Here is a 288,358-nt window from a genome sequence, read left to right as displayed (position 1 = left end):
CTACTAAAATTTTATACTTTTTTCAATTATAATCTTAGAATAAAATCATAATCTTACAAATTTTACAATCTTACATAATCAATAAAACTTGAGAACTCTATAATAAAAATATGCAGAGAGTGTGAAGGAAGAAATGAGTAGGAATATCAAACTTGGCTTTAAAATGTCAGGAAAGGGGCACCTGGGTGGCTCAGTCGTTAAGAATCTGCCTTCGGCTTGGGTCAGAATCTCAGGGCCCTAAGATCCGAGCCCTGCATTGAGTAGGGCTCCCTACTCAGGAGGAAGCCTGTTTCTCCCTCTCCCACTCCCCTTGCTTGTGTTCCCTCTTTCGCTGCCTCTTTCTCGGTCAAATAGTAAAATCTCTTTTTAAAATGTCAGGAAGGGCTTTACATGATGCTTGGAGGATAAGTGGTAGTTAGACTGACTTGACTAGTGAAAAATGAATGTTTATGGAAGAAAAGAACAGCTTTCTGTTGGGAAGCATGGGGTAATATGGTTAGTTTAGGAAATGGAAAACTGAATAGGCTTGAGTAAAGCAAAATAAACACCAGGTCTTTTTTTTTTTTTTCAAGTCAAGTCTCTTTGCCATTTATGGTACATTACCCAATATTCTGTTTAGCTTTTTCATATTTAGAGCAAAAATGTTTCTAGCTCCTCTAACTCATCTTAAACAAATGTATACCACTGAGATAACAAAGGAGAATGAGAAGAGGTAAATGCATATCAAACTGCACTCCTAGAATAAAAGTCAAACAGAAAAAAAACTAACTCACTGAGAGTTAATTTATGTAGTATACAAGAGCTCCTATAAAACAATGGGAGGGGGGCGCCTGGGTGGCTCAGTGGGTTAAGCCTCTGCCTTCGGCTCAGGTCATGATCTCAGGGTCCTGGGATCGAGCCCCGCATCGGGCTCTCTGCTCAGCGGGGAGCCTGCTTCTCCCTCTCTGCCTGCTTCTCTGCCTGCCTCTCTGCCTACTTGTGATCTCTGTCTGTCAAATAAATAAATAAAATTAAAAAAAAAACTTAAAAAAAAAAATGGGAGGAAAAGCCTATAATAAGGAATGGGTAAAGGCCAGGAAATGGTAATACAGAAGGAAAATTCAAATTACTGGGGTTATTTTCAGGTTTTTTAAAAGATTTTATTTATTTATTTTAAAAAGAGAGAGAGCATGAGCAGTGGTTGAGGAGAGCACAGGAAGAGGGAGGGAGAGGGAAAGAATCTCAAGCCAACTCTGCTGAGCACAGAGTCCAACAGGGGCCTATATCTCAGGATACTGAAATCACAATCTGAACCAAAATCAAGAGTCGGATGCTTAATCAACTGAGCCACCCACGCACCCCTCAAATTACTCTTAAATAAAAAGATGGCTACTAAATCTTGACATCCCTCCCCCATCAACAGGTAAACTCTTTATCTCCTCCCCTTGAATCTGAGCAAATTCTGTGACTGCTCAGACTGATCTAATATGGCAGACATGACACTTAACTGATTTCCAGGCCTTAAAAATCTCACAGCTTCCACCTTTTATCTTTTAGAACATTAGTCATGGAATCCAGACATGAAGCTGTTAAAAGCGCAGGCCACTTGGAGAGATCATTTGTAGGTGTTAGGTATTCTTTCCATTCCGCTGAGGCAGCTAAATCCTAAGCCAACAGTCAGCATCAACTGCCAGCCATTTAAGTAAGCCATTTGGCCATCAAGTCAAGACTTTAAATGACTCCAATCCTAGATGCTACCTGACTGCAACTACATTACTGAACTTAGAAAAAGGCCACCTGAGCTCAGTCAACAGAGAGCCATGAAAGAGAGTAAGAAGCTATTGTTTTAAGTCAAAGTTTTCAAGTATTTTTTATGAGGTAATAATAAAAAAACAGAGGTTAAAAGAAGTTATTCAGCAGAATGAAGATAATATCAAACAGAAACATGGATTTTTACAAAGAAATTAAGAGTACTAGTAAACAAAGGTAAAATAAAGCTCATTCTATTTCTTAAGCTATTTTAAAAGATAACATGTGAAAGCAAAAATAACAGCAATGCAAAATGTATTTATAGTCCAAGCTACAGAAAAATTATTCCCATAACAGAACATGAATGGAGGGGAGATTCTACCAAAAAAACCATCAAATCTAAAAGTGAATTTAACAAAATTGATATACAAAAACCAATACTATTTCTGTATCCTACCAGCCACCATGTGGAATTTGAAATTTACAAAACATACCACTTACAATAGTATCAAAAAATATGAACTGCTTATAAATTTGACAAAAGATGTTCAAGACCCCTATGCTAGAAAATACAAAAAAATGGAAAGATATGCTGTGTTCATGAATCAGAAGACTCAGTATCTTGAAGATGCTGATTCTTCTCAAGTTAATTTTTAGACTCAAAATTCCAGTAGACTTTTTGTAGAAATTGACAAGCTCATTTAAAATTTATATGGAAATACAAAAGACCTAGACAGCTGGGAAAAAATAGAAAAAAAATTAAAGTTAGTGAATGTTCACTATCTTATATTAAGACATCATAAAGCTACAGCAGTCTGTAAAATGTGATGTTGACAAAAGATGGACATATAGGAGACTTATGTAGTGTGGTGAATATAGTTAACAATACTGTATTGTATAACTGAAAATTGCTAGGAAAAAAATCTTAAATGCTCTTGCCGTAACAACAAAAGGTAATTATGTGATAGGAAGAATACTTTAACTAAATCCATTGTGGTAAACATTTTGCAACATATAAACTTATCAAGTCACCACACTGTACATCTTAGTTACATGTGAACTGTATCTCAATAAAGTTGGGGGGAAAAGACATATAAATCAATAAAGCATAATAGAGTTTAGAAATAAACTCACACATGCATACTGATTTTCAGTACTCTCACAATTCAATGAACCCAAAAAACCCAAAATCAACCCAAATATCAAAAATATGCAAAATATTTTAACAGACACTTCACAAAAAAAGGAAAAAAGAAAAATACAAATAGAACATAAGCTCAATCAATGATAAGATGCTCAATCTCATTAATCATTAAGAAAATGCAAATTTAAAATATAATTAGATACTAACATTCACATACCAAAATGGCTAAAAATTGGTAGGCTATGAAGCAACTGGAACTGGCACATACCACTGGTGGGAATATAAGACAGCACAACCACCTTGAAAAACATTTTGGCAGTTTCTTAGAAGCTAAACAAACTCCTCATAAAACCCATCAGTTCCATTCCTGTGTATTGGGGGTATGTCCACAAACAAACCTGAACACAATCGTCCAGAGCAGCATTATTCATAATACCCAGTATGTATATTTCATTTACATGACATTCTAGAATAGTCAAAACTAATTTACAGTTAAAGAAAGCAGATCAGTGGATGCCTGAAGCAGGAGGGAGCATTAGGGGTTAGTGGAAGAATGGATGATGAACGACTGCAAAGGTTATAAAGGCACTTTGGGGGAAGAGATAGAAAATGTTCTATATCACATTATGGGATTGGTTACGTAAGGTATATATTTGTCAAAACTCATTGAAAAAATGGGTTCATTTTACTATATTATACTTTAATAAAGTTGACTTAAAAAATACATAGTAAAAAGTATCCAGCATATTTGTAGCAACCTCTGATATAGGTTCTGGTAGCTTTTGCATTATAACTGAAGCAGCAGACAAAATTTTAAGTTTAGGAGTAAGTTTAATTATATGTTTGGCTTTTCCTCTATCAAATTTGCAAAGTAAATATACGTTTTTTTACACATAAAGATTTCTGAAGAATGTCAATGGTTCCAAAGAGAGTTATAAACATTACTTATTAAGGGGACATACTAGCTGATAGAATGAAAACATTACAATGACTTATAAAAAATTAATATAAAGCAAGACTAATTAAGATACCATGGTACTGACACAAAGACATGCAATTAGATCAATGGAACAGAATAAAGAGCCTAAAAAAAGACCCTATGTACATGAAAAGTTATTATACAATAAAGATGTCATAAATCTTTATGGAAATAATAGATTATGCAATGAATTATACTTGAGAATTGGCCACCAACATGAAAAAAATTGGATTTCTATCTCATATCATACAAAAGAAATCAATTTCAGGTAGACTATACCTGAACACATATGTAGGAAAATATCTTTTGATGTTAGCGATGAGAAGACTTAGCAAACAATGAAACAAAAAGTGAAATCATAAAAAAAAAACACTGACAATATGACAACCTTAAGATTTAAAACTTCTGAACAAAAACACCACAAAAAAGAGACAATTTCTATCATAGACCACATTCCCAGGAAAGAAAATATTTGCTCTGCATACGAGAAAAACAATTAAAATCCAAAATATAGTTTAAAGGCATATAAACCAAAAAGAAAGACAACCCAAGAAAAACGGGCAAATGATATGAATTGACAATTCAGAAAAAGAGAAGATCCAAATGGCCAAATTAAAGATGAAGAGTTTTTATTTTTCTGTTACTTCACAAGTAACAGAAAAATAAAAATGAAAACACATAAAAAGATATGATTTCTCAGGGGTTCCTGGGTGGCTCAGTCAGTAAGTGTCTGCCTTCATCTCAGGTCATGATATCAGGGTCCTGGGATCCAGCCCCATGTGGGGCTCCCTGTTCAGCGGGGAGACTGCTTCTCCCTATGCCCCTCCCCCCACTCATGCTCACTCACGCTCACTCCCTCTCTCAAATAAATAATTAAAAATCTTTAAAGATATAAGTTCTTATCCATTAAACAAGACAAAATGTGGGCCGCCTGGATGGCTCAGTCATTAAGCCTCTGCCTTCAGCTCAGGTCATGATCCCAGGCTCCTGGGATCAAGCCCTGCATGGGGCTCCCTGCTCAGCAGGAAGCCTACTTCTCCCTCTCCCGCTCCCCCTGCTTGTGTTTCCTGTCTCGCTGCGTCTGTCAAATAAATAAATAAATAAATAAATAAAATCTTTTTTTTTTTAAATAAATTAATTAAATATACAAGACAAAATATTGAAATCGGACAATAATAAGGCAACAATGTAGAAAAATCAGACCTCTCCTGCATTGCTCATACAAATCACTTGGGAGAGTGAAAGCAAAAATTAGCAAAAAATAATAACATTCAAGATAAGATTTCCTGTTAACTTACTACTTCTACTTCAGTTTTACAATGCAGAGAACCTCTCAAACATGTACAAGATATAACATATTTACGGATGTGCACTGTAGCATTATTATAAAATAGAAACAAGTACCAAGCCCACCAACAGAAAATGAAATAAAAAATATGGTATATTAATATATAAAGATTTTTTTTATCAGCACATATAGAACAGCTTTATTCATTTTAAAAGTTGCCTAATATTCTATTTATTATGAACATAGTAATGCTTCTGCATGCAGAATCTATTTCTGGAAGGATCTAGGTGAGAAACTGGTACAATGGTTAGTTCTGATCAGAGGAAGCTGGTGACTAGGGGATAGAGATTGCAGGGAAATTTGTCACTAAATGCCATTTTATATGTTTTCAACTTTAAATTTTGATTATTTTACTTAGTTGAAAAATTAAATTTTGATTATTTTACTTAGTCAAAAAATTATATTAGAAAATTTAAAATATAAACCTGAATGCAGAAAGAATGGCAAAAACACATGTGGGTATAATACCATATATATAAAATTATAAAGCAGTTAAAACAATTCTATTTGTTGTAGCAAAAGTACTAATACATTCTTGGAAACAATAACAAATTGAGTATAATTTGAGGAGGGTAAGGAGGAAGGCGAGAAGAAAACAGGATGGTGGAGGGGCACGGTCCACAGGCACAGCCAGGAAAACTGTTGTATGTATGGAGCAAGCACTTACTACATGCCAGACACAGTGCTAAGATTTTGGAAGCACTGACTCACTGCTATCTCCTCCTACCACTTACCTGTGAGAAAGACAGCGATCAGCCCCATTTTCACGTGAGGAAACTAAGGCTTTGAGAAGTGAAAGACATCACTCATGTAAGGTCACAGGGCTGGGAAATTGCAGGGCTGGGGCTCAAGCTCATCTTCCTATCAAAAACCTGTCATGTGGCTGTGTGCCCCTCGGGCCAGCCACCCCCTCTCTGGGCCCATCTCTGGGACAAGACTTACTGCACACATTTAATGCAACATGTGGGGATGGCACGGAATAGGATTCCATTGCACAATGAACACTATATTCATATACCATGTAGGGGGTGAGAAGTGGAGGATGAGAAGAAAATGGGTTAGTGGAAGAATAAACAGGAGTTTTAAAGTATATGTTAGGTTTCTTCTTTAACATTTTGGGGGAGGAGGGGCAGAAGGAAAGGAAGAGAGAAAATCTTTTCTCACAACCCTGAGATCATGACCTGAGCTGAAATCAAGTGTTGGATGCTAAACCAACTGAGCCACCCAGTTACCCCTCTTTAACATTTTCTAAAACAAATAAAGCAAAATGTTTAGATTTGAAAATGTTGGGCAACAGGTATAATTTTCTTTAATATATTCTAGAAATACAACATAACTTTTTAAAGAGTACATAAAATACCTCGCACAGTACCTCGCACAGCACCATCTAACAAATGTTACTTTCCAGTCTGCAATGCATTTTATTATAATTTCTAGGACTTACTCTGCTAACTCCACTTTGTAAGCACTGAGTGTTGCATGAATATTCATTCTGAAAGTTGAAAGGGAATACTGCTCCTGGTAGAAGGGGGGAAAAAAAAACTACTTTAAATATCCATTATTTCAATAAATGATATACAACCATCCAAAACCCTTAATTATCCACGATATTCTAGGTACTGTTTTGAACTGTTTTCTGATAATTCATTTACTTAATATTTATTAAACACTAAGGAATATCAGCCACTGTGTTAGGGGATGGGTTGTAAGTGTAAAAAGAGTTCAGAGAGTTTTAGAAGAGTTCATGGTCTATTTTAAAAGACAAGCTCATAAGAAATTACTATAATAAAAACAAATATGAGGGGTACAGAGAAGATATTAGGGGAGAGAAGAGTGGGCTTTGTGATATAGAGGGAAAAAGGAATTTCCAAAAGGAAATAATGGGGTGCCTGGGTGGCTCATTGGCTTCAGTGTCCAACTTTTGGTTTCAGCTCAGGTCATGATCTCATGAGTCGAGCTTAGTCTTTCTCTCTCTAAAATACATAAATAAATTTTATTTTTAAAAAGTAAATAATTCTATCTGGATCTTAGGAGGATATAATTAAATGAGAGACAGGTCCACTACCTTTACCCCCTATAAAAGACTTAGAATCAATGAAAAACTGAATCTGTACAGATAAGGGAGTGATGGGCACTGCAAAAAGGCTGGTCACAGAAAGGAGCTGTGGCCAATGGCTTTATACCCTTCCCTTTAGGAGAAAATCTGTGACCTGACCCAAAACTACTGCTTCTTCAGCACACCAGAAGGAGCTGGCATCAACACAGTTAAAGCTATGGTCCAGAAGATCCCTAATATCATTTGTCAGTCCTAAGTCACAGCCATTTTTCAGAGGAAACACTACCAAAAACAGAGACAATCTTCCTTGTAAGAGGAGAACAAATAGAAAACTGAGGAACTGGTATCATTTTTATCTTTTCTGCTTCATCTTTGCACCTTTTTTGAAGAAGTCAGTTACTCAGTTGAACACATGAAATTTTTTTTTCCTTTTTCCAAGAAGTCAGTTACTCAGTTGAACACATGGAATAAAGAGTATTTTAATAGGATGGTGACAATATTATATATACATTATATATATAATATTATATATTATATATAGTAATATTTAGGAGATATATACATTAACATTTAGGAGTCATACATACACACATATATATATATAAACCTAAGTTAAAATACAGAAGCCATGTAAAATACAGAAGCCATGGCAACAATGAAAAAAATAAATTCCAATTAAGGAAAAAGTATACCAAAAATCTGTCCAAAATACTAGTTTAACAGGCAAAAGAAAAATCTTTAATTTTAGAAATTTTTGTTTAAGTTTCCTGAAAAGTGAGACTCTATGTCCTAGCAAAGCCCTAATCTGTAACCATTGTTTTGTTTGTATTCATTCATTTATTCATTCATTTATATGCTGTTAGGAATTATTTTTAAAGGTTAATTCTCCAGCAGGATTGCTCTTCAGTGAGCATAATTTCAGGGCACAATTTGTATTGAGAGTATCATTCTAAGCAGAAGCAGTTAACCATAAAAATGAGACATTTAAAAAAGTACACAAAGTTGTTGGGAGGCAAGAGCTGTTCTTCCTACATTTGTTAGTCTGATAGACTAGGTAGACTCATAGACTATTAAGAGTCTTTCTCTTTGGTTTTTAAATTTTTCAAACAAACAAGATCATTAGTTTTCATTATTTCTTACCCACCATAAACAATTACTGCATATATTATTTAGTCTTTCAAATACTACTTAGCCATTAAACAATTAATATTTAAAGATATGTACCCTAGATTACTCACCAGGGGGAGAAGTCAGATGACGAACAGGTCTTGCTGGTTGAAGCGGTTTACCAATCAATTTTTTGGTTTCCATTATCACAAAGACCTTGAGGTTCCATACTTTAGGAAGAAAAAATGTATCTTATCTTTTCAACAAGATGATCAAGATGCTTTTATACACACACACACACACACACACACACGCAACCACAACATTCATTTGAAGATAATTTATTTTATAAGTTAAGGTGGAAACCTTAGACCTCTTTACACCATCTGTCACAATGGAACATTCACTCTTTTGAAACATTTTCCTCTCATAACTTCCCTGACTCTTCTTTTGGTTTGTTTCCTATTTCTTTGACTACCTCTTCTAACTTCCTTGGCTTATTCCTCTTCTTTTCTCCAGTTAAATTTAGGAATTCTTCCAAATTTGGCTTTGATCTTCTTCCTTGACCTCAATTATTCTGATGATTTCAGCTACCGATCTACATGACAAATACACCCGAATCTATACATTTAGCATCTACCCCTCAAATTCCAATTCAATTTTTTAAAATATTTCCATTTACATCTTATCACAAATACCTCAAATTCAAGATATCCAAAATTAAATTCATTACTTTGACTCCAAAGATGTTCTCACCTCTGGTATTCCTTAAAGACTTCAACTCTCTCAGACCACCTTTGGTTAAATAAGATCTAAATAAGAGACTCCATACTATAGTTAATCTCTAATTCCTGTCCATTCTACTTCCAAAATATTTCTCAAATCTATTTTCTTCTTTCTCACCACTACTTTCTTGGTTCCACAGTAATTCTTAATTCAACACCAATCACTCAGTCTGATTTAAATACTCCCTTCTCACCCTATTTTCATGGGACACAGTGAATATGTCTATATCATGACATTAAAGAATATTGTACTATATTATAATGACTGATTTGTCTTTTATACTTACAAAAGTGAAGAGCAGATTCTTTAAGTGAGGAACAATATTTTCATTCACCCTCTTTCCCTGGCAACTAACACAGTACCTGGACTGGATCCAAAGTAGGTGTAATACAAGCATTTGCTGAACAAATGGGTGAATATAATCTCTTTCTCTCCAAACTATGATCCCTTTACACAACACCTGCTTTAAAAACTTCAGTTCCTATTACATCCTGGATTATTCATAACAGAAACAGAAGCCAACATCCACGTGTCATGCAGAGTAAATCATTTATCTAAGTTACATTATTTAAGATTCAGAACACTCTATCAATTAGGCCCAATTAAGAGTTAGAGTTCAGGTCTCAAGTTGGCCTACGTGAGTTCATGTTATGGTTTCAGCACCGAGAGATCTAACTATGGAAAACAATAGCATCTATCTCCTAGGTTTGACGTGAAGACTAAACAAGATATATGTATAAAGCATTAGCACAGTGCCTGGTACATATTAAGAGCTTAATAAATGTTAGCTTTTTTTTTTAATAATCCTAATTTTAGATATAAGGCTTGGAGAAATTAGGTAACTTGCCCAAGGTCCTGAATCAAGGAAATGACGGCATGTCCATCTCCATGCTTCTGGCCACTAAGAATTAAGAATCTTGTCCAACCTTTTTCTACCTGACACCCAGGCAGACCTGAACAGGTTCTGGTTAAGTACCCTTATGTGCTCACAAAACATCCCTGTGTCTATCCTCTTCCAATGTAGTTCTTACTGCACTAGTTGCAATTACCTATCATCTGACCACTAAATTACAGTTCTCTCACACAGGTGTATCTCCAGTGTCTAGCACAGTGCCTAGAACACTGTGAGTGTTTAATAGTTTGTTGAATTCATACGTGTTATTTTGTCTCACCATGTATTTATACATTCTGGAGTTCCTTCCCTTTCCCTGCCGCTCTTCTCCCCAAATGTTATTCATCTTTTAAGACCAAGGTCAAGTTCCTATTATTTCCTTGGAAAAAATATCCTCATGTCTCAATAGTAATGGAAAATAAAGTAGTTCGTCTGAAACTTTCTAGTTCCTAACAGATAGCTGACAGTAAAGTAATAATAACAATAATAATTTATATTCTTATCTTTCTTCTTCCACTACCCCAAGAGTATTTTATTTTATTATTTATTACAGTAAATCTATTACATGCCCATATGATTAGACTGAGTTATTTGAGGCTAAAAAAGAACTAGATCTTCTTTATCTTTGTGTGCTAGTACCTGCAACATAATTAGTTTTACTAAATCAATCTATACATTTAAATACCTCTTAAATATAACTAAATCTTCTGGTGCCTGAATAGGACACAGCCTTCCAAATTATTATGCCTATTAAGACAAAGCCTAAAGTAAAATTCCATCTGACTTTGTATCCACTCATTCAGAAGCAACTGTAACCATATGATTTTTAAGCAGATTATTACCCTAAATGACTGTTTCCCTAAGTAAAGAATAGAGTTAATAACTCCCTTTTAGCTCCAAAGACATGCTTTCTTCTATTTAAAAAATGCCTCTGGACATAATTCAAATGTAAAATCATAAATTTTTCAACAACCTCTCAAAAGTTAGCACTGATAACTAAACATAAAATAGTTACTTTTTCCTAAAGTTTGGAGATAAGCCAGCCAGTATTCCAAATTAATACCTATCAAGTTTTTGTAATGTGTCTTTTAACTGGTATTTCAACACGGCTACTAACAAACTTCTAAACACTAATGCTGTCTGTACTTGTTGGCAATACAACTTTGATATAATAAGAAACAGAAAAGTTATAAGCATATGTAGCAAAAAAAGTATTTCAGACAAATATTGAATATTTTCTATGTGGAAGGAAAAATTTTAAATAAGGACCAAAAAGCAATCTAATATTGTGTTAATGTTTATCCTCAACATTATAATTAGAACCCTAATACTAGTATGTAGTAACTTTCCATCCTGTTTCCCATATGAAACTAACGAATCAGAATACAATAGAGTACTGTGGCACACACTTTCTTGTTTTTCATTGCTCAGCTGAAATTTAGTTGATAGGTTGTAAAGTCCTTTCCAGTTGCTGAGCAATGCAAATCCACAGTATTCAAACTAGGGATTTTCAAGAGTTGGGGAGTTACAGAACTATTATATGGTTTTGCAATACAAGTACATAAACAAAAAATAAAAGATCTTTTAGTATCACCCACCCTTTCAACTTATAGTAGGAAAACTAAGCAAGAGCTGCAGATATATAAATTCATATAAGTTAAAGAAATGAGAAAAGATAATGCCATATAGTATTCTATTTAATATTTTTTTAAGTAAACTATGCCTGCATAAAGACACTGATATTATACGGAATAAGTGTGGGATACATAGTATACAACAGCATCATGCTACAGTGTTATTAACGGAAGAGGCAAGTATTTACTGTAAAACTGATCCATAGGCTCATAATTTATGAAGAACAGGATTCCACAAACCAAAGCCTAATTCTCAGTTTAGGTTAAAAACAGTAAAGATTTAACTGAACTACAAAATCATTATACAAAATAACTTTAATTTTAAACTCTAATACCTGCCTCACTCACCCAATGTAGATCTCCAAAAGTTTCCTTTGAAGCTACTAGAATGACCTAGGGTAGGCGTTTATGGCATCAACTGTTACAAAGGACAACACTTGCAAAAGAAAAAGAATCCTACTTAGGACAATGGATAACAAGTAGTGGGCCAATCATGGAGTTGTCTTTTAAACTATGAATACACAGCCTTGTAGTATAAATATTTTTTAAAGAACATTTTGATCCAATGTCTCAAAAATTTAATTTTATTAATACATGCTGAGAAATAGCTATTGAATAAAGTTTTTTTCAAAGTTTACATATATTTAACAAATCATCTTAAAAGGACAACTGCTATGAATAAAATATTGATCCACACATCAGGAAGCTTTAGTCAGGAAGCTTTGCTATTCTACATCTAGCAATACTTAACAATATCTTGGGTTCTTTTTCTGTTTTAAAAAAAAATCAAACTAAGTATGAACCTTAAAGATCAACCAATTCTGAAATTATAAATTTACCTAGAATTTTCTAAAATACAGTATAATGGGATAATAAGCACAGATACTGACCAGTTGGGACATAATCTTACTACACAATATATACTATTCTTTTTTAATTCAAACTCCGTTTTTTGAGATCCTATTACATGCTAAATTCTTTACAGATATTTCATTTAATTTTGAGCCATACGTAGAGAATCACTATTAGTAACCTTATAGATGTGAAACCTAATACTCAGAAAAATGAGAGATTTTCAAGTTCGCATAGTATATATTTGGTAAAAATGAAGATTTAACTATAAAGGTCATGTCCTTGTCTCTAACTTGCATGTTTGTTAAGTAAAAGAAAGACATCTGACTCTCTAATCAGTAAAAGAAATTCTAGTCAGTAAAATGAAAGACATCTGACTCTCTAGTATTCCATTGCTTATTGGATTTTTTTTAATGAATTATGAGAAGGGACATTTATATATAAAGACGCTGAATAAACTGATATGTACTAATAATTTCTATTTCCTCAATTTATCATTTTTCTTAGAATACTAAATAAATTATAAGATTACTATGCTTTCCTCATTCTGTAGACATGGTACAGTGCCCTACTTATCATGGGTCACAACATAAGAAATATACATTACCAAGTACTGTATTTAGAAGCTGGATACTATACTTAAAATTTCCAACTTAAATTCTACATTTCTTTAGACAATGCTGATGGTTTTGCTGCAATTAAGAAATAAGATCAGAGGCGCCTGGGTGGCTCAATCGGTTAAGTGTCCCACTCTTGATTTTGGCTCAGGTCAGGATCTCAGTGTCCCGGGATCAGCCCTGACTTAGGCTCCACACTCAGGGGGAAGTCTGCTGGAGATACTCTCTCTCCCTTGCTCTCTGCCCCCCCCCTCACACCCGCACACGCTTTCTCTCTCAAATAAGTCAATGTTTAAAAGAAGAAGAAGGAGGAGGAGGAGGAGGAGGAGGAGGAGGAGGAGGAGGAGGAGGAGGAGGAGGAAGAAGAAGAAGAAGAAGAAGAAGAAGAAGAACAAGAAAGAAGAAAGAAAGAAGAAGAAGGAGAATGAGAAGGAGAAGAAGAAGAAGAAGGTGCCTGGGTGGCACAGTAGGTTGAGCAATTGCCTTTGGCTCAGGTCATGATCCTGGAGTCCTGGGATCTAGTCCCACATCAGGCTCCCAGCTCCACCGAGAGTCTGCTTCTCCCTCTGACCTTCTCCCCTCTCATGCACTCTCGCTCTCTCATTCTGTCTCTCTCTCAAATAAATAAATAACATCTTTTAAAAAAAAATCATATAGATGAATGGATATATACATACATACATGTTTATAGATGTATATATGCACATATATCTATATGTACACACACAAATAGGTATATTGGAATATTAAGCCATAAAAAAGAATGGAATTCTGCCACTTGCAACAACATGGATGGATCTAGAGTATAATGCTAAACAAAATAAGCCAGTCAGACAAATTTCACTAATGTGTGGAATTTAAGAAACAAAGGAACAAAGGGTAAAGAAAAAAAAAAGACTCCTAACTGTAGAGAACAAACAGGTGGATACCAGAGGGGAGATGACTGAAGGGGATGAGAGAAATAGGTGAAGGGGATTAAGAGCACTTATATTGATGAACAATGAGTACCATATGGAACTGCTGAATCACTATAGGATACACCTGAAACTAATATAACACTGCACATTAACTACATTGGAATTAAAATAAAAAGAAATAAGATCATATAAAATTAAATAATCTGAGAAGTGAAAAGACCATGTTTTCATCTACTTCATGTATGTTTCCCATATGATAATCAGATAGGATTTAATCTCAATTTTTTTTTAATTTTTTTTTAAGATTTTATTTATTTATTTGACAGAGATCACAAGTAGGCAGAGAGGCAGGCAGAGAGGAGGAAGCAGGCTCCCTGCTGAGCAGAGAACCGGATGCCGGGCTTGATCCCAGGACCCTGAGATCATGACCTGAGCCCAAGGCAGAGGCTTTAACCCACCGAGCCACCCAGGCGCCCCTAATCTCAATTTTCAACTTCAAAATACCATACAGAATTAGGATTCCTTGAAACCACAAGCTGCTTGCAAGTAAATTGCACAAACTGATTAAACTGACAGACGAAAAGTAATATAAAGGAAATACAGGGGAGTAAGAGATAAATCAATTGTGACTTAGGTGATAAAAGATATTTTATACTCCACATATCAGGCTGCCACATTCAGGAAAAGTTTAAACTATCAAAAAGTTTTAGGAGGAGAGAATGTCCCGTAATATTTTCCATTTCATGCCTTCTCTCTCCACAACTGACCAAAACAATTTTATTTTTCTCCGTGGGGTATCTTTCAATAAAATAAGATTTACCACTTAAGTAGGATAAAACTGTCCAAATAATGGGCTCTTGTGGATATGTAACTGATGTAACTGTCCTTTTCTGCAACTTTGACTAAATTATCAGCAATTAAACCTTTTGACACAAATACTGAATCATCATGTTGTCAACCTGAGGCTGTTACATGTCAACTACATCTCGGTTTTTTTAATGGCATATCTTTACATAGAAATTATGCGGTATATCCTCATATACTTTCATGAACCATTCGATTTTCCTCTGTGAATTAACCATATATGGTTTCTTGGCACTTTTTTTCCTGACGGGTTTTCTTTCCTATTGAATATAATTTCACCTAATTAATTATTAATTTGCTGTTTATTTTATTAATAAAAAACAACTACAATAATGTCAAGGAAAAAAATCTGCCCGAAATTAGTAGTGACGGTGCCAGGGAATGGGGGACAAAACGTCTTCAAACCATCCCGCCACCAAGGACCGCGTCCTGGGACAGAGGGCGCTGTGTACTTAGCTTTCTCTGGCGTTTATGTTTTTCGTTTTAATACGCCCTCAGCGGAGTAACTCTCCCTCGGCCACTGGCCCCTCGCCGGGTGTTCCCACAGCCGTCAGTCACCACCCTTTCCTCTCGACGCGCTCGCTCCCTCACACTCTACCACCCACCTTAGGGCCCTGCCTGATTTGCCCCGCCCGACCCGAGGTCCCCCCTCCCTCACAACTTTTCCGGCACCCGACCTCAGAGACGGCGCCCACCACCTCCTCACACCCGGGCCGACTTCTGCCCTCCCAGGTCGGCTTATCCTCCCCAACCACTTACCGCCTCAAGATCGGGGAGGATTTCGGGGCAGCAGCGTCGCCGCGCTCAGCCCAAACGCGGCGACCCAGCGCCCCGCTGCCCGTCGGGGAACGGCTCCCGCCGCGCAACGGCTCCCGCCGCGCGTCTGCTCGAAGCCGAGGGCGGCGGGGATGGCGGGGGCGGGGCCGACGGCGGCTCCGAGGGGCGCGAGGCGGGCGCGGGGCGGGGCCTCGGGTGGCTGGCCTCGAGCGCGGCCACAGACCCGCGGGGCCAGAACCGTTAAGCCGGTAGCGCGCGCGCTTCCCAGGGCGTACTGGGCGCGAGGGAGCGGCGCGGGGCTTCTGGCAGCCGCGCGGCGTGCGGAGGAGACCGGGGATGGCCTCTCCCAGGTGCTGGCAGGCTCGCCCGGTATTGGGCGCGCCCGCATGAACAGCCTTCGGGACCCCAGTCGGCGGTCCTGCTTGCCCGGGACCGCGAGGGCGAGCGGCGGGCTCCAGGCAGCGACTGTGAGCGAGGCCGCCTCTGTGAGCGAGGCTGCCCGCGTGCTGACGACTGAGTGCCGCCCGCGTCAGAGCGGCCGGCCGGCCCCGAGGGATTCCGGCGCTCAGAAACGGTCACCAGGCAGGAATACTTATCTCAGACCGCCGTCCCTAAAGACCAAGATTAGTTGAAGCAACTCCATCCGAATCCTTTTTTTTTTTTTTTTTTTCAGTCTTCACCCTTTTTCTTTCATTCACGTTTTCTCTGTTCTCGGAGTGTCCCGTGTGGGTGCCAGCAGTAGGCTGCGGGGACATGGGGGCGCTACACGGGAGAACAGGATAGTCCTGCCATCACAGGGCTCAAAACCCGCTGGGAGCCTGAGCGAGGGGGCGCTTCGGTAGGCCGTGCTGAGGACTGTGGTGGAGGAACAGGTGCAAGCTGGGAGCACAGTACAAGGGAACCCTAAACAGACCCTTGGGCTTGGGGTGTCGTTTTCGGAGCAGAGCCCTGCTGGTGGGTTGCATTTGGCAGGGGGAAGAAAGCAGGGAAGGAGGAAGCGCAAAGGAAAAGATGGCTTGTCTGGTGTGGAGTCACTGGAGTTAGGGAACCGATAGTGGGGAAACGAAACAGGAGCAGTGGACGCGAATTAGGTCCTAAATTTTTCATAGTTTGTTTGTTTTTTTTTTTTTGAATATTTGAAAGATCATTCTGACAGCAGTATGGTAGGCAGAGTTTGAGGACAGGGAGGTAGAGCAAGATGAAACAGGCTACAAAGCGGCTTCTTTGGAGGCATTTGCAATAACTCCAGTCAGAAATTATGTCATACAGGGAATGAAGATCTGAGCGATGTTGCCGCGGTGAAATCAACAGTTTAGTGACAGATTGGATGGAAGGGGTGACCGAGAAGAGAATCTAGGTAATTCTTGAGTTTCTGACTTGGGCAAACAAGTGAATAGCTGGTAGTATAAGAGTTGGAAATGATGAATTCAGAGTGGGACTCCTATCAGCTATTTTATAAATTCAGAAAATATATACCCAGGGGCGCCTGGGTGGCTCAGTGGGTTAAGCCGCTGCCTTCGGCTCAGGTCATGATCTCAGAGTCCTGGGATCGAGCCCCGCATCGGGCTCTCTGCTCAGCAGGGAGCCTGCTTCCTCCTCTCTCTCTGCCTGCCTCTCTGCCTGCTTGTGATCTCTCTCTGTCAAATAAATAAATAAAATCTTAAAAAAAAAAAAAAAAAAAAAAGAAAATATATACCCATACATATACAGACCTATACACATACACACATGTCTTAGTCATGTAACAGACAAAATGGAACATTAGGCAAGGGATGCTGATTGAGAAAATTTGTGCATTCTGGAAAGAAGTATTTAGAGAACTAAAAAGACAAATAACCTCCAAAGGATGCTATGTAAAGGCAAAGAAAGCTTGTCTAGAATGGGTTAACTAAAGAAGGAATGCCTCTCTGAAAAGGGATCATCTGAGTACACCTTAAAACACATGCATAATAGGAAAAAAATGTCTAGTTAAGCAGAAGAAATCTTAATGCCCTGGAACAAGAAAAAGAGTTTGCAAAACTCAGAAACTGACATGAGATCAGTATGGCCAGGCAAGAGAAAGCAAGAAGAGACTATTAAAGATGAGTTTGGAGAGATGGGAAAAGCCAAAATCATACAAGGCTCCAGTAGGCAGGTTGAATTTTACTATAAGAGCAATGGGACAGTGGGGCAGTAACATGATAGGATTTACCATTTTAAAAGGTGTGGTTTCAGAATTACTTTAATACATAGTTAAGCTATTTAATGTAGAAATGGCTTCCAGGAACATTCCTATCCCCAGACACACCACACCTGGCATGTCCTATGGCACGGAGCACCAGAAGTCTGTGAACAATGGAGTCAATAAATCCTTCCAACCCCCAGATGTAGAAAATTTTAAGTGTAGGTTTCAGTTCTCATCAATCTAGCCAAAATAGAAGTTTTCTTCTTCAAGAAACTATTTACGGGCACCTGGATGGCTCAGTTGTTAAGCATCTGCCTTCGGCTCAGGTCATGATCCCAGGGTCCTGGGATTGAGCCCCACATCATACTCCCTTCTTTTTTTTTTTTTTTAAGGTTTTTTTTTTTTAAATTTATTCATTTGACAGAGATCACAAGTAGGCAGAGGCAAGCAGGGGGTAGTGGGGAGGCAGGCTCCCTCCTGAGCAGAGAGCCCGATGCGGGGCTCGATTCAGGACCCTGGGATCATGACCTGAGCAGAAGGCAAAGGCTTTCACCCACTGAGCCACCCAGGCGCCCCCATACTCCCTTTGTGGAGGCCAAGAAAAATTAAGGCCATCCCACCTCAGGCTTAGCCTTAGCATTAAGTACAGCTATCTCAGACCGCTGGGCCCAAGGGCTGAACCTTCCCCTACTTTACTTTAGTTCTAAGGAGCCCCACCCTACTTTAGTTCCAGAGACCCCCCACCCTGCTTTAGTAACAGGAACCCATAAATACCCCTGCCTTAACTAAGCTCGGGGTCCAAGTCCCTACTCCGCTGTGTCGGGTATACTTGGGCCCAAGCTTAAGCTTGTCAAATAAACCCCCATGTGATTGCATCGGTGCTTGGCTCCTTGGTGGTCTCTCAGACGTGAAAACTCGGGAACAACACCTTCTTGGCAGGAAGCCTGCTTCTCCCTCTCCCATTCCCCCTGCTTGTGTTCCTTTTCTTGCTGTATCTCTCTGTCAAGATCTTTTAAAAATTTTTAACAATATAATGTATACAATTACATATACATTATACAATTATTTTGTATATATAACTATATGAAATAAACAAAAATTATTGTGACAAAAAAGTTAATTTGAAGAAAAAAATTTTAGACCAAACTAAAATCAGTAATCCATTTAGAGGAAGAGGTAAATTTTAAACAGAGGTAGTAGATTCCAAAATTTTTTAGTAATCAACTGAAGAAGAATGAATCATATAATACATTGAAAGTTTGGAAAATTTCTTGTTGACTTGGCAAGAGATACTGGCATCTACAAAGGATAATCTAGAGCTCATAATACACTTCAGCAACAACAGCTTGACTAGTTAGCTTGACTAGTTAGCTTGACTAGTTAGCAAGTACTTTCAAGAATATTTAAGCTTAATCACACTGATCAAGAAAAGCTTAAAATGCTCTAAAATCATCAAACTCATATAAGAAACTCAACAGGTTTCCCCAACTTAGCAATACACTAAAAACTGACATGTTATGACTACATAAGTTATGATTAAAATTAACTTTTCTAAATTTTCAAAAATAAAAAATTTTGATTAGCTATGCTGCAGAAAATACCAAATTATTTACTCTCACAAAGGAAATGCATTATAAAATTGTCAGATAAAGAAGCAATCAAAATACATAAAAGTACAAATATAGGGAAAAATAGGGTGGTTCAGGCAGTTAATTAAAATACTTTTATGGATTTTTTTTAATAGCTGGTACTTGTCAGCTTTTTAAAATTTGTAACAGGATGCCATTCTCTCATTCTAAGTAAATACTTTGGTTTAAAAGATTTGGAGAATGGATTGAGGAAAAGCGAGAATGGAAATAGGAATCCCGAGAAGAAGCATAATTCACAGTTAAATGAGTCTTTTATTAAGTAGAGGTTTTTGTTACCATTATATTTTCAAATCTTATTTGACCGTCACAGTACCTTCCTCTAAGTTAATAAAACCCTGTATGAGCACAAGTAACACACATAAACTGGTTACCTGCTCTCACAAAATGTTGTGTCTTTGACAGTACAGATTCACAAACAGAAAATTACAATGCAAGAAGCTCATTGTTCCTATAAAGGCACTCCCGGGGCATGTGCGTGCCTGATTGGTGCTACTGAAAGCCTGAGGAGTTGGGAAAAGCTGAAGAGGTGGCATTGTCTAGTGTTTACCAAATGATCTCCTTACTAGCCTCCTGCCAGTAGTCTGTCTCTCATTCACTTATTCCACATTTACAAAGCATTTTATGGAGGATACATACTCATAGACGCACACAGGCATATAATCATTAGAACAAGTCATTAAAAAACCATACTAGAGACTTGGTTCTATTCAGCTTAGCTCAGAGGGGAAAAAAAAAAAAAGTTTTGAAGACCTATGCCTGTTTGGTGCTAGGCACTGAGGATACAAAGATAAACTGAAATAAGACAGTATGACTGAGGAACAATCAGCAAGAAAAGAATGATAGTCTTGAGAGTACCTATCAACTAGGGGTGCTGGGTGGCTCAGTCAGTTAAGTGTTTGGCTTAGGTCATGATCTCAGGGTGATAAGATTGAACTCCTGGTTTGGCTCTATGCTCTGTGGGGAGCCTGCTTGAGATTCTCTCTCTCCCTCATGCTCTCCTCTCTAAAATAAATCATTTTTTAAAAGAGTACCTATAAACTAATAAAATAAATGGTAGTATATGAAGTAATTAGAAGTATATACTTGGAACAGAAGTAGTACAAGGAAAGAAATAATTCTATTGGGGGTGACAGAAAGAAGAGGGATCATGGAAGGGTTCCAAGAGGAGGTACCGCCTGAGTAGAATTTTCAAGGATAAAAAGGAGTTTACCAACTTAGCGATATTCCTTGCAGGAAGGATATGTGCAAAAGCATACAGAAATGAAGCAATAGTGAATACAAAAATCCTAGTAATTCAGCACTGCAGAAACATAAGATATGAGGCCCTGCTTGAATAAGTGGTTCAGTACCACGCTACAGAAAGATGAGTCTTTTATCTCCTAAGGGTAAAAAGAGACACTGAAGGACTTTAGATACAAGAAGATCATACGTACACCTAAGTAACTGCTGAGAATGGTCTGAGGAGAGGGACAGGCAGTAGGCAAAGCAAGAACAGCAGCAGAGGGATTGGTTCATAGACCTTTCCAGTAGCCCAGGCAGTGTGGATGAGAACAAGGAAGGTAGGTCTGCCCATGAAGAAAGAGAAGTGCATGAACTTGAGAGAATAGAGGAGACCTGATGGACTGGAAAGGCTATGAGAATGAGAAGTGAAAATGGCGATGCCAGTTATTGATGTGGGCAGCCAGATGGGTAGAAATAAGGAAAACATACGTGAGGAATGAGGGACTGGGATGGACCTAGAGTGTAGGTGGAGGGAGGGGACAAAGGTAAGAATAGGTGAGATAAATCATCTGCTATGAGAGGCAGGGGGTCCACTATGGAAAGTATGATAAAGGGCTTTAGGATTTTGAAGTTTTCAAGTAGTATCTGTGGGAAATTTGCAGGAGCTGCTGGAGACAGGTCAACAATGCTGAGGAGCAGGTGAAGGTGAAAATTAAAAATCGGGGGCACCTGGGTATCTCAGTTGGTTAAGCATCTGCCCCGCTGCTCATGTTCTCTTTCTCTCTCACTCTCTCTCTCAAATAAATACATAAAATCCTTTTTAAAAAGGAAATTAAAAATCTGTAGTGGTATTAATCTGTGTATTTGTGGGATTCATTGGAAATATAGGAGAAGATAGACTGGAAGATAATTGAGAAACTGGAAGGGCTGAAGGTAATACTCATGAATAGTGGTACAAAGGGAGTGAGGATTTTGTCAGGGTAGAGGAGGAATAGGGCCAGAGAGTGGGTACCTGAGCATAAGAGTTCAGAGATGGAGTGCTTCTAAGTATGAGCACCCACCGTACTGCTAGAGATGAATAACAGAAGTGGAATGGAAGGTCATTCGACTTGAGGGTATCAGAACTGAGTCCAGACCAGAGTATTAGTCCATTCACATTGACAGTTAAATAAATGACATACAGTAAGAATGAAACCAGGTACTGAAGTCGGCATTGATTATGGGAGAGTGATAAGAGATTTGTAGATGGCAGATGGTAGGTAGAGGTACCTTTTTTTTTTAAGGTTTTACTTATTTATTTGACAGAGAGAGAATCATAAGTAGGCAGAGAGGCAGGCAGAGAGAGAGGGGGAAGCAGGGCAGAGAGCCAGACCCTGAGATCATGATCTGAGCCGGCTTAACCCACTGAGTCATCCAGGTGCCCCAGGCAGAGGGACTTTTAAAAGAAGGAGTAAGACAGGTAGGTTTTCAAGAAGCCAGGAAAAAAATAACACATTGCATAAGCTAAGGAATTCTCTACAAATAGCCTAAACTTACTCTTGCTAAAAGCTTAAAAACTAATGAAAATGTAACACATTTTCTCCATAATTATTTCAATATCCAATATCTTCAGCCAAAGGTATATCTGATGTAGAAATACCTGCAGCAAGACTTTTCAGAAAAATTGATTTGAACACTGGGAACCTCGAGTAGTTCTACAACCAAGCGTTAGTACCTATACATATACATAAGCCACTCTAGGTAAATTTACAAATTTGTTGAGAAGAATGTGTATGATCACTTCCTATTTAGCAAGTTACCTTAGATGAGCTTGTAGATTAAAGATTCTCACCTGTCAATTTACAAACCATACCCACTTTTTAGACCTGTAGCCTTATCTGATACCTTAGTCTGTGGGCCAGTCCCAAAAGAATATAGGCTTTTTATTTTTCTGTTTTTCACATGGTATTCCACCCCAAGTCACATACATGTATACTTATTCAAACATAAAGAATCTTGGTATTTAATTTGTAACTGAGCATGTAAAGTGATTTTAAAAACGAAAAACCTTTACAGATCCTTTTTAGCACTTTGTGCTATTTAAAATCATTTTAATATTGCTATCACAAGAAAAGGAATTTACATTAAAATTCATTGTATGTCAATTTCCTCATATTTAATATATAATATTCCTAGCCAGTCTTGTGATTTTATATTAACTATAAAAAAGAAAATAAATACATGTAATGATATTTTGTTACATAAAATGCTCTAAAATAAAACAATATAATATCAAATTCATAAAAATATTTAAATAGTATTCTATTCTTCGTGAAATCAATACTGAGGCCAAACATTTTTCAGTTTTCTTTCCACAAATGAGTTATAGACAATGAACAGCAGGGGGCACAAAACTCAAAAGTTTTTCTGTACAAAGCAAAGCACAATAAAACCTCATGCTGTGGAAAGCAGATAAATTTTGAAGGCAGATTGTTTGATTCCAACTGGCTCCATCACATATAACCTGAATGACCTTTAATTATTTAGCCTCCCTGACTGAGCTGCTTCAATGGTAGAGTCATCACTGTGACATAGAGATTAAATATTAACAAAGCTGTAAGGCAGATCAATAAACACCAGAGTTTTTTTCAGTGTTTATTATGTGTGTGTACACATATATATGTACATGTGCACCAAAACACATCAAATAAGTACAAATTTAGGTTTTATAGCAATTTTGAGACAGTGCACATGGAAACGGCTATAATTTCATAACCTACAAGCACAAGTATCGCTAGATCAAGACTAAAAACTAAACAAAGGAAATGGCATTATTTACTCCAATACAAAGCTTTTATATATAAGAAAATGTGAATGCCATTGAAAGTGGACGCAAACTGGTGTGTGCACGGTATAGTGCAGTGTTTCTCGAGTATGATCCAGGAAAACCTACATCAACATCATCTGGGAGTACTTGTTTTAAATGCATACACCTGCGCTACTTAAAACCCAGTTTTTCAGAACGATGAGAGTGACACTTCGATTTCTTCTAGTAAGAGAAACAAGAATATGTGCTTTTCTAGGGTGCCTGTGTAGCTCGTAGGTTAAGCATCTGACTTCAGCTCAGATCATGATCCCAGGGTCTGGGATTGAGCAGGCTCCCCGCTCAGTGGGGGATCTGCTTCTGCCTCTGTCTCTGCTCCTCACTTGTGTTCTCTTTCTCTCTCTGTCTCAAATAAATAAATAAATACATTTTAAAAAAGAATTATGTGCTTTCTAGGCTTCCTGTGGCTATCATACTGCATGTGCTGTGAGGCGAGCACTGTGCCTCACATGGGTTATTGGATCTTCTAAATGACGCATGTACTCCCACAAATGACTCGCTCAAGAATAACTGAGCGTGGTTCCATTTTTTCCCTCTTTTCTAAGAACTAGACCATTTTTGTTTTACTACTTTGTATAGCCGGAACCAAAAAAAAAAAAAAAAAAATCCTTCCTTTTCCAATTAGTGACTATGGTGTATTCTTTCAAATCACATTTTCCCAGCACTTCCTGTGTTTTGTATCTGTACCAGGCATTGGAAGGAATGCTCTACTTTCAAAAAAAAGCCTGGGTAGGGGTTACTGGGTGGCTCAGTTGTTAAGCCTCTGCCTTCAGCTCAGGTCACCATCCCAGGGTCCTGGGATCAAGCCCCACCTTGGGCTCCCTGCTCAGCAAGGAGTCTGCTTCTCCTTTCCCATTCCCCCTGCTTGTATTCCCTCTCTCATGGTCTCTCTCTTTCTCTGTCAGATGAATAAATAAATTAAAAAATCTGGGTATAAACTTATAAATCTGGATTTAATTAATTAAAAATTTATGTTAATTCATATAGGACAAAGCTTAAATATATGATATATTAACTCTAAAAAATAAGGTTTTATCAATGAAATGTATTGGTTTGGAATTAATAAAATTATTTTAAAACTCTTCAAGGATCTAAATGAAAATGTAACAGACATTGGTAATGATAACCACATGGCATTCTTATCTATTCATCAAGAGCAAAACCTAACCTTCCAACTGTTAATCTACCACAGGAATTTTTTAAAAGTTACTATTGCCTTTTATCACCCCAAGAGAAGCCCTTTTAATATTTAGTGTTTAATTTTCCTTAGTTTTTTTAACACATACACGTAAAATCATTTTCTTCAAAAAGTGGATAACACTGAACATTTTGATTTATAATATGATTTTGTCACAATATTTTGTGAACCATTGCCAATTCACTTAGATGAGAGATTTCAACATCTTGTTAATGCCTACTTACTATTTCATATTATGAGTATACCATAATTTATTTCACCCATCTCCTATTGCTTAATTTTTGGACTTCTTACTTTCAATCCCTATTATAAACAAAAAAGTGATAAATATCGTTGTACAAATATATTTGTTCTTGTATCCAGAACACCTTTAGAATAAATTCGTAGTGATGGAATTACTGTCAAAGACTGCGTGTTTGTGTGTGTGCTTTCTCATATCTTCAGAATTACAAGGATTAATCCCTCTTTTTCATTCTTTGTTAATATGCTAGGTAAAAAATAGTATTTTTACTGTTTTAACTTACCTTCTTTGATTATTAATAAATTGAAAAGAAGTTCATGCTTTTACTTATCATATTTCTTCTTAATGAATTGCTTCTTCATGCCTTTAGTTCCTTCCCATATTAAAAAGATTAACTCTTTCGGGGCGCCTGGGTGGCTCAGTGGGTTGAGCCACTGCCTTCGGCTTGGGTCATGGTCTCAGAGTCCTGGGATGGAGCCCCGAATCGGGCTCTCTGCTCAGCGGGGAGCCTGCTTCCTCCTCTCTCTCTGCCTGCCTCTCTGCCTGCTTGTGATCTCTCTCTGTCAAATAAATAAATAAATTCTTTAAAAAAATAAATAAATAAAATAAAATAAAAAGATTAACTCTTTCTACTATTTGGGAAATACAGTTTATCTTTTGGCTTTGTTTATGTTTTTTTCACACAGAACCTTTTTTTTTTCTTTTTATCATACAATCTATCAATCCTTTTGTTTGATTTCTGCTTTGGGGTTTTATTTAGAAAGTTTTCCTTAACACAAGATTATATTATATATTATATTCATTCACCTATATATTCTATAACAAAATATAAAGGCCAAACCCAAAGTATAAATTTTTTTTTCTTTTTTATTTGACAGAAAGAGATCACAAGTAGGCAGAGAGGCAGGCAGAGAGAGGAGAAGCAGGTTCCCCGCAGGCAGCCCGATGTGGGGCTTGATCCCAGGACCCTGAGATGATGACCTGAGCCGAAGGCAGAGGCCTAACCCACTGAGCCACCCAGGTGCCCCCCAAAGTGTAAAAATTTAACATGCCAATTCATTTAACCATTTATTCATTCATGCAACAAATATCTATGAACACAAATGCACTATGCACTGTTCTAAATGCTGAAGATAAAGCAGTGAGCAAGACCACCAAAGTTCCTGCTATCATGGAATTACAGTCCAAAAGGAAAATGATCATGCGGCATATAATTTAATGTGAGATTTTAAATTTATGGGAAAGGAATGGGAGGATTAATGGGATTATTCTATATACAATGTGGTTACAACTAGCTGACCATTAAGAAAAGAAATAAATTAGATTCTTATTTCATACCTTACATCAAAAGTATTATAAGTAGATTTAAAATCTGTACTTTTAAAATGAAACCATGAAAATACTAGAAAAAAACATAAACGAATATTATATAAAGTAACATTATACATGTTCCTTAAACATGAAAACTCCTTTAGATGAATAACTCAAGGCATTTTGGAAACACCATCTTATTTTTAAAAAACGGAATATAACAAGGTAGTTTTGAACGATAATCTTTATTAGTGTATTTTCAAAGGTACATATAATCCTGAGCTACTGTATTTAGACATTTATCATTTACTCTTTGAAGTTTACATGTATTTTGCTCCAAATTCTCTGATGAGTACATTTTTATACTAGTCAGGAACATAAATAATTTAAATTATTATTCTTATCTCTGGAAGAGCCAATTTATTTACTCATTATCTCTTTATCTCAATTCTACTACATTAAAGGCTTTAGAACATTATTTCTCAATTAAGCAATTTCTTTTTCAAAACTGCAAAGATGGGCAGTGCAAGAGCTGATTCCTCAAATCCTAGTGAATTCTTAGAAAACTATGCTGCTTTTTGTCTTTGATCTACTTTCTTGAATAAACTGGGTAACCATCAGACCAGCTATATTCGAGAAGAATAAGAGTAACTACCTCTAATCTCAACATTTTAGCTAGTGTAAAATGTCATAGGTTCTCTTCTCATATAAGTAGTCCATAATTAGCCCAATAAGAAAATCTACCATGATCTAATGAAAAGGGGGGCAATCCAGTGTAAATATATCTTTGTTTAAATGGTTAAGTATTATAAAACATGTTACGTGAAATACTTCCTCCAAGATCTATAAAGGAATACATACAGCTGATTAACATTAAATTTCATAAATCTAGACCAGAACGTTTAGAATTAGTAAATTAAAAAGCAGACAAAAATGAAAGACAAAAGTCCTGTGATCTTTGAGAAAAAACATTTATCCAACATTATCTCCAACTGTGGACAAATAAATATTTTCATTCTTGTATTTTAAGTTACTACCAAAATATCGTATCTTTCTACAAACAACAAAAAACAAGCATACAGTATCTAGAAATGATTTTTATCTGACAAGAATGTCAAGTCTTTGAAGGTACACTCAATTTTTTGTTTTCCTGAATAAGGTCACTATGATCTTAGGTTAAAGTTACAGTAAGCAGTTCAAGCAAAATGCATATTGCTTAGATTTTAAAGCAAGCAATTTTGATACTGTTTAATTAAAATGTGAGTATAAATGTGAAGCTATTGTAGAAACATTTATAAACACTCCTTGGGAATACTCACAAATCGGCAAGTAATGGAATAACTGATTTGAAAATAACAGAAGGGTGATGTTATATGTAATGTTTGGTGACAAATCCAAAAATATCTTTAAGACATGTAAAAGAACATGAAGACAGTTTTATTATTCGGAGCTTGAAAACCTAGCAGCCAAACAAACTATTTGCATATAATGTAGTGCAATGAGCATTTGTTCATAAAATACTCCCCAAGTCTTGAAACTTTATACAGAAACCAGAAATGGAATCCATTAGGGTGAATGATTCAAATATGTCCAGAGTAGCTTATCAAGAACTGCTAGATACTCTCATCTGCATCACTGAATTATAAGCAAGCTTATGCAAAACTGTGTTCTGGGTAACTCACTCTTATGGCTCCCCAATAACAAGCTCGGATAAGGCAGATCAAACCTAAGAGATAAGCAATTGCCCAAGAAACATAGGTTGCGTGAAATCGCCTTGCAAAATCTTGGGTGCCAACCTAAAATAAAAAGCAATATAATAACAAAAGATTAAAAACTTCAAGCAAATATTTGCTTAAAGAGCCTGTGTGGGCTTACATGTGATTTTTATAAAATATATCCCTGAGGCCACAATATTCCTATGAAATATGAGTTGATGAATTTGTTGATTATCATTGACAGAGTAAAATTTAGCAGGACAATACTGCTAGTTATATTAACTACAAACTTTATGAAATAAACAAAAAAGCTCACTTGAACATGTTATTTCGATAAGTAACTAAATTGTCACCTAAACTCCTCGGTGTTATACGACACAACAGTGTTCCTAATAATATGGGACCAGGTAGGACAAAGGAGAATGGGAAGTAAATGGTAGCAAAAAAAGATCAGTAACTCCTCCTCCTCCTGGGAGAGAATAATCCCCAGTGCCAACCACTTAGCTTCAGTCGCCTCTAAAAATAAACCATCCCCATGATAATAAATCTGTGCTTAACTTGAATAAAGAGAAAGGTTTTTCAGACCTCCATAGCTGACTATTGCTTTTGCTTTGCTATGGCACTAAATAAAAACAATGGATTTTTGCTAAATGGATGGTAAAGTCCCCAAGGTCACGGACCTTGAGAGGAGTCCCAAAACACCATTAAACTCCATTAAACACAGGTGCATGGACTGGGCTTCTGACTGCCCACAGTCCTTGAGAAGCTTCTGGGATGCCAGGGAGGCAGGCTCTTCCGGGATCACTGAAGATTGTCTCAGGCCTCATCACTTACTACTGATAAAGGTGAGAAGAAAGAATTCTAACAGTGAGTAGAGTAATACTCACAGTTAATCCGACTCCAATGAAAATACATATCATTCCAATGGTAATATATGCACAGCAGCGTCTTCGGGGAAGTGCGCTACCCACTGAGGAACTGCAAATTCATGAGTAAAAGAGAGCATTATTTCCATGCAGTTTCTCCCTTTCATCCCTGGGAATACTGTTCTTTGGCTCTAGTGACACAGGTACTTCTGTTTATTTCTTCAATTTGAGAGACAAGAACATGCATAAAAATGCCAATTTTTAATGAGCTAATATAATCATAAATGGTAAACTATATTACAGTGGCTTTAACCAAAGTTCAAGCCTTGGTTATTGACAGTATCCACAAAAGAACTACTGTGGTCAAGAACAATCTTCCAGTATAGGGGTGCTGGGTGGCTCAGTAGGTTAAAGCCTCTGCCTTCGGCTCAGGTCATGATCCCAGGGTCCTGGGATCGAGCCCCACAACGGGCTCTCTGCTCAGCGGGGAGCCTGCTTCCTCCTCTCTCTGACTGCCTCTCTGCCTACTTGTAATCTCTGTCTGTCAAATAAATAAATAAAATCTTAAAAAAAAAAATCTTCCAATATAAAAATACATCTCAAAAAATGTATTCTAGGATGGGAAATATGTACTATCTTACAAACAGTGCTTGAATTTTTGCAGTTTTAACAGTATATGTTTACTGTAGAAAATTTGGAAAATAGAGTAAAAAATAAAAAGGACAAAGAAAATTAACTATAATCCCACTACCATAAATTATTTCGACATATTTTCCTCCAGCCAATTTTTTTTGGTAATTTACCAACATAGTATAAGCAATTTCTATGTCATTAAATGTTTTTAAATTGGAATTCCAATGGATGAATACAACATAATTTAGTCAATATCCTACTACTGGACACAGAATTTTCACTACTATAAACCAGGTAAACATCAATTAAAAACATCTGCTTAGTTTTCTTAAGATAAATTTTTAGAATTAGGATTATAAAATTCAAGAGGTTAACTTTTCAAAATCTGTTAATACATACTGCAAGAATCTCTGGGAAATTCATAAAATCATATACTGTTATCATGCTTCTCAAGTAAAGTTTTAAATCCAATAGTTTTTAGTCATTTACACTTTTAATTTTTGTAATTTCAAAATGGTATAAGTAGAGCAGAGATCACCCACCCAAATTAGCACTTTTTTCTTTTCCTAAGCATAAATACATAAATATATCATATAGGAGGCACTGTATTAGTGAATGAGATAATGAAGTATCTGATTTGCTTTTCTATGGCCAGTCAACATCACAGCTAGCACACAGTAATTGCTCAAGGAATGTATGCTGAATAAATGGAATATAGAAATGCATTACTTACTAGGCATAGTTTGAAAATGTGTTATTCCAAAGAGGTTAATTTTGCATAACACAAAAATGGTTTCCTTTAAGCTCCAAATTTTTTTTAAAAAACTGCTGAATGATGTTTCAAATATATATATATGTATATATATATGTATATATATTTAGGAATATGTATATATATACATATATATACATATTCCTAAATTGTTAAACTGAAACATAAACATCTGGGTAACCTGGGGTCATCAATATAGTGTACAGCTTGCTGTGTGGAGTCACCAAGACATAAGATTCATTGCCTTTATAGTTAGCCTTAGACTACTTTTAATTTTAATTCTTATGCAGGCATTTGGTGATGTTCCCTGCCTTTATAACTCACCACAGGCTGTCATTTCTCATTTATTTACCTGTGTATCTGCTAATACAGATAATTAATCTGCTATGGATTATGAGACAAGTCAGTTTATTAGAATTATATATTAAATAAGTCAAAAGGTCCTAAGTGAATATTGGAGCATCTTTTCTGTGAGCCAAAAATCCACTTTAGTACATTAATTTCAATGCATGAATTCTCCTTAGAAAACCCATGCCCATTTTTCATCATCCAGCTTACACAATCGCTACCTCTGGGAAGTCTTCCCAGAAAAGAAATAACCTATTGTTACTCTACAACTCAACTGCCATATTATCACAGGGATAAATGAGCAACAAGCACCTACTGCATCGATTAAGAAATCTCGTGATGTCTGTATGCAGAATGTAGTACTGTTTTGCATGTGCTAAACCTCTGTATGTGTATGAATACATATAAAACGATGCTTCTGTGACCTGCCCTTTTTTGTTTGCTTAACACTCTACATGAGACTCTTCCATACTTCTATGAGGAGATCGAATTCATTCATTTTCACAGCTATCTTCTGTTATACGAAAGCACCAGTTTACTCATTCTCCCTGTCAATGGACAGGACAGTCAAGGGGTTTACTGCCTTGATTTTTGGCTACTATAACAAAGCTGCTTTGAACACTCCTTTATGTCTCCTATGTACATATGCAGGAATTACTCGAACATATTCTCAGAACAGAATAGCTGGGTTGTACTGGAGACGTATCTTCAACTTTAATAAATGCTAAATTTATACCCTCACTATCTTGATATGAGATCTTCCAATATTCCACCCACACCGACACTTCAACACTTGGTATTGTTTTCATGCTTGACAATTTCATGGGTGCGAATGGTATTTTGCTGTGGTTTTAACATGACTTCGAGCAAGGCTGAACATCTTTTCAAATGCTAGTTGACTACTGGTTTTATTAATTGTTTGTTCATATTATTATCGCTTTGCTTTGAGTTCTTTAGCTTACTGACTCACAGGTGATACTTACACAGTCTGCATACTATTCCAGGAAGCTATCTATTCTATTTATATCTTCTTTTAGTCTGTGGGTTTGTTTTTTAAATTAAGATTAACCTTTACCTAAAAACCAAACAAAAGCCATTACTAAACAAATAGTTTTAAAATATTATGAAAACCCATTAAAAGAAGACTCAACATAGGTTCTAAACCTGAAAAAGCACACTTTTTCTAGAAAGACTATTAATTCTAAACTCCTGCCAAACAATGACCTTAAAGTGCCAAACACAAAAGAATCTCTTAGGACCATTTTCCAAATGGGTAATTTATCCCTGGCTTGGCCCCTCCCTCCTTTAACTATATACAAAGTCCTGCTGGAAGTATGCAGTTTAGCTGACTTTACAATAGAATGTAACAATGTAAACAGGTTCTTGATACTGACAATGTTACCAAGGGTTTTTTGTTGTTGTTGTTGTTGTTATTGTTGTTGTTTTAAATCCAACAGTTGGTCACAAAGGTAAAGTATTACCAAGGCTCTTTTGTCATTTCTTGATCATGTCTGACTCATCCAACCTTCAAGCACATGCAAGGGTCAATAGTTTTCAAGAAGCAGAAGCCTGAGGCCATTTAAGAAATAGGATTGTGGGGCACCTGGGTGGCTCAGTGGCCCCGCATCCAGCCCCACATCTGGCTCTCTGCTCAGCAGGGAGCCTGCTTCCCTTCCTTTCTCTCTGCCTGCCTCTCTGCCTACTTGGGATCTCTGTCAAATAAATAAATAAAATCTTTTAGGAAGGAAGGAAGGAAGGAAGGAAGGAAGGAAGGAAGGAAGGAAGGAAGGAAGGAGTAGGATTGTGAGGTGAATCCATCTGATTAAGAACTTTATCCTGCCACTTAGTGGAGGAGTGGGGGTGGGTACAACATCCAGCAGGGGGAGCTAGTAACATCCTGATAGAGGTAGTCTGCTCCTGACCCTTTACAAAGCTCCTTCATATGATACACATTTTAGTGAATTCATAGATTGTCTCAAAACCATGGTTCACAGAGTGTGCCAATAACTGAGAAAATTCTTGGTTCTTTAAAAATTTTTAAACTACACCCACTAGAAATCTTGCAAACAGTTAGTGGGGTGAAAACCGTGACAGCAGTTTCAGCTCTGATTTGGCACAAAGATGCTACTGTCACTGAGGATTCTAGCTTGTGGTTTTAAAAATTCATTTTAAATAACATCTTCTGATAATGAGTTTTTATTCACAAAATCTATGTAATGTAAGGTAATTCTAATACAGTAAAAATTATCAACATTTCCCTTTCAGGTTTGTACTTTCTTCTGCCTTGTGTAGGAAATTCTTTCCTACCTGTTATAAAAATATTTTTTAAATCTTCTAAAAATATTAGATTTTACCTTTTCATATTTATGTCTTGATCCACAAAGGCACAATCCTTATAATTCTCAATTTTTATTTTAGTTATTTTGAAGTCCTATTATGTGGTGCACACAAATCCAGAATGTATGTTTTTTTTTAATTCACTCATTCATTCATTCATTCATTTTAAAATAAGTTCCATGCTCAGAGTAGATCTTGAACTCATGACCCTGAGGTCACATGCTCTACCAACTGAGCCAGCCAGGCGCCCCCAGAGTTTATGTTTTTGATGAAGTGACCATAATAATAACTCTTTTTACTCTAAAGCCTATGAGATACTTAAGGTACCTACTAAAAAGCTATAAGAGACATCCAGAATACAGTGGCTTAAACAGTTTATTTCACGGGTAACCTGGGTGGCTCAGTTGGTTTAGCATCTGCCTTCTGCTCAGGTCATAATTCCAGGGTTCTGGGATCAAGCCCCTCTTCGGGCTCCCTGCTCCACAGGGAGCCTGCTTCTTCCCTCTCCCTCTGCCTGCTGTTCCTCCTGCCTGTGATCTCTTTCCTGTCTCTCTCTCTCTGTCAAATAAATAAAAATTTTTAAAAAATTTATTTCTCTTACATATGAGAATTCAAAGGTAAATGTACAGCTTAGGGTTGGTAGACTGCTCTGTTCTGTGATAAACTGCTATTGCCAAACAACACAGGTGATGAGTCTCCTGCTGCAGATGCCTTTTCCAGCCAAATGGAAGAGGGGAGAGAAAATTAAGACAAGTTTTGCCTTGGGGTGCCTGGATGGCTCAGTGGGTAAAAGAAAAGTTTTGCCTTAACTGAAACACATGACTACAACCTTCCTCAAGAGAGGCTTGAAATTGTGGTTAGCTGAGTGGCCAGTCAGACTCTGAAAAGTTCTTCTGGTACAAGGAAGAAGAGGAGAGCAATCTGCTCTTTTAATTAATATTAATATTATTATTTTTATGTTGGTTAGTGTTCGTATGGGACCTTTCCTTTGGTGAAGGTTTTGTGATTTGATCTTTTTTCCGTTTTTTACTCTCATCCTATGCTCTTGTATTTCATGAGTTTATTCTTCAAACTGCACAAAGACGGACCTCAGTCTAGTCTGATAATTTGTAGCAAGCCCTGCTGACAGTTTCTGTCTAATTACATTATTCTGAAAGCTGATATATATATGGATTATTTCTGATCTCTTATTTTCACTTTCTGTAGTTTCTGTATTTCCTATGATTTTCCACCCTCTTTTCTGGACTTCTTGTGGATTGACTATAATTCTATTAATTTCCATTTTCCACCTACTATTTAGAAAGTTTTACAATTTGTACTAATTTAGCAGTGACATGTAAAATTTAACATACATAACATTTAAAATCTAAAATTGTAAATCTACCCTCCCAATAAAAATAGGAATTTTAGAAAGCTTTAACTTCAAATATTCTGCTCCCGTCTTATATGTTCTTGTTCTGCGATATTTTGATTCTGTTATATTTTTATTTCTCCAAATTCATTGGCATTAATATTATCATTACTGTTATTTTTGCTATTTTATACAATGATCCCGATGACTGTTTACAAGTTACAAGATTACTTGCCTTGTAGAAATTTCTTCTGGGATATTTTTCTATTTTCCCTAAATTCATCCTTTAGTAGTTTCTTTGGTAAGGGTATCAAGATGGTAAATGTTCTCGACTTGTTGCTGTTGTTGTTTGTGGTTCATTGGTCTGCATTTGAAAACACTTTTATTCTGCCTTCATTATTCTACTATGACTTAGATTGGTCTATAATACCAGTCTGACAGTTAATTTCTCTTAATACTTTTAAGTATTTTTAAATTTATCTTTTGGGTTCCATTGTTGCTGTTAAGATGTTTGTTGACAGAACGGTTATCTTTTTTTATAGTTAAAAAATCTGTTTTGGGGAGCCTGGCTGTTTCAGTAGGTGGAGCTTGCGACTCTTGGTGTCTGGGTCTTGAGTTTGAGCCCCACACTGAGAGTGGAAATTACTTAAAAATTTTTTTCTTTTGGAAAAAAATCCATCTTTTCTCTCTCTGCTTTTGGTATCTTCTCTTTATCTTAGGTTTCCTGCAATTTCACTACAATGCATTTGCTTATTTTGCACAGATTTCACTGCTCTTTTTGAATCTAAGGGTTTGTATCTTTCATAGATCTGGAAATCCTTAGGGATTAACTCTTCAAATGCCCCATCTCATTCTTTGTTTTTGCCTTCTAGATCAGATATATTTCAGCTTCTCTCATACATATTTGTCTCAACACTACTCTCACCTGTGTGCCCCTGATGGATTCTGGGTAATTTACCTACCTCTCTCTTCTAATCCACAACTTCAGTTTTCAGCTTCATCTGCTGCTTTACCTGTCCATTGCATTGTAATTTCTGTAAGTTTTATTGTTGCTTTTAAAATTTAGCTGGTTATTGTTTTTGCTAAGTAAATGTGTTATTTTGAGACAACTGCAGATTTATGAATAATACAGAGAGATCTCATATTTTTTTTAATGCAATTTCTCCAATGGTAACAACATCTGGAAAACTCTACAGTACAGTATTATAACCAGGATATTGGCATTGATACAATCCACTGATAGTCAGATTTCCTGCTTTACTTATACTCATTTGTGTATGTGTGTATTTAAATCTACACAATCTTATCATATGTGTAGTTTTAAGTATCCATCAGCACAGTCAAGATACAGAACAGTTCCAACACTATAAGGATGCTTTTATAACCACACCTACGTCCCTCCCACCTGCCTACCCTCTGCACCCACCACATTATCACTAATCTGTTCTCTATTTCTAAAATTTCACCATTTCAAAATGTTACATAAATGGGATCCTACTGTAGGCAACCTCATGGCACTTTTTTTTTTCCACTCAGCCTACATTCATCCAAGCTGTTGCATATGTCAATAGCTCATTCCTTTCATTGCAGAGGTAGTATTTCAAGGTATGGAAGTACCACAGATTGTTTAACCATTCACTCATGGAAGAACATTTGGGTTATTTCCAATTTGGGTCTATTAAGAATAAAGTTGCTATGAGAATTTGTGTACAGTTTCTTGTGTGTGCTTGATCATTTTTTAAAATTTAAATTCAATTAGCCAACATATCGTACATCATTAGTTTCAGATGTAACATTCAATAATTCATCAGTTGCGTATAACATCCAGTGCTTATCACATCGTGATCCCTCTTTAATGCCCGTCACCCAATTGTCCCATCTGCCCATTGACCTCTCCTTCCTCAGCCCTCAGTTTGTTTCCCAGATTCAAAAGTCTCTAGTTTTATCTGTTTTCTCATTTCTATTTTTTAAAAATATTTTATACATGGCTATAGCATATTCTGTATCTAATAATTATATCTGAAGTCCTTGGGAATCTAATTATACTGTTTGTTTCTGATGTTGATTATGCTTGTAGTACCTTGTTTCCTCATGTGGTTGGTAATTTTTGTTGAGAATTTATTTTGGCAGTTCTTAATATAAAAAATTCGTAAGAATGGTTTGGGGTGGCTTCATCACAGAGAATTTTCATTTGCTTTTCCCAGGCTCCCTAGAATGATACAAACCTTAAACCACTTTAAATTGCTTTCAGAGACTGGCTTTTCCTAGACCATATATATGAAGTAAAATACAAGGTTCAAACTCAGTGTTCTTATAAAATCTCTATAATATTCCTTTTCTGGTGGATTTTTTTTTTTTTCCATCCACTCTTTTCATGAAGAACAGCCTTAAGGACTTTTTCTGGGGGTGAGGGGATAGTGTTCCCACTCTCAACCTTCTGCAAGTCCAAGGTCTTCCTCTCATTCTTCATCTGAACATTGAAACCCAAGGGTCTGGATCACCAGTATTAGTAAACACTCTCACGATATTTGAAATGACAGTCATAATTGTCCTTGCCTCTTTATTTCAGGTTCTTGGGTATTTTCTTAACTTTCATATGAACTGACCTATGCATTTAAAAAGATGTTTGTTAGCATTAAGTAGTCTTTCATTTTACTGGATGTAAAAGTCAAGAGCATTTAATATACAAAATATGGATAGTAAATCTCCCAGGAGGAAAAGATCATCCAATACTTCCCAAACATCTAACAATTCACTCTTCAAATTATTAACTTTTCCTTTCACAATACTCCCCTATTAACCCCGGGTCTTATAAAGGACTTCTGGAAAAAGATGGTGCCAAGCAATGTTACTTATAGCATAACTTTCGATGAGGTAGCTAGGGAATGTTTTATTAGAGGCAGCTTAAAGGCAGGGTAAGATGTGAACAGATGAGAAAGTAAGTAAGTCATTTTAGCAGATAACAATGACATTGTTTAGGTATGAAAAACATAAGAATTTTGGTCAAGAAACACGCACCAGAATAACCTTTCTTTCAGAGAAGGTTTCGGTAGGTGAATAGTAGAGTCCTGGAAGCAAGGGCTGTATGAGCTCACTTGTGAAGTTAACTAGGGGTTTTCCAGGAATGAGAAAGGGACCAGCCAGGTCATCCCAGCCTAGTAGGGTGAGATTTAGGGACAGAGGCAAGAAACTGTACTATGTATGTGTGGAAGTAGGATTTGTTGAGGATGGCACAGAGTGAGTTGTGTATAAAGGTCAAAGAAAACATAATAAAGATATCACTAAAGAGATTAGGCAAATACCTAAGCTTGGAAGGTTGTATATACCTTGTTAAGAAGTTTGGAATTCTGGGACGCCTGGGTGGCTCAGTTGGTTAAGCAGCTGCCTTCGGCTCAGGTCATGATCCCAGCGTCCTGGGATCAAGTCCCATATCAGGCTCCTTGCTTGGCAGGGAGCCTGCTTCTCCCTCTGCCTCTGCCTGCCTCTCTGCCTACTTATGATCTCTGTCTGTCAAATAAATAAATAAAATCTTTAAAAAAAAAAAAAGAAGTTTGGAATTCCATTTTGGATTTTAGGCAATGGGCCTATAATAGTCCATATGGTGCATTTATGTCAATAAGAATATATCCTTCCTAGGGATACTTTATATGCCACATATATAGACAAACCTAGAATAACAATGAAAATAGCACCTTGTTGTGCAGTATTCAACCTGCACAACTGTACATCATGACCATGAATTTTGGAGCTACTAAAAGATTTGGAGCCAGAGAGTTTAAAATCATATTTGTATCCAGGGCCATTACTCTAATAAATGGAAAAGAGAACAGCAAGGCTGAAGGCCAAGAGATAAATTAGGAAGCCATTACAACAGTCCTGGAGAGGGATCCCAAATGTATGAACTAAAGTAGGAATAGTGAGACTAAGAGAACAGAATTGAAATGTCAAGAGACAGAACTGATAGGACTTGTTTCCATTTGGATACAGGGAATAAAGATACATTCAGATTTCTGGCTTGGTCAGCTGGGCAGATGATGTAACATTCACCAGTATAATACATTCATCAACACACAAGGGAGGTGCCTGGGTGGCTCAGTGGGTTAAAGCCTCTGCCTTCAGCTCAGGTCATGATCCCAGGGTCCTGGGATAGAGCCCCGAGTCGGGCTCTCTGCTCCACAGGGAGCCTACTTCCTCCTCTCTCTGCCTGCCTCTCTGCCTACTTGTGATCTCTGTCTGTCAAATAAATAAAATCTTAAACACACACACACACACACACACACACACACAAGGAAGATTAGTTGACAGAGCGTAAGGAAGATGGATATGTGGGTTCGAAATGCCTATGGATACCCAGGTTGAAATAACAATAGGGAAAATAGTGAAAACAGATTGCATATTTATATCTGAAGAGATTTGGGGAGATTTAGTGGCATATTGGTCGAGATTTAATGACATATATATGACAGAGGAAACTGAGAAAACCAAGATCTAGTGTGATCAAGTTGCAACCCTGAAGAAATGCAATATTTAACTACTTGGAAGAGAAAGTGAAGTCAACAAAGGAAATAGCAAAGGAATGTTCTCAGACGTGGGAAGAAAGAAGGAGAAAGTGGTACTAGAAACCAAGAAAAGAACTAATTTTAAGGAAAAAACTGGGATGATCAACAGAACCAAATACCTACTACAGAGAAAAAGCAGAATCAGAGGAATGATCAGATCTATTAGAATCTGCAACTGGGATGTGAATTTTGTCAAAGCAAATTCCTCATCCCCTAGTGGAACTGATGGCTAATTGCACTTCACTGAAGACAGAATGGGTGCCATGATCAAACAGAGTTATGGATAAGCACTAAAAGGGAGAGAACTGCCTCCCTCTGAGAAGAGAAAATGAAGTACGTATAGACACAGGTAGTGGATAGACAGGCAGCATGAAGACGAAGGAGTTCATGGATAGCCTCAGTCCTATCAGGAGAGGGAAGGCAAGTCATCTGCTGAGGCTGAGTGAGTTACACAGAAGGGGTGGGAGTTTACGAGGAACAGTAAATTTCTAGAGATAATTGCTTAGGAGAATGGGAGAGGGAGCTAATCAGAGACACTTCAAAATGGAGTATCAAGCAAGGGTTTCACTGTGGAAAGCTATACATTTGGAAAGAGATAACCAATACAGAATTTTTTTCAGATGTCAGTTATCTTGGTAAAGGAAGGGAGAAGCAGTGGCCATACTGATCCAAGACTGGTGGTTTGAAGAGTGGATGGATATGAATTTCAAGGGATGAAGACTTAGTCATTCTAGCAAACCTAGAATCTCTTTATATCTAATATGTTCAAATTGAATTTAGCATCTGTCTGCCAGACATAGATCTTCTAAATATTATCTTAGTGAATAGTTCGATAGCCTCTCAGATGTAAAGTCATCCTCTACCCCCAATCTCTCATACCTTCACATTCAATCCTATCTGTTGTTTCCTTAACATCACATCTACACTTTGACTCCACTGTACCTCAGCACCAATAGCTCCTTCTACAAGGAACCATCCTGCATTCTTTTTTGCATCATTCCCACTCATCTTTAATAACTTACTTCATATGCCACCTCCCAACCAGAAGCCTTCTCTCAAGTTGCCTTTCCCTCCAATCTGGGTTAGAGGCTCTTGAAAGCAGAAAATCATAGGTGAACCTCTTTCAAAGGATTTAAAACTTTATTCTAGTTGACTCTTCTCTTCCTTATACCCACAAGAATCAGTTCCCTGAAGACAAGGTTACACCTTTTATTTTAAGCACCCAGTACCTAGTACAGGACTATTTACTCAATTCATAAATAATTATAAAAGAAAGCACTAAAAACCAAAATAAAAGAGAGTAAGAGCCCACTATTGTTTAAAATGTCAGGAGACGACCCACAAAGGAGTATGTCAGTGATACAGAGAAATGATAGCCAATAATAACTATCATGGATTAAACCGCCATCTTTACCAGTCTTAAGTCTTTATAATAATACAGTCCAAGTACTACTTCAGAAAACTAGGACTACAACTCCCCTTCTGCAGTGGCCACAAGCCACCCAGCTTACTGAAAGAGCAAGCTCACCTTTAGCTCCAATGGAAAAAGAGTGCTTTTTGGTCTCTGGATCCACTGGGAGAAGCTTTCCTACACATGTTTTGGGATGGTTTCATAGTAATGATTTAGTAACCCCTTTAACATAAACATAGCTTTAGGATATTTTATACTTGTGTTTAAAGAAATAAAATTTCTGGGTGGCACAGGGTTAAGCATCTCTCACTTTCCAGCTCATGATCTTAGGGTGATGGGATCAAGCTCCACTTCCGGCTCCATGCTCAGTGGGAAGTCTACTTAGGATTCTCTCTTCCCCTCTTACAGCCTCTCCCCCTGCACTCGCATTCTGTCTCACTCTCTCAAATAAATCTATTAAGAAGATTTTAAAAAGAGGGACGCCTGGGTGGCTCAGTTGGTTAAGCAGCTGCCTTCGGCTCAGGTCATGATCCCGGCGTCCTGGGATCGAGTCCCACATCGGGCTCCTTGCTCATCAGGGAGCCTGCTTCTCCCTCTGCCTCTTCCTGCCATTCTGTCTGCCTGTGCTCTCTCCCTCTCTCTCTCTGACAAATAAATAAATAAAATCTTTTAAAAAAAAAAAAAAAAAAAAAAAGAAGATTTTAAAAAGTAAAAGAAGTAAGATTCCTTAGACTCTTATCTCAACAGATGACTCGTCATTTTGTTATGAAGAAGAACATTCAAAGGGAAAACAAATGTACATACAAACCATGAGTTTCATGTGATAACAGTATCTTTAGTCAAATAAGTAACGGATGCCCTGAATCCTCCCATGTTTAGCATGTGATTCCAATTCCATAAACGTCCCTTTAAGAATGATTTTAAGCTGACTTATTCCATGTGCATTTCTATGCAAGTTGTTCCTTAAGTAATTGATATAAATTTTTAACATTAATACACTGTCTTGTGATTTTTTTTAAAGATTTTATTTATTTATTTGACAGACAGAGATCACAAGTAGGCAGAGAGGCAGGCAGAGAGAGAGGAAGGGAGGGAAGCAGGCTCCCTGCTAAGCAGACAGCCCGACTGGGGGCTCGATTCCAGGACCCTGGGATAACGACCTGAGCTGAAGGCAGAGGCTTTAACCCACTGAGCCACCCAGGCGCCCTGTCTTGTGATATTTTAACCAATTATAGACTATCTAGACATTCAACACTTTATTATTAGCAAAACATTGCCACTGTTCTAAAACAATGACGCAAGCAAATCACGAAAGCAAAATCCTTAACCTTTCTAACAGTTCCTCATCTGTAAAATGAGGGTCATAATTCCTGCATTCCAGGATTGCTGGAAGGATAACAGCTAATACACCTCTGTAGAGAAAGGAACCATCACTGTGCTTAGCATACAATCTACTAATCACAGGAACTTTTTGCTATTTCCCATGGAATTTTTATTTATTTATTTACTTATTTTACCTTTTTTTAAGATTTTTTTTTTTTTTTTTAGAGAGGGAGAGAGAGCACGCACTAGCATGTGCATGCATGCAGAGGAAGGGGCAGAGGGAGAGGCAGCGAAGCCCAAGCCCACTATGTGCTGAGCAGCGCCTCACACGGGGTTTGACCTCACAACACCTGAGATCATGACCTGAGCTGAAACTGAGAGTTAGATGCTTAATGGACTGAGCCACGCAGGTGCCCCTTCCATAGAATTTTTATCCCAATTTAATGTTCTTAGTGAAGATAATTGCCATTTAATTTTTTTCATTTTTGTGAAAATATAGATAACGCACAGAAATATTTATCATTCACATACATATTCACATACTTATGTGGGGGAGTGTCTATTTTTCTGTATATTACTTGGGGTTATCCACTTTGCTTCTCCATACAGACTTGTACTGAATTCAACAAGGTTAAGAATTCAGTTGGTTAATTTCACAAATAAATTAAAAGGAAATGTCTGTTCCTCTGAAGCTAGAAATATGCTATAAAGAAGTTACTCTTATAGGGCTAGATTCAGTTGGAATTACATCTAGCAGAGATAAAAGGAGAGATTTTGTTACATATACTCTACTCAGATACTTTTCAATTCTTTTCTCCTAGAGATCATTCTTAGGATTTCCTCAAAACAGGTAAGGTGTTTATATCATACTAAGGACCACACAATTAAATTACGAACTCATATTTTCAGTTTTTAAAAGCTGAACTGTCAAAACACTGCGGTTAAATTTCCTTAGCTCAAGTTACAATTCACACAGATAAGTGGAGAACAATAATCGCTAAATTAAAATTTTATCAACATAAATACTGTGCAGAAAGAGTTAATAGATAGCAGGTCTGAGATAGCTACCCTTAGAAAGGCCCGCTTTCAGGATTGACCTTGGCTGGCATCTGTGAACTTAAATAAAACATTCCCACAATTACCTACCTGATACAAGTGGCTCACTGTGCCCAAATTGTCCGTGCAAACAATATGATTTATGCTGAATATCTGCTTTCCTTCTGAGAGTTTAGAAATTCGGTATGTGCTATGCAAGAGGTGCCTTGTGACCAACTCCAATAAAAACCTTGGTCACAATCTCTAATGAGCTTCTCCAGTAGATAATTTTCACCTGGGTTGTAACAATTCCCTGATGGGAGGAATTAAGCCCTCCTGCGTGACTCTATAGGAGACGACTCTTGGAAACTAGCACCTAGTGTCATCCAGACTTTGACCCATGTGCCTTTTTTTTTTTTCTGATTTTGCTTTGTATAATAAATCACAGCTATGAGTACAAATAAATGCTAATTCTGATTAATCCTCCTAGAAAATCACAGAATCCTGGGGTGATCTGGGAACCCCCCAACAGAGCTGTCATAAAATATCTTTAATCAAAATATCTTCTATTTTTTCCCACATTTATATTGCCTTTTGTTAATTTCCGTAGGTACACTACTTGGGAATAGAGAAAAACATACTGAATACTTAAGACAGGCAATAAATTATATACACTTTTCTATCAGAGAATAATCTCACTGGACAGGACATGAAAAGAGTTAACAACTATCTAATTACAAACCTGCAAACATTTGGTATTTCTCCTAGATTACAGCCCATCTTTTAAATATAAATTTTAGATTATTTGCATAGATTATAACATCTTAGGACATTTATAAATCCTCACCAGGTTACTGGTAATTTTAGTAATTTCTTCATAGAAATTGATTTCCCTTTGGAGAGTGATAATCAAGCCCAATCATTTTCATTTCAAAATGGAATATATTAATCAGTTAAAAGATACCTTTTTTTTAGTTGTGGGAAGCATAAATATATTAAACATGTATTCATGTCTTGTATGTCTTCAAATCAAAATCTACCAAAGTGAGAATTCTTCTCTTTAAACTATTCTCAAGTACCTCCCAGTAGCCTTTCCAATGGTAGAGAAACTTACATTTTTTTGCAGTGTGGGCATTTTGCCAGAGTGTTGAACCTCAGTTCCATCCACTGTAAATAAAAAGAAAAGATTGAAAAGAAAAACAACTGAAAACTATCCAATCTGATAAAATATTTTTTTTAGTTCAAAGGTTACCAGGGATCACAGCAGAAGTAACCCCCTTCTCACGGTTATAGGAGCTTTTCCCCTCAACACTTCTTCCACTCCCTTAAAATAAAGTTTGGGATTCTCCTCTGCAACAGTTCCCACGACTTGCCCAAGTTTCTGACGCAATCTAGGTTGGCTCTATTAATGAAATCCGATCGTACTGCTGTAATTACTGTCATTTCTTCTAGTCTTAGGTCTCAGTTCATTCTCAAGGAAGGAAAACATATTTCATGGACCTTTGAAAACATTTTGCCTTTAAATCTTGAGCACTAAGGGTGTCTGGGTGGTTCAGTCAGTTAAGCACCTACCTTAGGCTTAGGTCATGATCCCATGGCCCTGGGATAGAGCCCAGAGTTGGGCCCCCTGCTCAGCAGGCATCTGCTTCTCCCACTCCCTCTGCCCCTACCCTCCACCCCTGCTTGTCTCTGTCTCTCACACACTCTCTCTATTGCAAATAAATAAAATCTTCTTAAAAAAAAAAACCTTGAGGACTAGCCTTTGAAATATATGGATATTTAAATTCATTACAGCTATTTATAATCTAATTACATGGGAAACCCACAAAGTAAATAAACTAAACAAATGAGATATGGAGAGAACTCAAGTCAGGCAGGTCTCTCTGTTCTGTCCTTGCTTATTCTATGTAACAAAAAGATACTCCTAGGGTGCAAATCTTCTTCCCTGTGAATGTTGGTAATAGAATGAACGATCTTCCTTGTTACTGAGATACCTGAAATGGTTTACTGGTAGTGGGTTAAAGTCTTTGAAAGAATATGCAATATAAATTTAAAGTGTATCTTAACCACAAAATGTATATTCAAAAGTGCCTTTTTCATCTTTCATTTTGCTTGCTTTTCTATATTCCTTCTTGCAAAGGGTCTATTTCCTTTATAGTTTTAGGAGAATTCCTTTAAGTACTTCAGTTTTATCATCAAAACAACTTTTCTTTTATTAAAATTAACTTTTGTTTATTTTGATTTGGAATCACTCTGGTCTCTTTCCATAACTTTCCAATTCTAGGCATAGTAGGGTTTCAATAAATTATACATATCCAAATGTTTTCCACACAATAGAGATAACTTTCAGAAAGTATTTAATGCATAAGTTTTTTTTTTAATTTTTAACAATTATTAACCTAAAAAAAACAAATCTGGGTTTTCCTAGACTTCTCTTTCTTCACTTTCATTTGAAACCTCAAAGAAAGTTAGTTATGCTGCAAATACTTTCTCAGAGTAGGCACACAGAGTCTCAAGATAAATGAAACTTTACATGAATGTTCACTCTCTTTTCAAAATGATTATTTTTCAACATCTGAGAATGCCAAACCAAGGCTACATTTTTTGTTAAAACACTAGTAAATCTTTCTTTCATACTCACTTTGTAACAAGTTAACTTACTATAAAACTTATTCTTAATAGTAAAAATGCCAGAATTAATGTGCTAAACAAAAATTTCTAGAGTTCTACAGAATATTAAGTGAAGAATCCAGAAATCTTACTGGGCATTTTCTTTTCTTTTCTTTTGAGAGAGAGAGAGAGAATATGGGGAAGGGACAGAGGGAGAGAGAAAATCTTAAGCAGGCTCCATGTCAGCAGCACAACTCTGAGATCATGACCTGAGCTGAAATCAAGAGTTGGATGCTTAACCACCTGAGCCAACCAGGAACCCCTTTTTTATGTTATTGTAATTCATTTTAGGACAGTTGCTGAACTTATAAAGTCATTTCAAATTTTATTTATAAAAAACAAATTTAGGTTGCTCATAGTTAAAAGAACCAAAGTAGTTAAGGAGGCAGTTATGAAACCCTTGAGCAAAGAGGAACTCAAAATCCAAGCTTGAAGCCTATTATGTTGGCATAGGAATTCCAGAATTTTTAATGGCCAACCTAAGGAGATGATTTAGTCCAGTATTACCATTTAATAGTGCTCTTCATTTCAGCATAGATTATGCACAGTAAATTGAATTATAACTAAAAAAAAGTTAAGACATTATTATGTAATTAGTAAATTATATAGCCATCAACATAACACATTGGGTTTTGTACTCACTTAAATGCAGCAAACTAAGAAAAGCACCTATTATTAGAAATAATTTTGTCATACTCTATTCAAGTGATTGCAAATACCTGTGCTTGTGAAAGGAAGTTGACTTACTACTGTTCTTTTATCTAAAGCGCAGCCTCTTCTCTCTTAGAATTTTATTGCCATAACTTCAACAGGGGAAAAAAACCAAAATTATCTATTTTCTATCAGGAAGATTAAAGGCAACTTCTCTAAAACACCATCATTTTTAGCAGGGGTCATCCAATATTTGACTTATTTCTAACCATTCTATGTAACAGATAAACTTAGTTTCCCCAAGATATATATATATATATATTTTTTTTTTTTTAAAGATTTTATTTATTTATTTGACAGACAGAGATTACAACTAGTCAGAGAGGCAGGCAGAGAGAGACAGGGGAAAGCAGGCTCCCCACCAAGCAGAGAGCCCAATGCGGGGCTCAATCCCAGAACCCTGGGATCATGACCTGAGCCGAAGGCAGAGGCTTTAACCCACTGAGCCACCCAGGCGCCCCCCCCAAGATATATTTTTTTAATCAACCTTAGAAGGCCATAAGAAAGTTATACTGCTAAAAATGGATCCTTTGATAGTACCTTACTGGATTTTATTTCTTAATGGACACAATAGGTGACTGGTGTCATTGCTTTGAATTATTCACTTTAAAACTATTGCTACTCTCTGCAATGACACCAAACCGTATGTCCTGTGTCCAAGTAAGGAAAATCTGACCCTGACTGAAGGTACTACCCAGGCTCACTTGAGAGCAAAGCTGGAATCATCATCGGTGATTCAGGTACATACTGTAGATTGTTTTTATTGGGGTGTGACAACCCCCCAGTCAGATACTTGTTGACAAAGCATCTGGACCTGCCTTTTATCAGCAAGAAAGAACACCTGCCCCAAAATTAGACTCCACTATTCAGTGTCTTAAGAAACTTCTTCATTTTTCATGCAGGGCTAGCTAAAAACTATGTATTCCCTTTACTCTTCTTTTCTAAGCAATATTCCTCAAAACATTATTCTGGGGGCACCTGGGTGGCTCAGTGGGTTAAAGCCTCTGCCTTCAGCTCAGGTCATGATCCCAGGCTCCTGGGATTGAGCTCTGCATTGGGCTCTCTGCTCAGCAGGGAGCCTGCTTTCCTTCTCTCTCTGCCTGCCTCTCTGCCTACTTGTGATCTCTGTCTGTCAAATAAATAAATAAAAATCTTTTTTTTTTAAAGATTTTTATTTATTTATTTGAGAGAGAGACAGTGAGAGAGAGCATGAGTGAGAAAGTCAGAGAGAGAAGCAGACTCCCCGCGGAGCCGGGAGCCCGATGCGGGACTCGATCCCAGAACTCCAGGATCATGACCTGAGCCGAAGGCAGTCGTCCAACCAACTGAGCCACCCAGGCGTCCCAATAAATAAAATCTTTAAACAACAACAACAACAACAACATTATTCTGACCAGATGATGTCCTCAAAACAGTTTAGAGGTGAAAAATGTTTGTAGGGAAGCCTGAGTGGCTCAGTCAATTGAGCATCCGACTCTTGGTTTTGGCTCAGGTCCTGGTCTCCAGGTCTTAAGATTGAGTCCCACCGCATCAGTTTCTTTTCTGCGCTCAGTAGGGAGTCTGCTTGGAAATTCTCTCCCTCTGCCCCTCCCCGCTCCCAACATAAATAAATAAACCTTAAAAAAAATGTTGTAAATACTACATAAAACTCTTCTTGGATAGTAAAACTAGCACATTCTAAACGTGCTAAAGAATACACCTGTAAAAAAATTGTTTTTAGTTTTTTATTTATCCTAGCATGGAACTCTTTATTCACATAGCACCTATTATCCTATAAAATGAGTGTTCTATTGATTGTACTTTGGAAAACACAAATCTAACTTTTCTAAACATCCCCCATGGTTCCAGCCAGGTTGTGAAATAGAATGTGAGCAGTGTGAATTCATAGTAAATTTAACTTCAGCATTATAACATTGATATATTAGATGATATTATAAACAGAAGGTTGTTGAGGACACAGTCTACTATATTGTTCTTTAAGCCATGGAAATAATTCTCTTTCCGGTCACAGTATTCCAGTAAACCCTCTCCTATGCGATCTTTTAAAAAAAAAAATCATGAATACCTTTTAATGGATCATGTTTTCCTCCTTTCATTGACTCTAGAACACTCACAGCTAAAATTCAGACTAACTTTAACAACTGCACAAGATTAAATATTATGCATATTTATATTCTTAAATATGACTTATCCTGTTTTTCTGCCCTGATTTTCCACTGTTCCTGATTCTTTCATATTTCCTTTCCAAGGTCATTGAACTTTGTAACTTGTCTCAATTGTTTCTAGGCCTCCTAAGGCAAGGCTGAAACAAGGTAGAGAAAAAGTAAGTGAATCCCACTAGTTAAAAGCTTGAAAGACAAAGAACATACTACAGAGGATGTAAGACTTTGTGATCAGCATAATAATAAGGATAATGCAAAATTCTTGAGTCAGAATTAAGAGATTTGCGGTCTATTTATTCTTTATGACACTGAATAGGTCTCATTAATCTGAAACCTCAAAAGTAATAGCCACCCCAGAGGCATGTAATGTGTTCCCCTAAGCACCAAAAACTTCGTTTTCTAGAAATTTTTAAATCATATTTAAATACCATGTATTAATTCAAAATGGACTTTCCTGCTAAAGAATTAAAGATTTTAGACATATTTACTGTGCTAATATGCTAATATGATTCACTTGCCTGCACTAAATATTAAGTAAATGAGAGCTAGTTTTAGAAGTTAGTCTCTGCAATTGCAGGGTCATAGGGAAGTTCTATTTTTAATTTCTTGAGGAATCTCCACACTGTTCTCCAAAGAGGCTGCACCAACTTGCATTCCCACCAACAGTGTAAGAGGGTTCCCCTTTCTCCAACACCTGTTGTTTCCTGTCTTGCTAATTTTGGCCATTCTAACTGGTGTAAGGTGATATCTCAATGTGGTTTTAATTTGAATCTCCCTGATGGCTAGTGATGATGAACATTTTTTCATGTGTCTGATAGCCATTTGTATGTCTTCATTGGAGAAGTGTCTGTTCATATCTTCTGCCCATTTTTTGACATGATTATCTGTTTTGTGTGTGTATTTACCCCAAAGATACAGATGTAGTGAAAAGAAGGGCCATCTGTACCCCAAAGTTTATAGCAGCAATGGCCACGGTTGCCAAACTATGGAAAGAACCAAGATGCCCTTCAACGGACGAATGGATAAGGAAGATGTGGTCCACATACACTATGGAGTATTATGCCTCCATCAGAAAGGATGAATCCCCAACTTTTGTAGCAACATGGACGGGACTGGAAGATATTATGCTGAGTGAAATAAATCAAGCAGAGAGTCAATTATCATATGGTTTCACTTATTTGTGGAGCATAACAAATAGCATGGAGGACATGGGGAGTTAGGAGAAGGCATATGGGGGAAATTGGAAGGGGAGGTGAACAATGAGAGACTATGGACTCTGAAAAACAATCTGAAGGGTTTGAAGAGATGGGGGGGTGGGAGTTTGGGGGAAACAGGTGGTGGGTATTAGAGAGGGCACAGACTGCATGGAGCACTGGGTGTGGTACAAAAACAATGAATACTGTTATGCTAAAAATTAAAAAAAATGATTAAAAATTTTAAAGAAAACCACTGGAAAAAAAATAAATAAAAATAAATAAAAATTAAAAAAAAAAAAAAAAGAAGTTAGTCTCTGGGTTGCACATTACTTTAGAAATTTTCTCCTAGGGTGAAAAGAGTTAAACACATAAACTGCTTTTTGAAGTAATAAAAACCATGTCACATACATTATCTTTTAACCTCTCCATTTGGATCATTCTCTAGAATTTACTGCCAGATGATTTTAAAAAATTAAATATGAACTTTTTAATGTCTTTTTGATTTTCCTTTTTTCCTCATTCCCTTATCTACCCTACTGTCAGTATGTCAATTCTCTCTGAAAAGCTGATGCTATTTCCAAAAATCACCTTCACTTTTCTGGATAATAAAAGGTCAAACATCTAGTCTTGTTCCTCTTCAGGGTTACCCTGATGCAATCCTTTCTAAATAGCACTCATATATACAGAATTAACTATAAAGCTCTACTAAGCTTTCTGTTACTCTTAGGGTAATGTTACTTCCTCTAGGCTAGTAATTTTGTGTGTGCATTAAGAACACTGTAATTTCCCACTGTAGTCTAAACACATTCCATGTAATTGTTGTTTTAATTGTCTTTGTTCTTCAATTAGATTAGAAAACTCCATGAAGACAAGAAATGTGCCGTCCTGTTTCACCAGCATGTAGCCCAGTGCCTGATATGCACTCAGTATATGCTTCTGAACATATGAAGTCAACTCACTTAGATTGTGGCTATAAGATTATCCATGGCAAGGATTTAAAATATAAACTACAATTGAGCAAAATGCAAATATAATTACAGAGGGAAACTCTCTGAAGTAAGTTGAAATCTGTTTTGGAAGATTTTAAAACGGTATTTCAAAATATAATTTGCTCACATATAAGAAAGAAAATAAATATATTTAATATATATTTAACTTAGTCAAATCACTTGATATCTATCAAAACCTATGGAGTCTCCTATACTACAGTAAAGCAGTATAATCTCACTCTGTGCAGCTGTAGCTGGGAGGCTACTGGAGAATGTTGGCCCCATTGGAGGAGCACAGTGGGGTGGTCCATGCAGGATGCCATGGGGCCAGTGCTACCAGACCTTGGAGACCAGACCTTGGAGAAGGTAGTCACTGAACTTCAGGTGCCTCCAGGCACTTGCACCCAAGACATCCAGTGTGGCCTGCAGAGCCATCATGTGGCATTGGCCCTGTGGGGTTGTGAGATTATTAAGGGTGAGCTCTTTGATTCTACAGCAGCTGATGAGGGAACGTGACCTTGTCACAAATGGCAAGGTCTCATCCTTTTCATGGCTGGTCCATATTGTTCTTACAAAGACAAAAAGAGATCCAAAAAATTGTTGGACTTCTCTTCTAGAACCTGAATATGCAACCTTGGGTATAAGACCAAATACAGAGAAAACTTACATTAGAGAGATTCCAGAAAGAAAATCCTGGTTTTGACTTCAGTGGAGCAGAAATCTCGGGAAACTACACTAAAGGTGGAACAGATTTCTCAAATCTTGAGAAAGAACCACTACTTTTTCTCACTGCATTCTATGGATCCCAGCAGATGTTGCCTACTTAATCAAAGGCACAGATTATGTGGTAGGAGGAAAATGTGGAACAAATGTAACGGGTATGCAGGTTGTTTTCAGTTTGGGATTATTATAAATAATGCTGTTGGCAACAACAGCAACAAAAAAAGGAAAATGTGGATTAACCCGCAGTTAACAAATTGCAAAATATCTTTAACTGTAGTTCTAAAAATTGCATTCAAATATGACTTACGTAGGAAACATCTTAAATACCGTGGAAACGATTTTACTGATAGAGAGTAACTGTTTTTTTGGACTTGTGTTTTTGCTCAGCATGAAGTTTCATATGCTACATTTTACTAATTTCATATTTAACTTGTATTTTTAATACAAAAAAATTAGGGTATAGATCATGTGAAATGACTGGGTACCTTCAGGGACAATTAAATTTTTCTTTCAGTAAGTATAATGCAGGAGTGATGTTTAATACACTTTTCTAAATAGGAAAAAAAAAGCAGTATATAGTAGTTCTCAAAAAGAAGTTTGTTAACTATTCCCACCAGCTATATCTAATTTATGTACTTAGTCACTGACTTAATCAATAAAACATAAATGCAAGGAAGATTTATCTTCTCCTACTAGATTGGAAAAATCCTAGCAATTCTGATTAAATGTAGTAAATTAGATGCAGGCATTTCCATTTCCTTTCCCAAACTTGACCAAAATGATAGAAAATGAATTTAAAAATGTATACTACCACATAGATAAAGAGGAGAAATGACCTCAATTTTTGGACAATGGAAAGTTAATGAAGACTTGGCAGCTGGCTTAGCGAAAGGGATACTGAAAGTTGAGGACTGTCAGCAGAGAGCTATGTCGACTCAAAGCTGGTTCACACTGAAGAAAGGCAGAGCAATTCAGCTCTTGGGGCTACTACGTGTTTTCTAAGGTGGGGCTGGGAGTAGTGAGACAAACAGCAATATGGGCTGTAAACTCTTCCCTACACACAAAACCAGAAAGCCCTCTCTCCCCAGTACATACAAGAACAGAAGGATTTATCCTAAAAAGAAACTGGACTAGAGAGCTTGTGAACTTAGAAACACCAAGCATAGCAGAAGGCAAGAATAAAACATCCTAAAAAGAAAAAGACGAAGTTAAAATCTACGGTTTGAATAGTGAATAAGACATTCTCCTCATTACCTTTCTTAAGTCCTAAATGCCGTTTCCCAGGCATATCACTCACAAGAAACTGAGGGATTGTTGCCCTGAGAAGCTTGTCCTCAAAGAAGACTTCTTGGTACCAAGAGTTGACAATTCTTCAAAAATGAGAAAAGGGAGAAGAAAAAAGAGTGGAAGAGGAAGAAGGAGGAGGAGAGATGAAGGAAGGAAGGAAGGAAAGAAGTTTCACTCCTGCTACATAAATAGAGCTTCCAATCAGTGCTGACCCTCAAATATAAATGAACTCTTCAGTAAAAATCTCTATTACAAAAAAAAAAAAAAAAAAAGAGAGAAAGAAAGAAAAAGAAAAAGTGGGGAGAAAACAGAGACAAGGCATAAAGAACAGTACCTCAGGAAAAAAAAAAAAAAACAGAATTAATAGTTTCAGAAAGATACCACAGAGAAGAGAATGCTCTTTAGAAAAAGGAAAACATCAACCAAAGAACACAGGAAAACTCTTCAAAATTAAAAATTAAGTTAAATAACCTGAAATTAAAATTTTGGATTAAGTTTAGAGGACATAGCTGGGTAAGTTTCCCAGTAAGTAAAGGAAAAGGCAAACTAAAAAGAAAATGTTGAAAGAAAGAAAGAAAGAAGAAAAGGAAAAAAAGAGAAAAGAAAAGAAAGAAAGTCAATAATTCAGGTGATCTAAAGGATTCTAGAAAGAATGAACAAAGAAAATAGTATGGACTTTAAGAGAACCCACTGAGTACCCAGACAACGAACTCAAACATATTCTCCCTCCCTAGGACACATTCTTTTTTTTTTTTTTAATTTGAGTATAGTTGCCATACAAGGTCACATTAGCTCCAAGTGAACAACATAGTGATTCAACTATACGTTATGCTATACTCAGCACAAGTGCAGCTACCATCTGTTATACAACACTGTTACAGTATTTACTCCATTCCCTATGATATGCCTTTTATTCCATGACTTACTCACTCCATAACTGCAAGCCTGTGTCTCCCACTCCCCCTCAACATTCATCCCACTACATACCCTACTCTGGCAAAAAATACAAGTTTGTTCTCTGTATTTATGGGTCTGGTCTGTTTTTTCATTTGTTTTGTTTCTTAGATTCCACATATGAGTGAAATCATATGTTTGTCTTCCTCTGTCTGACTTATCTCAATAAGCATAACATCATCAAGGCCCATCCATGTTGTCACAAATGGCAAGGCCTCATCCTTTTAATGGCTGTGTAATATTCATGTGTGTGTGTCTATGACATCTCCTTCAACCATTCTAAGACACAATCTAATGCCATTTCAGAGCACCAGAGAAAATGAAAGAAGAAAGGAATATAAAGAGAAAAGAAAATCAGAAAGGACATGGAATCAGAGCCGCAGGTGAACTTCTTGACGACAGTGGGGAAAAATCTTTTTTTTTTTAATTTTTGAGAGGAAACAATTAGCGACCTATAATTCTACATCAGGACAAACCATAAAGTAAATGTGAGATGAGATTAAAAACTATTTAAGAGGGATGTGTGGGTGGCTTAGTCAGTTAAGTGTCTGCCTTTGGCTCTTTTGGCATGATCCCAGAGTCCTGGGATCAAGTCCCACAACAGCCTCTCTGCTCAGCGGGAGTCTGCTTCTCCTGCCTGCTGCTCCCCCTGCTTGTGTTCTGTATCTCCCTCTTTCTGACAAATAATAAAATCTTTTAAAAAAAAAAAGAGAGAGAGAGAGAGAACTATTTAAGAGGGGGGGCCTGCGTGGCTCAGTCAGTTGAGTGTATGCCTTTGGCTTGGGTTGTGACCTCAGGGTCCTGGGATCGAGTCCCGCATAGGGCTCACTGCTTGGCAGGGAGCCTGCTTCTCCCTCTCACTCTGCTTGTGTTCTCTCACTCTTTCTCTCAAATAAATAAATAAAATCTTTAAAAATAAAAACTATTTAAGAAGTAAAAGTTGTCAAATTTATTTCCTTGCATTGCATTTTCTCAGAAAGCTAAGAAAGGATGTGCTACACCAAAATGAAGGAATAAACCAAGAACTGTGAGGATGACACTGGATCCAACACAGGAAAAGGAAAAAGGAATTCCTAGGATAAAGATGAAGGGAAATCCCGTGATGGCAGCTGTGTAGCTGGAAACCTCAGTAATAGATTCCCTGATGTGTATGACTATATTGATAGTAATTTTACAGTTCTTTAAAAGAGTATACGAAGAACTAATGATTTGTACATAGAAAATTAAACAAATTCAAAAGGAGGAGAGACAATTATTCTTTTTTTTAAGTAATCTCTACTTTCAATGTGGGTTTCAAACTCATGACCAGGAGATCAGGATTTGGATGCTCTACTGACTGGGCAGGCCACCAGCCAAGCACCTCAGAAGGAGGGCAGACAATTAGTAACAAAAAAATTAACAAATTCTGAAAGACCATACAGTACTGAAATATAGTATATACCACTTGACTCAGCTGTGAACATAATTTATCTAATCATAAAAATTAATTTATTTAATCAAAACATAATTTATCTAATCAAACACTAAGTATGATTTGATTAAATAAAATATTAAAATTCTACTGAGACCATGGAGTAAAGAGAAGGACAAAGACTGGGGGAAAGGGTGTTATGAGTGTTAAGTCCTCAACCTGCATTGTACAGGGTAATAGGTAATATCTAAAATTGCCTAATCAAAAGGAAAAAAGAATAAGCAAACAATTTAAACACATGTAGGTAAATACCAGGAGAGCTGCTTAAAGAGTTCAAAGTATGTGGGGGACTGTATTTAGGGATGACTGCTACTCTCCCTATCAACTTATAATCTCATTTGACATTAGAATTATGTACATGAATTACTCTACTAAAAATAAAAAGTAGAAAGAAAAAAAGCAAATCATCTACACTTTCTTAAATGAGTTTGTCTCCTCGTTCATGCCAAGGAAGTAGATCTTGCGGTGGGAGACCGCTGTGACATCAGACCTGCCCATGCTCACACTCTGCAAGTTTTCCTTTAATACTTAGGTTCTAAGGAAAATATGCTGTCTCCTATGAAGGCTGAATAACAAAAGAAAATCTTACCGACAGAGTAAAGCACTATGGAATTAACTTTTAAAAACCAAACTTAGGGGGTGCCTGGGTGGCCCAGTTGGTTGAACAACTGCCTTCAGCTCAGGTCATGATTCTGGAAGTCCTGAGATCAAGTCCCGCATCAGGCTCCCTGCTCAGCAGGGGGTTTGCTTCTCCCTCTGCCCCTCCCCCTGCTCATGCTCTATCTCATTCTCTCTCTCTCTCTCTCAAATTAAAAAATAAATAAATAAATAAATAAATAAAATTAAAAAAAAAAATCACCAAACTTAGGGTTTAAAGTTAAAAGTAGAAACACAAGAACTCTTGTTCTTTACAAGAACTTTTGCATATATATAACCACTTTCACCTTCTTACTTTTTTTCCAAGTAGTTTACCTAATTATGGACACCAGAGTTAATTTCCTTTACTCCAAGTTTGACTTTTAAAAATCAGAAAAAAATTGGTAAATTATAATAAGAATTTTTCTCAACTCTAGAAACCACAAAGCAGGGCCACTACATGAGATTGTGCACTTTGTTTTTTGCTGAGGGGAGGTGACAGTGCCACTCACCAACCAAAGACACCCATGTTTTTAAGCCCAGAAAGAAAGGGCACTGTTTCCCATTAGCCTACCCAGAAAGGCCCCTTTTTGCAAATGAACCAATCAGAGAATGCACCTTTTATCTAATTCACTAAAGATGTAGGACACCCTAGCTGAACCTCTGATTAACTGTCTTCCTTTAAGAAGGCTTTCTTTTAATCGTCTGATTAATTTGGACTTGGACAAAACTAGAAGAGCTTGAGCCGTGGTCAAAACTATATGATCACATCTACATGTACAGATTGATACCACTATAACAAATGTCTGGTTACCTACCAGGAATGTGTTTCCACAATGCCCACACACGACCCTTGTACCTTCTGGCTGGACTGGCAATGCAGGTTGAGCTGGCTGTTCTTCAGAAATAAGCATTACTGGGCTAAGGTTAATTATGCGTCTACTGTGGAGAGAGAAAGAAAACAATTTCATTATCCCACAAATGGACGGAGGGCAAAACCTGTAATATACGGTACGGCACTGAAAATAGATTACACTTGTTTTATAAATTGTCAGGCTTCGAAGCCAAATTCACAGAAAGTGGCAATAATTTCGAAAGCAAAAAAAGAAAGCTGTTTCATATTTGTGATGGAAACCATATATTATGGTGTTGTTTCTAACCAATGGCCTTCAGAACCATTTAACTGCCATTTCCAAGTTCCAATCAGAAAATTGTTTTTATCATTCCCTATCTAGGAAGACAAGTTGAGTTTGGTAGAAGACTACACAAGTTAAAGCATTCTACATCAACAAATACGCGTGTGCCATGAAGGTGCCAAAGTGCTGAGTCACAGCCAAATTTCTCTGGGTAGGCTGGTGTTCTTTGAGGTCTATTTAACCAGAGACGGACAAAAAGGAAAATGGGAGGTTTCTTTCCTATCTATTCCATCAGATGGCGTTGCAAATGACTCATATCATGGTCAAAAAGCCAGAAATCACAGAAAAAACACAGTGAATGTCTTGATATACTCCTATTTGGGCACATCTATAATGGCATTTAATAATTGCCAATAGCTCCCAAATTTCTTGCATAGGTTATGCTCATCAAACACAAGTATAGCTCACAGTGAGGTACACAATGGTGATTAACACACTTCCAGGTTAAAATGAATTAAATCAAAGGTAAACTAGGTGGTTACTTTTGGGGTTTTTAAATTTCTTTTTCTTTTAAACATATTTATTTGAATCGATCTTAATCACATCATATATATATATATATGTATATATATATGTATATATATATGTATATATACATCATATATATATGATATACATCATATATATATATATATATATATACCTATATATATATATATATATATATATGACCGTTGGGTGTCCCCTCCCTTCACCGATAAAACAGATATCTAAAGTGGCTTGCAAATAGTGTTCTTAGAAACACCTTTACTGCAACTGTTTAAACACCTGCCTGCCTGCGTTCCAGACTGGGTTTACTCTATCTACTCAGATAACACTGGTCTGCAGGCTGCAACCAGAGATCTCAAAATACCCTTATTACAAGCGTTCTTAATAACATCACTGTATACATAACAATGGGGATAAGTGGTTACTTATAAGTTTAAGGAGTCACTAGTCTATTACAGTGCATTAAGTACTTATTTAACATCAAGAAAACTCTCATTGCTCATTCAAGAATATTATATCTTACAAATATTTGTGACCATTAATTTTAAACTAAACACATCATTCTTTTAACAAAGAAAAAATAATAATCTCGGTCCTGTAATTACTTTGAGGACAAAGACTATTTAGAACAAAGCCTGGCACATATGAGCCTTTAATAAGTACTTGTCGGAAGAACAAATGAATGAATGAATGAATCTTTATCTCTTACCAGTTAGGTCTCGGACATCCTATTCGCCGAGATGTGTCCTTACAAATGAGGAGACAATTACAAGGGCATCTAACATATTTCTTCCCTGTTGGGGGGTTTTTGATTGGCTAGATAAGGGAAGAAAATGCAAACACAGCAAATTAACCGAAGGACAGATTGCCAAAGCTTGTTTGTATATAAAAAGGAAATGATTCCTTAAAAACTTAGGCCCCCCATAGTGCTACCAAAGTACAGGTTAAGGAAAAGTGCATCATAAGTGATTTTAAATAGCTCAAATGTTGGCAAGCACTCTATGAAAATCTGGGGCTATACAGATGTAATTGTGAAGGGCATATTTCAAAATTAGTTGGCAGTGCCCTTTTAATATGAGAAGAAAAATTAAGTTCACAACAAGAATTGCTTTCCCTTTAAAGTTTTAAGACCAAAGTCAACTATCTGTGCTACCAGGTGCAAACATTCACTGAAGTTCCTTGCATCTATTTGGGAGGTGCAAACTCATTAGGAATATTGGGCAAAAAGGAGTATATAACAAATTTGAACTTTCCTTCACTGCTAGAATATAAGAAATGATTAATCTTATTACATCTTTTAACTTAAAAAAGGAACAACTTGCAATAACTCTTAATATTACCATTTTTTAAAACCTTACAGTAAACTTAAAAAAGCAAGAATAGGGGCGCCTGGGTGGCTCAGTGGGTTAAAGCCTCTGCCTTCCGCTCAGGTCATGATCTCAGGGTCCTGGGATCCAGCCCCCTGGATCGTGCTCTCTGCTCACCAGGGAGCCTGCTTCCTCCTCTTTCTCTGCCTGCCTCTCTGCCTACTTGTGATCTCTGTCAAATAAATAAATAAAATTAAAAAAAAAAAAAAGGAAGAATAGATACCAAAGAAAACTCTCCTTTAAACGAGGAATTAGCGGGGTGCCTGGGTGCCTCAGTCGATTAAGCATCTGCCTTTGGCTCAGGTCATGATCCCAGGATCCTGAGATTGAGCCCCATATCAGGCTCCCTGATTACGGGGAGCCTGCATCTCCCTCTCCCTGGGCTGCTCCCCCTGCTTGTGCACTCTCTCTCTCTCTCTCTTTCTCTCTGTCAAATAAATAAATTAAAAATCTTTAAATAAATAAACAAGAGCTTAGGCTTGTTAAGTAGATAACCTATGAAGCAGTGAGAGGACTAGCTCAGCACTCCTAGGCATGCCTGCCTAATTGTATAGCTTGAATCCAATCATCCGGGAATATCAGACAAACCCAAACTGGAGGAACATTCTATAAAACACCTTGCCTGTACTCTTGGAAAATGTCAAGGCAATCAAAGACAAAGAAAGACTACATTTCAGACAAAGGGATATTAAAGAGACATGATATCAAAATACAACATGGAATTCTGGGTTTACTCCTGGACCATATTGTTTTGTTTTGTTTTTAATGGAACCATTGAGCAAATATGAGTTAGGTCCAAAGATCAGATAATAGCCATTGTATTAATGTTAATTTCCTGCATTTGATCATTGTACTATGATTATATAAGTGGATGTCCTTTTTTTTTTCTTTGTAAGGAAAATTCACACTAAAATGTTTAGGGGTAGAAGAACCCCATGTCTGTAATTGTCTTAAAAGTTTCTTTAAAAAAAAAGATTATTTATTCATTTAGAGAGAGAAAGCCAATGTGACCGATATCAGTGTATTTGCGGAATGTGAGTACAGGGTTTATGGAATTCTCTGTACATAATATGTACTATTTTTTGGTAACTTTTCTGTGAATCTGTAACACATTTCAAAAAAAATGAGAAATTTAAGTAAACAATCTTATTAGAAATATATAAAAGTTAGCAATAAGTCATCAACAATTTATTAAACTATATAACAGATAAAATCTGAATATCTAAAATTTATAAACATCCGGAATGTGTTACTATCCAATCTAAAATATCAAGAAAACCAGAAATTGGGTTAATTCCTATACATCCAAATTTCCCCATTAAGTAAATGTGTACTTGGCAAATGACAAACTTTTTTATATTATATTCCCAACTTATTTCTAGACCTCAGTTCCCTCATTTATAAAATAAGGTGAATGAACTAGAAGAACTGGTCTTTATTGTCTGCCCACGCCTTGTCATGTCTGACCTACAGGGAAATGGGGGTGAAAATGGCATTGTCCTTATGCATAAGTTCTAATGTTCTTACTTAGTAAAATGACCTTGTATGTCCCTGGCACTGTACTGGACACTTTACCCCTGTAATCTCAAGGGCAACTCTATTAGGTAGATGTTATTATTACACCACTCTACAAGAGGAAACCACAGCGTAGAGAAGATAAGTCCCAAGGATAGACAACTACCAAGTGGCAGAGCTAGGTAGGATTCAAGACCCAGTCCATTAGCCTCCAGATCTCAGACTTATAATAATCAGTCATACAGCCAATTAGCTCTGCTCTTCCTCCAGGACTTCTCAACTTTTCCATTAACTTGCTCTAAAAATTGCTTCTCCCTTAACCTTAAACTCTGTATTCTCTAAACCTTGCTAAAATGTGTCTGTCTTTTCTCTTCCCCAACTTCTCTCATTTCTTTCCCAATTCTATCTACTAAAATAAGGACTTTCATTAGCCTTGTGTTTTTTTTGTTTGTTTGTTTGCTTTGTTATGTTTCTTTTTCTTTCTTTCTTTTTTTTTTTTTTAAATCTCCTCAGAAATATCAGGTTCCTATCAGGGGAACAGACTCACTGATCTCCTGTTTTAGGTGACATGAGGAGAATGAACCACAGTGAAACTGAGCAGGAGACGGTGATAGTGAACAGAAGGGAGTTAGTTGCTCTGTTGGGGCATTTACCTATTCTTTTCGACCCAGAATTTCTCCAGAGAAGCTGCTAGTTGTCTAAGACCTCTTCACTAATAAATTCAAGATCAATTACACTGCAAACATTGGCAAGTTAAAACACTCTTCACACACATTTTCCCTCTCTTCTCTTTCCCTGTAATAGAACTGATTCCACACAAGGCAATCTCATTAGATAGTACTCATTTTCTCTAGAATATTGAGAAATACTTACATTTCCTTACTTAACAGGAGTTATAATGATATAAAAATGTCAGCGCAATTTTCTTTATGTCCAGAAGTAGTTTATTTGTACCCACATCCTATTGTTCTGGAATAATGAACTCATCACTTCTGAGTAGCCAGATTGAGGCTGTTGGCTAAATCCACAGCCTGTTCTGTTTACTTCCAAGAGTAAATATAAAGCTTTACAAGTTTTTTTTCTACTCATCAAAGAAAAAAAATTTGTAGAGATGGTGGAATAGAAGAAAAAAAATCAACAGTAGCATCAAATCGAAAAAACACCTTTCAGGTATTGGGTGTTTTTGTTTTGTTTTGTTTTTAATTGTCATCTATGTCTCACAACTCTTATTTGGTTGTTAACTCTAAAATGAACACTATGGAGGTTAATGTTAGGTTTGCTATGGAGTGTTCAACCTAAAAAGAAAATAGCTGGTTTTGCCGGTATCACTTCTATTTACACAGTAAAGCTCATCTCCAAGTGATGTCCCTTATAAAAAATACATACTTACAATAAAACATATTGCTTCATGACCTAAGGTTTTATTTTATGACTTTTCTATAAAACATATAAAGCCCAATAAACATGTTTCATTTTTCTTAGAGACATAATAAACTCTGGCTGATTTTTTTTTTTTTTTGAGAATTTTCTAAGAAGGAAAAATATACAAATACCAACAACTGATATTTAATTGCAGATTTTGGGAGACATTGAAATTTTTAAAATAAAGCCTAAGCATAAAAGTAGAAATATATTTAATCTAACTAATACCACTTCATTACTTGAAACTAAATATTCTACTTAAAATGTAGTTGTTCTTCTCCAGGTTCAGCTCAAAAAATATGTGCTCTTCAAATTTTTTGAACATTTCTCTAAATTACTATCAAGCAAACAGCATAAAATACCAAGCTATTTGTAAACACTTTGGCACAGGGGTCAGTAATAAATGCATAATCTTAAGTCCAGAAAAACCATACAGACATCCTACAGATGTAAAACGAGTTTAAGTAATTTTCGACATGGTAAGTACAAAGTCCACATTTGAAGTAAAATTTGGCATATCTTTGTTTTTGTGAAAATCAAAATGGATTTAGTTGTGATGTGGATAGACACTGAGGATAATTGTAAGTACCTGACTAGGATCAGTCTCGTGTTAGAAAATAAAGAGCCAAATGGCATTATACTTAAATTCACCATGAAATTTTCATAATGGAATTAGCTTTAAACACCCAGAGACATCTTTGATGGTAAAAGAGAACTAGAGAGAAGAAAGAAAGGATGAGAAAATATGGCCATGTCTATATGCAGGCCACATCTACCTTTAAGTAACATTACTGAAGTATTTCCTTAAGAGACAAGACGTCAGATAATAATTTATGCTTTATTAATGGAAATCCTCACTTACCGTAGCTTCATTGCAAACCGTGCACTTAACCACATGCTGGTGAAGCTTGCCATCTAAGTTGATGAGAGACTGGCACACGCGGCAGTTTATTACTGGAATACCACTGGCATCAGGGCTGGCAATGGCTGTATACGGAGGTGGGAGTTCCGCTGAAAAGGTTATCAGTCACTGAATCAGAGCCAGCATTTTACAGAGAATAGAGGCAAAGCAGAAACTATCACAAATGACCTCATTCTTGTATTTATGTTTTCAGAGCTAGCCAGCTTATCCTAGTTTCAGAGCACAAACACACATGGGACTACATTGTGAAACAGAATAATTCTTCCTCTGATCAAACTAAATCATGTTTGCCTCAGTCTACCCAAATGATCTGGACTCCTTTTACTAACCTATACACAATATACCCACTCTGTTCCTGCATAAACTCGTAGAGCTTGTAATGGGAAAGTGATGATTCATGCCTAAAGAATGTGACACTAATGATCTGATTACCAAGAAAGAGAAATAGTCAGTGAGAGCAAAGTTTCTAAATCACTTACAAATACCCATAAATTGTGCAGCTGCCAGGCTGTGTTTACAAAGGGACCAGTATGTAACTGTTTGCCATGTCAATAACAGGTCAGTTTTGGGGGCAGTTAAGGAGAGACAAAAGTGTACCTAGGAAAACTAAACATATCCTCATGGAACAGAGCTAACTGGAATGGAACAATGCTAATTTGAGACATACAACAAAAACAAACTTAACATTTTCTTATCTCAAACTTTTAATGTTAACATTAAAAATCCAGGAAATACACTTAAGCATTTATGGGTAAAAAACATGATGTCTGGGATTTGGTTTAAATACTCTAAGACAACAATGGTTTAATAGATGAAACAAGATTAGCGAAATGTTGATAATGAATAAATACGATGACATAGAAAGTCATCTTGTTGTTACTACTTTTGTGTGTGTGGAAATTGCCAGAACAGAGGCACCTGAGTGGCTCAGTCGGTTGGGCATCTGACTTTTGGTTTCGGCTTGGGTTGTGATCTCGTGGTCCTGGGACTGAGCCCCATGTGTGTCAGGGTCTGTGCTCAGTAGGGAGTCTGCTTGGGATTCTCCCTCTCCCTGTCCCTTTCCCTCTGCCGCTCCCCACTCCGTGCTCTCTCTCTCTCTCAAATAATTAAATAAACCTTAAAAAAGAAAAGAAAATTGCCAGAATACACACACACATAGTTTTTTGAGTCCTAAGTTTGCCTGATTGGGTAAAGAGTGGAAGCCCAGTTTCAGAATCATGCTCATCTACCAGAAGTTGTAGAAGTCTGAGAAAGAAAATCCAGATGTACTACTGTGGAATGGGAATTTCTAAAGGGGACACCCTGACCGCATTGTGTTGCTACCTCAATTACAGGCATAGGAGGCCCTTTCGAGGAAAGGTATAGTCTTAGGACTTCTAGACAGAGCCACACCTCAACACGTTGATTCATGACTGAAGCCCCACTAAAGAGAACAAGTATTGCAAAGGGCTTCTGTGATACTCTAAAACTCAATCACTATAGCTAATCATGAAAAGACTTACTTTTGAAACAGAGATTTTCCTCTGCACAGAATTAGATTCTGAACTCTGTGTTATTTTTTAAAGCATAGCATAAACATAGTATGTTTAAAATTCACATATTACCACCTGGCATCCTTGAGATTTGTCGTATAGATTTTGTTTTAGACTAGCAAAAGATTAGCAATAAGTGCTATTCATTAAATGATTCATAGTAAGGGGTGCCTGGGTGGTTCAGTTGGTTGAGGCTCTGACTCTCAGTTTCAGCTCAGGTCATGATCTTGGGGTTGTGGGAGTGAGACCCCAGTCAGGTGCCACCTTCAGCAAGGGAGTGGAGTCTACTTGAGAGTCTCTTCCTCTGCCCCTCCCCCCACTTGCACGCACATGCGCTCTAAGATAAATAAATCTTTAACAAATAATAATGAATGATTCATGATAAGCTAAATTTCCACAGCAGTTAGGCCCTGAAAGAGGCCACTTTGAAATGACAATACGCATACATTTCTGGGAGGCTTCTACCAGAACACTGCCAAATACTGAACTTGAAAAGAAGCTATAGATGTCTTAAATTATAAAAATAGCCTTAAATCCTTGAAAGAATTTGAGGTTGATCCAGAGTGATTTGTAATGTATTAATCAAGAAGGAAAAACAGGTTAAAGGAACAATGAGTCAACAGTACATTGGAGCCCTTGCAATTTGCAGATTACTTTATCAGAGCTTAATAAAAAAGGTATTGTTCTGGGAAAAAAAATACATACCTCACTAGAAGTTCTAGACACACAGCCTGGCATTTAATAATAAATACTGCTTTAATAATTATTAGCATTATTAATAAAAGTAGTTTCATCTCTTGCCTTTTCCTTGAGTTATGAAGTAACATGAAGTAGATTCTCCCATCATACCAGGTCTCCATCTTACATAATACGACAGAAAAGAAATTTAAAGACAAGAGAATTTCACCAAGAAAACAAGTGCATTGAGGATGAGGGGGTGGGGGAGAAGCCACACACTGCAACATACACAAAAGGCCAGGAAAGCCCATCCACTCCAACAGGCAAAAGGTTTGCTCAAAAGAATCTAAAAATCCCAATGGGGGGTTACCAAAGCGGTTAAAGTGCATCACAGCCGACAAAACCCTGTGAATTTTTTTCTCTAAGATTTGTACTACATAATTTGTAACCTGTCAAAAAAAAAAGCTTTCGATTATGACAAAAATACGCTTGAATCTTTTGGAGGCTTGAGAAGAAGAGGGAGGGGGAAAGAAAACAAGTGAGGATCAGAAATTTACGATGAGAGAGGCTGTAAGCTCCATGAGACCAGGGTCGTGTCTGGCTTGTTTGGGACTGACTCCCCAGTACTTGTCTTAGTGCCTGGTCTATGGTAGATGTCTAGTGACTATCCACTGGATGGATGGATGGATGGATGGATGGATGGATGGGTGCGAGGGTGGACGGATGGATGGGTGGGTGGATGGATAGTTGGGTGGGTGGATAGATGGATGGGTGGATGGATGGGTGGGTGCGTGGTGGATGGATGGATGGGTGGGTGGATGGATAGGTGGGTGGGTGGATGGATGGATGGATGGATGCGTGGGTGGACAGATGGATGGGTGGGTGGGTGGATGGATGGATGGGTGGATGGATGGGTGGGTGGGTGCGTGGGTGGATGGATGGGTGGGTGGATGGATGGATGGGTGGGTGGATGGATAGGTGGGTGGGTGGATGGATGGGTGGGTGGATGTATGGGTGGGTGCGTGGGTGGATGGGTGGGTGGATGGATGGGTGAATCACTTGAAATTTATCAGACACATCTATTTCTCTTGCGAAAATAACACTAAGTATATTACTGCTGCTCTCACTGAAGAGGAGCTTGGGTCCTAGCATGAGAGCGAGCCTCACTGAAAAAAGGGTCTCTACTATAGAGGAATACCCTCCAGATCATGCACTAACAGAGGTGAGGCAGTCAGGAGACACTGGTCTGGCCCACCAGATAAACGGAATCAATCCAAGAGATCAACAGAATGACAGATGCTGCAGCCTAACTGCTGCATTCAACAGTGCTTCCAGGCTTTTTGTCTCAATTTTCTGTCCATTACTTTAGCCATAAGCTGACATAGAGATATGTCTTGTACTTTAACCCCCCAAAAAACCTTCACCTGTAACTCCCTCTCCTTTTGTGAGGGACTTTTAATTTCAGAGATCCATTCCACAGTTAATAAGCCTGTAATAATTGGCAATTTAGATTGTCCATTCTGCCTCTTTTCTCTTTAAAAGTCAACAGATCAGGGGTGCCTGGATGGCTCAGTGGGTTAAGCCTCTGCCTTCGGCTCAGGTCATGGTCTCAGGGTCCTGAGATCGAGCCCCACATCGGGCTCTCTGCTCAGCGGGGAGCCTGCTTCCCCTCTCTTTCTGCCTGCCTCTCTGCCTACTTGTGATCTCTCTCTCTGTGTCAAATAAATAAAATCTTTAAAAAAAAAAAAAAAAAAAAAAAGCTGTTCTGCCAAAAAAAAAAAAAGTCAACAGATCACAACTACCATACCTATTTCAAATTTCTGCCCTGGATAAAAGGTCCACTGTCATCTCAGAACTGAGGATCATTAGATATTGACAGCCACAAAAAGTCTTCATTTTGGAAGAGGCTTTTTATTTAAACAATAGTCATTTTCTCTATGGGGTTTACGTAAGTGAAAAATCCTTTTTTCCTCCAAGTGAGCAGTATTTGTTAGACCAGTAGCCCCCAGTCCCGAGAAACACCTTCCAAGTCTCAGAGTTACACCATGCTAAAAATTAAAGCAGTATTAGGAGTAACACAGTCTACTTTCTTCACCTTATGGAAGAGAAAACTGAGGCCCAGAGGTTCTAACTTTTGAATAGATTTGTATACAGCCTTCAGTGAAGTCAAGAGCTGAGTGCACTCCCAGAGGTTTCTCCACAATAACCATTGTCTCTCTTGGAGAATAATTTAATACAGGCAAAAACATAAGAACTAGTGAGAATCCTGTAGAAACACTACTTGTTTCCTGTAGAAACAAGAATCAGATCTGGACTAAGAGGGAAGAGAAGAAGGAGGAGGAAGACAGGGAAAATAAAAAATAGGACAGAGTATAAAAGAAGAATCCATTCATGATAATAAAAACTTGACAGAAAAACCGAGATTCGTAAAAGAGCCAATATGAAAGAATATGGACCACAAGGCATACGTAATGGTCTTCCTGAAACACTCCAAAAGAACCATTATTGTTCTGGAAACCCACATGTGATCAAATTACATTTTCCCTTCATAAACACAGACCTAATTTACCTATTTATGTCAAAGAGCCCCTTGTCCTGCTACTTCTTCCTCGTGTATTAATCCATACTTCATTTTTTTTTTTTAACCAAAGATATCCTCCAGCATTTTAAAGGTTGAAATTGTTTTTGCTGGACTTCACTGACCTTTCTTAGCTCAGTTATTCCTTTATAAGCCTCTTTGATGGCAATATTTTCCAGTTTAATTCACTTACTTCACTAATGCACTCTATATATTCCCTCCTTCAGGCCCTTGACAAAGATGTGGTCTCAAAATTGAAAAATGACATCCAATTAAAATGAGAGCTATTTTAGGACACTATGATTAAGGATGAGCAAGCAAATTACAAAAGGGCCAGCCTGCGAGGAAAAGCCCTGGCTGGCTTTATCTCCTCCTTAGGAACTTTGTGGAGAATATGGATAAGGGACAGAGTGAGGCTGGCTGGTCTGAGTACCTACTTCCAGGGTGAAACCTCTCGAGTCCAGCTGTGCATGAGAAGGGGAAGATCACGACCTACTCTATGAAACCAAAGAAACAAAACTATTCTGGAAAACTCTTGAGTTCTTCTAGTACCATGAAACCCTCAGAAGGTTCCATCGGGCTACAGCCAGCATGGAAGGGTAAATACCCTACTTATTACATTACTGACCCTTAGCTCCGAATCTAGCCTTCTCTGCTTTATGCTGGAGCCAAGCTCTGCAGACCACACTGGAACTCTGCCAGCTGGCGGCAGGCTACATTCTGTGAACAGGAAGCCTGCACGGTTGAGGGAGGACGAAGGACTTACAGCCCTTTCCCCAAGCGTAGTCTTTCTCCAGAGCTCAGGAACATCAGCACCAGCTGGCCGACCGACCCAAACTCTAAATCATTACATCTTAATGACTCCAATCACTTCCCTCTGTTCTCTCAGCCCTAGACCTCATGGCAGCTTCTTCCTACATCTGATACCTACTTGATGCCACAGGATAGCATTTTTACCTTTCAGTTACCTAGTTAACAACTTCATACCTAATTAACAATTCTATTATATTCTATTGTGTTGTTTCGATCTCCAGGTCTTAACTGATAGAAAAATTCATGCCAAGAGTAATCCCAGGAAACTGACCCTCAAAAATGGGATTGGGGGGCGCCTTGGTGGCTCAGTTGGTTGGGCATTCAATTTTTGATTTTGGCTCAGGTCTGATCTCAGGGTTGTGGGATCGAGCCCCACAATGGCTCCATGCTCAGTGGGGAGTCTGCTTGCGATTCTCTCTCTCACTCTCCCTCTGTCCCTCCCCCTGCTCTCTCTCTCTCTCTTCTCTCAAATAAATAAATAAATCTTTTTTAAAAAATGGGATTGGAGAAACGGTTTGATCATGCCTTGGGTTCAAATGCAGTGCTGATCTCCTTCACCAGTGGGACAGACACAGTAAGGTAGAAATTGGTGGCTCTCAGTGGCATCCTGATGAGTCAGATTATCCCCTGCAGATGACTGTGATGGTTATGGCTACTTCGCTAGACCATTAGGGCAGGAATAATTACTATCCAGGTTGTGATATGGGGTGGATTCCTATGAATACCTTGGAGCATTTACAGAAAGAAAAGGGGAAGCTTAGGTCTTTAAACTCTCAGCTCAAGTCACAGTCAGAGAACCCAGAGAACTTCTACTGCAGCCCTAGAAGTAACCCTTATGTCCAATTGTCACAGGGCTTACACTGCTGTAAATCAAACACAAATTTAATAGCGTAAACTGCAAAATTATAATGTCAAGTAAATCCACAGCCATACCAAGCTCTCCTGTGAAAGTTGGAAGGCTGATTGTGAAGGAGTGGACCCCTGAAACATGGAATAGGGGCATCTGGTTGTAGCCAAACAGAAATGAGAAACCCGGAGTCCCTCTGAGCCTCCCTTAATGAGTAGAAAGCTGCTTTTCTCCTTGTGTTTGAAGAGACAAGCCTTCCCTTACAGGAAACCTGTCTCAGGAGTGGACAGTCATCCTCCTTAAGACTCATCCTCTCCCGTGGTGGCCTCAAAACACAGAACTAAGCTCAGAACTCAACACGTTCCAGGAGGACAAGTCGAAAGCATGACTCAGGAAGCACTAGCTTATACATCAAGAGAATTGCAAGGTTTTGAAAATATATATGTTCAAAAACCTGGAGAATACATGTGGGGGTAGATCCCAAGAGCGTTAAACCAAAAAGGATAGAACTTAACACTGAGTTGAGCCAAATTTAATTATATGGGTGCATTTAGCAGATACTCTGGATTGGATGTTAGTTTTAAAGCTAGAAGTAGCTCTCTATCCATTTCCCTGCCTGTTGGTGAGATTTGGCCTTACGTTCAACGGAGCTGGGATGTCAGAACATCCCCAGCATGGCGCAGAAGAAGAATCAAAGGTTTAGGGTATTAGAATGTTGGAGTGAATTTATCAGATGAAACGTGCACGCCCACACCCTACTACCTCGATTCACTTTTTTTCTACGTTGGACTGCTGCTCCCAGGCAATCCCAGTTTTGTAGCTGAGGATGTGATACAGAGCCCCACCATGAGCTCTGAGGCCAGAGAAAGTGAAGAGACCTTCAGCTCTATTCAGGAGGAAAGCAGCAGCCCACCAGGCACTCTGTGGTGGGTTCCCAGGAGGGAGTGAGCAGTCCGTGGGTCACACGCATGTACTGTGAGCAGGGCGCAGTACTGGAGGTACATCAGAAACACCTCGGGGAGTGAGACTCCAGGGCTTGCAGGGCTCGTGTTCTTAACGTGGAGAAAGAGCAAAAGTGCAAGTACAACTGGGTGTGGAAAGTGCTCTGATAAGGATGGGCACAGGGGCTTTGCAAACATGGAAGAGGGCATCTAACCCTAACTAGGCAGAGTGTGCATCAGGGGTGTGGGGTGGGGGCAAGGGGAGAGGAGGCTGGTGGTAGAGTCATTCCAGTACAGTTTAGCTTTCCTGCAATAACGCAGCCTTTCTCCAAATTGTTACCTTTAACTCCTTTCTCCGAACAGCAGCTCTAGAAAAACAGCCAAACCTTACTGAGTGTGGAACCAACATCCATCTACATCCAAATGCCTCTGATGTTGCTTTTAAGAGCTAATGTGCGCTGGCTGACCGCACATCCCACAGCAATAGCAAGCCAGGCGTTCTTATCCAGCAGGTACTGATGAGAACTGAATTCCACTCTGAGCTATTAAGCTTTTGTCTGTCCCTCCCTTCATGGTCTCAGGCATTTGGACCCTATCGAAACACTGCCACATAACTGGAGATGCTGGCAAGAAATGCCCAATGACCTGCCAATGACCAGTTCCTGGATGACAAAAGCTTCTGACTGACCTCGCTGTTTCCCATAAGGCAACATTTCTGCCTCATTCTAATAATGCATTTCATCTGGAGCACTAAGCTTTCTTCAAGTATTGACAGTGAATAAGTTATGTATTCCTTTTTTTTTTAAGATTTTATTTATTTGATAGAAAGAGAGAGACAGCGCAGGGGGAGCAGAGCCCCAAGAGGGAGAGGGAGAAGTAGGCTCTCCCTAGATCAGGGAGCCTGATGGGGGGTGGGGGGGCTCAATCCCAGGACCCTGAGATCATGACCTAAACTGAAGGCAGATGCTTAACCAACCAAGCCACCCAGGGGCCCCAAGTTATGTATTCTTCTTTCACTTTATCAACTACTATATTTATTTTGATTTCAAAAGATGCAATTTTTTTCTGACATGATTTATGTACAATTATACTGTTTACATGGAAGGCCACATTTATAATTTGTTATTTGCAATACTGCTTCCAAGAAAGCATGTGTTTCAAGAAAAATGTGTTTTTCAGTACAGAAAAACAAATTGTTGTTCCCAGGGCAAAAAATGCACTTGCCTAGAAATTAAGAAACTTCTCCTATAGCCTAAGGAGGTAAAGAACTCCTATTCTGTCATTCTTCGGAGACAGCTCATTTTTACTATGTATCTACATTTTTAATTTTTTTTTAAGATTTTATTTATTTATTTGACAGACAGAGGTTACAAGTAGGCAAGAGAGGCAGGCAGGGAGAGAGAGGAGGAAGCAGGCTCTCCGCGGAGCAGAGAACCCGATGTGGGGCTCAATCCCAGGACCCTGGGATCATGACCTGAGCCAAAAGCAGAGGCTTTAACCCACTGAGCCACCCAGGCACCCCTGTATCTACATTTTTTTTTTTAAAGATTTTATTTATTTATTTGACAGAGAGAGATCACAAGTAGGTAGATAGGCAGGCAGAGAGAGAGAGGAGAAAGCAGGCTCCCCGCCAAGCAGAGAGCCCGATGCGGAACTCGATCCCAGGACCCTGATATCACAACCCGAGCTGAAGTCAGAGGCTCAACCCACTTAGCCATCCAGGCGCCCCTGTATCTACATTTTTTAAAGACTGTGCATTTCCAAAAGAAAGGAAGACACTCCTTTACATATAACTAAGTATACACACTAAATGATAACTTAAAGGTTATAAATATTCATAAATCAGTTATAAAATATAGTCAACTATAACTGAGCCCAAATCTGTTACAAGACATTTTAGATAAGAGAGAATTTGAGAAGGGAAAATGACCTCAGTATACGGGGAAGAGAAAAAAATTCAAACAGATTTGTAATTTATTTGCTTCAATATATGATATTGCATGGCAGAATGTAAAGTTCCAACATAATCAGGGCACCTGGCTGGCTGTGTCAGTAGAGAGCATGTGACTCTTGATCTCGGGTATGTGAGTTCAAACCCCACTTTGGGCATAGAGATTACGTTAAAAAACAAAAACAAAAACAAAAATGGGCACCTGGGTGGTTCAGTGGGTTAAGCGTCTACCTTCAGCTCAGGTCATGATCTCAGGGTCCTGGGATCAAGCCCAGTCCAGCTTCCTCCTCAGCAGGGAGCCAGTTTCTCCCTCTCCCACTGCCTCTCTTCCTGCTTGTACTCCCCTCTTTGTGCTCACTCTATGTCAAATGAATAAATAAAATCTTAAAAACAAAAACCCAAGGTCAAGCATAATTAGATGGTATTATACTCAGTATATTCTTTTTATATATACTCAGTATATTCTTTTTTTTTAAGATTTGGTTTATTTATTTGACAGAGAGGGAGATCACAAGCAGGCAGAGAGGCAGGCAAAGAAAGAGGGGGGAAGCAGGCTCCCTGCTGAGCAGAGAGCCCGATGCGGGGCTCGATCCCAGGACCCTGAGATCACGACCGGAGCTGAAGGCAGAGGCTTTAACCCACTGAGCCACTCAGGCACCCCAAAGATTTCATTTATTTATTTGTCAGAGAGAGAGAGCATAAGCAGGCAGAGTGGCAGGCAGAGGCAGAAAGAGAAGCAGGCTCCCTGCTGGGCAAGGAGCCTGATTCAGGACTTGATCCCAGGACCCTGGGATCATGACCTGAGCGGAAGGCAGTGGCTTAACTGACCAAGACACCCAGGGGTCCCTCAGTATTTTCTTAAAATATTTCACCCATTTAAAACATGACATAGGGATTATAAAGATTCTAGATTAAGTCAACAGTTTCATAATTTTGGAATTTGGCACATATTCACCATAAATCTAAGCAAAATCGGACACAAAAATGGAGTGACATGAACTTATTTATTTTTAAGCATATCGATTTTTATTTATTTTTTATTTATTTATATTTATTTTTAAGCATACAGTAAGTACATAAAGATATTTAGTGAATAAATAAGCCCATGTGGGGCTCCAAGGTGAGCATGGAGTCTGCTTGGGATTCTCTCTTTCCCTCTCTTTCTGCCCCTCACCCCCTTTTTAAGTTCATTCTGTTAAATAAAATAAAATAAAATAAAATGGAAATGGAAATGTTAATGTTGAGAGATACTGCTTTGGGAACATAGATCTTCCAGTAATAGAGATTAGAAAAGATTATATAAAAGAAAATGGCTTTGATGAATGAGCAGAATTTGAATGTTTTAGATTCCAAAGTCCCTTTCCTACTTATCAACTCATAGGAAGTAAACAGTATATTCTTACCTAGAAAAGACTAAAAGTGACTAGTAAGTGATACCAGTATGAGGCAATGAGTATGGTCTTAAGGAAAAGCATGTACACACAGTGATGTGTTTTCCATTTTGGAACAGATCCCCCTCATTAAGACCTTGACAGGCTGGAGGGGCACCTGGGTGGCTCAGTGGGTTAAAGCCTCTGCCTTCGGCTTGGGTCATGATCCTGGGGTCCTGGGATCGACCCCCACATCAGGCTCTCTGCTCAGTGGGGAGCCTGCTTCCTCCTCTCTCTCTGCCTGCCTCTCTGCCTACTTGTGATCTCTGTCTGTCAAATAAATAAATAAAATCTTAAAAAAAAAAAAAAAAGACTTTGACAGGCTGGAGGAATGGATCAAATCAAGTACACTGAAATGCAAGGCGCAAGGGCAAGAACCTGTACAGAGATGTGGGGCATGCTCTAACACATAGCACTTAGGTCGTCTTATTGTTTAATAATAACCCATGTCTTCATTTAGGGCTGGTAACAAATACAGATACTCTTTGGTTGAGCACGGCAAAGTATTCCATATGGAAAATCATGAGAATGGGATCCCTGAATTCTGTAAATTCGAAAAATCATTTTCCTATAAATTTTTGAAATATTTTTGTATTAATTGGTAGAATCCATTCAGCTCAGTAGAAGTCAGTGTTTTTGGGGAAACATCCTATGACCTAAGATTAATAACGACTCAGGAGTTTGTGAAAGTCTTCTCACTTTTAATCTACTCACTACTGGGATTCCTGGGTGGCTCAGTCAGTTTAGCGTATGCCTTTGGCTCAGGTCATGATCCCAGGGTCCTGGGATCAAGTCCCACATTGAGCTCCCTGCTTGCTAGAGAGCTTCTCCCTCTGCCTGCCACTCTCCCTGCTTGAGCTCTCGCTGTCTCTCTCTCTGACAAATAAATAAAATCTTTTTAAAAAATCTACTCCCATTTCACATTGTGAAATCTTAGCATTTAATCTCTGAAACTATAAAATTTCATCTTGTCACATACCTTCCCCCAAATTTTCCTTCGGTAGAAATCATGTGGTCAAATGCTGAACAATTAGAGGCTTTCTTGTACATGGTTTTAAAATCCCTATTATGAGTCTACCATGCTTAAATATCTCAAATTGACCAAGTATGGAAGGAAGAAAGATTTTCCCATAACCTTTAGAAATACATGCTTTGATAGAACGCCCTAACCAGTCAGGTGGTACATACAAATACATTCTACAGAATAAAATACTCCATGCTAGTTGGTCTTCCAACGCTCAAAAGAGCCAAGTGATACTCTTTAATGTTCAATATGCTATCTTTCCTATTTTCAAAGGACAGTGGAATAGAAATTTAAGTGAAACAGTACGGTAAGATAATAACCACATATACTTTATAAAGTTATAGATATATTCTCCTAGGTATATCTAGATTCCTTACCAAGAACAAACTGTGTCATAGAATATAAAACCAAAAAGGAACATACTAAATCACTCCTTATCAGGTAGGAAACTGAGGTACAGAGATGCAAAGTAGCTATTCTAAGGTCAGCAGCTGATCACTGGCAGAGAGAACTCAAGTGTCAGATCCCACAGGCTAAACCCTACCTGGTGGCAAGATCACCTCTGACACTATAAAGGGATTTAGTTACATGATACTTGACAAACTTACCTGAAGGCCAGGAAGAGGAGCCATGCTTTCCATTTCTTTTACACTTTTTTTTTTTTTTAATTCTTACAGAGAAAAAGAAATTCACTTTACAACAGCAATCAGGGAAAGGAAAGAATCTAGAAGAGTGCCAAAGCAACACGAACTCCAGTGTATCTCCCCATCTTCCCCCCACAAAAAAAGTAGAGAAGTTGTCTCGAAAGAACAGAAAACAACAGGTAGAATATATTCCATCTTCAGAGCTGTTAAAGGGAAAAAAAAAAAAGTCCCCTCAAACATTTCAGTAAACAAATCTCTTGGGGCGCCTGGGTGGCTGGGGGGTTTTAAGTCTCTGCCTTCGGCTCAGGTCATGATCTCGGGGTCCTGGGATGGAGCCCCACATCGGGCTCTCTGCTCAGCGGGAAGCCTGCTTTCCCTCTGTCTCTGCCTGCCTCTCTGCCTGCTTGTGATCTCTGTCTGTCAAATAAAAAAATAAAAATCTAAAAAAAAAAAAAGTTAAAAAAAAAAAAGAGCTGTTAAAGGGATGTTATTCCCAGTGTATGCAACATCTCTTCATCCTCACAAGAGTAAAACACAAAGCAGCTGAGCTCAAAGCTGTTTCCAGTGTTGTCTGCTTTTCCCCATTTGGATCACTTCCCAGAGAGTTGCTTATTGCCCTCAAAGACAGTTATGAACATCCATCTGGCTAACTCGCCTCTCTAACATCTGTATCCATCTGGCTAACATCTGTATCCATCTGGAAATCTTGCAAGACTTTAACAGAATGCTCTACCCTAAAAGTTTGACATTCCTGAAAACATGCAGAGTTCTTGGAAATAAATGGGAAATCGGGAGCATCTCCTCTTACCACAGTGAGTTTATCACATGGGTGATAAATAATTGTTGAATAACATTTACTCTCCAGCCCTGATGTCTCCTTACCCTCCAGACTTGTGCATCCAGCTGCCTACTTAACAACTCCAACTAAGTGAGGACTAAAGGTACTTCAAAAACTCAATGTGTCTAAAACAGAATATTGATTTCCACTATCCTTTCCCCTGCCCTCCATACCTAACTCCTTCTCCTGTTTATCTATCTTAGAAAAAAAGCACAGTTTTTTCCCAGTTGCTTGGGTCATTTCTGGAGATTTGTGACTCCTTTCTTTCAACTGATTCAATCCAAGAGCACGTCCTGCTGCTCTATGTTTAATATGGCCTGAATCCAACCACATCCCACTGTTTCCATCACCTCCACCCTGGTTCAGACCACCATCACCTCATGCCTATGCCACATTAACAGCCTCCTGATTAGTCTCAGATCTTCTTAGTGTCTTATTTTCCCCCCAATAATCCATTCTCCACACACCAACCAGGATGACTTTCCTTTTATTTTTCTTTAAGGGGGTTAAGAGGCAGAGGGAGTGGGAGAGAGAGAATCGTGAGCAGTTTCCACACCCAGCATGGAGGCCAATGTAGGGCTTAGTCTCGAAACCCTGAGATCATGACCTGAGCTGAAACGAAGAGTTGGATACTTAACAGACTGAGCCATCCAGGTACCCCAGGATGATTTTCTTAAAAACAAAGTATTTCACGTCTCTCCTTTGCTTCAAAACCCTCCATGGCTTTCCATTACCCTCAGAACACAGTCAGATCTCTGATGGTGACCTACGAAATCTCCTTTGTCTTCCCTAGTCCAGTCCCCCAGTCCCTTCTGCCGTATTTAGCCCCTAAGTCACCATGCTCTAGCCCACTGCCCGCCATGGTTTGAAACAGCATCGTGTTTTATACTTGCTATTCCGGTGGCCTGGCACATTCCTCCTCTGTCTTCCAATGGTTGATCCCAACTAATTTTTTAGGTCTCTGAGCAATTGTCATCTCCGAGGTCTCTTTCCCAAAGCAATCTGAAACACTCCCCATGCAGCCAGCCCCCCTCCACTCTCATACCCTGCTTTATTTTCTGCACGCTTGGAAATTATAGTGCTCACTGGATGTAACTCTAATGGGAATGAAGGCTCCCAGAAATCTGAAACAATATAATAGGCACTCAAATATTTGAAAGGATGACTGACTGAATGAAACACATCTTGATTAATGTATTAAAGATGCTGGGTAGAGCCAGAGCCAGGAGGAAATGTGGGCATTATGAAATAGAATAAAAAAAATCATGGAGACTGATCCCTGACAAATAATAGGAAAGGATGAGACTAGGAAAAGGGCTTGCCACAATACTGGACAGCTGGAGGCAGATACCCTTCACCAATGTTTAGGCTCTATTTTCCCTTAAAGATGTGGCCTCAGTGAAGCAGATTTTAATTCAAGAACCGATTTGAAAAAACTCTACTAAGCGTGGCCTGAGCTTCAGCATATCATGAAATCAAGCTTTAGCAAGACCCTCCTTGCTCAGTATCACAGCTGGTGCACACCCCTATCGAGGCCTTCACAGAGTGGCAGGTAGCTGCTCTCAAATATGCCTCATCTATCTCCACTCACTGTGACAACCTGGCTTCCAGCAGGTTTCAAAACCCTTGGCAAATGAAATGAAAAGTTAATCTTAATCTTACAGTGGGTTAAGCATGTGGTGTAGATCCCTGGGTCTACATTTTCTGTTCCTGCCAATCCACAGACAACCCTGAACTCTGCAAGGATGCAAGGAGGTTCTGAAATGTGATAGACTGCCGAAATATATTCGAAAACTCTCAGTGCAATGGACTGAGCCTTTATGTCCCCTCAAAATTCAGGTCGAACCTCTCGACCTCAACGTGAGAGTTGTAGGAGGTGGGGCCTCTGGGAGGTAACTGGGTCATGAGAGCGGAGCCCTCATGCATGAGTTTAGTGCTGTTAGGAAAGGAATGAGAGAGCATTCTCATGCTCTCTCCACCATGTGAGGAGGATACAGGAAGTCAGCACTCTGCAACATGGACGCCAGCTCTCACCACACACGGAATCTGTTGGCACTTTGATCTTGGACCTCCCAACCTCCAGGACTGTGAGAAATAAGTATTTGGTGTTTAAGCCATCCCGTGTATGGTATTCAGTGACAGCAGCCTGAACTAAGACAATCAATAAAATTCTAGTCTAGTACAGAACTTAGTTCTAAATGAAATGAGACTTTGCCCCACTTTAAGGCACCAGTTCTAACTTTAGATTTTTCCAGGTAGAGGACAGAAGAGGGTCACTAAAAAGATACCTTATTTACTATGCAGTTTCTAAGTGAGGAGTACAGAGTAAATAACTTATCTCTTAAACCAGAAGCCAATTTATTTTCTAGCCACTGAAAACATTTTGTCAAGCAATTTCAAATTTACACATTTTTAAAAAGTGAAACAAAGGTGAAAAGAAAAGGACAAGGCCCTTTTAATTATGTTACATAGGAAACCCAAGTGTTTCAGAATAAGGGAATATTATTAGCCTCTTCTTGGAAGTGAAGTGGCTTTGATTTTACAATTAAAGTAAATCCACATTAGAATACTACATAATGCTTCAATACTAAATAATGCTTCAATTCTTTACAAAGGATCTGAATATAAACACATAGAAACAACTCTCACTGAGGTCACTAGTTCAAAAGACATTTTTGAGTCCTTAACTATTTGCTCTTTTTTACAGTTTTTTGACATGTTTGACCACTTCTTTCTTGGAGGTGTTCTCTCCTCCTTGACTCTGTGATATTAGAGTCTTTCGGTTTTCCTCCCACCTGCCTGGAAGCTACTTCTCAGTCTCTTTTTGGAGACTTATCGTCCTCTAACTGGTTGTTGAATGTGGGAGTTTCTCAAAGCTCCGTCCTAGGCTCTCTTCTTTTTATTTTATTTTGTCTCCCTAAGTAGTTTCATACATAGCTCCCCAAACTTTTTTACATTTCAGTACCCAGAGAAAGTGACAATATATTTATAGTCATGCAGAGCTGGAGGCCTCTGCTGTTCTAAGAACTGAGGAGAACTCATATCTTAATCCTTGTATGTTCTCTCAGCACATTGCATCGCACACCGGGTGGGGCCTTGGGAAGTTCTGAACTGACATCCATATATGTAGTTGTTACCAATATGTCAATAACATATTTTTCTATTTTTCGGCCCAGGCCTCGTTTCTCTGGTCTACACCTGTGGAAGCAATTGCCTATCTACCATCTCTTCCTGGATATTTGAAAACATCTTAAATGTATCATAGCTAAAACTAAGCTCATGATCTGTGTTCCCCAAAACCTAATGTTCTTCTGGTGTTCTCTGTCTCAGCATAGGCAATGACACCATCAGGTTGTGGATACCAGAACTCTGGGAGATATCCTTGCCGCTTTCCTCTTACTCTCACAGCCAATCTATAACAAGCCATCTTTTCTTTGGTAACATCATCTTGTCTCTCCACCTCCACCACTGCCTGGAGCCATGCTGTCATCGCAGTTTATCAGATCTGCGTGAATCAGATGGTAGCCACCCGAGGCATCTATCCTCATTCTATCCTCAACCTATCGCTCCCCTCTCATTCACTCTCTAATACAGAAATAGACTGATTTAAAAAATAAAAAATAGATATTTTGGGGCACCTGGGTGGTTCAGTCGTTAAGCGTCTGCCTTCGGCTCAGGTCATGATCCAGGGGTCCTGGGATCAAGCCCCACATTGGGCTCTCTGCTCAGTGGGAAACCTGCTTCTCCCTCTCTCACTCCCCCTGCTTGTGTTCCCTCTCTCACTGTGTGTGTCTCTATCTCTGTCAAATAAATAAATAAATAATCTTAAAAAAAAATAGACATTTCTCTGGGGCACCTGGGTGGCTCAGGTGGTTAAGTATCTGCTTTTGGTTCAGGTTATGATCCCAGAGTCCTGGAATCAAACCCGGCGTCAGGCTCCCTGCTCAGTGGGGAACCTGCTTCTCTCTCTCCCTCCATCACTCCCTCTGTCTGTGCTTGCTCTCTGTCAAATAAATAAAATCCTTTTAAAAAATAGACATTTTTCCAAAGAAGACATACAGATGGTCAACAGACACATGAATAGATGATCAACATTACTAGTCATCAGAGAAATATAAAGCAAAACCACAATAAGCTATCACCTTACACCTGTCAGTAAGTTTAGTATCTAAAACACAAGAAGCAACAAGTGTTAGTGAGGATGTGGAGAAAAAGGAACTCTCGTGCATTGTTGGTGGGAATGTAAGTTAGTGCAACCACTGTGGAAAATAGTATTGTTTCTCAAAAAATTAAAAATAGAAGTAGCATATGATCTAGTAATTCCATCCACTATTGGGTATTTACCAAAAGAAAATGAAAACACTAATTCAAAAAGATATATGCACTCCCATGTTCACTGCAGCATTATTCACAATAGCTAAGATACGGAAGCAACGTAAGTATCCATCAACATAGGAATGGATAAAGAAGATGTGGTATGTATACACACACACAATCAAATATTATTCAGCCATAAAAAAAGAATAAGATATTGCCATTTATGACAATATGGATGGACCAAGACAGTATTATGCTAAGTGAAATAAGACAAAGACAAATACTGTATGAGCTCACTTATATATGGAATCTGAAAAAAAAAAAAGTAAAAACGGATCTATAAATACATAGAACAAACTGATGGTGGTCGGGGGGAGGAGGATGGGAGCTATGAGGGTGGGCAAAATGGAGAAAGGGAGTAGATACGGGCTTCTAATTATGGAATGAATAAGTCACATGGATAAGAGGTATGGCACAGGGAATATAATCCATGGTACTGCCATAATGTATGGTGACAGAAGATAGCCACACGTGTGGTGAGATAGCATATCATAAACACTAATCACTATGTTCTTCACCAAAAATGAATGTAACGTTGTGTGTCAGCTATATTTCAATGTTAATAATAATAATAATAATAATGATCTAACCAGAGCATCCCTTTGCTGAAGGCAAAATTTCTCAACATGACCAAAAATACCCTGCCTGGACTGAGCAATACGTATTGTTCTGGTCATCTGTTGGTCAGAACTCACCACCCCAAAACTTAGTGACTTAAAACCACAGTTTAATACTACCTTTCATGAGTCTGGATTGTTCCGCCTGAGCTGAATGGTAATCATCTAGACTCTATCACGCAGGTACGGTAAGAATTTGGCTTGGGTTGGAATCATCTGAAAGCCTAGCTGGGCTGGGCATCCAACATGGTTTCTTCACTTACACGTCTGAGAGCTGGTCAGGCATCCCTCTCTCCATGTAGCCTCTCCAAGTGGCAGTTAGGGATTCCTCAAAGCAAGGTAGTCTCAGTGCATTCAAATTCTTACAAGACAAGTTACTTTCTTCAGGGTGCACTTTATAAGAGACCAAGGCAAAAGCTGCAAGACCTCTTATGACCTAGTCTCCAAAGTCATTCAGCTCTCTTTTGCTTTATTCTATAAGTCAAAATTGAATCACAAGGTCGGTCCAGAATCAAGGAGGGGACCTACCCAAGGACTTGAATATCAAAAAGCCGGATTCTTTGGAGGGAGAGGCCGGTCTTGGAGAATATCAACCACACCCACTTCTCCAATCCCAAATCGCAATACATTCCCTATTGGTGCTTTCACTTCAGCCACACTGGCCTTGTTTCAGCTCCTTGTACTTACCATACTCCATCCACCCAAAGGCTTTTGTACATACTGTTTTCTTAGTCTAGAATGTTCTCCCAGGCCCTGCCTTTGCCTAGTTCAACTTTAAAAACCTCAATGAAGCCTCAGGAAATCTTTTCTGGCCTTCCCTAACCAGGTTAAATCTTTTTATTACATACTTTCACGGCACTGGATACATTTCTGGCACTATCCTCAACCCCACTGCACTTTGCATTTGTTCAAATGATTATGTAATTTATGTCTCAATATCCTCCATTAAACTGGAAGAGAGGTCATATCTGTTTATCCCATCCTACCACACAGAGCTTGGCTAGTACTCAAATATTTCTTTGCTGAATGAATGACAGAAATTAAGTAAATGAAACTGTCTCTGTATAACAATTCCTTTAAAATTGTAGTGAAGTAGATAATCACATTACCATACTAAATACATAGATAAATAGACAACCCCAAATATAAACTATTTTCACAGAGGAAGTCTTATAAATGTAAAGGTCATATTCTTTTGCCATATCCTACTTGTAAAATTAAATAATAAACAAATCCATTAAATATAGCAAATTGTGTAAGCTTTGTGGTATTTTTTCCAATCTTCTTCTTTTTTTTTTTTTAAGAGAGATTTTATTTATTTATTTGCCAGAGACAGTGAAAGAGGGAACACAAACAGGGGGAGTGGGAGAGGGAGAAGCAGGCCTCCTGCCCAGCAGAGAGCCTGATGTGGGGCTTGATCCTAGGACCCTGAGATCATGACCTGAGCCACGGGCAGACACTCCTCAATCTTTTTTTTCAAATGAGCCTAAAACTGTCTTTGATTTTAATTTCTATGCCTTTACGAAGGGTGACACATGTACCAAATAGAGTGTTTTAATCATAGGAAAGGTGATCTCCTACTCTATACAGGAATCCAATACTGACAGTAAAGACAACTAGAAGCATTCCACTTAGAAACACAGGTGGACTGTTACACAGACCACACATGATTTTCACTGTGCTAAAACCAAATGAAAAATACTGCTTTCCACTACATTATCAATAACCTGTTTATAAATAAACACTTCACCATCTTTTAACTTAAAATGGAATGTTTCAGGACACCTGGTTGGCTCAGTCGGTTAAGCATCTGCCTTTGGCTCAGGTCATGATCCCAGAGTCCTGGGACTGAGTCCTGCCTTGGGCTTCTTGCTCAGTGGGGAGCCTGCTTCCCCCTCTTCCCCTCCCCCTTGCTCACGCTCTCTCTCAATCTCTCTCACTCTCTCTGACAAATAAATTTAAAAATCTTAAAAACATAAAAATAAAAAATAAATAAATAAAATTAAAATAGAACATTTCATCTCAGAGTAAGAGCTAACATTCCTGTTCTTAGGTGGTGACACAAAGAGCAAAGCGTTCAATTGAAGAAAATATTCACTAGTTATGGCTCTTAGCTACTTAAAAAAAAAAAGTCTGTGTAATTATGAATGATATCATAAACCAAAGTTCATTATCAAAAAGTACATTCTATTCTGGTCTTTTGAATCCCAACCCTCAACTCTAATTCTTGTGAACTACTGAAAACATCTGGTCTAGCACCAGAGTGTTTCCTACAGTAATAATTCAGCCCTCTGTTTCTTGATTCTTTTTTCCCACCTCAACATGGGCTCCAAGAAGGGATGGGTTTGGTCAGTCTTGTTGACCTAGAGCAGTCTGGGGCACATTATGCTGCCCAATGAATCAATGAAGGAGTAAGTAACATTGGTCTCCTAGAATCAGATCTTATGTATTACTCAAAATATTTATGAAGATGCTTATTTGTCATTCAAGAAAAGATATTCTAACAAAAATGTCAATTCATAAAATGTCTTTACATCTCAATTATGCTCCTTGCTTCTTAAGCATTATGCCACATGAACTCAGTGTTTTTTAATTATCTAAATCATCTAACCTGTCTTATTCACCAGTTTAAAAAACTATATATGTAGTCTACCATAAGGCAGAAAGGGCTTTTTGTTAAATCATTTGTTAAAAACAAGAGAACAGGCTCAAAATGGAGGCACTTTGCTAAGCTCCATCTCACCAACCAGAGAGACTTAGTTACACTTTGGCTTCTCCCAGGAAGCGACTCTTAAAGTCAGTCAGGAACTACCTTATTAGCGCTAGTGAGGTCATGTGCATGATAGGCCACTGCCATGCCCTAAAGGAAAGTGATCTTCCCACAACCAATCCACTTTTTTGCCAGTATAACTTCCTTTTCCCCACTCCCTTCTGCCTGGGGAAGTCTTTCATTTAGCTCACCTTTTTGAAACTCCTTTCTATCTGCTGGATGGGATGCTTTTAGTGTCACGAATCAAATAAAGCCCATAAGATCTTTAAAATGTACTCAGTTGAATTTTGTTCTTTAATACATTGCATTTCTTCAGTTATTTAACTATCTGGAATGAAACTTTTTTCTCAGGGGCTGAACTGCAATTTGTACCTTATTGTGTAGTTTGAGGGGGTCTTATCAGATTAGTTAAATATATGGCAAATGATAAAGAAACCCATAAACAGGTCCATGAGCATGAATATTTTGGGGGAATAATTTAGCCACTATGACTAAAAACACAAAAACAAAGACGTAAGATAGAAGGCATGAAAATCTATTATAGGACAGTCGCTTAAATCCAAACTTTGTCTTTTAATAAATGGCAAATATTTTGCCTTTAAGGGTGATTTGATGAAGTTGAAACATTCATTTATAAGTATTTAAACTTATTCTAGACCATCCAATTTAGATAACAGTGAAAAATTAATATCAAATTTCTGCATTAAAGGAAATTCCCCCAACTGATATCCTTTGACAGAAGTTTAATACAAACACGACTAGTGGGTTTCTGTAGGTGAGTTTCTGTTCCATTTTGCACCTTACTTCTCAACTCATTGATCACACTGAATTATTCACAGCTAAACATCTTTTTCCTTTGTCCTGTTTCTTGTTAGGTGTTGATTAAGACCTAGATTGTTCCTTTTAAAGTTGTTATACATGAAGTGGAAATTTTAAATACGAATCAAGTTCAACCTGCTCTACAACTGGCTCCAATTCCAGACTTGAACTTAGAAAAAGTTGTGTTACAAGAAACACGATCTGCCTATATTTTCAAAAGCATTACCATTTGTCTCCTTGGGTTTTTAAACTCCTCTCATATTCAGCCAAAAAGAGAGAGAGATGCACTTAAGCTACATTTGCAAGTGCCATATTTGACCATTCTTTTCACAACTTTAAGTGGTTTTTTCAAGCCTAGCCTTCCCTTTTCCATAAATCCTGACTCCACCTTCTTTCTACTATAGAAGACATTAAAAGGCTTAGAACAAAGATAAATCTTTGAATAGTTTGCTAAACAACCCCCACCACACACACACACACACACACACACACACACTTCTTCAGATCCATGAGCTGTCAAATCTTTTTTGATTCCATCTTGAGAAGCGAAATAAATGGAAGTATTAACTTGGGTTACTTTTAGAAGTAAGTTCATTTCAGTCTCACCCAGATATGCATCAAAAATATTACATCTTCCTCTCTATGCTTCTTCATTCCCCATGAAAGCTAACACATACTCCTAAGAAGGGGGAGTAATAAGGAAGGGCAGAAATTTCAGACATATTAAGAATATTGATTAATTCTATTCCTTTTGGTAAGACAATTCCCTGATTGAACAGAGCACGGGGGGAGGGGGAGAGCGGATAGTAGAATATGCATATTTTTCAAGCTAAGCCCTTTCAAGGACAGATCCCAAGGTGAGCAGTACTAGGGGTTTCTCAGCCATCTGAAAGGATTTATGAATGATCGTGAAAGATCTTCACCTCCTCCAGTGGCACTTAGGGGCTGCTCTGAAACGGTAAAGCCCAGCCTGGGAAATTCATGTCACATCCTGTACCCCTGAGTAACAAGTGGTGAAACACACACACAGACACACACCCCTGAGGGGGAGAAGGGGTGAAATACACACGCACACACTCAACGCTCACGCCCCACGCTCACACCCCACCCTACCCCACCAAAAGCCCTGCGGGGAAGCTCTCAGGCAAGCAGGCGCTGGCTCGGGAAGGCGCAGTCAGCATCCCTCTCTCCCAGCCCAAGTGAGAGGATCGCCTCCACCTCGGAGCTAGAGCTCCCGGGTCTTTAACATTCTAGGCTTTTCCTTACGAAGTAGAAAGGTCCATGCTGGCCTTACCTCTGGGGCTGCTTTCCTGTAAGTACGGCGGGGCCGTGGGGGTGACATTTCCCGAATGGGATGCTGACAGCAGAGGCGAGCGTTCGTCCACCCCATCAGCAGCCATGACTGCTGCGGCAGCTGCGGGGCCGGGGGGAAGGCTGAGCCGGGGGTTGCGGCTCCCGCGGAGGTGGTGGCTACTGCTGCTACCGCTGCTGCTGCCGCTGCTGCCGCCTCCGGGAGGACCCGGGATGTGTCACAAGGCAGCAGGCTGGGGGAGGGGAGGGTGCGGGTTCGGGAGGCGGGGGAAGGGAAGCGCGCTAGGGAAGCCTGTCTGGGGGAGGGGAGGGGAGGAAGAAAGAAGGAGCCCGGGAGAGGGGAGGAGGGGAGAAGGGGAGGAGGAGGAGCCGGGGAACACAGTAGGGCTGCCGGGGAAAGGCGGGGGAAGGGAAGGTGCGGAGTGACCGAAAGGGGGGTTGGAGGAGGCGAGAGGTAGGGGGTTGCAACTCTCCCTCTCTATGTACTTTACGTTTCCTTAACTAAGGAGGAAAAGGGGAAGAACAGTAAAGAGCAACCTGAAAGAGGGTAAGAGGAAAAGATCTGTGACTTGATTACAGAAAAACTACAGCACACACAGATCTCAAGTTTAGCTCCTGGAGGGAGTAGGAGGAGGGATTCTGTGCTGTCCAACTTTGCAGCAATTATCCAAGAAAGCTTATTCCTAGGGTTATCAATTCCTTCTTGGGGGCTGCTTTTTTGGTTAGAAAATCACTTCTCCACATCTATTGTCTGAGAGGAAATAAATTTCTGCAAGCGTGGTGCCATTCCTTGCTTGTCCTTGTTTTTTAATATGTGTTTGGCATTCTAGTAACAGTACCTTATCAAAACGATGCAGTTTGTTGGCTATTAAAAGTTAAGTTGACAAAATACGTTGCCCTTTTAGTTTTGTTTTTGGACTATATTGTCCCTGACACCTTATACAGAAAGGAAATTTATGAATGATGTAGGCCAATTTAAAAAATGTTTTGGGTTTGGTTTTTTGTTTTTTGTTTTTTGTTTTTTTTTTTTTGAGCTAGTGTTTTAAAATAATCTTTCACATGTAAAAGTGAGTAAAAAACAAAAAAAAAAGCTAGTCATAGTTATGAGCAAGCTTTCATGTTTATGTTTTTCTTTTCTTATTTTGGTGGTTTGCTAAAATGGTTTAGAGATCAAAGTTTTGAATATGCCTGACAAAAATGCAATAGAAAAACAGGGAAGATCTCAAAAGACCATTTTTCTTCAATGATTCTTTGAGTCATTCAACAAACATGTATTATGTGCTTACTGGGTATACAAAGATGAATAAGTAGAGCAATGAATGGTCTTGATCCTCCAGATGTCTGTGTGGTAGCACAGTCAAAAGCAAACAAAAAATGAGGCTGGAATCCCAGCTGTAGATTTCAAAGGGTATGAGGAAAGCTGACTTTAGACATTTGAAACTACTTCTCATATTACATTAAGAAGGGTCTTCATTTTGCTCTCTGAAGACTCTTTCTTCTAAAAAAAAAAAAAAAAAATCCATTTGGCATCTGCTGGAAATCCTAAGGGAAAGTCAAAGAATAATGTTTTCTACTATGCACATCTCTTGTGGGTCAGTAGTATCAAGACGACACCATATAAGGATCCCCATATGATGTAATCCAAGGGCATTTCTAAATCTCTAGGAACCTGAAAAGTGAGAGGTCAAGATGAGGCACCCCCTGCAAAAAACGAACCGTTTACAAAATGAATAGCAGGTTTTTTGGTTTTGTTTTGTTTTTTTACAATTGTGGGCTGGAAGCTATTGAGTTCAAGAAACTTAAGAAGAATCCACAAAATCCTATGACTATGGTGTTCTGTCCTGTCACCTATCACACTATGGGAACAGTGTATTTACATTTCCATTATCTACCTACCCTTTATTCCCAACTGACTTTGTGAGTCAGAAACTGTAAATGACTCATTCATTATTGTGTCTCCCTTATCTAACAATGGCTGGCTCATTAAGAAGTAGGGGATGCACATTTGCCAAATAAATAAGCAAAGGAGTGTATGAGGAAATCCTACACAGAACCAAATTGTTTTACTAAAGGAAATTGTTAGCAGGAAAAACATCGAGCATTTCTTGATTTTTCGATGAAGATGACAGTTTTGCCATCTGACCAGTGTTTTCATTACTCCATTATAGTGCTGCAACTGGGGTTTCTTTACTGCCCAGGTATAAAGAATTTTTTTTTTCTTTCTTTAGTTCTTTATATGGCTTCTCTGTCCATTTCAGAACTCATTAGAGGGCGACACAGCTCATGGAAATCACTCACACTATGAAAGTTAGAGGTTATATTGAGATTATATTTGCAGCAGTGCAAAGTTTCATAAAAAGGAAAAACTTTTATTAGGTGAATATCACTTCATTCTAGTTTTACAATAACATAATAGTTCATTGTTACTCAAGAAACATTAAATAGGGGCATTAAATAGGGGCGCCTGGCGCCTTTAACCCTCAGTGGGTTAAAGCCTCTGCCTTCTGTCGGGTCATGATCCCAGGGTCCTAGAAAAAAAAAAAAAAAATCTCTTCTCAGCGGGGAGCCTGCTTCCCTTCCTCTCTCTCTGCTTGCCTCTCTGCCTACTTGTGATCTCTGTCAAATAAATAATAAAATCTTAAAAAAAAAAAAAGAAAGAAAGAAACATTAAATAATACTCATCTCACTCCAAGGCATTTTATGATTATGAGATGTTTCCATCTCTACTCAGGGGATGAGGTAATGTGTCCTTTGGAATAATAGTACAGTATAAACAGATGATGTGTGGGCCAGTAAAACTATATCTTACTACTTACTTCAGTTACTTAAGCTACAATTCCATCTATCTACTACTGAACTATACCACAACCCAGTGGCTTAAAACAACATGATTTATTATTTGTCACGATTCTGTAGATTAGTTGTGTGGTTATCCTATTGGTCTTGCCTGGGCCTCTATTCAGGAAGCTTCATTTAGCTGGCAGATTGGCCAGGGGCTCTCTCAGCAGGGACAGCTTGGAAAGGAGAGGAGGGGAGGAAGGCGGGAGGGTTGTTCTCTCCCATCTCTGCATTTAGTCTTCCATTCCATACCACGGGCCTGGTAGTCTCAGAGCAGTGTTTGAAGAGGGTGAGAGGGTGATTGTGGAAGCTGTGGTACCTTTTCAGATCTAGGCTCCTGGTTTCAAGCAATGACACTTCTCCCATACTCTTCTATCTCCTTCAGCTTGCCTCCTGCTTCCCGCCCAAAGAGAGTTAGAGGCTCAGAGGCCTCTTTTCCTAGACAACTTCCATTGTGATAATCAATCATTATAAAGAAAAAGCAACTTCCTCATTTCCACTTTTTTTTTTCTCATTTCCACTTTATAAGCCATCTAATAACATCATGCCTCTGAGCTTCATCTCACTGTTGGATTTGAAGACTCCCAGTCATGAACTACTCTTTTTTTTTTTTTGAGATTTATTCATTTATTGGGGGGGAGGGGTGCAGAGGAAGAGGGAGTGAAATCCTCAAGCGGACTCCCTGCTGAGTGTGGAGCCTGCCTGGGCTAGATCCCAGGACCCAGAGATCAAGACCTGAGCCTAAACCAAGAGTTGGGGCATTTAACAGACTGAACCACCCAGGCGCCCCATTCGTGAACTATTCTTTTGTGTACAATAAACTCTAACTAAATACTATTCTACTGATCTGGTTTTAATTTTTACTGTCTCGGGATTTTGACAGAACTATAAAATAATACACTGATGTTGTTTAAGCTGCTGAGTTTGTTGTAATTTTTTATGGCAGCAATAGAAAAATGCCACCTCCCACCAAACAGCTGAAAGAAGCTAATTGTTACTTTCTGTATTCTACAAGGAAATGACATTAGTGAGATCAACAAGTTCATTAAGTACCTTTACTACCTTCCAAGGTACCACAGGCAACAGTTAATTGGTCCACCTCTGTCCTCTGGTCTCCAGCAGCAATTTCCTCCCTGCTTTCTTTCCTAGCCTGCACCAGCAGTATCCTCTCTGCCCTTTTCAGCATTCACCTGTTGCCTGGCCCTAAAGACTGCCATGTGCTTTGGATTTTGTTAGAACAATACTAATTTCTGTTACATTCATCTCTTGCTTTATACTTTACCAATTTGTCGATTAGTCTATTATTTTGTACTTCTGGTCCCACTTTGTCTGGTTTATCTTTTGCTTTGGAAGAATCACCATCCTAAAACTTAGGGATTAAAATAAAGATATTATTTTTCAGAAAGGTGCATTCAGCTGGTGGCTCAGCTGCGGACTGAGCTCAGCTGAGAAAGCTGGGTGCCTGAACCTCTCTCTCTCCAAACTCGCTTTCATCCGGGCTTCTTTCTTGTGTGGCAGACTCAGAATAGCGTTTCCCAGAGGACAAAGGCAGATGCTGCCAAAGCCTCAGGAGTCCCAAGTTTTGGAACAGGTACAAGATTACTTCTACCACTTTCTATTGGTCAGAGCAAGTCATAAGGCCAGCCCACATTCAGGTGAGCAGAGGGGTAAATTGAGTCTCTTGATGGGAATTGTGATGGTATCAATACAGGGGAGCATAATGCAGGGAGGTGTCATTATACAGTGACCTATCACAGTTAAAACAATATTTGATGTAAGAAAAGCACCGAGAAGGACAAAAAGAGCTCTTCAAGAAACACCATGCTTTGGGGTAGAAGTTCAAGTCGAAATTTTAAAGTCCCAAGAAGTGTATTTTATGAATATCTATGTGATGTAAAGTATGTTCATATTAAATATTTATCACAAGAGTTATAACTGCTTCTCAGTGCATATCAGAATGCTTCCTCCACTCTGTCATCTTGATCTCTCAGTCTTTCTCCTCTGTGCTGGGGTAGTCCACTCTTGGAAATCAATTATATTTTAATATAATTCTATATAATTTGAATTCAGTACCTCTAAGTGGTGATCTTGGTTAAGTTAGCTTAACTTCTCCATACCTCATTTGTGTAATTAGTTTGTAGAACAACAACGACAACAAAATACCTACCTTGTGGGGTATTTATGATAATTGAAAGAGAAAATGTATGGAATATAATTATCACTGCCTGGCAACTATAAATATAAGCTTTTTTACCACTCTTTCCTTTTAACTCTATTAGAAGGGAAATCAAGGGATAAGCGTAACTGGATTAAGCTAAAAGTACAATGGCCTGGAGTATGTTTATATATGTGTGTGTATACATTTATATATATTTGTATATTATATATATTTATATATTATGTTTATTTATTTATTTATTTATTTATTTATTTAAAGGAAGCTCTAGGCCCAATGTGGGGCTTGAACTCATAACCCCAAGATCAAGAGTCACACACTTTACCATCTGAACCAGCCAGGCACCCCTGGAATATGTTTATATATATTTTTTTTAAGATTTTATTTATTTATTTGACAGGCAGAGATCACAAGTAGGCAGAGAGGCAGGCAGATAGAGAGGTGGAAGCAGGCTCGCTGCTGAGCAGAGAGCCCGATGCGGGACTTGATCCCAGGACCCTGAGATCATGACCTGAGCCGAAGGCAGAGGCTTAACCCACTGAGCCACCCAGGCGCCCCTATGTTTATATTTTTAATTCACTAAGTCATTATACTTACCTTGTAGTTATATATAGAGAGTAGCATCTCCGTGTGTAGTCTGCTTGCTTAATACAATAACTCTGGAGCATCTCAGCAGGCCTGAGGGCATTGTATTTAAGCACAAAGTTTCCCAGGTCTTTTGGAAATGCCTGATAAAAAACTTTGAGGGACATTGTCAGGTTCAGGGAAATAGGGATTTAGATTTTACTAAATGTGATGTCGTAGTGTAGTATGTATAATAATGCAGAATGCAATATGAATGCCCCTTAATTATTTTGTGCCTCGGGGAGGCAAGAAACTTGGTTGTTAGGTGAGGGAAGCTTGAAGGATGGATACGCTACTACGCTTAGGCTAAAAAGTTTTACCTTCAGCTCCAAGGATTTTTGTTTACTTCTCCAGCAGACCAAGTTCTAACTGAAAGAACAAGGCCATGTTCTGGAGTTGTAAAAGGTGCAACATTTTGCAAAAAACAGTTAAGGAGGGTTGTAGACTTGACTGCAGTTACAGAGGAATTTGTTTTCAATTAATTAGTCCTAGATTGCCTGTCTCTGTCTCAGTTTCATCAGCAAGATGAGGGATAGCTGTCCTACATCTCAGAGGATGCTAATAAGTGTAAAGTAAGACACAAGCTCTATAAGCACCCTCCAAAAGGGAAAACTGAAATGCAAAGTTCTGTAGAGGATATGTGACCTGAACTTGTGTAGAACTTTCCCTGTTGACCCAGAACTGATAGCCAGGGTCCAAGCTGAGGACAAAGAAGCAATCAGTACTTGCACAAGCTAATTCAGCCCAACTGGTCCCTCAATAACCACAAAGACCCTGAACCCATATAAGCCAGAGAAGGAGGAGAAAAATGAAAATTACTGGAGTCATAAATTGTTGGCCTAGGAAGTTCTGCTGTGGCTTTTTCCTACCCTTTTCCAAAAAGACAAGTGGGAAGGGCTCTAAGAGAATTACTTGCAAAGTCTGGGAGTACCTGTATAAAAGGAAACCAGCACCTCATTTCCAGTTGTACATCAAATTAGGAAACGGGCTAGTCCATCTTCCTAAAGTCTTCATGAACAGGAAAAAAATGAATTGGTGAATGATGGCAGAACAAACAGAAGGTCTTATGGTGTAGCTTAGCGATCACCTCTGCTTTGATGAGAACATGAATTTCTGGTGGGTCAAGTGAGCATGGCACCAATACAAAAAAATCACTACAGGGCAAAAATTCCCCCAGCGACAAGAAACCACAGGGTAGGGGCGCCTGGGTGGCTCAGTGAGTTAAAGCCTCTTCCTTCGGCTCAGGTCATGATCCCAGGGTCCTGGGGTGGAGCCCCACATTGGGCTCTCTGCTCAGCGGGGAGCCTGCTTCCTCCTCTCTCTCTGCCTGCCTCTCTGCCTACTTGTGATCTCTGTCAAATAAATAAATAAAATCTTAAAAAAAGAAAAAAAAAAGAAAGAAAGAAACCACAGGGTATACCACTGAGCACAAGAGCTGAGGAGAGTCGGAAGAATTTAAACAGGATACTGTGGACTGGGAAGTGCCTTAAAGAACTCCCATGAGGGGCACCTGGCTGGCTTAATCAGTGGAGCATGAAACTCTTGATCTTGGGGTTATAAGTTCGAACTCCATGTTAGGTATAGAAATTACTTTAAAAATGAAGTCTTCTTTAAAAAAAAAGAAAAAAAAGAACTCACATCTGTGCCTACTTTGGAAATCCAGTACCTGCCATGGAGAGACCATTGTCAATGGCCAGGTAGTGTGTCCAACAGTTAGTGCCAAACAGCCCAAGGAACACTACAGTGGCTGCTTGAATCCCTCTAACTCCTCCCTGTGTCCACTCCCTGGAGAAGCTTGGAACTAAAAAAGGAAGGAAACACCTGAAGCCTAGAGGTAAACTACATTCTTTCCCCCAAGGTAGAAAAATGAGAATGAAGAGAAGTATATTCCCTCCCCATTTCAGGTCTTTCAAACCACAATGCTAGCAGATGACAGACAGAAGGAAATGTCTTATTTGGATATGAAATTAGAGTTATAGACTGAATGGACTTTTAATCACTGAAATTGACCAAGAAGTTATAGAATCTACCCCAGAAGTGAGAAGAAATCTGTATAGGAGGCAAGGGAGAATTTAAAATGGCCGTGTTAGGAACAGCATTTGGAGAAAACTATAACTATTTTTTAATTTATACCTCATTGAGTTGAGTTTGTTTAAATAAGTTGGATGGATGGATGGATGGATGGATAGATAGATAGATAGATAGATAAGGAAAAATACATGACTGTTGCTCCAAATTCAAGCTTTTCCTGACTAAAACATTTTGACTAAGAAATGCAAGTATCTGGTACTAAATGCTGGGGCTACAAAGATGAGATAGGGCATTGAAGAGGTAATTAAGGTTAAATAAGGGCATAACAATGGGGCCCTAATCCAACAGGATTGATGACTATATAAAAAGAGACCCCAGAGAACTTGTGCTCACTCACATATGCTTGCTCTCTCTCAGTCTCTGTCTTTCGATGATTTGGCACGGAAGAGAGCCCAGCTGAGGACAGAGTGAGGAGGCAGCCATTTGCAAGCTGGAGAGAGAGTCCTCACCAGAAATTGAACCCTGTTGGACCTTGATCTTGGACTTCCATCTTTCAGAACTGTGAGAAAATAAAAGTCTGCTGTTTAAACCAAGCAGTCTGTGGCATTTTCTTATGGCCAATCCAACAGACTAAGACAATCTGCAAGTGTCTGCCTTCGGCTCAGGTCATGATCCCAGGGTCTGGGATCGAGCCCTGTGTTGAACCCCACATGGGGCTCCCTGCTCAGTGGAGAGCCTGCTTCTCCCTCTGCCTGCCGCTCTGCCTCCCTGTGTTCTATCTCTCTGCCAAGTAAATAAATTAAAAAAAAAAACTTTAAAAATCCTCTCAGCCCTCAGAGACACCCATGTTCACAGAAAAACCTATTTGAGACCAGAGAAGCAGTTGACAAATGTTAAAATACATTTTCGATGAGAAACTTTCCATTCATATGGTTTCAGAAACCAGTTGGGTAAGAAAAATAACCGTTTCCTCTTTAGAAATTGGTATTCCCAGAGTTTCCTCCTATGAAATACAAAACCACATTTTTAGTTTTATTTTCTGCACATCTAGGGTTTTGATTCTGTCTTCTCTGACTGCCTGACCCTTCACAGCATCATCCCAGTTTACGTAACCAGTCCTATATATATATATATTTTTTTTTTTTTTGATGTTTCAGAATTTTTGCCGGATTTTATTCAGTCATTCAGCAAATATCTGTTGAATGTCTACCATGTGCCAGGCACTGTTCTAGGGGTTACAAAACCCCTTTACCTCATTACAGCAGAAGACCAGTAACACCCAATTGAACGAGGATATATAATGCATCAGATGGTGATAAAATGTTATGGGGAGAAATCAAATAACGTTAAGGGGAAATAGGAGAGAGGTGGAGAGAGCACATTGCTTTTTTGCACAGAGGAATTAGGTAGGCTTCACTGTATCTGAGCAGAGATGTGGACAGTGAACAGCAAGTTCCTGAGGAGGGACCATACTTGGCATATGCGGGAACAGCAAGGAAGCCTGTGCAGCCTGAACAAAGTGAGCTGGGGAGTGGCAGTGGGGTGGGGGAATAAAAGATGAGATCAGAGAAGTTTGACGTTGGCCCAGGTAGGACAGATCATAAGCAACCAGTTTGGTTGTGGAGCTCTTGGAGGCCTAGGGTAGAGGAAGGACTTGATATGACATAGGTTTTAAAAGGATCACAATGGCTACTTGTGTTAAAATTAGACTAAAGGTAAGAAAGAAGGAGTAAAGGTGGAAAGAAGGCGTCAGATTCTGGATATATGTGAAGGTCAACCTTATAGGATTTCCTGGTGGATTTCCTGCAGTGTATGAAAGACAGATGTTGGGGATGACTTCAATTAATCTTTGAACACTTTTCTGATATTTATTCCAGATAAATTTTTTGAATGGGAAGTCTAGATCAGAGACTGTGCACATGAAAAATCTTGGGGTGTGTATTGTCAGTTGCCCTCTAGGACTTGAGAATACTTTTTAATTCCACTTGTGGTGACTGGGACTCTCCATTTCTCAGCAGCTTAGAAAAATAGCATGGTCTATTATTTTTAATATAGATAGTTTAATATGAGAAGTAGGTTTTTTAACTTATTTAACTTTATCCTTAATGATTATTGAATATTGAATATTGGTATTGGCCATTTTTCCACTGGGGAGTTCATGTTTTCTATTACCACTTAAAAATTTCATTTATGAGGTTATTGATCAAACCTATTCCCTTTTCTTCCTAAAAACTGAGCTAACTTATATTTCCCAGACATCCTTTTACTTAAGGATAGTTGTACGTCCAAATTCTGGCCAATGGAATGTTTGTAGAAACGATACAGACTACTTTTAGCCTGGCTTAAAAAAACCTCCCTTTCAGGTCCTCAAAAGCTCGTTTCCTTTCTAAGATAGATTGCAGGAAATGACCCCCAAGGAAACCGTGGGATCACGTGTTGAAAATGGGACAAGAAGGAAGGATCTTGAGACACTAAATCACTTCCTTACAGGAGAGTTGCCCACCAAGAACAATGGTTTTTGAAGCATTTTGTGAGAAAGAAATATGCTTTATTGTGTTAAAAGCCACTGAAATTTCAGAGTTTATTTATTACGGTAGGAGGTGTTTTCCCTTACAAAGAAAAACAGAGTTATAAAGAATGTCTTTATCTTTATATAGCAAATATACTTATTTTTTTCCTGTGTGGAAAAATGTAAAATTTTCTTCTTTGAGTGTACACTGACCCTGGTGCTCCTGGTACTAAGAGAGTAATCCATTCCGCTCAATTCCTTCTTTGAGTTATAATTCTAAAAATGGACATAAATGACTAAAAACAGGTCAAATCTCTCCCTCTCTCTCCCTCCTCCTGCTTCCTCTCTCTCCCTGTCTCTCTCTCTCCACACCCCCCTCCCCACCACTCCTCCCAATATCTCTCTCTCTCTCTCTCTCTCTCTCTCTCCCCCACCACTCATCCCAATCTCTCACTTTCTCCAACACCCACTGCCGCACTCGCCCCTACTTTTTTGGAAAGAAGGGGTCAGATTCTGGATATATTGTGAAGATCAACCTAACAGGATTTTATTTTTTCTTTTAATTATTTATTTTTTAATTAACATATATTATTTGCCCCAAGGGTTACACATTTCACAACACTCACCATAGCACATACCCTCCCCAATGTCCATAACCCAGCCACCTTATCCTTACCCCCTCACCCCCAAGCAACTCTCAGTTTGTTTCCTGAGATTAAGAGTCTCTTATGGTTTGTCTCCCTCCCGATCCCCTCTTGTTTCATTTTTTCCCTCTCTACCCCCAACAACCTCCTGCCCTGCCTCTCAAATTCCTCATATCAGAGAGCTCATATGAAAATTGTCTTTCTCTGACTGACTTATTTTGCTTAGCATAATGCCCTCTAGTTCCATCCACATCATTGCAAATGGCAAGAGTTTCTTTCTCTTGATGGCTGCATTGTATTCCATTGTATACATATACCACATCTTCTTTATCCATTCATCTGTTGAAGGAGATCTAGGTTCTTTCCATAGTTTGGCTATTGTAGACATTGCCGCTATAAACATTCAGGTGCGTGTGCCCCTTCGGATCACTACGTTTGTATCTTTAGAGTAAATACCCAGTAGTGCGATTGCTGGCTCATAGGGTAGCTCTATTTTCAACTTTTTGAGGAAACTCCATGCTCTTTTCCAGAGTGGCTGCCCCAGTTTGCATTCCCACCAACAGTGTAGGAGGCTTCCCCTTTCTCTTCATCCTCGCCAGCATGTGTCCTTTTTCCTGACTTGTTAATTTTAGCCATTCTGACTGGTGTGAGGTGATATCTCATTGTGGTTTTGATTTGTATTTCCCTGATGCCAAGTGATATTGAGCACTTTTTCATGTGCCTGTTGGCCATTTTGATGTTTTAATTATAGAAATGTCTGTTCATGTCTTCTGCCCATTTCTTGATTGGATTATTTGTGCTTTGGGTGTTGAGTTTGATAAGTTCTATATAGATTTTAGATACTAGTCCTTTATCTAATATGTCACTTGTGAATATCTTCTCCCATTCTGTCAGTTGTCTTTTGGTTTTGTTGACTGTTTCCTTTGCTGTGCAAAAGCTTTTGATCTTGATGAATTCCCAGTAGTTCATTTTTGCCCTTGCTTCCCTTGCCTTTGGTGATGTTTCTAGGAAGAAGTTGCTGTGGCTGAGGTCGAAGAGGTTGCTGCCTGTGTTCTTCTCAAGGATTTTGTTGGATTTCTGTCTCACATTGAGGTCTTTCATCCATTTTGAGTCTATTTTTGTGTGGTGTAAGGAAATAGTCCAGTTTCATTCTTCTGCATGTGGCTATCCAATTTTCCCAACACCATTTGTTGAAGAGACTGTCTTTTTTCCATTGGACATTCTTTCCTGCTTTGTCAAAGATTAGTTGACCATAGAGTTGAGGGTCCATTTCTGGGCTCTCTATTCTGTTCCATTGATCTATGCGTCTGTTTTCTAACAGGATTTTTCTGATGGATTTCATGGAGTATATGAAAGACAGATGTCAAGGATGACTTCAGTCAATCTTTGAACACGTTTTTCTGATATTTATTCCTGATAAATTTTTTGAATGGGAAGGCTAGATCCGAGACTATGCGCCTGTAAAAATCTTGGGGTGTGTATTGTCAGTTACCCTCTAGGACTTGAGAGCCATTTTTTTTAACACCACTTGTGGTGACTGGGACTCTCCTTTTCTCAGCAGTTTAGGATTATAGGACCTGCCTGGTGAGCACCAAGCTTTTTTTTTTTTTTTTAAAGATTTTTTTTTTTTTTAAGATTTTATTTATTTATTTGACAGAGAGATCACAAGCAGGCAGAGAGGCAGGCAGAGAAAGGAGGAAGCAGGCTCCCTGCTGAGCAGAGAGCCCCATTCGGGGCTTGATCCCAGGACTCTGAGATCATGACCTGAGCCAAAGGCAGCGGCTTAACCCACTGAGCCACCCAGGTGCCCCAAAGATTTTCTTTATTTATTTGACAGAGCGAGATCACAAGTAGGCAGAGAGGCAGGCAGAGAGAGAGAGGAGGAAGCAGGCTCCCTGCCAAGCAGAGAGCCCAATGCGGGACTCGATCCCAGGACCCTGAGATCATGACCTGAGCGGAAGGCAGAGGCTTAACCCACTGAGCCACCCAGGCGCCCCAGCACCAAACTTTTAATTGGCACTCTGCCACTTTTGTTTCTTTGCTATGTACAATTCCTCATTTCCCATTTTCCAGGAAACACTCCCTTTGGATATTCTCTCTGTTGCAACAGCTTGAATAATGTACCTATCCCCTTGATACCCAGTCAGCTTTTGAAAGTTCAACACATATAATAAATAAGGCAAATGGTTTTCTTAATTTATAGTCTTTCAATTTTTATCTGTGTTGAAAAATTTTTTTAAAGATTTTATTCACCTATTTGACAGAAAGAGCACAAGCAGGCAGAGTGGCAGGCAGAGGGAGAGGGAGAAACAGGCTCCCCACTGAGCAGAGCACCCAGCATGGGGCCCAATCCCAGGGTCCTGGGATTATGACCTGAGCATGGGCAGACGCCCAACCAACTGAGCCACCTAGGTGCCCCTGTGTTGAAAATATTTTTAATGACTGCCTTATTTTTCAATATATGTTGTGTCTGTGTATGATCTTCCTTTATATGCTCTGTAATTTATAGCCCATGAAATATCAAACTGTATTCTTTTGCTGATAGAATCCCATCCTCATTCTTTCTCATTTCGTGTTAAATCTAGAATACATGATACATAAGTTAGCAGAGTACCATTTCTTGCCTTTTCCTTCTCATGTCTTACTGGGCCTTTACTTTCAAAGCTACTGTTTGGGTCATCTGATTCTTAAGTTGCCTCAGGTGACTCAGTTTTTCCAAGGCATCCTGTTCTATCTGCCTGAGTTATTTTGTCACTGACCTTTCATGTCACATATTCTTGCTGATCCCCAATCACCCTCACCACACTAATGAACACTAACTGGTCAGGCGGGCTAAACTGGTCCCATGCAGCTGTCTCTGGCCTGCATGACAGGAGGAGCTTTTTATTTACCAGTAATATCACATTTGTAGAATAACGTAAGGGAAGTGTATCAGTTTGCTTTGCTGCTGTAACAAATTACCAACAATTTAGTGGTTTTATACGGTGCAAATAGGATAGTGTAGCTTTTTGTTCACTAGTTGTGAGTGTGTACACTCTGTTTTTATAGATAGCATGTGTTGCGGCCGGCACAACACCACCACCAGGGTCGAGAGGGTAAGAGGATGGTGAGACGAAGATGAGACGTAAAGAGGTGGGGATAGGAGGGACATAGTAGATGACGTCCAAGCAGTGCCAACTTTATTACGAAGTGTGCACGATTATATAGAAAACAGAAACAATTAGGGGAGACTAACCGCCCACCACATACCAAAAATAGTTTCTCCAGGCTCCTGTTTATAGTTCCCTTAGGTTAAACACGCAGACATCCTGATGCCAGCATGTTGCTACTTATACATAAGTTCCCTATTGATGAAGGAACTGAAGAGGGGCACCAGATGCGATTTATGGATGCAAGAACAGCAAAGTCCAGTCATGGATTTATGACTTAGGCCTGCATTGTCCTGTTCCTGATAAACCCCAATGGGTAGTCACATAGGCGATCATGAGACTCATAGCACAGACCCTTTCTCAGAGCTACTCAACCTTGCCATTGCTGAAGTTGCTTAACCCCTTAATGTCAGGGAGGCGCAAGTCAGGTCCTGGTTTGGCTCATATCTCAAGCTTCTGCGTGGCTTCCCGCAAGCATGCAATACATTCTTTTCAAATTAAAAAAAATCAAAACTATTATTATCTTACAGTTCTGGAGGTCAGAAGTCCAAAATTGTTCTCACTAGGCTAAAACTGAGCTGCCAGCAATGCTTGGTTCCTCCATGGAGGCTCCAGGGGAGAATCTATTTTCTCACCTTTTCTAGGAGAGAGCACCTAGAAAAAACCCACATGCCTTCACTCTTCACTCGTGTCCTTTTCCTCCAGCTGCAAAACCAGCATCTTCAAATCTGACTCTGCCTCTCCTGTCTTTATCCACATATAAGGACTCTTGTGATTATATACATGGAAATTCTTTCCATCTCAATATTCTTAACTTAATCACATTTGCAAAGTCCCATTTGTCAGGTAAGGTAACATATACCCAGGGATTTAGGATATTGTGTGCCCCTGTTCTACCTTCCTCAGAAGGAATTCTCCACACCATAACACAAAGGCAAATCCTGTTAGTGTTTCCTTAGCTGAATCTTAAACTGAGTCTAGTAATGCAGACAAAAATTGCAATTCTTGGGGCACCTGGGTGGCTCAGTGGGTTAAAGCCTCTGCCTTCAGCTCAGGTCATGATCCCAGAGTCCTGGGATCAAGCCCCACATAGGGCTCTCTGCTCAGCAGGGAGCCTGCTTCCTCCTCTCTCTCTCTGCCTGCCTCCCTGCCTACTTGTGGTCTCTGTCTGTCAAATAAATAAATAAAATCTTTAAAAAAAAAATTGCAATTCTTAACTAAATTTCTGACTACTTTGTATTAGCAACACCAAACAAACAAAAACTAAAAGAAAGTAAAATACATGAAAACAAAAGTAGTACTCTTTATTGCATACAAAATACATAATCCCTTGTAGAAATACCATTAACTTCAACTCAGAGTAATAATCAGAGATAAATAGGTAATTTTTAGTTGGGCTGATACAAGAAAGACCTGCATTGTTATGCGACTTACTCTTTGTTTCTAAAAGTAGAAAATATCTCTTGAAGATATTGATATGTATTCCCATTTAGGAAAAATTGATAAAAATAGAACATAAAAGCTCTAAACAGTTCTACCTTTAAGTTTTCTCCTATTTCTAACGAACCAGAGGATTAGAACATAAATCTATACAAAATGCTTCCCAGGATTAGTAAAATAACATAAAAGTTTTAAATATTTGAAATTCTTTCATTACAATAATATTAGAGAGAGTTTCAGATTCAACCACTGCTTGATTTGTTTTCTCTGAATGGCTATTCTTATCATCTGCCCTTTTCTTCAATCATAAAAATCACTCATTGATTGATTATTTTGTACCAAGCGCCATCCTAAGTGTGGGGACATAAAAATGAATAAAACATGACTTCTGGGGGCCCCTGGATAGCTCAGTTGGTTAAGCATCCAAATCTTGATTTCGGCTCAGGTCAAGATCTCAGGGTTGTGAGATGGAGCCCCTGTTGGGCCACAAGCTCAGCAGGGAGTCTGCTTGAGGATTCTCTCTCTCCCTTTCTCTCTGTCCCTCCTCACCCCAATTCTCTCTCTCTCTCAAATAAATAAATAAATAAATAATTTAGAAATGAATAAAGCATGACTTCCAATTTTGAGGGGGTTACAGTTGAGTGTGACATACCCTTAGAAAATTAAACCACTTCTGCACTAATGGATATATGAAGAAAACACCATGAAAACACAGTTAAGGGAGGCTCTAATTCTTTTTTTTTTAAATCTATTTATTTATTTGAGCGAGAGAGAGAGCATGTGAGTGAGGGGAGAGGCAGAGGGAGAGGAAGAGGGAGAGAAGCAAACTCCTCACTGAGACAGAGCCTAACAGGGCTCCATCTCACCACCCAAGATCATGATCTGAGCTGAAATCAAGAGTCAGTTGCTGACTTTTGAGCCAGCCAGGTGCCCCAGGGAGCATCTAATTCTTAAGCAGTCACACCTTAGAAAATAATGTACTTAGTCTCAGCTAAAAATGCTATTACTAATAAGGCAAAAGAACAGTGAATAGAATGGCATCTAGATGTATTAGTAAGTAATGGAATAAAGGAATATTGAGGAATGGAAAATGATATGAACCACAATTGCATTAAATCATTGTTATTGATACCAATATTTTGATTACTAATCTTATCTCTTTGGAGAAAATAAAATTGCTTCTTGGAGCAACAGATTGCTTTTCCAAATGGTTTTTACTAATACCAATCTGGACAAGTGAAAGAATTTATCTTCCAGGACTGAATTTAACTTCCATGTTTAATTTGAACAAATATGAAATACTTATTGGGAAATGAATTTCTTGGTGTAGGTAGTTGCATGCTTGTCTTTTACAAATTTGCTGTGGAAATTCTAAGCTAAATGTGCTTTAAAATGCACCATTACTCAAAAGCATGTAAAAGTGCTCCTACATTTAAACAAAATACAGCATGAAGAAGTTTACACTTGGAGAGGTAAGGAATTGTAGTAATGTTACTCTTACTATTGGAAAATTCTCTGTGTCTTCTTTACAAAGAACATACCAAGTCTACTAAACAAGACTGGCGGCAGTTATTTATAACCATAAGAACTATTAACTAAATGAGAGAAAACACAAAACACAGAACAAACTTGTTTAGAAAGCCCAGCTGAGGAAAGTAAATACAGATGACGGATGGGCAGGTAGGCAGATGCAGATGATAGGTAGGTAGGCAGGTGGAGAGGTAGGTAGACAGAGTTATATAAATGTAGAAACCAGCCATGAGGTTAAAAAAAAAAAAAGGTAAAATTTCCTGTTCTAAAAATCCAACCTCAATTGAGCCTACTAATTTTTCAAAAAATGAATTATTTTATTGTATTATTTTAATAACATTTTCTACTTTTTCTATTATTATAGAAGAATTTTAATATCTGGAAAATGGAGAGAGGACAGACTGTAGAAACCCCCTTAATCTCGGGGCACCTGGGTGCCTCAGTTAAGCCTCTGCCTTCGGCTCAGGTCATGATTTCAGGGTCCTGGGATGGAACCCAGAATTGGGCTCCGTATTTGGCGGGGAGCCTGCTTCTCCCGCTCCCTCTGCTGCTCCTCCTGGTTGTGTTCTCTCACTCTGTCAAATAAATAGACAAAAATCTTAACAACAACAACAAAAAAACACAAAAAAAGAAAACTCCCTTAACCTCATTACCCAGCTATGTCCATTTAGAATATTTACCTGTATTTTCTTCAGTATTTGTCTATGCAAACATAAATTATACATAGGCAAAATTAAAGTCCTTCTGTAAACTTTGTTTTGTAAATTTTTGTTTTTTAAAAATATGTTGTATTTCTCACATCTTTAAGTAGATTTCAAAAATATAACTTTAATAACTGTACTTTATATCTTTTTTAAAAATTTTATTTATTTATTTGACACAGAGAGAGAGAAATCACAGGTAGGCAGAGAGGCAGGCAGAGAGGCAGGCAGAGAGGCAGGCAGAGAGGCAGGCAGAGAGAGAGGAGGAAGCAGGCTCCCCGCTGAGCAGAGAGCCCGATGCAGGGCTCGATCCCAGAACCCTGGGATCATGACCTGAGCCAAAGGCAGAGGCTTTAACCCACCAAGCCACCCAGGCGCCCTGTACTTTATATCTTTTTGTGGATATTCCATGATTTATTTACCTAATTTCTTAGTTTTGGACACTAGTATTATTTCCATTTTTTGCTATTAAAAATGTTGTAATAAATAAATTGCAATAATTATATAAAATTTAGTTCTTCAGTATAAAATATCTATTAATAAAAGTGGAATTGCTGGGTGCCTGGGTGGCTCAGTGGGTTAAGCCTCTGCCTTCGACTCAGGTCATGATCTCAGGGTCCTGGGATCGAGTCCTGCATTGGGCTCTCTGCTTGGTGGGGAGCCTGCTTCCTCCTTTCTCTCTTTTTACCCGCCTCTCTGCTTACTTGTGATCCCTCTCTGTCAAATAAATAAAATCTTAAAAAAAGAGGGGGCTCTAAAAAGGTGTCAATTTGTTTATTCTAGTATCCCTCACAACAAATGTAATACATAAGAACTTGTGTACCTTTTTTATTTGCATAACTTGAATAATTCTATATGCATTTTTCTATATCTTGTTTTTACCGACTCACTTTTTTTGGAAGATTTTTCCTTATCAACATATAAAGATCAGTTTCACTCTTTTTATTTATTTATTTATTTTAAGATTTATTTATTCATTTGACAGAGTTCACAAGTAGGCAGAGAGAGAGAGAGGAGGAAGCAGGCTCCTTGCTAAGCAGAGAGCCCGACACAGGGCTCGATCCCAGGACTCTGGGATCATGACCTGAGCCGAAGGCAGAGGCTTTAACCCACTGAGCCACCCAGGTGCCCCTGTTTCACTCTTTTTAGATTAGCATTTATTTTCATTACATGAATTTCCAAAGCTTGATTTATCCCATTCCATCATGAACAAGTACTTTCGGGAGGGCACAGAAATTCATCATCAGGCAGAAGATGGGAACTAGTGTGAAAACCAGTATCAGAGAGGCACTGACCTCCCAGAGAGAAATAGGAGTCTATTGGATGGAAAAATAAAAGTATAAGGGAAATGGTGGTAGGGTGGGGGGGCATGTGTGGAGAAGATAAGTAAGAATAAGGAAAAGGGAATAAAAAAGTGAGAGAGAAGACATACAATGAGGTAGCCATGTCAAGGCAGCAAAGACAGGACCAGAAAGGAAAAGGAAGGGAAAGCTGGCAACAGAAGAGGAATGTCTGTCTATTATCATTATAATTTTACAATTCATAGTTTAAAATATGCTGTGCGTACAGACCTCTCATTTCACAGTAAACCTGTGCAACAAATAAGTAGGACAGTTATTACTGTTGAGCCATATGACATCAAAGCCTCAATTTCTTATGAAATATCTGTATCCTTCCTTTTTTAAAAGTTTATCTGTAGTAATCTCTACACCCAATGTGGCGCTCAAACTCATGACCCCAAGATCAAGAGCTGCATGTGCTTCCAACTGAGATAGGCTGGTGCCCCATCCATGCTTTCTAAACCACAACTCAGACTTGCTTGGCTTTGAGGCATCCTAGGAAATAGTAATTAGTTGGAAAAGGAAAGGTGAGATGTCAGAAGCAAGAATAAAGAATTGATAGGAGCATAGGGCAGGCTATAGGGGCAGGTCAGCACCATCCAAGTGGTCAGGGAAAACTGAAGCATGTTCCAGATCAAATCAGTACTCAAGGACTTCTGATCTAGCTGTTGAAGCATAGCAGCAAGGGAAGCTAGAAGGAACTGAAAATCAACGTCAGGAGAGCAGTGATCCAATTGATGAAGAGTTAGGAGGCACAGGTCTAACCTCTGTGGATAAAGGGCTAGGCTAGCATTGGCTCAACAGGTTGACGGATATCGATGAAATAGGTTTATGTTGAAAGAGAGGCTGCCAGGTCACTGCAGAAATCAGAAGCTAGGGGCAAGCGGGGCCATCACCCACTCATGGGAATGGACAAATATAGGGAAAGGCTGCACCTTAGAGGACATAGGTTTATAAGCTCAGAGTCCAGAAGCAGACACCAGATGGTATCTTTTTTTTTGAAGATTTTATTTTTAAGAAATCTCTACACCCAATGTGGGGCTCAAACTTATAACTCTGAGATCGTTGTATGCTCCACTGACTAAACCAGCCAGGTGCCCCCAGATGATATTTTTATCATGCTCTGTGGATAATAGGGATTTTGATCTATTTCTTGTCCAGATCAGGAATAGCAGAGATACAAAACTGAGCCGACTGGGGAAGCCAGGGGATGGCATACTTTATTTCTACCTCGAGTGACATTTCTTAACAGTAAGGTGTGTTATCTCTGATTATGATTATAGCTAATATTGTTTAATGAGGGCTTACTGCTTTATGTGAATTGTCCCAGTGTATCCTCAAAGCCACCCTTGAAGGGTGTACTACTATTACATACATTTTACCAAGGCAGACGGTGGAGGTCTAAGAGATCATGTTACTCACTCATCCTATTTATTACTAGCCTTAAGCATTAGAATTGGAATCTCAACCCAAGTCATCTAATCCCAAACCCTTTGATTTTAAACATAACTTCTTCCCTTATAGAGAGATTGCATATGTTGAGAAATATGGATCCATATCCAGATGCAAGTATCTATTACAATCCTTTAACCTAGTTATTTTCAGCCATAGTCTGCCAAAGTCCACCTTTTTAAATTCTATGAGGTTAATCTGCTCTTGAATCTGAAAATTCAACCATCTACCTCGATTTTACATTCCCACTCTGTCTTCATTCACCTTAAGGTGAGCTGCATGTGGTCACACATCTTAGCTGCTTTCCTTTTCTTTGTCTTCTTCTCCCAAATGTTTTGACCTATTATTTGATCCATTTATTTCAGTCTCTCCTTATGGAGCATTAACATAATAAAGATGCTTGTCATCACTAAACACAACTTTTCAAAAGAGCTCTTAGAATTAAATTGGATTATGTTTAATACAGTTACCTTCTTTTTCCCCTCTAGGGTTAATTACAGATTATTTTTTTATATTTTAGAAGTATACATTACAATCTCTTTATTATTTTTAAGCAATGCAAAATTTCACTGCTGAATTTCAAGTTTTAAAAGATGATCCCTCAGTTCTAAGAACTTCAGGAACTACCAAAACTTCCAGGAGCTTTTATGTAGTATTAATTATATTCCATGTTGTTTCTTTAATTTAAAATTAAAGTCTCTGTTCTAATAACTGTAAATTTTCTGGGGGAGTTTTTTAGGCAAAACTATTTTATTAAACATTTTTTTTTGAAATAAGGAGAGAATTTCTGTCAGGCAAAAATCAGTCTGGAAGTTTACTTTGATGAGCTTACTAATGGTAGGTGAGGGTTTACAGGAATACTGTTAAGATGGAAAGCATCAGAAGAAATCAGAAAGCTGCTCTTCATGAATAAAAGCAAAGACATGTTTTTCTCTCTAACCGGGAGATGGGAAGAGTTAAAAAAAAAAAAAAAGTTGAAGAGATAAAAGCCAAAAAGAGAGAAAGGAGCTAGAAAGACCAGTGATTTTGCATGAACTAGCAGTAACAAGATAGGAAACAACTAAAAACAAACAAACAAACAAAAAACAAAAAACAAACAAACACAATATCAACAGAGCAAAAAGTATACAAAAATTAATCTCACAAAGCAGTACCTAAGAGCCCAAGATCCTTAATAACAAAATATTAAAACTCTATTAAAGAGGGGTGCCTGGCTGCCTCAGTTGGTCCAGTGTGCAACTCTTGATCTTGGGGTTGTAGGTTCAAGCCCCACACTGGGTATAGAGACTACTTAAAAATAAAATCTTTAGGGGCACCTGGGTAGCTCAAATGGTTAAGCATCTGCGTCTTGATTTTGGCTCAGGTCATGATCCCAGGGTTGTGAGATGAAACCCCCAGTGAGGCTCCATACCCTTGAAGGTTGTTTAAGATTCTCTCTCCCTCTGCCCCTCCCCTACTCTAAAAGAGAAAAAATAAAATCTTTAAAAAAAAATCTTCAAGAAAATGTAATGAAGAGCATTTACTTTTTTTATCATATTGATTTTGCATTTAATTTTTTTATTATGTTCGGTTAGCCACTGTATAGTACATAATTAGTCCTTGATACAGTGTTCAGTGATTCATTTAAAAGGGCCAGAACAACTGTGTAGAAAAAGAAATGCCACGGTGAGAAGCTTGATGGGAGTTAGGGTAAAAGTGAGTGTGTGACTAGAAAGGGACAGTACAAGGAATTTTCTGAGGTGATGGAACAGTTCTGTGCCCTGATTGTGGCGGTGGTCACATGACTCTATACATGTAGCAAATTTCATGGACTTCTACCACAAACACATAAACAGAGTGCTCATATGACTGGTGAAACCCAAATAAGATCTATGCTTAATGGTATATTATCAATGGCACTTTCCTGCTTTTGATAAAATACTAAAAGCTGGCTAAAAGGTACATAAGAATTCTGTGTTATTTCTGCCACTTCTGGGTCTAAAATTAAATCAAAATATAAAGGTTTTTAAAAGTCACATTCTAAGACTCATGAGTCAAAGAGCTCAAAGGAGAAACTAGAAAGTAGTTGGAATTGAAAAAAAAGGTAAGATACACAGTATAGTAACTATAGTTAGTAGTACTGTGTTATATGATTTGAAATTTGCTGAGTTCCTTTTAAGCAGTCTCAATACACACACACACTCACACAAACATACACACAAAATTTAAGTATGTGAGGTGATGGATGTGTTAATTAACCTGATTGTGGTAATCATTTCACAATGTATGCATATATCCAATCATTACGCTGTGCGCTTTAAATACGTACAATTTTAGGGGTTCCTGGGTGGCTTAGTTGGTTGAATATCCGCCTCTTGATTTCTGCTCAGGTCATGATCTCAGGGTTATGGGATGGAGCCCTGTGTCCAGCTCCCTGCTCAACAGGGAGTCTGCTTGAACTTCTCTCTCCCTCAGCCCCTACCCTCCTGCATAGGCTTGTGAATGCTCTCTCTCTAAAATAAGTAAATCTTAAACAAAATAAGTATGTACAATTTTGTCTGTCAATTATACCTCAATAAATCTTATAAAAATCATAACATTTTTTAAAAAGAAAAATAAATAAATATTAAAAATAAATACTATAAATACTACAATGTAAAATACTTTAATGTAGTATTTTAAGGATGACTTAAATGTTGAAAAATTAGGGGGCCTAGGTGGCTCAGTGGGTTAAGCATCTGCCTTCAGCTTGGGTCATGATCTCTGGGTCCTGGGATTGAGCCCCGAATTGGGCTCTCTGCTCAACAGGGAGCCTGCTTCCCTCTCTCTCTCTCTGCCTGCTTGTGATCTCTGTCAAATAAATAAATAAATAAATAGAAATCTTTGAAATGTTGAAAAATTACAGTAACCACTATACAAGGATAAAAAAGTGGAATTGTCTGAGGAAATATGTAAATAGTAACTGGTACTAACCAAATAGTTACAGCTGATACTTTAATATGGTTAAAAAAGAATATAATTTTTTATTTGTTCTACCTGATAATTTATAGTTTTTGTTAAAGTGGTAAATTATTGTAATTTGTAGCTATTTACAAAATAAATTTAAATTTTCTTTAAAATCTAAGAGAGTAAAGTGTTGGAAATCTTTGATGTGTTTTGTTTTTCCTTTCATAGAGCTTTTCATTTTTATTTTTTAATTTTTTTAGAGTTTTTCATTCTTAATTCTACTTGCCATGCTTCTCAGAACAGACACCACTGATTACCTAATTTGAATATAATCAAAATGCTAGGAAGAAAGTACCTTAATGACATGTCTTAAGCCTTCCTTGATATAAACATCACAATGACAAAATCTAATCTTTTCCCCATCATGATAAATAAAGCTGATTTAAGTTAAAATCTAATTTTTTTAAAACAAAATTAAGGGCATTACATGAATTACTGCATAGACAATAATAGTCCTGCCAAGAAAATTACATTACCCAGTGTGCTACCTTAACCATTGGAATTGTTTGTGGGGAGTGGATAATTACCACAACAAACAATGGAGTTGATTTTCAACAGCAATCCCCTGTCTGCTTCATATTTGAACTCTGGCTACTTCTTGTGCTGAAAATTTTGTTTTATCTTCTGATGCATTCTGCCTCATTACTTAGATTCCCAAACTCTCATGTTCCTCTAGAATCTAGCTTCCTTTTCACCTTTTATTCCATGTCTATTCTCTGTTAACATACTAAGTGCTTTGACAGTAACAACCAGTCAAGTGTCTCTGATCACAATTCCTGGTACGCTGGTGGGAAACGTTTTAAAAATTGGAAGAGACTTTAGGAGAAAACCCCACATTTAGAAAGAAGAAGTCAAATCTATTTTCTAAAGGAGTTAAGCAAAGAAGCAAATCTTGAGATCCAGCAAATAACATTTTCGATGGGCCCAAATACACTTAACCCAGAACAGGTTAAGTGTGTTCTCTCTCTCTCATAAATAAATCTTTTAAAAAAATGTTTGAGGGCCAATTAAAAGAAATATGTGGCAACACTGGGCAGGTCAAATATGATGTTAGACGAGATTCAGCCCTCTTGATGTCTGTTTCCTTCATCATAATGAATATTTCTCATTTTAAATTGATAGAATCTTTGTCCATTAACACTTGGGATATTTAAAGGCAGATGACCATCTATTTGGTTCTTTTCACAGTACATAACAGGTACTTAAAAAATATTAGTTGAGCAGACTGACTAAATGAAATCATCCACACTTCATTATATGGTTTAAACTCAGTTATTTAATTTCTATGTAGAGACAAAAATTTAAAAATGAAGTTTTATTTATGTATTGGTAACCATAACAGTGAGCAATTTTGAGCACTTTCTATGTACTAGACACTTTGTAAGTATCACCCTACCAAATCATTATGACAATTCTACATAGTAAGACTATCATTGTCCCCTAACTCGTCCAAGGGGTTAGTAAGCTACAAAGTAATAAAGGGAAGAGATATAAAATAACCTAATTCTGACTCCAAGTCCCATCTATTAATCATTATATTATTATTCTATGTAAATTTGTATTAAGGAACAACGAAACCACAATAAAGACCTAAGAAACAGATAGTGTTTTGTCTTGGAAACTGACACGGCTTTAGACTGGCTAGGTAACATAAAAGAATAGAGGTATAATGAAAGGTAAGAATTTGGTGCAATCCAAGGACTTCTGAAGAAGTTGTAGGTTGAGAAAGAAAACACAAGGTCCCAGAATGAGAGGAGATATTTGCCTTATTGAAAAGCAATGGAAAACAAACTGAGGGTAGCTGGAGGGGAAAGGGTTGGAGGGATGGGGTAACTGGGTGATGGACATTAAGGAAGGCACGTGATATAAGTACTGGGTATTATATAAGACTGATGAATCACAAGTCTGTACCTCTGAAACCAATAATATATGTTAGTTAATTGAATTTAAATAAAAAATGTTAAAAAAAAAAAGAAATAAAGTCCCAAAGTAAAAAAAAAAAAAGAAAAAAGTATGATGTTGGAGGAATGGTTTTCATGGATATTATTTAGTAGTTAGAGGAAATTCTATGCTATCCTAGTTTGCCAGGTTTTTTCATGAATCAGTGTTGATTTTTTCCAAAAGCTTTTTATGTCTCTATTGAATTAATCATTTTCTTCTTTTTTTGTTAGTATGCTGAATTTCTCTAAATGATTTTTTTTAATATTATCTCAACTCTACTTTCCTGGAATAAACGCTCCTTGAACATATTGCAGTATCCATTTTGTGTATAGTTGGATTTGATTTTCTAATACTCCATAAAGGATTATTCATGAGAGATATTGCTCTGAAATTTCCCTTTTTGTAAAATCTTTGCCGGGGTTGGTATTGTTTGGGCAGACCTCATAAAATGAGATGGGGAATGATTTCTCCTGCAATTTTCTAGAAAATATATTGTGTAGCACTGGTGTTATTTATTCCTTGAGTGTTTGATAGAATTCACCAGAGAAAATTTATGGACGTGGTATTTTCTTTTTTTGAGAAGTTTTTTGGCAATTATATATATATATTAAAAACCAAAAAAATGAAAAGAAAAGCAATGAAAAGCTGAGTGGTCAGAATCACAAAAAAAAGCTATCTGGAGAAGTTATTTCCAATTTTGGCTGCATATTAGAGTGATCTGGAAAGATTTAAAAAAATACACCTGCTTGGTCCCAATAGTAGACATTTTGGGAAAGAGACCAGGACAACAGCATTAGAAACAAAACTAATCTCTCTTCAGATGATTCAAAAAATACATGCAGATCGGAAATTTCTGCTTTAGATTATCCAGTGATGTTCAAACTAAACTCCTCGAGGCTCATCAGAGGTGCCTCAAGTTTAGGGAATAGTAGGTAGGATTTCATGTCACTCATTCCTTTCAGTCTCATTGGCTCTGTTTTATCTGTTTCATATACTAGGCTTCTGCAAAAGATTTCATTTGAAAAAATAGTTTTATGGTAAAAAATAAAGATATGGCTTTTCCATCTTCCATCCCCCTCAGCTTAAAATTAGAAACTGAGGCATAAAGAGGCTATAATACAGAGGCTGCCACAAGACACATTGACTTCAAGAACACATCTCCATGGCCTTGACCAGAGACAGAAAGATACCTAGAGATGAGGTGTAAGGCACTGGACACTGGAATGCTGCTGCAGTGCCACCCAAGGTCTCCATGAAAGTCCTAATCAGTCATAACAGAAATAAGAAATAAGAAAAAACAGCCCTACTCAATGAATCTTGGGCAAGTCCCTCTAATTGAAGGAAATTAATTTGAATCCAGAATCCTATATGAGATAGAAGAAATAGAGAACTCTTTCCAGTCCTTAAAATTTCTTTCACCTTTAGGAAGAAGCTGGAATGGATGCTGAATACCAGTTGCCATACCCACTACATCAGGTTCCATCACATTAGGATTGTTAACTAATGCCACATGACTGTTTAGTGATAGGCAAAGGAAAAGCAGAAAAAAATTGTCATAAAGGAAGAATAAAAATAATTTAGTGAGAAGGATTTAGAAATTGGCAAGAAAACAAAAGTGAGAAACTTGAGAACACAGCAACTGAAAATACTTGAAAATGGTGAAATACAAATTAAGACACAAACTAGAAAGCTAAAAGGCCAAAAGAGAAAGTATTATAAGGTATTTCCTTTCACTTACTGGTATTCTGTTATTTGCCATTGGGTAAAATCTCATTGCAGGGTCAAGATCTGATCTTTTGTCTTCTAATTACCACTGAGGACTGATTTGAGTCTGAGAATATTGATAATAAAATATGGGACAATGTTTCCATAACTGTATGAAGATGAAAGGGACCTTAAATGTTCTTTTATTTGTCTTTATTATTGCTAAATGATAATCCAGTCCATGTTTGAATGAAGTGTTTACTAAATGACTTGTGTGCAAAGTACTACATTAGGTAATGAGGACAAAAACGTGAAGAAGGCGAATCTAGTTAGTCTGTGCTTCATAAAGGTATATTCAAATACAAAAAAAAAAAAAGACAGAAGAAAAGTAAAAGTATTATAAGGGGGACTAGTTAGGGTACTTACGATAGAGAATGAATGGATAAATATTGTGTATTACCTTATAAGAGTGGTTAGGGAGTGAAGGCAGATCAATATTTCCAGTGGTGAGAAAGCACTATTTCCAAAGGTACTCCGTTCCCGAAGGAAGAGATGGTGTGAGAGTTCAAGATACCAAAGGCCAGAATGACTTTAATAGATTATAACAGAATGTGGCATGCGATGAGACTGGAGACGGCCTTGAGAAGTATGTTAAGAAACACACACTTTACTGAAAATCTACTTAAGAGTTAAACTCTTAAATTTGGTTTCGATTTTAGAAAGATCACTCACATTGTATATAAAGAATAAACTTGAGAGAGGCTTTTTTTTTTTTTAAGATTTTATTTATTTTTTGACAGAGAGGGACATAGTGAGAAAGGGAACACAAGCAGGGGGAGTGGGAGAGGGAGAACCAGCTTCCTGTGGAGAAGGGAGCCCAATCAGGGGCTCCATCCCAGGATCCTGGGATCATGACCTGAGCCGAAGGCAGATGCTTAATGACTGAGCCACCCAGGCACCCAGCGGGCATATTTTCATAATACAAGTGAGAAATGATACAGGCTTGGACCTAAAATGATGCCAGGAACCGGAAATAGGTTAACTGATTTGAGATACATTTAGAAGGTGGGGTTTAATGATTTGCTCAAAATAAAGAGTAAGGGAAAACGGTAGTCAGGAAGGATACCCAGGTTTCTAACATGAGCAACTGAGACAACGGTGGTGCTGCTTACTGGTTAATTGGTTGCAGTTTATTGTATGTCAATTACACCTCAATAAATAAAACTGTAAAAGAAAAGAGGCAAGAAAATGACGCTACTAGAGGGTAATCAGGGCCCTGACGGTGCTACAGAAGGTAAAGTTACTGACGGCTCCTTGAGGTAAGTGATATATGTATATCATGAGTGCCACCCCACCCCCGCCACCCCTGCCTCCAACAGTAGCTTGTTGTTTAGGTGCTGCATCTCTGATAAATGAAACATACGAATTTTGACCTGAATGATAACAGTCAGTTTTAGAAAATTTGGGGAATGTTTTTCCCAAGGAAGCCCATAGCAAAAAACTTAAAAAACTTTTAGGTAGGAAGAAGCTGGATTTTTCTAAAAACAGGAAAAAAAAAAAAAAGACCAAAATGGCTGAAGTTCTGGGGTTGGGAGTAGATGGGATCAGAGATCAATGCAGAAACAGAAACGCGTGGGGACTTCTACAATGTGGAGTGGTGCCATTTACTGAGATTAGGGGGAAAAAAATCCTGGGACGCCTTGGTGGCTCAGTTGGTTAAACATTAGGTTCAGGTCATGATCCTAGAGTCCTGGGATCAAGTCCTGTATCAGGCTCCCTGCTCAGCAGAGAGCCGCTTTTCCCTCTCCCCGTTCTGCTCCCCCGCCTGTCAAATAAATAAAATCTTTTTAAAAATCCCAGAAATACAGAAATGTTATTTTAAAAAAGAACAAAAACCCAAACAAATTAGGTAAGAGTCGGTGTTTAGCAAGTTAAAATCAAAGCACCTGCGGGACAATCCGAGTGAAGCCACCCAGGAGGCTCTATTCATAGGCATGACTCCGGCCCTTGGGAGAAAGGTCCAGTTGGCACATATATGTAGTAATTGAAGCCATGGGAGTTGAAGTTAGGAGAAAAATGGGCCTGGGACAGAGCCCTAAGGGAACCAGCAAATTTCAGTGAGAGAAGTAGTCAGGACCAATGGAAAAAAAGCAGGAGAAGGTATGTCATGGAAGCGAAGAGAGGAAATAGACAATACTCAATTTAACAAGGATATATATATACATCAGTTGGTGATAACTCTTATGGAGAGAAGTCAAACAAATTCAACAGGGAAACAGGAAAGGTGGGTGGGAAGAACACATTTCTTTTTCTTTTTTTGTATGGTGGGACAAGGACAGACTTCACTGATATTTCAGTAGAAACATGGACAGAAGAGATAGTCAATAGTGTCTGATATTGCTGAGAAGCAAACTACAAGGTGAAAAGTGGTGATTTTTGACAGCTGTTTCATGTAGTGGGAAATACATGTAGCAGTTAAAAATGTTTTTTGAGGAAAAAATGACTTGGATAAATGTCTGTATTACAATTGCAAATGAACAAAAAGCAGAAATTTATATATAGTTTTGGCCTAAATTTGAAAATTTGAAAGTAATTTCCAGAAGGAAATATCCCATTCTCAGGGCATCTCTGCATGGTGGGATAATGGGTAACACTTATCATCTCTATCTTGTTCAAGATTTCTGCAGAAATGTTTTTAGTTTTAAAAAAGTAATATGGCTTTTTTTTTGCTGTGAACATGACATGCTAAAGAAATATAAAGAGTAAGGAATTTTTAAAAAAGCTATCACCCAGATATATAGTATGTACTGTTAATTTTGGAAATATCCAAGTAATTTTCTATACATTTTCTAGATGGGAAAAGTCATGCAAACACACAACCACACACACACACACAAACATGTACAGTAAGTATTAATATATTTGCTGTTAACTGGCTTTTTATTCTTACTACATGTCATTAGGTGCTTTCCACAATTGATATAGAGCTTACTCTTTCCTAATGGTTACCTGTTAATGTTTTTAACTAAGCCCTTATATCTGAACATACACATCATTCCCTATTTTTTTCAATATTATAAATTTTGCATACTTTTCTATTGTATTTCCAGGATAAACTTCTACAAGTGAAGTTGCTGGGTTTGCTATCAATTATTAAGCCACGTTTGAAAAATACTAGTCAGTTAATCACCCTGAAATACATTTATTGATCATTTTTTTTTTATTTGATAGAGATCACAAATAGGCAGAGAGGCAGGTGGGTAGCGGGGTGGGGGGGAACAGGCTCCCCGCGGAGCAGAAAGCCTGATGCGGGGCTTGATCCCAAGATCCTGGGATCATAACCTGAGCCAAAGGCAGAGGCTTTAACCCACCGAACCACCCAGGCGCTCCAACCATTTCTTTACTATTATACTGTTTGTTCCATTTCAAACCTCTCGGACCTTTCTCTCTAAAAGACACTTGACAATGGTAATAGTTTTTTTCCATGTCTTACTGAATTGTTTGAGGCTTAAACAAGAGAGTAATATACAAAAGAACTTTATAAAAACCCGAGTATCCATTTTACCAATCATAGCAGCCATATTTTGAAAATAAATTTAATACTTGCAGTTCTTGAGAGAAAACAATGTAGAGTTAATTTTTTCTCAGAAACCAAAAAGCTCTTACACTCAAAATTTCAAGTCGACTTCACTCCACGTTTTTATAATTATGAAATATAGCACGTAACAACTAAGGTTGCTGCCTAAAAGCTCAGTGTCGGTAAACCAGCAGTTATTTTAGGCTGCATTAAATTGTATTGCCTTCCTATATTATTAAAGACTGAACTGTGCCCCATCAACACACAAAAATTCATAGGTTGAATTCTACCTCCCTCCTCGTTGGGAGTGCTATATTTGGAATAAAGAAGTGATTAAGGTTGAACGAGGTTGTAAGGTTAGAACCCTAACCCAATACAATTAGCGTCCCTATAAGACACCAGAAAGCACGCTCTCTCTGCCTACCTCTCTTCCTGTCCCCACTCCCCCTCTTTCTGCCATGTGGAAGCATGATGAGAAGGCAGGTATTTACAAGTCAGGAAGAGCTCTCATCAGAAACGGAGTTGGCTGGCATCTGGATCTTGGCCTTCACAGCTTTGAGAACTGTGAGAAGTAAGTTTGTTGACACCAGCCTGTAGTTTTGTTTATGGCCACCTAAGACCAAGACATATACTGCTTTATTATTACTTTTATGAGCTTTTAGAATGAGACGCTCAAAATTGCCAATTAATTAAAACTAAGGGCCAAGGGAGCCTGGGTGGCTCAGTCTGTTGAACATCTTAACTCTTGGTTTTGGCTCAGATTATGATCTCAGGATTGTGTTGGGCTCTGTGCTCAATGGGGAGACAGCCTGAGGTTCTCTCTCCTCCTACTCCTACCCCTGCTCCTGCTCTCTCACCAAAATAATCTTAAAAAACCAAACCAAACCAAACCAAGGCCCAATTTCCTTCAGCAATGTATCTAACCCTTATGAGCTTTGCAGCTGGGTGATGTGACCTTGAACAGCAATCTCATTTCGTAATTGGTTGCATGGTATCTCTGTTATGCAGTATGGTCAAATGAAAAACACAAACCCTCAAATTTTTTTGCACTTTTTTGGCATATAGATTTATATCATCATTTAAGTCTTGTTAAGAGTTCTTTGAAATTAATATTTGGGACAGAGAGTCTAGATTTCAACCTGTCTCTGTTCCATATTGGGAACATTCTCCTCTTGCTGTCCCAGACAAAACAGCAAAGTAACTGCTGTTAGGAATCCAGACCTGCTGGCTCAGGGCCAACAGAAAGGAAAGCAGCAAAAACCACTGTGTTCATGGTGATCACGTACAAGTCTTTCAGGACCATTGCAGTGATCCTTAATTCTGTGGAGGTCTGATCAGTGTTTGGCTTTTGGTGTAAATGTAGCTTCCCAATTCCAGTTGGAAATCCTTAAAAAAAAAAAAAAACATTGGATTATAGTCCATATTCATTTTCTGCAAGTTATGTATGTGAATTTGTTTCCTAAAATTTAATAGAAAACCCCCAAATCAATACTTATGATGCTTTCATGGGCATGTACATGTGCAGAGTAGCAGCACGTTTGAGACTTCTTACATGCATGGGCCCAGATGAAGTGAGACAAGGTGACAGTCTTCTGGTCTCAGCTCTCATGCTGCAAACAAGTGCCCTTTTCATGATATACTTTTCACATATTTGTGCTTTTTGTTGGTGATCTTGCTTTTTAAAATGGTCCAAGAATAGGGCTGGCTAGTGTATGTTCCTAAGTTCAGGGCTCTGATGTGCCTTACAGAGAAAGTATGTTAAGTAAGATTTGCTCAGGCCACGTATTACAGTGCTGTTGGCTATGAGTTTAATGTTGGTGAATCAACAACAGATATTAAATAAAGTATCTTCAAACAAGGTTATGTATAGATAAGTTCATGAAAATAATGTGACCAGAGGTTCACAGGAACCTAATCCTATCTTTCCCCCACATGCTAGGATACAGTATTCGCTAATTCAGTGCGACTTTATAGGAGTAACTGCTGGAAACAAAAATCGACTATGTTGCAGTGAACTACGTATTAGAATATTTAGAATAATGGTGTGCCATTGTATTTTTAAAAGTTTGAAAATTACAAATTAAAAACATTTTGGTACAAAGACAAAAGTCCCATACTCCTTATTACCCATCACTAAGTATAGGGCTGACTACAGTGTGTGTTGTTTTTTATGTTAAATTCAACTGGAACTATAAATCTCAATCTTCTATTTCACTGTAATACCTACCCATCAAATACAGGTATCCCTTAAACTTTAATCTCCTTTCCTTTCTCCTATCATCCTTTCCAGGGTGATTCCTCATGCCCCCAAATACTGTTTTCAAATCAGAAAACTCAAACCTGTATTTCCAAATACCTGACTTATCCCAAATTCCCATCACAAATCATGATCAGTATGTTACAAACAAAACTCATTTTTCCCTCCATAAGCCATTGTTTTCTGGGTATGTACCTTAACTGAAGTAATAAGCATTCTTCCTTATCATATAAACTACAAGTTTATCTTCACAACAATCTTCTAAGTAGGTGCTGTAGTGTGGATGAGGTAGGATTACGTAGATGACAAAATTATAGTCTTGAAATCAGATTTGGCTAATACTTACTATGCAGCCTTAAGCCAATTACTTTTTGAGCCTCACTTTCATGGTTAGTAGACAACAGTGAAGGTCTTATTTTTCTACTTGAAAGTGTGTCCAGACTGGCAGGATCAATACATGGGAGCTTTTAAGAAATACAATCTCAAGGGGCACCTGGGTGGCTCAGTGGGTTAAAGCCTCTGCCTTCAGCTCAGGTCATGATCTCAGGGTCCTGGGATGGGGTTGCATTAAGCTCTCTGCTCAGCTTCCCTGCTTCCCCCCTCCCTCTCTGCCTACTTGTGACCTCTGTCAAATAGTAAAATCTTAAAAAAAAAAAAAAAATACAATCTCAGCTTTATCCCAAATATGTTGTTGTATTATCTGCATCTTAATACATCTTCAGGCAACTGGTTAGCATATTCTAGCCCACTTACTAATACAAGAATGTTATCATCTTCAGGGGAGTTCAACATTAGAGAATCCAAAAAAAGTCCTGTCTATAATTTACTAGAGCTGCTGTTTCAATTGCTGTAATACTTCTATTTATCACTTGTCACCAATTCTATAGTTAAATAAAGGCCCTTTACAGCTTTTATAAATCTTTGATTTCTTCCAGAAATCTTGAACTATCTGCACAACTTGAATTTAAATCCACCCCAAGGTTATTTTATTCACTAGAGAGACCTATTACTATTATTAGAGAGGCTCATTCTTTTACCATTTGCCATGCTATACTTCAACATTTCTAAATTTGGATTGTTCAACTTGAAATTTCCATGTCCCAACTTTATAAATTTTCAAGACAGGAGGAAAACAGAAGTACTGGTCTTACCCTGAAATATTTGGGGGGGGGGGAAGGACTTATAATTCAAATGCAAGAACTTTTATATAGTAACACTGTTTCAGCAAAATTATTTCTAGATTCTAATGCTATTTAACATTTATTAAGCATTCATAATGTACAATGCATTATGTTCAGTAAGAAAGTTTATAGATGTTTAATGTATTTTATAATCTAATCCCATGCTGCTATTAACCTGAGATAATTTCTAATAAGCTCCTAGGTAATGCTGATACTGCTTTTCTGAGGAGCATAATTTCCGTATAAAAACCACACTGCAAGAAATATTACATGGAGGTCTAAGAAAGAGACAACAAAACGTGTGTGTGTGTATGGGGGTTGTAGTGGTGAGAAGACTTTGGCTTCTCCCTCTTCGAAAATGAGCTGTTTAGAACTTATGTTAAAACTCAGTTGGGAGAAATCTGTCACCAAAATGTTAATTGTGGCACTATTTGGCACTGTTATTAGAGTGCCACTTATATTGGAGAAAACCCACTACTTAGAATGTAACAAAATTGGGGCGCCTGGGTGGCTCAGTGGGTTAAGCCGCTGCCTTCGGCTCGGGTCATGATCTCAGGGTCCTGGGATCGAGTCCCGCATCAGGCTCTCTGCTCAGCAGGGGGCCTGCTTCCCCCTCCCCTCTCTCTCTCTCTCTCTGCCTGCCTCTCTGTCTACTTGTGATCTCTCTCTGTCAAATAAATAAAATCTTAAAAAAAAAAAAAAAGAAGGTAACAAAATTAACAAATTCCAATTAGTAAGTCTATCTTAGGGGCATATGCCATTCGTCACTTAAATGTTTTCTATTTCTTGCCTTTTGTACATTCAGTCCATGACATATAATGTATAATATCCTTATTGTACCATTTCCTAAATTACAAGTCTTTGTTAAAATTTTCTTTAACCCAAGGTATTTAAGAACATTCCAAAATTCCAAGAATGACTTTTCAGCTTTTAAACTTAGTTTCTAAGCTTTCTTGCAATGTAGTCATTTGTGCAATGTGCTCTTGGATTGAAGTTTTCTCTGTATTCTAGTACAAGATCATTTAGAAATGTTTCAGGATAATTTGAAAAGAATGCAAAAGGAGCAAAGTAATACATATTATACACACACACTCCTAATTAGTGTATTCCTTTTCATTTATTTTACTAAAGACTGGAAGTGTTGAAGTCAATGTCCAATATATGTACTGCCATATGTAAATGAATTAAGAATTACTTTATTGAGTACTTGAAATACACTTATTTTAAAAACTATGTATACATCAGTAAAACTACCACTCACATCAAGACAGTGAACATTTTACAGATGAATGCCGTCTTATTTACCACATAAAGCTTCTTAAATGTTACATCCCACTGTTTTATATTTTGTTACAGCTTAAATTCTGATAAAAATGTTGTTCCCTAGTTCAATTTCTATGACTTAACAGTTTTCATTATCTTTAAACCCCTTTATCCTTTGTTTTATCCAAATGTGAAGATCCAGGTTCAGAGACTGATTTTTGAGCCAATTTGAATCTTTTTAACAGGGGTACTTAGTCCGTTTATGAGTGTGATAATTCACCTGTATCTCTGTTAATCTATTTTACGCTAATTTTAATGTTTCCTTGCTTTGTTTTTTCACCACTTCTTTTCCAATTCATAAAATTGGTATATTTTCTAATTTTATCTGTAACACTTATCTCATTGTCAAATTTACTTAGAATGAACTACTACATGAAGCAGTTACTACTGGTTTTCCCAAGGCAAGATGTACATAAAACAATGCTTTCATCTACCACCTCCCCAGTCAGGGATTTAGAAATTTTCTCTTTACACTGTCAATATTAACATTATAAACAAACTTTCCCCACTCTATAATTAGAAATAAAGGACACAAAACTGTACCAACTTCCCATTTTATCAGATTAACACTTGGAATGCCTTTACTCTAGGTGTCCTTTCCACCACAGTGACAAAGCCCTTTTATTTTGTAGCTGTAGAGCATGCATACTTTTATCCACATTACATACTAAAAACAGTACTTATTCTCTAAATTGAACATTTAGCACATCTTTTCAGTCTAAAACAAGACAAACTGAAATTAGACACCCAACTTAAGAATTTATCTTTGCATTCAGTTTCATAACCCTACACATAACAATTTAATCTTAATGATATTTAACTAGCTTTAATGTTTACCCGACATTTTTTTCCTTACAACTGCCTCACTACTTGTTTTTGCGGGCTGTAGTAACAGCATTTAACAAATAAAGAAAAAATACTCTTTTAACTCCTGCATATCTGGGAACGTCCTCCAGTTGCCTTCATATATAAACCGTAACTTGGCAGGATATAGAACTCTTGGCTCAAAATCATTTTCCCTTAAAACTAGAGATATTGCTCCCTTGCCTTTCGGCATTTAGAGCTGAAAGAGAAAAATCGGGACAGTCTGACTTTTATCCCTTATAGTTTAACCTGCTTTCTCTGAATACTCGTAGAATTTTTCTTCTTTATCCTTCCAATTTAAAAACGTCAATAGGATATGTGTAGGTGTTGCTTTCTTTTCGTTGTTTTACTGGTACTCTATTAACCTTTTCTATTTGCAGATTTAGCTTGTTCTTCGAATTTGGAAAATTTTCTTCAATTAGTCCCTTATTGTTTCAGCTTCATTTGCTTTGTCTTCTGTTTCAGGTATTCCTATTATGTGTATCTACTGAACCGATGCTGTAGATTTCGCTTCTAATCTCTTCTACTTTTCCTCTTTTCCTGCATGCGGTTTCTCTTGTTTTGCATTTACTTCGGCAATTCGATTTTGTGACTGATCAGGCTTGCACATTTCCGCTATCTCTTTCAACTCCCTGATACTTCTAAGCCGCTCTGACATTAGCTGCTTTATTACTGAACACAGATCTTTAAGCTCCTGTGTTATACGATAGTCAAATCTTACTCTCTCTCCGGCTTCCACTGCTATATCCGTTTCAAGAGGCGGCATTTTCTCGATTATAAACTGTCTCCCGAACTCAGTTATTTCGACCTTTAAAACAATAAACAAAACTTAATTTCCTACTGTTTGAGTCAGCCCAAAAATTCCCATTGGTAATTATCAACAGTCTTATTCAAATGTTTTCTTCCTCTCACTTACCTTTCGAATAACTCTCCTTCGCAACGTGACCAAAAGTAAAGATTAAAAGAAGCTTGCCGAAGCACCTCACAAAATAAAACGAATGTCCAAAATGGCTTCCGTCACGTCATCACTGCGCGCCTCACGTCAGAGCCAATAGCCAGATGCTTAGCTTTATTGAGGGGAGGGGCTATAGGGCGCTAACCAATCGCGAGGCAGCAAACTCCATTGGGCCAGGCCACACCCCCACGCGCCGTCGCTCTTCTCCCGCCTCATCCGAGCTGGGGGTCATTGAGAGTGCGCATGCGTTCATCCCATCTCCTTTCCCTTCGGTCCAATGATTCGGCTTAGATCCGGTACCGCCTCGAAGGCGGGCCTGGGTTCCAGGCACGGCCAATGGCACCCCAGGTGAAGGTTGAGGGGTGGAAAGTGCCGGGTAACCGGTGGCGCAGGTTTCTACCAGCGCATGTGCAAGGCTACCTGGTCGTCATGGAGGCAGTCTTAGCGGAGGAGCTTGATGAGGAGGAGCAGCTAGTGAGAAGGCATCGCAAAGAGAAGAAGGAGTTGCAAGGTGACGAGGGAATGGGAACCTAGAAGTCTCTCGGACCCAGGAAAGGGCGCGTGGCGGGTCGGTTCTGCGGAATCTCGAGAGGCTTCTGATCTGGATCTTCTTAGACTTTCCCAAAGTAGCCAGTGGTCTCACCCCTTCTAAATCCCCTGGCCCGATGGTCCCTTAATCCGCCGAATCTTCAGAAGCTTCCTTTTCTCAGGTCCACCGCGTCCCCGCTACCCCATGCCACCGCCGGGTGCTGGAGTCTGAGAATTTAGTGTTGGGCCCAGATTGTTCACCCCCTCCCCTCTCTCCCTTTCCTATTCCTAAGCAGTTACTGATACTGGGCGCTAATGGACGCGTTTTGAAATACCTCACCTCGATTTTGAGGACTCAAAAGGATGCTTGAGAGATTTAAAACTAGAGTCTCCTTTTTTTTCCCCACTTGTATCACACTAAACAGACGTATGTTTTGTTAATGAGGATTTTTTTTTCTTTTTTTTGGGGGGGGGAGGTGCTCTCTCCCTCATCTGGGCTCTTCTCTGTAAATGTCTGATTGTTATGTAATTACTGTACTTGGCTTGCAGTACTTGTGTACACCCTTCTCCCCTTACCATCCCCTTATTGTCCCTATTTCTCATTTCCTCTCAATCTCTGGGTTGTTGACTTAATGATTTTTGGTGGATTTTCAGCCAAAATTCAGGGTATGAAAAATGCTGTTCCCAAGAATGACAAAAGGAGGAGGAAGCAACTCACTGAAGATGTTGCTAAGTTGGAAGCAGAAATGGAACAGAAACATAAGGAGGAATTGGAGCAACTGAAGCTGAATTCTAAGGAAAGTAAAGTATGTAAAGTGATGTTTCTCTTTGCCTACAGCATCTGAAAGCTACTGTCCACCTCTAAGAAACTGTTCACTATGTGAAATCATAAAATTAGAGGGAAAGGACGTTACAAACTCATGCTCATGCATTACCTTTCATTAATATTTCTGTGACAAGGTTTACTTGGTAATGTGTTTTTGTAAGGGAGCAAAAAACGTACACTTCAACTATGTACTTGCCCCCAAAATTAACCGATTGAAAAGTGGACCAGAGGAATCTTCACCAAGTGAAAGTTGGAAGATCAGACTTCTAGCCCCAGAATTGCCATTAAATAGTATGGCTAACTTGGTTAAGTTACTTCCTAAGCATAAAATTCTCCACTTATAATATGATACAAATACTTTAGCATTTTAGCACAAGATTCTATAAGAATCAAGTGGGACAGCAAATATGAAGTCATGTTCAGGTTATATGAAAATTTACTTTGTTTCTTGGGTAAAGTAGAGCATACTGTCTTTTTTAAACAAATAGTTATTTTATCATTTCAGCTAATAGTGTGCCAAATGCTTTAAGATAGCATGTGCATTATTCTCATGTGATTTTTCTTAGTAACACACTATGAGGTATTACCCATGAAATAAATGTAGATAATCTCATTTTTCAAGAGAGAAATAGACTCAGGGATTAAGAATTTCTTTCTGAATTCATAACAGCTATTAAATGCCAAAGCCAGAATTCAGAATCAGGACTGTCTTACTCCAGGATGTGAATCTGAATTCTGTTAAAACTTTGTGTGGTATGGTGGTTTATCACATGGGTTTGGATATCTGGGATCACAGAGTCCATAATCTTACTCCATTTTTGATAGAAGGTTCTTATGGCTGGATAAAATTTTATCTACCGTAAGTTAATTTTACTTGGTTTATTTTTGGTCTACTGTTGATAGTGAAAACAACTTGTCTGTACTGATTTACAGTGGTCAGTGTATTAAACATGGTCTCATTTTCTTTAGCCTTATTAGCTAGTCATTAAGATCCTGACCTGTGCCTTAACATATTTTATTTCCAAGTAGCAAGGCACGATTCTCCAGATATTTAATTGTGTTGTTACAATCATGGTATTCCTAACTATCTCCCCATCTTTTCTATTAGTGATATAGTTTTATTTGCTTTCCACCTTTCAGTTTTGAGATTTCTTTCTCATTGAATTCTTCTCAAAGATTTCTTTGAACATATTCTTCAACTGTTAAAATACAAACTCCCATTTTACTTTGGGCTATTATCTTTTTCATTAACTTAAGCTTGTTTTCTTTCTGAACACTATCTGAATTCTCATGTCATTGCTTTCCAGATACTTCTCTGTATCTTGCCTATTGTCAGTATGGCAGTTTGTAGATTTTAGCAGATTCCTGTGAAAAATACAAGAATGCTAATTTTATTAAAGTTGCTGTAACCACTCTTTGAAGTCTTAATCTGGTTTTCATATTTTGATAATTTGGGTATAGCCTTGGAGACTGCTATCTCTTTTGTTATTAGAGTCCTCTGTATGCTTTATGCATTTGTTATACCAAAAACTTAATTTAAGTTACATTTGCAGTAATAAAGTACTAGTACTAACACTGATCATTAGTCTAGCATCTTTCTTCTTACTTCAGCAAACACATGATAGCCATTTGGTGATAAAGATTGGTTATGGCATCTGAACAAAACATTAACTTTTCTACCTGTAGTTATCAGTTTGTAGATGGAAGAGGATAGAGAAGGCTCAACAGTGTTCATTAGGTTCTGGCTAATTGAGATGGAGAAAGGGCTTTCCTGCCACATTTGAGGTTATGAAGGCGGTAGTGAACTGATCCGGCACAGGACCTTATTTTGTTTTTGTTTTTGTTTTTTTTTAAGATTTTATTTATTTATTTAAGAAAGAGAGAATATGAGCTGGACATCATGCACGCAGAGAGAGGGACAAGCCGACTCCCCACTGAGTGCGGAGCTGGACATTATGACCTGAGCCGAGATCAAGGGGCTGACACTTAACCAAAGTAGCCACTCAGGCACCTTAGCACAGGACCTTACATATCCTATAAGTACTGTCAGCCTTTAGAGAAGGAAAAGGTGAACTGCTCAATGACTGAGTGTAAGTTGGCACTTACAGGAAGTATTTAGATTAATGAAATAGGAATTTCAAGAAGGAAGGAAAGCCTGCAGGGATGAGCATTTGGAGAGCTTTAAGGAAACTTTGTGGGACTCTGACAAATTCTCCCTTAAAAATAGAAAAAGAAAAACCATGTCATGTAATATTGTACCTAGTACTGTTATTCAAATTTGAATTGTTGTATTATACATATTGGTGATTTTCTTTCTTTGTGATTTTCAATTTAATAATCTAATACTTGAAGAACTTTAAAGTATTTTCCATTAACTTGGTAATGCTTTTGTTTCCTTCAGATAGATTCTGTTGCTGTTAACATTTCAAACTTGGTTCTTGAGAATCAGCCACCTCGGATATCAAAAGCACAAAAGAGACGGGTATGAATGTCATGTCACCAAGTAATTAAGTTAGTGCTATATGCTTATTAGTATCTTAGGTATTGTATACAAAAGGAATAGAAAAAAAAAGATGGAGTTTCTTGCCAAATACCTGAACTAACATTTGTTAAGCCCTTGCTATGTGCCAGATACAATGCTAGCTAGGCTTATAGATTATATGAAACCTCATATAGTCCAAGATATAATCTGGTAGAGTCTTATCCTTATTTTGAAGAGAAGAAAATGGGTCTAAACAGTATAAAATAACATGTACAATTTTCAGGTCTCAGAGAGTAGGGATAGGAAGGGAGTGTGCAAAATTACTTTTACAAATACATTGTCCCAGACTTAGTAATTCAGAATTGTCCCATTGTGGGCTCAGGTGATTCTGTTCTGGTTAAAAACTATGGTGTTAAGTGGTGAAACAAGGATTTGAATCTAGAAATTAAGCAAGATAAACAGGTGTACAGAATTCTCAGAATTATGCAGGTATCTATGTAATATTTAGTTGCAGTGAAAAGTCAGAGAAGGGAAAGTTCATTTGTGCCAATTACTAAATAATGAGTTGGAATTTTAAGAAAGTACAGTTAATTAAATAGGATATCTGAGTAGGAGAAACAGCATGCATAAAAATAAATGTGGGCATGAAATTTTACATCATCAGAGAGCTATAAGAAAACTGATTTGTTGAAAGTAGTGAGTTCATGAAATCAAAATTATGGGAATGAAATTAGGTTAGAGCTCTTCACTTGGAAAAAGAAAAGGTTTAAATCTAGTATGTTTAATCTCAAATATTGTTTTACGAACATTTGATGTTTTGTAGGATTTAAATGTTTATTTTTAGCTAATTTAGCATTTTTTATAATTTAGTAGTACATAATTTTAATAGGGCATGGTATTTGGTGTCAGACATATGAAGGTTTTAATCCCATTTACTGTTGTGGCTTTGGGTAAGGTTCTTAGCTTTTCTAAACCTCAGTTTCATATGTACAAAATGGGGTAAATAATATTTACAGAGTTACTGTAAATACTAAATAATATACCATTTCCAAAGCCCAAACACAAGGCCTGGAGAACTAATGGGTCAGCAAATGATAGTATTGTTTAGTATGTTCAGTACTGCATAGTGTGCCTCTTAGAAATTCAACCCAAGACTGTACCTTTTTTTTGTTGTTTGAAAGTTGATTAAGTTGCGTTGTCAAACATTTCTCATACTTCTGTAAGATTTTATTTTCTTGAGTCATGAAATTTAGATTTTATGGTATCTTGGAGGTTGTCTATTTTAACTCCCTCCTTATAATGTATATTCTTTTTGTAAGAGCCTTAATTATCATGTATCTTCTATAGATAAAAACAAAGGTCAGAATTTTTGCTTGGCAGGGGCATAACAAAATACTTGTTGGTACTGCCTCTACTTAGTAATTGATAATCTTAGAGTAGCCTGTTTCATTCTGGAAAACCTAGGTCCCAGCTGATTCCTGTCTTTATCAAATCTTACTCATCCCCAGCTGGACCCTTAGGCAATAAAACAAATAAAAAATTAAACTCCCTTACTTTTCTCAAACATTTGTTACTTTTCTCCTAAAATTCTATGTAGCTGAAATGCATACCTTTTCAACTATACTCTCAAAAAATTTAGTATCTTTTATGGTCACCTGCTTAAACACTTGGCAAGAAAACACCCTTGAAGTAATGCCTGAACTTTTTTATTGCTTTATTATATTAATAGTATTAATAGGATTCTGGAACTGAAAACACTTAAAAGTTTATAGTATATAAGAAGATGAAACCTGAACCTTTTTTTTTTTTTTTTTTTTTTTTTTTGCCAAAAACACCAAGGTATGAAAAGCCAATAAATTTAATTATGTTTGTCTTTGGGAGAGATATAGTTCTGTCTTAGAAAAACTTGATAAAACTTTTGAAGATTTATTATTGGAATATTGTAGAGCAAATCTCTTACTTTGAATCTAGAAAAACACAGGGAGTATTTTATTTAATTCATCAGGCTTCAATGGAAGAAGCTCTTTGGTATGCTGGAAAGAGCCCAAAGTAGAACTTAGAAGAATTGGGTTTCAGGAACAGGAAATTTGGGAGCTGGAATGAAATCTAGTTCAATTTCTTTATTTCACAAATGAGAGAGCTGAGGCCTAGTTGTCTTAGTGCAAACTGAAAGTTTGATACAAACCCAGGACTAGTACCCAGCTCTTAAGGATTTCTCTTCGGAGATGATTTTGCTACATTACTATATTGACATGACTCTAGTTTTACTGACAATATATTTATGAGTTAATTGCTGTTTTCATTTCAAATATATGTTTTCATTAGACTTAATTTTTGCCATTCTGTTTCCAGCACTAAGGCTGTAGAAACTGCAGTGCTTAGTGCCATTGGGAAGCTATCCATGAACAGAATCCAATGTATTTCCCCCCATGTGCCTGGAAAGAAAACACAATTACTATGTAACATTAAAGCAGAGCTTGAGGGCAGAAATGAAATGCTTGGATTAGTATTTTAGAGGCTTAAAAGTTTTTGCAGAAGTATAAAATTCCACTCTTCTAGTAACTAGTATATAACATCATTAACTCCAGCTCCCATCTGCTCCAACTTTTATTCTGATTTAGGTGCCTGGATAGAAGGAGTGCTCTGTGTTGTCCTTGGTTCCACTCTGCTTCTAAACCAGCTGTATGGCCTTTGGAATTCTTTCTGCGTGCTGTTTCCTCAGAGGAAAATGAGGGGTTTTGGATTAGATGATATCCAAGGTGCTTATCCTCCCTCTCCCCTCTGAAAATGTTCTTTAGACTTTCATAAAGTAACAGTGCCATCTTGTGTTTTAAGATTTTTATGCTGCTGTGATGCACAGTTGTAGGTATGCAGTGAAATAAATTTGTTCGTGTTACTTCTGGCATGGTTGGATTTGGGTGGAACAAACTTAAATAGGTATATGTTTTATTAGGGAGGTAATAATGTTTTGATTCAGGTAATTTACAAATCACTTTAGGTTCCAGCATGGCACATAACAGGCAAGTAGTTCAAGTGTGTGACAATAAGTTTGAAATTTGCCTTTCCATTAATTTCTTCTGCCCCAAAGAGGAATGAGAGCTAGGGACATGAAAATCTTTACTTTTTCCTTCTTTTTCTTGGTTTACCAAATCCTTCACTGTAATTTGCTACCAATATCAAGATTTGTGGAATTTTACTTAGCTATTTTATTCTCTTAAATTGAAAAGCATTCATGACCTGTATATAAGTAAAACATATTCATGATCGAGAATTAGAAAGATGCAGAAAAGTGCACGTGTGCACATGCACAAAACAAAACTTACTTTGTAAACAAAAACCAGACCCTTAAATACAGAGAACAAACTGGTGGTTGATAGAGGGGTGTGGATGGGGGGAAAGGTGAAGGGGGGAAACAACTTACTTTGTAATCCTATGATCCAGAGAAAAGCAGTCTATTTTGTGTATATCTCTCTGATTTTTAAACTATGTATGTACAGATTTAACATATATTAACTATATACATACCTTTTTTGCCCTCAACCTCATTTTTTGACATGTTTCTATGGTAGTCTAGCTGTATGAACTGTGTTCAGCTATGAAACATGTAGTACTTTCTGGATTTGTTCCTTGCTGGTATAACTGTCAGGATTTTTTTTCTCTTTTCCCCTAGCCTTCTCATTCTACTTCCTAACCAGCCTTCATGTCGCAGATCTCATTGCCCTACCCCTACACCATCCTTGCATATGTTGCCATGGGAAGAGCTCTTCTGACATTTGAATAAGGAAAGCATGTTGCAGAATGTAATATGATACCATTTTTTGTCAAATTTTTTTCCTATACTTTTTTTATGAGTACATCTATGTTTGTTAAAATGCTTAGGAAAAAAATTGACAAAGATACTCACCAGACCTCTAGAGCAAGCATTGAAATTGGCAGTGGTTCTTAGGGGAACTTCAGTCTATCTGTAGCATTTAATTTTTCATAAGAAGAATTTTTTTTATCTGTTGCTTTAATTAAATGTGTGTGTGTGTGTGTGTGTGTGTGTGTGTGTACATGTACACACACAGTTTTTTTCTTTAGGCTAGATAAATAGAATTCCTGTACTCTTCTAAAGGCTTTGGCAGTTGATGCCTCACTGGTGATTTAGCATGTTAATGCTCCAGTAGTTGAGTGATAAGTTGAAAAGCTTTGATTAGCTTGGCATAAATATGATAATGATGTTGCTTTAAGGGCTAGGATAACTCAGTCTTATGGCAGTACTTTGAAATCAGTAGAGATTTTAGAAACTTGTCTTGTAGTTTTTAAATAGACTTCAAAGAAAAATTTGAAGGCTTTTTTTGTTCTAGTACAGAGCTTGGTGTTGGGTACATGCAGATGAGAAGTTGCCCTTAAAGGAGGTCATAGTATAAAAAATTCCTTAAGTGATGAGATCATCAGTATGATAATGCTTGTGGGAGAAGGGAGGAAAATGGCAGAAAGTTTTGAGAGTCTTACATTTCTATCCCCTTAATAAATGTGAAACAGTCCTAATTATTGTAAATTAACTTTCCTGTATTCTCCTCCTCCCAGGACAAAAAAGCTGCGTTGGAAAAGGAACGGGAAGAAAGGATAGCTGAAGCTGAAATTGAGAACTTATCTGGAGCTAGACACATAGAAAGTGAAAAACTTGCTCAAATATTGGCAGCTAGGCAGTTGGAAATCAAACAGATTCCATCTGATGGCCACTGTATGTATAGAGCCATTGAAGATCAGCTGAAAGAACAGAAATGCCCCTTGACTGTGGCTGCCTTGAGAAGTCAAACTGCTGAATATATACAAAGCCACGTGGAAGACTTTCTGCCATTTTTAACAAATCCTAATACAGGAGATATGTATACTCCAGGTAATTTATTTTTCTTCACTATGTCTCCCTCCCTCCCCCACCACTATGTCTTCTTGCTGCTGGTAAATAAAATGATTCCTGGGATTGAGAATAAGAAAAACCCGTAATAGCCCTTACCGAGGGAAAAAAAATCTTAAAATTTAGGCTGAATTATTTTTTATGATTTTAATATATACTAGTACATTTTGTTTTATTAAGATCTTTTAAGTACTTAACTATTTTGGGGTTTAATATATTGTTTCATTTAAGATAGAAATGGGAATAGGATTCATTAGTCTGTGGAAGTATTGGGCCCAAAGACCATAAGCACAAAGATGGGGAAAACTAAATCCTACTTTTATCCTGTACTTTGGGAGATTAATTTTCTCAGTAAGCTGTAATATTTAGGCAAAATTTGACTTTGCCAAACCAAAAACAAATAACAAATTATTATTCTTTATAATACCTTTGATCATTAAGATAAAGTATTTATGGAGAGGTGTAAAAAAAGGCACAACTGGCAAAGGAGAGAGCAGGTGAAAATCTCAGAGTGTGGGGGGGGGGACACAGAGATAGAACAGAGGGAAGTTAGTCCTTAAGAGAAGCTTACAGGTGTGGTAGTATCCTCTGGGAGCAAGTCATATGGCCAGAATGGGTTGGAGAAGAGAAGGTTAAGGTTGGCTTTCCTTTAATGGAGTCCCCAACTCTGCGAGTTGCAGGGCAGTGGAAAAGAGGTGGCGACTCAGCCTGCTGAATTTAAAAAAAGATAAAAGACTTAATTTCTTATTCATTCAACCAAATATTTATTGAGGGCCACTATGTGCCAGGAACTATTCTAGGTACTGTTCTGAGCATTGGAGATACAGCAGTGAATGAGGCAAACCCACAGACCATCTTTTCTATAGATGCCCTTAGTTCTTTTCCCTTCCTCTAAGTAGGGAGGATATTTCTTTCCCATTTTATCTTTCTGTATAAAAGTTTGTACGCTTAAGGTGTACCATTAAACTGTGAGTTTGCCAACTGTTATGACTGATCCAGGAAGCCCTTCCTTTGGCTAGAACTGATACTGAAGCAAATAAAGTAAATGCCTTCAAAATAAACAGTGAAGGCATTCTGGTGCGGTGCTATTGCTGGGAAAGGAATTTCAGGTCATTTCTACGTTTACCCTAATTCTCTTCTCACGTTTCATATGGGGTCTTAGAGTAGACCTGATTTGATAAAGGCTGAACTGTGTTAGTTGTTCAGTGTATTTTTTCAGAGGTAGATCTGGACTTTAAAATACATGTCAAGATGGTGAATATGGTGACAGTTTTGGGGGTTGCTTGGGTAAACAGAGAATAGCCTTGCTGTGTGGTTAAGGTCCCTGGGCTTCAGTCTGAGAGAGAGAAGCAGAAATGAATAGCTTTGCTCTCAGATGGAGAGGTGGTAGAAAGTTGAAGCAAGTTAAGTTTGGATATGGGAAGTGGATTAAATTCTGGAGAGTGCAGGTAGAGGAAGGAGTAAGTTCACAACTTGAGTAATGATCAGGAATTGTGGGAGGTATAAAAGGGATCTTGTAACATGAGTTATGAAAATTAAGTGTTATCTTCCCATTTATCTCTACAGAAGAGTTTAGAAAGTACTGTGATGATATTGTCAACACAGCTGCATGGGGAGGTCAGCTTGAGGTAAGTTTGTAATTACTTATGGTATTTGTGGATTGTTAAATTTAATTTCTAAATCCCATATGTAGTATTCAGACATCTTTTTCAGATGATCCCAGTTACTGAGTATCCCTTTTCTTTACGTATTTGCTATTTCTCTGCTGATGAAGTATTGAAATAGGGAGTTAACATTCTTAGACCTTTGATTTAATTATGTATCTTTGGGAAGTAAAGCACTATTTTATTTTAAATAACGTAGTGTGTAATCTGTGTGTTGGTGAGGCTAATCTTGTACCTGTTTGTTTCCATTTGTGATGCTGCTTCTGGCAATTTGATTTTCTGTACTTAAGAAAGTGAGGATTTTATTCAAGTACAGTAAAATTTACCCTAAGTGGCTCAGGTGATGAATCACTATTATAAAGTGACTTATCCATTACATTAGAAATAGAAAATAGTATTTTTATGTGAAATTACAGGCCAGATCCTATCACAATACATTACAATTGGAATTCCAGTTAATTCTGACTGATTGGCCTCAAAGCTGTATCTAATATCTTAAAATTCACATGTAGGAAAACAGTATGTTCAGTCACATGTAGGGAGTTAATCAGGATTTTCTTTAAAGCTTTAATTATTTTATTGTTAACTCCATTTCATTAAAAAATAGTAAACAGAACACTTATTTGGTCCAAGTGGTAATGAGGCAGTCTGGGGTATTCGAATGTCGGGGGATGAGAGAGAAAGTCCTGGGTTTGGGTCCTGGCTTTCCCTCTCCTTCTCAGTTTTGTGATCTTGGGAGGTCAGCCAACCCTCCTGAGCTCAAGTTTCCTAATTAAATGTGGGTAATAAAAGCCTTGTGTGTACTTGGTAGGTCATTTGTGGACCTTAAAGAAGTATAGCATAGAACTTTGTAAGCTAAGGTGCCAGTTGGTTGATTCTAACAGTGTAATTAATGTTGTGTAGTGATGATTAGTCATCTTGAATAGTTTGTGGCTCAGAGTATATCACTTCAAGAACTTTATTTTTGGAAGAAATGGCATGAATGCTTCTTCAAAATCTTTTTCTCAGTGCTCTATTTGTACCTCTTCTGAACCACCAGAGGGAACTATGTCCATTCATTTTGTATGCCTCTCCTGGGTCTCTGGAACTCAGGAAATTTTCATAGTAGCTTTGTGACTACATTAGGAGTAAAGATGCTTGCACTTTCTTTTGAGAATCACAGATTAATAGGAGAACTAGAGACCTAAGCAATTCTTTTTAAGTTGAGAACAAAACTTTAGGGGCATTTAGGGGGCTCAGGTCATGATCTTAGGATCCTAGGATAGAGCCCCTTATCAGGCTCCCTGCTCAGTGGGGAGTCTGCCTGTCTCTCTGTCCCTTCACCTGCTTGTCCTCTCTCTCACTCTCTCAAATAAATAAATAAAATATTAAAAATAAATAAATTGAGGAAAAATAACCTCTAAAACTCTTTTGAAGGACATAAGTTTTTGGTTTGTGAATTCGTTTGAAATAAGATTTGCTGTTTTCATAATGGAGTAAATTTTAAATTATTAAAAAGAAATTCTTTACATGATTTCAAAAAGACTTAAAAGGGGTGATTTCAAAAGATTTAGAAGGATTATTTCCAGAGCTTGTTTCACACCCTCCATTCTGGATGGCTTTTAAAAAATGTTATTTCAGGTATTAAAAAAAAAAATGTCCCAAAGGAACATTTTATGAGATAGAGCATGGGATTAAGTTTACTGTCGTGCAGCATAGAATTTTCTCCAGATCCTTGAACTAATTTCTTACTTTTGTTAAAACTTTCTAAAAGAACCATGTTCTAGACAGAATTCTTATAATTAGGTAAATATATAGATGAGGGCACTATGAGTGAGGACTATAAAGTGATTAATTTATGAACTTGGGTTCTAGAGGCACACTTAATCAGTTCAGTGGCAGGTCATTTTATTTCCTTGTGCTGAACTACAGCAGGCATCTTAACCATTCTCTGCTTCAGATTCTAGCTCTTTAAAATGTGTAACAGTAGTACCTATTCCATAGGGTTATTGTGAAGATTGAATGAATTAATATACATAAAAGAGCTTTAGTGTCCTTGGTCAGTAAGTCTAAACAATGTTACTACCAATACTTATTATTAACTATTACTCATCTGACTTTAGGCTCTAATTTTTTTTTTTTTAAGATTTCATTTATTTATTTGACAGAGATCACAAGTAGGCAGAGAGGCAGGCAGAGAGAGGGGGAAGCAGGGTCCCCGCCGAGCAGAGAGCCCGATGCAGGGCTCTATCCCAGGACCCTGGGATCATGACCTGAGCTGAAGGCAGAGGCTTTAACCCACTGAGCCACCCAGTCGCCCCGAGGCTCTAATTTTATAATGTATGATACGAAATTAACATTGTGAATTAATCAGATGGAAAGCCCATGTAAGGACAGTACAGTTCATATACATAAATCAGTCTAGTCATGCTTTGAAAATTATGAAGCAGTGGTTATCAGCACTGGTACACTGGAATCATCTGAAAAGCTTTAAAAAAAGTAGTAAACCTCCTGATTTTCCCTGTTCTTCTCTCTTTCCCTCAGCCCCTCCCAAACTGTAATTGATTTGGTCTGGTGCCTGAGCAATAGCATTTTTAAAAACTGGCAATTTTCAAACAACATTCAAAAGTAGAGAGACTAGTATAATGAATCCAATCTACCCCTGTCCTCACTTCATTAACTGTGGTACTGCTATTTCTAAAAACCTGTCATGCAGCCAGGGCTTGAAACTTCTGCATTTGATTTAATAAATAATTATATTTGTTTTTCAACAAATATGTATTAAGTGTCCACTGCGTGGCAGGCTCTTGGTGTACAGTGAGGAACAGAACAGATCCCTGTTGGATGATGGTTGCCCTGTTCATGCATACTCAGTAGTTTATGATTTGAGTAAGATTGACCTTTTTATTTTCCTTACTAACACATTTTCTTTCCTATAGCTAAGAGCTTTGTCTCACATTTTGCAAACACCAATAGAGATAATACAGGCAGATTCTCCTCCTATTGTAGTTGGTGAAGAATATCCAAAAAACCCATTAATACTTGTGTAAGTACCTGGAAATTTTTACTTTACATTTTTCATAGTTAAGACAAAAAGAATTATTCAAATATTTTGGTTGTGTATGTTGATTAATCAGAAAAAAGTATCTTCAGCTGTATTAATTATCTTATGTTAAAGGCAATAATAGAATTAGAAAGCATTTTCAATGTGTGATTTAGATAATTGTTTAAAAAACCTCTAGTGGTTTATTGTGTATGAGTTAAGAATAAAATCATTTCTAAAGGTTACAGATTTTAGCCTTAGTTTTCATATTGTCCTAGTTTCACATGAATAATGCTAAGTTTCAGCAAGTGTAAAAGCTGAAATATATTCATGTTGCCTAATTGTTTATTCTTTAGGAATTTTTTCTTTATATTGTAAAAGTATTTTACATGAATGAGAATTCTTCTCTGAAACACAGCATGGAGAGTTTGCCATTGGCTTTAGTGCTAATTAGCCAAACCTACAAAGGTAGTCACTGATGGCTTAAATTTAGGTAAAAGTTTAAGCTATTGAGCACTCCGCATTTCAGTATTTCGCTTTACCCTCCCCACCCAGTGATTGTGTATTCCCTGACTTAAACTCAGTTACAGAGTTATTGAACCAGGTTTTACTGACTGCTGATGCTTTTCAAATGTTGTTGAACTTTTAAGTAATATGTCAATGAAGTCTTTGAATGATATCCCCGTGGAGTGATTCATTCAGACTGTTTCGTTTTATATACATAATAAACATTTATATACAATGAATTACTTTCATCTAAACTACTCATTTCTCCTTTTCTCATTTCAGATATATGAGACATGCATACGGCTTAGGAGAACATTACAATTCTGTTACACAGTTGGTGAACACAGCTACTGAAAATTGCAGCTAGTTTACAAAATGTTGCACAATTATGTTTTAGTACAGTGTGCCGATCTGACTATTCTTACAAGTGCTGGATTGTTCTAACATTACTGAAAAACACAACTACCTTAAATCAGTTTTATGGCAAAGCTACTAAGAGATTTAAAAAAAAAAAATGTGTCAGAGATAAACTTTAACCAGTGTTCCCTTAGTGGTATTTTAAAAACACTTGTGAGTCCAGTGGGGAGAACATTTACAGACCTGATATTTGCTGATATTTTTATTAATATTAGGTCCTGAACATTCTGTTCTGCACTGAAAATAAATTAAAAATTTTGTTCTTGTTAGTAAAAGCTTTCAGTAGCCATTTTAATGTAACTTTTCTTGAAGAAATTAAATGACTTGGTCTCTTTGTCATTGGAAATATATGGTAATGGTGATAGCAAATTTAATTAGTGCTTATAAATGAATCTGATTTCAGTAACTTGGTACTGATGGGATTCATCCTATGAAACTTTTTTTATATAACTGTCAAAGTGAAGCTAAAAAGTTTGCTTTAATAACTAAAAATTTTAAAATATTTATTCACATGGGAATCTGGTTTAAAAAATGAGACAGATTCAAAGGCAAATAGGTGTTCACTACCAGATCAGACTTCTAAAGGATTACAGATTAGCCTTTTATTTGTGTGCAAATAAAGACCTATCAGATTACTGCCTCTCTAATTTATTTGTTACTCCTTGCTGTTTCTTAAACTTCCTAATGGAATTACTACCACCATTTTTTTTTTTTACAGTTTTTTTAGTGTCCGTTTTTTACATTTTTATTTTTATTTTTTATTTTTGAAGTAATCTCTTTGCCCAACATGGGGCTTGAACTCATGATCCTGCGATAAAGAGTCGCATGCCCTACTGCCTGAGCCAGCCAGGAACCCCAGTACCATCATTCGTGATTAGCTTTATAACTACAAAGTTTTATATTCTTTGTTATGTTTTCCTCATCCTCATTTAGCTGCATATGTTTTCTTTGCAGCCTTTTCCATAAGAAACAGTTTGTGGCCTCTCTTATTCTTTAGCTTGAACAAACGGAAGAAGTAGCAAGGTAAAAGGGTCCAAGGCCAACCTGACTTCAAATTCTTCCTCATTTCCAGTTTGTCTTACAGAACTTTTCTTTTTGTTTCATTCTTTAGGATTAGAAGAAAGCCTTTGTTACTTGTTATTTTAGTTAGCCTTTTTAATGATATCTGTCCTTTAATTCAGATATTTGAGAATGTTTGTGTTACATGTAGGGATAAAGTTGAAAGCCACTGTTTGGGAGCTGTGACTGTGTGTAGTGAAGTCAGTATACAATACTTCATGATATGAATGACTTATCTGTATCTGATTTCAGGTTACTCTTAACACTGTTCTGCCTAAGACGACAGTATCCATGTAATAGAAACATGTCTCATTGATAATTTGTTATATAACTAAGTATTATGAAAATGGGTCCTTTTGGGTTTGATCTAGTTTTCCCAAATTAGGAATGAGTAATAAGATTTAGCATCAAGTTCATAATATTTGAATTTTTCCTCCATGAGTGCAACTAATTTTTGTAAGTAGATACTGGATTTTATAATATTAAAACCGGGTGTGATCCTCACATGTCCAGCTGGTGACCGTGTGTGAAGCTGGTAGGGACTGTAGTCAGCTAAAGCAAGTTAAGTACTGCTTGAAGGTATTCCATTTCAAAAGATGAAAAAACATTCTGTCTGCCAAACAAAATGTATTCTGAAGGCTGACTGTTTTGGAGTCCTTGATCTGAAATTTTTGGGGCCTGAAATTTTATAAAATTATTTAATTATACTAAATGGCTTGCCTTTATTATGAAGTAATCTGTTACTTTAAAATCAAAAGATAAGCATTGAGAAGTAATAAGACAAGTATCATGAAACCTAGTTATTACAAATGCCATCTATATTTAAAATAACTTATTGGTAGCTATTTTTTTCTAATAAGATGAATGGAATTTTCTTGATTATAGTTTTATTTTTATTTTTTATTTTTAAAGGCCAATATGGTTATGAGTAAGATTTGTGTGGTCAGCTTCTGTTCTTTTCTAAAACTTCAGATAAAAATCATTTTAGCTGTAACCAAAAATTGAAGTCTTTAAAAAATGGCAGATGTTAATTTAAAAACAGCATATACTAATTTAGTTTGCTGTGTGATTATGGTCTAATGGAAGTTTCATAAGCTTTCTTTTCTCCTAACTCAGAAAAGTATATGTCAGAGTTTTTGAATATGTCTTTAGCCAAGAATTTTATCCACTTAACATATGTTTACAAACTTATATAAAGCAAAAAAGAATGTATGTAACTATAGTGAGCAGTATAATTTTGCTCATATTATCTGATGTTTGCCAAAAGAAGAATAAAAGCTGTATGAATTAAATCAACATTTGTTCAATTGTTATTTTTAATTGTTCTTCTCAGATTGTTTTAGAATTTTATCCAGGCTCTATTTTGTCCTTACATATAATTGAGAATAATACAATCACAGATTCTTGCTTTAAGGGATTTCGAATAAATATATCAAGCATAGCATTATGTCTCAGACAGAATAGAGGGAGATAAAGTGATAGGCATTTTAGCCATGGCTCTTAGAAATCAGGTTGAAGCTTAAAACCTCTTAGAATAATGAAGGACAATAGAATAATTTAGGACAAATGAATTTGAAGAATATTCTAAGACTTGGGTGTTAAAGAAGGAAAACAAGCACTGTGTATAAGTGAGAAGCAGTAGGAAATTTGTGCAAATTAATGCCGGCACATCATTGTTAATATATTATCTTGCTACGGGTTCTCACGAACTAGCTGAAGGAGTGGAACACTTGTGTTTCTGAGAATTAAATTGGTAATTTCATAATGTTTTTACTTTTATTGAACAAATGAGCGTGGTTTTTCTTCCTTTCCGTATTGTTTCACATTGATTTTTCTTTCCTGTCTTACATCTTGTTGTAAAATCTTTTTCCATCTTGCAGAAAAATACAACTCAAGGAGTTATTTTTATTTTTTTAAAGCAACTTGTAGGAAGTATCATTTCTCGTTCACCATTGTTCCCTCCAACTTGAAGGCCTTTGAGCTGCCATTCAGAGTTGAACACTTCACCCACGCGGCTTCGCCTAGCTTCCATCCTGGTCTCGCCTTCATTACCTAGCCAAACTCCCATCCAGCCTGGGCTGGGTGCCGCACTTCATACATGCTGATTTCTAGTAACTACACACTAGCAATTATTTGTATTTAGTTTATTGTTATTATTATTTTCCCTGTAAGTGCTTAGAAGCAAGAGCTTTTTGGCTATTAATAAAATATCTAGTACATTGCCTGACCTCTGCAGTGAGTGCTTCATAAATGTTGTTGACAGTCATATATGTGACTAATTGAAAGGATAGGCTGTGACTCTGAGGAGTTGTCTTTAGACTAATGGACCATCAGGAGTAGGGAGAGGTATTGACGTAGCATTGTGCTTGCTTACAAAAGGGCTGCTTTCTAAATTTACCTAACTGCTTGGATGAATTCTTCTAGTCTTTTGAGTTGATTTAAGGGAGGAACAACCCAAGAGAGCTTTCTTTTTTCTTCTGAGACTGTTAATTTGCTTCATGTCTCAATTAGGACAACTGATTTTAATCTATGAAATACAAAGGTCCTTTAAGGTAAGTGTATAAACCAAGAAAATACTACAAACTTTGTAAATACACTGACCAGGAAGTTTATAGTTGTCTTATTTCAGTATAATCAGGATGACTAGCATACCTTACTGAAACAAATTACTACCTTTCTGCTGAAATTAACAGTTCTCTGAACAGGAATGACTTAAAACCTTTCTCCCGATTTTTATTATCTGTGTTACCCTTATCTTGACAAAAGGAAACTCTGATTACTATTTATAATCTTAACCAGTACAGTATCACCATGAGGACTAATGAGAACCCAATGCATAAGTTTACTGACAAAAATAACCTAGTTTTAAAAAAGTAAATTGCTGTTTTTGAATCAGACATTTACCCCCTGAAATCAGAAAGGCATTCTACACCTCTACCAGAGTTTCTCAATAGTGACTACAGACATTCTGAGCTGGATGATTTGTGAGGGACATGCTGTGTGTTATAAGATACTTAGCAGCTCTGCTGGGCTCTGCCAGCTGAGTGCCAGTAGTACTCCTGTCTCCAGAGATGCGAGGGAGAAAAATATCGCCAGACATTTTAAATGTCTTCTTGGGGACAAAATTGCTCCCAGTTGAGAATAACTTAGTAAATCCTTACATTTTCCTGCTAATGAGGTTGGAAAATTCTAAGGAAAACCATTTAAAATAAAAATTGGGCACATGAGACAGAGTTACTTGTCTGATAATTTTGGCAACTGCCTAATGCTAGACTTTACGTGAACATCCTTTGAAAAGCTCTGGACCCTAACTTTTTCTGTCCTATGTTCATACTGTATCCTAACCCACTGAGATGTGTTTGACTTTTGAGACTACTGGTGGTAGGAGTCAGGATAGACTTAAGTCGGAGTGTGGTAACAACTCAAAAATCTTGGTGGCTGTTCCAACAAGGAGTATTTCTTGTGTGGGCTATATTTCGCCAGTTGGTTGGGAGCTGTGCTCTATGTCTATACCCTGGGACCTAAGCTGTCACTGTCAAACTTTTCTAGGAGACTATTCTGGAGTTTGATTCCAAAGATGTGGTTCAGAAGAAACACTCTTCCATTCATTGGCTTGAATTTGTCGAATGGCCTCACCCAAATAGGAAAGTACCCAGAGAGGCAGCCCTGCCATGCATGTGTACTGGAAAGTACACATGTACATTTTCACATGTATTGGAAATACTGGAATTTGGGATCAGACCTAGTGTCACTTACTTTTTAAACTTGTGCATATATTTAACCTTTTAGAGCTCCAGTTTGCTTTTAGGAAACGGGAATAATAGTAACATTTACTTTAGTAGAATGATACAAGTAAATATGGAAGTTTAGATAATGAATCTAGGATTTTAGTAAATGCTCTATAATTTATGGCAAATATGAAAATAATGGTTATTTTGCTGTGTTTTGTATATGTGGGGGTTTTGTTTGTGTTTCTTTTTTGTTTGTTTTTGCCTATGTCACCTGGAAGGGAGGCAGGTGTGATAGAAAGGCTAATGATTTGTTTTGGAAAAGTGGGATCATCAAGGTGGTTCACAAAGCAGAGCTTGAGATGCTGTAATGAGGGGAAATTTCAGTGCTGCTCTTGGTATTCAGCACTGAGGATTTTCTGTAGCTTGCAGGCCATTATGAGTCCCAGGAAGAATCTGAGATAATAAGGTAAAAATTCTAAAGTATTTGTTTTGCTTATCTGTTATCTCAAACTTTGACATTTACATTGTTTGGAATTGAGCTGTCAAGATTCTTGATCAGAATAGAATTTTCAGGTTTGGTTATGATATTCTTTAATGGATTTTTAACTTTTTTTATATTATTGGTGAATTAATGTGAATTAAGAAAACACTTTACCAAGCTTCACAAAGAATACCCACAACAGCCTGGGTTTAATACCACCACTCCACTGAAACCGCTTCTAAAAGTGGTACCAGTGATCACTTACCTGTTCTTGCATCTTCCTGGAAATCTCTGCTGCATTTAATGCTGTAGACACTCGCTCCTTGAAATTCTCTCTTACCGTTCACAATAATGTTCTGCTGATTCCTCCTCCTTAGGCTCTGTTCTGGCCATACTTCTTCCCTTGACTGGCTTTCAGGATGTTATCCTTGACTCTTTTTGTCTTGCTGCACCTGAACTGCTATCCTGGGAAGCTGAATGAGGTCCGGATAGGTATTTTGTTTGAAGTGGTTCACAGAAAATTCAAAAGTGAATTAGTTAGCAGTGTTTAAGAACTGGAGGATTTCACTTAAAGTCCATGTTTCTACCTCTAGAAATCAGAACTGTCAACGCTGGGCCAGGACTTCCTCATGGCAGCACTCAGTAAGGACTGAGTCGAGGCTGTGGCCTTTAGCCAGCACATGGACTCGGTTTGCCCACCACCATCCCCAGCTGGTCTGGGAAGGTACAGTTCATGTCTCAGTCAAGGGTGCCTCATGCTCAAGCCAGAATCTTGCTTGGCATCATACCATCCCCCTTTAGGTTCACCTTTTTGTTCTTTAATTCTATCCATAGACTTTGTAAATGTTACCTTGTTGTGCTTGGTTTTATCTCACTTTCATTTCTACTTTTAATTTTAATTGGTTACTTCCTTCTGTTTTTTATGTATTTAACTTTTGGTAGAAACTTCTAAAAATTATGTATAAGTGTATTTGTTTGTGTGTGGGTGTTTAAGTAATATATGAGAGGTTCATCTAACTTAGGGGTAATCTGTTGTTGATCTGTAAGCTGATATCATTTGCAAAGTAAAATTTTGTGTAAGATGATGAATTTTTCATAAAGCAAATTCATTTGATTTCAAGAAATATACATAAATAATTTTTTTTTAACCAGAGAGCTTTAAAATGTCCTTTGATGAAATTATGGTGGTAATAGAGGAAAGTGAATTTTTAGAAATGACTTTATTTGGGACTGCCTGGGTGGCTCAGTTGGTTAAGCATCAGCCTTCTGCTCAGGTCATGATCCGAGGGTCTGGGGATCAAGCCCCACATCAGGCTCCCTGCTCAGTGGGAAATCTGCTTCTCCTTCTCCCTCTGTTCCTCCCCCCACCCCCACTTAAAAAAAAAATATATATATGCATGCACATTTATATGTACATACACATATGTACATATAAATGTGCATGCATATATATATATATATATATATGACTTTACATAGCAAAATATACTTCGCAAAATTAAGAGTTGATAACTGAATTTCTTACAAATTGTTTCTTTTGTTAAAGTCTCTGAACCACTGGTATATTTCTAACCTCATGTCCAACGTAAGAATTCTTTGTATAGCACTGCTGACAAATCCTCACCTAGTTCCCTATTTGAACTCCTTTAATGAGAGTACATTCAGATATCTAAGTAATAAGTTGAAGTAGTGATGGATAAAGGATAGTGTAGTGCAGGTCACAGCGGAGAGACACATCCTTGACACACTAGACATATATTATCACCTTAGTCAGTCCCAAAATGGTACATGCACATCTGAGATTTAACAAAAGGTGGAGATCTTGATTTAAAATGTACAAAATAGAACTACATTTTATTGAGCATTTACTATCTATGTGCTAAATGCTTTACGTAAGTGGGCTTTAGTCCTTGCAGGCCAGCTTGGTATTCTCATCCCTGTTGTAAAAATGGGAGTGAGACTTGAAGACTTTGAGAGTGAACAACTTGCTAAGCCACAATGCCAGTAAGTGGCAAGGCTGACCTCAGAAAGCAGGCCTTTGAGAATCCGAAGTCCTTTATATTTTTTATTATTTTTTTAAAAGATTTCTTTATTATTTAGGGGGAGAGGGAGAGAGAGTCTTAAGCAGATTCCAACTGAGTATAAAGCCTGATGCTGGGCTCAAACTCCTAACCCTGAGATCACAGCCTGAGCTGAAACCAAGAGTTGGATGCTTAACAGACTGGGCCAGTCAGGCACCCTGAGGATCTAAAACCCTTTAATTCAAAGCTTCCATTTCCATATTTAAAAAGAAAACAAACCAAGAGAAAGCCAGTGCCCTTTTTTATTACAGGACAGAGTATCTCTGCAGTAGCTTCCTAGTACATGAAGCATCTGCTCATGTTTGAAAACTTTAACCCAAATCTCACACCACATTTAAATCACAAAGTAAGCTTGCCAAAACAATTCAAGTGTGTTGGTTCCTGCCATAACCCGTGTTTATGAACAACTGTTTTTAATGCATTTTTACACCTTTCAAAATCCTTTGTCATAGGGGCCCCTGTCATAGGAATTAGCCAGTTTCTTTTGTAGTATAGATGTTAATAAATGTTAGTAGATGTGTTGTAGATGTTAATTAAAATTTAAATAATATAAATTAAATTCATAAATATAAATTAAATAAAATTTCTGATTGTTTTGAAGTCCTTGAGATTCTAGGATGCTATATATTTTAGCATTCCTACAGCACTGTATACTTCTAAAGTAGTTTATAATCATCAGTTAGATATTTCCCACACAATCTCAGTGGAATAGACTGGTATTCTTGTTATTCTACTGATGAGACGAGAGATAAAACCAGTTTTACTTGCAGTTTACAGAAGTCACTTTCACATTCTAGATTAACATTCAATTTAAAGTTCCTAGTTTTATGATGAGTTCACAGGATGATGCCTTCTCAAAAAACTGGTGATTTTTTTTTCAATTTTCCTGCAAATAGATTGATTTCTGGTTGCTGGGAAAGCTGGGGATGGCCGCATTCCATGAGCCCAGCCCAGCAGAGCTCAGAGGCCATTTCAGCTGAGTGTTTATAGGGAGCATGTTTAAGATGCAGGTGAAAACTCCAAAGTCTGAAATAGTAAACCCCATCCCCTTTTTCTTCCTAGTTTTTTAATGTCTTCATAAACTGGGTTTGTGTCACAGCCTTATCCTACCAAATATTACCCCACTCTCATTTCCCCACTTTACACCCTAAATTGTGGCTCACATCTAATCTAATGTACCTACGAGATCAGGTTCTAATGGCAATCCTACCCACATTATACCCTATCATTTTCTTCCCCCGTCCCTTTTTCCTCTCACCTAGAGTAGTATAAAAATCTCATAATTGCTTTCCTGTCCGCAGAGCCACTCCCTTATACTCCCCCTTCCTTCATGCTGCCAAAGTGAATTTTCCAGAAATGCAAATCTGAGACTGTCTCCTAACCTAAACTTTCCAGTGGCTCCCCGGGCCTAGGGGTTGAAGTCCAGTCCTTAACATAGCGTTTAAGGGGGTTCCTTTATGACTGGTCCTGTGAACCTCTCCCCCATCATTTCCATTCACTCCTTTCTTTAGACTTATGCACTAGAATTACTTATATTCCCCATGGTCCCATGTATTTCATGCCTGTGAACATTTTTCTCACACTCCTTTTATTTAAATTCATCCCCCACCTCCTTACATTTATTTCATCAACTGCTTAATTCTTCTTAACCTGTTACGATTAGACTCAGCAGTCAACAGCAAGAAATCTTTCTTGAACCAAGGTGCCTCAGTGCTATCATGGTATGTAGTATGTAATGGGCACTTAATGAATATTTGATTATTGTAGCATTCATTTTGCCACATTTATGCATGTCAAATCATTATTCTGTATACCTTAAGCTTATATGTCATATGTTAGTTATATCTCAGTGAAACTAGAAAACAATACTTGATGAATGAATGACCAATTTACATTTCTGATTTCCCCTTAGATTCTACACCCCTTGAAGATAATAACTTGTTATTCATATTCATATACTAAGCATCTTGGACAGTGTATAACAGATAGTTAATGTTTTAAACTTCTGTGTCTTCACATGTCTTTTCTCCTATATTTTCAAGAACGTTAATTTGTGCTACTAATAGACTTTATATAAGGTACTCTTTCACACAACCCCTTAGCATAAAATTCACTTTAATTTAATGAACATTTACTGAATTCTATGCCAAACATGGTGATAGAGATTGCAGTTCAAACACATAGCAAGAAATATGACTTGAACAATAATACAAAGTATTAAGTCCTAAATTAGAGTTTGTATAAAATCCCCTTGAAACAAACATGGAAGCAATTCTGCTCAGAGAGAAGGTCACAATTCAAGGAAAATGATAGAGTAAATACTTGAGCAGACTCTTGAAAGGATTAGGAACAGTTAGGAAGTGGCCAGGAATATAGGCCAAAGGAATGGCATAAGCAAAGGACTAAATATATTTGATGCTTCTGATGAATGGTGGTCATCTAGAGACAGAAGGTTTGTGAAAGGGAATGACATCTAATGACGCTGGGGCTAGACTGATACTTTAATTCCAACTCAGCTGGGATTTTAACTTATAAGCAATGAGGGGCCAATGAAAGACTTTTATTTATTATAGCTTTATCATAGAGTAAGATGTATTATAAGATGATTGATGGCCGTGACAATATATGTAATGGCAGAATGGCAGAGAATATAATGGCGGCAGGCAGTAATACAGTAGAGATGATGAGACCATGTTGTGATAATAGCAGTAGAAAGAGAAACAGATAAGTGTGAAGAGTGTGGTGTGGTGGATTTGTACTGGATCAATTTAAACTTAGACTATATCTCAGAATCCCCTTCCCTGTATAGTTTCCCAGTCCTAGCCACAAGAGGCATGTTGCACATTTGGAAGGCACAAGGCAAGCAGATGCTTGGAAAGTTAGCATGAAGGCATTGAGTGTCAGTAACGTGTCCTGTTGCTGATCTGCTGGCTCACTTCACTGGTGTGAACTAACAATGGAACCTGCAGCTTCTCCCACTTCTGCCAGATCTTCTCCTTCAGCGTCCCTGAATCCTGGAGCAAGCACAGCACCAGACACATCCGCAATAGCCCTACATAGATGGCTTAATCGGCTCCCACAATTATCTAAGGCCGATGACTATATGAGTTTTGTTGGTCTTCTCTGATAAAGAATTTTCTGCTATAACAAAATACACCCATGTAATGGGTTTTGGGACTAGGACTCAGGTTAAATTAGAATTTTTATTTTTATTTTATTATTTATTTATTTATTAAGATTTTATTAGAGAGAGAGAGAGAGAAACTGTGTGTGTGAGTGGCAGGGTGGAGGGTAGAGAGAGAAGGAGAGAGAATCTCAAGCACATTCTATGATGGAGCCCCGCTTGGGGCTCAATCCCATGACCCTGAGATCATGACCTGAGCCAAAATCAAGAAATCGGGTACTTAACTAAGTCAGCCAGGCACCCCTAGAAGCATCCAATTATGATTTTTCTGAGATCCATTATTTCAGTAGGATTTGCAAAAATGGTGATTTTCCTAAATCTATTTTTTCCTTCCTCATTTATAAGCTTTTATTTTTTCTTTGAATAGGAACCTTATTAACCCTTAAGTTATACTAAAAGGTACTTATACTGGAAAAGCAGAATAAATGCTTCATTTTTTTTTCCTTTATCAATTTGCAGACTTATAAGTTTCTCAGCAATCCCTTTGTAATCAATGAGTTTCTTTTATTTTTAAAATACCATTATGAACTCCTAGATTTTAATGTGTTTTCATATGTTTCATTCTAGATTATTGTTTCTGATCCTCAAATTTCCCATTTTAGACCAGTGGGAACCTCAACCTCTAGAAGTTGGTTTTTGTGTCCTTTTGATGTGTGATCTCACTAGTCTGATAACGTCCATGTCTCTGGCATTAGAATCTAGCATAAGATATCCTAGGCTCATCGTGTATATTTCCTGCCCCAAATCTGGAATCAGCTATTTCTTCTTCCTATCTTTTTCACAGGTAACACTCTGATGCCTCCTATCTTCAACATGGTAGATCTCAGAATGTTTTTGTTTCCATGACACACCAGTTCTGTAATTAGAGGTTCTAAAGAGGCACAATAAGGAACTTAATCCCTAGTGATTACCTTCTCTCTCTTATATTTCTTTTCTAAGCCCATGAGTGAAAGGTTGTTATTAAGAGCACTGAAGGGTGGTGAAAACACTAAGATCATTACCTTGAATGGGAAGAAGATAACAAAGATGCCCTCAGCATTAGAAAAACTGCCTGGCCTGAAGACTCTAGATCTTCAGAATAACCAAATCCCCAAGGTGTGCCCGGAAATAAGCACCTTGACCCAGGTAAGGAATAGCATAGCATTTTGGATTGAGGTTGGAAAATAGGAAGAGAGAAGAGAGGTGAGAGAAAAATAAGGCTTTAATCTCTGGAGACTTAGCTCCTGGGAGACTTACTGTGGAGTGTTGTTGGAGAGGCATCAAAAAGCTCTCTCCCTTTGGGGATTACATTTGGTAGGGGAGAAGATGTTCCAACGTATTCATGTGCACATCTGGAATCAGAGGATTAGGTCCCTGCCACACTCATCCTTCTGGAGGCTGTCATCTGGAAAAGGCTTGAGAGCCTGGAGCTGCTTATCTACCTTGGGGGCTCCATCTGGAAGTGGAATTGAGGACCCAGGAGATGCTGTTCACCGTGGAGACTATCCTGAAGCTTTGCATATGGAGCGAAGAAACTTTTTGGATGTAGGAGGGGGGTTTCCTTTCAATTTCCTAGAGCTGACTGAACTTTTAAATGAGAGCGTTGGCAGCGAATAGCAAGGAGGAAACATTAATTTCTTCTGAAGCAGTCTTTAAAAGAAGGTTAGTATTTTTAAAAAAGAATACCCTTCTTAAAAAGCAACAGTTGACATGAATGAATCCCAGATGCTTGTGTTAAACATTTCTGCCCAACAATGTGAAACCTCAGCTGCTAAAAATCTTGAGGTTAGGAGAAGGCAAGGGATACTAATTTTGCTGTTTTCTTCGTGTTCACTTCTAAACTGTCACCAAGCACTGAGAGAACCCATGAACAGTAAACTCATTGCAGTTCATTGGTTTTGAGTTCAGAGTTACAAAAAAAACAAAAAACAAAAAACAAAAAACAAAGACAAAAACAAACAAACAAAAAAAAAAACTTACCTTCACCTATCTCATTTCCTTTTAGAGTCACAAAATTATTTGAACTTGTAATCTGTGGTCAAGTCTTTAAAAAAATAAAAGGGCAATATTCACAAACTCCTCCCTTTGATGGTAGCTTCCAAAGTGCTTATATGGTCACAGGACAAAGATTTGGACTTTTCTCACAGGACAGAGGAACTCCTATGCAAAAGGATTTAGGATTTGACTGAGCCATGAGCTGATTTTCTTCCCTTATTTGACTTTTTTTCCATTAAAGTAACACAGTGCATTGTTTAAAGAAAATAAAATACTACCAAAGGCTTATAATAAAAAGCTACTATCTTCTGTCTCACTCTCCCTCACCTCCAAACCTGATCTCCATATATACACATTTTTCACTCATCTCTTTTTCCTTGATTTTTCCATTTTAGATATCATTCTTCTTCATTCTTCCAAGTACTATTATGAGACTTAGTTTCTCCATAGTTATATTTTATTTTTTTAAAAGATTTTTATTTATTTATTTGAGAGAGAGAGAGAATAAGAAAGAGAGAATGAGAAGAGGGAGGGTCAGAGGAAGAAGCAGACTCCCTGCCAAGCAGGGTGCCTGAAGTGAGACTCGAAGTGGGACTCGAAGTGGGACTCGAAGTGGGACTCGATCCTGGAACTCGATCCTGGAACTCCAGGATCATGACCTGAGCCGAAGGCAGTTGCTTAACCAATTGAGCCACCCAGGCACCCCCACAGTTATCTTTTAAACTTACTATTACTACACCTTCATTTCTTCTCTTCACAACTGCAGTCTGTTTTTAGTCCCCATTTCGTAAGATGACCATATCAGCATCTCTAATCCACCTTGAGCTCTCCTTCCCTCCTCACCAAAAATTTCAAACAGTTTACTTTTATAAGATGTATACCATTTACACTGTATTGAGTTATAAATGTGGTTAAATATTTTGTCTCTTGGGGAACTCTAAGATGTTTATCATTAATATCATTCATGCAGAGTCAATTAATATATTATGATTATATTTTCTCCCTCATATCCCATTTCTGTTCCCTTGGAGTTGCCAGTTTCCTTTTATTCTCCTGTCTTTTGCCTTTGTCATGGCCTTGTTTTATTTCAAACTTGATTATATTACATATTCTAGCAAATGTGTTTTTTCCTTGAGTGACTTCCCCCCAGGGCCCTCCATCCTACTGTCCCAGTCTAAGCTGATTACTACATAGGTTTGCTGGATACTGTCAGGCTAGGGAGGCTCTCTTGAATTGGACCCATTGTTTCCTCTGGCCCATATTTTCCTCATTTTTGGTTTCCTTTCTTATTTTGTAAGAGTAAGTCGTCAGATACTATCGTCATCTGGGTATGTGGTAGTTCAATTTTTTTTTTTAACTCTTGCATGTGTAAAAATGTGTATTCTTCCTTCATATTTGGTCAATAGCTGTTTAGTAAAAAAAAATATTACAGACTGTAAAATATATTTCCTCAGGGAAAAAAGCCTGACTCTATCATTACTTTGTCTTCCTCTGTGCCCGCCCCGTACTTTCCTCCTTATCTTTCTATTTATGAGAGCCTCTAAATTTTGACTTCTGTTTCCTCACAATTTCCTTAAACAGGGACCTGGATAAGCTCAGCCCTTACTTTTAAAGAAGAATTCATCTGATTTAGAAAACAGGTTTCTTGTGATCTACATTTAAAGTGCCTTACAAGTCAGAGTCAAGCTAATGTCATTATTGTTTAGCTGTTCATGAACTAGCAATTTTTCTCATACAGAGTCTCCCCAGTGTGGAATTTTGAAAAAAGTCCATCTCCCCTTTATAACAGGAGTTGTAGATGCAGCTCAAATAAAACGTGCTAGAAGCCTTCAAAAAGATACAGACTGTTGATATGGTTCAGAAATACCGCACAGTCAACCTCAAAGTTTCTAACAGAAAGGACAGATGATAGTTTCAGAGAGAGCTAAGAGGGGCTGCTAGCCCTGGAGGAACATTTGGGTGACCTGCGTATCTTAACTGGTTCAGCCACATACCAGCTAAATAAAAAGGGGCTTGGTCACCCTGGGTCTCAACTTCTGCCTCCATTTACTCCAACCACACATAAGTACTGAACATCATCTGTGTCTCAGGTTCTAGGAACTGGTGACTCAGCAATGGATGAAAATCCCTGCCTTCTTGGAGCTTCTGCTCCAGTCAGTAGAGCTATAAGAAACCAACAAGCAAAATGAACAGGATGTGAGGCAGTGATCAGTTCTAAGGAGAAGACGACAGTAGAGAAGGCAGGCAGGACATGTTGTGGCATTTGAGCTGAAATGTCAAGGAATGATCTAAACTACAAAATGTCTTTGTGATCTTTATAACCTGATGATATGTATATCATAGTTCTAAGATCATTCTTATTCTAACCACTTTCCATAAAACCCTTGAGTGTATTTTTCAAGAGTTAGTTTGAACTCTTTCCTGTACTGGTTCGAATCCTACCTTTTATGAGCAATTATTTAAAGTATCCCCCTACCACATTTCTGGGAGTCTATACTGTGCTTGCCTTTTGGACTATCCTTTTTTTAAAATCATTGTAGAAAGTCTAGTTTGCCCCAATATTCTGGTTTTGGTCATATTTTCTACAAAATATAAAAATGGTCTTGATATTTTTTAAGTTCCTAAAGAAAAAATAATACTCTTAAATATCGGTACTTACAAAATCATATCAAATAGAATAACAGAATCAATCATTTCTTGAGGGCCAGGCACAATGCAAGGAATTCTGTTCATTTTCAAGGAAGTTACCACCCTCCTATTCTTAATAAAATATATGTATGGTTCAGTAAGAGGTTAAGTCACTTGTCAAGGTCACTCAACCAGTGAATACATCTATAAAATGAGGTCCCTTTCAAGGTTGCTTTCAGTCCTGTTTCATTTATATACTTAGTGTGTAATTTATCAGGCAGTGGTATTTCAACTTGTCGTTCCTAAAAACAAAAACTGGGTTAAAGAAAGGAGGTTTAAATGCTATGTGGATTGTCCCCACTTACCATTTGTTTACATATGCATTCTTTTTTTTTTTTAAAAGATTTTATTTATTATTTATTTGACAGAAAGAGATCACAAGTAGGCAGAAAGGCAGGCAGAGAGAGAAAGGGAAGCAGGCTTCCTGTCGAGCAAGCAGAGAGCCCAATGCAGGTCTTGGCTTTAACCCACTGAGCCACCCAGGCGCCCCTACATAAGCATTCTTTCAACAAACATTTACCATTCATCTTCCTGTGTCTGTGCTGGTCCCAAGGATACAAATGTGAAAAACACGTGGACCCTATCTTCTTGTTTGAGGATTAAGTTAAATGTTAACATGAATAAAGCTCAATGCCTGGCACACAGGAAATTTTCAAAGTTATAGTTGCTATTATGATTAGTATTTCCACTGTAGAGTCACTGGCAACAAGCAGAAAATGGGAGGAGATCAGATATAGATCCTACCTGTTTCTTTGCTTATTTGGCTAGTGAAATTTGGGGAAATTTTAATCACTTCTAATGACATGAAGAAAATGTGTTAATGCCCTGTAATTTATAGTGAATGCATTTGGTCTGTGACTGTTGAAGGGCTGGAATGTCAACAATTTTCAAAGAAGCACTTTGTAACTCTTGAGGGCAGAGACCTGGTCTTGTCCCTAAGTGCCTGGCACCTAGTAAGCCACATAAGGTGGACTCAAGTGGAATGGGATGGAAACCATTTTCAGAGTTCAGCTTAACCAAACACAGTGTTATCATAATTATGACATCACCTAGGAACAAAGTTCTTTCATAGGCAAATCGCCCATAGTTTTAAAATCCCCAGTGAAAAAAATAACCATAATCTCCTATGGTGTGTGGCATTGTGGACACACATCACAAGGTCCAATGGTAGTACAGCAATGTTCTTATTATGAGGCTCACATAAGTTATGTGGCTGCCCAGAAATAAGATACGGTCTACCAGAGCTTTTTATTTGACCATAAACAATTGACAGTAAATAAGGCCAACCCTAAGCAGAGTTGGGTAATTTTTAAATTTGTTACTGTGTTTCTAGTCTCTCCTTTTTAAAATTTTACTGTCCTTCTCAATGACCCCAAACACAATCAACTTCCTTTCTTCTGCCCTCCCTCCCTCCCTTGTTGGCTTGCTTCCTTCCTTTCCTTGCATCTGTCCTTTCTGCCAGTGGTCAGCAAATAGTTGTGTGTGCCTGCAGTGGATGAGGCACTCTGCTAGATTTTGGCAATGTTAAAAAGAATAAAGATATCCATGTGTCCTTATTCTCAGGTTTGGTGGGGAAAGGTAATCAAATGTACAGATAGATGTAAAATTATAATTGTGAAAATTACCACAAAGGAGAATTATACTGTGCAAAGAGTATCTCTAGTCAGGTAAGAAAGGTGGTCCTGAGAAGTGCAAGGGAGTGACAATCTGGAGGATGAGTTATGCAGAGACACAAAAGAGGGACAGCGCATGCAAACCCTCTGCTCACTCCCTCCTTGGGTGTTCTGGGTCTCACTCTAGAAGCCTCGAGGAACAGCAGGGAACTGATGTCATCTGTACTGTTTGTCAGCTGTACTATCCTTTCTTCTGTCCTTACCACTGGAAATCTCTTCTTCCTCTATCAACTAATGCCTCTGTTTCCCAAGCCTGGCTTTTCTATCAAACAGGGATTTATTATCGTGCTTTACTGTATCCTCTCCAGGTATAGAGGCACCAAGGGAATTCCTTCTCTCCAAGCTCCTTTAGTCTTCCTTTGGCTCTATCTCTCTGCTCAAGCCTGTGTTAAGCCTCTTGCACCCTTTCTAGAACTGAGCTTTCTCCACTAGTTGGCAGTCAGGTGTCTGAAAGAGGCTCAATCCTATTCTCTCACTTGCCTGCTGGGTAACGGGAGACAACTCACATTATCTCTCTATGCCCTGGTTGCCTCATCTCTAAAACATGCTTTGTTATTCTTAGCACCTGAGGTTGCTGTCAACATTACCTTGTATAGAATGCCTTAACAACCTGGTTACTTGGAAAGTTGTAGCCCCTACCACCAAACATCTGAATGCTTCATTTTTCCAAACAGTTTGGGTTTTACCTTTTGACTGAGTGTCAGTTTTGTGTTGTAATTCCTCTTTTCTAACAATTTGAAACTCTTGTTTCTTCTGTATCTTAAAAAGTTTCTGACAGGATGCTAACAAGTAATGCTTTGTTCATGGTTTTACTGTGACTGTCTATCAGAGAGTCCTTCTTATACTGAGTGAGTAGGACTTGCCAATTCCACGACACTGGGTTTCACGTTGGGATCTAAGGGGATAGTGCTTAAAAGTTGCAGGAATCTTTAGAGATTAGCTGCCATGCTGGACTTTAGAAACTTTGCCTCTCTTTCCAATGAAATTACAATTGTTTTGAGAAATCTGACTTTATATATTCAGAAGTTATGCAAAATTAAGTCATAGTTTTGAAATTTTAAAATTATTCAGATCAAGTCAGGAATAGCCGGACTTAGAAGAAGTATTTGGCAATCGTATTAAACTGTGTGTTTTTTTTTTAAAAAGACTTTATTTATTTATTTGACAGACAGAGATCACAAGTAGGCAAAGAGGCAGGCGGAGAGAGAGAGGGGGGAAGCAGGCTCCCCGCTGAGCAGAGGGACCTATATGGGGCTCTATCCCAGGACCCTGGGATCATGACCTGAGCTGAAGGCAGAGGCTTTAACCCACTGAGCCACCCAGGTGCCCCTTATACTGTGGTTTTAAAGATGCCACCGAGTCCTTAACATTTTCTTAAAAAGGCATTTATAAGAATTAGCAGAGTGAGCCATAATGCTACCATCCCTGATATACCTTAGTCATACACATGCTAATTAAAAAATGTAGAAATCCTGTTAGTCTTCTCTCATTAATTTGATTCAACTATTTTTACTAAATAGGTTACAGAACCTGACATTATATTACATATTATTTAGGCTTAGTGAATAGGAATATTCACTGTCCTTAAAGAATTTTAGGTTTAATAGTCACATACTAGCTAAAACATATATATATATATGTAACATATATATATATATTACATATATGTAATATATATATATATGTTTTATAAAAAACATATATGTGTGTGTGTATATATATGTATACACACACACATATATGTTATAGGCAAATGGTCTAACAGCTTATTCCAAAATGGTATCAGCAAGCATGATTTAGTTAAAAAAGATGTCCAGATAAAGTGGACATTTGAACCCTTTTTTTAAAAAGATGTATTTATTTATTTTTAGAGGAGGGGAGGAGCAGAAGAAGAGGGAGAGAGAGTCTTGAGCAGACTGTTCTGAGCATGAGCGACCCAGGACTCAGTCTCAGGACCCTGAGATCTCCACCCTGAGATCATGACCAAGCAGAAACCAAGAGTAGGAAGCTTAACTGACTGTGCCACCCAGACACCCCTGAACTTATTTATTTTTACACTTTTAAAAATGTTTTTATCCAAGCTAGTCATAGATATCATTTTAAAAATCAAATAAGCAATTGAAGGACACAATAAATAGCACAGAATTTTCCACTGGCAATTAATAGCTACAAGCACAGCATAACAAAATGTTAGGAGAAGTTGCCTGATGCAAGTTCTAGGCATACATCTGATAGGCAGGCTCTATACTGAATTGAGTATAGAGGTTAGTGAGAATGAGCAGATGCTTAGAATAAGGAAAGCATGCAGCCCCTTAGAAGGAAGTAAATCAAGCTGAGAAGATTGGAGCTGACTGTGCTCAATGGATACTTGATTTAAAAAAAAAATGTGGAGTCATAATGAGTATTTCACAGTGTGAACCATTAGCTTGCAGAAATTATCTAAGCAGGTGGCATTCAACTAATGTTTATTGAGCAACTATTATGTTCCAGATACTTTTTTTGAATGCTAGATGAATCACATAGACCCAACTCAATAGTAGAGGTAAGGTATATACTACAATCAATCACTACAATACAAAGCAGAAGATAATAATTGGTCATAGTATCCAAAATCTATAAAGAACTTATCAAACGTAACACCCAAAGAACAGATAATTCAAGCAAGAAATGGGCAGAAGACATGAACAGACATTTCTGCAAAGAAGACATCCAGATGGCCAACAGACACATGAAAAAGTGCTCCACATCATTTGGCATCAGAGAAATACAAATCAAAACCACAATGAGATACCACTTCACACCAGTCAGGATGGCTAAAATTAACAGGTCAGGAAATGACAAATGTTGGCGAGGATGCCGAGAAAGGGGAACCCTCCTACACTGATGGTGGGAATGCAAACTGGTGCAGTCACTCTGGAAAACAGCATGGAGGTTCCTCAAAAAGTTGAAAATAGAGCTACCCTATGATCCAGCAATTGCACTACTGGGTATTTACTCTAAAGATACAAATGTAGTGATCCGAAGGGGCATGTGCACCCAAATGTTTATAGCAGCAATGTCCACAATAGCCAAGCTATGGAAAGAACCTAGATGTCCATCAACAGATGAATGGATAAAGAAGCTGTGGCATGCATATACAATGGAATACTATGCAGTTATCAAAAGAAATGAAATCTTGCCATTTGCAATGATGTGGATGGAACTAGAGGGTGTTCTGCTGAGTGAAGTAAGTCAATCAGAGAAAGACAATTATCATATGATCTCCCTGATGTGAGGAATTTGAGAGGCAGAGCGGGAGGTTGTGGGGGGTAGAGAGGGAAAAAATGAAACAAGATGGGATTGGGAGGGAGACAAGCCATAAGAGACTCTTAATCTCTCGTAGGAAGAGGGTGGTTGGTTATGGAAATTGGGGAGGGTATGTGATATGGTGAGTGCTGTGAAATGTGTAAGCCTGATGATTCACAGACCTGTACCCCTGGGGCAAATAATACATTGTATGTTAATGAAAATAATAATGAAATGAAATGAAATTAAAAAAAAAAGTACACAGGGCCATGCATCTACAAAAGGAAGGTGGCTTCCTGGAGAAGGGGTATATGCCAAGGGCGAGCAGTAAATACAGAAACCTATTACAATAAGTGGAGAACTAAGGTACAGTGATAGTTTAATGGAAACAGAATCCTGGAACACATTACCAACAGTAACAATGAAAAAAACTTTTCTGGCAAAATTAACAAGTTAACAGAAACCTATTATTTACAGGTACAAACTAGGAACTAGTAGATAAGTAAGTCCTGCACAGAATAGTGATTATAGTCAATAACTGTGTTAAAAACTACAAAGTTGCTAAGAGACTAGATCTTAATTGTTCCTAGCCCCAGAAAAAGAGATGATAATTATGTGACATGATAGAGTGCTCGATAAATTATGGTGGTAATCATACTGCAGTTTATGTATGTATCAAATCAACATGTTGTACACGTAAACTAATGTATGTCAATTATATTTCAATTTTTTAAAAGTGGCTTTGAACTTAGAAATCTTTGAAAAAATGAGTTAGAAATCATTAAGAAAACAGTTTTAGGGTGCCTGGGTGGCTCAGTGGGTTGGGCTGCTGCCTTCAGCTCAGGTCGTGGTCTCAGGGTCCTGGGATCGAGTCCTGCATTGGGCTCTCTGCTTAGCAGGGAGTCTGCTTCCCTCTCTCTCTCTCTGCTTGCCTCTCTGCCTGCTTGTGATCTCTGTCTGTCAAATAAATAAATAAAATCTTTAAAAAAAAAAAAAGAAAGAAAACAGTTTTAACCATGAGACTCTTAATGATAGAAAACAAGCTAAGTGTTGATGGAGGGCAGTGGCTGGGAGATGGGCTAGGGTGATGGGCAGTAAGGAGAGCACTTGTTATGATGAGCACTGGGTGTTGTATATAAGTGATGAGTCACTAAATTCTATTCCTGAAACCAATATTACACTATATGTTAACTAACTAGAATTTAAAAAAAATTTGAAGAAATTTTTTAAAAAAGAATACAGGTGGAAAATTTGAAAACCAAATGGAAGTGTCAACATATATATAGGAAGCACCTAATGAATTTTTAGCACCATGCATATCCAACATTTTGTACTATGGTCTTTTTCTGGATCTAAAAGATTATAGTTAGCATTTTGTAATATCTGCTATTTTCCAGGTACTTTATTGTATTGTCTCTAATCCTTAAGACAGGCCTGAAAAGTAGACACTAGTGTCCCCGTATTTTTAAAATAATATCTACCCCCAACTTGGGGCTTGAACTCACAACCCTAAGAGCAAGAGTTGCATGCTCTACTGACTGAGCCAGCCAGGCACACTATCCCCATTAAAAAAGAAAGAAAGAAAGAAAGAAAGAAAGAGAGAAAGAAAGAAAGGGAAAAGAAACTGACACTTAGGAATTGATCTTGCCTGAATTCACGAGCTAGTACATTGCAAAGCAGATGGTCTCCAAATCCTGTGCTTTGCCTACTGTGCAATACTGACTAAAGAGTGTGAACACCAACAGAATATTTAAAATGAGAATTCTATGTACTACATACAATTGCATTGTGTGTGTGAATCAATGTATATATGTGCATGCACATGCATATACATGATCATGCTGAACAACAGTAAGTTTGTTTTAAAAATAGGTAGCACATTATTATAGACAGTGTAGTGTACAAGTTAAGAATACAGGCCATAGAGTGAAGCTGTGTTATTTCACCATAATTCATAGACTGGATATGAGATCCCTTTTCAGTAAAATCAGGGGTATTGTGAGGTCTGCACATACAAGGAATGTACAAGGTTGCCTGGCACAGTGTTTGGCACAAATAAAATTCTATTTAAGTATTAGTCATTAGTATTATCACTAATAAGTTAATTGGTACTTTTTCTTCTCAAATTTCTTGGCCTCTTCTCTCCTATTTATACAAAGATTGTTTCACATTAAACCTGGATTCCATAATCCATAGGCATCAGTGACACTAAGATGCTTACCTCACATCCAAGATGTAAGAGGAAACATCCATCTATTTCAAGGTGGGTCACAGACAGGCTGTAACTTAGAGGTATGGATGGGCCTATCAAATAAATCAAATCAAATTTAGGAAAAGTTGGGACAGATAGACACTGTTTGGGATAAGTATACCAAGATGCAGAAAAGGTTATAGGGATATCAACAATGTTTAGGACATTATTGGGTAGAGCAATTCCTTGTAGACTGGTTATTTAGGCATTTGTTTATATATAATGTAGTAGGACTGGATAAAGGGAATTTAAATATCCTTTATGCACAACCCATTCTTTACATTCTTTGGCTATGTAATGCTATAGGCAGGCAGTAATGATTACCAGTTTTAGGGTGATTGCAATGAGATACAGCTGAAAAGATGCATCTCTAAGGAATTTTGAGACTAGGAATGGTGACAAATTGAATTTGGGTGTAGAGAGAGGAAGAAGTTCTAGGTGATTCCAAAGTTCAGTCACAAGAGACAATAGGATTACAAGAATGGTGGGTGTATTAACCAAAGTGGGGTTGGGAAAAATAGATCTAGTATGCCCACTGACATTGTCCAGTTTTAGACTTTGAATTTAGAGTGACAATATCACATTCACTAGAGAGGTCTTTTGAGCCAAAACCAACGAGATGCAATTTTTGCAGGGATAACTGTAAATTCCTACATTTAAGAAAAGAATTCAATTGCACAAGTCCAGGATGTGGGTTATCTCCTTCACAGTTATCTCTTTGGAAGTGGGTTTTTGATGGCCACACACAAAATCAATTATGCAACAATAATGTGGCCTGCTGCTGAAAGAGTGCATGTCATGTTGGGTTACATTAGTAGAAGTGCAGTCATCTGCCTGAGGGAGATTCTGTGGTCTCACCAGCATCTCTGCTATGAGATCACATTTCCTATCTTACCCATGTTTCCAGAGAGGGGTGCTTATAAAAATGAGAGAGTGACCAGGACAGTGAGGGGTCTGGAAATTATGTCCTGAGGGAAATGGTTAAGGAAGAATGAAACGAATTCAGAGGGAATATGATAGCAATCTTCAAATATTTAAAAGATTATTATGTGGCAGAGAGCAGGGGGAATAAAACTGTTTTTTTTTTTTTAAGATTGCCATGGGAAAAATTAGATAGAAGTTACAGAGAGCCTGACATACAAAAAAAGGATAAATAAATAAGTAAATAACACTTCCTAAGAAATAAAAGAACTACCCTTTACTGACTGTGTACATGAGGGTTATCCATTTGCATTTTATATGCTGCACTAGGTGACATATAAAAGTTCTTCCTGATTTTAAGATGTTATAATTCCCTGGTCAGGTGACCATGAGAAACCATTTTGTAGAGATGGCATCTTTCGATCCATGGCAATATGCTAGTTTCCAAAGATGCAAGAGTTATATTCTGAATATGCCAACAGAAATTTCATTATAGATAATTACTGAAGTAACAGAAGTTTCAAACTTATCCAGTAGCTGTCTCTTATATGACTAAAGGCCTCCCTTAGGAACTATCCTTAACCATAGAGTGTTACTAGTGAAGCGCTGAATGAGTTCTTTCTGGATGCCTGGTATTTCTGAAACCCTTTGTGAATTGAATACCATTTGGAACAACCTTGTCCAGGCATCTCAAATAGTTCACCTCAAACAACTGGTCAAGGCATCCCAATTAGTTCACCTCAAACATCACCTTCTCAGAGAGATCTTCTCTAATGACCCAATCTGGCCTTGAGTTAGTTACTTCCACCATCCCACCCTCCCTTCCTTTTTAGATCTATTTATTTGAGAGAGAGAGCAAGCATGAGAATGGGGGTAGGGCAGAAGGAGAGAGAAATTCAATCAGATTCCATGCTAAGTGTAGAAACTGACATAGAGCTCAATCACAGGACCCCAAGATCAGATCTGGGCTGAAACCAAGAGATAGATGCTTAACCAACTGTGCCACCCAAGTGCCCCAACATAAAGTTACTTTCCAACCCATTAATCTGTTTTCTCTCCTTTATACGAAGCACTTAACACTAACAGAAATTACTTTGTTATCTGTCTAACCTCCCAACATGTAAGCACTATGAGAGAGGGATAGTAGGTGTCCTTGTCACTCTAGTATTCAGAATACCATGCATATTATATACATATAATAAATGTGAATGAATTAGTACAATATTTGGGTTGGATTTTGAGGTATGTTTCAAAGGAAATTTAGTCCTTGTTGTAATGTCTCTGGAACTTCTGTATAATTTATGTCATGGATATAGTGATGGAGTATAACCACACAGTCTTTAGGATACCTTTATGAATTTAAAGGTCATAAGTGAATCTTCTTTTAGTTACTTACTCTATCAAGAATAATTCTGCTTCCATTCACTTCATCTTAGTATTAACTTTAGAATCCTTTAAAATCTTGAGATTTTCAGTTGAGTCCTCTTCATCTTCTATATGTCATAGTCTTGGTGTTGAGCTCAGAATTTCAGATGGTTACCTTTTCTAGCCAAAGGGCCATCCATTTACTGTGTCATCCAAAGCAGGTGCCTTTTTATGGGTCATCTATCCATTTTATAGCACTTTCCTTGGAGCTGTTCAATCAGAAAACCAGCTGTGGCTGTCAGCCACCCTACCACATTTGCCCAGATTGCTCTTCAAAATTACATTTCTTCAAACCTTGTACATCTCCTCCTCCAAGCAGGTGGTTTTATTTCATATTTAATTGGGAAAGAAAAGCCAGATACTATCAGTCAGGAACTCCGTCATCTTTCTATCACCAAATCCATCCATGGCTCTGATCTGCATGTACATAAGAGCCCCTACTCTTATGCAGAGCCAGCACCCACCTATACTTTGGATCATATCCTCTCTCATTTTCTAAAGGATTTTGATTCTGAAATGATCCCTCTCCTTATATCATTAGTTTCTCATTCTCTGCAGAATTATTTCCAACAGCATGTAAATAAGTTGTACTGTCTTTTATTTTTAAAGAAAAAACCCTCCACCTGTCTGCTAATTTTCTAAGATTCCTTTATAGCAAAAGTTCATAAAAGAATTGTCTATTACCCATTATCTTCACTTTTTCACATTTTCTCTGCAGCCTACTCAATCAGAGTTTCTTCAAAGTTTCTTCCCCAACACTTCACTTCCCTATTGCCAAGGTTGCTAATGATTTTCATGTTGCTAAATCCAGTGGTTATATCCATGCTTTTATTTTACTCAACCTTCCCCTGGGATATGGTCTGCATCTTCTTTTAAAAAAAATAGCTTTCTTTTCCTTTTCCTTTCCCTTGGCTTCTGTGACACTGTGTACCTTGGAGAACCTAAGTCATAGATTTTTGTAATTTATTGAGGCTGTGCTCTCAGGAGAAACCTATAAAAGTAGGAGGAATCAGAAGAGAGCAGGGAAAGAATTAAGGTTAAGATCTGATTTCAGGGGAAATTAGCCTTATCCCATCAGAGTTCTGGAACATGCCCTGCACCACAGAGGCAAGGGGGCTGGCTATTACATCCCTGCATTCATTATAGGATATATTCCACCCTGAGAGTGGAGATGGTGGAGTAGAGGCATAATCTTCCAGGCGCCTCTGGGTTAAAACCTCTCATAGTAGCCAAGGGAAATACTTCAGAGAAGGATGCAGTAGAAAATCCTCAGCAGGAAAAGTCTGGTTCTTGAGGATTGAGCACAGTCTCAATAAAGGATATCTGCTACACCAGATGCTGCAGGTGTCCCACCTTCCCTGTCTACGTCACTGGCCATTCCTTTTCCTCTGTTAGGCTCAATCCTCTCCCACACTCTCACTCTCGGTGATCTCTTACAATTTCATAAGATACCTTTTACTTGGTGAAGCCTCAAATTTAACCCTCTGATCTTGACCACGTTAGTTCAGACTTAGATTTACAACTGCTTACTTGATATTTCCACCTCAAGGTCTAAAAGGCATCTTAATTTTAATAGTGATAAAACAGAATTCTTGATTCTTTGTCTTTCCCCATCCTGCCCTTGTGCTAGTTGTCCTCATCTCAGGCGTTCAAGCTCCAAAGCTTGATTCTATCCATGACTCCTCTCTTTCTCTTACATCTCACAAGCTTCTGGCCCTACTTCCAGAGCATATCTCACACTCATCCACTTCTTTCCATCTCCATCACCACTGTTCTAGCCCAAACCATCCTAATTTCCTGGCCTGACCACTTCAGTTATGCCCCTGAAGAGTGTGCTAGCTCTGTTCTTTATCTCTTGCTGCCCTGAATACTATTCTGTATACAGCTGTCAGAGTGCTGCCATTAAGATATACGCCAAGTAATACTACGTTTGCTCAAAACCCTACAGTCATTTCTCACTACTCTTAGAGTAAAATCCCAATCCTTCACCCTGGTTTACAAAATCATGTACAATTTGGCCCAAGTATACCTTTGCAACCTCATGTTTTGCTGGGTTTGCCCATTATGCTCAGCCACATCAGCCAAATCTCTTGGTTCCTCAACTATGCTAAGAATATTCCTGTTTTGGGGTCTTTATTTTGGCCATTCTTTTTTATTATCATTGCTCAGATCTCAATTTAAAGATCAACTTCTAAGACAAGCTTCCTGATCAGCCAATCACTATCTCTTCATTCCTTTAATTATATACAGAGCACTTAATGCTACCTAATATTTTTCTTATTTTTATTTTTTTAGACCTTCATTCACTTCTTTTTCTTTTTTTTTAAATTTAAGTTTAATTTAGTTAGTATAGTATGTATTAATTGTTTCAGAGGTAGACTTTAGTGATTCATCAGTTGCATATTACACCTAGTATTCATTATATCAAGTGCCTTCCTTAATGCCGACAACCCAATTACCCCATCTTCCCACCCCCTTTCCCCCTCCCTCAGTAACCTCAGTTTGTTCCCTGGAGTTAAGAGTTTCTTATGGTTTGCCTCCTTCTCTGTTTTTACTTTATTTTTCCTTCCCTTCTCCTATATTCATCTGTTTTGTTTCTTAAATTCCACATATGGGAGCATCTGGGTGGCTCAGACTGTGAAGCATCTGCCTTCTGCTCAGGTCATGATTCCAGAGTCCCTCAGTGGGGAGTCAGCTTCTCTCTGTGCCCCTCTCCCCACTTCTGTGAGAACTCTCTCACTCCCTCTTTCATTCTCTCTCAAATAAATAAAATATTAAAAAAGTAAATTCCACATACGAGTGAAATCATATGGTACTTATCTTTCTCTGACCGACATATTTTGCTTAGCATAATACCCTCTAGTTCTATCCGTGTCATTGCAAACAGCAAGATTTCATTCTTTTTTGATGGCTGAGTAATATTCCATTCTATATACACTACATCTTATTTGTCCATTCATCTGTCAGTGGACATCTGAGCTCCTTCCGTATTTTGGCTGTTGTGTTAACACTGCTGCTATAAACATTGCTGTGCATGTGTCCCTTTGAATCACTTGTTTTGTGTTCTTTGGTTCATCCAAAGGTTCAGGCCTACTAGTGCAATTACTGCATTGTAGGGTAGTTTTATTTTTAACTTTTTAAGGAACCTCCATTCTGTTTTCCAGAGTGGCTTTACTGGTTTGCATTCCTACCAACAGTGTAAGATAGTTTCCTTTTCTCTGCATCCTTGCCAACATCTGTTGTTTCCTAAGTTGTTAATTTTAGCCATTTTAACTAGTGCAAGGTAGTATCTCATTGCGGTTTTGATTTATATTTTCCAGATGATGAGTAATGTTGAGCATTTTTTCATGTGTCTGTTAGCCACTTATATGTTTTCTTTGGAAAAATGTCTATTCATGTCATCTGCCTGTTTCTTGACTGGATTTTTTGGTTTTTTTTGGGTGTTGATTTTGATAAGTTCTTTATAGACTTTGGATTCTAGCCCCATATCTGATACATCATTTATGAAACTCTTCTCTATTCTGCAGGTTGCCTTTTAGTTTTGTTGGCTGTTTCCTTTGCTGTGCTATTTTATCCTGATGAAGTCCCAACAGTTCATTTTTGCCTTTGTTTCCCTCGTCTGTAGAGATGCGTCTAGCAAGAAGTTGCTACAGCCGAGTCAAAGAGGTTGCTGCTTGTGTTCTCTAGGATTTTGATGTTTTCCTCTCTCACATTTAGTTCTTTCATCCATTTTGAACTTATTTTTGTGTATGGTGTAAAAAAGTGGTTCCATTTCGTTCTTCTGTATGTGGCTGTCCAATTTTCCCAACACCATTTGTTGAAGAGACTCTTATTTCCAGGATATTCTTTCCTGCTTTGTCAAAGATTAGTTGACCATAGAATTGAAGGTCCATTTCTGGGTTCTCTATTCTGTTCCATTGATCTATGTGTCTGTTTTTGTGCCAGTACCATACTTCTTGATGATTACAGCTTTGTAGTAAAGCTTGAAGTCTTGAATTGTGATGCCTCCAGCTTTGGTTTTCTTTTTCAACATTATTTTGGCTATTTGGGTTCTTTTCTGGTTCCATATAAATTTTAGAATTGTTTGTTACAGCTCTGTAAAATGCTGGTGGTATTTTGATAGTGATTGCTTGAAATGTGTAGATTGCTCTGGGGAGCACAGACATTTTAACAATATCTGTCCTTCCAATCCATGAGCATGGAATGTTTTTCCATTTCTTTGTGTCTTCCTTAATTTCATTCATAAGTGTTATGTAGTTTGTAGAGTATAGATCCTTTACTTCTTTGGTTAGGTTTATTCCTAGGTATCTTAGGGTCTTTGGCGTAATTGTAAATGGGATTGATTCCATGATTTCTCTTTCTGCTGCTTCATTGTTAGTGTATAGAAATGCAACAGATTTCTGTACATTGATTTTTATACCCTAGAACTTCACTGAATTTGTGTATCAGCTCTAGCTGGAGTCTTTTGGGTTTTCTTTTTCTTTTTCTTTTTTTTCTCTTCATTGTCTTTTTTTATTATTAATTTTAATTTTTTAAAAAAATTTCTTTTCAGTGTTCCAGAATTCATTGTTTATGCACCACACCCAGTGCGTCATGCAATATGTGCCCTTCATAATACCCACCACCAGGCTCACCCAACTTCCCACCCTCTGCCCCTCCAAAACCCTCAGTTTGTTCCTCAGAGTCCACAGTCTCTTATGGTTCATCTCCCCCTCCAATTTCCCCCAACTCCCTTCTCCTCTCCATCTGCCCATGTGTTATTTCTTATGCTCCACAAATAAGCAAAACCATATGATAATTGACTCTCTCTGCTTGACTTAACTCAGAATAATCTCTTCCAGTCCTGTCCATGTTGATATAAAAGTTGGGTATTAATTCTTTCTGATGGAGACATAATACTCCATAGTGTATATGGACCGCATCTTCCTTATCCCTTCGTCCGTTGAAGGGCATCTTGGTTCTTTCCATAGTTTGGTGACTGTGGCCATTGCTGCTATGAACACTGGGGTACAGATGGTCCTTCTTTTCCCTACATCTGTATCTTTGGGGTAAATACCCAGTAGTATAATTGCAGGGGCATAGGGAAGCTCTATTTTTAATTTCTTAAGGAATCTCCACACTGTTTTCCAAAGTGGCTGCACCAACTTGCATTCCCACCAACAGTGTAAGAGGGTTTCCCTTTCTCCACATCCCCTCCAACACATGTTGTTTACTGTCTTGTTAATTTTGGCCATTCTGATTGGTGTAAGGTGGTATCTCAATGTGGTTTTGATTTGAATCTCCCTGATGGCTAGTGATGATAAACATTTTTTTCATGTGTCTGTTAGCCATTTGTATGTCTTCATTGGAGAAGTGTCTGTTCATGTCTTCTGCCCATTTTTTGACATGATTATCTGTTTTGTGTATGTTGAGTTTGAGAAGTTCTTTATAGATCCTGGTTATCAGCCCTTCATCTGTATTGTCATTTGCAAATATCTTCTCCCATTCTGTGGGTTGCCTCTTTGTTTTGTTGACTGTTTCCTTTGCTGTGCAGAAGCTTTTGATCTTGATGAAGTCCCAAAAGTTCATTTTCGCTTTTGTTTCCTTTGCTTTTGGAGACATATCTTGAAAGAAGTTGCTGTGGCTGATGTCGAAGAGGTTACTGCCTATGTTCTTCTCTAGGATTCTGATGGATTCCTGCCTCACGTTGAGGTCTTTTATCCATTTCGAGTTTATCTTTGTGTATGGTATAAGAGAATGGTCAAGTTTCATTCTTCTACACATAGCTGTCCAATTTTCCCAGCACCATTTATTGAAGAGACTGTCTTTTTTCCACTGTATATTTTCCCCTGCTTTGTCGAAGATTATTTGACCATAAAGTTGAGGGTCCATATCTGGGCTCTCTACTCTGTTCCACTGGTCTATGTGTCTGTTTTTTTTTTTTTTTTTAAAGATTTTATTTATTTGACAGACAGAGATCACAAGTAGGCAGAGAGGCAGGCAGAGAGAGAGAGAGTGGAGGAAGCAGGCTCCCTGACAAGCAGAGAGCCTGATGCGGGACTCAATCCCAGGACCCTGGGATCATGACCTGAGTTGAAGGCAGAGGCTTTAAACCACTGAGCCACCCAGGTGCCCCTATATGTCTGTTTTTATGCCAGTACCATGCTGTCTTGGTGATCACGGCTTTGTAGTAAAGCTTAAAATTGGGCAACGTGATAACCCCAGTTTTGTTTTTCTTTTTCAACATTTCCTGAGCAATTCGGGGTCTCTTCTGATTCCATACAAATTTATGATTGTTTGCTCCAGCTCTTTGAAAAATGCTGGTGGAATTTTGATCGGAATGGCATTGAAAGTATAGATTGCTCTAGGCAGTATAGACATTTTAACAATGTTTATTCTTCTGATCCAAGAGCATGGAATGGTCTTCCATCTTTTTATGTCTTCTACAATTTCTTTCATTAGTGTTTGATTGTTCCTTGAGTATAGTTCCTTTACCTCTTTGGTTAGGTTTATTCCCAGTTATCTTATGGTTCTTGGTGCTATAGTAAATGGAATCGATTCTCTAATTTCCCTTTTTGTATTTTCACTGTTAGTGTATAAGAAAGCAACTGATTTCTGTACATTGATTTTGTATCCTGCCACATTACTGAATTGCTGTATGAGTTATAGTAGTTTGGGGGTGGACTCTTTTGGGTTTTCCACATAAAGTATCATGTCATCTGCAAAAAGAAAGTTTGACTTCTTCTTTGCCAACTTGAATACGTTTTATTTCTTTTTGTTGTTTTATTGCTGTTGTTAGGATTTCTAATACTATGTTGAACAACAGTGGCGAGAGTGGGCATCCTAGTCATGTTCCTCATCTCAATGGGAAGGCTGCCAGTTTTTCTCCACTGAGAATGATAGTCACTGTGGGTTTTTCATAGATAGATTTTTGCGTTTGAGGAATTTTCCCTCTATTCCTATACTTTGAAGAGTTTTAATCAGGAACGGATGGTGTATTTTGTCAAATGCTTTTTCTGCATCAATTGAGAGGACCATGTGGTTCTTCTCTCTTCCCTTATTGATTTGTTCTATCACACTGATTGATTTGCGAATGTTGAACCACCCTTGCAACCCAGGGATAAATCCCACCTGGTCTTGGTGGATAATCTTTTTAACGTACTGTTGGATCCTATTAGCTAGGATCTTGTTGAGAATCTTAGCATCCATATTCATCATGGATATTGGTCTGCAATTCTCCTTTTTGGTGGGGTCTTTGCCTGGTTTGGGGATCAGGGTAATGCTGGCTTCATAAAAGAGTCTGGAAGTTTTCCTTCTGCTTCAATTTTTTGAAACAACTTCAGGAGAATAGGTATTATTTCTTCTTTGAAAGTTTGGTAGAATTCACCAGGGAATCCATCAGGTCTTGGGCTCTTGGTTTTTTGGGAGGTTTTTGATCACTGCTTCAGTCTTGTGACTAGATATTGGTCTATTCATGTTGTCAATTTCTTCCTGTTTCAGTCTTGGGAGTTTATAGTTTTCCAGGAATGCATCCATTCCAACTAGATTGCTTAATTTATTGGTGTATAACTGTTGACAATCATTTCTGATGATTGTTTCTATTTCCTTGGTGTTAGTTGTGATCTCTCCCTTTTCATTCATAATTTTATTAATTTGGTTCTTCTCTCTTTTCTTTTGGATTAGTTTGGCTAACGGTTTACTGATCTTTTTGATTCTTTCAAAAAACCAGCTTCTAGTTTCATTGACACATTCTACTGTATCTCAGTTTCTATTTCATTGATGCATTCTACTGTATCTCTAGTTTCTATATCATTGATCTCTGCTTTAATCTTATTTCCCTTCTTGTGTGGGGGGTTGGCTTAATTTGTTGTTGATTCTCCAGTTCTTTAAGGTGTAAAGATAACTGGTGTATTCTGGATTTTTCAATTTTTTTGAGAGAGGCTTGGATGTCTATGTATTTCCCCCTTAGGACCACCTTTGCTGTATCCCATAGGTTTGGGACTGAAGTGTCTTCATTCTCATTGGTTTCCATGAATTGTTTCAGTTCTTCTTTGATTTCCTGTTTGATCCAAGCATTCTTAAGCAAGGTGGTCTTTAGCTTCCAGGTGTTTTAATTCCTTCTGAACTTTTTCTTGTAGTTGAGCTCCAGTGTCAAAGCATTGTGATCTGAGAATATGCAGGGAATAATCTCAATCTCTTAGTATCAGTTGAGCCCTGATTTGTGACCCAGTATGTGGTCTATTCTGGAGAAGGTTCCATGTGCACTCGAGAAGAATGAGTATTCTGTTGTTTTAGGGTGGAATGTTCTGTATGTATCTATGAGGTCCACCTGGTGCAATGTGTCATCCAATGCTCTGGTTTCTTTATTGATTTTCTGCTTGGGTGATTTGTCTATTACTGAGAGTCGTGTGTTAAGATCCCCTACTATTAATGTATTCATAACAATATGACTGTCTTGATTAACAGTTTTCATATGTAATTGGCTGCTCCCATATTGGGGGCATAAATATTTACAATTGTTAGATCTTCTTGGTGGATAGACCCTTTAAGAATGATGTAGTGTCCTTCTGTATCTCTGACTACAGTCTTTAGTTTAAAATCTAATTTATCTGATATGAGAATCGCCACCCCAGCCTTCTTTTGAGGCACATTGGCATGAAAGATGCTTCCCCATCCCTTCACTTTCAGTCTGGAGGTATCCTTAGGTTCAAAATGGGTCTCTTGTAGACAACATAGGTATGGGTCCTGTCGTTTTATCCAATCTGCAACCCTGTGCCATTTTATGGGCACATTTAGGCCATTCATGTTGAGAGTGATTATTGAGAGATACGTTTTTATTGACATCGTGTTACCTGTGAAATCCTTGTTTCTATAGATTGTCTCCATAAATTTCTGTTCAATGATATTCTTGGGATTTTCCTCTTTTATAGAACCCCCTAAATATTTCTTGTAGTGCTGGCTTGGTGGTGACATACTCTTTAAACCTTGCTGGTCTCGGAAGCTCTTTCTCTCTCCATCCATTTTGAATATCAGTCTTGCTGGATAAAGTATTCTTGGCTGCATGTTCTTCTCATTTAGTGCCCTGAATACATCTTGCCAGCCCTTTCTGGCTTGCCAGGTTTCTGTGGACAGGTCTGACGTTATTCTGATGGGCTTTTCTCTGTGCATAAGGAATCTCTTCCCCCTAGCTGCTTTCAAGAGCTCCTGTCTAAAATTATGATTCATCATTTTCACAATCAGATGTCTCGAGGTCTTTCTAGATCCTACGATCTTGGGGGAAACCTTTTTGCCTTTAGAACATGAATGCTGGTTCCATTTGCCAGATTGGGAAAATTTTCCTGGAGAATTTGTTCAGCTGTATCCTCTAGTCTTCTTTCTTTCTCCTCCCCCTCAGGGATTCCAATAATTCTGATGTTGGAGCATTTCATGGCATCATTTATTTCCCTAATTCTGTTTTCATGGCTACTAAGCTGTTTGTTCCAGGCTTCCTCCTGATCCTTTTTCTCTATCAGTTTGTCCTCTAGTTCACTAATTCTATTTTCTGCTTCAGATACCCTAGCTTTTAGAGAATTTAGATTCAATTGGAATTCATTGAGAGCATTGTTAACATCATCCCTGGTGGCTTTCACTTCCACCCTAATCAATTCCATTTTGTCATTAAAGGCTTTCTCCAACCTAGCCATTGCTTGGATAATTGTTAGCCTGAATTCCCTTTCCAACATACTGTTTATGTCCATATCCAATAGCTGTGATGAGAGGGCACAGTCTCTGAATTCTTCCTCTGTTGGGCATTCTTCCTCCTAGTCATTTTGGTGAGAGATGGCTGAAGGGATGTGTAGCTAAATATATCAACCATGGTGCAGGCAAGGTGCACTCTGGAACACTTCTGAGCAATCAGGAGTCCCCACCAAAAAGAAAAAAAGAGAGAGAGAAAGAGAGAGAGAAAAGAAAAAAGAAAAGAGAAGACCCAGTCCAAATGGGCCCCAAAGGTAAGATTTATAAAATATACAAACAAAAAGACTGACTAAAGTAAATGACAAGAAAAAAAAAAAAAGAACCCAGCCAAAATGAACCCCAAATATAAGATTTATATACTACCAGGGCACACACAAATACACAGAAAGACTGACAGAAGAAAAAGATGGGAGAGTGGTTATAAATTCTCAATGTGGGCGAGGAAGGTTATTTTGATTCTCCCTGGATGTATCTTGATATCTTTGTTAAAGGGCTCAACTTTCCTGAGATAAAGGGGGGTTAAAACTGGTTTATATATAGGGTTAGCATTGATTGGGGAAAGGGGATTACCTTGAAGCTTATCTCTATATGAATGTTAAAAAAAAATAAAAAAAATAGAACAGCAAAAGAAAAACACAGTATATGTATCAAAAAAGTTCAAGTTAATAGGTTATTATGGAATTTGTTGTACTAAGCATCTCACTGTGATGGTAAATAGCTTAAAAAATATCAAAAAAATTGAAAAGAGTGAGAACAGTGGGTACGAATTAAAATTAAAAGCTGTATCTATGAAGTAGTAGTGGTTGTCCTCTTGGTTTTTTTGTTTGTTTGTTTGTTTGTTTGTTTTTGGCGGGCTTTCTGGGGGAGGGGCCTGCCACATAGTTTTTCAGGCAGTCTTGCTAGAGTTGGGTCCTCCTGCCCACTCTCAAGGGGCTGGGCTCTGAGGAAACCGGTTTTTCAGGCTTTTGTTCTCTGGAGGTTTCGGAGGGTTGTTTTATTTTTTTATTTTATTTTTTTCCCCTCCCCTTGGTGGCTTTTGGTGGTTCTTTGGAGGTTTAGAGGAAAGCAAACTGCACCCAGACCTCTGTCTCAGAGAGAAGCTTCAGTCTGTTCCCCTGTTGGGTGCTCTAGAGCACATAAATTACCCCTCTGCCACTGGCAGAGCACATCCCCAGTCACGGTCTCAGGAGTTGCGGTAACTCTTGCTTTTACCCAAAACCAGGAGAAGTACTAGTCCAGAGAGCTGGCTTCCAGCGGCTGCCTCCACCGCGGCTGTCTGGGTAGGCCCAGACCACCAGAGAGGTCCCAACCAGAGATAGCACACTGAGATTTTCACACTGGCCAGGGCTGGGATTGTTCAGACTCTCACTGGTCTTAGAGAGCACGGGCTAGTCCTTGCAAGTACCTCTCTCTGGGTAGGGTATGGAGAGCGACTCATACCCCAGTCGCCCAGCGCGTGTGCAGAGTGCAAAAGGCTGTGGTTCTAGAGAGCTCCAGCTGGCATCCACACCAGTCTCTCTCATGCACGCCACCACCCAGACGCTCTCATGTGTGCCAGCGGCTCAGGAACCAAAGCCTGGCTTCTTCGCTGCACTCTGTCTGGCTCAACACCAACGGTGGCCGTCCTGGGTATGTGGGCTTACGCCCCTGTCCCTAATCGCCCGATTCCACCAACTTCCCCTTAAGATCTTTTGTTCTTTTTGAGAGCTTTCAACCAGACTCCAAGTTAATGATGGTCCCCAATCCCAGGGCACTCTCGTATTGGGGTATTATATTCCAATGAGTTGCTTCTGGTGGCTCCCTCCCCCTTTTATCTTATGATATCAGTCTGATGTTCCCACTCTGCTTTACCTGTCCACTGGTGTCTTCTGCCCCCGTAGAGATCCAGAAGCATATAATTCTAATATCAGCCTGATTTCATGGGTGATCAGAGTTCTTTGGTAGATAATCAGCTCACTTTAGGGGACCGGTTGTAACAGCACCTCCTAATTCTCCACCATCTTGTCTCCACTCCTCAGGTTTTCTACATAGAGTATCATGTTGTCTGAAAAGAGTGAACGTTTCACTTCTTCTTTGCCAATTTGAATGCCTTTTATTTCTATTTGTTGTCTGATTGCTGAGGTCATGACTTCAGGTACTATGTTGAATCACAGTGGTGAGAATGGACATTATGTCATGTTCCTGACCTTAGGGAAAAAGCTCTCAGTTTTTCCCTGTTGAGGATGATACTAGCTTTGGGTCTTTCATATATGACCTTTATGATGTTGAGGCATATTCCCTCTATCCTTATATTTTGGAAAGTTTTTATCAAAGAAGAATGCTGTATTTTGTCAAATGCTTTTTCTGCATCTACTTAGAGGATCATATGGTTCTTATCCATTCTTTCATTAATGTAGTGTATCACATTGATTAATTTTTGGATGTTGAAGCACCCCATAGTCCAGGAATAAATCCTAGTTAGTTGTGGTGAATAATCCTTTTAATGTGTACTGTTGGATCTGTTTAGCTAGTATCCTAGTATCCTGTTTAGAATTTTTGCATCCATACTCATCAGAGATATTAGTCTGTAATTCTTTTTAGTGGGGTCTTTGTCTAGTTTTAAGATCAAGGTAATGCTGGCCTTATAGAATGAGTTTGGAAGTTTTCGGCCCATTTTTGGGAACAGTTTCAGAAGAATAGGTATTAAATCTTTAACTGTTTGGTAGAATTCCCCTGGGAAGCCATCCAACTCTGGACTCTTATTTGTTGGGAGATTTTTGATCAGTAATTTAATTTCTTTGCTGGTTATGCACCTGTTCAGATTTTCTATTTCTTTCTGTTTCAGTTTTGGTAGTTTATATGTTTCTAGGAATTTATCCATTTCTTCCAGATTGCCTAGTTTGTTGGCATATACTTTTTCATAATATTCTCTTAAAGTTTTATTTCTGTGGTGTTAGTTGTGATCTCTCCACTCTCATTCATGATTTTATATATTTGGGCCCTTTCTCTTTTCTTTTTGGTAAATCTGGAGAGGAGTTTATCCATCGTATTAATTCTTTCAAAGAACAGCTCCTAGTTTTGTTGATCTATTCTGTTTTTTTTTTTTTTTCCTCTACATCATTGATTTTTGCTCTACTCTTTAATATTTCTCTTCTCCTGCTGGGTTTAGGCTTTATTTGCTGTTCTTTTCCCAGATCCTTTGGGTATAAGGTTAGGTTGTGTATTTGAGAACTTTCCTTGATCCTCAAGGAAGGCCTATATTGCTATATTCTTCCCTCTTAGAACCACCTTTGCTACATTCTAAAGGTTTTTAACTGTTGTATTTTCTTTCTTTCTTTTTTTAAAAATATTATTTATTTATTTGACAAGGATCACAAGTAGGCAGAGAGGCAGGCAGGGGTGGGGGGGAAGCACAGGGAGCCCAATGAGGGGCCTGATCCCATGACCTGAGCCAAAGGCAGAGGCTCAACCCACTGAGCCACCCAGACACCCCTGAACTGTTGCATTTTCATTTTCATTTGCTTCTATGTATTTTTTTTATTCCTTCTTTAATTTCCTGATGGACCCATTCATTCTTTAGTAGGATTTTTTTAACCTCCATATATTTGTGGTTCTTCCAAATTTTTTCTTGCAGTTGACTTCAAGTTTCATAGCTTTGTGGTCTGAAAATATGCATGGCATGATCCCAATCTTTCTGTACCAGCTGAAACCTGATTTGTGACTCAGTATGTGATCTATTCTGGAGAATGTTCCATGCGCACTTGAAAAGAATGTGTATTCTGCTGCTTTAGGATGAAATGCCCTGGTAGATCTGTGAAGTCCATCTGGTCTAGTATGTCATTCAAAGATCTTGTTTCCTTATTGATCTTCTGCTTAGGTGATCTATTGCAGTAAGTGAGGTGTTAAAGTCCCTTACTATTATTGTATTATTATCAATGAGTTTAAGTTTGTTATTAATTGATTTATAGATTTGGCTGCCCCCAAGTTAAAAGGATAAATATTTACAATTGTTAGATTTCTTATTGGATAGACCTCTTTATTATGATACAGTGTCCTTCTTCATTTCTTATTACAGTCTTTGGTTTCAAATCTAGGTTGTCTGATATAAGGATGGCTACACAAACTTTCTTTTGATTTCCATTAGCATGATAAATGGTTCTCTACCCCCTCACTTTCAATCTGGAGGTGTCTTTGGGTCTAAAAGGAATCTCTTATAAGCAGCATATCATTGGGTTTTGGTTTTTTATCCATTCTGCTACCCTTTGCTTTTTGATTGGAGGATCATTTAGTGCTTTTACCTTCAGAGTAATTTTGGAAAGATATGAAGTTAGTGCCATTGTATTATCTGTAAAGTTGTTATCTCTGTAAATTGTTCCTGTTCCTTTCCAGTTTCTTTTACTTTTGGACTCTCTTTCCACTCAAAGCATCCCCTTTAATATTTTTTGCAAGGCTAGCTTAGTGTTCACAAGTTCCTTTAGTTTTTGTTTGTCTTGGAAACTCTTTATCTTTCCTTCTATTCTGAAGGACAACCCTGCTGGATAAAGTATCCTTGACAGCACATTTTTTCCCACTTAGCATGTTGAATATATTATGCCAGTCCTTCTGGCCTGGCAGGTGTCTGTGGACCAGTCTGCTGCCAGCCTTATGTGTCTACCCTTGTAGGTTAAGAACCTCTTGTCCCAAGCTACTTTTAGGAATTTTTCCTTATCTTTGTAATTTGCAAATTTCACAATATGTTGTGGTGTTGGCCTATTTTTGTTGATTTTGAGGGGAGTTCTCTGTGCCACCTGGATTGAAACACCTGTTTCCCTAATCTGGGGTTTCTTAGCTATAATTTGTTCACATACACCTACTTCCCCCCTTTTTGCTCTCCTTCTTCTGGGACTCCTTTAATATGGATATTATTTTGCTTTATGGAATCTCTGAGTTCTCTAAGTCTACTTTCATGATCTAATAGTTTTTTTTTCCTTCTTTTCAACTTCCTTATTTTCCATAATTTTATCTACTATATCACTGATTCACTCTTCTAATTCATTCATCCTTGTTTTAATGACCTCTGCTTGGGACCGCAGAAAAAATAGCATTTTTAATTTTGGTCTGATTAGATTTTGGTTCTTTTATCTCTACAGTAAGGGATTCTCTAGAGTCTTCAATGCTTTTTTCCAAGACCAGCTAGTATCCCTATAATTGTTGTTTAAAATTCTAGTTCACACATCTATTTCTATCCATATTGATTAAATCCCTGGCCATTAGTACTACTTCCTGTTCTTTGTTTTTGGGTGAATTTCTCCATCTCATCATTTTTTTTCCATAAAAGAAAAGAAGAAAGAAAAAGAAACAACAACAACAATAGCAGCAGCAGTAAATCACAGATCCTGGGTGTGTTTTAGTCTGGTTGTTAAATAAACCAGGTTCCAAAATAAATAAATAAATGAATATTAAAAAATACAATAAAAGGATACAAAAAGTAGAATATGTATAAATTAAACTTTAAAAAGAACAAAAAAGAATTAAAAAAAAAATAACTAGAGAAACAAAAGAATAAAAGTACAAAGGATAATAGATACTATTGTCCCCCTAGAGCTGAAGCTTTGCAGCCCTCTATGACCAGTAAACATGGTGTGAGCAAGTTGTTTGTGCTGGTCTTCTAGGGGTGGGTCTTGTTGCCCTGAGTTCTGAGGTGGATTTTTCCTAGTGGAAGTGTACCTGTAGTGTGAACGGAGGCAGGGCTTGATGTAAGCAGCTCCAGACTCCACTAGGTGGTGCTGTTATGCTCCCTGAAGGCTTTCAGCACTGATGGACAGGATGAATATGGGGGTGCCCAGCTCTCTAGCTTGGGAGCTGAAAATTTGTGCTCCCCCACTCTTTGGTGAGCTCTCACAGAAGAGCAATCACTCATCTTCCCAGTTTCTGTCAGAACTCTGTGTTTACCCTGCCTATGTCTAAGCTTTTTTTTTTTTTTTTTTTTTCTTAAATCTCAGGCATGTGACTGAGTTTCAAAACTCCAACTTTTAGGGACCTCTCACTGTTCCTCCCAGGGAGAGTCTCCCCATGCTTCTGCCTTTTGCTGGACCCATCCCCGGAAAGTTGTCACACAACCACAGAGCAGTTCTCAGTTTATGGCAACACAGAGCAGAAAGCTGGCACCTAGATTTGCTGTTCTTAGCTGGCTTCCACACTCCTACACTCGGGAACAGTGCCTCACTAAGGCACCACTCATTCTTGTGACCCAGGGGGTCCTCAGATCACGGTGTCACACCTGGGATTCTGTGCCACTTGACCACCTGAGCACCTTTAAGCCAAGCATGTTTCCCGGTGCAGCAGACTTGTAAAAGTTCCCATTTTTCACTCCATTGCTTATAATGCTTTGTGGGAGCCTCCTTAAGCAGGCCTCCTCCTTGCTGCCATATACTCAGCTATATAAAACCAGAATTAAATCTCTGTACCTCCTGTCTCCCAAAAGGTGGTTGCTTTTCTACTTGTAGACTTACAGTATTTGTTTTCTCAGACTTCTGATGGATTTCTTGGGTGTTCAGAATGATTTGATAACTATCTAGTTGTATTCAAGGGATGAGACATTATCATTCATTTATTTTTCATTCATTGGACTGCTGTTCCCTCACTATAATTGTGTAAGTGTCTTGAGGGTAAAGATCTTACAAGTCTTATTCGCCTCTATGTATCTAGCATCTGGAACTGGTGGCTCAAAGTAGTCATACAGTGCATATTTTCGAATGAATACTGACCCACTTGCTTCCTTACAGATGATTATATGGACAGTTTAGATTGCATTTTTCATAATTTGTTTGTGGATATATTTCCAAGCATTGAAAAACCTAACCCACTTTATAGGCAAGCTTGATTACATCCTGTGAGTTCCCTTTACTATACCATGAAATCAAGTTACAGTGTTACTTTCAAGTATCTGGGCCATGCCCTTAGATTTTGTAAAACACAATGACAATATATATAACTCATAGATGAAAACTTATGACATAGTATGCAAAATAAGCACTATAGAGGTTGTGCCCTCAGAAATACTTGGAAAGCATTGATAGTGTGAGAAATCACACGTTCAGTTCTTTGTTACTCACTTTAAAAGTATATGTTGCCATATATTCATTGGAGACAATTTTCCATGAGTCTGTTATGTTTTTGTACATCTCTGCAGGCAGAGGCACTATCTTTGTTCTGACCAAAGTTTTGGGGAATATTTATATAGCAGATAGCCTTGGAAATTAGGAATTGTGTCTTCCTCTAGAGCAAAGGGCAAGCACAGTTACTGTTTATTCTAAAAGATCCAGGTTCCCTAAATTCATGGTTTCTCTTCTGTAACACAGTCCACGGCACATCCGGATATCATCTGGTTCTTTTTGCATTGCTGGTGCAAAAATAACCATATTCTGGCCATTGTTGCTGTAGGTAATAAAATGACATTTGTCTTTTGCCCAGAGGTCTCATGCTTTATGCCAGCATGTATGAAATGGTGGCAGGTTAAATATTAGCTTGCAAATTGAATAAATTCACAGCCCTTTCAGTTCCTGACTCTTGTATTTCTTACTGTACTCACATAGATTTTGTTGAGCACTAGTTTACTGTTATGAATTTCTCACTAAATTTAGGCAAAAGAAGGAAATTGACTTGATTTTCGGAAATGATATTTCAAGTAGTCACTGTTGTAGACATGGTTCCTCAAAGATGCCCACATCCTAATCCCCACAATCTGTGAATATGTTAGGTTACATGTCACTGAGGAATCAAGGTTACAGATAGAATCAAGGTTGATAGCTAACCTTGAGATGAAGAGATTATACTGGAAATTATGGGTAGGCCCCATGTAATTGTGAAGTTCTTTAGGAAAGGGTGAAAGATTTATATAATCTGAAGAGAAAACAGAGTATAAGGTTCTTTGAATATGGAAGACAGAATCAGAGTGATGTGATTTGAGACTTCACTAGTCATTGCTGGTTTTGAAGATGAAAGTGAGGGCCAGAAGTCACAGATTCACCTTTAGACTCTCCAGAAAGAAACACAGCCCTGTCAACACTGATTTTAGGGCGGTGAATCCCATTTAATTTCAACTGACCTCCACAACTATGAGATAATGAATTTGCCTTGTTTTAAGCTACTGAATTTATGGTAATTTGTTATAGTCCAATAGGAAACTAATATAGTCACAGACTCTGGATTAAGTCTTTCCATTAGAATGGCTACATGAATACGTTTTAACTTCACCTGTATGAAAGAATATGGCCGGGACACCTGGGTGGCTCAGTTGGTTAAGCATCTACCTTCAGCTCAGGTCATGATCCCGGCATCTTGGGATTGAGCCCTGCATTGGGCTCCCTGCTTAGTGTCATAGCGGAGGAGGGCATGGAGTCTGCTTCTCCCTCTCCCTTTGCCCCTCCATCTCCTTGATCATGCTCTCTCTTTCTCATTCTCTCTCTCTCACACATGTGCTCTTGCTTGTTCTCTCTCTCAAATAAATAAAATCCTCAAAAAAAAAAGAATAAGTCCTTTAAGAAGGTACATGATGGTCATTTTCAGTGGAAAACATGTATAAAAGCAAAAACTTTTCCATGAATTCTAGGGACACGGAATTTTTTAGTAAATATACTATATCTACTTTACATTAATTTATTAACATACATCCACACCAAATGCCAAATACCAAATGATATTTAAATATAAGCCATAACTTGCCTAAAATTTCTTATTTTTCTTGCCTTATGTTAAAGTCATTAATTTGTCAAGACTCTCATGATTCTGGGGCACCTGGTTGGCTCAGTTAGTAAAATATGAGACTCTAAATCTTGGAACTATGAATTGAAGCCCCATCTTGGGCATAGAGCTTCCTTATGGATAAAAAAAGACTCCTATGATGCCTTTTTTATACCCTTGAATATTAAATCTATGAAACTTCGAGTTGGTAATGAAATATGAATGGTAAATTCTGTCTGGGAGTAAAAGAAAAGATTCTTTTTGTATTTTGAAAGTTATGATTAAATTTCAAATCAAAGAAAAATGCAAATATTTAGGGAGCAATTCTGTATCATCCATTTATTAGATTAGAAGATCAAGGAGGGTCTTTCTCTCTTATGTATGGTTCTTCCAAGTCTGACCAATCAGACATTAGTATGATAGGAGGACCTCAGATCTTGGGCTTTATTTCTGATTTCAAGAAATAAGTCCCTTTGCCAAGATTTTATTTTTAACTTTAATTTTTAAAAAAGATTTTATTTATTTGAGAGGAGAGAGAGAGTGAGAGTGTACATGCATGAGGTTGGGTCTGAAGAAGAGGGAGAAACTGAGAAGAAAGTCCAACTCAGGGGTCAATCCCAGGACCTGAGATCATGACCTGAGCCCAAGGCAGACACTTAACTAACTGAACCACCCAGGTGCCCCCTTTCTTCTTTAATTCAAGTATAATTAACATATAATGTTACATTAGTTTCACACGTACAGTATAATAATTCAACTGCTCTATATATTTCTCAGTGTTCATCAATATAAGTGTACAAGATAAGTGGGGGGATGGGTGAAAATAGATAAAGGGGATTAAGAGTACACTTACCTTGATGAACCCTTTGCTGACTTCTTAAAGGTTTTGATTGTGTGGGTCACAATGTTTGGATACTCTTTGAGATGCTCAGGTGAATTATCAGTGAATCATTTATTGTGTTTCTAAATGTCTTTACAATGGTTTGTATTACAATTTTAATGAAGTTCAGTGTTTTAAATAAAAATTAAATTGTGCTTTAATTAACATAAGATGTTTGAACATAAAGCTCAAATAAACTTTATTTTTAAAACTCATTATTATTTATTTCATGTGAAATAATTGTTTAAGATTATGCTGACATATTCTTAGGTTACATGGATCTCAACAAAGTTCTTTAAATTCATATATAAAATCATTTTAAAGTTGAAATTGTTAGGTAATATCACATATGTATGGGAAATTGTCAAGATATAAATTTTGAATAGAAAGAATTTTATATAGAATAGTAACTAAAAATAATTATGCTATTTTTAACAGCAGTCACTTTAGTTGGCCTTTCCCTGGTTTGAATTATTACATTATTTTTAGCACATTCAACCCAACATTCCTCTTTTCCATTCAGTATTTTTATTCTCACATACACTTTTCTTGTGTTTTATCAATTTAATTTTTCATGCAGCATACCTACTAAGACTATTTTATTCTAGTTTGTTTTTTTCTACCAAGTTTTTACTTAAATTCCAGTTTGCTAACATACCTTGTAATATTAGTTTCATGTGTAGGATTTAGTGATTCATCACTTACATACAACACCCAGTGCTCATCACAACAGGTGCCCTCCTTAATACCCATCACCCATTTAACCCATCCCCCCACCCAATTTCCCCTCCAGCAACTCTTTTGTTTTCTATAGTTAAGAGTTCACTGTATGGTTTGCTTCTCTCTTTTCCCCTGTACATGTTCATCTGCTTTGTTTCTTAAATTCCACATATAAGTGAAATCATATGGCATTTGTCTTTTTTGACTGACTTATTTTGCTTAGCGTAGTACTCTCTAGCTCCATCCATGTCATTGCAAATAGCAAGATTTCATTCTTTTTTATGGCTGACTATATTATGTTGTACATATAGTCACATCTTTAACCATTTATCAGTCAGTGGACATTTGGGCTCTTTCTATAATTTGGCTATTGTTGGTAATACTGCTATAAACACTGGGGTACACGAATCTCTTTGAATCAGTACTTGTGTACCCTTTGGATAAATACCTAGTAGTGCAATTGCTGGGTCATAGGGTAGTACTATTTTTAACTTTTTGAGGAACCTCCATACTGTTTTCCAGAGTGGCTGCACCAGTTGCATTCCAACCAAGAGTTTAAGAGGGTTCCCCTTTCTCCACACCCTTGCCAACATCTGTTGTTTCTTGTATTGCTAATTTTAGCCATTCTGACAGGTGTGAAGTAATATCTCATTGTGGTTTTGATTTGTATTTCCTTGATGGTAAGTTATGTTGAGCATCTTTTCACGTGTCTGTTAGCCATTTGTATGTTTTCTTTGGAAAAATGTCTATTCATGTATTCTGCTCATTTTTTAACTGGCTTTTTGGGGGGGGGTTGAATTTCAGAAGTTCTTTATATATTTTGGATACTAACCCTTTATGACCTATGTCATTTGCACATATCTTCTGCCATTCCATAGGCTGCCTTTTATTTTTGTTATTTCCTTCACTGTGCAGAAACTTTTTTTTTAAAGATTTTATTTATTTATTTGACAGACAGAGATCACAAGTAGGCAGAGAGAGAGAGAGAGAGAGAGAGAGGAGGAAGCAGGCTCCCTGCCGAGCAGAGAGCCAGATGCAGGGCTCGATCCCAGGACCCTGGGATCATGACCTGAGCTGAAGGCAGAGGCTTTAACCCACTGAGCCACCCCGGTGCCCCAGAAACTTTTTATCTTGATGAAGACCCAATAGTTTATTTATTTGTGTATTTTTAAAAAAGATTTTATTTATTTATTTAAGAGAGAGAATGAGAGAGAGAGAGCATGAGAAGGGGGAAGGACAGAAGAAGCAGATTCCCTGCTGTGATCCTGGAGTCCAGGATCATGACCTGAGCCAAAGGCAGTTACTTAACCAACTGAGCCACCCAGGCATCTTACCAATAGTTTATTTTTTTGAAAAAAGATTTACGTATTTGTTTGAGAGAGAGAGAGTGAGGGAGTATGAGAGAGTGCATGAGGAGGAGCTGAGGGAGAGGAAGAGAGAATCTCAAGTAGACTCTGCACTGTGTGGAGCCTGACATGGGGCTCAATTGCACAACCCTGAGATCATGACCTTAGCTGAAACCAAAAATTGGATGCTCAACCTACTGCACCACCTAGGCATCCCCAATAGTTTATTTATGCTTTTGTTTCCCTTGCCTGAGGATATGTATCTAGTAAGCAGTTGCTATGGCCAATGTCAAAGAGGTTACCTCTATGTGCTCTCCTCTAAGATTTTGATGGTTTCCTGTCTACATTTAGGTCTTTCACCCATTCTGAATTTGTTCTTGTGTATGCTGTAAGAAAGTAGTGTTCTTTTGTGTTCTCTTGGGTATGCTGTAAGAAAGTCCGTGTTCTTTTTCATGTGGCTGTCCAGTTTTCCCAACACCATTCGTTGAAGACACTGCCCCCCCCCCACCACTGGATATTGTTTCCTGTTTTGTCAAAGATTAGTAGATCATAGAGTTGTGGGTTCACTTCTGCATTTTCTGTTCTGTTCCATTCACAAACATGTTTTTGTGCCAGTACCATACTATCTTGGTCATCACAGCTTTGTAATATACCTTGAAGTCTGGAATTGCTATGCCTCCAGTCTTGCTTTTCTTTTTCAAGATTGCTTTGGCTATTCAGGGTCTTTTGTGGTTCCATACAAATTTTTGGATTATTTGTTCTAGCTCTGTGAAAAATGCTGGTCATATTTTGATGGGGATTGCCTTAAATGTGTAGGTTGCTTTGGGTAGTATAGACATTTTTACAATATTTGTTCTTCCAATGCATGAGCATGGAATGCTTTCCCATTTCTTTGTCTCATCTTCAATTTCTTTCAGAATTGTTTTACAGGTTTTGGAGTATAGATCTTTAACCTCTTTAGTTTAGCTTATTCCTAGGTGTCTTAGGGTTTTTGATGCTATGGTAAATGGGACTGATTCCTTGATTTCTCTTTCTGTTGCTTCATTATTGGTGTAGAGAAATGCAGCAGATTTCTGTATGTCAATTTGTACCCTGTGACTTTAATGAATTCATGTTCTAGCTTTTTTTTTTTTGCTATCAGTTCTAGCAAATTTTTGGTGGAGCCTTTCCGGTTTTCTATACAGAGTGTCATGTCTTGTGCAAAGTGACTTCTTCTTTGACTTCTTTGCTGATTTGGATGCCTTTTATTTCTCTTTGTTATTTGATTGCTGAGGTTAGTACTATGTTAAATAATAATGGTAAGAATGGACATCATTATCATGTTCCCGACCTTAGGGGAAAAGCTCTCGGTTTTTCCCTGTTGAGGATGATATTAGCTATAGTTCTTTTACATATGGCCCTTATGATGTTGATATATGTACTCTCTGTCCCTATTTTGTGGAAGGTTTATATCAAGAGTGGATCCTGGAGGTGCCTGGGTGGCTCAGTGGGTTAAGCCTCTGCCTTCGGCTCGGGTCGTGATCTCAGGGTCCTGGAATCAAGCCGCATCGGGCTCTCTGCTCAGCAGGGAGCCTGCTTCCCCCTCACTCTGCCTGCCTCTCTGCCTACTTGTGATCTCTCTCTGTCAAATAAATAAAATCTTAAAAAAAAACTTTAATAAAAAAGAGTGGATCCTGTACTTTGTCAAATGCTTTTTCTGTATCTATTAAGATCATATGGTTCTTATCCATTCTTTTATTAATGTGATGTATCACACTGATTGATTTGCAAATATTGAACCACCCTTGAAACCCAGGAGTAAATCCCACTTGATCGTGGTGAATGACTGATTCTTTTAATTTACTGTTGGATTCAATTGCTAGTATTTTGTTGAGGATTTTTGCATTCATGTTCATCATGCGTATTGGCCTGTAGTTCTCTTTTTTAGTGGAGTCTTTGGTTTTAAGATCAAGGTAATGTTGGCCTCATAGAATATATTTGGAAGTTTCCTTTCCATTTCTATTTTTTGGAGCAGTTTCAGAAGAATAGGTAGTAACTCTTCTTCAAATGTTTGGGAGAATTGCCCTGGGAAGCCATCCTGCCCTGGACTTTTGTCAGGAGATTTTCAATTACTGATTCAATTTTGCTGCTGGTTATCAGTTTGTTCAAGTTTTCTATTTCTTCCGCTTTCAGTTTTGGTGGTTTACATATTTCTAGGACTTTTCCATTTCTGTCAGATTGCCCAATTTGTTGGCATATAATTTTTCTGTGGTTTTGGTTGTGATCTCCCCTCTCTCATTCATGATTTAATTTATTTGGGTCCTTTCTCTTTTCTTTTTGGTAAGTACTGGCTAGGGGTTTATCAATTTTATTTTATTTTTTCAAAGAACCAGCTCTGGTTTCATGATCTGTTCTACTGTTTTTGTTGTTGCTGTTTCTGTATCATTGATTTCTACTCTACTCTTTATTATTTCTCTTCAGCTGCTGGCTTAGGAGTCACTTGTTCTTTTTTTAGATCCTCTAGGTGTAAAGTTATCCACAAAAGTTCTTAATTATTTCTCCATCTCATTTGTAGGTGAATAATGCATGAGTTCATTAAATTTCTGTATGTTTACAGTTGACAGTACTAAATCTGGGAAACAACCTTTTGGAAGAAATTCCAGAAGAGGTGAAATACCTTACATCCCTGAAGAGGCTTCATTTATTTGGAAATAAGATTTGTAAATTTGCATCTGGAGTATGTGGTAAGTTAGTCAAAGAAGAGCAACATTATGGAATCAAACTTAATCTTCTTATATTGGACAAGTAAAAAAGTAAAAAAGGATATTTTACCTTTTAAACATTTTTTGTTGCAGATATTTACACAGTATTCTTGAAATTAAGGAATTTGGGGTCTTTTTTTCAACGATTGTATTATCTATTTCTCTAATGTGGACCTAAGAAAATAAGTTAGTATTAGATTTTTCTAAATCTAAAATCTAAGAAAGAAAACCTTCCCTTTTCAGAATCAGTGTACATTTTGACCCTTGAATCTAGAGGCCCTTTCTCTACGCCTGCGAGGAAACTGGTTGAAAATCAAATTAAGAAAAACTCTTCTTGTTCTTTACACTTTTTATTGTCTCAATGTTAAGCTACAATATTCGATCAAGATGCTAAGTTTAAAATCAAAGGAGAATTTGAAAGAAAAAAATATGAGATCTAATAATTGGCTTTTTTTTTTTTTGGTGTTTCCTTTCAACTTATAACTTCTCCATTCAATAGGATACTCTTCTCATTTAATATAGGGAGAGGGGCTTAAGGATAAAACACAAGACAAAGAGATCTAGATGATTTTTATAGCTTCATTGACCCATGTACAGTACTTTATCATTCTATGTCTTTGTCCTTATTAATAAAACTAAAGATATGTTTTGTGAACTTTTGAGACATGGGTGCTAGATATAATCACTGTCATCATCAAGCAGCATTTATTGAGGCTATCACTGCATGGGGCGCTAAATTAGGGGAATATTTGGCAAATAGCACAAATAGACTTCGTATGATCTCTTTACTTTAAAATCCTGAATCATGTATCTTGGGGAAATAGTTTTTCAAAATAAGAACTGTAGTAAACACTTAACCGATGCTTATGCATGTTATATATGCAAACCCATAGATTCAGGGTTCAATTACACTTTACATAGGAAGAAAACAGTTTACATAAAGAAAAAATTAAGGGTGTGAAACAACTACAATTTTATAAACTATACTGAGGGGACAAACTTAAAACCTGACTTACATAAATAATATTATGCAACCTAGTTAACGCTGATTTAGGTTTCCATAAAGAAATTTTTTTTCTTCTGTGCCCTTAAATAGGAGGTTTGTAAGATATATATAACCTGTGTACACTGCCCCTGGATGTCTGTAGTTGCTATTATTTCTTGGTTTTGAGCTGTTGAACTTTGAAAAGCCCATGTGAATGACAAAAAATATGTTTTATGTTGTGTCCTTATTATCCAAGAGCAGAAGTAGTTTAGTGTCAGGGAGTTGAGCGCTATCCAGCCTGTACTACATGACCCAGTCACTCTGACCAGACCACACTGGTCCGGGGCTAGACATGTGTCCCAAGATAGGCCGATATTAGTCTTTTTCTTGGGAATTATAGAAATCTAAAACAGTATAACTGGCCGGAGCTCATCATATGAACTAAGATAGTGGTTGCAACTGGTGTCCTGTGAGCTGAAACTGTTTCTGAGCTGAAACTGGTTCACAAATAACTTGGTTCTCTTTTGACGGCCTTTTAAAAAATTTGAATTAGGGTACCAAAATTTGCAAATCAGAAGAGTTCATTAAAAACAACAACAACAACAAACAAACTGGATCTCCCGCTCTCCTTTGTTTTAAGAAAGAAAGACTAGGCAACACTGGAATCACATTCCTACATGGTAACAATGGCCAGGGGCTGGCTGCATGGCAGCTGCCCTGTTAGATAAGGCAGGTGCTCACCAATTCCGCACACTCCTACCTGGTACACTCCTGCCTGGTACACTCCCACCAGGGCCACTAGGATGTTCCGAGTTATCTTCTCAGTTCCTGTAGGCATTTCAGTTCGAGAACTGTCTACCCGGTCCGTGAACATTTAAATGCAGCAATAGCAGGATGGCTATGAATGTATGGAACATTAGAGAAAATCTACTCAAAAGAGAAAGCCTGGGGAGTGGGGGAAAGAGAGGAGTAGGAAGAGAAAGAGAGACAGAATATAAATATGAAGTTGAGAGAAGCTGTAATGAGAAATAAAACTCTGTGCTCTTCAGAGATACCCTGAGAATGTATCCATTAGACTTTGAGAAACTCATGCGAGAGACATAGTATTAGTCTGGAGCCGGGTGTGGGTGTCCTTGCGTATCACAACTTGTTTTAGTGGTTCAGTCCAAGAAACATGAGAAGCCCAGGAGACCCAGCATGAGCATTTCTGTAACTATGAAGAGCAATCGAAGGCCTACGTATATACATACACAGTCAATATGTATATATGAACCTATACTCATGTAGCATTACATATCGATTACACGTATATATACACATATTTATGTTAATAAGATCCCCCCACCCCCATGAGCTAAGGGCCCAGTGTGTTGGGCGGCAGGCACAGTCATGGCCAAGCCTAACAGGGAGAAGCCTGCCATGGAGATGTACCTGGAGCTGCCTTGAGTCACCAACTTTGAGTTCAAAAGGTTGGTGGCCACGCCTCAGGAGATGGACCTCTAAGAGCAGATAGTGAGCCACACCATGACCTTTTCCCCTTGGCCGGCCTGCAGTAGAGCACCATCTCAGAATTCCGTGCAGGAAAGGCTTTCCGGGCCACCCCGTGTGTGATACACACTGCTGTCAGTCTAGACGAGTGGGGAAGAAGGACAAGCACATAGGTCCCCAGTCCGTCCGTCTGATCTGCCTTGAGCTCTGCGCAGAGTCTGGTGGTCTAGGAGGACCTATTCCCCATGAAATGCACCAAAGAATGCCTCAGCTCCTTTGCGCCTCTGGTGAAGAAGATCCCCAAGTCCCCGTGCCAGGTGCTAGGGCGTCTGCTCGTCCCTCTTCAAGGTCACGCTGGCCCTAGCGCTGCATGGGCACTTGTTCACACTGTGGGTCCCCTTCGTCGTCCTCCTCCAGGGAGTTCCACCTGAGCGGCCGCAAAGAGAGTGCCGTCATGGGCCACCTGCCCCAGGTGCTGTGCAGCAGCGGGGTGGCGGCGAGAGCACAGGGGCGCGGAGCCCGTCGCACAGGCACGCGCACGTGCGGAGAGACGGTGGCACGCGTGCCTGCGTGAGTGTGGGCGCACGTGGCCGGCTCGCGTGCAGGAGGTCTGCCCACTCACGCTGCCCAGCCGCGCGCCCGCCAAGGTGCTGGTGGCTGGTGCCTTTGACCGCTCTCCCTACGTGATTTTTCCGATGGATGGGTGAATGCCACCAGTAAGGAGGACCCTTTGAATTTCATTTATTCGCTCAACATTTATGGAACAGCCCTTTTGAGTTAAAACTAAAACAAAATAACCCTGAGTTCAGGTGCCGCTTAGTTTCTGGTTCCAGTTTGTGAGCCTGGCTGTGCTCTCTGCTCTTGGGCGCTGTGATTTAGCTTTTTAATTTGGTGACGAATTCACTCTATTTTGTTTAAGCTAGTTTAAGAGGGTACCTGTCACCAGCGACCCCGCGAGCCTTGGCCAAGGCAAGAAACCAGAAGGAAAACAGTGGTATATAGAAAAGTGGCTACAAGTTATTCTCTAAGAGATAGCTAACGTGACTAAAATTATTTCCCAACAGATGGCTTACAAAATTTGATTCTGCTCAATCTGAACAACAATCGGCTCACATGGATTCCTCAAGAAGTCAGCAGGTAATTTTGTTTATAGCTAGACTTCCAGCCCCACCCTGGTCCTCTGAACCTCAACCTCATTGTCTGGCCTCAGCTCTCGTGGGGTTTGTACCTGGCAAAGAGGCATCTGAAGGACTGAGGCAAGGCACTACTTTTAAGCAAATGATTCTTTAAACACTTGAGGGAAATGAAAAATAGCACGACTTGGCGATCTAAGTGTAAAAGTGGGGGTTTGAAACCTAAAAGTTCTAAAGTTGATTGCATTATTGGTTTCCTAACTCTGGGGTTCTTGGAGTTTGCTCTGATACAGAATTGGGAACATTAAATTTTATTTCGTGAAGTACTGGAAACCATTTTCAGCTTAATGGAAAAAGTCATGTAAAAGCAAAGTCTTGAAAATTGAGATAGCATTTTCATTAACCACCCCCCACACATTTTCTTATTAACAACAACAAAATGTTACACACCTTATCCTGCACATCTGCACAGATGGGCTGCGGTTACAGTGGCTTTCTGGAGCCAGCTGAGGGCCTCGTCCTTCTGCAGGCAAAACACTCTCTTGGGTTTTTCCCCTGACAGATGGAGAGAAAACCCTACTTGGGTTTACTTGACTTTGGAGACTCTCTTTATTGCCTGTTGAATGGAAACAGATGTTTTACAACATAAGAGCATCCAGATTTTTAAAGGATACAAAACTATGAACAGTCCTTAACAAAGGGATTTGTGCAGCACCTAAAGTCTATTCCAATTCACTTGTCTATACTTCTAGCCAATATGTTTTGCTTCCGAGGGAGATTTTCACAGAGAAAGTAATGTTTTAAGTCAGAATAACTAGGAAAAATTTTAAGTGATCTAATTTCTGAAGAAGAAGACTATTTATAACAATGAAGATGCCAGTAGGTGTTTGCTTGCTCTTTCATTTATTCAGCTTCTCAGTGGGATTTGTGTATCAATGATATATGAAGAAAAGGGAAGATCTGGCAAACTGGGCCATATCTTTGTGCCGCTGGCCTTATGAGTTTGGGCAAGTAATTTAATTGCACCTTAGCTTTCTTATCTCTAAAGGAAAAAGTTTGAGTAGATGAACTTTAAAACCTTTACAGTTATAACACTATGATTTCATAATCTATTAAGCTTCGATCTGTTTGGAGTATTAAGTATAATAGTCAAAGAACTGCATAAATCTATAGTGACATTTTAGAAGATGAAATGAAAGCTTTTGCTGAAAAATGTAGGATTGCAAAATAGTTAAGTCTACACTATTTTATAGATAATTCTGGATTGTCTGTATTCTGACTGTGTCCTATATGTAGGCTGATTGGTCACCTCCTCAAGCAGGATTCCATTTTCTGACTTTGGGAAAGTTTCTTCACTTTCCCATACCTTAGTGTCTTCAGCTGCAGCATGAGGACAATAATAGTGCCTATTCATAGGGTTGTTTTGACAGTTAAATATGCGAATTTGTCAAAAATATTTAAGATTGAGCCTGGGACATAGTAAGTGCTCAAGTGGATGTTAGCTTTTCTTATTATGGACTCTTATTTTTATTCTTCTTTTTGTTCCTCCCATTCATTCCTTTTTAGAGAGGAAAGAAGGACTTACGGGTGAATTTGGGAAAACCATTTAGTGTACGTGGCTCAGTGTCCTCCTTTTAGTCTGTCATCAAGTAAGCAGTTTCCTTAGCAGGAAAGGCCATGACCGGGTGGGTATGTTTATTCAGGGGACGACTGAGAGATGGGGAGACTGTTCATGTCAGCTCTATGCTGATGTGTGAATCCGTTCTTTTAAAATCCCATGTCTTATTTCTCTATTTGTTTAGAACCTGGGAGGGGGAGAGATCTGTTTGTTGGCTAAACTACAAAGTGTTGGTTAATGGACTTGGAGTCAAACCGGGACAGGTCAGAGTTTTGCCCCTAAACAACCGTGTCTCTGGCAGGGCAGCACAGCCCCAGAAGGAAAAGGAGAAAGGTGGGCATCTTGGTGACAGAATCTCTCTGAAAGAAAGGGAGAAAAGAATGGACTAAGCCAGTGGACTCAGTTTTTTCTTCAAATTCACCACTCAGGGCAGTCACTCTTCAGCCAACTGGAGAGGAAGTGCGCAGGGAGAAGCTGCAAGGTGCCTCTTACAGTTTTCTCTTGGAGGAATGGAAGTTCTCCCTGCTCCTGGAAATGAAAACAATGACGCATACTATTTTTTTCCTCTGCTCTTTGCTCAGCCAATGAATGATGGCTATTTACAGTAGCCTCTGAGCTCAGCTTCATGCATGGAATACTGACAAAATGAAAACCCAACTGCCATGGTAGTAATTCTGAGTAGAATCAATTACAGTCATGATTATAATAGTGATTAGTGAAGAAAATTCCTTGTCCCACAGGACCTACTCCACACATTTTCGCTTTCTTTTAACACTGGGTCATCCAGTTTTGACTGTATATCTTCTCTGTAAATGACTTTGCTCCGTATTTTACCAAGAAATTTGGCTCCCTCTTTATCTTGCCTTTCCAGCCTCTTTATCTGGCCTTAAGTAGACCTTAAAGACAAAATCTACCTCTTGCCTTTTCTCTCTTGCTCCTTCATTCTCTTCTTTATAGTCAAACTTCTCTCAATCTATTGCTTTTGTTTTCTTCCTTAAAATTCTCTTTTTTCTCTTCATTCTACTTAATATTATTTTTAAAGACCATTAGTGTCCTTTGGGCAATCAAATCTAGTGGTATTTTCTCGCTGCTGAATACAAATTCCACAAAAATCACGAGTGTTCCATTCAATAAATTTTGACCAGTGTACACACACCAATAAGGTATTGAACGTTTCCTTCAACCCACAAATTTCCTCATCCACACTTCCTGAATTCTTACCTCTCATAAGCAACTATTGTGATTTCTACCTCCACAAATTAGTTTTACTTGTTCTAGAACTAAATAAATTGAATCATACAGTCTGTATTCTTTTGTGTCTGTCTTTTGCTGAGCATAGTTTTTTTTTTTTTTTTTTTTTTTTTTTTTTTTTTTTTTTTTTTTTTTTGAGAGTCACCTTATCGTTGCCTTTGTCGGGGATTTGTTGTTTTTTGTTTATACCCAGTAACATTTCATTGCGTAAATTATGCCACAAGTTATTTTCGCCTGTTCCGGGACATTTGGATTATTTCCCATTTGGGGCTATTATGAATTAAGATATTATAACTATTCTTGTGGAAGTCTTTTGGTGGACATATGTTTAATTTATTTTTCATTTCAATTCCTAGGAGTAGAGTTGTAGAGTCATGGAGTAGGAGTATTAGTGTATATATCAATTTATTAAGAGCTGCCTGTAGTTTTGCAAAGTGATTGTGCCATTTTACATTCTGGCAGTTTTTAAAATGTTTACCATCATAGGTGGTATGAAGTCATGTCTCATGGTAGTTATATAAATGCAAATTATTTTGCATTTCTCTAGTGTCTAATGACAATTGAGCACCTTTTCATGTTCTCATTCCCCATTTTTATATCTTCTTCTGTGAAGTGTTTGTATCAAGTATTTTTTCCATTGGAATAAATTTGCAGTTTTTTCTTTCTTAACATTGAGTTGTAAGAGTTCCTTTGCATTCTGGATACAAGTGCTTTGGTAAGTGCATGTATTGCCGATATCTCTTCTAGTATGTGGCTTGCCTTTTATTTTCTTAACAGTACCTTTAGATGAAAAGTTAGTTTTTAACTTTGATGAAGGCCAATTTATAAATACTTTTATTTTAAGATAAGTGCTTTCCGTGGCCTTCATAAGGAAATATTTGCTTATCCCAGTTATCAAGATATTATCCTATATTTTCTTCTACAATGTTTATAGTTTTTAGTTTTTGTATTTAGGTCTAAGATTCATCTCAAATTAATGCTTGTGCATAATGTTGGGTAATAGTCAAAGTTCATTTTTCCCCACATTATCCTATATTTTCTTCTACAAACTATAGTTTTAGTTTTTATGTATAGGTCTATGAGTCACCACAAATTAATGTCTGTGTGTGATGTGGGTAATGGTCAAAGGGTATTTTGCCCTGTATGTTTATCCAGTTATTCTAGCACCACTTGTTGAAAGACTATTTTTTTTAATTGAATTGCTTTGACATCCCCAAAGTCAAAATACCATTCATGTGTCTCTTTGACTCTCCCTTCTATTGCATCGATCCATTTTTCTATAATTTCTCTAAATATTATTTTAATTACTGTAGCTGTATTGTAGCTTTGAAATCAGTTAATGTGAGTCCTTTGACTTTGTGTTTTTTATAATAGTTTTGGCCACACTAGGTACTTTGACTATCCATGTAAATTTTAAAATTGATTTGTCAGTTTTTACACAAAGAAACTGTTAAGATTTTTATTTGGGAGAGATCCTAAGTGATGCAGTCAGTTGAGCATCCAACTCTTGGTTTCAGCTCAGGTCGTAATCTCAGGGTTGTGTTATTGAGCCCCGCGTGAGGCTCCGTGCTTAACACAGATTCTGCTTCAGGCTCCCTCTCCCTCTCCCCACTGTGCACACTCTCTAAAATAAATAAATCAGTCTTTAAAAACAATTTTTATTTGGGTTAAGTTGAACTGTAGATCACTTTGGGGAGAATGGGCATCTTAGCAATATTGTTTCTTTTTATATGTGGGCAAGATGTATCCCTACTTTTATTTAGAGATCTTTTAAATTTTCTTAGTCATAATTGATAGTTTTCAGGATAGATGTCTCTCATATCCTTTGTTAAATGTTTTTCTAACTATTTTATGGTGGTTTTTTTAAAATGTTGCTGTAAATGGAGTTTTTAGAACTTTCATTTCCAATTTTTGTGGCTACAGTATAGAAGTACAATAGATTTTTAAAAATAGTGACTTTATAGTATATGATCCTGCTTCTGGTTCTAGTAGTTTTGTTAGTTTGTATTACCTCTCTTTAATATTTAAAGTGTCAGGGGGCGCCTGGGTGGCTCAGTGGGTTAAAGCCTCTGCCTTCAGCTCAGGTCATGATCCCAGGGTCCTGGGATCGAGCCCCTCATTGGGCTCTCTGCTCAGCAGAGAAGCTCTGCTTCCTCCTCTCTCTCTCTCTCTGCCTGTCTCTCTGCCTACTTGTGATCTCTGTCAAATAAATAAATAAAATATTAAAAAAAAACCATATAAAGTGTCGTCCATCTCTTTAATTTTGAAGAACTCTCCTCCTGTAACCTTTAAAGATTCTTTGTCAACCTGGTTCATCTCCTGTTTCTCTATTCATACCTTCCCTAGGTGCCTTTTTGTTTTGTTTTTGTTTCTGTTATTTGTCAGATGTTCACATTCTTCAAGAATCTTTACCACTTGCTGCTTCTCCCTCTTCTCCTGCCCTTTTTGTTGTTCTTCCTCTCAATCTCATCTATTCACATGGATTTCCTTATCAGGTTTGTAGTCTTCCCCAGTCCCCTTCACCAGGCCTGACCACTTCCCTTCTGCCAGGGCCTCTTTTTTAATGGTCTGAAACACATCACCTCATTCTGTCATTACTTTTATCTCGGCACATTGGACCTTGAGATTATCATATATTTTCATTCTTTGCTTTGTAAACAGACACATCTGCGTTTGAGTCTTGGCACTGTTATCTACTAGATGGGTGATTCGGGTAGGTTGTTTATTGCCTCTGATGCTTTATTTTCCTCATTTCTAAATTAAGGGTAATAATTCCAGCTTTCAGGTTGTGGTGATGATGTAGTTTAATGCACAGGTACATAGTTGATGCTGAACATTACTAATTTCTTTCGTTTCTTTATTCAAAATATTAATATTTTCTCACCTTCTATTGCCCCCTTTTGGCCTGATTTTACAAGTTCTGTTATTCAAAGCCAAGTTCAAATGTTTATTCTCCCAAAATGCTTGTGATATACCTCCCTAGCATACCTGCAACTGGAAACTCGAATTTCCTGAATCCCTTTCTCCCTGTCTGATGGCATTTCCTGACTTCATTTTATGGCTCTAATATCTCCTTCTAGACCATGATATCCATAATGGCAGAATCTGTGGCTGATTCATCTTTGTATCTTCTGCGTCAACTAAGCAGTTCTCACATCTATTTGGTGCATGATATTTAATCTATATCTATACCTCTATCCATTTATATCCATGTATACATGTATGTGTATTTTTGTGCATATCTATGTCTTCTTTTGTCCTCTGGCTTCTTCTTCAATATAGCCAATGTATACAAACAAAAAGTGAAAATAGAGTTTTCTCTCTCTTAAATCAAAGTTTTGATTACATAACATTCTTTTAACATAAGCTATCTGATTATAAACTATCTTTAAAAGTTAAATTATAGTAAAGATTTTTTATGCTCCAAGTATTTGTAGTAGTTGTGAACCCATGACTAAAGTAAGGCTCAGATGAGCTACAAAAAAATGAATTGACACATGGCTTCTGATAAGTAAATGGGCTTTCTTATTCTCATGAATTTCTTTCACATACTTTATTTTTTAGATTAAAAAGCCTTATATATTTGAGTATGAATCATAACCAGCTAGCCAGCATTCCTAAAGAGCTTTGTTTTCTTAAGAATCTTTCTGAACTTCAACTTAACTACAATCAGCTCATTTACATACCTGAAGAGATTAAGCTCTTGAAGAAGCTCCAGAAGCTTCTTCTGGTGGGAAACAACATTGAAGTTTTGCCAGAGGTAAGCAAAACATGGAACCAAATTTTCTTGGGGAAGAGCTCATTGTGACACAGTGGAGAGTGGTTATGGAATAGCTTTGGACATCTGAGTACAAGCCATCGTTTGCTTTCCCTCCGATTAGGCATAGTCCATTCCCAAAGCCCTGTGACGAAAGAGGGTTATCACTTGGATATTCTACGTAGCTGGGGATTCCAGATTTAGTAAATAAGGGTACAGGATGCTCACTTAAACTTGAATCTCAGGTAAGGAATGAATACTTTTTTAGTACATATATGTTCCAAATATAGTATGGGACATACTTATACTAAAAAAAAATTTTTGTCTGAAATGTAAATTTAATCAAACCTCTTGTATTTTATCTGGAAGCCTTATGTATGGCATAAATTTTAAGTACATTTTGGTTTTGGAATATGTGCTATATACCTTCCATTTTTCCTACATATCTCTTCTCCATCTTTTTCCAACATGGTTTGTGCTTGGAAAACTGACCTGCATGGGCATCAGTAAGCTCCTTTGTCCTCTGGCTTCCTCATGGATATGGCCAATGAGAGCCACTAGTAGGAGGTGAAAGGGCAGGAGGAGAATGAGTACCAGATGGTATTCCCATGGATACCATGGATACTTACAGCATAGAATGTTGTAAGTTGTCTGCACACTTTTCTGGTAGACCGTAATGAATATTAGGTGATCCTCATGTGGACAATTACTACTTCCCCTTGGCTTTTTAGGCCCATAGCTGGAAAGAACTCCTTGCTGTTGCCAGCTTTTGGGAACTTTGTGGGAACCTTGCCAAACTTTTATAAATGATGGCTTTATTAAATTCTCCTCAAATTTCCCAGTTTAAGAATACAGTTTCCTGCTAGGAACTTGTCACTGAGTTTACCTTCCTTCCCTATGCAAATTAAAGTTAATTTGATAGGAAGGGATGCATGTCATGCAGTAAGTTGAGGAATACAAAAAGTAGATCAATTCCTACTGTTTCATTTTTCTCTCAAGAGGATATTCCATTTAAAAATTCTGGGTGCTTGAGTGGCTCAGTTGGTTAAGCATCTGGCTTCAGCTCAGGTCATGATCCCAGGGTCCTGGGATTGAGTCCTACATCAGGCTCCTGCTCATTGGGAAGTCTGCTTCTTCCTCTGCCTCCTCCTCTCTTTCTGTCTCTCATGAATAAATAAAGAAAATCTTAAAAAATAAAATAAAAATAAATAAAAATTCTGTGCAAACTGTAATCTGATATATGAAAAAGTGTATTTCAAAAATTTTATTCTTCAATTCCTTAAAAAAAATCCCAATTTCTGCAGATGAGTAAGAACAGTTCTCAAAATTACAAACTAAATCTATTAAAAGTGTAATACTTTTATGTGAGGGAAAAACAGTAACAGTAGTACCACGGTCATTGTCATGAAGCATTATATTATTTAGTGTTCATAACAACTCTGGGATGTTGCTCTTCTTATTAAACCATTTATTTCATTTTAAAAAATGTTTTATTTACTTGCAAGAGAGGGAAAGCGAGTGAGAACACAAGTGTGGGGGAGGGATAGAGAGAGAGGGAGAAAAGCAGACTCCCTGCTGAGCAGGGAGCCTGATGTGGGGCTCAGACCCAGACTCTGAAATCATGATCTGAGACAGACGTTTAACCAGCTGAGCCACCTAAGCACCCGTACCCATTTAAAATAAGGAACAGAGAGGTTATATGACTTGAACACAGTTTGCAAAGGTCAGAGAAGGGACTCAAATCCATGTCCGTCTGACTTAAAGGTTTGTACTTAGACTCAATATTCTTACTACAATTTTTTTTAAATCCTGAGGAGTTTGGACTTTAAAAAATTTAAATGTTAGTAGGTCCTGTCCTGAATTATTATGTAAAGAATGCCTATGATTATATGTCCTTGTACATTTAATATGATTCAGCCTATCATTGTTCTTTTTGGTCTATAAATGGCAAGACATTATAGGAAGTACTCATTTGTTTTGATAATGAACAAATTATGAATCATTTTCTGGTACATTATGTTTTTAAAAATTTTTAAGTTTATTTCTATGTTTTTAATTTTTTAAAAAGATTTTGTTTATTTATTTAGAAGAGAGCATGAGCATGAGTTGGGGAGGGGCAGAGGGAGAGGGAGAGGGAGGGAGAATCTCAGGCAGACTCCTCGCTGAGCTCAGAACATGATGCTGGGTTCCATGTGGGCCTTGATCCCAGGACCCTGAGATCATGACCTGAACTGAAATCAGGAGTTGGATGCTTAACTGAATGAGCCACCCAGGCATCCCTGGTACATTATGAATTACGTGTATGTTTGCACACGGATGTAAATGTATATGACCATTCAGTCACATTGGGCATGTAGAGACAGTAACAGATTTTATTTTTTTGTAAGGAAAGGATTGTGTCAGCACAGTGCTAAGCAAAAGGTAGATGTAAAATAAATGCCTTTGGAATTGTTGATAGACCTTTTACACCTGTTTTCCGTTTTTTAAAACTGCTTTGTATTTTGATTTTAGTAATATCTACCAAGTTCTCACTATAAGGCCTTTCAGTAAGCACTTTCTGATTAGTAACTTATTTAATCCATTCAATAACCATATTAAAGTAAGGGCTTCCATTACCATTTTCATTTTACAAATGGGGAAACTGAAGTACAAAGAGATTAAGAAATTTGTCCATAGTTACTTAGCATCAGAGGTCAGATTTGAACCCACAAACAGTCTAACTCTTGGCCACCATGTTGCCCTGGAGTAGTCGGAGGAAATGAGACCATACAGACACCCCTGGACCTATGGATCTCCTCCAGGAGTGGGTGCTGAAGAATTGATCAGGTAATTAGGAAAGAAGGTCAATCCCATCAAGTTTGAAGCTGGAAGAAATTTATGATTCTACATATTAGATTCTTAAAAATCTTTCTTTTGTTTTCTGACACAGGAACTTTGTGATCTTATAAACCTAAGAATCCTAGACATAGCTGGAAATTTTATTCAGACATTTCCATCAGGAGTAAGTAGAGTCCACCTCTATTATAAGTGAAATATAACTTTGTTTATGCTACTGAAGTTAGAAAAATATGAGCAGTTGTAAAACTTTGTAGTAATTGGAACCTTGGGTTATACAGATGACTCAAAAATTTGCTTTGTTCTAGAATTTCAAAACCTGTTCTCTTCCATTCCTTCCTATGTGTTCTCTGCCTGCTGAAATTGTTTGAACTAAGTGAACTCTGATTGCTGTCATAAATATTTTAAATGTTTTTTTTTATTTTATACTGCTTTGGTTACCTCAGACTTTTTGAAAATATAACTTTCCAGAGCATACATTTTTATCCCTTGTAATTAATCCAAGGTGACACTTTTGTTAGTTGTTTTTGAGCCATGAACAATGAAAAATATACTTTTTCCCATTTGGAAGTGAGTTTTGACTTTACTATATTTCAAAAAACTGAGGAACAGTTGGTCTTGGTGATGTTTGACTTTTGGAAAAGAAATAGCTTTTTCTTATTGCATTTTTATACCCAAGCAAGCTTAGTTCCACATGCAGGGCAATAATTAGAAGCTCATCAATCCAGAAGGTTTTCAATAAATATATATATATATTTTTTTGACAGAGAGAAAGAGATCACCAGTAGGCAGAGAGGGAGGCAGAGACAGAGGGAGGCTCCTTTCTGGCTCCTTGCTGAGCAGAGAACCTGATGTGGGGCTCAATCCCAGGACCCTGGGATCATGACCTAAGCTGAAGGAAGGCTTAACCCACTGAGCCACCCAGGCGCCCTTCAATAAATAATTTTTGATCTATTAAATACTTTAGCTGATCGATCAGCTCCAAGCTGAGATTTCAGTCCTTTTTACCCTTAAAGAAATTTTTTTCACTGAAAGCAACTCAAATATGAAAAATGAGTGTAAAGTCTGTTTTAGAAAAAATGTGGTTTTAATTGTTAAAATATGTATAACATAAAATTTACCATTTACACACTTTTGTGTGCAGTTCTATAGCACTAGGTATATATTCACAATGTTGCACAGCCAACATCAGCTGTTTCCAGAAGTGTTTCACTTTCTCCAACTAAAACTTTGTTCCCCTTAAACACTGTCTCCCCATTCCCCTCCCCCCACCCAGCCCCTCACAGCCACTGTTCTTTCTGTCTCTACAAATTGGACATTTGGGAACCTCATTTAAGTACAATATACCTCATAGAAACATGCAATAACTTGTCCTTTTGTGACTGTATTTCTTGTTTGTTTGTTTGTTTTTCCCCACACATTTTATTTTTTTTATTAACATACAGGTCTGTGATTCATCAGTCTTACGCAATTCACAGCACTCATCATAGCACATACCCTCCCCAATATCCCTCACCCAGCCACTCCATCCTGCCCATCCCCTTCCCCTCCAGCAACCCTCAGTTTGTTTCCTGAGATTAAGAGTCTCTTATGGTTTGTCTCCCTCTCTGGTTTCTTATTTCATTTTTCCCTTCCTTTTCCTATGATCCTCTCTCTTGTTTCTCAAATTCCTCATATCAGAGAGATCATTTGACAATTGTCTTTCTCTGATTGACTTACTTTGCTTAGCATAATACTCTCTAGTTCTATCCACATTGTTGCAATGGCAAGATTTCATTTTTGATGGTTGCATAATATTCGTGTGTGTGTGTGTGTGTGTGTGTGTGTGTGTATGTGTTTCACATCTTCTTTGTCCATTTGTGACTGTATTTCACTTAATATAATGTCTTCACAGTTTATCTATGTTATAGGCTGGGTTAGAATTTCCTCCCTTCCTAAAGGCTGAATCATATTCCATTGTGCATATCTGTCACACTCTGTTTATCCACTCATCTGTCAGTGGACACTTGGGCTCCTTCCACCTTTTGGCTATATAGAATAATGCTGTTGTGAACATGAGTTGTACAAGTATCTGTTTAAGTTTCTCTTTTCATTTCTTTGGGGTATATACCTAGAAGTGGAATTGCTGAGTCATATGGTAATTGCATGTTTACTTCTTCTGAAAAATTTTTATTTAAATTCCAGTTAATTACTGTATAGGATAACATTAATCTCAAGTGTGCAATATAGTGATTCAGCATCTCCGTTCAACACCCAGTGCTCCTCACAATAAATGCACTCCTTAGAAATCACCAAACTATCTTCTAAAAACACATAGTTTTGAATGTTTAATGATTGCATGTTGTTAATATTGAATTTGTGAAGGCTATCAAGTCTTACCATTGTGCAAGTCTTAGTTCACCTCTCTCTGTCCTGTGATGCCTTCCAGGTTTTCCCAAATAGTCTTTTGGTGCTACCATTTCTGTGGTACTGTTAGATTTATTCCACGTAGTAGAATAATTCTTTTCAAATCTGTCTTGCAGATAGACTGTAAGTTAAGTAAACTATTGAGTTTTTAGTTCCCTCGAAAGAATAATTTTTAAATCTTTAAAAAATCTTTTAAGCAAAGATCTTTCTCCAGCTCCTCTTTCCCTCAAGAGCCCAGTTATTTTTCAAATTGCAGTCATTGGAAGAAAAAGTTGACCTGACTAAAGTGAGAAAAAGTTTTAATGATGATTACCAGGGGCATCATGACATTTGCCTTTGATGTGAAGTGTATAACAAAGTATCTACAAAACATTTGCAGACCTAACAGAAAACTTCATGTTTCTGTAATACTTGTGATCAGAATTCTCCATTAGTCTAACTGCCTGAACGGTCATAACTGTACTTTTCAGATTGAGAAATGGCACTAAAAGTTATATTTCTAAAGCATTATTTTGCAATTATTTAGTAATTAAATTACAAAGCATTTTTGCATGTTGTTAAATATTCATAGCAATTAGATTTTGAATAGCCTATTGGAAAAGACCAAAATCTGGTATTATTATTCCTGTTTAGTACTGAGGCTCCAGAGAAGTAATTAACCTATGGCCATGGCTCTTAGACTTGAGAGGGCATCAGAGTCCCTGGATGACTTGTGAAAAGGCAGAGGGCTGGCCCACATCTGTACAGTTTCTGATTCAGTAGGTTGGGTTGCCCGAGAATTTGCGTTCCTGTTAAGTTCTCGGGTAATAGTGATGCTGCAAGTCTGGGGACCACACCTGGAACACCCCTGTCTGGAGGTATAGAGCAGTGATAACGTTTGGACTTGTGCTCAAGATTTTTGGCTGCAAGCCCAGGACTCTTCACATATTAGAACTTTCCTCTGAGAAAAAAAGAAATACTGAGGAACAAATTCTTTGTGTCACGAATGACAGTCGGGTCAGTCTCTGTTGTGCTACACAAATAAATGAGACCATTCTTTCATCTCCCAGGGAGTTTGGGTTCCGATAGTTTCCCTGTATCCTCAACTAAAATGATACTCAAGGGGCATTCCTTGAACAATACAGTACTTGCATACTCTGGAAGATCCTTTACACAGAAACTAGGATTTTGGTATATGATCACAAGAAATGCCTATTAAGTTGGAAGCTGAGTTTTATATGTTACTCTTTTTCAGCCACTCTGTGGATGCACTTGGTGCATTGACACATCTTCCTAAACATTGATCTATCAGCCAATCTAAACATCGAAGAGGTTTTTAGCATGTAACTTTAAACACTGAGTTTTATTTTGGAGAAAGTTTGGTCAAATCCATCATCATGTAATGTGTTGTAGTCTCTAACTTTTGTCTTTATAAAGTTTTCCATTTACATCAGGTGGTTGTATTTGGAAGTGAGGCTCAGGTCTAGGTAAAATAGTTACAAGGACATGTAATGTGATAACTTACAATATGATAACTCATGGGAAAGTGTTTTGCTTTTCTAGGCATTGAGGAAATAAGCTTTAAAAGATGTAAACCATAGCCAATGCTTCATTTTCCAAAGTTGCTGTTTGCTTTTAGTTTCAAATTCATGGTATTAACATTCATGTGAAGCCGTGGCCTCCATAAACAGGTTCTGTGTTGGAGTTAAGAATCTTGAGTATTTGTGTATCCCTAAGGTCTGTAGGAATACAGTGTTTTTAAAAGAAGAAAACATACAAGGAGAAAAAGCCTCTTGCAGTGGTGTTGTCATGAGAAAAATATGCTTGGACTATTTATGGGAGGGATAATAGCTATAGCACCTATTCCATTTTATCAGTGCCCCCCTTTTTTCCTTCAAGAATTCTTCAGAGTCATCATAAATCAGATTTGAGAACAGGGCAAACACTTTTCTCTTTCACAGTGTGAGAAACATAGGAGAAAAAAAAATGTAAGTAACTTTCCCAGAAACACAAATCATTTGAGTGGCAAAGAGTCTATTTGAATCCACTATTCGCAAACAAAAATTAAATATGCCTAAGTTAGCAATTTACCAGTTGTGTGACCTTGAGCACATAACTCAAGCACTTTGTGTTTTCTTTTTTTCCCTATGGAAATTGGGGATATTAATAACACTTCTATCATAACATTGTTGGGAAAGGGTTAGTCACAACAGTTTGTGTTCAGCAATACAGAATAAATAGATGATTAAATGAGATGATATGTATAAAGCTTTTACTTGTGGTTGACCCATGGTAGATGGTAAGTATTATTTTCTTTTTATTTTAAAGCATGGTCTGAGCTACCTGCCACTGAATCCATCCCAAATACAGGGACACTTCCACATGCTTTTAAAGCCATGAGAGCACCTGAATGATTTTAACTTGCCAATAGCAGAATAACCACCGATTTGTATGGGCAGGGGTATACCAGATGGGTACAGTCTTATTAGCACCTTACTCTGCTTTCTGTTCTCCGTGTGTTTTTTGCTTCAATAGCTGTTCCAAGTTATTTTCCTCTGCAGACCCATTTACAGTCTCCTGGCCTACCTTGGTTGAACAATAAGACAGAACCCAATTTCCCTGAAGGGGATCCTTCTTTCCTTGGATGGTCACCAGTGATTTTGTTTATTTGTCTCATCCTTTCACCCTCTTTTCTCTCTTGCTTTTTGATTGTCACACCAGATTCCTCTGAAAATAGGACTCCTCATTACTGAACTCCCTTTCTCTTAGACCTTTTACTCAAATTGTTGCCAGCTACTGTCCTAATGTCCTTTCTTCTCTCAAATACTTAGAGTTTAAAATAGTTTCTCTATTTGTAGCTGATGCTGATTGATTTTGATCCATGCCAGTCTAAGCTCATCTTGTTATGGTGTCCTTGATTCTAGACACTTGCCTTCATCTAGCATGGCACAGACTCTGGCTTAGTGTCACTTCAGCCTCCTATTTGTCTAATCTATAAAGCCTAAATATTTCACAAATGATGCCAGGGTCTTCTGTTTTACTTTTCTGTGCTTAATTCAAAGTCAAGTGAAGAAAGGCATTATATTTTTGAATGATTCTTATTATTGACAGGTGAGGTCACCTGCTTTCAACAGAATGATTTCTGCGTATGAGCAGACGCATACAAATATGTGCACTACATATAGGGAGGGCTGTTAGCTTTGGGTGGAGAGAAATAGTTCTGTGAAACTGACCAAACACATGGAGAATGGTTATATAAAATTTCAAAATGTCCACAACCAAAAATGTGCTTGAGTGGTCAAAAGCTCAGTGCAATCGTGGGAAAGGAACTGCCTGGGAAAATGAAATTGTGATGTTTGTCTTGTATCAAAATTTCTGTCCAAACGTTTGAAACTCTATTGCAAGATGTTTAGAAAGCAGCCTAAGAGTTTAAAACTGATGTGCAGGTAAGTGTCCATGAAGCTGTGTTCAAGGACATCTGCAAAGGTCTCCACCATCTAGTGATTTGGTTCAAGGTATCCACTTTGCTCAGTAGCCCATGAGAAAGTCCATTTGCCTGCCTCATTCCCTTTGCTTTTCTGCCTCTCGAACAGCAACATTAGAGATGGACTTTGTTCTTGTTCTCCTACCTATAGTTTATTTTCTGTCTCTGTTGAATATTAAGAAAAACTGTACCCTATCCCTGAAGCTCATTAAATCCTCTCTAAAATTTGACCTTAATTTGAAAATAATATATTTTCTTTGGTTGTCGGTGTTGCCTTCAGTGGCTGAGTTTATTAGGAGATATACATTTAAAACAACATTCAGTGACCTTTAAAAAAATGGGATACAAGCCAATGCTTGCCTAATGAAAACCCCTTGTGGCCTCTGTGGTTTTATGTAAGTGATGTAAGCTTAGCTAATAGAGAATTAGTGAGTTCCAAAACTTGACTAAATGCCTTGCCTGTCACTAGTTTTACGAGAATGAGATCATGTTTTCTGCTGTTTCTTATATGGGGGGGGAGGCAGGGAGGAGAGTGTCGAATTATATGTGATTGCGTCTTTCACCCTTCAAATTCTAAAATTTCATGAGAAAGACTTTTTGAAATGAAAAGCATAGAGAAAATTCATAAAATATTACCCTGGATGCATTGAGGGTTTTGTTAAAACTCTGGCTCAAAAATTGAGGGCTCCATTAAGTTGCAGGTAAAACTGATATTCCCTGCTTAGCTAAAGTAAATACTCCAAGTTCTGCCTTTTTACTTCTCTGTGTGCTCTTATCAGCATTAGAGATGAGCTGGTCCTGGATGACCAACTCTAATTGCTCTGGAGTACCCCATTCTACATGGTATGGTGGGTGGTGAACAGTGTTTAACTCTTACTCATTACTCTTGGAAGTTTCTTGTTCGAGACAAGTGGCTAAGAGTGATTGAGGTGACAAAGGGAATGCTTTTTATCTTCAAAACGTAGATCCCAAAATTTAAGTAACACTCACCTCACTTGTTGAGAGAAAGGAAGCACAGGGTTATTTGCTCTTGGAGTCAGAGTCAGGGCTACTGGCTTTTTTCTGCTGTGTGATAGAAGCTGAGTTTAAATGATTTCAGAATGAGGGCCAGTGTTTTTCAAGGGGTAAATCTAGTAAAAAATGAGAAAATTTTAAAAAGGGACTTGGGCTGAAATTCAGTAATGCAGGTCTTAGGCAGCCTCTTTATGCATTGATTTTGATTTAGATGGTGAGTTTTTTCTGCCCCACACAGCCACCCTGAAATGTAAACTCTGAAAGCAGGGATTTCTGTCTTTTTTTCACTGATGTATTCCCAACTCCTAGAATGGTGCATCCTGCAAACTAGTCACCCAATAAATACTTGATAGGTGGACTGGTGGGTGGATGGACGCATTGGCTGGATATGGACTTGACCAAACAACCAAACATAATGGCTTTGTCTTGCTGGAAAAATCAGAACGGATTGGTGAGAATGAGTAAGGAAAAAGTTGGTCTAAGGCAGTAAATTTCAACCAGAGAAGATTTTGCCCTTCAGCGACATTTGGGAGTATCTGGAGACATTTTTGGTTGTCACAACTGAGGACATGCGGTGGTACTGTCAGCATCTAGTGGGTAGAGGCTAGAGATCCTGCTAAATGTTCTATCCTGTGAGGGACAGTCCCCTGTAACAAAGTATTACCTGGTCTAAAATGCCAATGTTTTGGTTTGGAAATCCTGGTTTTAAGGATTTCCTATTTATTCCTCTATGTTTTGCAGATTGTAATCCCTATGAAATATATCCTTATCAAATAGATTTGAGAGTACCTAAGAATCAGCAGTGGTGCTTGTTAAGATTTTGATGTCTTGGCTCCATGCTTATGTATTCTGAATTATGGCAAATAATGCTTTTTTGCTTTAAAGTTGAGTTGTTTTATATTAATGTGGCTTTATCAGCTACATATATTTGGACTCATGTTTGCAGGATACATCTATTTTAATTCTTGTTTTCAGCCTTTCTATATCCTTAGGTTTTGGGTATATATTTCTTATAAATAGCATATAACTCTTCATTTTAAGAAGTCCAGTGTGATAATCTTTGTCTTTAAATTGCAGCTTTTAGTTCATCTAAATTTAATGTAGTTACTGATTTATTTCAGACTAGCTCAGTATCTTCTTGTTTATTTGTAATTTGTTCTGCTAACTCTGTGTTCCCTTTCTTTTTTCTCTTCTTTGATGTGATTGGAGATTTTTGTGATTCCATTTTAAAAAATCTTTGTAAGGCATTTAAAAAAAAGATTTTATTTATTTATTTGACAGACAGAGATCACAAGAGGGCGGAGAGTGAGGAAGGGAAGCAGGCTCCCCGCTGAGCAGAAAGCCTGATACAGGGCTCGATCCCAGGGCCCTGGGATCATGACCTGAGCCGAAGGCAGAGGCTTTGACCCACTGAGCCACCCAGGCGCCCCCGTAAGGCATTTTTATACGGTGTTTTTATTCTTTTAATTTACTACCTTAAAATTAAAAAAAAATCCTACTTGCTTTATGAAAATGTATTATTAATTCTTATATCCTCCTCCTAGACAGTGTAAAAACTTTACAACACTTTATTTATCGACCTCTATTCTTAGATATTTTATTTGTATTATAATTTTGTATTTTAAATACGATTATATTTTAAATATAATTTTCTATTTTAAAAGGTTTTACTATTATTTTATACAGATAGTATTCATTTAGATTTATCTGCAGGGTTCATATTCTTGTTGTTATTCATTTCTTCCCATCTCTCCATTCTTCCTTTTGGGATTCTATATTTGTTTTTAGCTCGAATCACATTTTTTAGTTCTCTTTAAAAATGAGTCTACCTGTGGTTCAGTTTCACAGTTTTTGTTTGAGTTAAACTATCTTTCTTTTAACTTTATTCTTGAAGAATAAATTTTTACTGAGTATAAAATTTTAAAGTGACAGTACTATATTTCAGTACTTTCAATACTGTTCCATTTTCTTCTAGCTTCCATTTTTGCTGTTGAGAGGTCTGGGAGAAGTGTAGCTGCTGCTTCTCATTAGATACCCTGTTTTCCTTTTCCTGGTAGCTTTAAACATTTCCTCATTGTCTTTCATATTCTGCATTTCAAATATGATGTGTCTAGATATAAACTTCATTTTATTTATCTGACTTGGAATTTATTGGACTTCTTAGATATGTCAATTAATGTCTTCCCTTGTTTTTTGAAAAATTCTTCATCTTGTCTTTTTCAGTGTTACTTCTGCCTCCCCCTTCTATTGCAACTCTAGTTTCCTGTATGTTACATCTTCTCACTGTATCTCTTTTTTATCTTACCCTTTTCCCCAAACTGTTTTCTTTCATTTTGTCTCTCTGTGCTTCATTCTAGATATTTCCTCTCGATATTTTACAATGGAATAATTTACTGTGTTTAATGTATTTTTTAACCCATCCATTAGGTTATTTCTTTCAGTTTTATTCAGCGGTACAATTTTTGGTTGGTTCTTTTTCAAATCTATCATGTTACTTTAAAAAAATTTTTTTTAAATTTTTATTTTATTTGTATTTTTTAAAAAGATTTTACTTATTTATTTGACAGACAGAGATCACAAGTAGGTAGAGAGGCAGGCAGAGAGAGGGAGGAGAAGCAGGCTCCCCACTGAGCAGAGAGCCCAATGCTGGGCTTGATCCCACGACCCTGAGATCATGACCTGAGCCGAAGGCAGAGGCTTAACCCACTGAGCCACCCAGGCGCCCCACATATTTTTTAAAGGGGGACTTGAATTTACGACCCTGAGATCAAGACCAGAGCTGAGATCAAGAGTTGGATGCTCAGCTGACTGAGCCACCTCAGTGGTGCTACTGTGTTACTTTTTGTATTTTTCAGTAATTTACTGAAAAATTTAAGCTTGGTTTTTATTTCCTGGGACATGTTAAGTATAGTTATTTTAATGTCAGAGTCTGATAAATTCAATATTGGGAAGTACTTTTGGGCTGATTTCTGTTTTCTGTTGTTTGTGCTGTTTAATCTACCTGTATCAGTTAGAGTTCTCCAGAGAAATGCTATTCAACCCAGTGCACCATCTTTTCTTCTCATGTGCTAAGTGATATATATATGTGTGTGTGTGTGTATACACATATATATGTGAATATTTTATTTCTCTCTATATATATGCACACACATATATGCATATATATTGAATACATGTATTTATTAACGTGTAGTTGACACACAATATTATATTAGTTGCAGGTGTATAATATAGCAATATTGTAACTGTATAATGCTATGATGCTAGGTTGCATTTGATTATATCCAGGACATTGTATCTGAAAAATTATTTTTGAAAGTAACTTGAGGCCACAGATGATGTAACTTCCTAGAGACATTTTCATTTTCCTCTGCCACTTTGACAGTGTTGTAATGGCACCCTTTAGTGCAATGGAAATAAGACTATGGTGCCCCTTTTTCAGTGCCTAAGAGTCACCCAGGATAGTCAAAGTTGGGCTGCTATCTGTGTGGGGTGGATATATATATATTTTTATTTCTTTTCAGCGTAAGAGTATTCATTGTTTTTGCACCGCACCCAGTGCTCCATGCAATCTGTGCCCTCTCTAATACCCACCACCTGGTTCCCCCAACCTCCCACCCTCCTCAGATTGTTTTTCAGAGTCCATAGTCTCTCATGGTTCACCTCCCCTTCCAATTTCCCTCAACTCCCTTCTCCTCTCCATCTCCCCTTGTCCTCCATGCTATTTGTTATGCTCCACAAATAAGTGAAACCATATGATAATTGACTCTCTCTGCTTGACTTATTTCACTCAGCATAATCTCTTCCAGTCCCGTCCATGTTGCTACAAAAGTTGAGTGGGGTGGATATTTTTTTATTTAACGTTATTCCAGGGTGAAAATTTCTTTCTGGTCTCAGGGGAAAAAGTGGTTTTAAATGTGAGACTCATTTCTTTGGCTATCCATGTGCTCCTTAATCCTGTCTTGGTTTTTCTGTTGGTCTTTTAGTTCTTTCATGCCTTGAAGATTTCTGATATATACTTATTTTTATTGAGATATTTTGTCTGAATTACTTTTTTTCTCCATTACTGGATTTGGAAGTTTTTGGTAGATTTCACTAAGACAGTGAAAAAACTTGAGTGACTTCATTCTGAAAAACTCATTTACTTTCTTCAACAGCCATCTTTAATGATCACTTCTGCTTTTTTCCAGGACTCTTCTGCAGGTATCAGGATGTGAAGTAGCAAAGTACTCTAACTTTGACTCAATCAAACCATTCTCTTGCTGGTAAATAGATACTAGATCTGGTTCTCTGGTTAAGTTGAATGTATGGTCTCCTACCTTCCTGAGGAAATAGTCTTCCCTCATCTCTGCATGCCTGGTTCTTCTATACTGTTATAGGTCTCAGATCAGGTATCAGCTTCCCAGGAAAACTTTCCCTGGAAATCTAATCAGAGTAGCCATCTCATTACTCTGTTACCTCAATTCTTAAAAATTTCTTTGTAACTTACCACTATTATAAATGTATGTTTATTTATTTGTTCACCTGCTTATTATCTGTCTTTATCCACGATCCATTCTTTTATGTCCAAGGGAATATAAATTCCCATGAAAGCAGGATGCTTGTCTGTCTATTCATCACGATGTTCTCATTTAGCACCCTGAATATATCATGCCAGTCCTGGTCTGCCAGGTCTCGGTGGATAGGTCTGTTGCCAGTCTAATGTTTCTAGACCTTTAGGTCATGAATTTCTTGTCCTGAGCTGCTTTCAGGACTTTCTCTTTGTCGCTGAGATTTGTAAGCTTCACTTGAATGCCTGTTTCCTTTCCTTCCCCAGAATAGTGATGTTCTCTGCTGTGATTTGTTCCAGTACACCTTCTGTTCCCCTCTCTCTTTCCTCTTCTGGGATCCCAGTTTATTCTAATATTGTTTGAGTTTATGATATCACTTATCTCTTGAATTCTCCCCTCATGATCCTATAGTTGTTTATCTTTTTCTCAGCTTTTTTATTCTCCATCATTTGGTCTTCTATATAATTAATTCTCTCTTCTGTCTCATTTATCCTAGCAGTTAGAGCCTCCATTTTTTATTGCATCTCATTAATAGCCTTTTTAATTTCAACTTGATTAGATTTTAATTCTTTTATTTCTCCAGAAAGGGATTCTCTAGAGTCTTCTATGCTTTTATCAAGCCGACCTAGTGTTTTTATAATTGTTATCCTTAACTCCAGTTCTGACATTTTACTTATACCCATACTGATTAGGTGCCTGGAAGTCAGTGCTGTCTCTTGTTCTCTTTTTTTGAGGTGAGTTTTTCCATCTTGTAATTCTTGTTGATGTGGGTGTCCTGCAAAACCAAGATCCCTCATCATGGAGCAAACACACACCCCTGGCCCAGGAGTCTGAGAAGCTGAAGGATCCTGGGAAGGTGGAGGTGTGGCAGGCCTGGCCATTGCCGCACACCTGGAAGGTGGGTCAGCAGATAACTCCATTACTATGTTCTTACTGCCCAGAGGAGGGCTCGGCTGATGGTAACCATTCAATGTAAGCTTTCATCTCATGATCCCGAGATCAGGAGTTGGATACTCTACTAACTGAGTCAGCCGGGCACTCCTGAAATATTACAGTTTGAGAATTCTCATCATTTTCATATTTTTGAACTCTAATTTTATTTGCTACAATTTATAAGTCTTCTATCATAAGCCACCTGAAGTTCTTGGAAGATAATTGAGAATATATTAAAATACAAACCCAAACAAAAATAAAAACCTAAACCCTGGCTGAATAGGTATCCCAAGAGACTTCCAAAGCTCCCTATATTAAATTACAGGGCATTTAACATTTTATTTATAATCAGCAGTGAGGGCAGGAGGCAAGGAGGTCACTTTTCTTATTATTCGTATGACTTTTATGAGGCAAGGACCAAATAAATTTATAGAAAACTGTTTACTATGTAAATGTTAGCTTTCTCTCTCTTTTTTCCCCTCTAAGTGTCCATATGCAAAAAATCACACTAGTGTGCAGGGAAGATAAAATGGGGTGGTAGATATAGTGATTAGTGACAGTAAAGAATCAAGGTTCTAAGACATAATGAAGGGAAAAAAATCACCTGTGTATCAAGATGACAGCTACCCAGAGGTGTCAGGGAACTTGACCCAGAAAGTGGTTCTTTTGTTAGTGCCAGGGCAGCTTCCCTTTGGGAAGTCCTGGCAAGAAACTTCCCTGGACTAGATAGAGTGTGAGGATTGGGGGAAGAACTGTCAGGGTTGGACAAAGGCCATCACGGGAGGGATGCTCCTCAGTTTGTGATGTATTATTATATTGTTAGTAAGAGTTTCATCTATCTGGGTCACAGATGCTTGCTGGAAACAGTATTATGCTAAGGAAGATATATAAAAGTTACTATGTAAAAACAAACAGTGATAACTAATATTCTTTGAAAACTATGTATTTGGTTTTATGTTAAGCACTTTAGAAGCATCATCTTATTTAATCCTCATTATAGCTCTGTGAGCTGGGTTCTAATGCTATTCCCATTTTATAGATGAGAAAACTGGGGCTTTGTAAAGTGATTAATGTACCTGTAGCAGAGCTGAAATTCAAACCTAGGCCATTTCAAAGTCCAAATATTCTTAATTACTGGTAGTAATTTATATGAATATACCATGCTTGATTATCATAGATTGTTCATGTTTGTCAAGACTGTGTATTTCTTTTAATTTTTGTGAAAGGCATGGCTGAGTTGAACTCGCCAGAGAAAGGACTGATCTCTGAACCCTCTACCCCTGCTGTGTAGCCCCCTATGCTCCTGTAGGCTCTGGCTAACTTTAGGAAATTGAAGTCAAGACCCCTGGAAATGTATTCTTTAGGAGAACTAAAAGCATAATTTCACTTGAGATGAGGAGTGGAAATTAGCAGTTGATTCTGCAAGCTCTTGCTGAAATGGGCTTTTTGTGCCTAGTAATTAGGGGGAAAAATTGGTAACATCTAAGTCCCTCTATAAAAGGGACCGCTAACCTTACTATTGAGGGAAAGAAAACATACTGGGGTTGGAGTATATTTTTAGATAATTTGTGGGAGAGTCTGATGCTGGCATTCTTGGTTAAAGGGGGGACTTCAAAGAAACTGCAGGTGTGACTTTCTAGGAGGGTAGACTAAAGAGAAAACAGAACTATAAGTCAAGGAACTAATTCCAAACTGAAGACACTGGATTTGTAGAAGGCTTAAGACAGCTAAGTGGTGCAGTGGTTATCAGGGAACCCACTCACAGGTGGGGAGACAGTAGGTAATGTTGAGGAAAGCTGAGTGTGTCACTGTGGGAAGACTTTTGGTATTACAGTTCTTAGTTTTTTTTTTTTTAAGATTTTATTTATATATTTGACAGAGAGAGAGATCACAAGTAGGCAGAGAGGCAGGCGGAGAGAAAGGGGGAAGGAGGCTCCCTGCTCAGCAGACAGCCCGATGGGGGACTCGATCCCAGGACCTTAAGATTCTGACCTGAGCTGAAGGCAGAGGCTTAACCCACTGAGCCACCCAGGTGCCCCTATAGTTCTTTGTTTCAGAGTATATACATCTTGCTTTTAATAATACAAATAATCCTGGCTGCTGTGATAATTGACTGAGCTGGCAAGTGTAAGACATCAGAAACCTAATTAGTGCTTTATTACATTAGTCCTGACTCCTGTCTTTGCTTATCACCAGCAGAGCACAAGCATGTGCACCCGCACTATGACAGTGGTATAGGGTTACCACCATGATGTGAAGGCCTTTGAAATGTGATGCTAGATGTCATTACTGCTTTCTCCTCCACTTTTGTCCTAGGTTATCCCTTACATATCTAGGTGCCCCCTGGATGATCTGACCCAGACAATGAGAGAATGAATGGGGGGAGACTGGGGGGATAATAAATGGAAAAAATAAATACCTTTGCATACCTGAGGAGGTATTGTTGGAAATCTAATTAATGCTAGCATTATTTTCAACTTTATTGCAGGAAGAACAGTTATAATTTATGCTCACGAATCAAATATACCCTCTTTAAAGTAAGAACAAAATAAAGTGAAACGAACATGTAGCTTGTGTTTAATATTGCTGTGGAAGTGGTCATTTTATGAAATTATTTTATAATACTCCTGTGTAATTTTTATTCAGGTATTCAGTGTTTTGGAGTACAAGTTCCACTGAATGTCCCCTGGGGAATAATAAGTAGAGTCAGTCCAGCACTAACTGTCCTCATATGAAAAGAACTAGAGGATTTATGCGTCTTTGGAGTAAGACCAGGATTGCCAACCAAGTGCTGTCTTTCAATAAAAACTCTGCCCCTGCCCATTTTCATAGACACAGAGCTGGTTGTAAATTCTGTTCTCTTTCTCCACCTACACCCTGGTGATCTTGCCTGATTTGCTTGCTGAATAGTCACAGTTTTTAGTTACTGGTTTGCCCCACTCTTGTTGTGTGATCCTTATTCAAAGATTTAGAGATTTGCAAAGTGGAGAATGCAAGAAGGGGACACCATGCTGAAAACTCAGAGTTCCACAGAAGCAGCAAAATAAGGACCACTCCTAGAGAGAGAAGTCTGGGTCACTCATGTAAGTGCTTTCAGCATGAATAGACTAGGAAGTGGGATGGGAAGGAGATATCCAGTGGTGTTAAATGTTTGACAGCTAGCTCTCTTTGTGGCATCCGCCAAGTTCCGTGGGGTAAATACTCCCACCATAGTCTATATCGGGTTACCAATATGATATCACTGGAAGCCAAATTGAACATTGGTGCTTATAATTGGCTTTCCTGATCTGGTACCAGTCAGCAAATCAATGGCAGTAACCGTAGCATACTGGTAAAGAATTTAAAGAGATTATATGTCTTTCTTTTGTGTCAGAGATTCTTAATATATTAGCTTTGCTGTTTCCTTACTATTAATTCATTTATTAAATATATATTTACATATCTTTTGTTTGCCAGGAACTATTGTTCTAGGCATTCTGGATACAAAGGTTAGTAAAATAAACTCTGTAGCCTCTTGAATCTTATATTCTAGAGGGGAAGACATAATAAACCAATACACAAAAAATAGAATTTTAGGTAGTTTGTGAAGAAAGCACACAGGGCATTGTAAGCCCAGAAGGGGAGATTTTGTGGATGTGTGTGTGTGTGTGTGTGTGCACGTGCGCACTGCTCTATTCTCAGTGTTTACACCATTGCAAGAACAAATCAGCATAAAGGAGGGTCTGCTACTCTAAGTGTGGCTGACATGCAGTCAGAGAGACTAGAATGATACAGATGAACCCATGTGGCAGGTGCTGTTGAGAAGCTGGTCGAAGGCTCCATCTCAAACCCTCTTCTCTTGAACTACTTTTATGGGGAGTGGCCATGTGTCACAGTTCTGGCCAGAGAAGAATAAATTGAAATCTTTAGGTAGAGTCTCTGGAAAAACTTTTATTATTTTATTAACTAATGTTAATAGTTGTCAGTAGACACTTCTTCAAAGCTTCGCTTATATTTGAAAACAGAAAGCAACACAATGCTTAGAAAAAAATCTGGCATTTCATCAAGTATTATTCTTTTTGTCTACAAACTTCAGTATACAAGCAAATTGTTGAAGAGTCAATTGATTGAATTTTCTAAAACAAAGGAACATGTGAACATGTATGTGTGAACATGTGTAATTAAAAAAAAGTAGTGAATGCTCTAAGCAACCTAACCAAGAGAGGATATTTGAAAAAAAGAATTTGGGTTTTATGTTCCTATAGCTGACCCAGTGTTTCTAAACCCTTTTTCATTATTTTCCCCCTTCTTCTAGAAGATTTTTAGATGTTTTTTTCCTTAATAACTTGTCCCCCACCCCATTACATTTTAGTACTGGAGAGAAACTGTATATATGTTTATATTGTTGTGTAGGGTTGAGTTTTAGAGGGCCACGAGCCATTTTAATAATATCTAAGATTGGTTTGCCTCCCCCATAACACATTTCACCTCCTTAGGGACCATATCAGCCCTCACTATTGAAATTCATGAGCCGAACCAGCACAGAACTTGAAAAAAATATTTCTTACATTCTTACTTTTATACTTCATGGGCCAGATATGTGGGAGAGTTTTCAAACTTCCGAGAGAATCTTAGAATCAGCACAGATGTTGAGATAGCTTTCTTGAAATCCTTGAAATACTTTTAGTCCTGGGAAAATTTTATCCACTTTGGGAAGCTGTGTTTTTGGTCTTTCAACCCAGTACAGAAAATCTGTATTCTGTTGCTGCCATTCCCAAACACGTCTTCTGAAAGTTTGCAGATCAGAAATCAGAATTGGGGTGATGTAAGTTTGATCGTTTTGGGAAAAAAAAATTGCGAATTTCTTTTCACTCTGAATTATTTGGAAAATAGAGATAAACAAAAAGAAGATAAGCAAAATTACCCACAATCTAAGCATGATGGGGCTGGGGGAGGGAGGAATGCTCATACCTTAACATGTTAGTTTATTTTTTTCCTATTTTTCCAGGTTTTTTTTTAAGGTCTGTGAATGCATGTGTTTATGTGCACATATAGATTTTTATAAAAAATTGGAATAGTCAGACATGCTAATGTGTTAATATAAGTATTACTCATACATATTAGTATATTATTCATACATACCTGTTTTATAATTATTTTATAATATGCCTTTTCAACTTCTATTGTAAACATTTCCCCATTCCTTGAAGTATTTTCCTCCCTTTCTATTTCTTTCTCTCTTTCTTCTTTTTTTTTCACATTGGGTATCTAGATTTATTGTGGAACTTTGACCTAATTATTCAATATTTTTTATCTTGGCCTACTTTGTACTAACTTTAAAAAAGTTATAGCTGACATTATTTTCAGGTGTCCAATGTTACACTAATTACACGTGTATAACATAGTGATTTGACTCTGCCTCTCTATATCTAATGGGTAGGTGCATCATATTGGTGTTGTTTATATTTAAGCAGCCTCCTATGTTTTGACAGGTAGGAGATTTCAAACTTCTTGCCACAGCTAATGTGCTTCAGTGAATGTCATTTTAACTAATCTTTGTACATACCATTCGTGAGTCCCTTAAGAAAGATTCATTGAAATGTAATTGCTAGATCCAAATTATGCAAGCTTTTACTGCTTTAATAAATGTTGCAAGTTTTGCTTTAGAAAACTCGACATTTTCAAGTTTTAAAATTGGTTTTTATTCTTTCTTTACCAAGGTAATATTTCACATACCTCTTTAAAAATATTAATTATACTAATTACTTTAGAGTCCTGTCCTATCAGCTCTATTTCTTCTGATGTAAGTTCTTGCCTCTATTATTTCTAATGATACTGACACCCAATGATTTTCGGGTAATTTTATTTTTAAACTTTCATCTTATTTTTGAATTTGGCACACTTGAGACTTCCTGAAAGCTGGCAGCTATCTTTGCAGTTCACTTTATGGGAGAAGATAAAGTTCTTACAGGAGTTTGTATTGGTCAGTGACAGTAGAGAAATGGTTGAGAAGATATTCCTACAGGTAAAATGCATTCTGATAGCTGCTCATTCTTCCCTGTTGCTAGCCACTCAGGGTTCCTCTCACATCTCTCTATTCAAAGCACTGTGCCTCTTGGGCTATAGGTGTGTGGAAGTCAGGGAAAGGAGGTATGAAGGTGAGAGGTGGAGTGTAGCTGTGAGATAAGAATGGGTGGTTGAATCCATAGGATCTGCCAGCTTCTTAGTAGGGTAATCCTTCTGTCTGTTGTTTCACTATCTGTTCTTTTCTGGAGACCTTTCCTACCTCTGTGTACTGAGTTCCCTCAGTTCCATTTTTGTGTGTGTGGAAATTTCCCCCTGGGCTTCCATTGCATCCTGGGTTGATACTTCCTTCTTCAAATGATAACCTTTTATAGATAGTTTCTGTTCCAGTGAGAATTTCTCTTCCTGTTTTTAAGTGGCTATTTATTTTTTATTTTAAAAGGTATCTTTGTATCATTTTAGGATTTGTCATATGAGAGGGATATTGCTGATTGTGCTCAGTTTTACCATCTTGCAACTGAAAGTACTTCTATCAATTTGCTAATACATTTATTTGCAGCATGCAAAAATGCCTTTACCCTTGTCTGGTAGGACTTAAATGAAGCAAAGTATTGGGGGGGAAAAAGGTAGACAACATAATGGCTGATCTTAACAAGCCAGAAAAACAGTACATGTGACTTGCCTATTTTAGACAATGGACTGCATGTTGGTGTAGTACCTAATTTTTCTAGAATGTGTTTAAGTTTACCACGTACATTATACATCCTCATTTGACTTTCACAATCAGTGAGATATTGTTATATTTATTCATGAAGAACAGGCTCAGGTACTCTAAATGACTTGAACAGAGAGATTGGGTGGAAGAAGTGGATTTGGTCCCAGTCCCCGGCCTTTAAGACCAATGCTTTCTCTGTTCTGTAACTAAGTATAGATTTAGTTATATGAAAAGCTTAGAAGAAAAGGTGTTTTAGTTAAAGTAACAGTGACTTAAGGGAAGATAAAGAAAAGCATTCAAGAACTCTTGAAACATTGATACCTAATTTGAATAAAGAAGAACAAAGATATGTAGAGTGGAATTAAAGGTGTTTTTACCTTTGAGAAGCTTTATTTAAGACCACTTTAGGATTTGCTTGGAAACCAAGGCAGAAGCTACAAACTGGCATTCTTTCTTCAGTTCTCATCATGAATCTGGCCACTAAAATTTTAATTTCCTGTCAGAATAAAAAAATGGAAGACCAAAGATCTCACAATTGGTTTTCAAACCATAAATAGCTTTCACAAAATCTTTGAATATTTTTCTTCTGGTTCACTAATCTGAATTGTTGCCTGGTCTGAATAAATTTTAAGATGGAATTCTTCAGTTTAAATTGTAGACTATCTCAGGGCAGAGGTTGGGAACTTTGATTTCTTTGTTATTCCCCAAGGAAAGTGCCTTTTATAGTTGGGTTACTGCTGATGACTACTTTTTATTGTAACCAGGTCTGTGAGGTTTAGAAATATGGATGAAAGAATATTGCTGGGTATATGGCTTCCCTATCCAGTGGAGAGGTACTAATTACATAATTTGCTTTCAGAAGCCTGAAACTATTTCTTTTCTTTTTTTTTTTTTTTATTTTCAGCGTAACAGTATTCATTGTTTTTGAACCACACCCAGTGCTTCATGCAATCCGTGCCCTCTCCAATACCCACCACCTGGTTCCCCCAACCTCCCACCCCCCATCCCTTCAAAACCCTCAGATTGTTTTTCAGAGTCCATAGTCTTTCATGGTTCACCTCTCCTTCCAATTTCCCTCAACTCCCTTCTCCTCTCTAACTCCCCTTGTCCTCCATGCTATTTGTTATGCTCCACAAATAAGTGAAACCATATGATAATTGACTCTCTCTGCTTGATTTATTTCACTCAGCATAATCTCTTCCAGTCCCGTCCATGTTGCTACAAAAGTTGGGGATTCATCCTTTCTGATGGAGGCATAATACTCCATAGTGTATATGGACCACATCTTCCTTATCCATTCGTCTGTTGAAGGGCATCTTGGTTCTTTCCACAGTTTGGCGACCGTGGCCATTGCTGCTATAAACATTGGGGTACAGATGGCCCTTCTTTTCACTACATCTGTATCTTTGGGGTAAATACCCAGTAGTGCAATTGCAGGGTGATAGGGAAGCTCTATTTTTAATTTCTTGAGGAATCTCCACACTGTTTTCCAAAGTGGCTGCACCAACTTGCATTCCTACCAACAGTGTAAGAGGGTTCCCCTTTCTCCACATCTCCTCTAACACATGTTGTTTCCTGTCTTGCTAATTTTGGCCATTCTAACTGGTGTAAGGTGATATCTCAATGTGGTTTTAATTTGAATCTCCCGGATGGCTAGTGATGATGAACATTTTTTCATGTGTCTGATAGCCATTTGGATGTCTTCACTGGAGAAGTGTCTGTTCATGTCTTCTGCCCATTTTTTGATATGATTGTCTGTTTTGTGTGTGTTGAGTTTGAGGAGTTCTTTATAGATCCTGGATATCACCCTTTTGTCTGTACTGTCATTTGCAAATATCTTCTCCCATTCCATGGGTTGCCTCTTTGTTTTGTTGACTGTTTCCTTTGCTATGCAGAAGCTTTTGATCTTGATGAAGTCCCAAAAGTTCATTTTTGCTTTTGTTTCCTTTGCCTTTGGAGACATGTCTTGAAAGAAGTTGCTGTGGCTGATATCAAAGAGGTTACTGCCTATATTCTCCTCTAGGATTCTGATGGATTCCTGTCTCACGTTGAGGTCTTTTATCCATTTTGAGTTTATTTTTGTGTACGGTGTAAGAGAATGGTCGAGTTTCATTCTTCTACATATAGCTGTCCAGTTTTCCCAGCACCGTTTATTGAAGAGACTGTCTTTTTTCCACTGTATATTTTTTCCTGTTTTGTCAAAGATTATTTGACCATAGAGTTGAGGGTCCATATCTGGGCTCTCTACTCTGTTCCACTGGTCTATGTGTCTGTTTTTATGTCAGTACCATGCTGTCTTGGTGATCACAGCTTTGTAGTAAAGTTTGAAATTAGGTAACGTGATGCCCCCAGTTTTATTTTTGTTTTCAACATTTCCTTAGTGATTCGGGGTCTCTTCTGATTCCATACAAAATTTAGGATTATTTGCTCCAGCTCTTTGAAAAATACCGGTGGAATTTTGATTGGAATGGCATTAAAAGTATAGATTGCTCTAGGCAGTATAGACATTTTAACAATGTTTATTCTTCTGATCCAAGAGCATGGAATGGTCTTCCATCTTTTTATGTCTTCTTCAATTTCTTTCTTGAGTGTTCTGTAGTTCCTCAAGTACAGATCCTTTACCTCTTTGGTTAGGTTCATTCCCAGGTATCTTATGGTTCTTTGTGCTATAGTAAATGGAATCGATTCTCTAATTTCCCTTTCTGTATTTTCATTGTTAGTGTATAAGAAAGCCACTGATTTCTGTACATTGACTTTGTATCCTGCCACGTTGCTGAATTGTTGTATGAGTTCTAATAGTTTGGGGGTGGAGAAACTATTTCTAAAGAGTGTTTGAAAACCTTAGCTAGATTGACAAAAGGGAGAAGTAGGTTTTTATGTTTTGCAAAGGATTCACAGAAAAGCCCCCCAGGAAGGTTAGTTGGAGTAATTCAGAGACAGTGGAGAGAATTGTTTATCTGCTGAAGGTGGGACAAGAAAATTCTATTACATATTGAAATTGGCGTGTGTGTTTTCTTTTGGCCCTTTGTTGCACCATAAATAAAACTTAATTAGAGTTACATAGGGAGAAGTAAGGAGAGTCTCATGGGTATTCGAGCAAGATCTACTGTAAAGCTAGGCAGAGCTCAGAGGTATTGGAGTGTGTTCTCAGCTCAGGTTGCTGCTGGGATCTTCAGCAGCAGGAACATGAACTGTTAGGCTATCACACTTGTTGGTGTAATGTTGGTATGTTGTTATAATGTAGCCACATTCTGAATGTTGCTCTGCTTATACCTTGTTTCTGGTCTCCTATAAGATCAGCATACACATAAGCTACTGTGGAGTTTCCAGCAACTTGATATAATAGCTGTTCTATTCCAGCTTCCAGAACTCAGTTGCAAATTATTTCCATGTTTCTAGGTTTAAATTCCCAAAAGAGTATATGATTAGGCAAGGCTGTGGAGTGCATATGATTTGATCAGGCCTATGATTAGCTTTCTTTGGCTCAGGAGTCAAGCCTCTGTTCAAGTGTCCAAGTACTGGAATCATACCATGTAAAATGTGTAGGTGGCAGGGTCCCTGGGTAGTGGTGGAAGGTGAGGGTTGGAGCAGAGTAGGAAATCAGCATCGGCAGAGTAGGAAAAGTTTGGTGGTCCTGGTATATGTTTAATGGAGCTGAAATTTAAACAAGGCATTTTGATTACCAAGTCTGGTTTCCTAAACCCATGCATATTATATACTAAGTCTTGCACTAGGAACTGGGGATATAATGGTGAGGAACCAGGGGTCTCAGCTCTCTCAGAGCTGTGGTATAGTGGGAAAATGTATTAATCAAGTGATTAACATTATGAATATTTAAAAACTGAAATCTGTACACTAAAAGAAAGAACCACTGGTCGATGAGAGAGACCAGTAGTCAACAGGTAGGTTAGGGAAGGCTTCTAGGAGAAAGTGACATGAGCTGAGAGCTGAAGAATAAGTAGGAATCAGTTAGGTGAAAGGAAAAGATGCATTTCAGACAGAGTGAAAAGCATGTGGAAAGGGCTTGGGAAGGAACATGGATGTTTAGGGAACTGGAAATAATTTAGTGTGGCGTGAGCTCAGAGTCTGGATGGGAGGAGGCCATGGATGAAGAACATAGGGGATGTGGTAAGGATTTTGATCTTTATTTGAAAGACAACACGAATTTCAAAGAATTTTAGGCAGGAGACATAATCAGTTGACATAATCAGATTTGCATTTTGAAAAGATCATTTTGTCTGAAGGGTAGAGGACGTGTTGGAGGAGGAGACCAGAGGGAGTGTTGGGTGCACTTTAGGTAGACTCTTGCTGAAGCCAAGCAAACAATTTTGGTAAATTGGTCTCAGGTGTTAGTAGGAGTGGAAAGACTTGAACAGATTTAAGAGGCATTTAAAAGATAAATTTGGAAATGGTGATGGGCTAGTAAGCTTTCTGTGGTCTAGCATAGAAAATGCTGGAAAAAGACCAACCTTAGGAGAGCAGATCATGAATTCACTCTTGGACATGGTGAGTTTGACTTGTATTTAAGACACAAAAGTGAAGATTTTGAGTAAGCACTTGGCTATTGGGTGTGGGTCAGAGTCATTGGCATAGAGACTTAATTGAAATTGTGTATGTGGGTAAATTGCCTAGGGAAAAGAAAAAGTGAAAAGAGAATGTGGTAGTCTCTGTGGAGAACTATTTCATGGTTGGGCAAAGAATGATAGGCCAACAAAGGAAAAGTAGAGTTAATGTTGGCTAGCATGCTGAATAGAGAAGAATTTCTGGCAACCACTGAGGGTATTTTGGAAGCTGGTGACTTGATTCCTGTCTATTCTACAGTGTGACTCTGCAAATGGGACTTACTTGCTTGAGTGCAGAAACAGGGAAAACTGATGGCAGGGATGACCCAGGGTTAGGTTTTCTTAAACACAGGGAGTGAAGAGAGAGAGGGCTAGAGGATTCAGGTATGTCTATAATTTACCATTTTTTTTTAATATAGGAGAAGCTTTTAAAATTTTAAGTAATTCAGAGAAACGTATTTTGTGCATACATATTTGTTTCTATTTCAAATATTTATAGAATTAACTATAGTATTATAGTTATATAATTATATATAATGATATATAATTATATATAACTGTAGAATTAACAAAGAGAAAGAATGACTTTCAGGCTTTTTGATGACATTGCAAATTTTTTTATAAGCAGATTGCCCTAATCTTGTTTACGTTGGACAGGGGGTGTTCTAATGTTTATTTTTATTTAAAATTTTTTTTCTTTAGATGTTTCTAAGAAGCTATTTATTTATTTATTTTTACTGAAGTATGATTAACATACAATGTTATCTTAGTTCCCGGTGTACAATGTAATGATTCAGCGTTTCTATACATGACTCAGTGCTCATCACCGTAAGTGTACTCTTAATCCCCTTTGTCTATTTCACCCAAGTCCTCACCCATCTTCTTCTTTTTTTTTTTTTTTTGCATTTTGACAGGCAAAATAAATGTATTCCCCAAATTCTTCGTTTTTGTTACTCTCTTTCACTGCTTTGTATCCTGAGAAATTTTCTTTGGTTAAGGTAATTAGCTCATACATGTGAGAATGCCTTTCCATTGTTTTTGCACACTAATGAAAACTTGTCTGGATTTCGAATCTAAGGGTCATCAGCATTTCCCCTCTCCAATGGTTAAATGTAAGATTCCATTTTATTCTGAATTTTAACGGTATGGGCAAATCTGAGAGCAGAGTGCTAAGAAGCGGGAAGTGCACTTCTGAGGTGAAGAATGTGTAGAAAGAAAGCCAGTATTTCCAGACTGGAGAGAGGAATAGAGAAAGTGAGAGAGTGAGTTCTAGGGGTCAAAAATAGTGCAGGATCCAATCATAAGGGTCCTATAGGCCAGTGTGAGGATTTTACATTTCATCTGGAGTGAGATGAGAACCACTGGATGGTTTTGATCGAGAGTAATATGATCTAATTTACGTTGTGAGGAGATCACACCATTGAGGATGGAGCACTCAGAGCCTGTGGAAACAAAGGCCTCTTCGCCTGCTGGTTCTCGGTGGTTCGAGGACAGAAGTGGGCTCTAAAGCAGGGGTGGGATGGGGATTGTGAGGAGATAGAAACAAGCCTTTGTAGACCAGCTGTTCTTTTTACAGTGATATTTAAATCAAGAGTCCTGAAGAGGATGCTGGAGCCACTGCCCCGTCAGGTTCAGGCCCAGTGAATTGAAGGCAGGAAGGGGTCTGGGCTTGGGGTTTTGGCCACTTCTTCCTGGCCAGATTTGAGGAAGAGGTGTGTACATATTTAGAGCTGAGGAGTTTAGTAATCTCTTTCCCTCTAGTTTTCTCTTGCCCTCCCTTCTTTAACTCCTTCTAAGGGTCTTCTCAAGGGACAAGTATCCAGCAGATATTGAAGGATCCTTTCTTTAGGTTACTTTATGCCTATTTTCACTCCCAGTCATCCAGGGTGTGTGAGAGAAAGTTTCCCAGAATAGAGTTTTTGTCTTTGTCATGTTCAGATGATATCATCAGCCTACTCATTATACAATTCTGATTAGATATGAAGTTTATCATATATTTTTGTAAATTTCTCATTGGTCACAAATCTTATTTTTGTCGTTTTAGAATTGTTCATATATTTTTTGAATGCCATTGCTCCACACTTAAAATCTTATCCTCTTTAGCTTATTTAGGAATTCTAATTCTTGCTAACCCATGAGATTTGGGGTGGTCTGAAGACCCCATGGTAATTTGCTGTTAGCTTACTTATCAGTTCTGTTTTAGTCAATATGAAATCTCAGCCTCCTTTTTCCTTCTTGCTGAACCAGACCCTTCTGGTCTCCCTTATTACCTTAGTCTAAAGCAACAGAAGGACTTGTTGAATTTATACTTTGTTCCTGAGGCCTGGGGCTTTGGAGAAACTGTTAACAATTGACCACCTCTGGAGAAGAAGGCCTTTGAAAAATTTGAGTTCTTAGGGAGATCCGTGTGTGTCTGGGTTTCTGAGAAGACATTTGTTAACTTACCAGTTATTTACTGGGTATCAGCTATGTTCAAAGTACTGAATTTAGAGGTTGCATTACATAGGCACTTAAGATGTGGTTCTTAAAGAGACTAAAGCCTGATAGATGAAGATAGGCTTTTCGAAAATGATTGTTTCTAGTATTGAAGGTGGTATGATTTATATTTAAGGCCCAAGGGGTAGACATGGAAATATTTGCCAGAAGCCAAAGAAGCTTAGGTGGGTAATATTTTCATCTTTAAGAAGAGGTGATCCAGGAGTGGGATGAGTAGAAGGCACAGCATGAGTCATAACTGGAAGATAAGACACAGGCCTCTTGTGAGACCCCTGAGTGCCTTAGGATGACTGGTGTATAAGGGTGAAGGTTGGGCTTACCAGGATATGGGATTGGAGAAATTGGCCAAGAAAGGCCAGTTATGACATGCTAGGGCTTTTGAATTTATTCTGCGGGCAAAAGAGAACATTGAAAAGTATTAAGCAGGATTGTATTATGATCAGAATCTCATTTTAAGAGACTACTTTGGCAGCAGAAGTTTGCATGGACACTAAGTAGAGTACTGTTGTAGTAATTCATATAAGGTGAAGGCCTTAATCAAGGCAGAGGGTTAGTGGCTAGGGTTGGAAGGAGGAGGAGATTCTGCAATGGTAGTGAGGTGGGGGGTGGGAGAGTGGGATGGAAATAAAGGATTGATTCCAGGGGTGTCTGAGTGGCACAGTCAGTTGAGTGTCCAATTCTGGGTTTCGACTCAGGTCATGATCTCAGGATGGTGAGATTTAGCCCCATGTTGGGCTGTGCACTGAACATGGAGCCTATTTAAGTTTCTCTCTCCCTCTCCCTCTGCCCAACTCATACTCTTTCTCTCTCTTGAATAAATAAGTATATCTTAAAAATGATAGATTATATCAAAAAATGATAGATTCCAGAAATTTTAAGAAGGTAAAATTGACAGAACATGGAGGGAGATTTGATGTAGGTGATGAGGAAAAGGAAGGAGGAAAATGTGGAAGAAACATGAGTTTAGTTTCAAATGTTGCAGTTTATTGATTGTGTGACATCTGGCTGGAGATGTTCCATAGATAGCCAGATATTTGAGAGCATTACCCAGGAAGTTCGTTTGTAAAGGTGGTTTACTTCCACACAAAGTTCTTCTAATCCTTTATTTTATTTTATTTTATTTTATTTTTAAATATTTTATTTATTTATTTGACAGAGAGAGATCACAAGTAGGCAGAGAGGCAGGTAGAGAGGGGGAAGCAGGCTCCCCACTGAGCAGAGAGCCCGATGTGGGGCTCAATCCCAGGACCCTGAGATCATGACGGAAGGCAGAGGCTTAATGCACTGAGCCACCCAGGTGCCCCTAATCCTTGATTTTAATGAGCTTTCCAAGTTTTCACTTCAGCAAACCACCTCCACATTCATGTCTGGATCTTACCATCATTTTCACCTGCTCTAAATTGGAAGAATGAAAGTCTAGTAGGGCAGTTTGAGCACTGGTTCCTCCAGTTCCCTATTGGTTTACAGCTGTATCTTTTCTTTTGGGTCACTGACAACTTCACATCCCTTTATTTCTCCTTTTAGTCCTGGTCCATTGAAATTTTGTACTATTATTTCTTTTTCTATCTGGCCTAGACCATAAAGTCCAAAGCATTTACTTTTAGTACATACAGTGCACCTATTCCTTTGCTTTCTGACATATCCGATCTGCAGACTCTCCAGGCTGGATCTGGGCTGCTGGGTGCTAAATGGAAGCACACAATGTGTAGACAGGAATCACCAAATGTGCGGATTCCAGTAGGTCCCTCAGCACTTCTGTAATATTTTTGCTTGTCCCTGGCCAGGTTTCTCTTCAAAAACTTGTAGCACATTCCAGACTTTCACCACCTTCTTCCTGCCTCCTTCCACAGTGACACCTTGCTTCACAACTCAGTTGACAGATGGTCTTACTCTCTATTTTAGAGGCAAAATTGAAGGGATCATGTCTGACTCCCTCAGTGATCCAAGCCCACACCTTCAAATGTATCCCTGCCTGCATTTACACTTCCTTTCTTCTGGTCACAGAAGAGGGAATAATTCAAAGATGTTAGAAGTCATAGGTCATTCTGTGTTCACCTGATCATTACTATTTCAATTATTCTTGTATCTCCTTCACATTAATCTCTGTGTTGGCACTTGCCTTCTATGTGCTCAAGTGATCTTTATCTTAAAAAAAAAAAAATCCCTCATTTGAACCTTCATTTCCCTACAGCTGAGAATCTCTTCTCCAGATGGAACAGATCAATGAGGGTTTATAATTTTTTTGCCTCTATATCAAGAGTTTTCCAACTTCAACATAGATTTGGGCCTCATAATTCTCTGTGGGGGCTCTCCTGGGCAAGGTAGGATGTTTAGCGGCATCGCTGCTCTTTACTACTTAAAGAGGCCAGTAATACGCCCCCATCCCCAGTTATGACAACCAAAGGTGTCTATAAATTTCTATTATGGGGAAGGGGCAAAATTGTTCCAGTTAAGATAAAACTCATAACTTTTGTTGTTGAGTAGGCAGGTGCAGAGTCTCTGAAAAGCTGTAACAACGTTTTATTAAATAGAAGACAATGTAGCTTATTATGCTACTGGAGTGACAACAATGGCCAAAAATATTGTCCTATTAAGAAGGAAGGCTGACCAGAAATCCAGTAATGCCCACAGAGAGAGGGTATGAAAAAATGTTATTTGGGGAATATTCAGAATGGACGTTGAGAGATTGGTGTGACTTCAGGTTACTGAAATGCCTCCTGCAAAACACATGCTAATGAGTTTCATTAATTAATGTCCCTTCAGGAGGATAACTTCTTTCTGGAATATTTTGTGTAACAAGGTGGCAAACTGAGTGATTCATTGCCATGTATGATGGAAGCGTAGTGACAGAAATTGAAGGAAGAGAAGCATGACCCCTAAAGAGAAATGTATGCCCTTTGAACCATGCTCAAATTTGAAATGAGGTTCATATGTTAATGATATTTACATATAGCAAGGTATTCAAGTTTGTATCTGTTTTGGAAAAGGGCTATGAGTTTTGATATAAATTATGGAGTGTTCTTTAGGACAGAAAGGAAAAAAATGGTGGTTCTATTAAGCATGGGGAGTGCTTTCTTCATTTCAGCATACCCAGCACTGACTTGGGGCTACCATTGGATTCAACTCTCTAGGTTGCTTCCTGATGGTAGACAACATAGGAAACTGCCTTAAGAAAGTCAGAATGTCTGTTTTGGGACTAGGAGACAAGGTGGTTCCAATGTGGCCTTGAGTTCTGTATTTTATTTAAAAATGTTGTCTACGTTGTAGAAATTTCCTGAGACTTTTGAGACCTAGTGACATGGCGCCCTCGAAAGATGTTTTAAATCAATTATTTTAATTTGTTGAATTTCAAACCCTAAGCTGAAATCAGGGAAATATCTTTAATTCTCCCATAAGTGTGAAGATGCCAGCTCATTGTGCCTCATAGAAACCAGTTTTCCACATCTCTTCCCAGCTCTGTGTTTGGTGAATGGAATCAGCTATGGTAGCAGTATTTACACCAATGAATCAAAATATGCCACAATTCAGGGCTTTTTAAAATTTTTTATCTCCAGAGAACTGTTTTACCAGCACACCACTGAAGATAGGTCTTCTTTTTTCCATTTCACAGCTGAAACTGAGGCTCGGAAAAGTAATTCTCTAAATGAATTTAACTTTGAAAACACATGATTTCCTGGGAGGCAAGGCACACTATTAATATGAGAGAATCCCTTATTTTTCTCCTAATAATGGTAGACTCAAATGGCAGACAATTGAATTTAAGTTTTCTTCATAGAAGATTAAATATCCTTGTGAAATTTGTTCTCCTTTTTTATTTTCACTGTGCACAATAGGTTATAATGAGAACATTTTGATTTTCCTCTGTTTCTCTTACCTTTCTCAATGAACATAAATGAATCTTGGTTCACAGTCTTTGAGACCTGAATATTGGTGTATATTAGAATGTTATTTTTCATTATACTTGGTTTTCTAACAAATACATTATTTGCAATATATTCTCAGCATTTTGATTGAGAATAATCAAATAATTGATTAATTGATTAATTAACTGATCTCTCTTCTATTACTAATCAATCCTATTATCCTGAACAAGTTTTCACAATTGTCTAGTATAGAGGATGCCATCAGGGACCTGTAAGGTCATTGCATTGCCATTCATGCCAGCATGAAGGCTCTTAAGCTTCTAAAAACTAAAGTATGTCCTGCTCTTAAAATACTGACATGGAATAGAAGTTCTAAATAAAGTAAGATGTAGCCTGAAAAGTAAAGTTTGTTATTTTATCACACAATGAAGTTTTTATTTTGTTTCAAAAGTTTCAGAACCTGAAGCTGAAGGAATTCTACTGTGAAGGAAATCCACTGTTCCTGAGGCAGCCAGTTAATGCTGTACAACAGGAAGACGCCTGGAGTCTACAGGTGAAGCCTTCTATCATTTAGACAGGTCTTCAAGCGAAAGCCCTGATTTAAGTTTTAAAGAGTTTTCTTTAACGCAGTTTTGCAAGCCAGCAAATGATTGTTGCAACCTTAGTCCATTGGCAGTGTGGATCCTAGACATAACTTCTTTGACTTGCTTACAGAATCCAATGTAATCCTAATTTCCAGAATGACCAGATTTAGAGAAATGGAAACATTTTTTTGGATGAAAAGAAAAGAGAGGAATTTGTTTTCACTTTAACCTTCCAAGTATTTTTTCAGTATTGTCTAAGGATATGTTTAATTTGTTCTTACCAGGATCTTTGCCTCTTCCATCCTATTTTCACTTGTCCCTATTTCTAGTGGATGAATGAATCTGATCCAGAAATCATGTTAACGTTAGTCAGACAAATTGATGCTATTAAAAGATGGAATAGAAAAGCATATTTGAGGACTCTCTTTATGTGTTTTTTTGGTGATAGATGAATTAAAGATTGTAGATCTTCCCACATTTGAGTATGTGTCTCCATCAAGACTTTGGACTTCTCAGGTTCTAAGTGCTTTAACAGGAATGAACTTATTTAGTTCTGTAATAATCTTAAAAAAGTAACATCATTATTAGCCCCCTTCTACATAAAATGAGACCCAGATAGGTTAAATAACTTGTCCAAGTTCACAGAGGTAGCAGGTGTTGGGATGATGATGCCCACTTAAGCATCTGGGCTTCAGATTCCATTCTCAGAAAGGTCCATTGTCTCAGAAAGATGCTGCTGGAAGGTGAGGGAAAAGGGGACCGAGGTAGTCCCTTCCTGGAAGAGGTTCTGATTTGTAGAGGGGACTGAATGAGCAGTTAACCCAATGTGGCAGTGGTCTCATTGGGAGCCCTTGTAGTCAAGAATGTTGCCCTGTGGCTGGGATGAAGACACAGAGTGAGAGAGCAGTATTTCTTTTCTCTTTTTTTATGCCAGGAGCACAAGCATTTATACACACACATACACACACACACACACACACAGTTGACCCCTAAACAACACAGGGACTAGGAGCATCAGCCCCATGCAGTTGAAAATCCACGTATAACTTTTGACTCCACCAAAACTTAACTACTAATAGCCTACTGTTGTTGGAAGCCTTGCCAGTAACATAAATAGTTGATGAACATATTAACATATAAGAAATCGGAGTTAATATACATATGTATTATACACTGTAGTCCTACAATAAAGTAAGCTAGAGAAAAGAAAATGTTAAAATCATAAAGAAGAGAAAATATTGTACTACACTGTATTGAAAAATTCATTGACTTTGAAAACCAGAGGGGCTTAACATTGTGAGTTTTTACAATTTTTGTTTTGTTTTGTTTTGGCACATTGCGAGTTTTTATAATCAGTAGGGCTTAACACCTGGAACTTTAAAAATCCGCAGCTTAGCTTTGGGAGAGCCAAAGGGCGATAAAAAACTGAGTCCCCACCCTTAAAGAGACAGAGGAGAAGGGAGTTGGGGGAAATTGGAGGGGGAGATGAACCATGAGAGACTATGGACTCTGAAAAACAATCTGAGGGTTTTGAAGGGGCGGGGGTTGGGAGGTTGGGGGGGGGAGCCTGGTGGTGGGTATTATGGAGGGCATGTATTGCATGGAACACTGGGTATGGTATATAAACAATGAATTCTGGTACACTGAAAAGAAATTAAAAAAAAAAAAAAGAGAGAGAGAGAGAGACAGCCTAACAAACAGCCCCAGTGATAGAGCATAGAAACAGCAGTTTGAACAACACTTGGGGTATGGGAGAGATATTTATTATCTCAGAGCTTGTGCAGCAGGGGCAGGGATCTTTGGGAGACTTCTCTGAAAACAAAAGAACTGGAAGGCCCACACCCCCAGCCTAGATACACAAACACATGCAGGAACCAGCAGAGTGTGAATACTCCACAGAGCTTGCTAACAGTGTACACCACACCCACACTCTTCTGCAGACTCATTCCTTCCAACCCTGGCTTCCCAGGAGTTTTCCAGATCCGCACAGGTCTCCTCCCACAGCAGACCTGTACAAAGCTTGCTGACACTATGTGCCCTGCCCTTGCATTTTCCTGTTGAGCAGAACCCTCTAACCTTCCCCCCACAAGAGTCCAAATCTATGCCACAAGCGTGGCATTGTGTAAGCAGTCCCAGTAGGGGCCAGCACCATTCCAACGTGACTCCTGTCCTGGCGAGAGTTGAAGATAACCACACATACCAGTTAAACTGCAGCCGCAGCAGTAGGCTGAGGGCAAACATCTGGTCTAACTACACACTTTACCCATCAGTGAAAGCCCCCTGGCCCCCCAGCCTTGGTATAACACCGGGAGAGTGCCTTGCAGTTTGGTGCTACTGCAGCTCTGACAAATGCCTGGTCTGACTCCACTCAAGCTCAGGGCAGCCCCACATTTGCCCATTAACAACAGAGGGACCAAACTTGCCCACAACAGGGAAAGTAAGCCATTGCTGACAACTGGCCTGAAACAAATACAGCTCAGCCACAGCAGTAGGGCACACACAACTCACATAGGAGACACTCCTGAAACTCTAGATTCTGAAGACCAGGGGACATTTTACTACAGGACACCACAGGACCTCTCCTTCGTAAGGGCACTATCTGCAAGAGCAGGAGATCACAAAAAACTACTATAACTGATAAATGAATTTAATAAACTCACAGGATACAAGATCAATATACAGAAATCTGTTGCATTTCTATACACTAATAACAAAAGAGCAGGAAGGGAAATTAAGTAATCAGATTTATTTTAATTGCACCCAAAATAATAAAATACCTAGGATTGAACTTAACCAAAAAAAGGTAAAGACCTGAACTCTGAAAACTATAGAATATCAATGAGATGAATTGAAGATGACACAAACCAATGGAAAGAGAATCCATACTCATGGATTGGGATAATGAATATTGTTTAAATGCCTTACCGCCAAAAACATTCTACAGAGTTAAAGCAATCCCTGTCAAAATATCAATAGTGTCTTTCATAGAACTAGAACAAATGATCCTAAAATTTGTATGAAACCACAAAAGGCCCCAAACAGCCAAAGAAATTTTTTAAAGGATTTTTAAAAATTTTACAGAGTGAGAGAGAGCACAAGCAGGGGGAGCGGCAGGCAGAGGGGGAAGAAGTCTCCCCTCTGGGCAAGAAGTCTGATATGGGACTCGAACCCAGGACTGTGGCATCATGACCTGAGCTGAAGGCAGATGCTTAACCAACTGAGTCACCCACATTGCCAAAGCAATTTTAAAAAAGAACAAAGCTGGAGGAATCACAATTCCAGATCTCAAGGTATACTACAAAGCAGTAGTAATCAAAACAGTATGGTACTGGCACAAAAATAGACACATAGATCAATGGAATAGAATAGAGAGCCCAGATATAAATATAAACCCATGCTTATATGGTCAATCTTCAACAAAGGAGGCAAGAATATAATGGGAAAAAGACCATCTCCTTAAAAAATGGTGTTGGGAAAACTGGATAGCCACATGCACAAGATTGAAACTGGACCACTTTCTTACGCCATACAAAAATAAACTGAAAATAGATGAAAGACCTAAATGTGAGACAGGAGTCATACAAATCCTAGAGGAGAGCACAAGCAGTAATTTCTTTGACATTTTTTCTAGATATGTCTCTAAGGCAAAGGAAACAAAAGCAAAAATAAACTATTGGGACTACACCAAAATAAAAAGCTTCTGTACAGCAAAAGAAATAATCAATGAAACAAAAAGACAACCTACTGAATGAGAGAAGATACTTGCAAACGATATATCTGATAAGGGTTTAATATCCAAAAAATATAAAGAACTTATACAACTCAACACCAAAAGAACAAATACTCCAGTTAAAAATGGGCAGAAGATATGAACAGACATTTTTCTGAAGAAGACATACAGATGGCCAAGAGACAAAGTTGCTCAACATCACTCATCAACAGGGAATTATAAACCAAAACCACAATGAGATATTCCCTCAGTCTGTCGGAATGTCTAAAATAAGAAATGCAAGAAGCAACAAGTGCTGGTGAAGATGTGGAGAAAAAGTGACATTACTGATATAAACTATTAAAAAAATTTTTTTAATGATTTTTTTAAAGTAATCTCTCTACCCATTGTGGGGCTCAAACTCAGAACCTTGAGATCAGGAGTCACATGTTCCATCAACTAAGCCAGCCAGGCACCCCTGATTTAAACTACTTGATCTGTCAAAGAATTGTAGAGCTTTGATTTAGGCTATGCCTTGGTTAAGATTTTTAAGAACTTCTGGGACGCCTGGGTGGCTCAGTTAGTTAAGTGGCTGCCTTTGCCTCAGGTCATGATCCCAGCGTCCTGGGATCGAGTCCCGCATCAGGCTCCTTGCTCCGCAGGGAGCTTGCTTCTCCCTCTGCCTCTGCTGCCACTCTGCCTGCCTGTGCTCTCTCTCTCTCTGACAAATAAAGAAATAAATAAATTCTAAAAAAAAAAGATTTTTAAAAACTTTTCTTCACCTCAAAGATTTATGAACTAAAATTTAATGTTTATTACTAGATTATAACAAAATATTAACCAAAGCATACTGCACCAGTAAATGTTGGACTAAAAGTTTTATCTGTGCTATCTAATTTAATTCTCTGAATTCTGTGTGATAGTATTAGAAAAAAAATCCCTATTTTACAGGTGTGGTATCCAAGATTAGAGAAGTTAATAAGGACTTTGACAGATAGTATCACCCTGCTGAAAAGTTGTAGAGCCAGGATTTCTACCTATTTATCTGTCTATCTCTAAGAATCTTTCCTCTTGATGATGTTTTAATGCCTGTCATACACATAGTAACATTTGGTCATACAACAGTTTCAAAGTTCGTCATTCCTTCTAAGACTTCATATCTGTTGTTACAGTTTATAATTTTAATATTTATAAAAATATAATTTGTGTATGGATAATTTTAAAATTCAAATTAAATAATCATATGTAAAGAAAAATAAAAACATCCAGCTGAAACTGATTCTAATATATGATGGTTTAACCATAGGAATCATCTCTGATGTACATATAGTAGGATAAAAAAATATTCTGGGGCGCCTAGGTGGCTCAGTGGGTTAAAGCCTCTGCCTTCAGCTCGGGTCATGATCTCAGGGTCGGGGGATCGAGCCCCGCGTCGGGTTCTTCGCTCAGCGGGGAGCCTGCTTCCTCCTCTCTCTCTCTCTGCCTGCTTCTCTGCCTGCTTGTGATCTGTCAAATAAAAATTAAAAAAATATATATATTCTAACATAATAGCACATAAGCTATTCAAAAGGAACAATTTATTCATAAAAGATTTCTTGACTTTTAATAACACTAGAATTAGGCCATCATTAAGTTGTATGTTCTCAAAAACTGCATTGCCTGTATCTTTTTTTTTTTTAAGATTTTATTTATTTATTTGACAAATAGAGATCACAAGTAGGAAGAGAGGCAGGCAGAGAGAGAGGAGGAAGCAGGATCCCCGCTGAGCAGAGAGCCCAATGTGGGACTCGATCCCAGGACCCTGAGATCATGACCTGAGCTGAAGGCAGAGGCTTTAACCCACTGAGCCACCCAGGCACCCTGCATTGCCTGTATCTTTAAGAGGTGTCCTAAAAGATACTATTGGTCATGCCAATGATATCTTACTTTATATATGCTAGCAATTCCAAGTCATAACCTTATGTTTCAGCGGTATGTGTTATTCTTCCAAAGTAACATATTGGCAGCAAGTAGGAGAAGAACATAATTAATGGGTAATATAAGAGTTGACAAGAGACATATCAAGTGCAACAAACATGTTTAGCTCCAGAAACCATAAACTGAAAAAGTGAACTGTATGAATTGTGACCTATTTATAGGTCCCATGTATTTCAGCAAATTTTCCTACCATCTGCTGCTTGGGAAGTGAATCCTTGTTTATTCGTTTTCTGCTTTATTGTGAGACCTAGCCATTGAGATTTGATAGCTAAACATTGACCTCTAAAATTAGTATATCATTCCGAATCACAAACTCTTCTCTGTGTAAGTAGTTAAAGAAGAGGATTTGATAATGGACATCTAATTTAGGAGTCCTGGTAATATTCGTATGAAAGAGTAATTATTTCAGAAAGGATGACCTTAGCATGTAACAATCCAGGAAAAAGAGCCGAAGTAGAGAGGAGGTTGCGCTGTTGAGGATCAGACATTTAAGCAGCCCAATCTTAAGGCTGTTTGCTGTAGAAAGGCTGCTTTCTCAGAAGTTGGTAAATGGAAGGGTTAGAGTAATAAGGAACAAGAAGACAACAATCTATAGAACTTTTGTTCTTATTTTTTTAAGATTTTAATTGGGGCAAATGAGTGAAGATTATGTATGTACATATGTATGTGTGTATGTATGTATGTATGTATGTATGTGTGTATTCCCAAAGATTCCTATTAGGACCCTATTCCAAAAGAGCCTGATCTGGGCTATCTTAATACCAGAGGGAAATCTTTCACTTTGGCCAAAAAACCCCAAAAAACAAAAAAACAAAAAAAAAACACAAAAAAAACAAACGAAAGCAACAATAAAAACACCCATTCCCATAAACTGTTACAATTGATTTAATGTTTGTGTAACATTCATACAGGACTTCATGCTACCGGCACAAACAATGAGGTTCCTTTAGCAGAGTAAATTAAATGTTTATTTTGTTTGCTTCATCAATGAAGATTTAATTTTATGTATTATATAGTATTTTACTTTAGGGTGATGATATTGTTGGTGGTCATGGCAAAAGCCAGCTTATATATTCTCACCACCCTTTTTGTTATTTAATATTTTAAGTTTTTACCTGAAGTGAAGTTTCTGGACATGGCTGGGTAGATAGATTTAATACAGATTGAATTCAGAGATTTGGGCAGTAGGAATCAGTGCTCTTTACCAATATGACTCTCTTCAGGTACTCACTGTAGTAGGTAACTTAGACCAGTGCATCTCAAAGCTCAACAGGCACACTGATTACCCAGAGAACCTTTTTAAATTGCAGATTCTGGTTCAGTAGGTCTGAAGTGCAGCTGAAAGTCTGCATTTCTTTCTCCTCCTCCTCCTCTTCCTTCTTCTTTTAAGATTGATTGATTGATTGATTGATTGATTTATGGGAGAGAGATAGCAGGGGAGGAGCGGAGGGAGGAGGAGGAGAAAAGCAGACTCCCCGCTGAGCACGGAACCTGGTGCAGAGCTCAATCTCAGGACTCTGAGATCCTGAGCTAAGCCAAAATCAGGCACTGGAAGCTTAACCAACCAAGCCACCCAGGTGCCCCAGGAAGTCTGCATTTCTAATAGGTTTTGAGGTGATACAGGTTCTATTGGTCCATGAGTCACAGTTTAAGTAATAAGGATTTAGACGTTAGTTAATATGACAGACTCAATTTTTTAGTCCAGTCTGAATATTTGTACAATCCGTGTTTTATTATTTTTTTGTTTCTTTTTTTTTTTGCTTATTATAATGAGAGGTATAACATTTGAACCTAAACTTTAATGATGTAAATTTTTAATAATTTGGATTCCTGAATGTAAGAGATTTGAAATGGAAATATTGAAATGGAAGTAACTTTCTTTTCTTTTCTTTTCTTTTTTTTTTAAGATTTTATTTATTTATTTGACAGACAGAGATCACAAGTAGGCAGAGAGGCAGGCAGAGAGAGAGGAGGAAGCAGGCTCCCTGCGGAGCAGAGAGCCTGATGTGGGACTCGATCCCAGGACCCTGAGATCATGACCTGAGCCAAAGGCAGAGGCTTTAACCCACCGAACAACCCAGGTGTCCCAAATTGCTTTTCTTATATTATTGAAAATGAGTTTATAAGATGAGTCACTAGCAATATAATTTATTATAATATGTATTATGGAAAATTAACAGAAACTGTGAGAAATAGGCCAAAAAAAGTAAATTAGTGAAATGAGAATAGTTGTAATATAAAATAGTTATCTTAAAAATAATCTGAGGAACTGTATTTTTTTAATCTAGGAAATAACATCAAGATTTATAATGAATGAGCTAGCAGGAAAGAATCCTTTCATAATGCACGTCATAGAACAGCACCCACAGGTCAGGAACATAATCTCTCAGAGAAGAAAATGTGCAATATGTGGAAATTATTTTTTAACAGTATGGCTGGAATGTGTTGAATTTGTTCCTCCACCAAAGGTAAATGGTGCTTTTTGTGTGAATAGAGCCTAAGACCTTCTCTTATTCTTTGTCCTTACCCAAGTCAACCAATACTAACTAGATTCTTATCTAAGAATTTACTTCTGTGATAGTATAATGTTTTTTATTGAGCTTTATTGGTACATATTGACACATAACATTGTGTAAGCTTAAGGTTTATGTAAGGCATGTTGCTTTGGTACATTCATAAATTTGTAAAATGATTACCACCATAGTTATTTCTTTTTTGTGATGAGAACACCTCTAATCTATTAAACTAGCAACATTCAAGTATATGAAACAGTCTTATTAACTGTACTTACCAGACTGTGCCCTAGATCCCTAGACTTGTTAGTCTTGTAGCTTGAAGTTTGTACCCTTTGACCAATATCTCCCCATTTCTCCCACTCCAACCAACCACCACTTTATTACTTTACTGTATCTCTGAGTTTGTCTTTTTTAGATATTATAAGTTATATTTTAAGTGTTATTATAAAGTATTTTTCTCTCTGACTTACTTCACTTAGCATAATGCCCTCAAGATCCATCCAATTTGTAGCAAATAGAAGGATTTCCTTTCTCGTGGCTGAATAATATTTCTCTCTGTGTGTGTGTGTGTGTGTATCTCACATCTTTTTTTATCCATTCATCTACTGACAGACATTTAGACTGTTTCCATGTCTTGACTACTCACTGTCATGAGTAGTGCTGCAGTGAATATGAGAGTACAGATACCTTTATGAGATAAGTAATTTCAATTTCTTTACATATATACTCAGAAGTGGGATTGCTGGATCATATGGTAGTTTTATTTTTAATTTTTTGAAGAACATGCATACTGTTTTTCATAGTGGCTGTACTAATTTGCACTCCCAACAACAGTGTACTAGAGTTCTTTTTTTCCCATCTTCTTGCCAACACTTATCTCTTGCCATTATAACTGGTGAAGCGATATCTCATTATGGTTTCGATTTGCATTTCCCTGAATGAATAGTGATGTTGAGCACCTTTTCATGTACCTGTTGTCCATTTGTATGTCGTCTGTGAAAAAATGTCTATTCATTTTCTCTGCCCATTTTGTAATTAGGTAATTGATTTTTTTGCTGTAGGGTTACACGAGTTCTTTATATATTTTGGACACTAACCCTTTTTCACATATTTCCTGTAAATATTTCCTCTCATTTTGTAGGTTGCCTTTTCATTTCACTGAGTTTCTTTTGTTGTGCAGAATCTTTTTAGTTTGGTGTAGACCCACTTATTTATTTTTCCTTTAATTGTGTTTTTGGTGTCATATCCAGGAAATCACTTCCAAGACCAAGGTAAAAAGATTTTTCTCTTATGTTTTTTTCTTGGAGTTTTACAGTTTCAATTCTTAAATTTAAATCTTTGTCCATTTTGAGTTTATTTTTATGATTAGTGTAAGATAGGGGTCCAATTTCATTCTTCTACATGTAATTATCCAGTTTTTCCAGTAGTATTGTAGACACTATCTCTTCTCCTTTGAGTATTCTTGCTTGCTTGTCCAACATTTGTTGACCATATATGTGAGGGTTTATTTCTGGGATCTAGATTTTGTTCCATTGGCCTAAGTGTCTGTTTTTATTCTGGTGAGGTACTGTTTCAATTACTATAGGCTTTATAATACAGTTTGAAATCAGAAAGTGTGATGTATCCAGCTTTGTTCTATTTTTGGGAAGGGCGATTTCTTTGGCCATTATGGATCTTTTGTGGCTTCATCCAAATTTTAGGATTGTTATTTTTCTATTTCTGTGAAAAATGTCATTGGAATTTTGATAGGGATTGCATTAAATTTATAGATGGTTTTGGGTAATATGGATATTTTGACAACATTAATTCTTCTGATCAATGAACATAGGATATCTTCCCATTTGTTTGTACCTTCAGTTTCTTTCATCAAAGTCTTATAGTTTTCAGTGTAGAGTACTTTCACCTTGTTGGCTACATGTAGTCCCAGGAACTTTATTGTTTTTGATGTGCTGGTGAATGAAATTGCTTACTTTATTTCTTTTTTGGATGTTTTATTGTTGGTGTACAGAAACATGACTTTTTTTTTGTATGTTGACTTACTGAATTTATTGATTAGTGTTAGCAGGTTTTTGGAGGAGTTTTTAGGATTTCCTCTACATAATATCATAGCATCTGCAAACAAGGACAGTTATCCTGCTTTCTTTTCTATTAGGGCACCTTTTATTTCATTTTCTAGCCTGACTCTGCTGGCCAGGATTTTCAGTAGTCTGTTGAACAGGAGTGAGATTATAGAGAGCTGAGCACGGAGCTTGGTACATATTTTATTTCTGAGAAAGGCTGATGAATCACAAGATCTGGATTTGAAAATCCAGTTCTTCCATTCTATTAGGTTATTAATATATCAAATGTATGTTAGAGAAAAACCTGGCAGAACTGCTGTCAGTGAGGGCTAATGTCAAGGTAAAATAATGGCTGAAGAGAAATTTAAAAGTGAAAACCAGTTGGACATGAAATACTAAGAGAAGAGAGAGCTCATCAGTGGAAAATTGAAAATAAAAATGTAAGTTGGTTCTCAAGATGGGAGTAAATCTGTAGTCCTTATTGCTTATGTAACCTATCTGTGAATTGTTCACATTACCATCTGGCATTGATAATTACATTCAGGAGACATTTAATGAGTATCATGTATGCCATATTACTTGGTAAAAGTTGTCCAAAAACTTTGCTTTTCACTGGTCATGACATGAACACCTTGCAGAAGTTGCCATTTTTCTTTTTTTCCCCCAATGAACATCTTTCAGTCTTTCTTGGGGAAAATGTTCTTTCTGTAATAGATTTTTTTTTTCTTAAAATCATCTGATGAACTCTTAGTTTCATTTCAAGTAGAGAAGTCACACCTAATGATAGTAACTGGCTCCAACATTTATTTGGTACTGTGCCTCATATGATACTAAGCATGGTATACCTCAATTAATGTACACAATAACCTCATGACACCAGTGTTAAATCCAAGTTGCAGAGGAGCAAAGTATTTTGGCTCAGTTCACAAAGCTGCTGAGTAGGGTTTCTGTGGAGGGAACCCATGTACATTATTCCTTTCTCTTAACCAGACATGGTAGACCATTTTTCCTATGCTTTTCAACCCAGTTATATCTCATTTGCTTCAAATGAATTTAAGGCATTTATGTTAAAGAGCCTTATTCTATCATCATTTATTTACATACTCAAACTCATGAATTTTTTTTTACTACTACGTGTCAGGTACTTTACCAAGGGCTAGGAATATAGAGCTCCAGCCTCTCAGGAACTTACATGTTCTAAGGAAAGCAGTATAAGAAGGTGATTGGAATCTGACAAATTAGGCTTAATGATCAGCTGTGCCACTTAACCACCTGGGTCTTCTTAATTTCCTCTTTGAGGCTAAACTTCCATTGTAAAATTGCAATAATAAGAATCGTACATATCTCACAGGGCTGAGATGAATGCTACATGAGGTTCTGTACAGATGGTGCTTAGTACAGTACATGAACACTAGTGCATATTAGATACCAGCAGGATAGATATAAAAAATTAAGGCCTTCAGACAAGAAAGAATTATTACATTCTTGAGTAAGTACAGTGATGGAGGAATGCACAGGGTGCTCTGAGAAGAAGTCATCTCATTTAACTGGGAACATTCTCTGTCTATCCCTGGTGCTTAACACAGTGATTGTTCTTGGTACTTGAACGCATAATACATGTTAACATTATTTTAATGAGCATTGCTTGTAAATGTGCTTTGAGTGATAGGGAAGTATTAGAATAAAGAACCAGTAGACAGGCATTTTTGGTAAGGCAACTGCCTGTGCAAAGGTAACATTATGCAAGTAAATTACACAGTGAGTGCAGGAAACTTGCAGAGATGGGAGATGATGTTAGAGAGAGAAGCAGGTGTGACATGAAGATGGCGCTTGTGTTTGAACTTAATTTTGAAAGGTACTATATTGGTTTGTTACAGTTTGTTGCAGCTGCTGTCACAAAGGGCCACAGACTGAGAGGTTTAAACAACAGAAATTTATTTTCTCACATTTCTGGAGGCTAGAAATATGACACCAAGGTGTCAGAAGGCTTGGTTGCTTTTGTGACTTCTTTCCTTGTCTCACAGATGGCCGTCATCTCTGTGTGTTCACATAATCTTCCCTTTGTACCCATCCATGTCCAAATTTCCTCCTCTTATAAGCACATGGTCACACTGAATTAGGGCCCACCATAATGACCCCATTTTAACATAATTACCATTTTAAGGACCCTACTTCCTAATATAGTCACATTTGGAGGTACAGGGGTTTAAGATTTCAACATTTAAATTTGTGGAGGGCATGTTTCAGCCCATAAGACCTACTTACAGTGTTGAAACAACTGAGTAGCAAGATGAGGTTTTTAAATTTTTTGACAAAGAGAGGTTAGAGCTAGTGATGGGAATTTAAGAATTGTTTATATGAGATACCTGAAGCCAGGGGAATGAAGATTGCTCAAGAAGACTTATCTGGTGAGGTGAGAAGGTCAGAAGGACAGAACACTTGAGGATGATTATATCAGAGGGATGAACAAAAGCAGGAGTCAGCAAAGGAGATTGAGAAAATATAGTCAGGGAATCGGTGAGGGCCAAAATCAGGTAGTGCAAGCACAGATTTTCTAGCTATAAAACACAAATATGTGAGAAACAGGATTTTCTCACTTTTTCTTCTGCGGAACTTATCTTCTATTTGGGCCCTCATTCTACTGGAAAACTTATTTTAGTTAATTCCAAGTTTATGTGGTAATTTTATGATGTTTTTGGTTATTTAAGATATAATCTTGATCATTCAGGATTTCCTTCTCCTCCTTTTCTTCCTGTATTATCCAATTTTTGGAGCTCTTGAGTAGTGTCCCAGGTGGGCATCCTCTGAAGTTTATGGTCATCCTGTCAAGACCTCACACGTGGTCCTATCTTCCTGATGGTGTCTGCTCAGTTACCCACTTCCCATTGACCTTTGCTTAGCTCTTCTGTGCCCTGTCCTTTTTAGTTCTGATCTTAGAATACCTTTGTCCTGCTTGTCCTTTCCTACCACAGTATTCTCTGGGTGAGATAATTTGGCTGTTCCCTTATTCTGCTATAGGCTCAAGCATGAGTTGGTTAAAGGTGCCAAGCTGAGAGATTCAGAGCTGAGGAGAAAAAACTGGGCTAGAAAATTGGGAGAGGAACATGGTATCCTTTGTGTCATTAAATGTCATTAAATGGGAAGCAGGTTCCATTGGTCAGAAACCAAATGAGAACACAGAAATAAAGTCTACAAGTCTTGACTAATCTCCAAGAAATGTATAGGATAAAGGTAGGAGAATAATAGGATGTTTCCTCGAGGGTGAGGAAGGCTTGAGGAAAGATTTTGAGGATGAGGAAATACATGATTTGTAGGCTGTGGACAGAGCTAATAGAAGATGAAACTTAAAATTAGTCTGTGTTTTGTGCTAATTCAGGAAGGGTTTAGTGTTTTGATTATGTGCTGCCTACTTTAAGGAATTAATAGGGCTAGAATTGGTTACCACATGATAAGCCTCATCTTTTCCATCACCTTAAGGGATTGAGTAAGCTAAAAAGAGCAGATTTGAAAGTTCTTAAATAACTAGAAAATGGATAGTGGTGGTACTTTCCCACTTAGAGTATGATTTGTATGAATTTTCTTCCTTCAGTTACCTTTAAGGGGTGCTTACTCTGTGCAAGTTACTGTGCTAGCCTCTAAGCATCCAAAGATGAATAGGACAGTCCATGCCATTGAGGAAATCATGGACTATTTATTAAAAAAACAGTGTGATAAGCATTATAATGAGGTGTTATATACTCCTCCTGTGGCATCACAGACAAAGCAAGCAGCTACTTAGGAGGTGTCCCTGTCTGTTCAGGCCGCTATAATGAAATACTACAGACTGCGTGGCTTATAAATGACAGAAATTTATAGCTTCCAGTTCTGGAGGCTAAAAGTCGGAGATCAAGGTGCCAGCATGGTTGGTTGAGGGCCCTCTTTTGGGTCACACATTTCTTGTTGTATTCTCACATGTTGGAAGATGCTAGGAGGTCTCTTCTAAGACCCAATCATGATGGCTCTGTCTTCCTGATCTAATCACCCCTCAAAGGCCTCCTCTTCTAAAATCATGACATTAGTCATGAGGACTAACACATGAATTTTGGAAGGACACCAACATTCATCTTATAGCAGGAGGCTTAGGGGAAACTTTTCTGAGGAGGTGATATTTGAGTAACATGAGGTCACAATGTTTGTATTAACTTGATTACTTGGTTTTCATTGCCTCCATTTAGAGGTGAAGCAACTAAATAAGATAAGCAGTTTGTTCATCATAAGTTTCAAATCTTTGAGGTTAGGCCTTGAGTTAATGCCTCCTGATAGCCCCTTCAGTTCTCTCTTTGTTGTACTTCTATAGCATACACACTTTTTTATTTTGAACCATAAAAGAAAGTGCAAATAAATTCATTGATTGATGGTTATATAATTATCCACAACAGCTGCCTTCCTATATTTGAAAGACTGTCAGGTGGAAGAGAGATGAGGTTTTTCCTCTGTTGACTTATGGAGTGGAACCTAGCATGACTGCCATTCAGGCCAGATGAAGGGAAGACTTTTCCTATGGGATTTTATACAGATGCACACACACATGCATTCATGCGTGTTAACACTGGTCATTACTGAAGAGACAATAAGGATGGAAGAAAGGATAGGAGAATAACAAGTTTTGGAATCTACATAATTTAAAAATTAAAAGCAAAGGGCACCTGGGTGGCTCAGTTTGTTAAGCATCTGTCTCTGCTTTTGGCTCAAGGTCAGGATCTCAGGGTCCTGGAATCAAGCCCCACATCAGGCTCCCTGCTCAGTGGGGAGCCTGCTTCTCTCTCTGCTGCTCCCTCCAAGCCATATTCTCTCTCTGACAAATAAGTAAATAAAATCCTTAAAAAAATTAAAAGAGGAATAAGAATATCTTTTTATCAATTAAGTATGTCTGAGTGCATTATAAACATAACAGAATGGCATAAAAATATAGCATGGGTTAAAAACATAATGGTTAAAAAAACAAGTCAGAGACCTAGGTGTGAACACTTTCAAATGGCAGAAAATATTCAGTTATTGAAGAAAGACATGATTCCTCACACTGAAATAGCACATTGGGTGCTAAGGAGAATAAAAAGAACAAATCCATCTCTGGACCCATTTTGGTAAAACTGTATTATGCCAAAGAGGAGCTATTAAGAGCTAAAAATAAATTTTTAATAAAATAGATCACCTACAAAGAAATGACAATGGACTGAAAGCAGATGCCAGGAAAAAATGGTATAATATCCTCAAGCACTAAGAGAAAATAACTCAAAATCTAGAATTGTATGCCTAGATAAGTTGATAGGCAAAAGACATTGGAAGGTCAAGAAATTGTGAGAAGAAAAAATTTGAAAAGGAAAATTATTTTGCTTTGAAATAGCCTCTGATCTTAACTTTATTAAAATAATTGAAAAAATTAAGTAACATTTAGTAAGTTTGTGACAGTGAAAAATGTATGTAACAATGGAATTAGAATAAGTGTATATTATGAATTTATAAATTATGCCAAATAAATTTAAGGATATTTAAAAATTGGATAAAGAAAATTTAGAATGGGATATACATTACCTGGTACTTGACAGTTAAAACATCTTATTTTAATGGAGTTGTTTAGTTCCCCGTTTCTAGAATGAAAATGTGCACAAAATACATGGGATGATAATCAGATTAACCGTGTTGGTAAACAGTTGCTTTTATATGTCTTTAGGATTTTATGTTGCTTTTCCACTTAAGTAGGAAGAGATTATACAAAAACTAGTTTGCCTAGAAGTCTTCCTTTCTATTAAAAAAATTTAATATCTTAATTATCTTTTCAGGAATGAAATTTAGAGAACGCTGACCTTTAGAGTAAATACTTTATCATGAAGGGAGAGCCCGTTTGATAATGCCAACGTCTGGTTGCTTTGTTGTGCTTTACAGAATGTTCTGTCTCTGCCGGAGTTTGCCATCTGAAGGCACAGTTGAAGAGGGGAGACACTTGATGACAAATGGGTCTTTATTCTTGACATAAAACAACTAGAAACAACCAAATATCGAATTGTAATTGCTTGTATTCAGGTGAATGTGAAATTATGTGGTACTTATGAAGTAATGAGATGAGGACTGAAAAGTAGCTGATGAAAAGTTTTGCTCAATATCAAATATTAACCTTTACCATAATTCATCCAGATGCTATTGTGTTTTTCCAAATGTTACAGCTCTTGCCATCTGAGTTAAACAAGTCCTTAGCAATTATAGAATTATCAATAATTTCAGTGTAGTAGATATTTAAGTATTAACTGCTAATGATATAAATCTTTAAAATAGCAACAAAAGCTAATCCTTTTAGTTACTATCAGCTTGGGCTATATTTGAACTAGTAACTTAGAGGTAACCTAAATAGTCTCATAAAATCTTTTCCAAACACTTAAGAATGATCCTGGGCCCAAGATATGCATTTGATAGTTTTCATTTTGTATAGTTACATTGGTTGAACTTAACATTTCCCCAGATACCTTTAAAGTTGAAGAGTTTAGGGAGGGAACCATTTGGAACATGAACTCTCAACCCTGTGTTGAATGATGTAATGTAATTAAAACTACCCTCAAAAGAGATTAGATTGAGTAGGTTTCACTACAAATGAGTGAAAATGCTGATCTACTCTATGAAAATAAATGAAAATTTGTGACCTTAATTCCTTTTTTATGACAAGCTGCCAGTAATGAAACATAAGATTACATTTAATAATTTTACTCATTACTTATAGAGCAAAATCTTACTTTGCAATAAAAAGTTATTACTGTTTAGATACCACTGACATTCATTTATGAAACTGATCATTTCAGCCAGCCAACTGTGAAAATGAATGTAGGTTTTAAAACATTTATGCAGTGGTTAGTCAATTTAATGTACATTAGGCACTAAGAGGATCAGAAGGCATCACATTTCTAATTCTAAACAGTCGTGAAAGTAATATGTATTTATTGTTCAGAAAAATTGAAATGGTGTGAATGTTCTTTATTATTTTATTCAGAAAATAGCAAAACAGTTATAGTATAAATGAACTCACACACTGTATCTTGATTACTTCTACTCCTATGGGAACTCATTGAATTTTCTTTTCTCTTTAGAAAACTCTCCCTTTTGTTCTTAAACTGCTGGGTAGAGTCACAGTTGTATTCAATATCTATGATTATTTTTTCTTCTAAAGAATCTCAAATTGCATTCAACTTCAGCACCTTTATCTGGACCATTTTTTGTCCCCAAAATGTTTGAACCTCTCACGTGACATTCAAAAGACACTGATTACGCAGACATGGTGTTGGAGAGCAGGATCCACTCTGTAGAGGAGACTGCTGCTTAGCTGGATGCGTGGCTGGGACATAAGCAGGGATTTCTTCCTGGTTTCTGCTCTTACCATAGTCCAAAGTGCCCTACAGGCAGAATGACCATGTCATGTATTACTTCAGCCAAGATGCTTTTGCGAGTGAAAGTGAACATTATTAATAAGCTGGAAAACCAGCAAGAAATCAGGACTGTCCTGGGCAAATTTGAATGTGTGGCTCCCCTTCTTAAATGGAGCAGTTAACTTTAGAGTAGTGCTCATCGCTGGCTTTTCTCACTGCTGATGTGGAGAGTTGTCATTCTTAGATTTTTAAAAATTATTTTCAGTCACTCTGTAAATATTTGAAGTCCTGCTTTAAACAGGAAACTCCGGTTCCAAGTACAGGGCAGATAAGTAGCGGAACTAGTTGGTCCCAAATGGTTTAAAATCTAAGAGCTTAAACTCTAAAGATGAAAAAGACACTAGCAATACAAACTAAATGTTAAATGTGTGGTAAGAGCTTTAGTGCTTCAAAGGAAGACGAGATCATTGTAAGTTGTCTGGCCTGGAAGGTACCCAGAAAGATGCTGCGACTTTACAAGGCCTTGACATAGGTAAAATTCAGATACATGGAGAAGGAGGCAGAGGGGATATTTTAGAAGAGAATGATATGGAGGAGAATGGATCTTGTTCATAGGGTAGTGAATCAGTTAAGTTAGTTCATGGAATGGGAGGAGACATTATTAAAAAAAATGAGGTCAAATTCTATAAACCTGTCAAAGGATAGAATAAGGAGTTTGAACTTGATCCCATTTGGAAATGGAGTCCTACTAAATGTGGACAAGTCAATGATATAAAGAAAGATGTATTTTAGAAGGAATCATTTGACAGTACTGTTCAGGATTAATTGGAGGTTGAAGAGAAGGGAAGATGAAGAAAAGAGACCAATTAGTGGTTGCCTAGTGTGGGTGTAAGGTGTATCATTAGAAAATGCAAGGAAAGAGCCTCCCTGGGAGGAGGATGGATGATGGAACTTGATTGATTGGATAAGGGAAACTGCAGAAGGGTGTGAAGGAGAAAAACCAGGAAACTCCTGAGGGAGCTGATCTGGGAGGCAAGATCCCAAGTTTTATCACAGACATACTGAGTTTCAAGTGTTGTGCGGGTAATTCACTTGAATATATTTAGCCAGTTGCAGATAGATCAGAACAGCAAAGCAGTGTAGTTCTGTGCGTTATCTGAAAATGTGTGCAATTTCCAACAACTGTTTATTCTTTCAGAGAATTCTGCATATTGTTATTAAACCATAACCAAAATCCTACCCTGGTGAAAGAAGCTAGGAGGAATACTCTAACACTGAGTAAGAGTTTAGTGAACTTAATGTCTAGTTCTCTCTCTAGCTTGAATTCTGAGGCTTAAGCTAAACCACCTTTCTTCTCTTTATATCTGGACTAATTTCCTTATCTGGGCAATGAAGGGATTAGACCAAAGCCTCTCCTAGCTTCAGAGTGTCTGAGGGGCTGTCATAGTCATGCTTTTCATGGTCCTGCTAATTTGGATCATGAGACCGGTATTAGTTTCCCATTGCTGCTGTAACAAATTGCCATAAACTTGGTTTCCTAACAAAAATTTATGATGTCACATTTCAGTAGAAGGTCCGAAGTCCAACATGATTCTCACTGAGCTAAAAACAAGGTGTCAGTAGGGCTGCATTGCTTTCTGGAGACTCTAGGGGAGGATCCATTTTCTTGTTCTTTCCAGCTTTTAGAGGTCACTGACATTCCTTGGCTCAAACCCAACATTGGCAGGACTGTCTTTCTCACTTCACATCACTTGGATCTTCTCTTCCGTCTCCCTCTTCCACTTTTAACAATCTGTGTCATGAAATTGGGCCCACCTAGATAATACAGAATAAATATGTACCTCTCAAGTCCTTGTATTAATCATACCTGTAAAGTCCCTTCTGCGATGTAAGGTTAACATACATATTCACAGATTCCAGGCATTAGGACATGAACCTCTTTGCAAGGGGGGTTCAGATATTACTCTGCCTACTATGATACTTTTCTGAAGAAAACAGGAAACCATCTTACTCTTTTCTTATGCTTTCTGGTTCATGTAATACTGAAACCTTATTCAAAGCTTCGCTTTATACTGTGATACTAATATATATTTTGACAATTTTTTATTTCTCAGTTTAAAACATGACAGTAATTGTCACTGATAAAGCATGTGTTGAATTTTTTTAAAAACTCAATTCCACCATTCAAAAAATACAAAACTTAGTAAATGTATATTTTTAAACTTAAAATATAAAACTGCTTTTTCCTAAAATAGGGAGAGGATGTAATCATATATTCATTTGCTTTAGGAAATAATGCATTTTGCTATACATAGTAAAGGGTGAAAAATTAGACTAGTATATTTTCACATTTTAAAGCTTTTTGCTATAAAGATACTTCAGAATAAAAGCATGTCTAATCATAGACAATTCCTTTTCCTTTTCTAACTTCAGCTTGACAGAAAGGAGATTTCAGATATTTCAATTTCTCTCTGTAAACAACAACCAAAGCAGTAATTATCTTCCACAGAATCTTGAAGTTATGTTAATTGAGGCCTGTGAAGAGAGGTCCTCTATAAGAGGTTGTGTCATTATTCTTTTGTAACGTGCTCATGTCAAATGGGCAAGTGTCATACTGGTAGAAACCATCGTGATGAAGCCACAGATGGGCATAGAAATTTAAATGGCTATCAGCACGTCAGGCATTTGAGACTTTCTTTCTTTTTTTTTTTTTTTTTTTTTTATGAAAACATTAGTGTCCAGTGATTCTAAATGGAAAAGTATGTTCCCAAGGAATTATGTTGAGTTCATTTCTCTTAGTAAAATTTCAAGCAATTCACAGTACTGAGAGATATCAGAAATAGTAATTATTAAGTCATACAATAATTACAAGCAAAGTTTCATATTCAGTACAAAACTGATAATGGTCCTTGATAAAATAAACTTCTAAAAAATGAAACAAAACATTTTATTCTAATTAACTAAACTTTGATACCCTAAGAAGGGGAAAGAGGGATACAGAACCTTTGCATTCCTGCTTGCAACAAGAGCCAATCCAAACCCTGCCCATACAGTTTCTTAATGACACAAGGGGAAATGGCTAAAACCACAGTGGAAATGGAAAATGTCTTTAATCGTTTCTGTTGTAAACTTCTTACCTCATGGAGAAACTGGACAAAGCAAATCAGATTAACTGTATGGCTCCACTTGTTTCCTTGGTTTATGTTTGTCTTTCTTTCTGTAAACTCTTGGTTCATAGCGGTACTCTTTTTGTTCTAGTTTCTTAAATAGCTGCTAAGTGAAGTGTTTTAGTGTGATTTATTTTGACAGCCCTTAGTTCTAGATGAAATGTGCTACAGTAGTAAGCAGGGTTAGCTGGTTGGACCCATATGCAAAGCAGAAAAAACACATTTAGCTTTTGAGCACAATTTCTACACTTAGCCATTACAATCCATTCAATCACTATGATCTCATATAGATTTAAAATACTGTATATAATGTGTGTATCATTGGAAAACTTTATGAATTCTTCTTACCTCTAGACTAATGTATTCATTTATTGTTGATAGTCCATGCTTCAGTATTTTATGGTCTATTTATTGTTTATACTGTATTGTTTCCCCAATACAATATGCACATTCTTGAACTTATGCTCTCACTTCTCACTCTTTTTCAGTGTCCTTTCATGTCCTTTCCAGGTAGTCACACCCTGGTCATCCTTCAAATCCCAGCTCACCATTTTCTCACACTGCAAAATTTTGCTTAATGTGCAGCCTATGGTGGTGTCTCCCTTCTCTGAATTAATATAGAACCTATCATGGTGTTGAACCGTATGTTTCTAGTTATATTTTGTGTTTACATATTAGCTTTCCAACTAGATACTGAAAAGATTCTATGAGGCAGAGATTATTTGTTATTTATATCTTTGTATTCTTGGAACTTTGCTTAATGTGGTTCAGATTTTAGGTTGCTTATAATTTGTCAGAATTTTTGGTTGCAAGTTAAAGAAACCCAACTTATGCACTAGTTAACTAACTAACCAATTAACTAACTAATAATGAGTAATAAACAAGGCCTAGGAATGGTTCTATCTAAATATTTAGTCATGCTTGGTCAGGTAACCCAAATTTATCATCAGGAATCTGTCCTTCTATGTGTATTGTCTCTGCTTTCCTTTGTCCTGGTTTTGCACTCATTGTACCCTACACTATGCCCTCTGGCAATAGAGGGAGAGCTTCCTTCTCTTAGTAGATCCAGGGAAAGCCCTAGGGCTGATGTTCTTTGACTTTATTGGACTCTCTTGGGTTATGTGCCAGGCTTGAGTTACATGACTAAGTCTTGAGCCAGGGGGTGGGATCAGTTATCTTCTCTCTTCCATCTTCCATAAAATAAACACTGAAATCAGTGAAGGGGTGGTTCCTAAAAGGAAGACAGGCTTTTATGCCAGCAGAATGGGGAATAGATGCTGGATAAACAAAAATAAGATACTGAATCGAGATTTCAGTAAATATTTGCTGATTGATTAGCTAAACTCCCTTTTAGGAATAAAGTCAGATTTGTTGAGAGTCTGTACCATTTTCCACCTTAATCCCAGATATTTTATCATTAGAAAGCGCCATGTATCCTCTGAGCACTTCATAGTCATGGTTGGAGGGATGAAAAGGTGATATCACATATGACTTTGACTTCCCCACTGATTTACCACCAAGGTTGGAAGGCTATTATTCTCTCAAGGGTGGATTTATAACTGTGCTTAGGTATTTGAGCCTTTAAATGGGCCCTCACTGTTCTTTTGTGGAAGAGTGAACAAAACAGTAATGAAATCTCTCACTGTGGATTGTGATGATGACAGCCCAATGGGTTCATGATAAAAGCAAGTGGCACTGTCAACGAGTTACACTATTAGTTGTGTGACTGTTTTGGATTCTTTGACTGAGAGCTATGTTGACTTCAGAGGTTGTTTATAAAGCATACAGATGGTAAGCTTTTGAGTTGCCATTATTTCCAGCATTAGTGGTGAAGACATGTATGCTAAGATGGCTAACAAGGTTTTTGACTGCCTATTTTGTGCATTGAGAATGAAAAACAGATTTGAAGTACAGAATTTTAAGTCACGCATTGGGCAAATTGTCTGAAATCTAGCCAATCTTAATGAACATTTTATGCATAGTGAGCAAAGAATATTAAGATTAATTCCCATGGACAAATGGATGGTGGACAAACCAAACCAAGATATCCATTGGGGAGTTCAATAAAGGTCTGCTGATTGATCAATTTAACATCCCTATAGGGCAGAAGTCAGGTTTGTGTGGATTCTGTATCATTTTTTACTTTCATCTGAAACTCATTATGGTTAGACTGAGTAATAATATGTTTGGGTAAAAGCATAGATGATCCTTTATCATTTGAATTTTGTTAATTTTTTTAAAAGATTTAATTATTTTGGAGAGGGAGAGAATGGGAGGAGGGACAGAGGGAAAGGAAGAGAGGGAATCTCAAGCAGACTCTTCACTGAGCCCGGCATGGAGCTGGACCTCAGGACCCTGACATCATGACCTGAACTGAAACCAAGAGTTGGACACTCCGCTGACTGAAGCACCCAGGCACCCCTTTGTTTAGTTTTGAAGAGGCCTTTCTTAGCTAGTTAATTTATTTGTGTGTGGGAAAAGAGCAAATCAAGCATAAATAGAATAGTGTGCCCTTTAGAAGTTAATGATATGAAATCTCAGAGAAAGTTAATGTTTATTTTATTCAAAAATATTTATTGAGTACTGCTTTAATTTTATTTTTAATCTTTACCTTTTAGAACTGGAAGATAAGCAGAAATCTACAGCTGGTACCTCTTCGAATATTAATTTGTTCTTACAAATGTTTTAATCAACGTGGCCCTAACCTCTTTGGAATTGCTCAAGTGTAGAGTCGGTGAGCAGCTCATTTAGAGTCTCACATGACTTGCCCCCGCAGGCTCTGCACACGGCTTCAGATTATACCCTACTTATGACACCATACTCTGTCTTTTCTTTTTTCCAGCACATTAAACAAAGGAAGAAAAATAATTTACTTATAAAGATCCCAATTTAACCGCTATACTCTACCTTTAGCTTGCTTAGACTCTAGGTGTGCTGTTTCTTTTTCGATTTAAAAACAAAATAAAGAATGGAAAAATAAAGATCTGTGTGGCAAGTGAGTGTTATGCTTTCCTGTCATTTGATGGCCACCGCCCTCCTTTTCTAGATAAGTGTTAAGAGACTTTGATGGGGACAAGTATTTATTTCATGCATGTTTTGCAATCAAAAGAGAATTACTTTTTAGTGCGAGTTGTATCACATTTGTATGATTTCAGCTGAGCTCTTATTTTTAAGAGGCACTAACGTCTTATTGACTAAGGTAAAAACTTTATTCCATTTAAAACTGAGTAGAAACCTGGAAACTGAGGCTTAGTTAATCCTAACATCACTTTGTTTCTACTTTTAAAGTTTTGTAATTTTTTGTTTTTGTTTTTCACAAGAGAAACGTACAGAAGCCAGGGCAGTAGCGCTGAAATGAGAATTTGACTCATTTTCTCTGAAGGACAACAGAAAAGTAGAGAAAGAAGTTATGAAAATACGTGACATAGGTCCCATAGACCAGTGGTCTTTGTATGTGTGGTTCGGTCTGGCAGCAGCCGCATCACTTGCGACCTTGTTGGAAGCACAAATTATCTGGCCCTACCCCAGACCTACTAAATCAGAAACTGGGGGAGTAAGACAGCAGTCTGTGTTTTAACAGATCGTCCAGGTGATTTTGAGCCACACTGTCATGTGAGAGCCATAGATACTGACGAAGAGAAATTTGCTATAGGTTCAGAAAAGCAAGAAATTTAATCATTTTATGTTTAAATCCCACTAGAACTATGTTTCTTCACGTAACTATTTGGTGGTACTTCTGGTGGAAAGCTGAGTGGATTCTCATTTTCCATTTATTTTATTATTTATGTTACCTTCCCAGCGAGGCCTTTTTTAGTTCACTTCAGGATATACTCCTCTATGTACCAGAGTTGCCTCTAGCATGCCTGGGAAGGTAACTCAATGGAGCTCAGCTGAAAGGCCTTCAATCCCAAAGAATACAAGAGTTGGGCCCCACTGAGACAGAGATGGGGCCTCAAGGTAAATTTCTGAAGGTTCCATTAATCAAGAGTGCATTTTAAACAAAAATAAAAAACGAAGTACAAATGAAAGTCATAGGACCTCATTAAAAATGAGTTACAGGAATAAACCGCATATGTTTATTGAGGGAAAACCACTTGGAAAATTGACTTTGATTAGGGAAATATTTTTATGCAACATGTGCTGTTCAAGAGTGTTTTGTTTACCATTTTAATCTCTTGACCTCAGCCACAGTTTCTGTGCCATCCTGGTTCTGGGGAGAACATTGGATCCATTCATTCACCTGTGCACTCATTTGTTCAACAAAATATTTCAAGTACCCTTGAACCTCAGGTGACATGAAAAGAGAATGTTAACTCTTTACCTTTCCACCCCCATTCTCTTCTGTCTCTGGGTCCTGAGACCTAGTTTCTCCCCCTTTTCCAAAACTGATATTTTGGAGGTCATCTGTGACTCCCCACCAGTCCACCTGCTCGTCATCTGGCTGGTCTTCCCTTCAAGTTTGAGCTCAGTTGACCATCTTTTGCCTCTTGGAACTAAATGCCTTAAGTGCATTCTTTATTTCTCTGGTGGTCTCTTCCCCATACCTTTAACTTAATTCTCTTCCATACCTTCTTTCAAAAACAAGAGTTCTATGAGACTCTCTCCTCAGCACCATTTTCTTCTCTTAGCATGTTTTCTTTACCTGAAGGAACTCATCTACTCACACCAGTTTCATTTAGCTTCATTTATCACACCTGGGGGGGTAGGCGGCAGGTAGCTCCCTAGTCTTTTTAATTTCAGCACATGTTTCCAAGCTCCTCCACTTCAACATCTTTAAAATAGGACTGATTCTTTTCTTCTTCTTTTTAAGATATTTTAAAAAGATTATTTATTTGAGAGAGAATATGAGAGAGAGCACACAAGCAGGGTGAGGGGCAGAGGGAGAAGCAGACTCTCCACTGAGCAGGGAGCCCAAGGCAGAGCTCGATCCCAGGACCCTGGGTTCATGACCTGAGCTGAAGGCAGATGCTTAACTGACTGAGCCACCCAGGCACCCCAAGACTGATTCTCTTCTTTACAAATTCTGGTCTTCCGTTGTAGTAAACACATACTTATTGAGGCACTACTCCCTGCCGGGCATTGTGTTTTTGTTCTTGGAATATAGCAGAATAAACTGGCAGGGCCTGTTTTCAGGAAGCTTATATTCTAATGAGGCAGGGGAGGCAAACGAGGAAAAAGAGACAAATAATATGGTGAGATACACACACACACACACACACATACATACATACATACATACTTTGAAGAGAAGTAAAATAAGATTTGGGAGATAGAGAATGATGGGAATACTTTTTATTGAGGCTGGTCTGGCCCTGATAAGGTAATATTTGATCAGAGATCTGAAGCAAGTGAGGACATGCGCTCTACAGATAGAATACGATGAATTGGAACCATTTGAGTGTTTGAAAGGCAGAAAGTTCAGGATGATGCTAAAAGTGCCAGGTAACCAGTGGTGTGCTGAAGAAAAATCGTGACTCTGATGTCAGAAAATTCAGTGTTGCTGGATGCATGGTCATGTATCAATTGTCACAGTGGCAACCAGACTGGGGAAGAGTGCACCTGCTTTTACCCTCTGGGGCCACCCCATGTTCTGAATCATTGGTTAATCAAATCAGAAATTTAGTTAATGTTATTCCATATATATGTGAGTGTGTATGTGCATGTGAGTTTGTGGTCTTTCCTTACCAATCTATATCCATCTGAGACACTATGAGAATCTGAAACGCTGCAAAATAATTTTACTCCTAATAGTTACAACTGACCTTTATTTATCGAGGGGAAGTTGAAGCAGCTGAAATATTGACTTTTTATGCATTATTTGGATTCAGTTTTTTCCCTTTTTTCGTCTCTGTTGTGGGTGCTCTCTGGAATATTTTTGGTTTACTCATATTTGCCTCAGAAAGATACAGGAGAGTAAGGAAGAGAAATTAAGTCTCTTCTACTGTTTTTCATAAACTCATATCATCATCAGCTATTGGGAAGTAGTTTCAAACCCAAGAATATATTTATTATTTTAGGGTTACTAATGAATTCTATTTGTCCCTAGTTACTAGTTTCTTCCCACTTTATTCCTATTCTGTTCTATTCTATTTCCATTATTCTATTCCTATTCCTATTATGAATTTCTATATGTCTGTAGTTACTATGAATAATCCCAGCATAATCTCACAAATATATTTGTGGATATGCTTTGTGTACACGATCCAATGTGGATTTTTCTCCCAGTATTAATTTTTTTTTTAAAGATCCTTTTAAGATATGGAGGAAGTAACTTTTTTTTTTAAGATTTTATTTATTTATTTGTCAGAGAGAGAGAGAGCCAACACAGGCAGACAGAGTAGCAGGCAGAGGCAGAGGGAGAAGCAGGCTCCCTGCCTAGCAAGGAGCCCGATGTGGGACTCAATCCCAGGACGCTGGGATCATGACCTGAGCCAAAGGCAGCTGATTAACCCCTGAGCCACCCAAGCATCCCTCTCCCAGTATTAATTACCCAATATTTCCAACAATTGTTCAGAATGGTGCTTGTTGAATTCTGTGGACAAAGAATCAATAAATCTAGCCAAGTACTGGTACTATTTTTGTATAATCAAAGCTAATAAGCCATTAATGATATTTGTGATATCTGCCTTTTTTTCACTTTATTGGTTAAAAAAACATTGTTTTCTTTATGTTAATATTTATTAGTGGCCATTAGTGAGAAAGTTTTATTTTTTATTTTTAAATTTTTTTCAAGATGGATATTCTTTTTTTTAAAAAAGGTTTTATTTCTTTGAGAGAGAGCAGAGAGAGAGAGAGAGAGAGAGAGAGTGCACGCTTGAACAGGGGTGAGGTGCAAGGGAGAGGGCCAAGCAGATTACCCAGTGAGCAGAGAGCCTGATGTGGTACTTGATCCCAGGACCCTGGGATCATGACATGAACAGAAGGCAGATGCTTAACCAGTTGAGCCACCCAGACACCTCACTGAGGCACCCCTTTTAGATGAAGGGAGATTTAATTTTTTTTTGCTGATAAAGTTTCTAAAAACTCGAAAATAACCGTTGGAACTCTGATTGGTATTTCTTCATGAAATACCTCTTTGCATGTTCCTTATTGTCTTGGTTATTTCCCAGACTGCAGCTGTGAGAAAATAAATAGCTGGAAGTCAGTTGCACTTGCTAAAAAGAATGGTTTTGCTTCTTGGTGCAGAGAAAGTTCCCAGGCAGGGCAGTTTAATCTGCAAACCCAGTGCTGGAACTTGGGGAGCTTTCTGCAGGCCCCAGGACTCCAAATCACGTGGAGTTTCCTGACCTGCAGTTCAGAAGGTACTTTGAGATGCCTAGACCAGCTGTGGCACAGCAGGATTGATGAGGGGACTTTTAAATAACCCTCATCCTGCTAGAGTGGGTACCCTGAGGGGCCAGAGCAGTCACCTGAGGTAGAGAGGAGTGTAGCATGCATACCCTGTCTCTATATAGGTTTGGTGTGAGTGAGGAGGGCTACTAGGGCGACAGCGTCAGTAAACACCTGGGCTGCGGGTGGGTGAGTGAGCTAGGAGAGCTGAAAGAGGGAGGCTGCTCTAGAAGGTGGGCGGAGAAAATAAAGGATCTATGATGTCCAGTCAGGCCATCCAAGGGCAGCTGAAAGATCAGACACAACCAAGGGCTGGTGTCTGGGCCTTGCAAGGAGAGGCGGGGCTCCTTAGCATCACTGCAGACTCAAGATGAGGACAAGCTTGGACTGCAGCTAGCAGGCAGACAGTGTGGGGCCGGGGCCGTGTGGCACAACACGTTCACAAGGCCATTTTATGGGAAATCTGCCTTTTATTCCCTTAAATAGTTGATAACAATTTGGAGAGAGGAAAAAGGAGAGTGTTTTGGAGGATGCGGTAGCTGGATGCAGGGGAAATAGATCATAAATAGACACCTCTCCTGGTAAAATTAGAAACAGCTTCCAATGAATCAAATTATAACCACAAACTTTGATTTCTTGCTCATGTAAATCAGGGGTGGCATGCCATTTTATGTTCTCTTTTCAAATAGAAGAAAAAAGGGCATTTAAAAGGTTTTAAAGCTTCCCACTTTAAATGTCTCCTCAAGTAAGTAAGATTGGCTTTAAAGAAAAGTACTTACTGGCCACATATTTGATTGGGAGTTCCATCCAGCATAACTAAACCCTTTACCTTCTGCTTCTCCTATGCGTCTGTCACTTTCTCTCTCACTCATAATTGACTTACCAATTTTATTTGTTGTCTGTCTCATTCCACTCTAATGTAAACTCCATGAGAGCAGGGCAGAGCTTTTCCCCTTAACATTTATTATAAAAATTCTCAAACACTCAGAAAAGTTGGGAGAATTTTGCAGTGACCATTCATATGCCCATCACCTAGATTCTAGAGTTCACATTTTACTCTATTTGCTTTTATTACATATCTATTCATCTCTGTATTCAGGCATGAATCCATGTTACCATTTCATTTTTGGTATAATTTGAAGTTGGAGACGACAGAGTATTTTTCTTCTAATATTTCAGAGTGCATGTAACTAATTAGAGTTCGATACTTGTTTCTTTTTTTTTCCCTTAAGGTAAAATTTACATGCATCTGCTTATATGCACAAAGTTACATGACTTTGACAGGTGCATTTATAGACCTTTTTATTGAGATACACAGTATTGTCATCATCCCAGAAAATTCTCTCCTGTGCCTTCCCTGTAGGGTTGCCAGATTTCACAAATAAAAATACAGGACAACCAGTTAAATTTGAATTTCAGCAAAACAATAAATACATTTTGATTTATTATAAATTTTTATTGATCTCTTTAATTCCAGTATAATTAACATGCAGTGTTATATTAGTTTCAGGTGTACAATATAGTGATTCAGCAATTATATATTATGCAGTGCTCATCATGGTAACTGTACTCTTAATCACCATCACCTATTTCACCCATGCCTCCATCCACCTCTCCTTGGGCAACCAGCAGTTTGTTCTCTATATTTAAGAGTCTTTTTTTTTTTTTTGGTTTCTTTTTTCTTTGTTTTGTTTCTTAAATTTCACCTGTGATTGAAATCATAAGGTACTTGTCTTTTTCTGACTGACTCATTTCACTTAGCATTATACACTCTAGCTCCATCCAAGTTGTTGCAAATGGCAAGATTTCATTCTTTTTTATGGCTGAGTAATATTCCAGGTGTGTGTGTGTGTGTGTGTGTGTGTGTGTACACTACATCTTCTTTATCCATTCACCTATTTATGGACACTTGGGTTGCTTCTGTATTTTGGCTATTGTAAATAATGCCACCATGAACATAGGCATACATATACCTTTTTGAATTAGTGTTTTTATTTTCTTTGAGTAAATACCCAGGTAGTGTTATTACTGGATCATATGGTAATTCTATTTTTAATTTTTTTAAAAGATTTTATTTATTTATTTGACAGAGAGAGAGAGATCACAAGTAGGCAGAGAGGCAGGCGGGGGCGGGGGGGAAGAAGGCTCCCTGCTGAGCGGAGAGCCTGATGTGGGGCTTGATCCCAGGACCCTGAGATCAAGACCTGAGCCGAAGGCAGAGGCTCAACCCACTGAGCCACCCAGACACCCTCTATTTTTAATTTTTTAATTGAAATTCTAATTTCAATTTTTTTAATCATATGATGATTCTATTTTTAATTTTTAATTAAAAATTTTTAAAAATTTTTTATACTGTTTTCCATAGTGGCTGCACCAGTTTGCATTCCTACCAAAAGTGCATGAGGGTTCCTTTTTTCCACATCCTCACCAATAAATGTTTGTTGTGTTCTTAATTTTAGGCATTCTGATAGGTGTGAGGTAATACCTCATTATGGTTCTGATTTACATTTTCCTGATGATTATGATGCTGAGCGTCCTTTCATGTGTCTCTGGGCCATCTCTGTGTCTTTTTGGAAAAATATCTGTTCATGTCTTTTGATCATTTTTAATTGGGTTATCTGTGGGGGTTTTTTTGGTGTTGAGTTGTATAAGTTCTTCATATATTTTAGATGTTAACCCCTTATTGGCTATATCATTTAAAAATATCTTCTCTCATTCACTGTATTATCTTTTTGTTTTGTTGATGCGTTTCCTTTACTGTGCAAAATCTTTTGATTTTGGTGTAATCCCAATATTTCAATTTTGTTTTTGTTTCATTTACCAAAGGAGACATATCTGGAAAAGTGTTTCTGTAACTGATGTCAAAGAGATTATTGCCTATGTTTTCTTCTAGGGATTTTGTAGTTTCAGTTCTCACATTTAGGTCTTCAATCCATTTTTGAGTTTATTTTTATATATCATGTAAGAAAGTGGTTCAGTTTCATTTTTTTAAGCAAATAACTGTCTAGTTTTCCCAAAACCATTTGTTAAAAAGATTATCTTTTCCCCATTATACATTCTTGCTTCCTGTCATAGTTTAATTGGCCATATAACCGTGGGTTTATTTATGGGCTCTCTAGTATGTTCCATTGATATATGTATCTGTTTTTTGTGCTGGAACCATACTGTTTTAATTGCTACAGCTTTGTAGCGTATCTTGAGATCTGGGATTGAGATTCCTCCAGTTTTGTTCTTCTTTTTTAAGATTGCTTTGGCTACTTGGGGTCTTTTGTGATTCCATACAAATTTTAGGATTATTTGTTCTAGTTCTGTGAAAGACACTTTTGGTATTGTGATAGAGATTGCATTAAATCTGTAGGTTCCTTTAGGTAGTATGGCCATTTTAACAATATTTGTTCTCCCAATCCAGGAGCATGGACTCTATTTCCATTTGTTTGTGTTATCTTCAGTTTATTTCATCAGTGTTTTATAGTTTTCATAGTCCAGGTCTTTTGCTCTCTTGGCTAAGTTTTTTCTAGGTATTTTATTATTTTTGCTACAACTATAAGTGTTACTGTTTTCTTAATTACAACAAGCACATTTTTAGTATAATAATGTCTCAAATATTGCACAGAACATACTTATAATAAAAAAGACTTTGTTGTTTATTTGAAATTCAAATTTAACTGGAAATCCTATATTTATCTAGCAATGCTAGTTTTTAAGTAAATTCTTGTCTCAGCCCCAGAAGAACCATTGTTCTGATTTTTTCCCCTATAGATTTTGTGTATACAGAAGGAGGTGTACAATATGTATTCTTTTCTATAAGACTTTCTTCACTCAGTGTGATGGTTTTGAGATCCATCCATATTGTTTATATATTTCATGCATTTTCCCCTTTTTATTACTGAATAATATTCCATAATATAAGTTTAATACTTTTTGTTCACTTGTTCTTCACCTTGGGCTTTTTTTCCAGTTTCTGTCTATTATGAATAATCTGCTATGAACCAGACCATGCTTGGAAACATCCAGTGGCTGCCAACCAAGTTCTAGATGAAGTAGAAACTCCTTATTATGCCTCACAGACACTTTCTACGTTAGCTTTCCTTACCTCTTCCCTGGTCTTACCTCTTACTGTTCTTTTCTCAAGTTCACTCCTCTCCAGTCATCTTCTTTTCAGTACCCCGAAGTTTCTATGCTGCTTCCACGTTGGGCCTTTTATATGAAGTCCCCTCCCATTGGAATCCTACTGCTGGCTGCCTGGCACATTTTGTTCAGGCTCCTCCACTTCCTGTAGGGTGACTATAGGCAACTTTCCTCATCTCTGTGGGCCTCTATCCCTAACCCTTTGTCAGAGTCCTGGAATAATAATCATTCCTTTCTCAAGGGGTTGTTATGAGGATTAACTGAACTAACATATGGAAAGCACTTAGCTAGGCAACACAGTAAGTGTTCAATGCTAGTACTCCATGTTGTGGAGAACTTGAGTTTTTAGAAGCTTATGCTTTAGGTCTACTGCATACGAATGAATGGGGAATGATGGAAGGGGATGGCAGCAGAGTGGAAGAGCAATTAGGGGCAGCAGGCCAACACAGGGGGAAGACTAGCTGAGAGTAATAGTCCATGAGAGTACACTCAGTGGGAATTGAGGTAATGGCAGTAGGAATTGAAAATGTGAAAGATTCAGAAGACCTTTATTTTGGAGTCAGAACTGACTGAATGAATGTCAAAGAGTGAAGTCCAAGGTAGAGACATAGATACCTCTGAGCTTTCTGTATTGGTATCTGTGACAAGTTTGGTGCAAAGTAATAAGATAAAGGACTCCGGTAGAGGGACTGGATTTGATGAAAAATAAGTTTGACTTTAGATTATTTAGATAAATTAAGGATGCTCACTGGACATTGGTGGAACTGTCCACCAGAACACTGGAAAAGAAAATAAAAGCAAAAGCATGGATTTTGATCAGGAATATATTATATCCTTGTATAATCTGAGGACTTTGTCTTCCAGGAAATAAAACGGTGATACTTCTATTGTTGTTCTATAGATCTCATTCCTTTTTTAGACTCATAAGTCTAAAAGATAAGATTCTTTATTCTAAAAGGATAAGATTCTAATAAGTGGACAACTCAGTTCTTTCCACATTCAGTCTCAGGTAACAAAGATACAGGAAAAAGTAGAGGAGAAGGATCTTTTAGTAGAAGAGGGCTCACCTGAGGAGCCTGTTTAAAAGTCAGAAGAAGCAGTGTTTGAAGGGAACTACTTAATAAGGTCTGGCTCTGGCTGTGATTCTTTGCCTCTTTCTTCTTAAGGATTAAGACTTTGGCACTTTGAATCATGGTGTTCCAATTTGCAGCTTAGGGCGGATTATTTTAAATCCAAAAACTGAGAAGAAAAAGATGGAGTCTGTAGGTAGCCGTTAGATTCCTGATCTCAAGGCAAGAGGCCAGTAATACATGACACGGGAGAGAGAGAGAGAGAGAATGTGTGTGTGTGTGCGTGCGCGCACATGCGTGTGCATGCGTTGTCTTCCTTGTTTTGATTCTTTTCCACTGCTAGGCAGGAACCAGAGATCAGAGCAGCATCTGGCACTGCTACTGTGGCCATCCTTTAATAAATAAAAACTAATAAAAACATCCTAGTTGTAATGCTGGGGCTTTGTGTCACTTTTTAGAGAATTAGGTGTATGCAATTTTTATCTATTACTCTATATAATTTTTATAGAGTGTATTATAACAAAAATTACCCAAGATTTCTGAACTGAAAAGTCCTTTTAGGACAGAATTACTCATTAAGAAAAAAGAAACTGATCTGAGTTAAATTTTTTTTTCTGGATGTATTTTAGAAATACATAAATAAAAGCCATAAATAAAGTGATGCCTTCCTGATAGAAATAGTCATGGAGTCAAATTGTTTCCATCTAAACATTTCCAGGGGTTATCTATCTAACCAAGTGAATCTACTCACAATACGTTATTTGTATGTATGTTCATGCAAGGCTTTGTATTTTGAACCAGAATTCTGATACATTATGTTTTTAAAGAGTTATTTAGAGAAACTGAGAGAATCTTTCATGTCATAGACACCAGGTATTTTACTGCTGATTCAGAACTTCTCATTTCATGAAAGGAATTATTTATTGTTAGAAAAGTACTTTTCCACTCTACTGTGGTCCTTACAGTGCTAATGGTATTCCCATTAGCTTAGTAGTTGTAGACTTTCCAGGACACTTATACCAGAATCAGTTCTTCTGGTTGAACATGTCTTGCTGATTTCAGAAACATCAAAGCAAAGCAGAGTGGCTTGGAGAAACCAGAGTGCCAGAGTGCTTGTGTAGGTGACAAGAGGGCAGAACCAGTGAAGACGTCACCAGGCATGCTAAATGGGCCTAGTTTGTGTTTGTTGGCAGAACATCCATGGGTTGCAAAGTATTGTATAAAGGAATCAGTCACTGCCTATGTTTAGCAGGCTTATGATATATTCCTATGAAGCCTCAATCTAAACAGAACGTTGATCTTTTTAGTCCCGTGATTCTAAGAAATGTTATGCATTTCTGAGGTTGGTGATTACTAACAAATTAAGGTTTGATAATTCTAGCCAAGAATGCTGCTCAGTGTTCATTGGGAGAACTGAAGTATATTGGGTATATTTCTAAGTTGGTGGAGAATGCCTTGGGTTTGCAAGATACTTCCATGGTCTTGCCTGATTATATTTAAATTATGTTGTTTTTGGTGTCCTTTTGAAACCCTAGGGATCATTTCTTTCAGCCTAGTTTAAGGTGCATCAGACTGACTTTTGCAAAATAGGAAACAGGGTGAGCCCAAAAGGGGAGAAGAGGAAATGTGAAGAGAAAAAGCAACAAAAAAGTTGGTCTCTGAAGAGACAGTGTAGAAGGCAGTAGGTTAATTTCCCCTCAGAAAATGTGGGGGAGGGGCACATAACCTGACATCATATCACTTTTGAAATAAATATGTTCCTGAAATACAAAAAGGTAAAGTAACTTGTCCAAAATCACTCAGTATGTCAGTGGAAAAGCTTAAACTCTTAGCATCCTGCTTAGTTCAAATTTTTTCTTTAATATGTCTATGCCTTGCCCATAGAGCCTTCCAGAGAACCAGACTTCCTATAATGTATCATTTTTAAGTTTCTTGTTGCTACACAAGGCTATTCTTTGTGCTATTCTTTAGACCTTTAAATGTGATTATTGCCTTCCAGCCCCCATCACTGTCCTTCTCTCTGTCTTTTATCTCTCCTCTTCTCCAACACTCTTAAAGATGATATTCCAACTTCGAATTCTCAGAAGCATTTGCTTATTCCAGATAGATCAGATGGCAGATGTAGAAGACCAGGGCAATAAGAAGAATGGATTTAATTTGTTGCCATGAATATGGAGTTAATTTTCATATTTAACTTAGTTTAATTTCTTTTCAACAAGTATAATTCTCAATTCTCTGAAAGTCTCGGTTTCTGTTTTTTTCTTGCTCTTCAATGCATGACCACCTCTAGGGGTGGAGTGTTGGTCAGGAATATATTTTGGAGATTACTAGCTTTATAACTTAATTGGTTTTAATCAAGTCTATTGGTTATAGCACAAACTTTTCTTTTCAGTGCTTGCTTAACGTGTTAAACCCATTATTTTTCAGAGTGGCTTCCCAAAGCCTTTATAGTTGGTTTGTGTATTAGGAAATTCTTCTACGTTTCTTAAGAAGTAGATTAGGAAGTAGAGTAGTTGCTTACCATTAAGTTATTACTAAAGCAAAGCAGATATGTACATCTGCTAAACATATATATATATTCATATATAATACATATATAAACACACATATATACACACATATATATGTAAATAATTGCCCTTGCATGGATTAAATTTAGGTGGCTCCTCTGTTATTATTTATAAAAATGGTGCAGAAAGACTTGGCAGCAGAGGGCATGTATCTTTGCCTATTTTTCACTTGCATGAAATACTGGCTCATTCTCAATTCTAATGAAGGAATTGAGAAACCAAATTTGAAGTGTTCGATGTTCATAAATAAGACAGCCAAACCTGAATGAGGACTCTGTATTTTTCAGATAGCAAATGATCATGATTGAAAACAATCTTCCCATTCAATGAATAGACATATTATGACCCAGCTATCATTGTATTGTTACTTGGTTTTCTTAGACGTATTCAGACAAACAGTACGCTCAAGGAAGAATATGTCATTTCTTTCTCCACCTGACTCACATGGATGAGTTCAAAGGGACTGTGCAGTATTACCTGTTACTTCAAGTTTACCTTTTCTTCTAAGTACAGTCATTCATGCCTTACAAATAGGCATGCCATGAATTAGTGAGCAGGTTTCTGAGGTGTGTGGGAGTTGGAGGTCCTAGGAGGATTCAGTGGTCTGGCTCTGTTGCTGTACCTGGATTTCTGCAATGTGCAATTGTGTCCGAGTTGTCTGTCTCTGCACATGGAGGGCTTAGTCCTTACATTCTGAAAATAAGCCTCCAAAAAAGAAAGAGCAACTAGAGGAGATGGAAGGAAATACTGCAAGAGATATATTCTTCCTCATGTATGGGGCTGACTTTTGGGACACTGGCATGCACTTTCTAATAAATTATCCATGTGCCTATTCTTATCCATTCCTATCAGGAGAAAAAGAGAAAATCAAAATTCCTACCAGTCTAGGAACATTGTGAAACAATGTCAGCCATGAAATATTTATGAGAGATTCTGGATGAAGCAGAGTCTGGGGGAGGAAAGTACTGAAAAGTCTGAGAGACACAAATATTTTGATGATTGAGAATCATTGTCTGGGGATTTAAAAAAAATACAGCTAAGAAAAGATTGGTTCTTTAAAAGGACTGGTTCCTATTGGATATTTGAAGTATATATATTTCTCACAAACACAGGAAAAATTTCTAACAGCCATTGACTAATAACTCCCAAGTCATATTTGAATTGATATATTACTAGTTTAAATGCCAAGTTTACTTAAATTAGCCATATCCTGACCACTAGAATTTTGGTTTGGAACTTTCTGTAATATTCTCATAGCAGAAATAGGTTAAATAGAGTCAGAGTAAAATCTCCTCCCAAAGCTACTTAGAATTTTTAACTTAATTTCTCTTGACATTTCTGGAAGTGGAAAAACAAAAAACAAAAAACAAAACCAAAACCCTGAACTATTCATTACTTTTTGAACATTTTACTTACATGCATAACCCTGTGAGCTATAAATCTCTCATTTCTTTGAGAGGACAGAAGTGGTAAAATATATCTGGAGTAGACATTAGTCCCAATTAATACAGAAACAAGATTTGCAGTAGTCTATTTATATCTCAGTTTGACTTTTGGGAAAATCATATCATTTCTTTTCCCAAAGAAAAGCATAGATCCTCTTGACTTCATGAGAAAGGAAAGAGAAACCTCTAACCTAAATAGAAGGGGACAAAATTGAAGCTGGTAATTGAGTAAGCCTCAAGCTTCAAATTTCCAGCTCTCCCCACTTCTCCTTCCTCTTCTGCCAAGGTTTCAGGAAGTAAGAGTCAGAAGAAGCAGTGAGAAGTCCAAGTTCCATTGGAATCATTGCATAATTCAAGCATCCTGGGCAATTAAATTCTTTAGCAAAGTATGTTAGACTGTCAGATGAAGCAGGTAAAAGCAGCAAATAGCCAAAACCCTCTTGAGGGAGGGCACACATCATTTTAATCAAACAAAGTGAGAAGAATTGATGTATCATATTACAGAAAATATTAACGAGCATCAGCCTAGTGATCAGTCATTACTGAGATATATTTGTTGGGTTCTGTGCAGATACAAGCCCTTACAATCTTTATCTCTAGGTGTTCTTAGTTGTTCATTATTGACTTGACAACCACTAGGTGACGATGTTGCTTCGCAGAGTTAGTGCGGGATAGTCCATTAACCATGTAAGTTATAGAAGCAGGGCTATTGTTTATATTTGTGATAAACATATTTTTAATGTTTAAATAAGCATATTTGATCTACTGGCCTGAAATTGACCTAATATTGATTGTCAGTATTATTAGAAATAGCTTTGACGATACTATTTATTATATACATTGTACACGTGCTGGGAATAAAACAAACTACTACTACTTCTGCTGCTACACAATGGCTAGTGTTTATCAGCTGCTAGGTCTTTGATGACCTTTGTGCTTAGTCTTTTAGGTAATTATTTTACTGGGTCCCTCTGTCAGTCAAGCCTGCTAACGATAATATAGCTAAGAAGTGGCAGAATAAGAATTCAGATCCCATCTAGCTGGTACTCCAGCCCCTTCATGGATAATGTGGTGGCCAGTCCCCTGGTAGGCTGGGGGCAGGACACTACCTGACCTCTGTCATGGCATTTCCAACCCAGTTCTTTATATCAAAATACAGGATTGAGGGGTGCCTGTGTGGCTCAGTCGGTTAAGCCTCTGCCTTCAGCTCAGGTCATGATCCCAGAGTCTTGGGACCGGGTCCCACATTAGGCTCTTTGCTCAGCTCAGAGCCTGCTTCTCCCTCTGCCTCTTCCCCCAGTCCTACTCACACTCTCTCCCTGACAAATAAATAAATAAAATCTTAAAAAAAAACAAACACCAAAACAGGGTCTAGGGAAAAAAAGTAGTAGAGCAGGTTTAACATAAGCATAATATGATTTCCTTTACATTACTTTTAAAAGGTATTTTTGGAAACTCACATTTGTGGGGAAAACAACACCTGTGTCTATTTGATATACCTATTAATATTTATTCACAGCAGATAACCTGAGTTTAGGATTACTGGATAAAACATAGGATCCGCATTTAAATTTGTGTTTCAGATAAATGACATTTTAGTGTATGTCCCATGCACAAATCTCAATTTCTGACAACCAACAGATACATTTATTCCTTGTGTAAGTCTATTCCAAATATTGCATGGCGCATATCTATATTTAAAAAAAGAAAAATCATTCTTTGTTTATCTGAAATTCAAATTTAACTAGGTATCCATTTTAGTTTGCTAGATCTGGCAACATCTTCTTACCTATTACTCCAGTTAATTTGAGGCAGTATAACAAAAACTCACTGAATATTCTTTCCCTCTATCTTGGACTTTCTCCCCTTTCTCTGTATGTCTCCTTCCATTCCTGTCTGAGGAATACACATTTATTCTTTTAGAGGATGATCCTGTGGTCTGTGTCCCTCATCCTTTTGCTTTCTGCCTTTTCCCAGACTTGCTCCATCTGGTACTGTCATGCATGTCTCATTTTCACCTCCCTACTTTGTCTCTCTCTTTTTTTTTTTTTTCACTTATGAAAGTGATTAGAGATTTCTACCTCAAAGAACCTCAGGCTTCCTCTGCATCCTATTTGCTTATACTTCTTGAAAACATAGCCCATATTTTCTTACCATCCATTCATTCTTCAGATAGCTGCAATTTGGTACCTTACCTATTACTATAATAAAATGTCTATCCTGAAAGGCATTTACCAACTTTCTAATTGCTAAATTCCATCCTTTTCTAAGCCCTCATCTTTCTTTTTTCCTTCTGTTTGATGGTCTTCCATCTTTAATCCCGTATTTCAGTTCTCAGTGCTATTTCCCATGGTTGCACCGTCATCTTCTTGTATACTCTGAGATTTTCAGTATCTTTATTTCTATTGTGATAATGGCATCACCGTAGACCCAGATACTAGAAAGATTTGTCTTTGACATTCTTTGGCGCCCCCCCTTTTTTTTGCTTTATTATGCAGCTTCTGTCTCTACTACATTCTTGCATCCATCCATTCCTTTTGATTTTTAATTTGATCACTTTAATCAAACAAAGGAAGGGGATTTAAAAAAAATAAGATTAACAGGAAAGGAATTTTCTTCTATTATTCTCCACCTTAGTCTGCTTAGCTGATGATTATCCTGGGGCGACAGGAATAAAAAGCATATTCTAGTGAAGGCGTTCTTTATTTTTCTGGACTTTATTTTTCTGATGAGCTCTCTGCTTTCAGCTGTTTGCTTTTGGGGAGTGATCCCCTGACCCATGAAAATGGAGGTGGGGGATGAACTACTTTTCTTATCTTGTACCTGAAGTGGGTCAACAGGTTCACAGGTTCAGAAATTGCTTTATTGATAAACATGATACAGGTATTTTCATTACATTCACTGTTTTAAGCATTATCTACTCAAGATGTGGTTTAGAATATGGGAAAGATCATATATACGCATTGCCTTATTTCTAGTCTCAAGAACCATTCCAGAAAGGCAGTTTATACTGTAAACTCTTAAATCTTTTGCCCTTGATTTTGCAACCCTAATTATGTTAGGTCTCTTAAACTATAATGCTTCCTCATCTTGAGACTTCCTGGAGAATAGGCAATCCATGGAGATACATCAGAAAACATGCTGATCATCCTGCATAATTTTTTAAGCAACCCATCAAAACACCGGTTTCAAATAATAAGAATGTTCACTGGATTGGAGACTTTGGGAATATATATTTAATTAGGTGGAGATTTTCTTTTAAGTACAGGTTAGTCAACTGTTCATCAAAAATAATTTCTTCTCTAAAGAATTTCTTCTCTAAAAGAATTGATAGGCACAAGTACTATGTGCTACTAAGCATATTCATCACTTTTTATTCTGTACTAATTTTAAATTTCTAAGTACAATAAAATCTTGCTTTTTTATAGATTGGGTTGAGACAGTCAATTTGTTAAAAACAATTTATAGATAAAAATATGAGAAAATATTTCTGCTAGCTGTCTTAAAGGATTGCCTTAGATTAAAAATTCTTAGAGCAAATATGGTAAGTTTACACTGTATGTGTGGTCACTCCTGCCAATGCCTGTGGAAGACATCACCAATATATCTATGCCAACTTTCTTGCTGAGCATGATGCACTGCTTTATAATTCTGTCAATTTCAAATTTCAGTAATTCAACTGAAGAAAAAATTCATCTCTGTTGACATAGGATATGGGTGGCCCTTTTGTTAATTATACTCAGAATAGAGAGGATGAATACTAGAAGATAAAGTCAAGAGTTTAGGAATTTGGGACCACTTTGAGGACACGATGATGTTTAGGATCTGAGCAGAGAGAGTGAAGTTGACATGCAGATCTCCAGACTGGACAGACAGGAGTAGATGACCATATTTTAAGGATAAATAAATAATGCTGTAGTCTAAGTCAGAATTTCAGATTCAAGCTTAAGATCGATGGCAATAGATTTGGGCTGTAACTCAGTGTGGATGCTAAGTAGGCTGGTTTGCAAAAAATTATAAACTGAATAGGAGTATCCATTCCAGAAGAAGAAAACATTCCATTCTAATTGAATAATGATGGGAAGTAAGACATATATGGTGTTCTTCTTCTGTGCTTTTAATGCATTAAGGCATTCTAAAAGCTCAGTTCAAAACTGTTGAAATACTCACACACATCGTTCAAATCATCTTAGTAGCCAATGAAAGAAATTTATAGGAGTTAACAAGTAAGATTTATCAGTGCCTTTCCCATGCGCCAGGCATTGTCCTTGGTACCCTACTTATCTAAGTCCTCCCCTCAACGACCTTGAAAAGTTAGCATAGAGTGTCAGCTTTGCTTGCCAATGTGCTGGCTGGTTGTCTGGCTCCACAGTGTAACACTTCAAATATTTCTTTTTTGTTGTTTTCCTTTTGACATGAATAAAAAGTAATGTTCTCTAGGGTTTGGTTTATCTGCTCCAGTGTATATAGTTTTTACTGGCAATATTATAGTGGATATGGTACAAAATATCATTGTAATCTATGTGCAATGTAAACTGTGCAACTTTTAGTGTAATTTTCAGTAATTAATTAATTGAGAGAATGAGAAGTCTGTTATTATCCCCTATATGCTACTTCTTGGAGCAAGAGAAGTGCTTTTTGGAAGGTATAAAAAGACCCTTAAAATTTTGAATTAATTTTCAATAAACTAAAATGGCTTGGGTATTTGTTTACATCTTCCAATAAATGATAAATTTATAATTATTAACTATTTCTTTTTCTGTTTGGCTTCACTGTTAGAGTTATATGTAGTCACCCAGTTTGAATTCTTAAGGACAAATAAACTTGAGCACTGAGAATTTCTGAATACTGTTATTTTTAAATGTTTTTTTTATTTTTAATTGAAGTATAGTTGATATATAATACTAAATTAGTTTAAGGTGTACAATATAGTAACTTAACAATTATATACATTATGAAATTTCACCACAATAAGTATATTATAATATTATTGACTATCTTCCCTATGCTGTCTGAATATTATTATGTGTTTTCTGGTAACAAGACATTAGTGGTAGCCCACATTAGAATTATGTTGTCAGATATGGAATGTAAACCAGCAAGTAAAAACTATCTCAAAAGAAAAATATGTTCTGTGGCTTCAAGGTCCCAAGAAATTCTAAAGATGGTGCTTTCAATTTTTATTGGAAAGTCAATTGATCCAGAAAACTAGACATCATTAAGTGTTGTAGAAGTCAACATGTGACAGGTCAAAGAATGTCCCAGTGAGACCACTCAAAAGATGAATTTATTATAAATCAGGGCTAGTGTAAGATGTTAACCCAAAAAAGTGCTTTGGAGCATGAGAAAAATATCCACCAATAAAAAATGACATCATTTGTAGTGATTCCTTGCCAGTTAGACCCTAATAATTCTACTTCTAAGGAAATAGTCCAAGATCTGGTTTAAGATTTATGTCCAAAGATGTATATTCCAGTGTTATGTGTAATTAAAAAAAAAAAAGCCCCGAAAACTAGAAGAACCAAAGTATCTACTCCTAGGGAAGGGGATATGTAAACCAAACCATCTTTCTGAAGGAATTTCGTGCAGTCATTTAAAAAAAAGGTGTTCCCTTAGAGTTTTCTATGAAATGATAAAGGCTGATCATATACTACTCAGTGAAATGAAAAATTATATGTGCAGTAATGTCTCAACTACTTAGAGGAAAACTTTTCATGGGGAAAAAAAAAACCTAGGACAAATGTACCGAAGTTTCAATCATCAGTATGATTCTGGATTATATTTTTCTTTTTCTATTTTTTAAATGTTTCTATACTTTTCAAAATTTTCTATTTTATAATAGTAATTTGATTATCTAATAACCAGAAAAATGAAGAAAAATATTTAGAAAAATAAATAATTTCTGAATTCTTGTTGAAGTGTAAATGTTCTGCATTTTGCTCTCTTCATCTCTAACCTCAAAGCCATGAGGTTAACCATGGAAAGTAAAAGCAATTGAATGAGTAGGAACTTGAGTTTTAATTTTTGATATTTCAATACATATATGTTTATGAGAGTACTTTGGCTAATTTTCAGTTTTGTAGGTTTACTCATATTCCATCTATAAAGTAATTGTCTTTAGATAAAAATACTTCTTGGGGGTGCCTGGCTGGCCCAGTCAGAAGATGCATGTGGCTTTTGCTCTCCAGGGTCATGAGTTCAAGCTCCATGTTGCACGTAGAGATTACTAAAAATAAAACAAATAAAAAGAAAAACACTTCTTCTTGCAAGTAAGTGAGAACCTAAAGTAGTTATCAGTCCTGCATCTTAGAATAGCCCCCTGTTTCATGCATTAAAAGCTGAGTGACCATCTCATAAATGCTATAAAAATTATTTCCACATTGCTTGGATCTTCTTCATTAGGGATTATCTCTAGGTACTATTTCAACTGTAAGACTTAAAAATGAGGGATAATATTTTGTATGGCAACCTAAGTTAACTAATATAGGTAACACTGTGTGGCTCAGTTGGTTAAGCATCTGCCTTTGGGTCTGGTCATGATCCCAGAGTCCTGGGATCGAGTCCCACATCGGGCTCCCTGCTCAGCAGCGAGCCTGCTTATCCCTCTGCTGCTCCCTTTGCTTGAGCTCACTGGCTCTTTCTCTCTCTCTCTCTGACAAATAAATAAGTAAGATCTTTAAAAAAAAAAAGACTTAAAAATGAATAAGTCTAACAGTACAAGATCCATATTAGTATTGAATTTTCACTAAAAGTAATTTAATAAATCAAACATTGATAATATTGGAGAATAATATTGGTAATGTTGGGGAAATTTTTTTTAAGTTGATCCTCATGGAACACCATAGACTATATAGATTATTTTAACTATTTTTTCCTCTGAGTAACACAACAGTTCCAAAGAGTCCATTTTTCTCTGATACCCTGATCCTTTCTAGATGAGGACTCTGTGCCCAGAGGGAGAGTCTAATGAAGCTAGTAGACAAACTCCATTATGTCTTTTAATAGAAGTACTAGATTGAAAGGTTACAAAGTTACATGACTGCTGAAGACAGAGTATATTTGATTTTAGGAATTAAGTTTGATATAAACTCTTAAGATACCTTTTTAGACAAAATGAGAACAATTATATTTGACTATTCTCAAATAATTCCTACTAAAGAATAAATTTTAATATGAGGGACATTCTAGTAGATGTGTCTGGTTTTTCTTATTTATTGATTTGAATAAGGACATAAAACATGCATCATTTTTTCCCAATTCTATGGACTGAATTGTATCCTTAAATTTATGTTAAAACCCTAACCTCCAATATGATGATATTTGGAGACAGGTCTTCAGGAGATAATTAAGCTTAGATTAGGTCATGAGGATGGGGCCTTTCTGATGGAATTAGTGCCCTTATAAGAAGAGATATCAGAGCTTGCTTCTTCTTTCTCACCCTGCTATGTGACACAGTGAGGACAGAGTGAGAAGGTGGATGTCTGCAAGGTAGAAAGAGGGTCCTCACCAAGAACTCAATCACCATACCTTAATTTTGGACTTCTCAGCCTCCAGAACTGTGAGAAATAAATTCCTGAGGTTTAAACTACTGAATCTATGGTATTTTGTATGGCAACCTAACTTAACTAATACAGGTAACACAGTGTTTGAAGGAATAACTAATATGTTGAAGTGAAGTATATAATTACCAGTATTAGTAACGGCTATCTCAGATTCAGAAAGACTTTGGCCCAATGAATTAATTAACCAGATTCAATATGTCAGATAAGATTTAATATAAAATTTAGTATTTAGATTTTTAATAAAATCTCCTACATAAAAAGGATAGAGAACAAATCATTTAATAGAGTGGTTTGGAAAAAAACTAGAATTTAATTGTATGGTATTGTTTACACTTTTCAAGTCAGAACACAGCTAATCACTATTAAATTTTGGTACCACATTCTAAAAAGAAAATTGGCAAGGTATAGCAAATTTTAAGTACGTGATCACAATGGTAGACTGTTTGAAAGCTATATTATATGGTGAATAACTTTATTTTCCATCCAGAATGGAGTAATAGAGACTAAGCTTATCTTTCTGCCTGAAACAAAAAGAAACCTGACAAGCATGTGAAACAGTACTGTCAAGAATTTGGACATCAGGCAACAAAGGACAGTAATCTTGAAAAGATTGGAAACAAACTAAATGAGGCACTGATTGTCCCAGCTTACTGCTAGGAAAATTGCCAAGCCAAGGTATAGCAGAGTGTAGGGGTAGATGAGAACTCAGAAGACTGGTAGTCTCCTTAACCTGGAGTCTGGGAGGCCAAAGCTGAGATATTTCACCCAGAGTATAAGAGAAAAGAGTGATACAGAGACAGTGTCAGAAATCTGCACATGCAAAATGTTCAGCTAAATAAAGATGAACACAAGAGTGTGAGGAATCTATAGACATTAGGGAAATGGCTAGAAGGAACAATCCTAGGGATTCCTACAGTGTCAGGAATAGTTCACGTTTCCATCAGGCTGAGTGAAAATCTCATGATCCACAGAGCATCAGGTAGTGACTTTGGTTGTATCTTAATAGTGGGAATAAATGTTCCTCTGGTCCCACTTACCAGTAAAATGCTTTCAGGTCTTGCTTTTAATCTCTGAGGTGAAAACCACACCAGATGGAATGTACAATAGATTAGAAATTACAGAATAAAAGATTAATGAACTTGAAGACAACAATAGAAGCTACCTAAAATGAAACCTAAAAAAAGCTGACGTAAATATGCATAAAAGCATCTGCAAACTGTGGGACAGTATCAGATAGCCCAATGTATATTTATTTGGAGTCTCCAAAGGATGTAGGGCAGAAAAAAATATTTGAATAAGTAATTGTCAGACATTTTTCAAATATGGTTCAAACTGTAAACCCACAGATCTAAGAAGCTTGACAAACACCAAGTACATACATCAAAAAAGGAACAAAATATGCTGGAAGGAAGAAACACTAAGATACAGTACGATGAAATTACTTAAAACCAATGATAAAGACAGAGTCTTAAAAGATCTAGAGAAGAAAGACACAACATGTACAGAAGAACAAAGATGATGACAAAAAATTTCTTGTTGGAAAAGAGCTAGACAGTGGAACAATGGCTTTAAAGTACTAAAACAAACAAAAAACACAACAGGGACAACAAAAACAAAGAAAATCTCTATCAACCTAGAATTCTATACCCAAATGGAGATATCTTTCAAAAACAAAGCAAAATAGGGGTGCCTGGGTGGCTCAGTTGATTAAGTGTCTGACTTAGGCTCAGGTCATGATCTGAGTCCTGAGATAGAGCCCTGAGTCAGGCTTCCTGTTCAGTGGGGAGTCTGTTTGTCCCTCTGCCCCAGCTCCCTTGTGTGCTTGTGCTCGCTCTATCTCTCCCTCCCTCAAATAAATAAACAAATATTTTTGAAAAGTCAAAATAAAACCTTTTTCAGATATATACAATCTGAAAGAATTTATTTAGCAAATCTTTGCAAGAAGATATGTTAAAGGAAGTACTTCACACAGGAGAATAATACCAGATGAGAAAATCTGGAATTATCCAAGGAAAAATGAAGACCAATGGAATGGTAACTTAATGGGTAAATATAATAGAATTTTAAAATTATTTAACTGTCTTTAAAAGGTAAGCAACTTTAAGACAGAAACTAATAATGTAGATATAAGTCTATGACAATAATAGCACAAAGGAAAGTGAAAGTGTACAGTTGTAAGGTCCTTATACTAAATGTGAAGTGGTGTGCTATCACTTGAAGATAGACTTTGATAAGTCAAACATGTGCAATATAAGCCCTAAAGTGATCAACAAATTAAGAGTTATAGCAAATAAAACAACAAATGAAATAAAGTATAATCATAGAAAATAATCCAAAAGATGGTAATAGGAGAGGGAAAATAAAGAGCTGATGGAATAAGTATAAAATTATAGCAAAATGGTAGATTTAAACTCAACCATATCGACAATCATATAAATTTAAATGGTCTAAATAATTCAAAGAATTACAATCTATGCCAATAACTGAAGTTACTTAGGACATGTAGCTGGAAAATGAGGATACATAAGAGAAGCACAATCATAACCTTCCAATTTACATGTATTTCCTTCAACATGTGTAATGTTAATGTTAATGCTCTTAGAAGTAGGAAAGCTAAAGCAGTATTTATAGATTCACAATCATGGAGCTCTTAGAAGGGTGGATTTCTAGCAGTGTACTGGGTAATTCCCTCTTTTGGCATTTTCAAATCTTAAATCATGACATGTCCCCAGCCATAGTATATTTCACTTATTGTGTATCAGTTGTTGGTCAGAAATGAGAAAGGGCTTTTACTAATTCTCAGTGAACTACTATTTTTATTGTTTCTTCCTTTTTCCTTCCTTCCTCCCTTCTTTCCTTCCTTACACATCCTTCAATTCTTTCCTTTTCTGCTCAGAATGCTGTAAAAGAAAAACCATGGACTGTGTGGCTTACATGACACACATTTATTTCTCACAGTTCTGGAGTATCCTCCAATATTCGTATGTTGAAACCTTAACAGTAAATGGAATAGTACTAGGAGGTGAGAACTCTGGGAAATGATTAGATTTATATGATGTCATGAGGGTAGAGACTCAGTGATAGGATCAGGGCCCTTATAAGGAGGAAAAGAGACAAGAATTCTTTCTCTTGGCCATATAAGATACAATGAGAAGGTGGCTGTCTACAAACCAGGAAGAGAGCCCTCACCAAACATCTACTCTTTGGGTGCCTTGTTCTTAGACTTCCCAGACTTTTCCTAAGGAAAAGAGACAAAACATGCTATGTGAATAATCCCTACTCACAAGGAATTTACAATCTCATGAGCCAAATTTAATAAAATCAAATGAAATAGATTTCAAAGAAGAAAACCAATAGACAGTGAAAATGACTATAACTGTAGACCCATGAATAGCTTCAGGGCTACTTGGGTGTTTAGTGTATAGCATGAACAGAACTATGGGGAAGCCAGGGAAGGCTTCATGGAAGAGGTGGCATTGAGTAAACTGTTTAGATGAGGAAAAAGACCATGGAACAAGGGAAATTAGCATAGAGATCTATTAAAGAGTAAACCATGAGTATACTTACTGCTGGAACAGAGGGTCTAAGTAAGGTGGGAAGCTTTTTTTCTCAGTGGCAATGCAATTCTCTCCCTTCTCTGGGCAACCATCACATTCTTGTGTGAGCTTTTATTAATTTATCCCATTCTGCTTTGAGTCCGTTAATTATACATTTCCTATTTTGTTCATTAAATGCTAACTCTCAGAAAGTGAAGACAATCTGCCCTCCCTCATCACTCTACTCCATTTCTGTAGCCCTTCACACAGAATCTAGCAAATAGTAGGTGTTCAATAAATAATTAAATGGATTTGATGAGAAGCTAGTCAGAGGTGGGTAGGGGAATGGAATAGAGTCACATGCTTGTGCTGATGAGTTTAAATTTGATACTGGACATCACTGGAAGTTCAAAAATGTCACCAATGTGATCAAAATATTATTTTAGGAAGAAGAATTTTTCTGTCATTGCCTAAGAGGTAGAGGTGGAAGATATGGTCATCTTTTTATTGTATAAGGATTGCCTGGACATTTGGGAAGAGCTGTCTCATATAGAATATACACAGTACTGAACTTGAAGCTAATTTTAGTCATTGAAACTTTTGAACAAGTATATTTAGTCTTCTTGAATTTTAAGGGCTGGATCAAAGTACTCTGAGAATCTTGTGGGTGTGAATAAATTTCTTCATAGGGTTTTTTGGTATTGTTGGTTATAAATAGGAGTGATACCCTGCTTTGGAGTGAGATTTTGGCATGTTTTTAAAAATGTGCAAGCATATCAAATTGAAAAAAATTCTGGAGTTTGGAATTCCAGATTTATACTTAAAATTTTTTGGGGGGAAAGATTTATTGTATTTTAAAAGAGTTTTTTTTTGATTGAAATAAAACAGAACTATTTTATCAAACTAATTTCTCCTCTTTCCTGGTCTTAGGATATTTTAGAACATTTGCTGATACAAATATACTTAAATACCTCCATACAGATTCATCTTCAATTCTAAAAGTCCATTCATGTGAATTCTTTGTAATAAATATTTAACATAAGGGTTTTTAAAAAATGATTGAAATTACACAAATCGTAGCTGTTGCTTGGTGATTTCAGTCAAGTTTTTTTTTGTTTGTTTTGTTTTTACTTTTGTCAGTATAGATTTGAATTTATGATCTAAATTTGTTTTGAAAAAATACCTTTAGTGTTAATTTTGATTATAGAAGCATACATACATGCATATATATCTTTGTTTGTATACTGAATGTAGTATATAAAACAAAGTTAAAGATTGCTGTTTGTGAAGGAAAAGCAATGGAGCATCTCTATTAAGAGTGGATTTACTGTACACCTGGGTGGCTCAGTTGGTTGGGTGTCTGCCTTTGGCTCAGGTCATGATGCCAAGGTCCTGGGATGGAGTCCTGCAACTGGGTCCCTGGTCAGAGGGGAGCCTGTTTCTCCCACCCCCACCCCCCCGCCCCCAGCTCCTGAGTGTGCTCTCTCTCTCTGCCTGCCTTTCTGCCTACTTGTGATCTCTCTCTGTCAAATACATAAGTAAAATCTCAAAAATAAATAAATAAATAAATAAATAAAACAAAAAGAGACTGGATTTACTTATCTGGTGGTTTTATCTTTCATACCAAGGGGTAGGGTTAAAATGCTATGACTCAGTCTCTAAATGGACTCAATATCTAAACTAAGGAAGGGTTTGTAAATTTAACATGATGTAAATAATTGGAAAAATGCAAAACAAATTCTATCCTGTATGTACGAATGAAGTGTACCTGCGTCCCTACATATTTGGGATTTATTGTATTTATAAAGAAAGTTGTTTTTGCACAGATAGAAAGCCATGTCATATTTGGAAAGCAGAGAGAATAGTTCTCTACCTTAATTTAAAAACAATGGAAAAAGGTATAGTAGAGTAGCTTGGACATAGTCAAGGGCTCCAAGTACTCTGCTATTCTGAAGGTTTTCAGAAATCAGATTCCTGCTCTCTCAATAAATAGGTATTAAAGAGGCTATGCAAACTCGTACATGATATTCTTTTTCTTGGCTTCAGGATTTTAGTTAATATATTGGCTTTTTGGTTTAATTCCAATGGCACAGCTCATAAATGCAGTGTTTTTCTTCTGGGGTAGGGGGAAAAAATCATAACATAAAAATCTTTGACAGCCTGTCCTATTATAAAATATAACACACTACCTAAAAAAAGAGAAACCCCCCAAAGGTCACGTGAAAAGAAGGCAGTAGCACAAAAAAATTTGGGGACACTTTAAACCATAGTTTGAACCATACATTATTCCTTTAGAAATTCTAGTTACAATAGCATGAATGTGAGAATTAGATGATTTAGACAAAAATTGAATGAACAATGTCAGAGGCAGGGAAGCACTGTTGCCACAAGTATTTGTTCATAGTGATGCTTATTTTCTTAGCCCATGAGATGAAATTTCAGTTTTTTTGTGAGAACTGGCTATTCCGTTCTCTGACTGGGCAGCGGTTGTCTGAATGTTTCTGTATGAATGAAAAGCTCATCTCCCAGGGAATAAAAAAGATAAGGATATTTAGCAATACCCTCTTCTTTTTCTGAATTTTGTAGAACTGGCAGTCATCTGATATATTGAAAATATATACTTTCTCAAAAAGTAAGCCTAGATTGTCTGAATGTATTTTGCACGATAGACCCCTCGGGCAGTTTTATGTTTTGGCACAGCTTGTAGGGCAGAGACTGGACTAGCTTCCTGGTTGCATTAGCATAACCCAGCCCACTTCCAACACACGCCCAGAACTACCTCATTAGCCATTGGGATTGGAGCCAAAAACCTAAGACTACAGTGAATATAAGGGGAATTACTGGCAAAAGAGCTCTAGACCAGCTTAATACTGAACCCATTACTTTTCCAAGCTCAGAAAAATCATACACTAACAGGAACCATTTCCCCATCTTGTTCAGATAACGATTCAAGGTTTTAAATCTATACCTTTTATCTGGAATAATTAGCTTCACCACAATAAGGCATACAGCCTGGCTGCATATACTTAAGTGTTTCTGTTAATCTCTCTCCCTCTCTCTCTCTCTTTTATTGATTTGTTTTCTGGATAGCTTTGACATTGAAAACCACAGACGAATTGGAGCCTGGCATTGAAAGGAGGTGTTCTGCAACAGTTTTTTTTTTTTTTTTTTTTTTGTCTAAAGAAGTTTACTTCTACAAGAGGGAATCTGAAAAATGACAGGGACAAAGAGGAAAAAGAAAGGCATGCTGTGGAGCAAGATGCAAACCCCCCATTGCGAAGACTTTAAACAGTGGTGTCGAAGGCGTCTGCCTATTCTGGAATGGGCACCACACTACAATCTGAAAGAAAACTTGCTTCCAGACACCATGTCTGGAATAATGTTGGCAGTTCAACAGGTGACACAAGGTAATGTACTGCATTTGATTTTCCTGTTTTATGCAGAATAGATGTCACTTCACTTTCTTGGAAGAGTATTGTGACCCAAGAGTTATAATTTGCTAGTGAAATGGATGGTTCATTAACTCTGGGGGAAATAAGCACACGGAATACCTGTACACGAAGGCTTTCCTAGTGGTTTTTTTTTTTTTCCTATTTGAAAGCTATTAAGCACAATCAATTTTTGAATAGCATTAATATGTATTTGCAATGTTAAAATTCATACTATGTAAGAGGAAAAGATTAGTAATTGTAGGAAAGTGAGTTTTTATAGTTTGACCTTACTGATAATAGTTTCGTACTTTCACGGAATCAGGCTATAAAATATCTCCTGGCTTGTACGTAAAGTTTGTAAACCTAATTAGCACCACACAAGGACCTGTTGTAGCCTTTCGGGTTGCTGTAAGCAAGAAACAGAGCTTTCTGTACATAAAGGAGGCTCTTTGCCAAGATTATTATTTGCAAAGAGAATCCTGTATGTCCTTAGAGCTTATGTTTTACTGTGCATGCTGATTTAATTCTGTATTACATTATGTCCCGTATTTATTTCTCAATAAGAAATTTAAACGGTTGAGAAGTCTGAGTTTAACTTTCCCAAAGCAGATTCTAAGTGATATTCTGGATTTAGATATGTGTTTCTCTTGGTGAAAGCTGTAAGTTCAGTGGTATGTACATGTGTGTGTGAGCTTGTGTGTGTGCACATGTTGTTTGCCTTAAAGGTACATTTGTTGTATTATTATTAGTGTTATTATGATTTTTTTCTCAATTCAAGTAATAATTTCCTACCTGTAGCAAGGAAAGAAACCAATTTCTCAGCCTTGAGGATTTGGAACACTTCTCCTTGGCATAGACTCTGTAGATTTATATTTCCTTGTAGTTTTACTGTGTCCCTGGCTTCAACTATTATTCATACTGTTGAATTATAAGCACTCTTTTAACTGAATTATTCTGTAGCTGGAACAAACTGGTTTGTGTATTTGTATTTTTAGTATGATTAGGAACATCTGCACTGGTGGCTTTACTTTAAGATTCATAATACTATCATACTTTATAGGATTCTATTTCCCTGAATAGTCTTATATTACATTTTTAATGACCATTTTGCCAACAGTGAAGCATGGTAATCTTTAATAAAAATGCAAAGTAAATAATAGGTTAGGACATTTTCAGCCTTGTTTTTATTCAATTTTAAATTCAAAATGAGACACTACTATGTGTTTTGAATCTTAGGTGATTGACTTCCAAGGGCTTTTTTACCAGATAGTGTCAGTATATCTTATACATTTATTTTGCTTTAATTTAATGTAGAGTGAAAGAGAAATGTATTTTTAAAACAATTTGTAGTTTCATCTCTATAAAATATCAAGTTAATAGGGAAATTTGGGGATGTGATAATGCCTATGATACACCCTTAGCAGTAGTATTTATGTATAAGTCCTTGGCAATTAATTGTATGGCTTTCATTTGGATGTCGATTTTTGGGGGATTTTGTTTTATGAGTCATATATTTCATTGGTCACAAAGAAACACACTGGCCAGTGCCTGACTGTGGAGAAGCACAAAGCTTATTCAGCTCTGTACATTGAAGTTATGGATCTGGCTGCTGGTTCTCTTGGAAAGCTACCAGTGACTGCTCAAGGCTACACTGCTAGAAAGATCTTTAGGGTTTTTCTTGATACATGAAAAGACTAATCCTCCTAAAAGTACCTACTCTTTTAAAGACAATTCAAACTTTCTCAGGCTTATGCACTATGGGGAAATAAAAAGTGAAATATAAATAAATTACCGTTGTCAGGGGCCCTGTGCTAAACCCCCCTATACATTATCTTCCCCTTTCCTAACAAAATCCCAAGAGACAACAGTCTCTTCTCTATTTTCCACATGAGAAAATGGAGGCTTAGAAAAGCAAGTAATTTTCTTTGGACCTCACACCTGATAGGTGGTAGAGTTAGGACTTGATTCCAAAGCCAACACTTTCAACATCTTATACTTTATGCACTACACTGCCAAGATAACTAGACTTTTTCATTATACCAATGTTATTAGTAATAGAAGCTATTTCTTGGGATAGGTATGAATATCCTTCCCTTCAAATTACTTTTGCATTTAAGTTTCATCCCTGAAATTTTTAGACTTGAAGGTGAGTGATGAGGGAAATAACTACCATAGAATATAGAGTAAGAACAGCATTTAGATATCATTAGCTTCTATTTATGTGAATATAAGCAATCATTATCAGCTCTATTTCTTTGGGAAAATCAGAAGAAAGGGGTAATTTTTGCTCTTGCATCATAACACAATAGAAACAAATACCTGTTTTCACTCTACTGAGCTTTGAAGCAGCTTTTCAGTTACTCAGCATAGTTGAATTATATGAAAGTTTTGATTTTAACACTTTTTATCTACAAATATGGAAAGTTATATGGTTCAATCCAGTAGTTTTTCATTCTTCCCTCTCTATAAATGCATTTAAAATTGAGAAGAATGATAGAAACTAACCTGTGAATGTATTCTATAGGTCAGATATTTTAAATTATGTATTTTAAATCACTTTATCAAAGATTTCCCAATTGTTACATATAGATGATTGTCAGTTATCATCATATTTAACTCATGTAAAGCATTTTCTGTATTGACTATACTCTTTCTAAAACTTTCTTGTCTTGGTTTTGAGACATTGCTCTTTCATTTTTCTGCTCCTACCCCTCTGTCCCTCTCTTCCTGTGAGTCTCTGCAGATTTTGACCCTATCCTATCCACCCATTAAACGTCTGTGTCCCGGAGACTCAACCTTTGGCCTTCTTCTCCAAGAATGTTGGAGGCCATTTAATCAGCGCAAGAGGTTTTAACTACCATCATCTTTCAAATGAAACTTTCTTATAAACCTGAGATCTGCATATTCAGTTGTGCAAACCTGGAGTCTTCTTCTTCTTCTTTTCCAGTTAGCCAACATATAGTATAGTACATCATTAGTTTTTGATGTAGTGTTCAAGGATTCATTAGTTGCGTATAACACAACACATGCCCTTCTAAAAGCGCTTCAAATGCAGCGTTTAGTCTTTGAAAACAAACTGAATAACACCACCATCCTAACCAGAATTATAATAACCAATAATAATAGCAGTAATTTTTAGGCACAAATGTAAACACTATTGTAAGAATATTTGACATTATATACAAGGCTGAGGTTCAGAGAGAATAAGTCACTTGCTTAAAGTCACACAGCAAAAGAGTTAGGATTTGCACTCAAGTAGTCAGGCTCCAGGAACTAGGATCTCATCTTAGACTTAGACTAGACTGCATCTCACAACAGGGCCCAAGAACCGTTTCCAAATCTTTCCTGTCTTTTGCCACTTAGCCACTAGCACACATTCAGCCCCTAGGTTCTGTTATTTCCAGTCTCCGATTATCTTTCCAACGGGGTAGTCTTCCTCATGCCTCCTGCTGAGGCCTAGTTCACTGTCTGAACCATTGCAGTCATCATTCTGTGGGCCTTCCTTCTCCCTTGTCTCCTCCTGTAGGCCATATTCTGTATTGCAGTCAGAATGATCATAAAAATCTGAACACAGCACTTCTCTGTTCAAAAACCTTCAATCCTCTCTTTCTTCTAGAATAAAAGTCCAGTTCTTCTGAATAATTTATTAGATCATTAATAATCTGGGCCCCTTGATGCTAAAATCTACTCAAAGAGATCTCTCCTCTGAGAATCCCTCTTAGTCTCCTGGGAAGATGCATGTTTTCTTCCCTCCTACTCCCTCTGTACTTTTTAGGTATCTCTATGATAGGCCTTAACAGATTGTATTATAATATTTCGATACAGCCTTTTCCACACGGTCTGTAGGCTCTGGAAACAAAGATAATGTTTTAATCTTCCTGTTATTACCAACTTGTATATTTCCTGTTACATAGAGTAGGTTTTCAATAAATATCTGTTGGAAGTATACAAAACAATTTAGCTCCTGCTGCCTCTGATTGTTCCATAGTAGCACGTTACCACTTGAGGGAGGAAATTAATGTTCTTAGATTTTCAGAATATATGCAACAGAAATACTACTAGTAAAAAGTACATTACAAATATGAGTAATTAATTTCTTCCAATTCCTCTTACTTTGCTGAGGTTACAGATGTGCAGCCCTCCAGACAAATATGGTAAAAGATAGATTTCCTTTGTCCCCAAAAGTGCTAATATTTTCTCCAGCCAACATCAACAAATATGAAGAGTTCATATATAAATCCAGATTCCTGGCTTCTTTTGAAAAGGGGGAAAACATGGGGGTGCCTGGGCAGCTCAGTGCATTAAAGCCTCTGCTTTTGGCTCAGGTTATGATTTCAGGGTCCTGGGATCAAGCCCCACATCGGGCTCTCTGCTCAGCGGGGAGCCTCCTTCCCCTTCTCTCTACCTGCCTCTCTGCCTGTGATCTCTCTCCTTGTCAAATAAATAAATTAAAAAAAAAATCTTTAAAAAAATTTTTTTAGAAGGGGGAAAACACGGCCATACAGGGCCCACATTCCCATTTGGCAAAAATCTTTTGGACTTCAGAGAGGGGGCACCTTTTAGACAGGGCACACACTTTGCATTTTGCCACACTCTTCATTACTCACTTGTGCCAAGCCACCCTTCCTGCTAGTTTATCTGCCCAGGCCCATGAATGTCTGAACTCATCCCTAAACAAAACATTTACAGAGAGATTACATAAGATTAGGTTCTTAACTTAGATCCACAGAACTCTTAGATCTACGTACCTGGATTAATGTATTCCAGTAGACTTTATTTCTTTCTAATCCTTAGTATTCTCTGTTAATTATTTTTTAAGAGTTTTCTGGGAAGGTGTCCACAGGCTCTGCCAGACTGCTAAAAGGGGAGCTTGCACCTCCTCAAAGTAAATAAATAAAAGTATGGGTGTCCTCATTGCAAAGGAAGAGAAACCTTAGACCCTCTTTCAGCATGTTCAAGTATTTCTTAGAAACAATTTGTCTTTTAAAACTATTTAATGAATCTGGAGGCTCTTATCATTACCATTAGGTACAAGCCATTAGAGTTTGTATCTACCACAATCTCCTTTAACGGACTCTTTGTGGGACCTCACTACAGAATGTGTTCTGAAGATGAGCAAACATTGTAGAGAAAGTCATTGATTTAAAACATGTCCCAGACATGGTGGGCGAGCTAAGCACTACAAGGCTGTGGTCTCTACGGTATTTGGACCACATTCTAGCCCAAGTAAGCACTTGGGGGGAAGTAGGTTCTTTGTTTCCAACCTGAAAACTCAAGCACTGAGACAGGGCGGAGCCCTAACTTGCATGACTTGCCATGTAAGACGTTAATCCACTGAGAAGGAATATGAGAATGTTTTGCCTTGCATTCCAAGGGATCACCTAGAAATCGTGTTCCCAAGCCATGAAAATTTTATGCTGCCATAGGGCTGCCTGATGTTTAAACCACAGTGTTTTGGGCCACAGACAAAAGATGGATATTCCTTATAATTATGCAGAATGTGTGGCATTACTGGCACTGAAACATATGTGGAAGCTGAGCTTCGTTGCACTCCTGAGGGCAGCTTAGGGACATGTGGAACAATAAATGGAAATTCCTGAAGCATACTGCCTTGGGAAGATGAAAGGCTTGTCTGGGAATTTTTTGCTGCATGGTCTCAGCCTTGAGGATTCAGAATCCTGGCATTAGCTATGTCTCTCTAACCTAACCCCCTAGACTATTTCTTCCTGCTAGTAACTTTTCTCTTCTCCAGAAACAAGGGCAGCAAAATATTGCTATGTAAGTCTAAAGTATACTTGTCCTGATCCTTATACAAATATGCCCACAAGATAGTAACTCTTTGCTGGCCTTTCTTTTCCATTTCCCTTTATCCTGTGACCCATCCTCACAGTATAACTCCAGGCTTCATTTGATACTTCTGGTTTCCTTTTTATTTTTCTTAAATGTAAAAAAGATGATGATCTGTATAGTAAGGGGCCATTTACGTACTTCTGCACTTAGAGTAATGCTCTTGGTAATATTTAGAATTGTTCGCATGGAAGAATCATGACCTTCCTTTTTAGTGCGTCAGACCTCAGCAAGGTTTCCAATGAAATAGATCGGCAGTGAGTGTGAGGATAAATTGTGTAGCCTATATATGAATAGACTTCTATTTTTACCAGCTAGGATCCATTCTTACTTTTGTTAGTGACTATATCCATTTTTAGCATATATGGTTTAGTGTATGTGTATATGAGGTTGGAATTTTGACTCTAGTGATGGAGTCAAGGCCAGTTATAGGCTGAGTCCCCCTCAACCAGATTCTCAACCTTGCAGATCCACTGGAACCACCTTCCAGCTCCAAGGAATGTGGATACCTGGGTCCCATTATCAAGCTATTATCAGACTTCCTGGGAGGAGTTCCCAGACACTGAGGCATTATGTTTTTTTCTTCTTTAAGCTGTCCCAGACTCTATTGTGCATCAGTGTTGAGAACTGGATGCAGACACAGTGATTAGTCCAGGGTAAGGCTTATGGCTAAAGCCTTGGTAGTTGGTACAATCCCATATATCAGGCCGGTGACTGGTTCAGGGAAGAGATCTGCCACCTAGACACAAGGGCGTGGATTTACTATGCAGTAAGTCAGTCATTTTTTGTTTTAAAATGATAATGGTAATACAGATGGCCTGAATGGTTCTATCAGTCTGAATCCCAGCGTATGTGTGGACCTTTCAAGAAGAGACACCTTTGTTTGTCCTGGGACTGTTGGCAGGGAGGCTGATGTGCCTCGGTAGCTTCCCAGGATCTCCACAGCTGGAAAATGAAGCCAGCCTGGC

At 37.7% G+C, this 288,358-nt stretch overlaps 5 protein-coding genes, 2 long non-coding RNA genes and 2 pseudogenes across 10 annotated transcripts in view; 4 read left to right on the top strand and 5 right to left on the bottom strand.

Annotated features, from left to right (window-relative positions):
• Window positions 1-15,781, bottom strand: part of CUNH8orf88 (chromosome unknown C8orf88 homolog) — a 40,806-nt gene extending 25,025 nt beyond the window's left edge. Inside the window, exons 1-3 of the mRNA XM_032869067.1 lie at window positions 15,684-15,781; window positions 8,494-8,592; window positions 6,644-6,717 (exon numbers count right to left, since the gene is read on the bottom strand). Of these exons, the coding sequence (XP_032724958.1) occupies window positions 6,644-6,717; window positions 8,494-8,566 (147 nt within the window). The 5' untranslated portion in view covers window positions 8,567-8,592; window positions 15,684-15,781. The remainder of the gene's footprint in view (window positions 1-6,643; window positions 6,718-8,493; window positions 8,593-15,683) is intronic.
• Window positions 15,680-16,210, bottom strand: LOC116874428 (annotated as a pseudogene).
• Window positions 16,211-26,574: 10,364 nt separating this feature from the next.
• Window positions 26,575-85,865, bottom strand: PIP4P2 (phosphatidylinositol-4,5-bisphosphate 4-phosphatase 2). The gene is made up of 7 exons (XM_032869066.1): window positions 85,562-85,865; window positions 62,349-62,497; window positions 57,892-57,998; window positions 56,316-56,439; window positions 43,813-43,865; window positions 28,951-29,041; window positions 26,575-28,144 (listed from the first exon to the last, which is right to left on the bottom strand). Exons 1-7 carry the CDS (start codon window positions 85,665-85,667, stop codon window positions 28,001-28,003), a joined length of 774 nt encoding a protein of 257 aa, XP_032724957.1. The 5' UTR covers window positions 85,668-85,865; the 3' UTR covers window positions 26,575-28,000.
• On the top strand, window positions 50,699-51,253 carry LOC116874421 (annotated as a pseudogene).
• Window positions 85,866-117,258: 31,393 nt separating the features above from the next.
• On the bottom strand, window positions 117,259-118,955 carry LOC116874427. Of its 2 annotated transcripts, none has more exons than XR_004383995.1 (2): window positions 118,672-118,955; window positions 117,259-117,605 (listed from the first exon to the last, which is right to left on the bottom strand). It is a non-coding gene; the product is annotated as an uncharacterized LOC116874427 (long non-coding RNA). The 2 variants fall into 2 exon arrangements; XR_004383996.1 differs by lacking the exon at window positions 118,672-118,955 and adding an exon at window positions 118,447-118,483.
• A 2,868-nt stretch (window positions 118,956-121,823) lies between these two features.
• LOC116874426 lies at window positions 121,824-122,846 on the bottom strand. The gene is made up of 2 exons (XR_004383994.1): window positions 122,761-122,846; window positions 121,824-122,652 (listed from the first exon to the last, which is right to left on the bottom strand). It is a non-coding gene; the product is annotated as an uncharacterized LOC116874426 (long non-coding RNA).
• Window positions 122,847-123,011: 165 nt separating this feature from the next.
• Window positions 123,012-139,500, top strand: OTUD6B (OTU deubiquitinase 6B). 3 transcript variants are annotated; one of them, XM_032869064.1, is made up of 7 exons: window positions 123,012-123,310; window positions 123,982-124,124; window positions 126,555-126,635; window positions 131,205-131,517; window positions 133,102-133,163; window positions 136,118-136,224; window positions 137,011-139,500. In XM_032869064.1, the coding sequence occupies exons 1-7, from the start codon at window positions 123,136-123,138 to the stop codon at window positions 137,093-137,095; spliced, it is 966 nt and encodes a 321-aa protein (XP_032724955.1). In that variant the 5' UTR covers window positions 123,012-123,135; the 3' UTR covers window positions 137,096-139,500. The 3 variants fall into 3 exon arrangements, with proteins under 3 accessions (XP_032724955.1, XP_032724954.1, XP_032724956.1); XM_032869063.1 differs by having other exon boundaries at window positions 123,021-123,310; window positions 123,982-124,133; XM_032869065.1 differs by lacking the exons at window positions 123,012-123,310; window positions 123,982-124,124 and adding an exon at window positions 129,257-129,394.
• Window positions 139,501-148,566: 9,066 nt separating this feature from the next.
• Window positions 148,567-253,270, top strand: LRRC69 (leucine rich repeat containing 69). Its single transcript, XM_032869061.1, has 8 exons — window positions 148,567-148,806; window positions 185,855-185,981; window positions 189,537-189,609; window positions 196,039-196,234; window positions 199,161-199,232; window positions 229,523-229,624; window positions 237,630-237,809; window positions 253,091-253,270. Exons 1-8 carry the CDS (start codon window positions 148,624-148,626, stop codon window positions 253,199-253,201), a joined length of 1,044 nt encoding a protein of 347 aa, XP_032724952.1. The 5' UTR covers window positions 148,567-148,623; the 3' UTR covers window positions 253,202-253,270.
• Window positions 253,271-281,281: 28,011 nt separating this feature from the next.
• Window positions 281,282-288,358, top strand: part of SLC26A7 (solute carrier family 26 member 7) — a 115,549-nt gene continuing 108,472 nt past the window's right edge. Inside the window, exon 1 of the mRNA XM_032869060.1 lies at window positions 281,282-281,519. Coding sequence (XP_032724951.1) covers window positions 281,327-281,519 — 193 coding nt within the window. The 5' untranslated portion in view covers window positions 281,282-281,326. The remainder of the gene's footprint in view (window positions 281,520-288,358) is intronic.

This window comes from Lontra canadensis, unplaced genomic scaffold, assembly GCF_010015895.1.
Source record: "Lontra canadensis isolate GAN:19392208 unplaced genomic scaffold, GSC_riverotter_1.0 scaffold37, whole genome shotgun sequence".
Lineage (NCBI taxonomy): Eukaryota > Metazoa > Chordata > Mammalia > Carnivora > Mustelidae > Lontra > Lontra canadensis.
This window is presented reverse-complemented; position numbering and strand designations above follow the sequence as displayed.

Coding starts and splice junctions, on each gene's coding strand:
- OTUD6B (XM_032869063.1), top strand. CDS start 123,136: ATGGCACCCCAGGTGAAGGTTGAGGGGTGGAAAGTGCCGGGTAACCGG. Junction 124,134..126,554: donor TGAATTCTAAGGAAAGTAAA/GTATGTAAAGTG, acceptor TGTTTCCTTCAG/ATAGATTCTGTTGCTGTTAA. Junction 136,225..137,010: donor AAAAACCCATTAATACTTGT/GTAAGTACCTGG, acceptor TTCTCATTTCAG/ATATATGAGACATGCATACG.
- LRRC69 (XM_032869061.1), top strand. CDS start 148,624: ATGAGTGAAAGGTTGTTATTAAGAGCACTGAAGGGTGGTGAAAACACT. Junction 148,807..185,854: donor AAATAAGCACCTTGACCCAG/GTAAGGAATAGC, acceptor GTATGTTTACAG/TTGACAGTACTAAATCTGGG. Junction 237,810..253,090: donor AATTTGTTCCTCCACCAAAG/GTAAATGGTGCT, acceptor TTTACCTTTTAG/AACTGGAAGATAAGCAGAAA.
- PIP4P2 (XM_032869066.1), bottom strand. CDS start 85,667: ATGGCTGCTGATGGGGTGGACGAACGCTCGCCTCTGCTGTCAGCATCC. Junction 62,498..85,561: donor ACAGGAAAGCAGCCCCAGAG/GTAAGGCCAGCA, acceptor TAACCTTTTCAG/CGGAACTCCCACCTCCGTAT. Junction 28,145..28,950: donor TCATTGGAGTCGGATTAACT/GTGAGTATTACT, acceptor TTTTTATTTTAG/GTTGGCACCCAAGATTTTGC.